At 38.2% G+C, this 201,873-nt stretch overlaps 7 protein-coding genes across 8 annotated transcripts; 4 read left to right on the forward strand and 3 right to left on the reverse strand.

The window, feature by feature from the left end:
* Window positions 1-8,857: 8,857 nt before the first annotated feature.
* Window positions 8,858-12,034, forward strand: LOC145239102 (uncharacterized). Its single transcript, XM_080102384.1, has 2 exons — window positions 8,858-9,006; window positions 10,188-12,034. Exons 1-2 carry the CDS (start codon window positions 9,000-9,002, stop codon window positions 12,032-12,034), a joined length of 1,854 nt encoding a protein of 617 aa, XP_079958510.1. The 5' UTR covers window positions 8,858-8,999.
* Window positions 12,035-13,134: 1,100 nt separating this feature from the next.
* Window positions 13,135-91,301, reverse strand: LOC145202725 (dynein axonemal heavy chain 1-like). 2 transcript variants are annotated; one of them, XM_080075766.1, is made up of 79 exons: window positions 91,105-91,301; window positions 90,446-90,541; window positions 89,822-89,894; window positions 89,145-89,325; window positions 88,502-88,794; window positions 87,828-87,992; window positions 87,401-87,536; window positions 86,973-87,095; window positions 85,920-86,077; window positions 84,598-84,701; window positions 84,018-84,128; window positions 83,433-83,600; window positions 82,703-82,874; window positions 82,118-82,322; window positions 81,474-81,572; window positions 80,813-81,038; window positions 80,106-80,308; window positions 60,160-60,301; window positions 59,446-59,601; window positions 56,854-57,052; window positions 56,203-56,351; window positions 55,291-55,440; window positions 54,568-54,735; window positions 54,011-54,175; window positions 53,531-53,652; window positions 53,042-53,147; window positions 52,291-52,504; window positions 51,497-51,681; window positions 50,928-51,010; window positions 50,382-50,495; window positions 49,752-49,989; window positions 49,051-49,221; window positions 48,610-48,699; window positions 48,116-48,227; window positions 47,258-47,652; window positions 46,138-46,277; window positions 45,372-45,504; window positions 44,823-44,996; window positions 44,080-44,199; window positions 42,956-43,018; window positions 41,958-42,116; window positions 41,510-41,638; window positions 41,018-41,158; window positions 40,476-40,607; window positions 39,965-40,151; window positions 39,215-39,388; window positions 37,126-37,307; window positions 36,577-36,705; window positions 35,882-35,986; window positions 35,359-35,555; window positions 34,616-34,775; window positions 33,828-34,012; window positions 33,106-33,275; window positions 32,451-32,647; window positions 31,822-31,941; window positions 31,433-31,609; window positions 30,650-30,811; window positions 30,238-30,398; window positions 29,193-29,350; window positions 28,717-28,919; window positions 27,870-28,091; window positions 27,379-27,552; window positions 26,792-26,952; window positions 25,940-26,165; window positions 25,450-25,645; window positions 24,967-25,082; window positions 24,398-24,550; window positions 23,587-23,751; window positions 23,110-23,331; window positions 22,368-22,499; window positions 21,111-21,281; window positions 20,133-20,312; window positions 19,445-19,621; window positions 18,691-18,861; window positions 17,363-17,493; window positions 16,852-16,996; window positions 16,082-16,288; window positions 14,733-14,908; window positions 13,135-13,499 (listed from the first exon to the last, which is right to left on the reverse strand). In XM_080075766.1, exons 1-79 carry the CDS (start codon window positions 91,240-91,242, stop codon window positions 13,319-13,321), a joined length of 12,774 nt encoding a protein of 4,257 aa, XP_079931892.1. In that variant the 5' UTR covers window positions 91,243-91,301; the 3' UTR covers window positions 13,135-13,318. The 2 variants fall into 2 exon arrangements, with proteins under 2 accessions (XP_079931892.1, XP_079931893.1); XM_080075767.1 differs by lacking the exon at window positions 42,956-43,018.
* Window positions 69,132-79,618, forward strand: LOC145202726 (uncharacterized). The gene is made up of 12 exons (XM_080075768.1): window positions 69,132-69,323; window positions 70,051-70,229; window positions 71,532-71,646; window positions 72,192-72,379; window positions 72,776-72,928; window positions 73,368-73,456; window positions 74,812-74,968; window positions 75,409-75,570; window positions 76,082-76,281; window positions 76,779-77,183; window positions 77,603-77,873; window positions 78,622-79,618. Exons 1-12 carry the CDS (start codon window positions 69,185-69,187, stop codon window positions 78,859-78,861), a joined length of 2,298 nt encoding a protein of 765 aa, XP_079931894.1. The 5' UTR covers window positions 69,132-69,184; the 3' UTR covers window positions 78,862-79,618.
* Window positions 91,302-93,093: 1,792 nt separating the features above from the next.
* On the forward strand, window positions 93,094-95,913 carry LOC145239519 (uncharacterized). The gene is made up of 8 exons (XM_080102850.1): window positions 93,094-93,231; window positions 93,331-93,449; window positions 93,525-93,638; window positions 94,085-94,121; window positions 94,962-95,017; window positions 95,429-95,477; window positions 95,545-95,589; window positions 95,748-95,913. Exons 1-8 carry the CDS (start codon window positions 93,159-93,161, stop codon window positions 95,765-95,767), a joined length of 513 nt encoding a protein of 170 aa, XP_079958976.1. The 5' UTR covers window positions 93,094-93,158; the 3' UTR covers window positions 95,768-95,913.
* Window positions 95,914-96,547: 634 nt separating this feature from the next.
* On the forward strand, window positions 96,548-104,044 carry LOC145238752 (uncharacterized). Its single transcript, XM_080102012.1, has 7 exons — window positions 96,548-97,879; window positions 99,014-99,179; window positions 99,616-99,749; window positions 101,625-101,769; window positions 101,977-102,294; window positions 102,440-102,536; window positions 103,243-104,044. The coding sequence occupies exons 1-7, from the start codon at window positions 96,792-96,794 to the stop codon at window positions 103,416-103,418; spliced, it is 2,124 nt and encodes a 707-aa protein (XP_079958138.1). The 5' UTR covers window positions 96,548-96,791; the 3' UTR covers window positions 103,419-104,044.
* Window positions 103,837-189,770, reverse strand: LOC145238750 (uncharacterized). The gene is made up of 20 exons (XM_080102011.1): window positions 187,972-189,770; window positions 184,774-184,973; window positions 183,517-184,027; window positions 169,439-169,669; window positions 168,567-168,665; window positions 164,996-165,026; window positions 149,663-149,734; window positions 149,212-149,299; window positions 144,497-144,548; window positions 110,751-110,939; window positions 109,722-110,243; window positions 109,093-109,653; window positions 108,841-108,908; window positions 107,762-107,953; window positions 107,195-107,553; window positions 106,675-106,897; window positions 106,232-106,367; window positions 105,362-105,604; window positions 105,005-105,225; window positions 103,837-104,660 (listed from the first exon to the last, which is right to left on the reverse strand). The coding sequence occupies exons 1-20, from the start codon at window positions 189,742-189,744 to the stop codon at window positions 104,372-104,374; spliced, it is 6,060 nt and encodes a 2,019-aa protein (XP_079958137.1). The 5' UTR covers window positions 189,745-189,770; the 3' UTR covers window positions 103,837-104,371.
* Window positions 157,676-160,989, reverse strand: LOC145238753 (uncharacterized). Its single transcript, XM_080102013.1, has 2 exons — window positions 159,941-160,989; window positions 157,676-158,094 (listed from the first exon to the last, which is right to left on the reverse strand). Exons 1-2 carry the CDS (start codon window positions 160,578-160,580, stop codon window positions 157,895-157,897), a joined length of 840 nt encoding a protein of 279 aa, XP_079958139.1. The 5' UTR covers window positions 160,581-160,989; the 3' UTR covers window positions 157,676-157,894.
* Window positions 189,771-201,873: the final 12,103 nt, after the last annotated feature.

A 201,873-nucleotide genomic window follows, 5' to 3' on the forward strand; every position in this document is an offset into this window, starting at 1 on the left:
GTCAAAATTTTCGATTTTGAAAACCGGTTCAAACCGGTTTGGAGGTTCGGTAGGAGGCAGAAACCGGTCATAACCGGTTTGAAACTGGAATATTCCCGCGAAAACCCACCGAAAACCGGATTTTTCTTCGATTTTTTGACCCCCAAAAATCGAAAAAACGGAAAGGCTATAGCCTTAGGGTTTTTTCAAAAATCGGGTCAAAATTTTCGATTTTGAAAACCGGTTTAAACCGGTTTGGAGGTTCGGTAGGAGGCAGAAACCGGTCATAACCGGTTTGAAACTGGAATATTCCCGCGAAAACCCACCGAAAACCGGATTTTTCTTCGATTTTTTGACCCCCAAAAATCGAAAAAACGAAAAGGCTATAGCCTTAGGGTTTTTTCAAAAATCGGGTCAAAATTTTCGATTTTGAAAACCGGTTTAAACCGGTTTGGAGGTTCGGGAGGAGGCAGAAACCGGTCATAACCGGTTTGAAACTGGAATATTCCCGCGAAAACCCACCGAAAACCGGATTTTTCTTCGATTTTTTGAACCCCTAAAAATCGAAAAAACGGAAAGGCTATAGCCTTAGGGTTTTTTCAAAAATCGGGTCAAAATTTTCGATTTTGAAAACCGGTTCAAACCGGTTTGGAGGTTCGGTAGGAGGCAGAAACCGGTCATAACCGGTTTGAAACTGGAATATTCCCGCGAAAACCCACCGAAAACCGGATTTTTCTTCGATTTTTTGACCCCCAAAAATCGAAAAAACGGAAAGGCTATAGCCTTAGGGTTTTTTCAAAAATCGGGTCAAAATTTTCGATTTTGAAAACCGGTCAAAACCGGTTTGGAGGTTCGGGAGGAGGCAGAAACCGGTCATAACCGGTTTGAAACTGGAATATTCCCGCGAAAACCCACCGAAAACCGGATTTTTCTTCGATTTTTTGACCCCCAAAAATCGACAAAACGGAAAGGCTATAGCCTTAGGTTTTTTTCAAAAATCGGGTCAAAATTTTCGATTTTGAAAACCGGTTTAAACCGGTTTGGAGGTTCGGGAGGAGGCAGAAACCGGTCATAACCGGTTTGAAACTGGAATATTCCCGCGAAAACCCACCGAAAACCGGATTTTTCTTCGATTTTTTGACCCCCAAATATCGAAAAAACGGAAAGGCTATAGCCTTAGGGTTTTTTCAAAAATCGGGTCAAAATTTTCGATTTTGAAAACCGGTTTAAACCGGTTTGGAGGTTCGGTAGGAGGCAGAAACCGGTCATAACCGGTTTGAAACTGGAATATTCCCGCGAAAACCCACCGAAAACCGGATTTTTCTCCGATTTTTTGATCCCCAAATATCGAAAAAACGGAAAGGCTATAGCCTTAGGGTTTTTTCAAACATCGGGTCAAAATTTTCGATTTTGAAAACCGGTCAAAACCGGTTTGGAGGTTCGGGAGGAGGCAGAAACCGGTCATAACCGGTTTGAAACTGGAATATTCCCGCGAAAACCCACCGAAAACCGGATTTTTCTTCGATTTTTTGACCCCCCAAATATCGAAAAAACGGAAAGGCTGTAGCCTTAGGTTTTTTTCAAAAATCGGGTCAAAATTTTCGATTTTGAAAACCGGTTCAAACCGGTTTGGAGGTTCGGTAGGAGGCAGAAACCGGTCATAACCGGTTTGAAACTGGAATATTCCCGCGAAAACCCACCGAAAACCGGATTTTTCTTCGATTTTTTGACCCCCCAAACATCGAAAAAACGGAAAGGCTATAGCCTTAGGGTTTTTTCAAAAATCGGGTCAAAATTTTCGATTTTGAAAACCGGTTTAAACCGGTTTGGAGGTTCGGTAGGAGGCAGAAACCGGTCATAACCGGTTTGAAACTGGAATATTCCCGCGAAAACCCACCGAAAACCGGATTTTTCTTCGATTTTTTGACCCCCAAAAATCGAAAAAACGGAAAGGCTATAGCCTTAGGGTTTTTTCAAAAATCGGGTCAAAATTTTCGATTTTGAAAACCGGTTTAAACCGGTTTGGAGGTTCGGGAGGAGGCAGAAACCGGTCATAACCGGTTTGAAACTGGAATATTCCCGCGAAAACCCACCGAAAACCGGATTTTTCTTCGATTTTTTGACCCCCAAAAATCGAAAAAACGGAAAGGCTATAGCCTTAGGGTTTTTTCAAAAATCGGGTCAAAATTTTCGATTTTGAAAACCGGTTTGGAGGTTCGGTAGGAGGCAGAAACCGGTCATAACCGGTTTGAAACTGGAATATTCCCGCGAAAACCCACCGAAAACCGGATTTTTCTTCGATTTTTTGACCCCCAAAAATCGAAAAAACGGAAAGGCTATAGCCTTAGGGTTTTTTCAAAAATCGGGTCAAAATTTTCGATTTTGAAAACCGGTTCAAACCGGTTTGGAGGTTCGGGAGGAGGCAGAAACCGGTCATAACCGGTTTGAAACTGGAATATTCCCGCGAAAACCCACCGAAAACCGGATTTTTCTTCGATTTTTTGACCCCCCAAAAATCGAAAAAACGGAAAGGCTATAGCCTTAGGGTTTTTTCAAAAATCGGGTCAAAATTTTCGATTTTGAAAACCGGTTTAAACCGGTTTGGAGGTTCGGGAGGAGGCAGAAACCGGTCATAACCGGTTTGAAACTGGAATATTCCCGCGAAAACCCACCGAAAACCGGATTTTTCTTCGATTTTTTGAACCCCTAAAAATCGAAAAAACGGAAAGGCTATAGCCTTAGGGTTTTTTCAAACATCGGGTCAAAATTTTCGATTTTGAAAACCGGTCAAAACCGGTTTGGAGGTTCGGTAGGAGGCAGAAACCGGTCATAACCGGTTTGAAACTGGAATATTCCCGCGAAAACCCACCGAAAACCGGATTTTTCTTCGATTTTTTGACCCCCCAAATATCGAAAAAACGGAAAGGCTGTAGCCTTAGGTTTTTTTCAAAAATCGGGTCAAAATTTTCGATTTTGAAAACCGGTTCAAACCGGTTTGGAGGTTCGGTAGGAGGCAGAAACCGGTCATAACCGGTTTGAAACTGGAATATTCCCGCGAAAACCCACCGAAAACCGGATTTTTCTTCGATTTTTTGACCCCCCAAACATCGAAAAAACGGAAAGGCTATAGCCTTAGGGTTTTTTCAAAAATCGGGTCAAAATTTTCGATTTTGAAAACCGGTTTAAACCGGTTTGGAGGTTCGGTAGGAGGCAGAAACCGGTCATAACCGGTTTGAAACTGGAATATTCCCGCGAAAACCCACCGAAAACCGGATTTTTCTTCGATTTTTTGACCCCCAAAAATCGAAAAAACGGAAAGGCTATAGCCTTAGGGTTTTTTCAAAAATCGGGTCAAAATTTTCGATTTTGAAAACCGGTTTAAACCGGTTTGGAGGTTCGGGAGGAGGCAGAAACCGGTCATAACCGGTTTGAAACTGGAATATTCCCGCGAAAACCCACCGAAAACCGGATTTTTCTTCGATTTTTTGAACCCCTAAAAATCGAAAAAACGGAAAGGCTATAGCCTTAGGGTTTTTTCAAACATCGGGTCAAAATTTTCGATTTTGAAAACCGGTCAAAACCGGTTTGGAGGTTCGGTAGGAGGCAGAAACCGGTCATAACCGGTTTGAAACTGGAATATTCCCGCGAAAACCCACCGAAAACCGGATTTTTCTTCGATTTTTTGACCCCCCAAATATCGAAAAAACGGAAAGGCTGTAGCCTTAGGTTTTTTTCAAAAATCGGGTCAAAATTTTCGATTTTGAAAACCGGTTCAAACCGGTTTGGAGGTTCGGTAGGAGGCAGAAACCGGTCATAACCGGTTTGAAACTGGAATATTCCCGCGAAAACCCACCGAAAACCGGATTTTTCTTCGATTTTTTGACCCCCCAAACATCGAAAAAACGGAAAGGCTATAGCCTTAGGGTTTTTTCAAAAATCGGGTCAAAATTTTCGATTTTGAAAACCGGTTTAAACCGGTTTGGAGGTTCGGTAGGAGGCAGAAACCGGTCATAACCGGTTTGAAACTGGAATATTCCCGCGAAAACCCACCGAAAACCGGATTTTTCTTCGATTTTTTGACCCCCAAAAATCGAAAAAACGGAAAGGCTATAGCCTTAGGGTTTTTTCAAAAATCGGGTCAAAATTTTCGATTTTGAAAACCGGTTTAAACCGGTTTGGAGGTTCGGGAGGAGGCAGAAACCGGTCATAACCGGTTTGAAACTGGAATATTCCCGCGAAAACCCACCGAAAACCGGATTTTTCTTCGATTTTTTGACCCCCAAAAATCGAAAAAACGGAAAGGCTATAGCCTTAGGGTTTTTTCAAAAATCGGGTCAAAATTTTCGATTTTGAAAACCGGTTTAAACCGGTTTGGAGGTTCGGGAGGAGGCAGAAACCGGTCATAACCGGTTTGAAACTGGAATATTCCCGCGAAAACCCACCGAAAACCGGATTTTTCTTCGATTTTTTGACCCCCCAAACATCGAAAAAACGGAAAGGCTATAGCCTTAGGGTTTTTTCAAAAATCGGGTCAAAATTTTCGATTTTGAAAACCGGTTTAAACCGGTTTGGAGGTTCGGTAGGAGGCAGAAACCGGTCATAACCGGTTTGAAACTGGAATATTCCCGCGAAAACCCACCGAAAACCGGATTTTTCTTCGATTTTTTGACCCCCAAAAATCGAAAAAACGGAAAGGCTATAGCCTTAGGGTTTTTTCAAAAATCGGGTCAAAATTTTCGATTTTGAAAACCGGTTTAAACCGGTTTGGAGGTTCGGGAGGAGGCAGAAACCGGTCATAACCGGTTTGAAACTGGAATATTCCCGCGAAAACCCACCGAAAACCGGATTTTTCTTCGATTTTTTGACCCCCCAAAAATCGAAAAAACGGAAAGGCCTTAGGGTTTTTTCAAAAATCGGGTCAAAATTTTCGATTTTGAAAACCGGTCAAAACCGGTTTGGAGGTTCGGGAGGAGGCAGAAACCGGTCATAACCGGTTTGAAACTGGAATATTCCCGCGAAAACCCACCGAAAAACGGATTTTTCTTCGATTTTTTGACCCCCAAAAATCGAAAAAACGGAAAGGCCTTAAGGTTTTTTCAAAAATCGGGTCAAAATTTTCGATTTTGAAAACCGGTCAAAACCGGTTTGGAGGTTCGGGAGGAGGCAGAAACCGGTCATAACCGGTTTGAAACTGGAATATTCCCGCGAAAACCCACCGAAAACCGGATTTTTCTTCGATTTTTTGACCCCCAAAAATCGAAAAAACGGAAAGGCTATAGCCTTAGGGTTTTTTCAAAAATCGGGTCAAAATTTTCGATTTTGAAAACCGGTTTAAACCGGTTTGGAGGTTCGGTAGGAGGCAGAAACCGGTCATAACCGGTTTGAAACTGGAATATTCCCGCGAAAACCCACCGAAAACCGGATTTTTCTTCGATTTTTTGACCCCCAAAAATCGAAAAAACGGAAAGGCTATAGCCTTAGGGTTTTTTCAAAAATCGGGTCAAAATTTTCGATTTTGAAAACCGGTTTAAACCGGTTTGGAGGTTCGGTAGGAGGCAGAAACCGGTCATAACCGGTTTGAAACTGGAATATTCCCGCGAAAACCCACCGAAAACCGGATTTTTCTTCGATTTTTTGACCCCCCAAAAATCGAAAAAACGGAAAGGCCTTAGGGTTTTTTCAAAAATCGGGTCAAAATTTTCGATTTTGAAAACCGGTCAAAACCGGTTTGGAGGTTCGGGAGGAGGCAGAAACCGGTCATAACCGGTTTGAAACTGGAATATTCCCGCGAAAACCCACCGAAAACCGGATTTTTCTTCGATTTTTTGACCCCCAAAAATCGAAAAAACGGAAAGGCTATAGCCTTAGGGTTTTTTCAAAAATCGGGTCAAAATTTTCGATTTTGAAAACCGGTTTAAACCGGTTTGGAGGTTCGGGAGGAGGCAGAAACCGGTCATAACCGGTTTGAAACTGGAATATTCCCGCGAAAACCCACCGAAAACCGGATTTTTCTTCGATTTTTTGACCCCCCAAAAATCGAAAAAACGGAAAGGCTATAGCCTTAGGGTTTTTTCAAAAATCGGGTCAAAATTTTCGATTTTGAAAACCGGTTTAAACCGGTTTGGAGGTTCGGTAGGAGGCAGAAACCGGTCATAACCGGTTTGAAACTGGAATATTCCCGCGAAAACCCACCGAAAACCGGATTTTTCTTCGATTTTTTGACCCCCCAAAAATCGAAAAAACGGAAAGGCCTTAGGGTTTTTTCAAAAATCGGGTCAAAATTTTCGATTTTGAAAACCGGTCAAAACCGGTTTGGAGGTTCGGGAGGAGGCAGAAACCGGTCATAACCGGTTTGAAACTGGAATATTCCCGCGAAAACCCACCGAAAACCGGATTTTTCTTCGATTTTTTGACCCCCAAAAATCGAAAAAACGGAAAGGCTATAGCCTTAGGGTTTTTTCAAAAATCGGGTCAAAATTTTCGATTTTGAAAACCGGTTTAAACCGGTTTGGAGGTTCGGGAGGAGGCAGAAACCGGTCATAACCGGTTTGAAACTGGAATATTCCCGCGAAAACCCACCGAAAACCGGATTTTTCTTCGATTTTTTGACCCCCAAAAATCGAAAAAACGGAAAGGCTACAGCCTTAGGGTTTTTTCAAAAATCGGGTCAAAATTTTCGATTTTGAAAACCGGTTTAAACCGGTTTGGAGGTTCGGTAGGAGGCAGAAACCGGTCATAACCGGTTTGAAACTGGAATATTCCCGCGAAAACCCACCGAAAACCGGATTTTTCTTCGATTTTTTGACCCCCAAAAATCGAAAAAACGGAAAGGCTATAGCCTTAGGGTTTTTTCAAAAATCGGGTCAAAATTTTCGATTTTGAAAACCGGTTTAAACCGGTTTGGAGGTTCGGGAGGAGGCAGAAACCGGTCATAACCGGTTTGAAACTGGAATATTCCCGCGAAAACCCACCGAAAACCGGATTTTTCTTCGATTTTTTGACCCCCCAAAAATCGAAAAAACGGAAAGGCTATAGCCTTAGGGTTTTTTCAAAAATCGGGTCAAAATTTTCGATTTTGAAAACCGGTTTAAACCGGTTTGGAGGTTCGGGAGGAGGCAGAAACCGGTCATAACCGGTTTGAAACTGGAATATTCCCGCGAAAACCCACCGAAAACCGGATTTTTCTTCGATTTTTTGACCCCCAAAAATCGAAAAAACGGAAAGGCTATAGCCTTAGGGTTTTTTCAAAAATCGGGTCAAAATTTTCGATTTTGAAAACCGGTTCAAACCGGTTTGGAGGTTCGGTAGGAGGCAGAAACCGGTCATAACCGGTTTGAAACTGGAATATTCCCGCGAAAACCCACCGAAAACCGGATTTTTCTTCGATTTTTTGACCCCCAAAAATCGAAAAAACGGAAAGGCTATAGCCTTAGGGTTTTTTCAAAAATCGGGTCAAAATTTTCGATTTTGAAAACCTGTTTAAACCGGTCTGGAGGTTCGGGAGGAGGCAGAAACCGGTCATAACCGGGTTGAAACTGGAATATTCCCGCGAAAACCCACCGAAAACCGGATTTTTCTCCGATTTTTTGATCCCCAAATATCGAAAAAACGGAAAGGCTATAGCCTTAGGGTTTTTTCAAAAATCGGGTCAAAATTTTCGATTTTGAAAACCGGTTGAAACCGGTTTGGAGGTTCGGTAGGAGGCAGAAACCGGTCATAACCGGTTTGAAACTGGAATATTCCCGCGAAAACCCACCGAAAACCGGATTTTTCTTCGATTTTTTGACCCCCAAAAATCGAAAAAACGGAAAGGCTATAGCCTTAGGGTTTTTTCAAAAATCGGGTCAAAATTTTCGATTTTGAAAACCGGTTTAAACCGGTTTGGAGGTTCGGTAGGAGGCAGAAACCGGTCATAACCGGTTTGAAACTGGAATATTCCCGCGAAAACCCACCGAAAACCGGATTTTTCTTCGATTTTTTGACCCCCCAAACATCGAAAAAACGGAAAGGCTATAGCCTTAGGTTTTTTTCAAAAATCGGGTGAAAATTTTCGATTTTGAAAACCGGTTCAAACCGGTTTGGAGGTTCGGTAGGAGGCAGAAACCGGTCATAACCGGTTTGAAACTGGAATATTCCCGCGAAAACCCACCGAAAACCGGATTTTTCTTCGATTTTTTGACCCCCAAAAATCGAAAAAACGGAAAGGCTATAGCCTTAGGGTTTTTTCAAAAATCGGGTCAAAATTTTCGATTTTGAAAACCGGTTCAAACCGGTTTGGAGGTTCGGTAGGAGGCAGAAACCGGTCATAACCGGTTTGAAACTGGAATATTCCCGCGAAAACCCACCGAAAACCGGATTTTTCTTCGATTTTTTGACCCCCAAAAATCGAAAAAAACGGAAAGGCTATAGATATTTTTGTTTGAAACTGACTCCGGCTTGTTACTGCCTTGAACCGGTCAACCAAATAATACCCGAAGAAAATGTCGCAGATTTCTAGTCTAGCAACCATTCATTCTTCCCTATTATCAGTTGTTGTTGCCATGGAGCACGTTTGTTGTGTGCCGAAGTTATGGTCACATGACAAGTCTACACATAAAAACATTCTGTGTATTCTATTCAGGTCCATTTAAAGCGAACAAAGGCACACATCAAAGGTGGTCGATTATGTAACGCAAACAATAGTCGCAGAACGTAACCTTGCGCCTTTTAGCATGTGACTGTCTATGACGTAACGGCGGTGATTATGGTAAACTGCTCATCCAGATTGAAGTGGAATGTTTTTAAACATCGTCCAACGACCTTTTTCATTTCACCTGGGCTTTGTTCCAAGCACTTCAGTATAGCAGCTGTTTTCATGATGACCAGGCTAGAATTCGCCCATTTTAACATTCAAGAGGCACTTTACTATTCGCGAGAGGGTTTTGTTATGTAAGTCGTGGTAAACTTTAGAGATATTGACGCACATCAAACGAGGCGTTGCGGACAGTGACAACAACTAATATTGTCTTGCTGGGTATTGCATGAAAGGTAAGTAAGTTATCGCACACTAGCCTAAACCTAATCAATTTCATTAATATTCACTTAAAGGAGTTGTTTTCAACCTGTGGTATGCTTATCCTAGCTTTTCAGGTGGTACGCAAGTAGCTTCCAGTTATACGTAATTCAAGTCAATTCAAAAATTGCATCTCAACTGATCACACTGAAAAAAAAATCTGTATCTGGGACGTTTATTAGGAAGTTATAACCATTTTTGAAACAAGAAATTATGCTAGCCTAGTCGAGTTAAATAGGCCTATCTCTTGGTCTACCCATTCAAACAGGGTTACGGTAGTACGCAGCGATAGAAGAAGTAGTCAGTTTGCACGCAATCCGTATATATGTCTGTTTAAGAGGAAAATCACTGCTTTAGTGGCTAGAAACATAGCTAAAGATCAAGTAATTGTACATTAAAAACTAAACGTGCCATATTTAACTAGTTGCGAAAAAGGTTAAGTGGTTGTGGAGCTTGGCCGAAGTGCTTATTTCCACAATTTACACCATTGTGCTAAACGACGAGCGACCTTTGTCCAACTAAAACAGTTTGTTCAGTCGAGAAATGTTTGCGTTACGGTTGAGCGCTTCACTGATTGTCACGCATGACTAACGGCAGTTGCTAGAGACAATGCGTCACTAACTGCGAGGCGTTTCCAGTTTTTAGTTGGAAAAGTTGCAGTTGATGTAACATGGTCCACAGGTAGTGCGTAAAGTGGTAGAGGCTTGGAGGCTGGCATGTATTAAATGGTTTAGGTCTGAAAGCAACCTAAGTTTGTTGTTGTGCCACGTGCGTGCATTTATGAGGCATTTGTAGTTTGTTTACTATTGGTTTTATTTTTGTTTATTATTGTTTTTGATTTTTTAGGTAGTACTTTAGTATTTTTCAGGGTCTGTGGTTTACATATGCAAGTAAAGTAACTACGTTAGTGAAACCAATGGGAAAACATGTTACATATTACTTACTTATGTATTGTTGTTTAAAAATTCTTATTTCTTATTATAGTAAGGTTATACAACTATATACTTCAGTATGCGTTTCCTTTAGCATTACTAGTTAATTTCAATTTTTGTAAGACTTTATTAAATGTTTGAACATAAAATATGCAGTAAAGCATGTTTTTATGTGTTTATGTGTTCCTGATTACAGTTGTCCTAACTCATTTCCCCTTTTGCAGAAAAAAATAACAAAAGTTTAGTTTTGACTGTAATGAGGATATTTGGGTTTGACTGTTTCGCTCCCAAACTTACCCAAGATGTGAGCCCATTATCCGGAGTTTACTCATGGAAACCACTATCTACAGAAGATAAAAGTCCAACGCATCGCTCGTTTCACACAATATGCCGCAGCGGACAATTTCTTTATCTCTATGGAGGCCGTGGCACAAAGGGAACCCAACATGATCTGTGGAAGTACAACATCAATGATCATGTTTGGCAAGAAGTTAAAACAACTGGTGATAGGCCTCCACCTTTGGAAGGGCACACAGTGGTCGCACACAGAGGAAAGCATTATTATTTTGGTGGAGAAATGAGCTTCGCAAGCGCAGGCGAAGTCCCACTTTGGATATTTGACCCTGTAGCTTGCACTTGGGTGAAGAAGTCTGAGGCCACGCTGTCACCCACTGCGAGGCGTGAACACATTGCAGTGGTATATGAAGATCAAATGTTTATCCACGGAGGATATATTGATCTAAAGGGGCCTAGTAATGACATGTGGGCATATGCGTTTAACTGTGATACTTGGAAACAAATCCAGTTTGATGAATCACTGCCAAATCCAGGTTCCCTATACAAACATGCTGCATGTGTCCATGAGAACTATATGTGGATGTGTGGCGGTCTGGGTGGTATTTCAGATCGCAATGATATGCAAGTTTGGACATGGGATTTTTACACATTTGTATGGTGCCACATACGAACCAAGTCAGCACCATGGCAGCTGTACAACCATGCTCTTTATCTTGTGTCTGACACAGTCTTTGTCTTCGGAGGCAGTCGTGAAGATGGGGACACCTGTTCCAAACTGTGGGAGGTGAGATTGGATGAAAATTCCTGGACTGGTGTTCAGGTATGGCATTCATGTCAGTTCCTTGACAAAGTAAGGCCATCACCTGCTGCGAACCACTGTATCATAGCTCTTCCAGAAGTCGAAAGCCAATTTCCTTCCAAAAAACGCATATTCTCTGATGTGAAAACCTTTACACCACTGTTAATATCTGAAAAAAGAGATCAAGAGACTAAAAAAGTTCCCACAAATGAGATTCCTATTTTACCTGATTTTTCAGAACCACTGATAATACCTAAACCTTCAGCGAAAGAATATTTCAAGATTTCTGAAGACATTACATCAGAGGAAGACTTTATTCTGTCTCCAGAAAATGGTGAAACAGAAATTGAGACTGAAATTGTAAACACAGATGTTTTAACAAAATCCTATGGCAGTCTTTGCATCGACGAAGATTATTTTTGCAACAACCAAGATCGAGATCAATTATTAGGAATAAAAAGTGAAAGAAAAGACTCTCTCTCTCAAATGGGACTTCATAATGCAGCATTTGTAAATCATTCCAATCCTGAGATTTACAACAGCAAACTTGTAGGGACTAATAATGTCAAACATTTTTCCTACAACCTCTCGGAACAAAAGCAGTGGCAACCAGGGAAAGATAAAAATCCTAAATTTCAAAGCACTAGTTTCATTCAAGTAGTGCCATCCGCTGGAAAGACTGTTACGAGATTTTCATCTGACGCCACTGTAATAAATAAAAGCACAAATTCTTGCCAATTTGAAGATTCATTCGTTAAAAATGCTTCTGCATTTGATGACATAGACAAGAACGTCAACCGAGAGCCAGAGAAAAAAATTGAGCAGTATCGAATGACATCGGACCTGCACTTAAGTCGTTTGTTACTCATTGGTGGAAAAATGGCAGATTCAAGCCTAAATATTGACCGTCCTCTTTGTATGTGGCAGTGCCAACTTGGTGTTAGGGCCAGAGCTGGAAAAAATATTGCATTTTAGATCAGTATTTATGCTTTGTTAGTTGGCAGCATCTACATAAACACAAGATATATTGCAATTTAGTAAACCTGTTTACTTGAGATCTTATTTATATAACTGTATGTTATGCAGCATTTAGTGTGTTTTTCATTTGGTCATAACATATTTCATTGCCCAAGCAGAACTATTTAGTTTTAGACTTTCACAACTGCTGCAAATTTCACATTTTGCTACCTATACTAGAAGTGTAATTTATTGTTCCCATATTTACTTGATACAATGTTCCTTCATGGCTTTATGCAATGTCATATCTATTGCTTTTTAGCTATTAACATGCGGACATATATGTAACCAATGCAGTATTAATGATATTTTACTTGTTTTTAACAACAACGGTTTTCGTTACTACACATTCATATTTTATTTCACATGTAGAGAGTTCTTCATTTAAATGCACTGAAATCTTTGTTTCCGTCCAGTTTTGTTGCTGTTTTTTATTTTATACTATCACAAAGTATTTTTGTTGTTTTAACCAAATAACAAATGTTACTCTGGACAAAATGTTATTGTTGCTGTTTTCAACTTTACAAATTGAACAAAGTTTAAGGAGCTCTTGTGTTTTTACAGTATTCTCACTTGTAGAATGGAAGTTCATTAGGATAAAGGGTTGACCATTGGCAGACTTGATCAATTTTTCAGCAGAGCTACTAAATTAGGGGTTAAGGAAATGCGTAATCGCATTTTCAAGCTTCTGGTATGAGGTATTGCACGAATTAATAAAGCCATCCTTTACTGAACGTTGCTAGTGCTAGTGTATGCTAGGAAACTGTTTTTACCCAAGTTTGTTTATGTTTTAGCACCAACGCGCGTTAAGAAACCAATTGAGTTGTTCAGCTCGGTTGACAAACCCACGCAATGCTTGGTTTGTTGTCAAAAGGCCGTAACTGCTGAACTTTTCATTCGTGTTTAGCTGTGTGTATTCCAAAGACGAAAGTAGGAATTCTTTGGCAAGGTTTCAAATAAACTACAAACCCTTGATGTTTTCGAATGATATTGTGTTTTTGTGGTAATATTTGGCACATTTAGGAGCAGATTTTGGGATATCTTTGACAAAACGAGGGTTTAAATATTAAAAACTAAACATATGTTTATTTTTAAGTAGCCAACTCATACTTTTCAAACAAAACCCAACGCAAAAATCGTGTACATGCAACAAAATAAAAAATCGACACACAGTGTATGTGATACAAAAAAAGCATAAACACAAAATACACAAAACACGGTGTCCTCGGTGGAAAACAGCAACTAATAATCGAGTGCGCAAATCATAGCCACACCTCGCTTCACCCAATGCTTTTGCTCTTTGTCAGTTGGTACCTCTACGGCTATAACGTAGTTGGTGGAATGACCAGTTGTAGACAACGTCCCCGCCCTGGTTAATGTCTTGTAGATCGGACATACGTAGATTCCGCTGCTCGGGGTCACTCTGAAAGGTCAGAGTTCAAAGGTTGACTTCGAAACAATAAAGGTTTAAGAAAATATTTAAAATTTTGCGATTGTGCACTGCTAGGAAAATCTCAGCGCACAAGAAAATCTATACTGGGTAGCCTATAAACTGGTGTGTGGTCACAGCGTGCACATCTTATGTTGCTCACAGTGGTCCTCAGTGTACTCAGGGAGCTTGTGTGTATGATCAAACATGTGTACGCGTCGACAATACGATATAATCAGCTGTTGAAACAGCTTAAAGTCTGAAATTTTCAAAAATTCAATCTTTTATAACCAACAATCAATGAATATGAGAAATTTTAGTTGCCACGTTTTGATTTTCGTATTTCCCACTACTGAATTCGCCGCCGGCATATTAAATTAAAGCATATCCACCACACAAGAGCATCATTTAAGCTTATGCCGGATTAATTACGTAGAAGACGGACACGCAATAAGCGCTTCCTTATTGATACTAAAGAATGACTAACAAGTATTGGAACACGAAGCTGACATAAAGCTTCTTAACAATGTGTTGCATTAAACGCATATCTAGTAAAATGAAAGTTATTGCGTTGGAAATACGACTACCTTGCTAATTTTGTTTGTTGTCGCATTTGTTGACAGATTATTGTCGATCGCATAGTTCCTTAATTGATTCCTAAATGCGTTGACAGTGTTGTTTTTCACATTGTTTACATTTTCTGGGCAGATTGATTCGCATTATGTAGTGATGCAATGGTAAAACGAATCAATTATCCAAAAAATTTAAAGAACTTAGCTCAATTAAGTACACATTCTTTGTAAAAAAAAACTTAGTGAGAACATTCGTAATTGAAACTTAAAGCGTAAAGTTGGAATCACCCACTCCGTTGCTTGGCGAATGCAAACTTATGAGCCTTATAGATATGGCTGTAAGTTCAGAAAAAAAGATTTAGTCGTTCATCCTTTAGTTTTAAAGATATATGTATATATTTAGATATATATATATATAAATATCGCTTTTACAGCATCGTCAGTATCTATTGGAAACATTACTGAAAAATGAATAATTTAACTGGACCAAAAAGTGCTAAAAGTGACACATTTGGTTGTCAAACATTTCGGCAAATCCTTGTTCAAGTTATCAATTCAAGTTACACAGTTTAATGTCAAATTATTGTATGGCATTTTGTCTAATAGGCAGCACGCAAATAACATAAACAGCTTCCTAAAAACAAGTTTTTCGAACCTGTTGCCGACCGGTACCAGCCACATTGTCGCCATATCCGTATAAAGTTCCTTCGCTTTTGATTCTCCCAGTAGTTGTGTATCGTAATCCCATCTCGCCCCTTCCAAAAACAAGCCTCTGATGTAACAACCGTCCACCGGACGCGCTTCTATTTCGTCATAATGCTCCTTCAACACCTGTGAACGAATAAATAAGCTCAATATTTTGCAGATATAAAGTTAGCAAAAATGTTGGATTTTTGAATACATTTGGAGAAGTTTGAATATCACAGAAACGCGAACATTATGATTTTCGTTAGGAATTTAACAAATGCTTGTTTAAAAGGGGTGAAGTAAATCGGCAATGTGGTAATGTGAAAGAAAATAGGAGTGATAAAAAAATCACATTTTTCAAGCAGAAAAAAGCACGTCTAAGGTAGCAGTTTGTATTCTATAGTTTGTAGCAAATTTATTTTCGCAAAAATGGTTTGTTTCACAAACACATCCTTACACTTAAGTGACAAAGTTGGCCAAACATGTATTATATTATTGCAAACGTATTTTTAATAGTGAGCTTCGACAGGTGTTCGCTGTTTCGTGTCACGTTCTCCAATGCCCTCATGTTGTAAAACGTGTCCCATAACACAGAAAAACAAAGTGTTGACACATTACAAAACATATTTATGTAAATCCCTTTAGGGTAATAAACTTCCATCAGTCGTTAACAAGTCAACTTTAGAAGTGCTTTGACGCAAAACACACTAACGTACACAAAGTTACGCCCTACATGGAACACATGAACCAGAAAAGAATCTGAATTATTTATGAACAGTTTGCATATTATGCGCACAACAGTCGTGTTTGCCGATAACACGTACATGTTGGGCTGCAGTTTAAAGCCAAACAAAATTATCATTGATTTTTTAGTGGGCGCCGATGGCACGAGATAATTCGATTGTGTTGTCAGTCAGTAGTGACGTAACAATAGATGTCACGTGGTAATTGTGAACACAATCGATTGTCGAACGAAGCCATTGTCATTCGGGTTTGTTGTCATAAACATCGGGAAACAAACTGGAATTTGTTTATCCACAAAAGTTATCTAGTTATGACCTTATCATCACTTATTGTAGCAACTGTAACATGACGTCACACGCCGGGTGTTCTATGACGTAACAACGTACTTCCTTTTTTGTGATGGCACCATATACTTTTGCTTTTTGACTTAAATATGTATTTACATTTTCATGGCGCAATATTGCCATTTTGTGACGTAACAACGTACTCTTATTTTGTGACGCCACATGTGTCCTCTTTAGTGACGTCATAATGCCCCTGTACTTAAACAATCCAATTCACGAGTAAAATCACCTTAAAACCGAAGCTTATGGTGTCGATTGAGATAACCTCCTTCCTCGCGTAATTCTGTAGTGTTCCTGTGAGGAAAGCTTGTGGGAAGAAAAATCCTGAAATCCAGAAGACGACAGGGACACCGTGGTCGATCCAGTGTTGGATAAACTTGATGCGAGCGAGCAAGTCTTCCAACCATGAAGCGAGAGGTTTCAGTGATGGGTAGGCCTGGGTGTAAATTAACGGTTTGTTGGATTCGAGTTGGAAAATAGCTTCAACACAAACTGTACAGCGTAATATGTATCACCTGAAACGTTGTACCTAACGTGGTCAAGATGCACAAACAGTGAATTATTAGTGAATTTTACGAGGTATTAGTGAATTTTACGAGGTATTTTATACTATAAATAACATTGTCAGCATTTTAAATATTTATTTTAATACATTCCCGTCTTGATTTTTAGCTTAGCTATATACAACGCAACTATCAAAATTATACTAAACTCCTTTTAAACATTGCATAAAATGTCATTACTTAGCTGACAAATTCAGCACAAACTTAAATCAGTCTGTATATTTATTATTGCAAAACACTTAAAATTATATTTTGCCCAAAAATATGGCATCGTCAGTCCTAAGCTGATTTAAGTGTGTGCTAAATCTGTCAGCTAAGTAATGCCAATATATGTAACTGGCGTCGTCTGTGGAGCATCCGTGAATCAGGACGATTTCTGCATTAGTACATCGCTATTGCATAAAGTGTTTGTTTGAGCACCTATTTTACAATTTACCTTTCCAGACCATAGTGTAGGAACTTCGTTAATGTATAAACTATTGAACATCATTTCTAACGACTCTGACATGACGACGAGACCCTTGATGGCTTTGAGCAAGTCTTGAGACGATTGGATGATGGCGTTCAACAATCGGTTGTATCTGAAATTTGTGAAAATTGCCGATGGTTTTGTAATGCAGTAACACTTCCAAATTGTAAAACTAGGCATATTTTTGTTGTGACAAAAGTTGATTGTCGAAACGTTATGTTTCATACAAATATGGCTTGTTTATTTCACGTTAAAATTTTTAAAACCGTGAACACCTAACTTTTTGTTACAGTTTGCAACATTTTAGTAACAACTCCTGCTATGTTGTATTGTTGCATAAAAAATGTTTGCTGTTTTTTTTTGCTAGTGTAAACCAAAGAAATACACTTACGTAACATTTGCATTTTTTCCTAAAAATAGATTTCTTTTTCGCATGTTTCTGACCTTGGATAATTTCAAGGTCATTACCACGCCTCACCTGATAACTTCCTGTACTAACACAGTGTTCATAGACTCCTCATACATCACCGGATATTTCTCCATCACTTCATCAAGAGGGAAAGGTTTTGGGACTTCAGAGAGAATTTTCTTGGTGACTTCCTCCACAACCTAAAGCAACGGAGAAAAGGTAACGAATACACCTTATAAGTCGATTCTGTGTACGAAGTCTAAAACTTTGGTAATTTGTTCCTTTGTTTGTTTCATTTTTATCCTCGGTGGGTGGGCAACGCCCTAATGCAGAGGTGTGCAACCTGCGGCCCGCGGGCCAAATGCGGCCCTTTATTAAAGGTTGTGCGGCCCGCAGAGACCCTTGGATTTCAAATGTCCTGGCAAACGAGTATAACTAATATATATTTTTGAGCAAGATTAATGCGCCCGATGCTATCTTTCTGTGACCTGGCAATATGTGGCTAGAATCAAATGCGAATTTAACTGGTAGTTAAGCATATTTGGTAAGCAACAAAGAAAAATCACCTTGTGTAAAACACAGGTGCGGCCCGCGATCTAATTTCGGCAATCGTATTTGGCCCCACAGCAACAAAGGTTGCACACCCCTGCCCTAATGCGTTATGCTCACAATGAGTCCGCCGTCGAGCTACTTATTTTATCCCAAGCCCATTCAATCATTTTTGTTCGAGTTTTTTCGACAAAGGCAGTTGGTGACTTCAATTTAGTTCAACCCATCGGGAACCACTGGGTTGGAGCAATGCCGCTTAAGTGTCTTGCTCAGGGAAACACAAGCAACCGAGATAGGATTAGAACACACAACCAGTGTTTATTTTAAGGTGTTTTGGGGGAAATAATTCGTTTAACTTTAAGCAAATATGGCTATTTTTTGGTATTTAAATGAAACACTTGCGGTCTCTTAAAACTACTTAGCGGTCACCCAAACCAAACCTTAAAAAAAACCTGCCCACAACCTTGTGATCACAAGGCAGTTACGCTAACCTCGCTGTCATCTTGGTGGTAAAAAGGCCAAACAACCTGGGAATTTACTGTGTACGCGTAGTGATCGCGAGGTTGTGGGTTCTTATCCTGCCTCGTTAGCTTGTGTTTACCTGATCAAGAAATTAGCAATAAGATACAACAAGTTAAAGCTAAATGTCTTACTACTGTTGACGTCAAGAGGTTGACGTTAAGCAATATTTATAACCCACCTTACATTATCGGATAGTATTAAGTCATACTATTTCTTTGATAAATGATGTTATAATATCAAAGCAGCGTTTCCAACAATAGCTAAGAAATAATATTTTGTGCGAAAAAAATCCGGATCCACGCCGACAGTTCTCTTCTCCTACCCACCTCTTCACTTGAATGTCCTGCCGCTGAGGATGTTTTGGGTTGTAGATGGATGAGAGCAGTGAGGGTCGAGAAACTCTCGTTTTGTGCGAATGTGATGTTCGCGTTATCGTGCATCCCGAAAATTTCCGGCGTATCGTTGATCGGGAGGGTCCTGATGTACTGGATGTAACCCTGTAGGTGAGGATAAAGTCTTGGGTTAAAATTTTAGTTCTCTGCTAATTCTAATTGTTTTGCGAAGAAATTTAAAAATATTTTTTATCCAAAACTGTATTTTAAGAAGGTGACTTAACCACCCCCCCCCCCCCCCCCCTCCCCCCCAAAAATAGTTGAACATAAAAGTCTAAAACACACCGAAGAGCAAACGTTAATATATCCAACCGCAAAAGTGCTGTACACAAACAAACTCCCTCCGTAATAAATAAAATTTGCGCTTTAAGCGGATGGATTCTCCCCTGTTTCGAACAACCATCATTGAAACAAACTTTTAATGTTTTTGTGTCACATCAGCAAGATACCGGACATAACCAATACGTAAATCCCCACCGCCCCAACACAAAAGCACTTCATACCACACTTTTTGGGGTGACTTAACAATGACGTCATGGTCGGACAAAAACTGCTTTTTTAGTTTTTAAGTCACAAAATGTCGATGATACCAATGAAAGGTAATACACCCCCGTCGCTGCACCTATATCACTTTCGGTTGACGCAACAATGACGTCACGCTTCGATGACGTCATCCCCTGTAACTTACGTTGTTGTCGCAGTCGGTGTCGATCTGTTTGTACATCCCGCTGACAGAATAGCTGTGGTTGATTTTGAGTACACTGAAACTGTAGAAGTCGGACAGAATATTCATCAGGCATCGCCGATCCCAGTCGTCAGTTACACGCCCTCCGTAGTTGATGTGACCCGCTGTATACGTCAGACACTAAGAGGATATACGGGAAAACCATGGTTATTAGGAGCCTGGATAAGGTGTGTTTTGAGTAAATGTTATTCAGTGTTATGACTTCTGTCAGCATTCCCAAATGGCAAAGCGTAGGCTAGAAAAATCTTGAGTCTTTCCGGGACTCGCGGTGAACCCGTCGAAAGTCGAATCACAAGCACCATTGCCTGCCTCGTATGGTGCACATGTCAGCTTCGTTGTAGGGGATCACCAGTTCGAAAAACATTTTCTGCTGTTCATTATCGCCTAATCAAAGCATTACGCAACAACGTTTTTTTTTTAACTGCAAAAGTGATGGTGTTCTATTGTCAGACAACTTGTACATCTGAGTGTAAGTTCGTCTCTTGTAACATAAAACGTCTCACAATTCGCGCACCTATGAAGAATTTATTACAAGATTATTACAATTTATGGCATGCAATTGGCCGAATAGTCTGAGGCGCCTGACCTCCCGGGTTCGAATCTTAAAAATAAATAAAGTAGTGATTTTTACCTTGAATGGGATATCTTCGTATTCATCGAGAAACATTCTCAGCTGCGAGATACAGATGCGCAAATCGCCCGTGGTGAACTCGTAAGGAATGTTGAAGCCGAGAGGACCGAATTTGCGCCTCTCCAGCCCCACCCCGTGGAAGAGACACAATGAGAAGAGAAGGGACTTGAACTCGGCAACCTGTCGATGTAAGCAGGTCGTGTGTAAAGTTTAATTTAAGTCTACTTGTCTTTAGAGCAAACTTATGTTTATAGTTACTTGTTACCAACATAGACTGCAAATAATGCAACAAATCCAAAAAGTCAAGTTTGTGGAGCTTTCTGGCAAATGTAATTTTATTCCGACGTTTCGACGTCCTATACAGGTCGTCTTCATCAGGGTAAATAACACTGAATGCGACTAGCACAGTGCACGATAAACAAAGGAAACAAAGAATGGAACGCAAGCACGTCACAACGCAACGAAAACACCGCGTGATAACGAATTATTGGGCCTCTAATCCAATCAGGTTATTAAGCATTTGGGACGATTTTGGCGGCATAACTAAGTTTCTTTTAAAGTATTTGTCTTTTAATTTAAACCAGTGGTTCCCAACCGGGAAGGAAATCCTCTCAAGGAAAATGTTAAAACTTGAGGGGAGGAATTTGGTTTAATTTTTACATGTGGTTTGTAAATAGGCACTTAAGTTTTGGGAAAATAACCTGTGAAGTTGAAAAAAAAACCCGATTTTAAATGATCTTTGTATGGTGTTACAACTACCATGTGGTATATTAGGGAGGAATTAAAATGTTTTGAATTGCTAAGTGAGGAATTCATCAAAAAAGGTTTGAAAACCACTGGTTAAAACATTACTTTCCATAGAGGGCGGGTGGGATTCGAACCTACATCCTAAACTTTTAAACAGCTCTCAGACGTAAAATGCTAAAATCTTTTATCTTTCTCATAGTTTTATTTGCAACTTTTAATTATATTTCTTACCTTTGAACACGAGTTGAGGAAATCGTCGTTTTGTGCCACGTAAGCTCTCAGCAAATTTGCTTTGATTCCTCTCGGTGGTTCGATTGTCATTTTGCTGCCGTTCTGCAGGATAGCAACGGGGAACTGGTTGCTAGGCATTGACGTCAACCACAGTCTGAAATCTCTGTGAACCTATGAGGGAATAGAAACAAAATTGCAGAATGTATAAACGAAAATTAAGCACAGTTGCCAAATAAATTACAATTCCATTAAAGCAGTGGTTCTCAAAGTATGGGTCGCGACCCAAACATGGGTCGCGCAGGGTCAAAAAATGGGTCGCGCTATGCTGATTCAATGCTGACCAAACGAACTCTTACTGCATTAAGTAAACACAAACGGATTTACTTAATGTAGTAGTAAAGTCACCTCACTCGACCACGTTGTACATTAAACAGAACCAACTGTTACCACATAAAGACGACAATAGGCTTCCAACTTTACTTTACTGCACATGGCGATTGAAACATTTTTACAATTGGGATTCACTTCTATCAATGATCATAGTGCTACAAAGCCACAATGTGTGTTGTGTTATGCAGTGTTGGCGAACGAATCGATCAGGTCTGCAGCCATTTTGACATGGGCAGACTCCTATGCGGCGACGACGTGGCCTCGAAATTGCCGTCCGTCTCGTTAATACATTTTTTGATGTTTGAGGCTTGGGTCGTGAGATGTTCATAAAACTCAGATTTGGGTCGCGGTCAAAAAAGTTTGAGAACCACTGCATTAAAGGAACGATAGAAAGGATAAACAAGTAGACCAATGAGAAACATAAAAGCAGAAAAAATGGGGATTTTTAAAGCAGTCTTTTATATGGACTACTAGTAAAATCAACCATAGTTTTGTTGATTTTATTACTTTAGATCCAAACAACAATTCAGTACTTCATAACCCAACGATTATTTAAGTTGTATGCGTATGTACAGTTTAGAAAACTGTAAATCCCTCTCTCAAATCACAAATCACAATTCGGCAACGCATAAAGCCAATCCACTTTTACATATTAGAAGAGTAGTCTATCTGTGTTCTAGTGTAGAAAAAATATTATTCGCCAATTGTTGTTCCTTGTCTGCTCAAAAGTAGAAGTTTTACAATAATAAATGCTAATTTTAGACACCCAACCAAACTACAGACGTGGTCTAGTTATTTTCTTATTCAATAAACACAGTTAGTGGTGGGATTCGAACCAACGACCTTACGAACACACAACAAACTTACTTTATCCGGGTCGATAGATTCGATCAGCCTCTCGAGGTTAGGCATCCAGCTTGGAGCGAGATGACAGTTTTGGAAGAAAACCCATTTGCCTCTGTCCATAGCGCTACGTATCATCGCCTCAGCACGTGGTCCCTGGTAAAAAAAGTTCAAGATATTAAAGTGGTTTTGCTCGGCTTCAAAAAAACAACAAATTTCGGTTGCATTATAATTAAAGTTTTATTTTATTAAAAATGGTTTCAATTGTAGTGCAAGATAACTTATGAAAAGTTTGGCTTGGTAACAGATAACTTACACTACACGTATAATAGTACAATATTTAGGTAGGTGAAATAGAGTGAAAAGCTACAAAAACACAGAAAAAATGAAATGTCTTCGCGAAAGTATCAAAGTACAACAAAAGAAAAAACTTTTAAATCACTAAAGATTGGGAATAGGCTAAAACGTTAAGAAAGAATATTTTTTTATTATTTTAGCGTCAGTTTGTCGAGTGTCGATTCTAATACTTTATGTACGTTTGGTTCATCATTGTACGTCAGGCCTATTAGGGACTCACACTAATTTAGACCATCACCAAGCATTCCAATATGGCAAGGCGCAGGCTAAAAGAAACTTGAATTTATGTTTATTTTGAATAGTTTATGAATTATTCCACACTTGTTTATTGATTCTATTTGAATAAGGTGCAATATAAGTTAGTTAAACTGAAAACCAATGAAATTTAAAACCGAATTTTCCAGCCTACCTGCCCCTGGCCGAGTGAGATCGCCGAAAGCTTTTTAGAGAATCTCATTTCTTCTGCAAACTTGTAAAGGTCGGCAGCCGGGTCGGTTCCAGCCGACAGGACAAATATAAGTGGTGTTACTGGTGAGGATTCTTTGAACACAGTGGAAAGGTCGCTCGCTTGAGGCTCGATGAAACGCTGGCCCATGTACTTTGCAACGTAATCTTGCATTGCGTTTGTAACCTGCAAAAACGAATGGCTGCATTAAGGCAGGTAGGTTGTGCTAGGCACATATGCATGTAACAAGTGATTTAAAAAATGTGGTTGCTAATGTTTGTTAATAATCTGTTGAAGCAGCAGTTTCAAAAAACGTTTTTGTTTTACTTGTGTTTTCATAAAATAAACTAATCTCAGAAAAGTGAATTTTAGGATCATGTTACGTGAACACATTCCAATACACAACGATTATGACGGCATCGCACGTCATAAAGTACTAACCACGTCAGCGCGGAGACAACGTAGGATGATGATCTTCTGGAAGTCATCTATTTTCTCCTTCCATTGTCCGGGCAACTCCTCTCTGTGAGGTTCAACCGAATCGAAAATTCGCCTGAAACCGTCCGAATCATCCTTGAAGTCACGTGCGAAGGTTGAGAACTTCGGCTACAGAAGTTTGGAAACAGAAGTTTTAAAACAACAAGGTAGTTTTCCACAACAGTGTTTCAAAACTTTTTTTCAGGCCACACTTACATAACTTAAAAAAAGAGTTAAAATGTAACAATTTAAGAAACACTTGGGTGCACAAGACATGAACTTGAAGATTAGCTTTACTAAAAACATTGTGAATAGAAGCTTTAATACAACAAGGTAGTTTTCCACAACCAAGTGTTTCGAAACTCTTTTTACATCACACTTAAATTAAAAAAAAATCGAAATGTAACAATACATAAGACACAAAAAAAATATTATTCAGTTGACATTTTACTTGAGCATTCTGTTGTTGCCAGGCAGACTTATAATATTAACAGTTATTTGTTGACTAGTTACGACACAAACTGTTTCAGCCAAGAGCTTTGCAGCTTTTTTTTGCTTCAAGTGATCCTGTTTTTTTAGGATAAACACAAATTCATCACTAGGATCAGCCCTGAAGCGTCCATGTAGACCAGCGATCATGGCACAGTCATGTACAAATCATAATACGCCAGGCCTATTGAAGGCGTTGTACCGAATCAGTCGGTCACCAAGCATTCCCAAATGCCAAGGCATATAGGATAAAAAATGTAGCAAGAGATATATACAAAAATCTCACCAGAGCAGCCAGCATGAGAATGTCACCCCATGAGCGATCGGAGATCCAATCAGTTGAAGGATTGGGTAGTTTTTCTGGCACGATCGTTCCTCCAGCTAACAACCACCTCCATTCGTCCGGGTCGATCTTGTCTTCGTTCATTTGGATACGAATCTACACAGGGTGAACACGAATACGAGTGAAATAAGTAAAAAAGCAAAATGCACAAACAAAACTATCGCTTTTCAATTTTTTTTAAATATTTGATCCACTGAATTGGTCAAAAATACTGAAAGAGTAGCAGGCAATCGGATTGAGTTTGATTTTTTATTTTTAAAACAGAAAATTCAATTACACCCGATTTAAACGGCATTGTCTGTTTTTGTCTCATTCGAATCGAATCATTTTCATTGATACAAAGTACGAAAGTTTTCAGTTTCAGTGCGTTATTTTTTCAGTACAGTTTTAGTACATTATCACTTCACAATTCCGTTTATTAGGCAACCGGATAATCGAATACCGGTTGACCAAGCAACGCATAATCTAGGGAGCAGTGTACTGGACAGGTAGATATGCAGGTTATAACTTACGCAAAGCAGGAATGCGAACATGAGCTTGTGACGTTCAAACAGGGATCGACAGACGTTGGAATATAAACTGAATGTGTTGTACTCGTTGATATTCACGATTCGCTTCTCAATTGTGTCTGCGAAGAAACAAAGCAAGTGTCAGCTTTGTTTAAAAAATAGCCAAAATCAAGCCCGAAAGTTAGATGCTCTAAGGCGAAAGTAACAACCTGATTCAGGCTGGAATTAAGCCCGAACACATTGTGTAGAACCCTACTACTTTTTATTTCAAAGTCTAATTTGCTATGCAGAAACAGATTGGCTTCCATGTTCATTAGCAATATCCTTATACAGCTGAAACTATCACAGATATATATCCTAATTCACTTTTTGCAGAGCAAAGCACCCACATAAAAATACATAGGTTAATTTTGATCCAAATAATTGGATTTAGGCTTCTGCAATCTTCTGCAAATCTCAAAACGTTTCTGTAATCTTAAGTCTGACCTGCACGTTCAGCATTTGCAATACTGTTAAGGAAAATCCCGATGAACCATTCCAACGAATACTGGTACATGGGATCGATGTTGGCCAGATCCGACACACAGAAGAATAGGATCTGGGTTCGAACCGCAACAGGGATGTACTGGGAACGTGTCACGTCGATGTCTTTCTCGGTCTGTTCGGCGATCACAACTTTTGCCTAAAAGAAGATATTGTGGTAGGGTTTGCTTTTAACTGATATGAATTTAAGGCAGAAGTTTACTCGCAGAGACGCGTGTGTTTTCTTAATTGTCAGTTCCTGTAAATTTTTACTGACCCTCATAAACATAATCTAATTTCAAAACAAATAGAGCTTATTATTACGTTATGAGTTCATATATGACTCTACACACACGCTAATAACAGATTTCCATTTAGTGGCTACTGTTTTTTTGTCATTCAATATGGTCCGCAAGTTGGTGAAAAACCTTGCCTTTTGAGACCTAATACCCACCTTGATTTCACCAGCCTTGACTTTGGATTGCTCCAACACTTCAATCAGTTCAACATTGTCCACTGGGTTCCCTTCAGTTGCGCTCAACCTGTATAAGATCTGATCCTCAATCTCTTTCAGTTCTCCCTTCATCTTCGCGTTTGTCACAATCAACTGGTTCTTGGCTTCTTCCAAATCAGGGCGCTCTTCCGCCACCACGCGACCAAGCAGTTGGTCTTGGAGTCCGCTGTTAAAAGAAAAAACAACAAACATGTTTAGTATTTCTAGTTATTTGCAAACAGCAGAAAAAACATCTCTCTGCGGGACTCGAACACATAGCAACTGTTTCTTAAGTGTTAATGCGCTTACAAAAGAAGGCATTGCTAGCTGACTCTTTTAATTATCGTCTTGTTAACAAGTTAAGAAACGATCTTAGAATTTCGAGTTGTTTTAAAACAAATAATGCCGTGCTTAAGGCTTGCAAAAAAGTATTGCCATTTTAAAACTAATTTGCGTGCAGCAGATAAATAAGCCTCTCAGTGAGATTTAAACCAACAGCAATTGAACATGTAGTATTGGAAGGGGATGTTTAGTTGGCATTTTCGTTGATCCTTAAGTTTTGCCTATAAACTAATGCTCAACGCAACACAATATGCCCTCAAGACAAAACAAAATGTTATACAAACACATTGAATAACCACTTAGAATTCAGGTAAGTCTGCAAAATATTAATATTGCAGTTTAAGGATATTTTTTCATAAATATATTTTTAAACCACATACTTTTCCACCCAAAAATATGCAGCAGTAGTTGGTTTTCTACATTTATAGAAAACACGACATTATTCTTGGTGACAAGGAGTCAATAACCCACCTGGGTTCAAGGGTGAAGTTCACGATGGTGACCTTGACAGCGACCTCTGGTGTGTAATGTGGATTGGGAAGTTTAGTTGTGATGTAAAGTTTGAAATCATCGTGGTATGGAATCACTGCGTCGCCAAGTTTGATCACAAGACCTCCCTGTTGCTTGAAAGTCTGTATGTGTGGAACAAATGTTAAGTCAGTATGTGGGAAAATAAGTTAGAAATAATACTATGGATAGGCTTGATGTTACTGTTTCAAAACACAATTTATTCAATAAATGTAATTGGAACATTCAAGCCAAAAGTAGAACCGCTTTTTTGTATTTTTAGGTTCAGTTTAAGCAGCAAAACATATTTATTTAGAAAATATAATTACTTAAGACTAAGAAACAAGTAACATGTATACTTTATGTATGTTTAAGATTTTCATGTATTCAAATCCAAATTAGACATAAAAAGATAAATGCTAAGCGATTATTTGGTCTTTTAAAAAACTGTAAAAAACACTTAGAAATTGAAATATATCAGCTTGGTTGTTTGTAATAAGATGAAAAATTGGAATTAGTATAAGATAATTCAAATCACTACAAACTCGAACCTGTTTAAGTAGAATCGGTTCCAGCGCCGGATCGAGTTCTTCTAGAACATTCTCTAGTATCATTGGCTTTCCGAATCTCACAGCATTCTCAAGACTTCTCAGGAAATCTCGGTCAGTCAACTTGATAGCGTCCAAACCGTTGTCTTTCTCCATACTTTTCACCCATTTGTTCGCCTGGGAAGGTAGGTAAGTATTGTTATTTAGATGTAAAGTGTAATTAGGAACGAAAACCGCTGTACTCGAATACTCGGCGAAAATTACCACAAGTGTTGCTGTATTTGAGTACCATAAACCAAGCGTCCCAGTACTCGGGTACTCGAAGGCGTGTACGACTGTCTTTCAGGACTCAAGACCATGGATATTGCTGTGCTTGAGTACGCAGCTCAGAGTAATGCCGTATTCGAGTACTTAGAGCTTATCGCTGTATTCTGAGACGAGTATTACTGTACTTGCAGTCGCAATACAATGATATTCGGGTAAAATAATCTTACCTGCCCTTGTGGATCGATGAATAATGGCCAACGTTGCGAATATTGGACGATTACTCCGTTTTCCACACTGAGGTTGTCACGTGGTAAGCCGTATATTTGCCAGTTCCTGATCTTCACGGGGTCGCCGAGTGTTGAGACGAGAGTAGGCGATTCGGTTCTTGGAACTTTGCAGTCGTCCAAGTGACTCTTCCACTGATTGAGCAGACTTGCTCTGAACTCACCCTGTGTGACGTTGGCAAGCGTTTAAGTTGTGAATGATTACTGAATACTGAAAGTTGGCCGTGTTTTTGTTAGATTTGCAAATTTGTAAGTACTTACAATTTCCTTAAACCTGTCAGCCGGCTAAATGTTAGTTCAGAAAAACGCCAAACACTTTCGGTAAAAAAAATCTTTTAAAACCGTTTTTTTACGTTTGTATAAACGCTGTTGTCTATTATGCCAGGGACATTTAGGTAAACATCAAAAATATACAAAGGCATACTGGGACAGATCATTAGGTTTCAACATGAACCTTTTATCTTCAACAGAACGGTTGTATATTGCGCTCTAAAAGGAGTGAAGAATCGCAAATGGTTGGAAAAAGTGTAACTTCTAAAAAGTATAAAAAAGGTTTAAGAATGGAACAAAGATCGACAAGGCTTGTAAGTGGTGCCGAACTCGGGCTTAAAATTGAATTAAACATGTTTGATTCGGGCCTGAGTTCATTGTGTCACAGCACGTTGATTAATTTGCGCTTTAATGAAAAAAAAATCGGTTTTGTTCCCCAATTTTTGCCCAAATACTCTAGTTTTAACTAAATTTCAGTGACCAAAATCTTGGTCAAATAAAACAAACAAGAAAATCTCACCGTAAACGCTCCCAAGTAAGCCACAAAGCCAGCCGATACCATGACGTCACCGATGATATTGGCGATCATGTGATCAAGTGACGTCACGGTGTCATGCCAACGAATCTTTTCGTCGGCGAGTCCGTTGATGAGTTTGTCGGCGCGCACTAGGCGTTCCTCGCACAGTCGACATTTGTTTTCCAGTTCTTCCTTCTTGTTCACACCTGTGTTTAGATTTTGATACGCCGTGTAAATTTTTGGAAAATTTAATTTTGTATGTACAATAAACCACGTTAAACCGGATTCGGTTAATCCGGATCTTCGCCTAATCCGGACAAAGTTTTGGTTCATACGGGTCCGGATTAACCGAGGTTTACTGTAAGCGCAAACTACAAAGTGCAACCTGCGTTGGGATTCGAATCCATGCCGGAGACTATCTTAAGCTTATACTCATTAACGGTATCCACAACAAAGTTTTCAACTTAATATTAACTTACAGAGCGTGTATTTCTCCTGCAGTGTCGCGATTCCGTCTTTTACTTCGTCCAACTTCGCTTTCGCTTCATCGAGGATCTTCTGGGTGGAAGCGAGATCATTTTGAGCTTCGGCCAATGCTGCTCGTTTTGGTGCGACGCCCTTTGCTACGAAGTGATACCTGGAAAACAGAACGTGAAATTTTAAAGCGAAGATACTTTAATAGGAGGCAGGCAACGGTGCTTGTGATTCGACTTTCGGCGGGTTAAACACTGAGCCTGTGTAGTTTAGTTTGTACCAGTCCCAAAAAGCTTCTGTCGTGGGTTCGAATCCCACCGAAGGCTAATTTTTTCTAGGTTATGCCTTTCCATTTGAGAATGCTTGGTAAACCGACTTGATTCAGTATGACCTCTTTAATAAGCCTGTCGTAATGTGATTTAAATACGGTGATCGCATAAACGTTTGTGTTGTGATCCCAGTTGGGATTTTATGTTCTTTATAAAATAATGACTGGTCTTTTGGAGAACCCCTATTTCTAAGCTGACATATGCAGCATACGAGGCAAGCAACGGTGCTTGTGATTCGACTTTAGACGGGTCACCACTACTCCAGTATAGTTTAGTTGGTGCAGTGCGAAAATACTCCTGTCGTGGGTTGGAATCCCACCGCAGACTAGATTTTTCTAGCCTGTGCCTTGCCATATGGGATTGCTTGGTGACCGGCTTGGCTCGGTAATAACGCCTTTAATGATAAGCCTGGCGTATTTATATGAACGTGCCGTGCTCGCTAGTCTGCATAGACCACAGACGCTTAAGGGCAGATCCCAAGATTGAACTTAATATATTTTTAAATGATAACTGGTTAATCTGGTGATCCCCTACTACGAAACTGACATGTGCAGCATACGAGGCAGGCAACAGTGCTAGTCATTCGACTTCCGGCGGATTCTCCGCTGAGCCTGTGTAGCTCAGTTAGTAGAGCGCAAGTCCCGGAAAAACTCCTGTCGCCAAACTCTTTTTTGACCAAATAAAACTGAACTCCAAGTCAAACATTTTCATGGTCACTTACTTATGCATAGCTCTGGCCCACTGACAGATAGATGTGCACGCTTTTGACACTTTGGCGATGGCGGCCGGCATAAAATCATCGTTCTCAATGTAGGGCTGGATTTTCTGAATCACCGAGTCGGGAATATTATCCTTGTCGTATTTGAAGAGGGATTCCAAAAACTACACGAAAAAAATAATTGCAGTTTTAACAATACCTGACTTAAAACAAGAATATATCAGATGGTTTCTTGGTGGATGAAGACTGTAATGAACCTTATATCCTAGGGTTGTTGGTTAAACTCCAGTTTATACAGCATTAGAATTATTCTTCACCTTTCTATTATTTTAATTTAATTTTAATTTTTATAATTTTATGTTTTTTTCTTCACGTTTTTTTATTTTTTGTTATTTATTACTATTTTTTATTTCACCTTTCCAGGGTCTTGCAGTAAAGCTTTTCCCGGTTCCCAGTAATCGTCAACTTTCGTTCCAATCTTTTCTCCCGCCACCTTCTTCGCTTTCACACCTTGCATGATGCAAACCGCCTCAATCACCAACCTTACTCCCGCTGGAGGGCGCATCATCGCACGAACCTGGATTTTAACACTCGAATAAATGTTTGATTGGAATGGGCCAAGGCAAACCAAACGACTTTAGTGTCCAAGTACTCGGTACCGAGCATCGTTTTATTTACTCAAATGACACTAAAACATAAACTAACTATTTTTTTAAGTTTTGAAGGCAAAAGCGTTTGTTTTAAAAACACAACGTCCGCCTAAACCAATGCTTTGGATTTTCAGATACTAAATTGCTAGTTCTAAAGCGGCTTTTTCTCACTATCATAACAAGCACACGTTTAAAAGTGTTTGTGGCCCACTTAAAATTCCTTCGTGATCCGCTACAAGGCCATGGCCCGCAGTTGGGAAACTATTGGCCTAAACCAGTGGTTCCCAGCCGGGAAGGAATTTTAAAACTTCAGGGGAGGAATTTACTTTAATTTGCACATATGGTTTGTAAATAGACACTTTAGCTCTGAGAATATAACCAATAAAGTTGATAAAAGGCCCATTTTTAAATTATATTTGTATGGATTAGCATCTACTATGTAGTCTAGTGGGGGAGGAATGAAAATGTTTTTTTTATGTGAGGAATTCGTCGATGAAGGTTTGGAACCTAAACAATTAACTTTACAATATCAAAAAAAAGGCAATCACCTCAGTAACGTCGTTCTTGTTGAGCGACTTGAGACTGGCGAGAGCGGCTTCGAGCGCGGGAAGAGCTTCGTCCAAATCCCGCTGAGCATCTGCGGCGATCGCCTGGGCCTTCTCCGCTTGCACTGTGGCTTCTGCTTCCTGCTTGGAAACCACCTTCTCCGTTTCCTTGGCAACGATCTGCGACGGATGAGAGGAACGTGATTATACGAGAAACGCAAAACGGTTATAACAAATTAAAGCAGTTTTAAGTCAATAATGCGGTAACTTTAATTCGGTTAATCGCATATTACGTCTAATTGCATGTGAATGTAAACCGGAGCCTTTTCGTTTCTTATTTGCTTATTTAAACAGAACCAATTCAGCTAAACGTTGACTCGTCCATTTCTCACCGTGTCTTTAGCAATTTGTTCCATGGTCGCTGCAGTTTCGGTGGCAGCATCTTCCAGCAGAGGGCGCATTGTCTCAAGTTCTTCCTGCATCTTTGCTACGTCATCAGCAGTACGGAGTAACTGGGACGACATAATGTGTTGATTTTAATTATCGAAGAGTTTACTATAAAATGCATAAAAATAGTTGGTGGAGCATTTTTAAAACACATAAGAAATGTTATGGTTCCATATGTCTTGCAAAGGTGATAAAAGAGTAATATATTTTACAAAAAAAGGTCTAGGAGTAACGCTGCACAAACAGCAAGCAAAAATAAACAAGACTGTATTACCATAGTTGAAGTGCATGGCAAAATCATGCAGTAACCTACGGCAGAACTTAAATTTACTTTACGAAACAAAACAAAGCCTCAAACTGGTTACACATCGTTTTGCCGCTTTTGTGATCGAATTACAGTAATATTTGACCCATCACGGCTTCATTCTCTAAGTTTTTATCAGTGATGTTGCATGAGCATTGCCTAAACTAGGCATGACACACTTAACATTAATTTGGACCACTGCTTTCTTTTCAAATCGGAATTAACTTTATTTTTTGTCAGTTTTCTGAACAATCAACAAAATAACCGAACCTTATCGAGCCCAATCTTCATCCTGTTCCGATTCGTCGAGAGTTCCTTGATTTTCATTCCGATCAGTTTACTGAAAATCCCCAACAGCTCGAGGTATGACGTAGGAGTTACGTAGTTGTGACGTGATAACTCGGCGAGGAAGAGTGTGGAAGTTTCAGCGACGGACTGGTGCATTGTCACGCACATTTCAACCATTCCTGATAGTAGGGAGAAAATCGTGTTTGATTGTTGGGGAATGAATTTAAATTGTTTGTTTGTTTGTTTACAGTAATTTTGACACAAACCTACATATAAACCTATTTCGACGTTAAAAAGTGACGTTATATTCCCTTTTCAACAAATTATGAGGTAAAATTGTTATAACATTAATACTCATTTGAGGATAAATATTTTATGTGAGGAGAAATATTAATGCATATTGCGCAACCCATTTCCAACAAAAACATGCCGTTTGTATACTTTCTGACTGTTTTGTTGGCAAAATACATGTTTATTAAAGTTTTAGCAGCAAACTGCGGCGAAATTGGTGAATATTTAAAATAAAAGTAAAAATTAAAAAAAATATATGACATTCTTTGGTAAACACGTTTCTCTAGTTACAAATCCTAGAAAACAAAGCGAAAAATTAACACAAAAACATAAAAAACATATCCACCTTTCATAAGATCTTTATCCGAGGTGTCGATGTCGGTGATCTCGTTGAGGAACATCGTGGCTACGCTCTCTAGTGCCTCGTCTGGCCACTCGCTGAACCAGTCGATCGTGCAACACGTGATCAGTGACGGGAACATACGAAGTCGGGCCCGGAAAATCTCACCGATGGGACTGAGGAGTTAAGTAATGATTAAAAGACTTTGCATGCAGTGGTGGGATTTAAATTTTTTGTCAGTCGGTTCTGTTACAAAAAGTCCATTGACAGCAACCAGTAATGCTAACCGGTTCGCTGATCTCATAAAATTTCGTGAGACGGTTCTATAGAACCGGTGCGAACCGGTTGAATCCCACCACTGTTTACTTGGTACAAATTATAACTAATAAATTTGCCTTGCATTTTTTCTCTATTATTTCGTGTATACGAAAAGTCTTTGAATAATATTACGTAGTTTGTAATGTGTTATGTAGCATTATGTCAAAATGCCAATTTTTAATTGTATGTTACACTTATTTAAAAAGTCTTGTAAAGCAAATATAAGAGAATTAAGTTCTTTGAAAAATGATGCTTTTAATGTAAAACATATCTTCAAACTTTTTCAAAGTTTTTAAATGACAAAATTCAGTTGGTTTTGGTAAAATACCTCTACCAGGTCTATTGTATTGCGATTCTCGTTGAAGTTACCCTAATTAAAGCATTAAATGTATTGACATATTAACACTCACCTCATACAGACGATCGTGTGCATGTTGGACTTGACGCGTTTCGTGAACGCATTGAATAAGTTCGACTTAGTTGGGGGAAGCCCCTGGTCCATTACTATCGGTTTCATGGCTCCGAATATATTGTCGAGGTCGTCGAGCGCGTAAATGTTCGGTACATCCCCCGAATTGAGAATGTTGTTTAAGTCCTAAGGAGGAAAATATTCAAGGAACTTAACTTAAGGATAAATACAAACATAGGTTCATAAGGGAAAAGTTTTGAGCGTTACACAGGTAGTAATTAAAGTTAAACAAGGAGATAAGTAATCCCTCATGTTGTCAAAAAACACAAGTAAACTTCAAATTGTGTACACTGTTTTCAGCCAACAATTTATTATCAGTGCAGCTTGTAAATCACTTTAGTTCCAAGCAGCTGCTTGGCCACTGTAGATCAGTTCCTCTGAGAGTTTATCCCTACTGCGGCGTCTAAAATATTTGTTGAGACATGGCTTTTCAGCCTGTTGCCGTTAGATGGCTACACTAGCCTGTATGGCCTTATGTCTTGTCACCAACTGCACTGGTAAGCCCTTTGGGTTTTTTAGTTGTTGTTTTTACTTTAATTGCTTTGTTGTGGTTTCAAAATACGTTTGTTTCCAGTGTTTCATGATTGTTTCGTTGACGTTTATCATTTACTTGTTACAATTCCGTTTCGAAATAAACACATGTATTATATATATTATAAAATAGTCATTTTGTCAATGCATAAATTGACAAATGTCTCCACCAGACACACAAGTATACACTATTATCACCTCCAAGAACGATTCGCTTTTGATCTGTGTGTCGCTGAACAGGAAAGTTATGGGTTGACTTTGCAGTCCAGCTTTCAACATACAACGTTTAATGTCTTCTCGCCATTCAGTGACACCGTAATTCTTCGCCAGTTCAATCTGGAAAAGCTCATAATCGGCCCTGCCAAGAAACAAAAATTTGTTGCATTTTATCGACGTAGGTCGACGAAAGAATGATAGGATGCTTTACTTTATAGCTGTGCAAACGTTTTTATTATGATGAAAATATCACAAAAGTTCATATGATCATCACATATCATGAAACTATCACCATATGACTTTAACATTATCAAATGAGATCAAATCATCGTTACATGACATCAAATCATTATCTTATGAGATCAAATGATCATCACATGAGATCAAATCATCGTCACATGACATCAAATCATTATCTTATGAGATCAAATGATCATCACATGAGACCAAATCATCGTCACATGAGATCAAATCATTATCATAAGAGATCAAATAATCATCACATGAGATCAAATTATCGTCACATGACATCAAATCATCGTTACATGACATCAAATCATTATCATATAAGACTAAATGATCATCACATGAGATCAAATCCTCGTTATATGACTTTAAATCATCACCACATACTGTTACACAATTCACGATTGACATCGTACGACATCATGTGATTATCACACCAGATCAGATGACTATTTATCACATGACACCAGCCAACTCACATGTGAGTAGCCAGTCGTGATAAACTCTGTCTTCCGCTCCCTCCTACTCCCAGGAGCAGAGCGTTGCCGAGAGGTTGTCGGATGATTCTTGAGATCCTGCAAACATGCTGCACTGCATCCACGAAGAGTACCAACTTCATCTGTGCCGTGTTCACTTGATTGTAATCCTCAAGAAACTCTTCCATGATTGAGGTCATCTGGAAGTTGCAAAGTGATCATGAGAAATGTAGTGGTTTATGAAAAATTGTGTAATAAGTTGAACACAAATAAAATTGTTGTGTTATAACAGCTAAGTTTATTCTCTTAACTTTATTTTTCGATTTTGCTTGGTAAGTTTGAATTCGTTTTTCGTCATTTATTTGTTTTCAATAGGCCATGATTTGTGTTTGACTAAATCGGTAAAGTGACACAGACTTACTATGTTATTTACAACTTTATTAGCTTTCGCAATAGTAAAATTGCATTAAAATGTCAAAAGGCAGAAGCTTCACACATTAACGGAACCGCCCGAAGTATCTTATACCTTCTGATAATCGTCGATGTAGTTGTAGAGTTTTGCGTCTGAGCTCGTATTCAGGAAATCACCGAAAAGAACCGGTTTGGTCGGTAGAACTTCATCGATGTCAAGCTGTGGAAAAAAAAGTGATTGCAAAACTACACGTTTCTGGTTGTTTAACTTAACTCCCCCCAATTGTCAATAAATGACTAGCTTGAATAGGGTGAATAAAATACAGCGTACCTTTCAAACACCAAAACCTTTTTGAAAAATACGAAGATGAATTTAGTTATAATATCTTTTAAATCGACAAAAAAATTGGTGAAATAACTTGCACCATGGACAATTTCTAAGATGAAATCATTGTTTCAAGCCTTAACCAACATCGCATTTTGTGTATTTAGAGATCGTTTAAAATCAACAAGCTGTCAAGATGTAGAAAGAATACAAAGCCAATAACACACACGAAAGTAGCCACTACAGGCAAAGCGGGAATGAATGCGGTACAATTAACGATACACGTGATTGTGGAATGCGGGAACGCGATTCTCTGCCTTGAGGATAGAACACGAAGCGTGACCACAACAAAACCTTTGAAACCTAATTTGAAGTTCGTAGCATTGTCAAGAAAATACATTTGGGGGTTACCAAGGGGCTGTCTATAAAACCTTACAAACTGGGTATTCCGCTTTAGACAGGTAATCTTGCAGTTGTATTATTACCTTAAATCTTTCTTTGATGTTGGATTCAAGTTGATCGGAAAACCAGTTCCTGTCTTCAACGCTGACGAGTCGATCCTGGAAAACCCTGCAACTCTCGTGATACCAAAGTCGCATCAGCATTTCACGAGACTGGAGAGGAAAATATGTTGAGTTGAGTTTATTTCGCTTGGTGGAAGACACATAAAAACACAATTGCACTAAAACAGTCACCAAGCCGGAAATAGCTGCGCAACGTTAAGACGTTATGGTGCGCAAAACAGTGAAGGGCACAATTGGTGAATCATGACTAAACGCGCTGCAGTTACACCGTATTATAAAGCGTTATGTGGCAGGAGTTCACCAGAAAGTGATTTGGCGCAATATTAAAAAAATAAAAAAATATTAAAAAAAAATTTGATGTTACATTTGCATTAAGATAAATAATGCTTTCCGTCAAAAAAAAATCTTTTTCAATCACTTTAAAACTAGATTACTCTTTCCACCTAATTTGAATAGATAAAATATTATTATCCATGTACTGGGGTTTGAACCCATAAGCTCTCGACTTACATCGATCTTGGTGACTTCCATCATCAACATTCCTTGGAAGACTTTTGACAAATCTCTCAAGTTGAATGTGTAGTGAGATTTGGCGGGAGTGGGGAGCAGCTGCGTGGTTATGACGTCATAAACCTTGACTGTTGCGTCAACAAGCTCCTTGCCGAGATCTCGGATGTCTTCTGGCGCCGGAGCTGGATGAGGATCAGAAGAAAATTATAGAAGAGCTAATTGGGATTAATTATGAATGCGAAACAACTAAAACAAAAGCTTGATTTGTTTGTTGAAATACCAGCATGCTCAATATTGAGATGATATTATCTATACAAGCTAAAACTGTATTAGGTTTATTGTTCTTTAAAATAGTCATTGGCATGAGTTTTTTGCCGAACCTTGGTTTGCAGCAGTTTGGTGAAATGGAACAATGCCCAAATAGTTAGGATTATAACACGATTAAAGCCATAAAAAGCAAAAAATATATAAACCAACTATTTTGACAAGCAAAGGTATACCAAACTATTTTGGTATTTTTACAATGCTTTGGGGTAAATTCAAAATTACCCTCACACATAAATACACTCTTATTCTTTAACTTGTTGTTTAAGCCGAAAAAGAACAAATAATTTTAAAAGGTACATAAAGCAAACGATTAAAAGTCTTTAATAAAATTATAACACATAATTATAGGGTAACACTAATTCGAAAGAAAATCAAAAAACAGTTCAAGACATGTTTTGATTTGACATCCGCGATTAAACACCACCATGGAGCCGTAGATAAAATGGAATTGAATGAATTGATGAAGCTTGATATGAATAAAATAAATCAAGCAGGATGTTTTAAAGCAAATAAAAGCAGTGCCTGGATCTCGCTATGACGAAGCCTTGTATTCCAAAACACATCTTCGTAACTGTTATAACACCGAAGTACATAGATGACTGTGCCACTTTTTAATTATTAAACTAAAGGCAGCATTAGTTTTTAATGTTTTTGCTTGAGCATGATTCCTAAACTAGACTCTTTCTCTGGTAAATGTTTAATAACTTCTGAATAAAAATGCTAATCTCGGCTACCATCAAGCGGTCTTTTCGTTTGTCTAATATCAGGCTCTTTCTATTTTCCAAAATTACTGTCAAATTTAGTGGTCATAAATGGTATTTGTAACTTTCAACCCTTTTCACCCACATCTGTTTAATACTGACAAGAATAAGTTGTATTTAAATCTGACAAAACTTCTGGTCTACAACATAGGTTTTTGTGTAAGGTCTAGGCTGGTTTATATTCTGTTTGATTTTAGTAATTCTGAACTACAGCTTAATTTGTAACCTCAACCCCAAAGTTTTTTTTGCATGATCTTGCACGTTCACACTGATTCAATACTCACTCATATGGCTGATAATGCTCCTTGCGCCTCCTGCAGTGAAAATAAGAACAGTATTGGTTAACATTGGTTATATCGAACCTAACAAACAGCGAACGTGACGAATTTAACAACAGTCCATTGGGGATTCTTGCATTTAAAAAATGACCAAAATTTTGAATCAGGATTTAAACTTTAGATCAGTGTTCGAGTTTTATGTGGTGAAACGTTTGGCGTTGAAGTCTTCGCTTAAATTATGTATTAAAGTTTTGCTTACTTGAAACTATGAGCAAAGTATTTAAATGTAAGACAATTTTTTGTTAATTAAAGTTTACTTTCTTTTGCTGTGATACATAAAAGAGAGATAAAAAGATACTTGTAAAAAAACAGCTTCCATAAAGCTTGAATTGTTGGAAATAGACTTCGGTTTGCAATAAAATGTTTCCTCTACAATTCAAGTTCTTATGTTTTAACAAATATTGGTTATAACTTTTAACCAGTGGTGGGATTCAGCCGGTTCGCACCGGTTCTATAGAACCGTCTTACGAAATTTTATGGGATCAGCGAACCGGTTAGCATTGTAACTGTCAATGCATTTTTTGCAACAGAACCGGCTAAAAATGTGACTTTTGTGATAAAATCGGCTGACAAAAAATTTGAATCCCACCACTGATTATAACGGTAGTCATGCTTCGGGCCTAACACAAATTTTAGAGTTTTTATGCAACAATTTGATCATACTTAGCCAGCTTCCGACAATGGTTGTGAAAATTCTCGACTTGCTATCGCTTTCAATCTCCGTGCACGTTAAGTAGTTGAAGTGACGTAGGAATCGGGCGGTGATGGGGTTTCTACCGCCCCCTGGTGGACCCATTGCGCACACGAATGCGATGTCAACCAGAGTACGGAAAGATCCTGAGAAAAAAAAACGCTGTTTTAACTTAATGCCGTTTTTTACAAGTCTGTAAAAAGGCTACCAGGAGTACTGTCATTTCGCAATTGTTGACCATATAACAAGATAAAAAGTTTAATCATGAAGTTTTTTTGTAAATACCTAGATTTAAAAAAGTGCAGTTGTTGTAAAATAAAAATGTATCTGTTCATCTTACAATATGTGTCCGATTTCAGCAAAAAGGTAACAGTTGTTAACACTATGTGTAAAATTTTCACAATGTAAAAAATAAGCATTCATCCGGCGTAATTTTGTTTCGATAACTCGCGGTCCTATATTGATTATATGTTCCTCCCCTAACAAGCAGTTCATTCAGCAATGGAAGTGTAACTATAAATGAGATTATGTTATTCCTGTGAAACTTGCATTAAGAGCAATTACAGTACACCAGGCCTGTTAAAGGCGTAATAGGCTAGAAAAATCTAGCTTGCGGTGGGATTCGAACCCCCGACACTAGCCTTTCCGGGACTAACTGAGCTACACAGGCTCAAGAGCAACTATGTTATATTTTTTCCAGTAGGTGGCAGCACATCACTCACCGATGGCTTTCCTGTCGTACCAGCCATTGTGGTCCATCCACTGTCTGAGCAATTCTATTGGAGGTTGAGCCCCGTATTTCTCCAATGCTGGCATGTTTAGATCGTCGATGAAAAACACAGCGTATTTTCCGAGTGGTGGCGCAAACACGCCTTTGCGACGTTTGTCCAATTTGCCGTCAATCAAATCCTTCAAAGATAGAAAGAGATACAATAACGAACAAGCTTAAAAACGTGAGAAACTTGGCGTTATCTGTAAATACTTGAAAGAGGCAGACAGCTTAAGAACCTTGTTTCAGCTTAACCGATTTTTTGGGAGTATAATAATAACAAAGCAGCAGTGCGTTTTTGAAACAGTCGTTTTTAAATAAAGTTTAATATATCTTAGCTGCTGCAATTTTAACTACGAAAACGATTGTATCTGGTTTCAATAGATCTTAATTGTTGAACAATGTCTACATTAAAAAATACATTCAATTTGTTAAGTTTAAAGAAAGCTGAAATTGCAACGTACTTGTATTTGGTTTGCGGATGTTTTCGCGGAGAACATGAGAAAGTTTGGAATATAGTCTGTTGGCATTCCCTTGAGCAGCTTCTCGGCAAGTACAACAGTTTTACCGGTTCCTGTCGGACCCACAGTCAACACCTAAAAAGAGTAAAAATCACCCATTTAAGTTACTGCGTAAAATCAAACCACGAACAAAACTAACAGGAGGTTTTTTAAGTTTAAACTTTTCAACATTTAATGCGATACTTTGGCTAGCTTATGATATAGCACAGCAAAACGGAATGTTGGTTTAAAACAGCTAAGCGCATTTTTTCTTTCGACGAGTTTCAAGATCTGTGCTTGTAAAAGTTCATGTATTTTCGCAACGCAATAGCAAAGCGAAGTACCAAATCATTGTAACGAACTATTCAGAAAACATCTAAGTTAAAGCAATTACACAACAAAATACATTAACAACATCACTTGTATCTCCACAGAACAGATAACAGTCAAGCAATAAGCATGATTTGTACTTATGCATCTTTATAACTTTGTTTTGATTCACCGACCTGTTTCTTGTGCATGACGAGCATCTCTAATAGCAGTGACGTCCTCACAGTGTCGATGGTTGGAACTATGATGTCAGCATAAGGAGTGGATGGGGTGATCTCAAACTGGGGAGCGCTGTCCATCCAACTCTTCCATCGGATCTGAAGACAGAGGATTGAAAATGTAGGAATAACAACAAGTCTCTTTGTTGCATAGGATCTTAACTGGTAGTTAATGAAGCTTTAACGTGTTTTGGTGGCAAATATCAGGAACATAAAATGGGTCTGTCGGATTAGTGTGTTCGGAAACTTGAGGTCATTATTTTATTGTTTGTCAATAAATGCATTTGTATGTAATCGAAGGTGGTAGTATAATTAAGAAACATGTAATTTATATTTTTATTTAAACATGCCAGGTCCTACATTGAATCTTATCTAATTGATAAGGCGTTTTATAAACCAATGTTTGTGCATATTTTACCCTATTGGTTGATACACTGGAAGTTTTTCTACCTCTTGCGATCCAGCTTTTGCCGTTTCTTCGTCATCGTCCGCGTCACCGGGGGCTTTTTTGTTGGTAATCCCCGCATCGTCAAGTTGGTAATCGTAAGGGAGACCGTGCTCAGGAAATTGAAGTTTAATCTGAAAAGAATTGACATTTTCTCACGTTTTTTCGTTTCTCATTTAAAATTTAGACAATGTTATTTGATGCAAAAAAAGTGAATTGTTAAATTAAAGTAAAATTCGATGCAAAAAATTGTCAATTTTTGAGTTTTTTGTTTCTAACATTAAAAATGCTGTTTAACAAAAAGAATGTAAATTGTCACAAGTGCAATTTAATAAAGTCAAAATATTCAATGTTACAAGTTTGTAGAACAAATAAATGGCGGTTAAAATGTAGACTTAATTGTTTGATACAAAACAAAGAGCACTATGTAGTCACTGTCGAATTGTATCTTACGTCGTCTTCCGCCATTCTCTTGCGGAGATATTCGGAAAACTTTTGCCTCCCGTCATTGTCAGTTGTTCCGCCAACGCTCCAAACCAGAGCGAAGAAAAACCACGGTTCGATGAGGTCTGCAACCCGCGCCAACTGCGCTTCGCTGAGTTCGGGTTCACCCTGTGTGTCAAAATCGGAAAAAGTTTGTCAAAATTTACATTCGATTTTGCTGATTCCGATTTTTAGTTAGAAGTACAAACAACAAAAACAAATATTTATGGCATTTTAATCAATAAACAAGTAATTTTTAAGACATAATACAATAGAACAATGATACAAAAAAAACTAATTATTACTGGAGTGCCAGATTAAATGTAAGTTTGTTTTTATTAGGTATTTAACAGTGATGTGATCTGCAACATATTACAAGCATACAAGTATAGAGGAAGATTTATAAATCAAAGAAGTTATACATGCGATTGTAACATGCACTAAACTATGCTATACAGGCGCTTCTATCTGTGGAAAGACACAAGGAAGAGAAAAATTGTAAATCACTAAAAAAAGAAGAAATTACTGTAATCCAAAATATTCCAAAGTTAGGTGTATTTGGTAGAAGTAATTTCGTACTTGTGTAAAATGCGTAGTTTCAGGCAATACTAAAAATAAATAAGTTAAAAAATAGAAACGTATTCTTGCTCTGGTAAGTGCTAGTTAACTTTCATGCTAGAAATCAGTTAACTTGAAAGTATGATAAAATATCTTAATACTTTATATCACAACACAATTGCCGTGTCCAAATGGAAAATTGAACGCTCAAGTCAATATGTAATCATCATTGACTGGTTGTTTGGCAGGTATGTTTGTTTTTAAAAGGTTGTAAACATACAAGACTATACAAGCTTTTCATTATCATTAACCATTCGTTCTGTGTGCAACATGCTCATATATATTATCATGCAATCTTAGTGCAGTGGCTGATAGCATTCCCAACATATCGCCATCATGCACAAACTTACATCACTGAAGTATTTTGCAAACCTCTTGTCCTTCTGCGCTTTTTGGCGAAGTGCGGCTGCCCCCTTTGGTGATTTTTGGGATAATATGTCAATTATTTACTACTTAAACTTAAAGCAACTAAATAGAGGAAGTTTAAGCCACAAAACTGGACTTAAGAATTGAGCAGGGATAAAAACAATTGTTCATGTATCCGCTTTCGATACGAATAGTGAAACTAACCGGTTACTTAGGTATAACTGGTTGCCTTTTTTGTTTTTAATTTAGAATTTAAACCTAAAAGATACGGTTATTTTTGTTTTGTTACTACATGAAGAATTTTGCAGTAAGTCAGTTGCCTCAACTTTTGGGAAGGAAACTTGGACATTAAAACTATTGCGAACAAACATATGGGTACAAACAACACAATACTTTGTAAATTTAGCATTAAACTGCTAGAAGCCAAAACTAAAGCAGCAAACCAGGAAAAGCGTTTCAATGATAAAATATTTTTCAAAAAAATGGGTTTATCAGCACTTTACTTAAAAAGTGCAACTAAAAGCCCAGCCTTTTAAATATGCAACTGATAAACTCAGGCGCCTAATCAGCAAATACAAGCCAGCAGTATAAAAGAGTGCAAAAAACGGGGATTCATTTTTTTATGGTCACAAATAAAAAGATGTAAGAAATAAAAAGTAATCTACGAATTCAAAGTATCGTAAATGCGTGTTATATAACAATAAATATAAACGTTCGGCGGTTTCCACAGGCATTTGGTGATACTGAAGATTATGCGCGAAACAGTCAAAATTAAGTCTAAACTGATCGGGACGGACACAAACTTTTATTCAATGTATATTTTTCCCGAAGATCTACAGGGCAAACAAATGGTTTCGTTTAAAACCTTGCTGTTTTTCCAACCGGAAGAGAATATGGTAATTAAGAATTATTATAAAGTTTGTTAAAAGTATTTTCGCCTTTAAAGATAAAACGAAGTTAATTTTGCTGTTTAAATGAGTCAAAACCAATAGATTTTTTTAACAAATAAGACCAAAGATGGTTTAAAAAATTTATATGATTTAAAAGGCACAAGTGAGAGTAAATTGATGATTTTGGGCATGTATTTTATTATTAACTATTATTTTACCTCTTTCGGTATGAGCGGTTGAAAGAAACAATCTAAGAAGTTGAGAAGACTGAATGTGAGGTTGGCGTCAACAGATGGGACGATCTCCTTCAAGTTCTTGCGCATAAAGCGAACTGAAGACTGTAAACAATATAGAGGTTTGTAATTGAACAAGTTGAACGAATTACAAGTACCAGAAACTAATAACAAGGAATTCGGGTGATATAAAGCAACATTAAGTAAGCTGCAGACCGTGCACAATGTTTCGATCTATAAGGTCTCGTCAGCGCAGCTGGTGACGAGACATGGGTCGTATTGGCTAGTGTAGCCATCTAACGGCACTCCAGTTTGTTGGGAGTAACAGGTTGACAAGAAATGCCCCAACAAAACTAAGCTAGACATAAACCACGAAACCACGTAGTGCACAGTCTGCAGTTCCTTTTAAACTTTTACATTATTGTCCTCCAATAGCATTGGTCTTAAGACACAACATTTAAAAGACATTAATACGTTTTAAGTAGAAGCGACAGAGTATTTAAAAGTTTAGGCGTTCACAAGTTTTGAATACCATATTTTTATGTAATATTTTTATGTAACGTTCCAATAGCATTGGTCTTAGGCTATTTTATTCAAACAGACATGGATACGTTTTAAGTAGAAAGAGGCAGAATATTTTAAAGTTTTAATGTCTACAATTTTTGTGACCGTATTTTAATCATAAAAAATTGGACCAAATTTTTATGTACTGTGCAGTTATTTCTCACCTCCAAGTAGCGATCGAACAAGCTCTGTAGTTGTTCGATGTACGGCAGTATCGCATCAGGGACTCTTTTCAGCCAGCAATATACGAAAGGTGCAAGTCCGATATAGCCAGGTTCAAGGTAAACCATTCCACAGCGTGAGACAGTGGCTGGAGAGGCGACCGCCAAATCAGCAACCTGAAAAAAACAAGATATGCCCTTGTTAGTGAAGGTGTAGTACAGATTTAGTGTTTGTTTTTGTAAAATCAAGTTACAAATAAAAGTTAACAGTGTATTTGTGTGTTGTATCCATGGAGGCCTTAGCAATTTCCTTTTAAATTACCTTATCAGTTATAAGCTTATATAGAGACCATAATCAAATATTATAAACAATTTCTCTTGCAATGTTTCAAAATTACTTATTTCAGTTTGGCAGAATGATTAAATTGACAAACAATCATTGTAAGAATGCGTTTTATTGTCAAAAAAAAAAACATAAAAAACAATTTTGCTTAGATCAAGCTAAACTAAATCTTATATTACTGTGAGTTTAAGCATTGAGATTTCATATACCTCAAACATCATGGTCATGTGAGCAGTGAGTTTGATGATTTCTCCACTGCTCAAACACAATTTTTTGTTGTCGTCCAACACAGTGTTCATGTTTTCGATCCAAACGGCATCAACCGGTCCGTCGAACATGTACCTGAAGATACGTAAGAAATCACATAAAGAGAAAGTAAAACATAAAAACATATTATTAATTTGGAGCTGTAAACTGCCGTATGTCGGGCTACGAATCCAGGAAAGTATTTTTAAACAAAAGCCGAACTAGAAATGTATATTTTTTTCCAAGATGAAATTAAGTCACAAATGGGGCATATGTCGTGGGTGAGCGAGGGCCAAAAGTTACAGTAAGCCTGAATAACTATCAGAATTTGAAGAAAAATATACTAACTAGAGTGCTGTAAGGTTAGCTACATTAGCTCACTTGGTTAATATCTTGTAACCAGCTGCACTGATAAGCTCTTACAGATCGAAACAGCGTGCACTGTCAGCAGCTTATTTATCATGTATTGGCTCGGTACTTTTATAAACAAACTTTGTTGAACGACATATTTGTTAAACTTTGTTTTACTAAAAAAGTGAGGAACAAAACGTGGTTAAAAAACACTGAAACCATAACACACGAAAACTATTTTCCAGATAGTACAATATTAGCAATAATGTAACAATACATGTTTTAGCGCAATTGTGTTGTTACGTTGTCTTTCACCAAGCAAAATAAACTCAACTCAACACAATAACATGCTACAAACATATTTAAAGTTCGACCCACCATCGTTTGTCGATGTCTGTAGAAGCCACGCCTTGTCTAATCAGGGTTGACAGGATTCCGTCCGTCCATTCGTGAGTCATTGCGTCAAATTCACCGTACAACTGACCCATGGTGATTGACTTCGGGTTTAGCACGCTAACCTGAAATGTAAAAAACACGAATTAAACAACAAAGTTTATTGAAACAGCTAAGTAATCTGCCAAATGTTTTGATTGATATGGTCTCATCAGTGCAGCTGGTGACAAGAGATTGGTCGTATTGGCTAGTGTAGACATCTAACGGCATTGTAGTTTGTTAGAGTAACAGAGTAAACATGGCTATACACTAGCCGACACTGTTGAGACATTATAGGTTGAAACAGTGTGTACTGTCAGCAGTTTACTTATCATGTAATGCCTCAATGCATTTCTACTGATTATATAAAACTGAACTGATTTGCTAAAACACAATATTTTAAATTAGGTCAATACAAATGCTATGCACAGAATCTGTCCCACTAATAGTAGACATGTTAATGTCCACAAATATTATGCTTCTTTATTATTATTTTTTTGGATTTAAATAATTTGATTTTTCCACAGTAGTTGAGGGAATTTTTTTAAAGTACATTTTAACATGCAATTTAAAGCGACATATGAATTTATCGTAATCTACCCTTGTGAAGAAATACATATTTTGCTTAAACAGCAGAACCGCTGTCTATAAGCAAGCAATTAGAAATTTTCTAGCAGCAGGGTTCCCGCGAAATGTTTGTTTATAAATTCCATGACTTTTCCAAAACTTTTCCAAAAAAAACCCCGAATTTCCATAACCTTAACCGAAAAAAATCGAGCAATTCCCATAGTAAAACTAGAAAACAGGCTTTGGTATATGCAGCCAATTTACCATATTTGCAACGAATATACAAACGTTACGTAATATATCTCTATCTGGCATTTTCAGGAGCCTAATTCCATACTTTTTCAAGGACTTTTGCAAAAGTTGGCTTTTTCAAAACTTTTCCAGGCCTTAATAACACAAATTTAAATTCCATAACCTTTCCAGGTTTTCCATACCCGCGGGAACCCTGTAGCAGTCTTTGTTTAAATTCAAATAAACCACAGATTGTTGAAACACTTACATGTACGGCTTCATACGTTCCTCCGCTGATAGAAGGCTGACCTCTCAGTTGTGTCAGAGCTTTACCGAGTACGTTATAGCACTTGGTCTTGCCTGAACACGTCGGCCCAACCAACATAAGTCCGTGGCGGACAATCGTTGTCTCGTACAGCTGAATACATTTGGTGACGAACCCGTCGACCTCTTGAACTCCGACCTTTGGACAGGAGTCCTTGATAGAGTCCATGAGAGCTCCGTAGTCGATCGCCTCTTCTTTGATCTTTGGGAAGAGATCAGACACTATACCGCGGAAGAGCTTGAGATCGTCCAGAAGGAATTTGGGAACATTCACATCCCGGATGGCACGGAGGCAGATCACCTCCTCATCCATGTCCGGATGTTCCCGCTTCAGGTTGCCTAGAAGACGATATATATTTATGATGAGGTATTTTATAAGGTTGCAAAAGTATAGTTTTATTAATGTTTTCGTTTATATCTTTTAGATTTGAAGTACGTGTGTTATTTTTTTTTCAGCAATACTGTAGTACAAACGCCATTTGTACATGCCAACAGCCGGGTGCCAGTTCGATAGAGGTTTGTAACTAAGCCACGACAGAAGTATAATGCAGTTTATTTTTATTGACTTTTATTAATCTCTAGTTTGGGGATCACCTTACTGCGAAAAAAGCAACCAAAGAAACTTGCATGTACAAAACAACTAAGAATGGAAAGCATTTTCCAAATTACGAAATCCGTCAATGAATTAAATGGAATATATATATTTCGCCTAATGGCATCTTCAGTTCCTATAAAAACCACAAGATAATACAAGCATGTCCCTGCCCATGTACTGAAGTGGCTACTAATGATCTAAGCTTACCAGCTGCTGATATGACGGTCTTAACAGCTCTCATGCCGAAATCGTAGTGATCCTGTGAGCTGAGTTGTTCCGATGACAGTTTGAACGTTGTCACGATCTTCTTTGCAAGATGCTGGGATTCAAAGAAGCAATTTTAAGCAACGCAATACAAAAGATTTATGCCCCAATGTTAGTACATTGTGCCTTTCAGTACAAGTTAATTTTTGGTGTAATTTTTTTTCTGGACTGTTTGTGTGACTTATAGGTAAGGTCTTCTTACACATTTTCAATGTCATGACGATTTTTTTCAACCGCAATGAATATTAATGATAGAACTTGCGTTCAATTTTCTGTTGCACGTGAACATTAAGTTTGTAACACTACAACATGCAGCTTACAAATAAATACTTTATACATATCGAGTAATATAGAAAAATTGTCATATTTCCAACATTTTACTATGGTGTTTCTAAAACTTAAATCATAGATACAAACTAGAAAAGGCCACTACGTACCTTGGCATTGCTGAACCCAAAACTGTAGAGAGAAATTTCTGCAATCATAGCGTAGTCGGGCACCATCATCGCCACTGGTCGGAACAAGGCCTGTGTAGAAGTGAAATGATTTTGGATAAAAAATCTAATACTGAGCCCCATAATGTAGCCCCTAATAAGCTGAAAACGTTGAACTTCAAGACAAGATTAAAATGTTTTTGTTTTTTGGCTTAGATGACAGACATAGTTCAAGCGGATGCAGGGCTACTTATAATATTATTAAAATGTGTGGTGACTATTGTATATGTTTGTATTGTGTTTAACCACCAACGATTAAAATCAATTCACATAATACATGTCAAAACGTATTTTTCTTTCCATTTAGTTTTTACTTTAGCATTCTCATGCTAATTTATACCAGTATTTATTTTTAGCGGTCAAAGTCTTGCATATTCGACTTACTTTTAGATTATCCGGAAGTTCTGTCCTTCCGGCGTATCCAGGGTTCATGGTGATGAACACGGCGCAAGAAGTTTTCAACGAAATCTCTACTCCTTCAAACATGAATCTATCCAATCTTGCGCTCTGAGCGTTCTGGATTGTTGCAATCTGCTGCGCCACGACTGATAACACCTGGAGAAGAGATCGGTTGATTAATAACATTCTGGTAAAATATCTAAACTAAATGCATTTATTGCAACTTCTAAAATGTACAGGTTTCTGGCAGATAGGTTTTTAATTAAATTTGTTAAAATTTTTGATTGGAATTTAAATTTTAAACTAAATTGTAATACAAAATGCAATGAGTATAATTTCAAAACTACACATATATACTTTGATTAGTACTATTTTGCTGATGCTTGACCAACAAGGCCAACCAAAAAAACTTTAAACCAGGGTTCGGTAACCAATGGCTCACAAGCCAGCTGTGGCTCTTTTGATGAATGCTTCTGGGTTTCAGACAAAAAAACTCATTTCTTTTTATTTGTAATTAACATTGGTCATTTGGCAATTGGTGACTTGAGAGAAAAATTACATTTTTGGCAATTCTTCATTAACAATATTAATGCTTCAAAAACAGAGATCCTGGAAAATACAAATCTTTTCCCTAAATCCCAGGATTAGAAAAAGTGTCTCAAATGACAATCCCTAGTACAACCCACCTCAATATCAATCCGGTTGAACTCATCAAAGCAAGCCCATGCTCCTGAACTCGCCAAACCCTTGAAGAACTTTCCCATGGCCATGAAGTCGAGCTGGTCACTACAGTTGAACACGACAGTCTGAATCGCCAGCGCTTTGCCAAGATCTTTCGTGGTTTCAGTTTTTCCAGTTCCTGCTGGTCCAGCGGGGGCTCCCCCGAACTTGAGATGAAGGGCTCCCGTCAATGTGAGGTAACATCTGGTGAAACAGAATCATATGATCGTGAATATGATACATCTTGTGAAAAATTATATTATCATGAAACATCTAGCACCAAATACTCATGAATATGTAAACATCTGGTAAAAAAACGTGGGTTCATTTGATGTATAATCACGGGATCGCAAACATAAAAAAATCATATGATTGTCAATATGACACAGCTGGGGTAAAACCATAAGATCATAATCATGAAACATCTAATGTAAAATCTTACAATCGGTTATGTTTCATGAAATAAAGATCTGTTTTTTTGGACTTAAACTAGCTGTTCTCACGATCGAATGTATTAATCAAAAGACTGCTTTGACAAAACTACTGGGTTCATTTTATTCCGCAAAGTCAATAAATAAAAAAATATTTCAACTCACCGATCAGTTAGTGGAGTGATGACAAGTCGACCAGTGTTTCCCAAATATTCGTATCCATAAGGAAACTCTGCGTTCACAGCTCGCACAAAAAGATTGTTCTTCGTCCAATAGTATCTGAAAATACAACATAAACATTAAAAAAAAACACTTCAATTGGGTATAACAGGTCGCAATTTTGCTCAGGTTATTATAGGACACAGGTAAAGTGTTCAAATCTCATGCATCGACATCTTGTAGCATGGTGAAGCTAGGAAGACCACATTTAATACGATGTAACTCTGTCTCGCCTACTCTTCGTTTCATTGTATGGGCTGACGCAAATCACAACAAAAATTGTCCGACAGGCAACCAGAAATTTGTCCGACTGGTAGAGCGCGAGTCCCGGAAAGACTCCTATCGTGGGTTTGAATCCCACCGGAGTCTAGATTTTTCTAGCCTGTGCCTCGCTATATGGGAATGCTTGGGAGACCAGCTGATTCGGTACAACGCCTTCAATACAGGTCTGGCGTACTGTGATTAGCAACCAGGAATTTATCTTTTGTTCACCTCAGTTGACTGATCCATTCGAAATCGTTAACAGTTTCAACTTTTTCGTCACACAAATTCCCCACCACGTCTCTGGCATGGACCTGTAGATAGAACACATACATGAGGTTATGAAATGCCGCAACGATGCTCAAACGTCCTTTACACTGTCTGAGTTAACTATAGGTTGTTTAACGTCCTAAATAGAATTGTCACGACCGTTGTTACTAAATTGTGTCTTATTTACAGTTTTCAATCACTACTAATGTTGAGATTGCATTCACTGAACTTATTCGTTCTTTTATTTATTTTATGTATAATTTTGTGCATGTGTTAACAGACATAAGCTGTTATTGTTAATATTAGGGTTTTTTCAGAGGTGTTTCTTTCTAGTCTATTTCAGTTTTATTTTTAGACTTATAATTTACTTTACAAGTACATATTTTTTGAATAATAAATATAGGGAAAAAAACTTTTTTGATATTTACAACTTACATGAGCTAGTTTAGAGCACTTTTATCATGATACAACTGCAATAAAGGTTACTCCACAAAACTGACCAACCGATCATAATAAGCCACGTCACTTACCTCTATAACGATCAGCGCTGACATCATCATACGTTGAAGTGCTGTGAGTTTTCCTCGGACCAACTCAACAAGATCGTTCAGCATCTGAATCAACCTCTCATGGAGTTCAGGCAGCTTCCCAGCTTCAATCGCCTCTTCCACGTATTTCGCCCAGTAAACTTGGGAAACTGCGATTACCACTTGACCTGGGGATATATTGGAAAATATTTTTGTTAACTTTGTTTCTTAATTAAGTTTATTATGTTAACAATTGAGTGCTGGTGTTGTAGACGTGGCAACTTGGTTGACCTCTCACCCAACCTATTAAGTTCAGTTATTGTTTGGTTAAATTCTTTGTTTTTGTTTTATGATTATGTGTATTAATAACTTTGAACGTTTATAATATTCTATTTGAATAAGGAAATAATATATCGCAAAGCACATATTATAAGTTGACACATTTGACTCTGGAATTACGACTGGTGTTGCAAAAGTAGAAATCAATAATTATTATGGGTTTATTAGCAATAACGGGAATACTTTTCTTAAATAAGGTTTAGGCGTTAAATGGTGAAAAACGTGAAACTAAACCATTGCTTGCAAGTCACAAGAATACGTTGGCATATTTTTCTTACATAAAGTTTTCCGGATAAAATGGTGGATAACGTAAAAACAAAAAAAAAGAGACTGACAAATCAGAAGAAATGTTACATTTTTTTGTAGATAGAGTTTTCTCGATTAAATGGTGGAGACTATTTTTAAAAAAATTTAAATAATTATCAAACCGAAAATGAAGACAAAAATAAAGATTTCACCTGGCCAGTTAAGCACCCATTCCGTTCGTTTAGTCTCCATGTAATCGATCACCGCTTTATCGCACTGATTCCTCACTGATTGCATCATTACTCTCTCTACTTCGCCCAGCCAATCTTCAACGTTTCCTGTCGGGTAAAGATCTTCAGAAAACTGCACGTGCTCCCCCTCGCCCGAAATCATCTCAGTCATCTTCATGTCAGACTCGAAATTGATCTGTGAGAAAACAATGAGTCTTGTGACGTCATAATCCACAAACAACAATAATGTATTTAGGTATTGGAACTCGTTGTAAGCTATCTTGTCGAAACACAATAGCCAAAATAATGTCATCATGGCACATAAGGGTATGTTGGAGCGGTCGAAACTTTATTGAGCAGCGGCGCCATGTCCGAGTCATGTTAGAAACGTGTAAGAGGTAGAACAACGCGAAATCGGCGTAATGTAATGGTATTTGCGTTGCTCTTACACACACAAAACCTTGGGATTTTTTTCCTTTTCAGATTTCTTTTATGTAAAAAAAATTATTCAACATTTTGTCACTTTTTACGATTAAAAACACATTCTAAACAGTTTCGTGCCGCAAGTCTATTTATTGTGCAAAAAAGATACTCAAAGAACGTTATCTTTGCAGCAGTTTGAGCACAGTAGAAATACCAAAGCACTTTGGAGCTAGCAATCGTTGTTTCGATTTGCATATTAGCCCTTTGATAGATTCTCTGCAAGTTGGAGGATTATAGAGAAAATTCGCACCTTGAAAACATTCTCGAAGCATTTTCTTAGATGAGGTTGCACAGCGGTCGGATCTTTGGTTTGAGACAAAATCTCAAGAAGTTCGTCGTCCGATAAAAAGTAAAATCTGAGGAAAGGAATAAATTTGAGAATAAAAATAACACAAGAGGCTGATAACGTGTTGTGCTCCAACAAGCGTGCTTGGAAAATCAAATAATATCCAGTAAAAACGTAAACTATCTTAGTTTAAGTTAAAATAAATTTCAGCAATAGCAATTACATTGAGTTTGCAGAAAATGAGAATAACTATACAATTTTAAGTAAATATATATTGTGTCAAGCAATGAGTGCATCGAATTCGTAAATATGAAATGTTTCCGTTTTAAGTGAGTTGACTTCAACAACGATTTAATATCTGTGAAAAATAGTTATTGTTTTTACAAGCAATCCAGTGTAAAGAAGTGGGTGCAAATTTTTTAATAGCAATTGCCGAGCTATCTCCATGCTTACCTGGGGAAAGCGGATCTCTTGGTTTCCAAATACTCGCTCAGTCCCTTCTGTACTTGCTCCAGAAGTTTGTTGCACTCCTTCAAGCTCTCCAGAAGACGGGAGTCGGAACACAGGGAAATCACCTGAAACGATACCCCAAATTACAAACAATACATTTTTTAGTAACCTCGTTTGAAAGGTATCATTCGCAAGTCAAATTTAAACGGAACAGTTTAATTTGCAAACAGACTGCAAATTCACAACGCCAAAATAAACCGAAAAATCTCAACATTGAAAAAGCTTCACAACTTGCTGAAACTATCTTAGACTTAAGATGAACATAAATTCATAACTGGGATCAGCCTGAAGCGTCTATGTAGACCAGCGATCACGGCACACTCATATGTAAATCACAGTACACCAGGCCTGTTGAAGGCGTTTTACCAAACGATATTGTTTTCGCCTTTAAAATTTGTAACTAAACTACATAATTCCCCAAACCTGTGTGTTGTCATTTGCGTTCTTCATAATTTTCCTCCACATTCTCTCCATGGTCTGATATCTCTTCCCTTCCACCGGGAGCTGCCGGTTGATGTCCTCCGAACTGAAGATCGGCTCCAAGTATAACCACGATCTCTGGCACACCAACCACTCATCCAACACGTCCTAATGGATGAGAACAAGTGTAAATATACGAACATTGTAGATAACTGCTTTTTAATATTTACTTCACGTAGAAACATCGAGGCCCTGAAGGAACAATATATTTCAATGAAAAATGTGCCCCGTTCTTCTTACAACTGAGTCCAGATCATAGTACGCTAGGCCTATTGAAGGTGTCATACCGAATCAGCCGGCCACCGAGCATTTACCACAAGGTAAGGCGTAGGCCAGAAAAAAATCTAGCCTGCGGTGGGATTCGAACCCACGACAGAAGTCTTTCGGGGACTCGCGCTTCACCAAATGAGCTACACAGGCTCAGTGGTAAGCCCGTCGAAAGTCGAATGACTAGCACCGTTGCTGGACTCGTAATTTGAGATCAACGTCCACATTCTCACCTGAGTCATACTCAGCTTTCCCTCCCAAGTGCTGATTCGCTCTTCGAAGGGTTTCTTGTAAGGGGAGAACGACATCGTTTGTGTCATCACAATGTGATCGTCCAGTAATTGTGATGCCTCTTCCGGTGACTTGATAATGTAAGTTCCGGTTTCCTTGTAAGCTTTCACCTGTTTTTTGAAGAGAAATTATTCGTTTCAAACAAAAGCTTATGTTGTCTTGTCGACGGTTGCCATTGACGACAGACGTTCAGGTTTTTCTATTCGTCAATTAAGTTTACTTGACATCGAAACGTATATTTCATTAACTAACGAATATAATGGCTCAAATAGACGTAAAATGCGACATGCTTTATTATGTACACATTTCGGCAAATGCTCACGCCATCATCAGTGATATGTGGGGCCACATCAGTTACATCCGTTTATATCCAGTTAAGTCTTATAAACGATTGACAAAAAGGTGCGAAACAAGCATCGCGTAAAAACGATAGACAAGTAATTATTTTGCTTTTGGCCTTTTAAACTACAGTCTTATCAATGTTTTATTAAAGTGTAACTATTTTTCGTTTCAAAAACGATCGTGTTGGGAAGTGTGTCATCACCGTAGTGACGATAAGATAAGCAATTCAACAAAGCAATTGCTTGTAGAGCAGAGGACAGTTGATAAAGTAAGGGGAGTTAGTTACAAGCTAGAAATCACAACTCAAAGTACAACAAGATCACCTCAAAGTTAATAGGCTCCCATTCCTTCTCCATCTTGTCAAGAGCTTGTTCAATGCTAAACTCCTTCCCAGCTACTTCGGCAACCTTAGCAATCTTGTCAATGTGCTCAGCTAAATTCATTTCCAAACATTTGCTGAAGGTCAAAGTCGCCTGAGCAAGATTTGTATTAAATACGCAACCTCAAAAATTGAAAATAAGAGATAACATATCGCTTAGACGTGTATTGACTAACAATTTTTGAATCTTTTTTCCCGAGATCACAATAATCCAAAATGGGGTGATATTAAAAAAAGATAAGGACGTTTGAAATTGTATTGTTGGTTTTTAAATTTTTAACTTTTATTCAATAAGTTTTGGGCAAATTTTAGGCGGTTAATTGGGTCTTCAATTATGGTAATGAGTTGGTTCATCCTATTTTTAAGCATATTTTAAAGTTATGTCAGTAAACGAAAAAATACAAACTTTTTACTGAAACCGTTGATTAAACAAAGGTTGCTAAATCTGCTTTTATTTTTTAAACTTATAAACGAAAGTTTGATCTACGATAACCTTTTGGTAATTTCAAAAGTTGATTTGGTTTATCACATTATAACGCAGTGTTTCTTAACCTTTTTAGCGCTTGTACCCTTTAAGCTTTTATGAAACTTAGGTGTTGAATGCATGCATTAAAACAGTCTTGTAAGTTCAGCAATATTTACAGCACACCAACAATCAGTCAATTCAACTCAGTCAAAGATACATAACAAAGTAACTTGTTATGCATTCTTCACAAATATGTCTAACTAGCGCATAATTTCACACTGCCTGTCGTACCCCCTGCTTTGGTGCTTCGAACCCCCAAGGGGTACACGTACCCTTGGTTAAGAATCCCTGTTATAACGTTTTTAAACCAACACCCTGTCGACCACATACTTTAGGCTGAACAGAAAAACCAAGTTCTTTGGACAAGAGATCCCAATGTCTGATTCTCATTCCGGGATTTCGGAGTCCCTGTATGAGTGGGATGAAAGGCTTGAAATCTTCCACCTGTGTCTTCATCTGCATCGCCACCTGCTGGACGCCTGTGCAAGACATGTTGAGTCAGCACAATTGAAAAATTTGTAAAAGTAGTTAGGTTAAAATTACGAGCGTTTTGTGACCATAGACATAAATATGTCAGAAAAAAACAAAACTAAGCAGCATTTTCTGATTGTTTTAGCAGTAATGTTTAAACCGATTCAAGTCAGCGCTTTGTCTTTGAACACTGTTATTCTTAATTAAATTGCTTTGCATCACAACAACGGCATATAATACAATTGCCGATGTCTTAGCATAAACACTTTCTAAAAAAATGTTCCAAATTTTCACCCATGTCAAATTATGCAAAATAAGTTCATTAAAATAATATTTGTGACAAATATTTCAAAAAATATAAATATCAAATAATACTTGATAGCTTTTTTTTAATAAAATATTTTTTTAAATAATCTCTACAGTGCCATTTTCGTTTCAAAATTGTACATGCACAATAAAACTTTCAATATCAATTAGGCCTAAGCAAAAATAAAATCCAGCTCTACCGACCAGGAATCTCCTTGAACTGCTTGGCGCACTTGTGCAGAACACGGAAGCTGTCATTCACGCTACGCTCCAATTGCTCGGGGTCAATCGAGGTCAGCGGGTCATTCATCCATGACTCGTGCCATCTCATCCAATCAGAAGTGGTCGTCCAAAGGTCACGGTAAGGTTGGAAATCTTTCACCAGCTTGTTCAGTTTATCGTACTGCATTGCGTCACACACGGACGTGTTACGTCACAATGCCGCGTGTTTGTGACGTCACGATGTTGATGTCATAGATGATGATGGTTAGTTGATGACGAAATGAGGTTGATGACGTAAAGATGAAGTTAAGCGTAGCATGAAAAGCAAAAATATATCTAATAGAAATTAACAATATTTTTATGCCAATCGAAAAAACAACAACAAAGATTGTTTTGTTGACGAATATCGTTTACGGTTTTCCTGTGAACAAAACACACATATATATTTTTCTCATGTTCTATTGAACCTGTTGTTAAAATATAAGAATAAAGCTCTGTGGTCTTGTAGCATAATTGAGGTGAAATCTTTGCTTTAAATCTATGCAAGTTAGAACACTACTGTGCCACACCAACTGTAGTACTTTTTTTGTCTATTTTGAAGCAACCAGGAAAATGGAAAAGTGAAAAAAATCGTTTACGAGTTAAGCGACTAAACTAAAATCTAGTTGCGTCTATTCTAAATTCACTACATGACCTACGATAATGGAACGTGACGTAACGAACGGGCACTGTGACGTCACTGACAATACACAGACGAACAAAGCCGTTTGTTGGAGGCATTATCACCCAACAAACGAACCTTGTTTGTCCATAGTAGGAATAAACTGAGCAGCGCTCGAAAAAGATTTGAAGTTAGGGCAGAGCCTAAACCTTATATTTCGACCAATGAACGACCAGTAACGTGAAAGGATTAGAAGGGGTTGGAGGAAAGGCCACGTCAACTTAACTTCGTCGGACGATAGAAATGTTAATTTCACCACAAGGAAAAAAAACGACAGAGGGCGCTATGGTGTCTCACGTAACGTAGGGGCCTTGACCGAATGGTCTGGCGCGCCTGACCCATATATAGACATAAAAAAACCTGATCGGGATTCGTCCCCGGGAGCGTCCTGGGTTCGAACTCCGTGAAAATAATTCCGATGTTAACTTTAATGAATTAATAAGGCAAATCAATATTCAAGCATTTAAACATAATGTACCAAGACATGATGAGTCATAATAAAAGATGACAGTTGTGTGAAATTTACCCAAACTCAAACAAATAAAATTTTAATTAAATCGAAAATTTACATTCATTTTGAGAGATTAAAAAAATTAGCTAGAATCACAAAATTGGGAGCGACAGAAATCTTACAAGGTTTTGGCAGAGGGGGCAAGAGCTACATATACGACAGACTTGCTTTTAATCATTTTAAATCCATCTCCCCGTGTTTGGGCCTAGATTTTATCAGCTTGGTTTGTTTAAAATTAAAACTGAATGATAAATTTGTTTGTGTTTTTAACGTGAAGTCAACAAAACCAGATGTTTAGTGTGATTTTTAATCGATTAAAGGATTTCGGTTATCAGTTTAAGGAGCGGAAACGGACTGTTTGCAAAAGATAAGACTACGATCATTTGCTTGATAACGCACTCCTTGACTTTCGCAGTAAATATTTTACGAACGTGTTTTGTAGAGGGTAAAAGTCAACGTTCAAATAGTTTTCCTTTGACGCGGTAGTTTTTAACATTACCAGAGAGCCACATCAAATGTTACGAATTTTTATAGTTTTGCATAAGTATGAGTAATGTTAAAGTCATGAGGTTTTTAAGATCCCGATAATATTTGAGGACATTAATCAAATCGGATTGTTAACGTTATGGCACATTTGACATTTAAATTTGATCTGTTTTCGGCGCAGCTTTGTTTGTTTTTAGTTTGTTAAATTTGACGTGATCTTTCCTCTACCCACGTGACACGGTCATGGTTGAATAACCACATCGTCGAAAAAATGCCTCAAAACAATGAGAAATAAGAAACAACATTAGAAAGTAATATAACCACAACGTAACTAGATTTCCAACCAGTTTTGGTGATATCAAATCACTTGAGAGGTAGGCTCTCAGCTTTGAACAGACAGTGATTTTAGGCACATGTTGACAAATTGTTTGCAAACGGTTTAGAAACTCGTTCATTTTCTTTCAACAAATTAAACCCTGCAGTTTTCTGCTTCACAACGTTGTAAGGTTGTGTAGCGATTTTGGTCTTTGAGTTTGGTTTAGTTGCAATCAGGTCAGAAATGTTTACTATACATGGGAAATAAACTCTGATAAAGATTAGGTTTCATCAAAAAGTTGTCAAATTTTTTTTTGCAGGAACAGAAGTGACAATATTCTGTCTGTATTCTACCTGACAATATTCTATTCTATCTGTAAACAACAACAACAAACAGATAATTATGTACTATTTGTGAAAAGTATATCATTAGGATTTTAGAAGACTTTCTTTAATAATAAATTGGCTGATGTATTTTCATTTGCAAATACTTTAGTTGTAAAACAGGCCCGTATAAGTGCAACGAAGTCCCAAAACTTACGTTAGTAACGGGCATCCCAAACAGGCGCTCTCTCTGGTTATAAACTTGTGCGAGTTGTTGACATTCTTTAAGTTGTTTGTTGATGCGCCTCACTTCGTTGGCGACTTCATGAGCTTTCAGGATCTCATTGTGAGCAGCGAAACCGGCTACGACCATCTGTGGTAGATAAAATCTGAATTTCTGACACTGGTGATAACAGCGGGTGTTTATGCATTGGTTCTGAAACGTTTCAGAATTGGGGGGAAAATTCGCCAAAAAAACCACTTTTTGAAGTCTTTAGAAACATACAGTTCGAGAGTCACTCAGTAACAACCTTTAAATGAAAATGAATTTGCTGTCTGCAAGGCTCTCTGGCAATTGGAAACTTTAATTGAGCTTAATGTGTTTGCTAGGCCTGTTAAGAAATCAACCTCAATCAAATTCACAACAAATATTTACGGTAGTTTTTTTTTAAATCTCCAGAAACATACAGCTCTAAAGTCACTCTTAAACAACGTTTGCATTAAAATGCATTTACTGTGTTCAAGGGTCTGTGTGACTCTATGGCAATTGTGAAATTTAATTTAATTTTAGCCTAATGTGTATGCCAGGCCTGCTAGAAAAGTTTTAAATCGAACTCAAGCTCTCACATGCAAATTCAAGGTTGTGGTGGGATTCGAACCCACAAATCGATTGTTTTCAGACCGACATTGTATCAGTTTTCCGCACACGAACCTGCAAAGTATCGAGTCGATCCTGGAAGTTGTTCTGATCTCCGAGTTGGAGTTTGTGGAAATGTTCTTCCAGCTCCTGGAGTGAAGCATAAGTCGCTTCCATCTGATCCTCTAGCTTCTTCGGCCAACCGATCGCCGACCATCTGCGAGGTAACAAAATTAAGTTAGTTGGAATTTTTTCTTTGGGCACAATTTAGTAGGGATGGGCCAAAACTGCAAGTGTTCTGTTTGGAGCATGCTCGGGTGCATTATGACGTCACAAACATTCCCCATCCCAGCCAGTTTTACAAGTTCGATTACGTCACCAAGGTTGCTTACGTCACCAGCGGTGTAATAAGCTGTACAGACCCTAGAAGTATGTGTTTTTTCACAATCATAACGCATTTAAATAAACAGTCATTATTGTTCTTACCCTTTTATCAAAAGGTTCATATATTAGAATGAATATGCAAATTTAGTGCTCGGGTCAGTTTGTGCAACCGCTCGGCCGAGCACCGAGCATCAAAAACAGCAATGCTCGGTACCGGGTTCTGGCTCGGCTCATCCCTACAATTTAGGAGTATTTAGCACAATTTTGGGTTTATTGAAAATACAATACAGTACTTGTTTGTAAACATTTAGGTTTTCTGTGAGAGATGTTCCGTATGGTGCACTTTGCAAATAGAAACTAACTAATACTTTTAATGAACACAACAATAATATGGCAAACGGTTTGCCAAAGTAGTATAGTTCATCCCGTAATGATACAATATAATCTAGACCGAGTTATAATCCCTTTTCACATAGGTTTGTAAAAATCGTTAGAATCTAAACCCTTCATGTTTATTAAAAAATTTAAAAATCTGCTTTTGTGTCGTACCACGCACATGCTGTGTGAATTTTTTTACGTTTTTATTTTCTGGTTAATTTTATACAATAAAATTAATTTAACCAAGTCTCAAGGGTTGCGGGATGGTCTAAGTAAAATATATGAATGATATTTATTGGAAGTGGCTTGTACAAATTTGACAAATGTGCGTGCAAATATTCCACAGAGGTTTGGTGGACACAATGTGACGTAGGTACGAAAAACGTTATTCATAAAGCCTGAGAAAGCGGTAGAGTGCAAGGAGAACCGTGAGAAATAAGATGCTTCACAAATAAAACTTGTATTAAACATTTACTCGAACATGTAACTAACACTCTGGTGCTAAAAGTTGCCTTAATATTGAAATATCCCTTCCATGAGACAGCGGTTTAGGGTCATTATATTTTGCCACTGTAGTAGATGCTAGAACAAAACTTTAGATCAATTGCTGTAGTTTTTTTCTGGTAGTATTTTCGACTCTCAAAAAAATGAATATCTGAGTTTTTCGAGGGCTCCAAGTAAATTTTACTTTGGGGTCTACAGACTGACTACGCAAACAGTGTAACTGCTTGGCGAGTTGGAAAATATCAAAACCGCAACTCTGCCACATCTGTGGGATGTTTGGCTTCATTTCCTTGTCAAATGCACGTCCTGCGTCCTAATGGAAGCGGTTAGCTTTGAGAGAACTGTTCACGAGAAAGCTTGTTGGCCAGTTGACAAAGATTCGACAGCGTAAGTGACACTTGGTGCGTGTGTGATAAGGAAGCTGGCACCGTACGTGATTGTTTTCATATATAAGTTGGAGATACAAAAAATACTTTACAGTTTTCCGAAGCGGACAGCTGAAAGCAGTAAATATGAATTTGTTGTTGTCTGATAACGCACTTTCCTCTAAATATGAGTTTGGAATTTAATTTTATTGGTTATTTAAAACTAACTTTACAACCATCTTTTTACAAGCTAAGTTTACAACTCAGATAAATAAAGACAGAGAAAATATAAACTTAAAGTTCTTTCAGCGACAATCAAAGAGTAAAATAGCAGAAATTAAAACGTAAATTTGTTTGTGAAAAAAATCTGATAATTTTTTTTGGAGGTAAGTGATCAGCAAACTTTATAACCAGCCAATGTTAGCATGAAGGGAAATCTTGTAAGATAATAATAGGTATACAGATGATTTACACAGGCTAGGAAGCCTGTGACGTCATAGGAGATTCGCAGACGAACCACTCCCAGTGAAAGGAAGGGTTCGTTCGTAATTATTTTCGAGGTTTCTTGGCGATTGTACGTTGCTTTCCAAAGATAGATGTGGAGTGGTGATAATAATAATAATGCTCACTGATTACAAGAGTCTGATAACGGCATGTTTCCTAGGTTGGTCCGTTTTTAGCGTTGTACAAACTGAATCAATAGTGTTGTGCGCAAATTTTGGGATATTTTCTATATCAGCGCTTCCCAACCGGTGGGCCGCGGCCCACTGGTGGTCCGCGACGTTCTTTTTCGTGGGCCGCGAAGCTTGTCAAACTTCAAAAAGTTACACAGTTCGTGTGAACGTACTTTCAAGTTTTACTATATTTCTCTAAAATATAATATTAGTTACTATGAAAGTCGCATAAAATTTCACGTTAAACAAAGCTTTATCACACAAACAAACTGCAATTGTTACGTCATAACAGCACTTAAACTGCAATTGTCGCATCACAACACTACTTAATCGAAGACACGAAACAGTCTTAACACTGATACACTAAATGCTGAATTGCGTGTGAACTTGTCTCCCAATTGAACTCCGACTTGATCTCATCATATAAAATCAGCAAGCTCAGGCTTCAGAAGTATTGCTTGTGCGGTTATTATTGTTCTTTCTTAATGTTTGTTCTTTTTCATTGTGGTTTTGTCGCAATATTAAACGGTGGTCCACCAAAAAAATTTTTTTTGGGAAGTGGGCCGTGAGCTGGAAAAGGTTGGGAAGCACTGTTCTATATAATTGTCAGTCTGAGATAATTGTCAGTCTGAGATAATTGTCAATTAGCAAAAGTACGTTTCTACAAAAATATTACTAATGTGTGTTGCTTAACTGCAGTCTATGTGGCAAGTTTTGACGCCTGTTTGTCCTTCAGTCTGTTTTTATTTTGGTAAGAACGCTATAACTTTTTCGTACGAGAACAATTGTACATTTATCAATTAAGATGTATGTTGCTCGTGTAAGCATCGTGCTTCCGTCCATTTATATCAGGAACAGTAAGACACTTTTTTCCGCTTGTCAGACAATATTCCGGGAACTGGTGTAGAATCACAGAATCAGCAAAAAGACATTGATCAGAAAGGGTCTGGGTGGTAAAGGTCTATTCGTCAATTCTCCTTGTGCTCAAAATAGAGCATGACTTTCTAACCTGACATATGGTTACATAAGTGGGCGAAAATCTTCTTTGTATTTTCACAAATAGATTGCGGAGTACTGATGAACAGCTTAGACGTTTGCAAAGATTTAATCAAGCGTAAAATACGAAGTAAACGTCGTTTCGAATCAAAACAATTCGAATTCCGAAATCACATTTTCATTAATGTTACTGAATTTTAAAAAGGGAGCGTGAAAATGTTCAAGTGAATGATCTTAGCGATTAGGCATAAAAATTATCTAGAAAAAATATGTATTATTTGTATTGGGTAACCGAGTTATGAACTTTGAAGTTAAACAGTTAGTTCCGAATTCACTTTCTTATTGTTACAACAAAGCAAAAACGTAAAAACATGAAAAGTATTTTCAGAAAGCAATTCCAATTTTCTTAGCTTACGCACTTGAAACGTGGGAAGGAAAAATCAGGATTTTATCTGTTTCTCCTACAATTAAGAAAACAACTTTCAAATACTTTCTCCTAGCTTTTTTCCTGTAAGCTTCTAATTCTGGTATGTTAGTGACTCATTTCCTTAAAACGCCGGTGTTATGTTACCCGGGTGCACATTTCCTTTACGTCAAGATTTAGTTGACGTCAAATTCTCTACGTCAACTGCTAACTGTAAAGTATTCACAAATTTAGAATCATTTGTTAAAAACTAAGCAGTCACAGAAAACCGAATCTGAAGAACTCTTGCGGGACAAGCGTGCGTTTACGTCTGCTCAAAGTTAAACCTTAGAGAGCTGAATGAAAGTCATTGCTAATTGATTTCTCAACTGTCAGGTTAAAATCAACCCGAGCAAAAGGAGGTTTTTAAGAAAGAAGCAGTTTGCCAAGAAGAGTAATACAAACCATGATTATGTGAGCTTTTTACCAAACAGGATTAGTTTTTAATTTTATGCTTTCAAAGAAATTTTAGTTTGCAGCACATTTGTGTAGTTTTTAGTTTCATAGAAGGGCACCACTCGACAGTCAATAAGTAATGTTTTTATCCAATTAAAGAGTAAACATAACCACACGTTTAGTGCTTCAATTAAACGTACAATTCAACGAGTTCAATTCCAATCGTTCCTGCAACAGCCTGATATTATTTTTCTGTCAACAAGATCAGGTTTTTTTTTAAGGTTTGGTTTGGGTGACCGCTAAGTAGTTTTAAGAGACCGCAAGTGTTTCATTTAAATACCAAAAAATAGCCATATTTGCTTAAACAAAGTATTTATGTCCAAATTTTGGGAAACCGCTGGAGAAATTTGGGGGACCGTTTCGGTCCCCCAAAACACCTTAAAAAAACACTGAACAAGATAAAGACAGTGCTGTTTGTCGAAACCTTACAAACCAGGAGTTGAAAAACACACAGTTTTAGGCATTTCCGCTCAGACATCTTTTTGATAGCTGACAGAAATATTATTGAACCAACAGACGGGGTTGCGGGGTGTAGTCCATTTGATGACAGAGGCTTCGACTTTCTTGCCGGTGTTTTTTCTATCAATACTATGTTGCTGTTTCTTCCAATTGGTAAAAGGAAAGGCCATGTCTTATTCAAATGGAAAGGTGATGTTTCTTAATTTCCGGCCCTCAGTCATTTGACAGAATTTTCTTATCAATTGTTCCGCAAAAATTTCAAAACAGAACAAAAAAAAAAACGCTTCAAAAATATCTTAGGCATATACCATCCATTGCTTATCAATACGACGATGAAAAAATGTTTGAGCAAAATTATAGAGTTGGCTTCTTCTGTGGCCTGAGAGGTGACCATGAATGAGCAGATCACCAGTCAATAGGAGTTATTCTGTTTGCTCAATCTCTCAGACGTGGAGCCACCGGCAGCCGTTTCCTATCATGCGTAAATCAACAATCCAAGTTTGAAGAGCTTTTACCTTGACTGGTGTCGCTGAGAAATTGATGCGGTAACGAACTTCAATGACTTCGCCACGTTTTTGTACACATTTTTGCGTGGGTTGTTTTGATAACGAATCGTTGGCTTGAGATACTTGAAGGCCACAAACAGTTAAAGTGGAAACGCAATATTTTGTTGAGTTTTGCGGTTTGGTTTTTCAGGGAAAGGTTTTTGGTGGCCTATACCGACATGTTTGTTGTTAAGATTTTGTGTTTTGATCCCTGATAGTTCACTGGCAATTTTTGCGGCATGCACATGTTTTACAATGAAAACAAAGCATAGCCTGGAAGGCGCGCATTGATAATAAAACTAATTTTCAAGATGTTTAAAGTTTGAAATTGGAACCAAAAACTTTGATTTAGAATAATACATTTACTAGTTAGAAGTACGCAAAAAGTTGCAAAAGTTGTTTCAGCTTTGTTGACACAACTAGCTGTCGTTGGTAAAATACGAAACTTGTGATGTGGTCGACAATAAAAAAGGCGGTGTAGTCTTCTGGTGTATTTTTTAGCAACGAATCAGATGAAAAATGGAAAAATCGTACTAAGCAGTTGATTCAAAATCATTACCACAGAAAGCTCACAATTTCGGCTCCGTTGTTGATTTTGACCTGATGTGATAAACGACGTTGATCAATAGTTTAGGGTGGTAAATTACAAACGCACACAATCAACCCGCAAGACCTCTTCAGTTTTTTCTCAGTAATACGGTTCACTGCTACAACAAACCGCATTTCAGGAAATCACGTTTAACAACAGACTGACAAAATGTGTGTCACCAAACTCCTTGCAACGTTGCTGACAGTTGCAGACTTTTCAACTAGTCTCAGTGCCCAGACTGGTGATACTTAGAAACACTGTTGAAGCGAACTGCAATTTAATGTGTTCACTAATTTTTTTTAACAGTTTTGTTTATAGTTCAGCTGGTTTAGTAAGTTTTTGTCTGGAAGATTTAGGGATCTATGAAAGATAAAGTGTTTTCGTTTTAGAGAATTTTTTCCTAATAGTTTGTCTAGTTTTGGTTGGAGGGATATTTGTCAGGAAAATCTTTTCAATATTTGACAATTCTTTATCTGATAAGAGATGTCTCATAGGAAATGATTCGACAAGGTATGCGTGTCGTCACTTTTTTGTCCATTTTATTAGCGGTTTTTGAAGCTCAATTCAAAATATCGTTAACTGTTTGTTTATAGCGTTTGAGAATTTTACCCTTTGAGCAAAATAATGTTTCCGGCGTGTCAATTTAAAAATGTACGACGGTATAGGCAATGTTTCATGAAATAACTGTCTTGCACTAAGGATAACAGCAGAGATTGTTGAAATGTCTAAATTGCAAAATATTCAATATAATAAAGATTACTGGCAGTAATGTTGTCATTCAAGCTGTTTTACAAATCCACTATTGCCAATTTCGAAAATGTGATTATAGTTTATCATTGGCTCCATACATAAACGAAAAAATTAGTGGCAGTAATAAGAAACCAGATAAAAATGCAAAAAGGCAAATATAATAAAACAATATAGTTACAAATAATAATAAATTACCAACAAAGAGGTGACTATTTTTAAGTCATAGTCAAAAGTAATTCTTTTATTTGGATTTGTGTGCGTTTTCACTTCTCTAACGTGGAAAATAAACATTTGTGTGAGCAACCATGCACAGCAGATCGAGCACAATTTTCCAACGGTTTCAGATCAGCTATGCAAAGGACGGAGAGACAGAACGTGACTGCGGTTACAAAATTTTCAGGTCCGGGTTTCTTAGTACAATTGTTGGTTCGACGCGAGACATAGAAGGTTTTTCGTCGAAAAGATAGAGAATGTTTATTCGTCCATGGTCAACTGCGAACTTGGCACATTGAAAAGTCGATTTCGAAAGTTCTTTTGTCAACACATAGCACCGTTAGAGAGCTCTTGAAAGGAAAACTGTGTCTGTGTGAAACGTGTTGAAGATATTGAGATTAAGAGCTACATAGAAATACGAGGAAAATGATATTCATTGTATTTAGATAAGTCTGTGGTTGGATTCATCTCAAAGGAAAAAAAGCATAAAGTTATTTATACTACCTTGGACAAACGCAATAGCCTACTGTACGTAGTGAATATATCCATTGCAAACGTTGCAGAATCAGTGCAATTGCATTATTGCAAGTGTTGGTATTCCAAAAATAGTGTGTTTGGATGCTTTTACGTTTGGGGTAAACATTTTTTGTCTGGTATGAAAAAAATCAAAAATTTACGCATGTTACCTCATTTAAACGCATTACTATTGAAGAAGCTGTATATGCAGTAAATACATACCAGTGGAACAGCAAAATCAATGAACTTGAATTATAAAAAAAACTCTTAAAATAAGAAAACATTGTAAAATGTTGCTTGATAAAAGTTCAATTGCTAGATAACTTGCATGTAGTGAATGCATTTCGTCATAGACAGAGATTTTAAAAACCATTCAATGAAAACAGTCAAGCATTAAAAGTTTAAAATTGCAAAAAGTTTTGGCAGGTATCATGCAACGTTATTGTTGTGATAAAACATGGTAAGGCGTTATAATGCCCCCGAGCAAATTGTTACAATAACAAACCCGATTGAAGCTGCACTATGGCGCTGCAAGTAAACGTTCGATCAAAGATTTTCGCCTTATCTTAAAAACTACATGTGACAAAGAATTCATTATGCGAGAATTTGAAAAAACAGCCGTTTTTGTTTATAAATCGTTCAACAAATTTACGACTTTGATTCCACTTCGAACTGGTATGGAGGTTTGGAATAAGGCTACAACCGGGGGAAAACAGCAAACACTGAAACATTCTGGCAAAAAAGAAATATTTATTTAAGCTTTTAACCGGAGAAATTGCTATGAGCATAAGTGTGCCGGCTGTTCAATCTGTTTTCTGTGCGAAGTACTTGCAGAAAAAAGTCCCGATTAAATTTGTGTCAGTCAGGAGGACAGTGGCTATTTGTAGCACTTATTTGGTGGTACACAACAGAAAAACGTCAGATAAGGCTTTAATTGCTGGCGTTAAAGGGCGAAAGTCGTGCATTAACCGACCTTAAGGTTGACTGTGGCAGAAATAACTTACAGGAGCCTCAAGGCCAGATGTGTTAGAATGAGGAAGTTTAGATTTAGAGCATAATGTTTTCACTGAACACAAATATTACATGCGATGGACAGGATAGGTCAGTTAGGCTACTTGAAAACCGCAATAGCACATCTGACTTAGATTAATGTCACAGAACGTATAAGTGAAGTTAAACAGAAGATTAAACAACAACGAACAGAAGTATGTACTTTACAATACCTGGAATTGTTTAGAATTGATAATTTAGTATCTTAATCGCAAATCAATACACAGAATAATAAGCTGTTTAAATTTTTTGTAACAAACATAGATGCCCTTGGTATATCACTTACGAAACGTCGACAGAATACAGCATGTTGTTTTTCACAAATACAGGGTCAGTATACATATCTGAGGTGACAAAGTGCTTTGTGCTGGAATATATATTTTGTACAATTATCTCTTCCTAAATATGTTGACAAAGTTCAGTTGACAAGTGTTTTCCTGGCAGAAACGTAGTAATTTGGCGTTTATGTGTAATTTAAGACCTTAAAAAGAAAATTCCGAATCGAGAAATCAGAAAAACAACGAGTCACACACTTGGGTTGTTTTTCATATAAGTGTTTATAACCGTGTTTTTTTTAATCACAAGTCCAATTTGAACAATAAAACATGTCGCTTTTTACGTATATTTGGGCCGTTATTTTCATCATTAAGTCCAATTTTATTTCTTCAAAGCAACTAAAAAACTGCTTTTATCTCGACAGTGCATTTTTGCTTGCAGGAGTGTTAGGCTGTAAGTTTAAGCCTGCCCCAAATGCAAGCATGCGAGGGTTTGTCGCGGTGATCGTGATTATATTTCTGGTTCTGCCGGAATCTACGCATGCCAAAGCAGGCAAAACTGCCTCGAAGAGTGGCCTCGTCGCTGCGGCAAAGAATGTGAGACAAGGGCAAAGCAGCTCATGTGAGTGAATTGAAACAAAGCAAACCTCCGTTAATCAGAACCTGATTGTACCAAAAAATTTGTCCGGATTAACTGATGTCGATTAGTTTAAGCCTGACCACTACAAATTATTTGTACCTCGAGTTTTGTCGGAGTTAGGCGCAAATCCGGATTAACCGATGTCGATTAGTGCAAGCCTTAACACATTACAAATCATTTGTATACCTCGAGTTTAGAGGTTTACTGTGCTTGGAAAAATATATGTATTGTAAAAATACACAAACAAAAAACAATAGGCCTGACATTAAGTATACTTGTGTTAGGCCCAAGGCTAACACTTAGGAAGTACCTACTTAGTTGTAGCGATAACCATTTGTCTGGAGGTCGACATTTACATTTGAAAACAACAACACGAGCAAAAATCGTTTTTGGTTAGCTGAACTTGTCCATACAAATGCAAGATTCACGGACCATGTAGAAATTTTAAGGCGAAGCCTATATTTAGTCACCTCATACCAATTTAAACAAAATTTACCTAAAAGCGATTTCCTACATCCCCAAATGACAAAGAAACAAAAATATGTTAATATAATGAAGGACGACAATAGTTTTATTTATTCTTATGTTCAGCTCTAAAGGTTAGGCTTCAACGCAAATATTACAATTTAAGTTATTTACAAATTTATCTTTTCCAAAAACACCTTAAATAATAAGAGTGTTAAGTTAACAACAGTTCAATATTTTTTAGCTGGCACTGGAGCAACAGCCGAGAGCAGGTCGACTGGATCTTACAGCAGACGCAACAGAACGAATACACCACTACAACAGTTGAAGGAAGATATTATGGACGGGTACGATGCAACCATGGCACCAGTCATCCACCATGAACAGAACGTCAACATACGAGTCGGAATTACTTATAGACAGGTCAGACTCAACCCAAGTTTGTGGTGTTTAAGTGAGTGAATTTAATCATGCAGTATTTAAAAGCTCTTTGTGGGACTGGCGTACTGTGATTTGTATGTAAGTGTGCCATGATAAACGGATCAAATATGCCATCGTGTTCAAATTGATGTTATTGATCATTCTCACGGCCTAACAGGCCAGCAAACAGGCACCAATTCATTTAACTGTCACTGTATGAATAAAGCGCTAAAATTTCAGAGCTGAACAGCTGGGGACGTAATATCTAATAGTGACGTCATTGATTTCTGGGTTGTCACGTGATGTAAGAAAAGGCGTACTAAAGCGATTACGCAAACCAGTTTGGTTGTAAAACCCTAACAGACAGAGAGAGTGGTACAAAGAAAATGAGAGCATACGTGACATGTAACTAATATTCAGTTTGCAATTTCAGCTACCTGCATTTTAATTCGATTTGCAAACAAAACAAACAAGGCAGAACCGCGTGTTGTGGGTTGTACAAACAAACTGCTACATTTGTGACAACAGAAAAACGACGAAAACAGGTTGAGATTCGTAAACTGACACCAAGAAAACGGTAACTTTGCCCACGGCGCGGCCAGTTTGGCATCAAAAATGCATGATGACATTAAAAGGTCCAATTTGAAACAGCTTCCTCGCAAAAGGATCAAGTTTTACCACAAAGCGGTGCAAAGCGCTGAATAATTTATCAAAGGGCAACATTAACGCGACCCAGTTAGGGTATTTTGAGGTTTTCCAAGCTTGAAAACAACTGAACTTCGCCCTCCACTAAAGATTTACGAACACAAAAGGGGAATTCTATTACATAAGTTATGTTGTTACGTCATAAACCCGTCATAAAGGGTGCTTTTCGACATTACAATCCCAGAATTGCGTTGGAATTTGCAAAGTATGATTGACAGCACAAAGGATGACGTGGCCCACTTTTCCACGAACGCGTTTAAGGCATTTTAATAAGTAGCTGATCTAGACAACTTGCGGTGTAGCTCGGCGCCTTGTTGAGCAGACAAGGTAAGGTAGATCAATTTTCTCTTGTGTATTGATAAGCAAGATAATCACTTGCAGTTAATTGAAACCGTTTTCAAGGGGACCTAAGATTATCATCTCCCGAGTCCGGACAAACAAATTAATATACATAAGAAAACAATGGCAGTTTCGGTATTCATTATGTTGTCGATCTATTTAAAAGAAGTGCCGACAAAAACGAAATGTTTTATCAAGGCATATTGACTTGCATTTTTATGGTTTATCAAAAGCGGAAAACTGATTGGTTTATTTTGGCAGGTTTTGGATTTGGATGAAAAGAACCAAGTGCTGAAGAGTTTGATCTGGTTACGACTTGTCTGGAACGACATCCATTTCATGTGGGATCCAGCTGACTACGCTGGTTTGGACGAACGTAAGTTTATCAACAAGAAAACCACAAGAGCCATATGTGGGAATGTTTGGTGACCGGCTGATTCGGTGTGGCGCCTTAAAGGGGTCTGGCGTACTATGATTAATAATTATATGAGTGTGCCGTGATCGCTGGTCTGCATGGGCGCTTCACAGGGCTGATCCCAGTTATGAATTTAAGTTCCTCTTGGTAAACCTAGAACAGCAAAGGGACGCCTACACTTCGATGAACGTAAATAGTAAAACGAATTGACAGAAAATTTAATCAAAGTTGCAAAAGTGTGAAAGTGTGAAAGTATTAACCTTTTAAATGTTCATAGAAAATGATTTTTGAAAGCATTTTAAATACCGTCTTCCATGTCAACTATAAGGTTCACGCATCTTGCGGTCCAAAATAGTTGCATAATTTTGGACAGTGATTCTTATGCTATAAACTTAGCAAGCCCAGTGCGTTCTACTAAAAAAAAATCGCATGTCAAACTCTCATCAAATAACGACCGCGTGTCCCGTACATAATCACGTGACAATATTTTCCCGTCTTTTTTATAGTGGAGATTCCCCACTCTTTGGTTTGGATGCCTGACATCGTGGTTTATGAGGAGATTGGGGTTCGATCCTACGCCCCTCGACTCACACACGTTAAAGTGAGGCACGATGGGACGGTTCAGTACCAGGAACCAACTTCTATTGAGACTTCGTGCAGCATCGATACTGCTTACTTCCCATTCGATGTTCAGGTGAGACATAATGGGTTACAATAGGGACTTTTTTTCACATTAATATTTCGTTGTAATGTTTTATTGGGTTTGTTTTGTATGTTTTTTGTGTTTTTTTGTATTTCCTGCTTCCTTTAAATTTCTTGATAAATGTCTCAGCGCCCCAAAATGTGAACAAAAACCACTGTACGAAAGTACAAGTATCAAGAAAACCCATGTCTACAAGCTTGAAATCCAATTTGCACTGCTACTATTACAAGCACAGAAAATATCGAAAATTTAACGATTCTAGTTTCTCGTGCAAACAACCCTGTAATTTTGTTTTTCTTCAAACAAATGATTGGGCTGCGATTTACGATCCAGATGCAATTAAACAGAATATTCGATTAACTGAGACGCAATTATTCTCGGGTTCAGATCTGTCGCATGACGTTCGTGTCCTGGTCGCAACCCGTGACCCACGTTGACCTTTCGAGCGACCGGGAGTCATGGAAACTGTCACGTGACACAAAGTCGTATTTCATCAACACCGGCGAGTGGAAATTGGCGAAGATCGGCGTCAGGAAAGTGGTGAGATAAGAAACAAAACACTGATACTTTGGTGGCTAAGATGGATACATTCATAACTGGGATCAGACCCGAAGCGTCTATCTATGCAGACCAGCGATAACGGCACACTCATTCATAAATCATAGTATCCCAGCCCTATTAAAAGCGTATAGCCTGCGGTAGAATTCGAACCCACGACAGGAGTCTTTCCGGAAAATGCGCTCGTAGAGAAGTTTGACAAAAGTTTTGGGAGTATTAAACTTGGCAAATCTCTATATTTTTCCTTTAAAAAACGATTTTGAATTCGTTGGTTAAGAATCTAATTCATAATGCATTAAGCACTTACAAAAATAAACCGCCCACCCAAACCACACACGACCTGCAACTTAATCCTCCAACATCAAAATATCGTCGTAAACTTGTCAACGTGCTCATCCGATTAACCGAAACATCTTTGCAGGTTCGAGATTACGGAGCGCTGGTGAACCGTAAAGCTAAAACATTGGATGAGCTTCAAGCGACACTCATGAATGGCACCGCCACTGAAAGGTGAGATGGAAAATGGTGTTGAACCAAAGAGAAACGAGCGCACAATGTTATAAACCGAAACGAAAACAGTATCCAGGGTGCAGACAGGGCACAATATTTCTACCTATACTCCCAAAGTCATGTAGCCTATATGGACAATGCCTTGTCACTAGCTGTACTAATCAGACCTTACAAGTCGAAACAGTGTGTACTTCATTTAATGACTGAATGATTTAATCGGAAAAAAAACGAGAGGAGCACCTTCATGGCTTCAGCTACGATACAACACATTAAGAAATAGGGGGCTTGGTTATACAACCACTTAACGAAATTGCCACGTTATACCTTTCCAACATGAATGATAACCAATAGTGTCCACTTTGTCAATGCATTTTTTAATGTACGTATTAAAGTCCACACATCATTCTCTTTCAACAATAATGAAGAGTTTTTTAACACGGTGAACAGATCTTCAATGAGAGTTTCGCGCTTGTCATGCGGCAAGCTATGTTCAAGGAAAACATAAATGAGTAACACACAAAAAAAGTCTCATTACTTAATTAACATGACCTCTAAGCGTTCGAAAAATACCACAAAAAATGGGCAGAAACGTTTTGGCCCAAAACTAACTTTGAAAAATCATTTTGGAACACGTACAAAATGTGACGGGTGCTGATCTATACTTAGTCACCACTAAACGTTCGAAAAACCTCCAGAGGCAATTTTCGCAGGTACATTCTACCCAAAACTGACTTAAAAAGTCTTACGTGTAGTTTGGATCATGTACAACGGGCGGGCGCTCTATGAGGTAGACCTAGTCTGTATCTTGAGAAGTGGCCAAATATTGAAAACTTAACGATGTTAGGAATATGATATTGATCCGAAACTCGATTAAAAATGCAACCTTGTCCCAATGCCAACACATTCGACTTTATTAACCTGTCAATCATTTGTAAGGCTGTGATAGCTATAGCAGATATTTGGCGGCGGACAATAAGAATAAACGCGTGCTGCTTTACAAATAGACTGACAATGTAGTTTATCACACACACAGAAATTTTTTAGCCTTTAGTCCAAACCGAATCTTGAATTTTTGTGATACAGTAGACCTCGGTTAATCCGGACCCGTTTGGATCCAAAAATTTGTCCAGATTGTGCGAAGACCTGGATTAACCGACGTCGGTTAGTTAAAGCTTTACCACATTACAAATCATTTGTACCTCAAGTTTTGTCCAAATTAGAGGAAGATCCGCATTAACAGAATCCAGTTTTACCAAGGTTTACTCTATTATAGCTTTTTCGATACATATTGGTGTGTATATTCGTTGGCAGTAGACCTTGATCTCAATAACTCAACACTATTTCGTTGTACTTAGTCCGACAAACGCTACAGATAGCCCAGAAGGCACAACAACGCAATCTCCTATCACCGTCGGACCGCCAAAAGTTGAAAACATCATGGATTCACCAACACAACAAATAGAGACGATGTTACCTGGGAATCATACAGTCACAGAAAGCATGTATGCAGAGGTGAGACGGATTCTTCTAGACCCAGTGTGGATTGGGTTTTGTTTGAGTGCAGACAATACTTTTGGTAGCAGGATCGAAAATTTTGTATTTCAAATTTTCTTTTTTGGTCAAGCATAGAATTGAATTATATTTAAATACGACCGAGTATGCCTATACCGGCGATATATGTGTGTTTTGCAACAAAAAGTTTAGGTTGGATAAGCTTTTACCATTATTATTATTTTCCTTGGTAATTTGTTAATTCATCGGAGTGTTAGATAAAGTTTGTTAGTGTAAAGATAAATTCTATTTTGTCCATGACGAAGAATAGTTGCAAAGTTTTACAATGGAACAAGTCGTGTGTCCTATAAGCTTTCGGGAAGTCACTCTTTTTGTGATGTTACACAGAGTTTTAAATGATTTTATGAGAAAACATTCAAATTAAAGTTCGACCTTCACAGGTGATCTTTACACTGGTGGTGAGGAGGAACTCATCTCTCTACATGCAGAGTATGCTCTTCCCAAGTATCATCCTAACCACTGTTGCTCTTCTCGGCTTCTACCTGCCTCCGGAGTCGGGAGAAAGGATCGGACTCCAGATCACAATCCTCCTTACTTTTATGGTAAGCTACTAAAAAAGCTCTTACTTAAATGCTCCTGACCAAAAATGAGGTTTCTCAATACAATTGATGGCAGTTCCAATACGGACAATGCTTTCAGTACCGTATAACCTAGGGGTTCACGTACCCCGATGAGTAAAAAACATATTCCAAGTGGGGTGCAAAGATGCTTCATCACTTCAGTTAGAGAATAATAGTTTCGTTCCAGAAAGTACAGAAGAATTGGTATGTTAGTTTTTAGATGCAAAGCATTTGCACTTAATTTGTATTGAGAAAACATTTTAGCCTTGGTTGGCAAATGCCAAGGGGACAATGTAAATGTAAGCTGTTTTGAAACACTAAACGGACAAGAAAAGTAGCTCAAAAATAAAATTCCCAGAAAACTTGTGCACATATACATTGTAATGCGGACGTTTCAACAATCGCGTTTATCATGGTCAGTGTAGTGTTGAACTGAACTTATGCACATGGGGAAATTCCACACAAGTAAAACACGATAAACGGTGTGTCGCAGGTGTTTCTGCTTGCAGTGGGAGAAATGTTTCCCGCTTCAACCGGCCCCTACTTGGGAGTGTATTTCGTCATCTGCATGGGGTTACTCGGGGTCAACCTGGCTATGACGGTGATGGTGCTGCACATTCACTTTAAACCAGTCGTGAATAAACCCGAAGGAAAACGACAGAAAACTTCCCCCAAGAAAACCAGAATGAAAAGGTGCGTAAAAATGAATGGTCGCGTGCGAAAGAATGAAACGGTTTCGCAAACGAGTATTGTGCAGTCAACCGTAGCAAAACGCATTGCTTTGTGCCAGTTGTCAAGACTAGATGATAAACTTAGGAAATATTTTACAGTCCATACGAAACCATTTTGAGCTCTGGTAATTCTTTTTTAATGAACTACTTTGAAATGAAGTAACTGTATATTATGAAGAGGCTGGTTGTATAAACTCTCTATTGTTTAAAACCGTATCGAATCTAGGTTTACTCTAACCCTAATCTAAAATAGATTTGCTTTAGCTGCAATAAATAATTCAAACTAGGGTTCTTAGTTTGGCAACGTTTTAAATTCAACAAGCAAATGTCTCACAACAGTTACGCAGTCCAGCAAAAGACCAGTTTTAATTTGACATCTGATAAGAAAAGGAGTTCTTTGGCAAATGCAACTACCTATAGAAAAATACTGCTCTCAAAAATCTCAATATTTTCCATCAGATGCGCCGTCTCCTGTTGCGACAGCGACTTTAGCGGCGACGACGAAAGCTGCGTAAAAAAAACAAAGCGGAAAAAACGGAACGGTTCCGCAATTCCGCGTCATTACCGGAAATTCCTTCAGTTCTGCGATCGATATTGGACACTAGGGGAGCGTGGTTCGCGCTGGATGCAACCTCTGACTGATGACGAAGACGATTACGACGATGATGACGTCATCTCCGGCTACGAATCGAACTCCAACGAATGCACGTGGTCGGATTCCCGGGAAATCGCGGGAACGGAGAAAGTCCCGGCGGATTTGCAGAAAAATTCCGAGGAAAAACGGGAAAGGAGTTTTTCCGCGATTCCCGATGTAAAGTTTATCAACGAAACTGGCAAGGATTCGATTGAAGAGAAACAGAAAAGGTTGGTGACAATTTGCTCCAGTATATAGAAGCACATGCCACCGGGTAAAGTAAAATACAGATTAAAAGACGCACTAAAGCAGTTGAGAGCCAAGTCTACATATAAAGGGCAAAAAAGATTAATGCAGACTATGAAGTGAATAAATTGTTAGGTGACCTTTATAAACGCAAAAGTTTACCAGTCTTTACACTGCAGCTAAGGGAAACCCAAAATATACATAGATAGAACTTCGAATTGACCTTTCAACGCCTGTAAACAGTTGCAATATTTTATATAATCGTCAGGTGCTCTCATATTTCGTATGATAGACAGACAAAAACGACACATAAAAAGGTTCGCGAAAAAAGGATTCACAGAAAAAAATTAATATTAACAATCGATAACTACCAATAGCGTAACTCAAATTTGCTTTATTCCAGCGCAAGCGTAATCAACCTCTCAGCGCCCGAACATTTGGCGGCAAATCACCATAACAACGGACTCAACAGGGGAAAATCCACCGGATGTCTAGAAGTGCTCAACCGTGACGCCCGTAATCGGTCAAGCGGATCGATCGTTAGTCTCGCGGCAGAGAAAAAACAGAACCAGCAAAAGTACGAAAGCAAGAGCGACACCGAGCGATCAAACGTGTTGCGCCATCGAGTGTTGAATTCAATCACTAATATGAAGGGATTCACCAAAGTCGCTAAGGTATGTGATGTGAAACTGATACATGTGTGGATTTACATTTGTCATTAGTTTGAAACATTTGACAGATTAAAATGATTGTGACGTCAGAATAAAATATTTTATGACGTCATGACGAAATACTCAGGAATAATTGTGACGTCAGATTGGAGTATTTGTGACGTCAAATTGACATGTTTGTAAAGTCAGAAAGAAATATTTGTGACGCCAGATTGGAATAATTGTGACGTCAGATTGGAGTATTTGTGACGTCAGAATGAAATATTTGCGACCTCAGAATCAAATATTTGTGACGTCAGATGAAAATACTTGTGACGTCAGATTGAAATGTTTTGTGACGTTAGACTAAATCCTTGATAAGCTATTGCTGCCAGGCATAATGTTAGACCAAGTATTGCTCATCCAGCAGTTTTTATTGTAAACAATCGACGTTTCGACGTCCTATACAAGACGCCTTCATCAGGATAATGACATAACTTGCAAGACGAATGTCTTTTAAAGCGACAAAATGCTTTAAAAGACACTTTGTCGCTTTAAAAGACATTCGTCTTGCAAGTTATGTCATTATCCTGATGAAGGCGTCTTGTATAGGACGTCGAAACGTCGATTGTTTACAATAAAAACTGCTGGATGAGCAATACTTGGTCTAGATCCTTAAAGTTTAAAAAAACGGTTTCCAAGACGCCAAACTTCCATATTCAATTTTACGGAATGTAAAAATAGATTTAAAAATATCAAATTTGCCCTGCAGAGCGATACAGGCAAACGGAAGAAGAAAAGATGCAAGCAGAAAGCGAATGCGAAGAAGAGAAGACAGCAGGAGAAGGAGGATGAGCAAGAGAGGCAGGATCTGGAGCAGGAAGAATGGAAGAGCGTTGCGCGCGCGGTCGACATCATTTTCTTTCGCATTTACGTCATATTTATTCTTGCGAGTCACATAGGGTTGCTGGGCGCGGTTTTCGCGAGTTGGAACTCCGAGGATCGCAGTTAAAGTGTTGGCGTAAAAGTTTACCTGTGTGGGCTACGTTAATGCTGCGACAGTGCTTGCGAAACAATGAAGGTTACGGTAGAGTGTTCCTATAAAAGTAACTACGTCATTGTGCGGTAACGCAAAAGCAGTCAACAAAAGCAAACTATCAGCAGTGTTTCATAATTTTTTGTTCCGCTACCGTTTCCGTCACAAGTATAATATTGGTACTTCACACTTTAACCTGTCCAACACCATAACGCGATTGCTCAAAGATATATGGTGCAGAAAAAAACAAATTTTAAAGCAATTTGTCCATTAGATAATCCAGCAAAATATATGACAAAAATGCATGGAGAATGCACCAGCATAGCTTTCAAAAGATTTGTACATTTCAGCACTAGCTTATCGTTGAGCACATAGTTTTAGTGTTTAGTTTTGCTTAAGTGTTACTTCATGTGTTCATTTTTTTTTCTTTATGCTTTTTTTCGTATATGATTACAGAATTGTGTGTAACCCAATGCCTGGTAACCCTACTATGCGCCGAAATTCTTAATTCAACTTGTTGGTAACGTTTCGCCTTTGCGATTAATACATTAAATAAAGTGAATTCCGCAAGACGCAGTTAAACAAGTGTTAACACTTTTGCAGGAAAGCAGTTTAAAACCAGAATAACTCGCTTCTTTAAACAACCTAAAGAAAATGTTATCCAATAAATCCTACTTTTCATAACAAACACCCTTTCTACTGAACCAAGAGAATAAAATTATATCAGCAACAGTCACGCATGACATGAAAAGCATCCAAGAGACATTGTTATGGAAAGTATAAAGCCTTCTGCTCCATGTCAAAGCACCAAGCCAATAGCCTGTTACTTCCAACAAACTGGAGTGCCGTTAGATAGCTACAATAGCCAATACAGCATATGTCTTGTCACCAGCGGCACTGATGAGACCTTATAGGTTGAAACAGTGTGCAGCTGTCTGCAGCATATGCTCTGTTTTTTTTCAATTTTATCTACAACCAATTTAAAAGACAAAAAGGGGCTAACAACCTATGGGGCTAACAACCGACATCAGAAAATATAATCGACTATTCGATTATATTAGTCAAACTGCTTCGCTACTAGTGCTTTCCCCTTAAACAAAACTATTCGAGCACTTTAAGAATCAAATTCTGCTGAGTCGTATTTTTTACGATTCAAAATTCTGTGCTTCAAATCCGAACATAAAATTTTAAAAAAGATTGAAAAAACACAAAAAACTCACTTTGCGTTGAAGTCATCCTGGGAGAGGTTGTAATAAAACTCCTCTATGAGCTCATAATCGACCATTGCTCTGTCGATTCTCTCCGTGTGTTGTAGGAGCTGCTCTGGAACTCCTTTCATCCAATCCCGCATCTCTGTCAGTTCTTCAATCGTGTTCGGTTTCTCGAATAACTTCCGGCTGATGAACTTGCAATCTTCGCAAGCCTGCGATTGGTCGAAAGAAATCACGTGATTAAATGTTCAAATTGTATTGACCTCTGACCTTTTATTTATGCATGATTAAGTTTTGCACATGTATTTTATTTATTGTTGGTTTTGCTCGATTCGAGTTTTCTGCAATTATGTTTCTAATATAACTAGCTGTTCTATGCATTTTACGTTTTATTTACTTGGTAATTGTTGCAATGTAAATATAATTTTAAAACGAGGCTTTTCCCAGTCCGAAAATCTTTGTCGCAAGGTAAAAAAATAAAAAACATCCAAAAACCCAACTTAAATAATCCTATTTTGTACAAAAACGATACAGTATTCGAAAACCTCTGATAACTAAAGGTAGGTGGGGATTCAAACCCAAATAATATAAATATTTAATGTCAGTTTTTTTTTTAAACAACACAATTGCTAAGGCCCAATTCATAAGTTTTTCAGGCAAAAAGCCAAACAGGCAATTATTTTGATTCAAAGTTTACACTCATAAGTGAAGCTTACCTCATCTGCTTGATCTCGAAGCTTTTTGGCGAGCAACTCAAGCACAGCGTTTGCCAGAGTCTTGCGTTTCTTTGACAGAGACTGCCTGAGATTCTCCGTGCCGACCCAGAAAGCTCCCACAACAATACTGGATGGGATGGTTGCTTCAAGGCGCTCCTTTTCAAGCAGATGCATATCGACTTCGGCTTTGACTTGCGCAGCTGTGTGCTCTTGTGCATCAAATTCCCTGTGAACGATAAAATTGTAAGGCCTGGCTCTGAGATGAATACATTCATAACTGGGATCAGCCCTGAAGCGTCGATGCAGACCAGCGATCACGGCACACCCTTTGTAAATCATAATAGGCCAGGCTCGTTAAAGGCGTTATACCGAATCAAGCCTTACTATGAAACGACTCTTGGTCGAATTTACACCGTTTGATAAAATTAACATAAAACTAAAACCTTGATTAAATATATAGTAAAACACAAGTAATATAAAAAAAAAATAGGAAAACTACTTTTAATGAATATTTTTTTGTTTCTTATGTCTTTACTTCCTAAGTTTACTTTCTCAAACCATATTTTATTTTATTTTGTCGCCTTACACAGCGTAAACTTTAAAAATTTTAACCATTGATCTATGCAGGAATATTAAACCCGATATAACGATGCCTACTTACTTGATATATTCGTCAACATCTAGGTTGTTGAGAGCTAAATGTTGTTCGTATTCTTTCGCGTAAGCTTTCATCGGAATCACAGCTTTCTGTACTGCGTATCTGCAGATATACAAATAAGAAACAGATGACAAGACGTTTACATGGTGGTCGAATGTAAACAAATTGTAAACCATATCAACATCATAAATATTTTTGAGAAGTTATACCATTTTGTTAGGTTTTTGCTTTTCTACATCATAAATAAAATAAAAGGCAATGTTCCATTATCAAAACTTAACAGAGACTGTTAAAACGTGAGTATTAAATAAATAAACGTTTTCTGGCAGTTTTGTTTTTGGTTGTAGTACTGCTACGTCCATGTTCAGGCTTTCTAAGCTCTCAGGTGTGGTTTGCAATCACATGCTATTTTATACGGTTCAAGCTAAATATGAAGTTATGATTCAAAACCCATATGAAAAGTTTTTGTTTTACATTATACATTTCCTCACATTTGAAAATCATATAACTAGAAACTTACGTCCATCACATAAATGAGAACTTTTAGAAATCATATGAAAAGAAACTCATAAAACTCATATGAAAAGAAAACTATGAAAACTTTCTGAACAGAAACATATAAATCACATGATGGAAAATTTGCTCACATGATGCTCTTCCTCAACTCTTCCACGTGAGGTTCGTGAGCTCCGACGGATTCAAGGAGTGATGATCCTCTCCAGAATAATTCCTCCAGGACGAATCTCTCAAGTTGTGGGACATTTTGGGTGGAACCGATCGCTTTATCGAAAAGCCCAACCATGGATGGCTCGAAGTTGTCCAGTGGAGTACTGAAGTGGACTCCAGTTTGATCTAAGAGATTAAAATGATTTTTGTGAAATTTGAATTCAAGACAAGGAAACACAACGACTAGTTAATTGATGAAGTAGAAACGATAATAAAAGTCGTTACCGTTTCAAGTACCAGAAAAATCCCTACAAACACTAATAGTCATGTTGATGTGGGAAATAAAACAATGATTCAAAGCGTTTTCGTAAGATAGATAAAAGTCAGTTTAATTAAACTATAATGAAAACAATTTAAAGCCAAAAATGTTAATACTAGACACGGGCTTGAAAAAACGCTTTACCAAACAATAAATTGCTAAAGAGTTTGTCAGCGTTTAACAACGTTATTTACATATCCCTGAAAAAATTGTGACGAAAACAGTAGTTTAAAGTGTGTGCACTCACCCATGACGAGGTCGATGACGAAAAGCGGGTTTCGTTTTGGTTTAAAATCCGACACCAGAAGGGTATTCCCCCATTTCATGTCGTCCTCGCAGGGAAAAGTTTGGTGACAGGCGTCGATTATCATGTGAGTAAAATTGCTCAGCGAATCTTGGACCAGGTAACGGAGCGAGTCCTGCGTATAAAGTAAGTGTAATGTAGCAGTGGTGACTTGGTTTGAGCAGTGGTGACTAAGCAAAGACTTAATTTGAGTAATGAATTTGCAAAAAATCAACCTATTTGACTTGTGACTTAGCAAATGCTCAACTGTAGCGGACTTGAGTCGTGACTCAGCCAACGTTTAACTTGACTTGTGTCAAAACTCAGCTAAGACTCGACTTGACTAGAGTCGTCATTCAGCAAATGCTTGACATGACCTGAGTGGTGACTCAGGAAATGCTCGACTTGACTTGAGTCGTGACTCAGCAGAGACTTGACTTGAGTCGTGACTCAGCAAATGCTCGACTTGACTTGGGTCGTGACTCAGCAAATGCTCGACTTGACTTGGGTCGTGACTCAGCAAACGCTCGACTTGACCTGAGTGGCGACTCCGCATAGTTTTATAAAACTATATATTGACTACTCGCATACTTGCCTTTATCCGAGTAATAATCTACAAACACTTGATCAGGTTTACTTTTAAACTTGTTTTGGTCGGGAAGTCCGAAAATATAAATTTAAACCATTATTTCACCTGCATAATAAACTTGACCATTTCCATGTATTTCTTGAGTTTGGAGATCCTGTAAACTTCCCAGTTGCTCTCGTACATGTTAAACCAGCCCTTCCCCACGTACTGGAAGCTGCTGCGCACAACACTGCGCAGCGTGGTGATCCAAGAATCACGAAGGAAGAGTTGGACCTGAAGAGAAAAATAAAAACAATATAACGATAAAGAAAATGTGTTATTTATTTAAACATGTATATAATTAAGGAATTAAAGAAGACGGTAATAAGTGCAATATTATATACAGACCTGGTTTCAGCTACAGTCCAAGTGGTATACTTTGCTACATGTTAAATAAGTAGTGAGTAAGTTTGTTTGCACACATAATATTCTATCAAAAAAACGAAAATAAGAAAAAGCAAAAAAAAGAAAATTAATAATCATGATAATAAATGTTAGAAGTTTAAGAGCAAGCCGTTACGTACAAGCTACGTTCATTCAATATTTAATGTCTATTAAACTTTGAGAACACGCTTGAACTTACTACTAACGCATAGCAAACCAATTGATCCTGGACAATGTTAGGCAACACATATGTATTTTTCAATGTACCTGAGTGTAAGCCTGAGATTGGGTTTGTTCAAATTCTTCAAGCTTCATGCTTTTAGTGAGTGTTGTGTTGAAAAGTGACATTAACTTGACCTTGTTGCACTCAGTATGGACCTGTGATGGGATATGAAAACACAATGGTGATGTTTATTGCACACAAAGTGGCATGTCAGGCTGGGCTATTTGGGTTAGGTTCGGGCTTATGATTGAATAAAACGGGATTGATTCGGGCCTGATTTCACAGTTGGCATCTTTTGCCACAGTTTTATCAACTTTTGGGTTTTCCCTTAGTAAATCTAAGTTTCGGGCAAATAGATTGGTTTACTAGGGAAAAAATAGGTTATACATTACGATCATATGACTAGGAAAAAGTTTAGAACATTGTTTACAGATATGTTCATAAGTTTAATGATGAAAATAACGGCCCAAATAGACGTAAAAAGCGACATGCTTTATTGTTCAAACGTTTCGACAAGTGCTGATGTCACCAAGGGAAAAGTTGTTTAGAAAAATCGAAAACAAAAATCAAACAAACACTCCATCATGAAGAAGGTTTTCAAGCTAGCGAAAAAACGAATCCCACCTTTCCTGATGCCTTAATAGCCTCCACTCTTGTCCATATCGAGTTAAAAGCAAAACAATCTCTTTGCTCTTCGAAATCGTATTCCTCCACATCGTCTGGTGGACCTGAGATGAAAAATGGACAGTGGTGTAAAACTTACTGTGATAAAACGGAAATTTGTGATGTTATGTGGGCTTCTATATCATTTGACCGAAAATATTCTGTACACCTATGTTAAAAGCAGAGTTGTGGAATCTTACGTTTCCCGTCGCATGACTTTTCTTAAATATTGTGTGATATTTCGGATTCATAATATTTTGGGCGACTCTTGACTTTAGCTAATTTTCGTTAAAAAAAAGCAGCAATAAACCTTACAAGGCCAACATGAAGGCTTTATGACTCCACAACACTGGTTAAAAGGCAAATTAATTGCGTGTCTATAAAGTTTTTTTGTAAATCCAAATTTTTCCTATTAGTCATGTAAACGGGAAATAAGTCATGTAAACGGAATAGCGAAAGCAAAGCAGAGTTTTAAAGCTTTTGACTGAAGTTTGTTACGTCACAAGTATTTCACAATCTCATTGTGAGTCACAAAAGCATTGTTATGTAGCATCATGATGTAACAGTAGACAACAGCTTTACAGTAAATGAAGTAGGTTGTTAATTGTTCTTTAATTTGAACAGAACTTTTCGACTATATGACCAACAAGAAGAATTATTGTCATTCCCAAGAACTTTTTTTGATTTGTGCTTTTCAAATAAAACACAAGTTGTCCAACCTATTGTTACGCAATAAAGCCTACGGAGCCATTTTGTGTCCAAAATGACACAGCAGGGAAAGAAAAATAACACATAAATTGTCTGATTTTTACAAACTGGAGAGCATAGACGCGAATTTGATTCACCAAACTGAATGCAAATTTCGGGTTCTAACATTTCATCGCAATATTAAAAGCTAAATTGCTGTTTTTCATGTAAATTTAGCCGCTTAGTGGACTAACTAAAAGTGCTCATATTTGTATTGGACAGGGGCAGTTATGTTAAACTAAATTTAACTGCATTATAATACTTATTTTACTTGTTAAAACAAAGTAACAGTCAACTAGATTAAATTCAAGAGTTAAAACCCACATTTACAACAAAACTTTGTAATTCAGTTTACAAAGCAAGTACATCTCAACATTGTATTTAAACTTTTGAATTCAAATAATGCCAGTCATTAAAAATTTGCTGTTAGTATAAAAGTTTCCACAAAAAAATCATGCATCTGTTTTATTAAATTTTAACAACCAGGGAAATTTAACCAAATATATGCCTTATAATTAGATAATAGTTCGATTCACCTGCGGCCATTGAGATTTCCGATTCAGGTTCAGGCATTGTGACGTAAGCAAACGCTTTCGGACTCCGCGAAACGACGTTGTCGAAAGTTAGTTTGTTCATTGTTCGTTTGAAATCGACTCCAACTTGTCTTTCCAGCGTCTCAACACACCTCAATACCCTGTTGTAGCAAAAACAGGGTAAACATACAGCAAACGGAGTAAACCTCTGGTAAACCGGATTCGGTTAATCCGGGTCTTCGCCAAATTCGGACAAAACTCGGGGTACAAATGATTTGTAATGTGGTAAGGCTTTAACTAAGCGACAGCAGTTTTATTCGGATCTTCGCCTAATTCGGACAAATTATTTGGTACTAACTGGTCCGGATTAACGGAGGTTTACTCAATTATAATAAAATTTCAATTTAGGTGCTACATATGTTTAAAAGAGTCATACAATACTGGTAAATTCACAGTACGTCAGGCTATAGGGCAGGGGTGGGCAACCTTTGTTACTGTAGGGTCAATTATAAATGTCAAAATTGGATCGAGGGCCGCACATGTTCATCACACAAAGTGATTTTGCTTTGTTTCTTACCAAATATGCTACACGTATAATTTGTATTTGATTCTAGCCACATTTTGCCAGATCGCACAAAACTAGCATCAGGCGCATTAATCAGCTCAAAAATATGTAATAATTGGACTCGTTTGCCAGTACTTTTGAAATCCAAGCGTCTCTGCGGGCCGCACAAGCTTTAATGAAGGGCCACATGCGGTCCGCAGGTTGCCCACCCCTGCTATAGGGTAACAGTTAATAAGCCAGTCTCCCAAGCGCTCCCATAGGCAGGAAAATTCCAGCCTGCGCTGGGATTCGAACCCACGACAGCAATCTATCCGGGGCTGGTGTTCTACCAACCAACAAGACTTCATATTAAAGTGTGGCATTATCGCTGATTTGAATAAACGCTTGAGGACTAATCTCAGTAATGAATATATACATCATCAAAATGTACGAAATTTACCCTAATGTTTTACTGACAAATAACTGCTATTGTCATTCATGACGAAACTTACGCCGGGTCATCAGTTCTTAGACCTGGCGTTGTAATCGACCTAGCTGTCATCCTCTCATAGGATTGGGGATCCAAACTCAACACATTATGATCCAGAGGCATACAGTCGATGTAGAGATTGTATCTGTAAGCACAAGTTGATTTGTTTACATTCAATGCCGAACAAACGTCTCTGGCAATTCATTGTATTTCCTATGGCAGTTGTTCGTAAAAGTTTGAAACATATACGAAGTAGTTGCGTCGCATTTAGTAATGATCCAACGATTTTGTCACCCACTATTTTGTGCTTCATAATGTTTTTAACGTTGTGATTGCTCAGTGCTATTTTCTCTATGTTTTTTTGTACCAAGCGAAATGATCTCAACTCAACCGCTTTTTCTTAACAACTACAAAACCACGGTTTCCAGTAGCAACTATGAAATTCATTACCTAATGAGGCCTTCGGTTTTCTTGCGCAGCCTGTAAGCTTCGGCCACTCTGTGTGCGAATACAGAAGCGTCCTCAGCTCTAAACATGAGACGTACTCTGGGAATCCAGTATTGGTGAGGAATTGAAAGTCGTGAACCTGCATTAAAAGTTTGATATTTTTACATGTGCAATTTGTTGTTACATCAATAAACATTAAACACCCTTTATTCACTGGCTCTGTTTTGCAGTAATTCCCAAGTGTGGGAGTAATGATTTGAAATCTCAATTGGGTTAATAAACAAATAAACATCTGTGGGTTTGCATGTATTTCCGGCCTAATCAATATATTAGCTGAATTGTGCAGTTACATTTTTTTCGCCCAGCAAAATAAACTCAAATCATTTAAAGTTCATTGAAAAACCAAAATACAATCTGATATAGTATTTACCGGTTCGTGAAACAACTCCACCATTCACCACCGGATGACCTCTAGTATCCAATATTCGACCTTGATCATCAACTTTCTGTACCAGCCATAACATAGCTTCCTCGTCATAATCCAATACTCCAACATTGATCCACTTGTAAACTAGACTGGGATCTTTCGGATCAACTGCAACAATACAAAGAAAGTGTTATTGGTGTTTTTTTGTGATACTTTGATTCCAAGAGTGCATAAATAGACATGAAAATATCTTTACTTGAGTTACCAAACACTTTTTCAAGTAAAATGTCCACTTGCACATAAAGTTGATAAACTGGAATTAAATATCAAACTATCACATGTCTTTGTCTTTAAGCATGTATACTTCTTCTTAAAAAAACAATACTTTCAACAACTGGCATATAAAAACAAAAATTGATTTATATTTTTTAGCTTTATTTTAAATCAAGCTAGATTAATTACTTTGTCATTGGTTTCAGGACATTGCTTACTATTTCCAGTTATTAGGGGTTTAAACGTTAAACCAAACTATGTTATGAAAACAAATAGATACTTACCAAATTTATCATCTTCTGGATAGTATTCACATAAGTAACACAAAACACAGTTTTTATAAAACAACTTCTAAACTCAACACTAAAATGAATGTTTTGTCCAATACAACTTAGCAACATTACCTTTCTTGCCGCTGTCTTCAGAAGGCAGCAGTGCTTTCCCTGGAACAGGTTTCCTCGTATGTGAGCCTGGTTCGACTCCGAGTTGCAGCCATTCATTAGGTGTGCGACAATCATATTCTGTGTTGTCGAATATTTCCAAAGGTAGAAAAGGTGGAAATGGAGCTGGATCTGGTGATTTGTTCAGTTGGACTTTGTGATTTTCGGGAATGTGTTTCGGCATCAGTTTGTTTATGTCAACCCCCTCTAGGTGGAGCAAGTGGGTGAGACGTTGTCTTGCAAAGTTTCGTTTCCCCCTAAAGCACAGTGCCTCTTCGTAAAAACTGAATTATGTCGTTTAACTTTTTTGCAAGGTGGTGAGGGTGAACACTAAACTTTATGTTTTGTAGTAAAGAAAATAAAAAACAAATGCAAGTTGGTTGATAAAGCAATCTACTTCATAATTTAAAACTCTATCTCTAGAACTATGACAAAATGTGTCATGCAATAGATTTAGTTATGATAGTAACTTGGTCATGAACTTAGATTCAGTCATAAAGTTTAAAAATTCCAAAATTTATAAAATTCTAAATGAGGTCTTATGAAAACATTGCTATGTTTCACCAAAACAACAGCTTGAAAGTTTTTGCTCACAACATGCACACACCTTTCGATCTCAATCTTTCTTGGAACATCTCCAGGTGGAACATAATATGGAGTTTGCACTTTCGGCTGCCAGGCCTTGGTGGGAAAATCAGTTTTGGTCAAAAGTTCAGTGGTGGGACCGAACTGTTGCTCCTTAATGATGGAATTAAGTGAGGGTTCATCTGGACTGGTGAAGGTGTTAACTGTCAAAAACATTAAGGTGTTACTAAGTTTGTTTTATCTTAACACAAGTAGGTTTAGTTGAAAATCTTTCTATGAAGTCCTCTGCTAAGTGCATTAATCATCACAGTATTTTCTTTGTATGCATCATTAAGCGAAAGAAGCAAAAAAATTATATTTCTGGAATGATCTGGCTTTTGTCAAAATCTTCTGAAATTTCCTAAAGTCACAGAAATAAAACAATTGAAGGCTATGTAACAAAAACATGATAAAATATTGCAGGGATTCTAAAAACATTCCAGATTATTCTGGCTTACTTTTACTGCACAATTTCCCAACAAAATGGAACTAGTAGGCATGTGTTTGACCAGAATAAGCGATTGAACAAATCTGTCTGTAAATATTTCCCAACATAAAATTTGAACACCTTTTTTTCATAATATAAGTAACCAAAAAGTACATTAGCAACTACCCATGTATACAATAAAGTTTGGAAAATGCATAAATTGTTATGTTCACCTGATGGAAGATGCTCTTTTTTCAGACTTTTGTAAAGCAAATCCTGTTCTACTTCCGGAGCTGTCATCACATTCTGTGTGGTAAAGTAATGGATAATTATTCTAAAAGTTTCATTTTCTTGATATTTTCCCATTTTTTGCTAAAAAAGGCTTTAGGACAGATGGACTAAACAAAGAGCATTCAAAGCAAAAGGTCATGAGCCAGTTCACTTGACCTTACTACTGTAGGCACAACGACATATACACAAGAATCCAGTTATTAATCTAGTTAACTGCACACAAAAGTTTGGAAAAACAAACCTTTGTTACTGTGGGGCCAAATACAATTGCCAAAATTAGATCGGAGGCCATACCTGTGTATAATACAAGCTGCTTTGACTTTTTTGCTTACCAAATATGCTTAAGTACAAGTAAACTTCACATTTGATTCTAGCCACATATTGCCAAGTCGCATAAAAATAGCAACGGGTGCATTAATCTGTTCTAAAATATATAATATTTGGACTCGTTTGCCAGTACATTTGAAATCCAAGCGTCTCTGCGGGCCGCACAACGTTTATTCAAGGGCCGCATTTAGCTCGCGGGCCGCAGATTGCACACTACCGATTTAAACTATAAAACTTACCCCTAATTGTTCTGATGCACCAGGATTAATAACATCGGAGTAAAAACCTCTTTGACACATCACAGACTGTTTGATGGGACCTCCATCCATGTTTGTCTGTAAACATTAGCAAACAATAATTTTGGCTTGATATATTTTCTATTCTCTCAATACTAGGCACAAATTGGGTCTTCATGACAGTATAGTTTACAATGTTTCACTCTTGTCATGTACCAAGATGAAAATGGGCCTGAATACACTGACAAAATGTGAGTGCACATAATAACTTGTAATATGCCTGACATTAACGCATGCATTTGTATTACCAGATTATACATGTGTCTACCTGTTTGTATTTGACAAAACATCACAAGAGTAATGACTTAAGAAAGCAGCATAAAAAATGGTAGTACAGGTTGCTATAAAAGTAGTACAGGTTGCTAAACTTCACTGACAACATACTTCTAATAACTATAACAAAGTTTATTAACACTTAAAACTATTGATGCAAAAGTAGTTTCATTCCTTAGATTTATAAAAACTGTGATTTGTAATCCAGACAGAAATATATATTTGTAAACATGTTTACAATTAAATAGCCTACAAATGCTCAATGGTTAGGAAGAACTTTCCACAAGTCAGACATATATATTCCAGAATTACAAATCAACAAAACTTACATGTTTTGATCTGACACTCATTTGTGAAGTTTGTGGTGAAGTTAACTTTCTACTTCTGCTCAGCGAAGTTCTCGGCGGATGGGGCTCTTTCTGTCCGGGACCACCAAAGTAGTCATGGCCACCAGAATAGCCGTTCATTTTTATGCAGATTGTTAGCACCAACAAACAATTAATTGGCTATGTGCTACACAAAAAACTAGACTAGAAGAAAACAAACAATCATTTAGTCGCATATTTCATAGATGGTTATGCACCCCAGCAAAAATGTCACATATACATACACTTTTCATCTCTTAAAGTTGCTAAAACTTGTAGTATTTTCTATCATCAAAGCAAAATGAAAAAAATTGATGCATCCCAGTCTACAGAACTAATAGTAGTTGTTGACAATCTCGGGCACGCAAGACCAAGCACACTGTATGTCCTGCATGCACACTGCATGGCCTTTAAGTCGATGTGCAAGACCAATTTCAGCAGATGCAGAGCAAGCGATAGAGGTCGAGTTAGAATTTGAAAGCCTTTGGTGGTGAAAAATTTCCGCGTGCAACCAAAAAAAATTGGTCGGCAAACAATAATCGCGTGTGCAGCTGCTATACAGATTGGCATGCACCATAAACATTTTTCTGATGCTTAGCTTGGCTACTAACAATAAATATTTTACTGACAAAGTTTTCATTTTTTAACAAATTAGTTTGACACTATAAAAATAACAAAATTTCATGTGCTAGTTTTCTAAACCTTGTTTTAATAATTAACAGTTGAACTGCAAGAATCATAACTCAGTTGCAAGGAATATATGGATTTGAATTTTTGAGTATGGATTTTAATTTGACTTTTTGAAACTCTAAAATGCCCCCACAAACACAAAGTACGCAAAACATTTACTTGCACACGATATTGCTTGCAATTGGGACAAAATAAATGGCTTAATGCTGTAGTCTTAATTGGTCAAATTTGAAGACTGCTTCCAAATAGTTACATTAACGTTGAAAGCAAAACACGACAAGCAATAATGAATAACAGTTGCTGGTGTTTAATAATATATAGTTGCGTGCGTTATTAAATTGTAAAATGAGAACAACTTTATTTCATCAAATAAACTTTGAAAACATTAATTTACATTTGCAAAATAACAAACCGTCTTCCAAACAAACTGTTCCAAAGAAACTTTTCGTCTGGTTTCTATAGAGACGCCACCAAACTGGGCGCCCACTAGCGAAAACAACTTATGCCTCTTGTGTTTGTGCTGCATTTATTTAAACAAAATTGTTCGCATTTAACTTGAGACCAGGTTAAATTTAGACATACATTCTACAAACTTAGGTCAGAAATGTTAATGTTTTTGGTAACCACTGTTTAATGATGCAATACTTCATATGTTGCATATCATAACTCCACTTTGCTCAAAAATCAGTAAAAATTGTTACTAAACATGTAAATTTACGCATTTTTTCTTATTTCAAAACAAGATGTTGCAAAATAAGATTAAAAGGGCAATTTCAGTGACCCCAAACTTCATTTATCTTTATTTTGGTAAAAAAAACTTAAAAACTTATAAGGGTCACCAATAAGTAAAAAACATTCAACTTACTTTTTTCAAAATTTATGTTTATAAGACACACTACTGACATGTATTTTTTACAAAATTTCATTAAAACCTGAGCAAAAATCACCCAAGGTCGTCGGCACAGGTCAAAGGTCAGATGAATCGGTACGTGATCGCCAAATTTGTTTCCAGGTTTTTTTGTTGGTTTTCATTAATTAACTGTTTTATGCTGTGTTGGTTGATTGTTTCAATAATAAAATCATTTTTTCTTTTCGTCACCCTCCTAAAAACAAACCAATATATTTTTCAACCGGTAAAGGTCGATTTTTACCAAAAATTGAACGCCAAAATGTTTGCATTTTTAGCATTTCAATTTTTTTGCACAAGTGTTTATAAGTATGATTATTGTAATATTGGTTGTTGCAGTGAGTTGTGACACTTTTATGTAAAATCACTTGAATTTGTTCAGGTTGTAGTCAAGTTTTAGTTTCTGTAAATAATTGGCAATATGTTGATGACACGACTTCTAACCACTAATGTCCGAAGGTTTTCAACCTTGTACAGAAAACCTGCCCCCAAGCGTAAGTTGTGTTGTTTGTACACAAAATAATATATTTATGATAAGTGTAATAATGTGTAGCAAATTTAATTAGTTAGTATGTTTAATCATTGTACTATAGAGCTATTGGTCAAAGTTGCACCTGCCATTCCTATGAGATCAATGTCTGGTGGAATCGAAATGAAACCATTGAATGCTGTTTTGTGGTTTGTTGGACTATCAGTACCTATTGTCATTGTGGTAAGCTAAACAAGTTTTAGAAAACAAAACAATATGTACAATTGTGCAAGGTAATAAATTTACATGTTAAAACAGGCATATGCAGCGGGGAAACAAATTCTCGGAAGATTTGACCAGGCTGATGCTGGGTTATATGGACCACCACTAAAACGCATCACCAATGATGAGTGGCTGGAACTTAAAGGAAAGGTGAAGCAAGATTTGATTTTGTTATATATGTGATGTATTGGTGTGTCTACATAACAAGTATATAGGTGGCTCCCCAGTTACTTGTTTTACCCTACCTTTACCAATTGAAACTGCAAAATGAAATATGTCTGCAATAGTGCGGTATGGTGGATACATTAGCTCATATGGCTGATTTCTCATCACTAGTTGCACTGATGAGACCTTATAGTTCGAAACTGTGTGCATTGTGTGCTGCAAATCTATCTTAGTTTAATAGCACACCATGTTTTTCAAATAAGATTCCTGGGAATAAAACTTGTTCTGATTGTAAAATTTCAGTTTGCGTTTTTTTTTATAGTTTTATGTAATGCAATGTACTCAGGCTTTTATACTGTATTCTATAGCTTGCCTAAATGTTTTTTTAGCACAAAGCTGCAACCGTTGTTGTTTTTTACTTTTCTTAACAGATACTGGCCATGGCTGATACTGAAGAAGAAGACGAAGGTAGGAAAACTGTGCATGTTTTTTTTTAATTTATAGATTTTGGTTGTGAAGTATCAGAACTAACTAAAGTTCTTTTACATATTGTATGTCAATTGTAATTGAACTAAATTGAATAAGACAGCAAATCGTTTATTTTGATGTTCAAGTTCAACTTTTGTAAGGTACTTCAAGTTTGAAACAATTTGTGAAATTTTTATCATTTGCTGGTGAACAGAATTTTATGTTAATTTGCAATGTACTTGGGTTTCCCAGTAACCCTGAATTTTTCGGATATAATATCCACGCACAATGCACGTGACAACAAACAAACAGCAAAATAGGCACATTAAGTTTAAATATACGGAGCGAAATCAGAGTGATGTTTAAAGCGACCAAAGCAAGACCGCAATGTCAGTGAACAACAACTGGTTTAAGGTGAGGTTTGGGTTAATGTAATGTTCAACTAACGTCAAACATCAATGAATGCCTGTTTGTCTTGTCACGTGCATTTTGCATGTAATACATGTTGTGGTGAAATATGTGGCTGTGTTTTTTAAAGTTGGATTGGTTAAATATGTTTGTAAATTGGTTAAAACATTTGAAAATGAAAATTGTTGTTCAAAAACTCTGAAAAGGGTAAAAAAATTAAAATAAAAAAATCTTAGCTGGTAGCCATAAACTTAAAATCAAATTATTTTTGAAGCATGATGTTATGTGAAAATATTGTGTAAAGCTTTGTCAGTTGAAAAAGCTGACGATAAAGACATCAGGCATGCATTGGTTAATTATTGGGCATTTGCATGTAATACTGAAACTGTGTTTGTAATTTTTGTCTCTCAATTTGTAACGTTTAATGTGCAGATGAAGAAGAAGGTGAGGCAGAAGCTACATCTGAAACAGCCAGCACTGTTGCTGAGGTGAATATTGTTTCGCGTAGTGGACTTTTTTTGATCTGCTGTGTTCCTGTGTGGCGAACAGGGTGGAACATATGTGTGTGTTTTAACAATGTAACTTGGACATGTTGGTAACATTCAGCTTTATGAACATTTCACCACAATAATCCACCTTCGAAACAAGCTTAGCCTTGTCATGATTTATAACATATTTTCAGTTATACCACTCTCTAATTACTGTGTTGTTATTATATTTATATTACTATGTTGTTATTATATTACTATGTAATTGTGTGTGTGAGTAGAGTGAATTATAAGGCATTTTTCATATTAATTGTAGCTTGGTTGGTGAAATCATTTAACAGGAAATTCATAGCACAAGTTAAACATCCCCTTTATCTAATATTATTCATGTTCATAATATTTTTACACAAGGCTATTGAAGAAGAAGACTTTGTCATGATTGCGGAAGAAGGTGTCACTGGTAAGTTTAAGTTCATGCATTTTTGTTGATGCTAAACCAGCATTTTTAACGTGTTTTGACTTTTTAGAACAAGTATCTCAAGAAGTCGGCAAGGACACCATTATATTTGTTGGTAAGTTGTAGACAATACCCTAACCACAATTTTTATGACCATTGCCATACAAATGTGTTGATGCCATATCTATCAATTGTATTTACATCACATGTATTATATATATGATTTATAAAAGATGATTTAGGTGTAATCCCTTCTCTGTTTTGTTTTTGCAGAGCCACCGAAATCGGAGTAGTCAATAAGTGGCAAAGGACAATATTTCAAATTTTTTAGTTCCAAAGTTGAATTGCAAGTTCGGTTCTAGTGCCTACACAATATATATTGTGGTTTTGTATTTTCGCCAATGCATCATGAATTTAATAAAAGAGCCTCAGCTTGAAAGTTGGTGTGTTTCGTTACGGATTTTGTTGACATACATTCTGTTCACCAGCAACTGTATAAAATATCTTCAGTGATTTTTTGTTTGTGTTTTACGCAGGTAAGCTATGTACAGTAAATTATGTTCTTGCTTAAAAACCTAACAATGAAACTTTCTGTTTTCTTTTTCAGATTAATGGAAACATCTTTATCCAGTTACTGTCTTATCCATTTTTTTTTTTCTTTTCTGCCTCAAAAATATGGTCTATGACAACATTCAGTTCCAAACTTTGTTGAATCCTGGAAAATAAAATATGACATTTTGCATTGTGTGTGAAATATTGAACTATAGGTGGCAGGAGTTTCTTTGGGAATGGGAACCTTTCTAATTTAAGCCGCATTGCAAAGCATGTAGTTTTCAAACTTATTAAACTTAACTCAAGCAAAATTATTTTTCAGTTGTGCAGGATTAGTTTGTCATTGTTGTTTTTCTTGAAAACCTGTCAATGGGTTAAAACCTATGCTTTAGTTCCTACAAAATATATTGAATTCCTATTAATGCCACTGAGCCAATTTACAAAGACTGCCTATCTGCTATTACACCATGCAAAAACAACTAAGGCATCATAGAAACCATTAATATTTCAAGTCCTTTTACAACGAGATAAGCGATCTTGTCTAATATCTACTACAGGGAAAAGTAGAAGGGCAAAACTTTAAAGTGAGATGATTCAGTTATGCACTGTTGCAGCTGAGAGCCATAACTGCTGTTGCTATATCGAACAGTGGTGCAGTATATAAGCCTTGAGATTAATTCATGTATGCAATAACACAGTGGGTAGCTGCTTTAATAATTAAAATCGAATTGCTGGTGAAAAGGGAATATCCTCTGTACTGACCAGATGAAAATTTCAGAAGTCTCCACTGCCTCTTCTTACAGACCTCGCCGATTGTCAGTCATTGGTGTTGGGTTTGATTTAAGGAAGCCGGTTTACCCGAAATGCAGCCACCAGCAAGACGGTGCGAATTACAGACGACCTACTAGAAGCAAATGTACTCAGACAGATGATTTAGGCGAATTTTCTAATCATGCCAACCGAATAACGAATCTTGAAGTCAGAGAGAAAGTTGATTTCGTAAAATCAGGGCTTTTGACGGAAGCAGAACAAGCTTTGCCACCTCGAGGTATCAATTGGCGAGATAGGATTGCACTGCTTGGCCGGTACGCTGGGTTATTTGCTGATTTGTCACATTCTGATCTACCAGACGAGGACCCGCTTGTTTCAGATTTTCTCAGAAACAACATCAGTGCTGGCCCTGCGCATTTGGATACAACCCCGCAGTTAAGATACGGATTTAGGCATTTAAGGGATGATTGTACAAGTTCTAGTGTTGACACTACCACTGAAAACGAATACTATCTAGCCAACCACGACGTGAGGCAGCCTATAATAAGAATCACCTCAGCATCAGTGAAACGAGACAACGAAGAGAATCCAACAGTTGATTCGCCAGATATTGATGATATGGGAACAAGTCACATCGAGAAGCTTAAACTGGATCTTAACAGTCCTGGTATGGGTGAAAAGAACTTTATCATTTCGCCCAAGCCCTCAGCCTTTCGTAGGACGCCAGTACGTAACGGGATTTCGCCTAAACCGAAGCGAAACGAAGGACACAACATTTCCCCAATTTTGCATAAGAGCGCGGACGATTTGCACGGACTAAATGAAAACGGCTACTTACCCCAAATTAAGACACCGGAGATTCAGGCTTTTCCTGTCAATTCTCCTGGAAAGAAAAACCCCACCCGTGCAAACGGCGTTATGAAACCACGTGATAAACCTCGAGTGACGTCAAACCTACGTAATGCCTCTGCAGCAATGGAAAACGTGCCAAAGGTTGGAAACGGAACGGGGTCAAGACGAAATTCTGCAGCGGCTGCTGTGATAAAAAGCAGCAGTCCCCATTTCAGGAGTGAAGTATATAAGTAAGTAAAGAATGGCTTCATTTAAGTGTTTCTTGGCTGTTTAAAAATGCAAAATAATGAAAACAGTATGAAGGTGTAAAATAATTTTGTATGCCATAACGTGAACGAATGGGTTCGCAGACGCAAAGTATAAAAACACGTCATGGGTTGTTGGCAACAGCATGCATTAGGATTAGCTAATCAAAAAATGCTTTTTGTTATTACTTTCAACTCAAACGGGACCAAATGCATTTGACTTCACAACAGTTCGGTTAAGTAGGCTACCATTCGTTTATTTTTTACTGCTAGATTCCAAGCAAACGCCCGAAACACTATGACAATTTTAGAAAAAAATGTTGCGATCTTGCAAAAAAATCGTTTATATATTTGCAAGCCTTATATCGAATTTTTAAAGTAGGCTATACCTTTATTCGTGAAAGGAATACTATGATTGCCTGCAGTTTTCTGCCCGAAACATAACAACATGTTTTCCTGCATAACAAACATCACACACTTGCGAGCTTAACTTGGTAGGAGCTTAATACATTATACATGAGATGTCGGTAAATTTCATCAACAATCATGAATAAGTCACGTTATTCATGTAAGAGGATCACGAATATGAGTATTTTGATGAAATACGATATTTTTATTGCATTACACCGCTAGTACTGCGGCTTGAGCAGGCTGCTTATTGGGAATTTAGCATTTATCGAACCGTTTTACGAACCTACACTTCAAGATGATATTCTACCCCCAATAAGACGTTTTTAAGTCTATTAAAGCAATGTAAACCATTTATTCGGCTAAAAGTTTTTTGTCTGCCACAAAAAACTCGTAACTATAACTGAAAGTCATTTACTGCTGGCTGAAACAGTGCACAAGGTTAGAGAGATAATAGGCTACTTACTGAAAAAAGTTTACAAACAACAATTATTCAGAAAAGTTGTAAGAGGGACTTTAAAATTGATAAACTGCGGCAAACACGGTTTCGAGTGTAGGGTCAGGCCTGAATCAAGCCTGTTTTGGTTTAACTCAAATCCAGACCCGACGTGAAAAGCCCAGGACTTATAACTTGGCCACTGATATATCTGCCAAGTTACTCAAAAAATAATTTAAAATTTAAACGCTAGTTTTCGCCTCAATGTGTTTCAGACTGGAGAGGGGAAGAGATGACTTGATCCGAAGGAATCAGTACCTCCAGAAGCAAATCCTCCGAGAGCAGGAGGACCTCAGGAACGTGGAAGCATCCCAGAAGATCGACGATCTCGGGATGAGGAACCACGAACTCCAGGAGGAAAGAGACGAAGCGAGACACCAAGTGAGCATTTGATTTCTTACAGATAAGAGGACAACTATTAAGTTAAATACATGCGACACAAATAATTAAAGATATGCCGTGAAATTTTCCGTTCATTTTTAACAGTAGGCCTAAGTAAATATATTGCCCAATGTTGGTTTGTGATTTTTAATGTAACAACCACTAAACTAATGTTTTATAATTTTGTCGGACTAAATGTTTCGTGTTTCGCCTGGGTATATTAAACGTATTATTTGAAGTGTGGTGATACGACAGTTAATTTTTAAAGTTCGCCTTATCTTTCAAACAAACGCTCTTAGCAAAAATTTTGGAATGTTACAAAGTTGTCAATACGATTTGGCAAACCAAAAATAAGGTCGCGGGCCGGATTAAATGACCTTGCGGGCCGTAGTTTAGTGACGCCTGGTTTAGATCAACGAGTTTTTGTCGTTCCCAGGAGCAACTTGCCAAAGAGCGACTTTCCGGTTCAGAAATGCAACAGAAACTCGTAATGGATGAGAGCGCCGACTCGTGCAAACAAATCAAAGGCTCAGAGAAGATGATCGGGGAGATGAAAAAGGAGCTAGACCGGTATATGACTTAACTCTATCACTATATAATGCCGATAAAATTAATGAAATTTGAAATTTTGCCATTCCAACATGACGTCACAAACAATACCATGACGTCATAACGTGAATGTGGCGTATATATGTAAATTAATTTTGGAAAAAACGCAACAACAAAAAAAATCTTTTATATCGTTCCGCACAAAAAGATTTTAACTTAAAAGAACGGTCAGAAAAGCAAGAACGGTCAGAAAAGCGCGTTTGACATGAAAACACAAGTTTATCTACTTGACAATTAGTGCAGAATGGTTGCGTTTCGTCTGCATTTTAGTTCTGTGGGGTTTAACATTGCCTCAAGCATGATTGCCAACCCGACTATCAATTACTGTTTTTTTGTCTGCAGTGGGAAAAGTTGTCACTATCGGTGTATAACATGGCATCTATTTACCATACACGAGCTCTACGGCGGTTATAGTATACCGCCAAGAAATATGCCAGCATTTACTTTTATCCTGTTTTGCGGAATTTGAAGTTTGTCTGCATAAAAAAAATGCCAGTAGCAGTACTTCACCCCTTGCACGGATAATGCGAAACGTTAACAAAGGCTACTAAGCCGTTTACTTTTGATAAAACTAGGTTTAGAATCGGCGTCAATATGGTAAAAAATATAGTGATTGACGCGATTTTCGTTGGTACTAAGAAGAAAGGACACGTTTAACGCTTTAAATGGGTTCTCGTAAAAGATTCTCTTTGCAAAAATGGCCGATTCGGCCGAATAAATTCGGCAAACCGAATATTCGGTACATCTCTAATTTTTATGCCTTATTTAAACCGTCAGTGCAGAGTTGTAAGTCGAGCCATACGACTCAGTTTCGGTTGGTAAGTCTAAGGCTGCGTTCACACTCGGGCACCACGGTAGGTTTTCGCTACTAGGAATGAAACTTTTTGGTAGTATGAACGAAACGTCACCTCCCGAAACCTGGTACGAAAAGAGGTGGTTTCGCACCTAAACGTGGTCGTGAAACCCGTGTCTGAACGAAGCAAGGCGTGAAACCGAATGCTGCGGTTTGTACGTTGGTTTGTAATAAGTGCTGTCTATTTCGTTACTGAAGTGTACGTTTGCGTGCCTAAAATGAGTGAACGAGGAATACTATGGTCTGAAGAAGAAGTCACAAAATTAATTGTTTGGAGTGCGGAGGAAGTTCAGCTCATGATTTCAACGGCAAAGGGCCATAACGAGATGTTTCAAAAAATTGCATTGGGTCTACATGTGTGTAACTCAATGAGTTAAATGGGAAGTCTTGATTGAGCTGTACACGTCTTCGTTTTTGTTTAGTAAGAATCCAAAATAAATTTACACTTGAAAACCTTCCACTTAAATCCATGTTTATTCCTTTTTATGAAAATGAAATGCATTTAAATAAAGTCTACGAACTTTTTCAAGCATGAACTGCCCAGTTCATTTAAACTCTAATCTGCCGTTGCCGAAAATCAAATAAAACTGGCGATAGTAGTAAGTTTTTTCAACAACATCAGGTTTGAAACCACACTTTTCTCTCATCGCGAAACCTGTCTTCAGACGTCAAAACCTGTCGTCCACACCAGCCAAAAACGCGATGCCTAGACGACGTTTTTTGCTCGGTGTGAACGCGCGGGGCATGAACACCAGGTACGAAACCACTGGACGGTGCCCCTGAGTGAACGCAGCCTAAGTTTTGAGCCTAATTGAGGTTTTATTTGAAAAACCACGATCGATTTTTAGACCCGCTTGCTCTTGGTTAATCAATAGATATCATTTCCACAATATTTTTCCCAATTCTAGTCGCTGAATGGAGGGTATAGACCTAACCTGCAAACTGACATAACGTGCTTTAAAATAGTTGTTGTTTACTTGCAGGTTAAACCACGAACAACGGAAGCTTCTGGAAGCGGGAAGTGCAGCGAGCGATAAACTGAAAAGCTTAGAGCAGGAAATTCTACAAGTTAAAGCTGATTCAGAACACGAGGGTGTTCTCAGGAGTGGCAAAGAGAATGACCATGACGTAAGAATGGGTATTGTGGCGTCAGAAATATTTTAAAGAACATTTTTACCTGATTAATCAAGTGTTAGAGGTATTTTTTGGGGTTCATTGCAGTTTTCAGTAGTGCATGCAGGTTAACTATCATTTTTAAGCAGAATCCTAATAAAAACATCATAGTATATAATATATTTCATAATATATAATAAATATATAATATATTGTTTATAGGAGTCCATAGAAAAGCTGAATGAACTGAAACAATTAATGGTGACAAAAGAATTCGAAAATCGTTCGAAATCGTCGAGAAACGCGAAAACTAAAGAAACAATCAAAGTCGCTAAAGACCAGCATTGCAAAGTGAATGAATCGCTCGAAAAACTGGAACGAAAAATCGAGGTTTTGTCAAAAACTCGAGCTCAAGTTAGTGTGGAGGTGGATGGCGCCAGAGAGCAATCGCAAAACACTTTAAAACTGCTCGCAGAAGCTCAGAGAAGATTCAGAAAACGGGAAGAAGCGCGGATGAATATGAAGGACAAATCGTGCCAGGTTAGCATTTTTTGTTTTAATAACAAAATTGTAAACAATTGATACCGTTTGTATAAAAATCAGTGTCGTGATAAAATAATTTTGTCTTAACTCAAAACCCTACAAAGATAATGCTTTAAGCTTCAACTTTGCAAATCTTTTTCAGACTGACGGCAGACTTGTGGCGCTTCGTGACGTAGCCTGGATTCGAATCGCTGAGGAGGAAGTAATCCTCTCTCCCCACTGTGGAACAGCGAGAACAGGTCGATTGTGACGTAACATAGGAGTAGCGCGGGGTTTATTTTAAATGCAAATATCTTTGGGTTATTATATGTTTTGGTTTCAGGGCCCAATTGCCTTAATACTTCTGTTTATGTTTGTTTAATCTCAGTCAAAACTAAGACAGTATCTTTGGTTTGTAAACGATTTCGGTTTGAGGCATAAAAAGTAGCTTGATCCAAAGCTAATTTGTCATAAAGCCATAGTGGTGGGATTCAGCCGGTTCGCACCGGTTCTATACAACTGTCTCACGAAATTTTATGAGATCAGCGAACCGGTTAGCATTACTGTGGTTACTGTCAATGAACTTTTTGTAACAGAACCAGCTGAAAAATATGACTTTTGTGATAGAACCAGTTGACAAAAAAATTGAATTCAACCACTGCATAAAGACTGTACATAGTAAATATTAACAAATGCTGTTGTCACTATCAGTGCATAACATAGCATATATTTACCATACACGAGCTGTCTGGCAGTTATAGTATACCGCCAAGAAATATGCCAGCATTAACTTTGATCCTTTTTTGTGGAATTTGAAGTTTGCCTACATAAAAAAATGCCAGTAGCAGTACTTCACTCCTTGCACGGATAATGCGAAACGTTAACAAAGGCTACTAAGCCGTTTACTTTGGATAAAAATAGGTTTAAAATCGGTGTCTTTTTTGTAACTTTGTAATTTCCGTTCAGGTTTACAACGCAATGAATCGTCGCCGACCAACACTTTTCTGCTCGGTTCGGTGATGCCAGTATTTGAGGTCTACGAGGCTCCACAACCGGGAAAACACCCAACCACTGTGACGTGTAACAAACGTCTAGTGGACGCTAGCGGCGGTAGAGAGTACATGTGGGTAGCTGAAGAATAACCACGTGGGCGGTTGGGAATCGATGAAGTTTTGACGGGATTCGAACCCAGAACGCTCTCACATACGAATCCCGATCAGTTTTCATGGCTGAGCATTGGTCAAGCGCCTCAGATCATCCAGACAAATGTTTTGTGACTATTTCCGCACTCTATTCTATCACGCAAATTGTAATCTTTGTGTACTAAAAATGAAATTGTGTGATTTTACTTGCAGTTCGAACTATATATTTGTATCATCCGACCTATATCTATTAAACTTCTCAAGTCGGACAAAGGTTTTAAGAAAGACAACCCACTAATGTTGCAACTTGTCCGGGTTTACAGGGCACACGCCGTCCTGAAAAACTGTACGAACCAAGTTGCGTCTGTTGCAGCTGTTCGGTCATCAGACAAACATAAACAGATAAACGACAAACGTGTCGAGTCACTTAAATATTTATTGTAGACATCTTTTGTGCGGAAAAAAGCTGGCGTGTCGGGGAAAAAAGACAAAAACAAAAAAATATAAACAACAACAAACCAACACGTAGAATCTCGTTGTGAACAAGAAGAAAAAACAAACAAACAAGTGAAGCGGACACGATCAAAAAACGACAAAACAAGAAGAGGAGTACAAGCAGAAAAACACGGGTGTATGCGCTCGGTACAAGATGACAAGATTTCTGGCCGTTAAGTCACTATGCTGACCTCTCAACACTTGTAGCAATAATAATATACGGGGCAGTGTGATGCGAGTTTTGAGGTTTTTCGAGAGCGAGGACGGCCAAAGCGACTGCGCCGAGACTATTGAAAATTGTGAGCACGAGAGGGAGACACGGAGCACATGCGAGAGAAAAAGAAAAAAAGCAGGGCGAGCGAGAGAGCCGCCAGGTTTTGAACTTATCATGAGAAGCAAATCGGAGCACTGAAGATTCGAAATCAATCGTGAAAAACCTTGAACAATGACCTTGAGAATTACGTGGAAGCGACCTTGGGCGGCATGACACGAATTGAATCCCTGAGCCTGAGCAGCAGCTGACAGTCGATGTGGCCGAAAGTCTTGTTGTACCATTCCGGGTTTCGGCCTTTGGTGTCCACGCGACTCACGTGGGTAAGCAAACACTTGGACGGGTTGTCTGTGGGCTCGATGACGTAGCGTGACGTCAGTACGACGCCTCTGACGTCACCGAGGAGGTTGGGTTGGCTCGTGGAAGCTTCGACAATGACGGAAGCGCCGCGCGAGTTGGCGTTTGTTCTCCATGATCTAGAATACAAAAATTACAAGTTTAAAAATCTGTCTGATACAAAACGTAAAGGTGATAAATAGCATCTAATTTTTTGCGTAGACGATTATTTACGAAGCCAGTGTACAGTAATATTTACTAATGAGGCCCCATTCTATTTGAATAAGGAATGGATAATGAAGCAATGTGGGATATTACTTAAAAAACACATTAGGGATTAATCTTTATTTAACTGTAGTCCCTGTGCTTTGCTATATTGCTACAAATACACTTTGTTTAGAACTCGGGTTACCGCCATAGCCAAGAAAGCTTGGGAGTTTGTACATTTTGTTTTAGTCACATTCAACAAATTAATACAACTCACCTTAAAACGCAGTAATCCCTGGTCGGGTGCGGGCTCATTTCAGCTCGCACGGTTTGAAACATCTGAGTTCTTTCGTCAGGTTGCTGCACAACTTTCCATTGCACAAGGTCGTCATCCCACAGGTGCCGTTCATTTAGCACTCGGTCGGTAACCTGCCTTACATCGGCTCCTTCAATTTCAACCTGGCAACGCCACATTCGCAGAGGATTGTCGTCGTTCATCTGAATGAAGAAACAAAGTTGTTTATTATTGCGTGAAATTGAATGCTGTTGAGTAATTAAGAGGATAATATAATTTGTTTGTGTTATAATCAACATTTTATCCAGGGAAACTAAACAAAGCAAGTTAAAATCCCACCTTCTTATACATAAGTTCGCTTCCCGGGGCACTCGGCACACTTTGCCATCCGCCTTTGTTCTGCGACACGCGCTGTTCTTCACGAATCGTCTGTGACGTAATACGGTCGACGTAGGCATGGAAATCGGCGTAATAATCGCTCTCATCGCCCATGTCGGGGGTGTAACCGATCTCGTCGGCTAAAACGTCTTCGCTTTGTTGCATCACAGACATACGACATTGCGTCATAGCATCTTCGGAGATCTGTTGAGTAAATAGAAAAAAATTGAGTAAATGAATGTAGCTTCCAATTTACTTGCAAGTTGATAAAATGAGAATCTTTTATGAGCTTTTAATGTTTGGTTAAGGTGCGCCTATGTGGTGATAAATATAAATCTCACACTGCCTGACAAATACCTCATGCAAATATGCCCTAAAACAGTTGTATAGCACAAAAATAGAATATACGTTGACCAGGGGCGTCAAATTTTTATGTGTCAAGTTAAATTCTCGAATAATCACGTTTTTCTGTCGCACGATTTTAAGGCAAAAGTCGCCGAAACACGTTAATTCCTGGCGCATGAATAAGACACCAAATTTTGGCGGTCACGCTGTCTGGTAAATCGTGACTAGCAGACTTGGAATTAAGAATTATTCGTCACTCATCGCAAAAAGGCGCCCAAAATGCACGAGGGCGTTGTACACTTGACCCCTAAAGTCCCCCTTTTCAACGAGGTCAGACCCCTAAAAGCCCCCACTTTAAAAGTCACGATGCTACACAATAATCCCGGAAATGGAAACGGTGTCAAACAATGTAAGAATGTATCATTTTTCGTTACTTAAACTCAGCGCCTTAAGCCCACATGGAAATGTCAATCAAATGCGTCTTACCTTGAACAATTCCTTGACGTGACGAATCATGAAGGCCAGACAGTTGTTCGCTGCCACATTTTCGTTCATTTCTTTCATGTCCGGCCGTCCAAGCGCCAAACCGGTCGCACCCTTGCCAGCCTGCTGTTTTCGCACTCTGCAAAGTGACGTAACAATGACGGTTAGTCGACGCCATAGTGTATTCGAGCTTGTTAGGGTTGAGTTAAAGCGGAAATGGTTGGCGACCCAATTGTTCTGCTAACTTAGTTACTGATGCGATTGTAGCGTTAAGCCCGCCAAAAAGCGAAATATAAGCTTTAAAACCCATACGCAACTGCCATAGAGCTTGTATAAAGTGAATACTTTTCATTTTTTGAAATTTTTAAAGGTTTTATTCCAATACAATGGATGTTAAATATCCATGTAGCAATTTCAGACCAATGCAACCATGACTCAGCACTTACTTTGGCGAGGATGACGAGGCACTTTTAATGCTGCCGAATTGTTGATAGAAAAGCGAAGGTGCAAAGCATGTTGCGAGATTCGTTTCGTTCATGTGATTTTCAGCAGAACGTGATGAAACGTCACTGAGGAAGCAGAGCAAAGTCTTTAACGTTTCCCGAGTTTCGTCTGGCAAAAGCATAACGGCCGCCTGCAGCGTTTGAAGCCAGAGTTCTTTTGGGACATCTGAGGAGATAAAAAATGTGGGTCAGATTTTAAGCAGAGCCGACGGAAATTATACAAGTTACTGGATTTCGTTGTGTTGGTTTACAAATTTGTAGTAAAGTAGGATAAAACTGTTATTGATTCCAAAAAGCATCAGATAACCGAAGTCTAATGGCCCTAATTAACCAATAAAATCCCAAACATTTCCAAAACCAAAAAAATTCCTAATAAAACAAATTGCATTTATTACGTTCAGGTCATTTACAATATTGCCCTAAATCTACCACAAAATTTTGAAATTTCACAGTTTAAACTTACATAGGAAGATTCCAATAAACGTTTCTGACATTTTCATGGTCATCAGTGGGTCTGGGAGCTCGCGGAAGAACTGTTTCACCATATCTGCTACATCATAAGCGCTACACTCCTCAAAGTTGGCCAGGAGAGGGTTGTTTTCGCAGTTTGCACGGAGCTTCTGGATCCTGGATCGAACGCCAGGTTTGCGGAACAGGCCGACTTGGTCTAGCGCCGTACGGCGGAGAAAAGCCAAGGCGTGTTGTATGCATTGGGGAAGTGGCTGTCCAAATCGTTTCACGTTCTGTAGGAGGGGGACACTGAAGACTGCCTTGTCTTTGTAGTCCGGAACCTTGATGCGACGGATGAAGCGAGGTACGGACCTACAGGGTAAAAACATTGTTGTTATCATGTGATTGTTATCATGTGATCTCTAGTTCAGGTACAATTCACGTAAGTTACGATTTATTGCTTCGTGTACAAACATATTTGCAAACAAAAGTACCTTATCATTATTGTGATTTACTTTTCAAAAACTAAATACTTAATCAGAGTTACAAGTCGAAAACTCGTCGTTTTAACACAACTCACCAGCTCAAAGAGCCTTTGCTTGTGTTGAAGGCGTAACTTTCCAGCAAAGCCGTAAGTTTTAACATCGACAAGCGCCTCAAAATCATCAGTTGACCGACGGAAAGGTTGTGGAGTTGTAAAGTTTGTTGTGATTGAGAACCGGGTCCGTGATCGCGGTTGAAACTCTGCCATCTGAGCCTGGCTTGTCGGAGTCTGTGTAAATCAACAAACGGACGCATGTTAACATGATATTGGGTAGCGCAGGACTGGAATTTACTAAAATAGGATAATTCACATAGATAACGGTCCATTGGAAAACAGAGTATTGGTGTTTGCACAGATAAAAGTTACACAAAATCGTAGGCGGTTTCAGGAAATGTTTGTCACAGTTAATTTGGTTTATTAGAAAATTGCACTAAAATACAACGAGACGACCTAAATGGTAATGGGATTTTCCGGTGCTTGCGCAGCTAACGAGACGAGAAGGGAGGTCAAATAACTAGACGAAGTCGTTATACTTGGCATTCTTTTAAGCACCCTTAAGCTGCAGCGCGTTTAACCTTGATTTAGTTGTGACCTCCACTATTTTGTGCCCCTTAACGTTGCGCAGCTATTCTTGGCTTGGTGATTGTTTTAGTGCTATTAGGTCGCTATGTGTTCTTTCACCAAGCGAAATAAACTCAATCATTCACAGTACAAATGCGTACGCCAATGTACAAACATGGACATAGACGGTACAATTTAAGCAGCGCACTTTAACTGTTAAGGCACGATTTTCTAAAAGGCGACAGGTTTTGCACGGATCGCGTTTCGAAACTGCGGTTATTGTGGTTTCGCCGCACGGGTCTCGCAGGCTTTTAGGTCATTTTGAGATGAAAGGCAAACCGAAACGAGCGTGTCCTGCCAGCCTGATTAGGCGTATCGGCAAAAAGCACTTTCATCTTGTTGAACCATTTCAGCGAGCAGATAGTCGGCAAAACATCTGCGGCTACTAGTTAATTGACTGCAGCATGTGTTATCGAGCGTGCTGATCTAGCAGCCACGCTTCATCTGAAGGTTTAGCGATATGGGGACTGTACGTTGTAGGTTTATAAACTTACCTAAGTTTGTGATCGCTGTCGGCGCCTCTTGAAGCCGCTATTGTTTCATCTTCGGCTGATGATATGTTCTGTAACAATGACAATGTTTAAGTTCAAACTCCAATGTACACAGTTTTCCATGCTATCTCGTAAATTAAAAGCGTTTTTGTTACTTCTTTAGCAATATAAGTCAGAACTTGTTTATATAGCTGCTTTGGTACACGACATTTATTGGCATTTAGGTGGAAATTTTATCCCTTTGCATTCTCGTACCTCTGAGCTGTAGCTTGGCAAGACAACCGCTTCCTGATGATCAGATTTATTATCTTCCTCATCTTCCCACGACCTCACCATCTGCTGGAGAGTGTGCGTCCTCTCAACGATGTCATCCACGCTCCAGAAAGCAGCATCCGTCGGAGCAGGAGCACCAACATCCAAAGATTCTTGGCTCCCGACCACAAAGACTCCAGAGTCATCCACCGATCTGGCAGTCGGATCCAGAATGTTCATAAGATCTTGAGCGGATGCTGCTCCACTCAGAGCGCTCTCTGGGAGGTTGTCGTAAATGCTCACGGGACGTTGGGTTCTCCCGGAATTGGAGTCGGACTCGCTTCCTCCTGAAAGAGGAGCAGCTTCTCCGTCAGATCCGAGTTCCCGGATGGCAGAAGGGAATTTGCCGGGAATGTGATCCTTTGGCATCATGAAGATTGTGGATTCGGGATCGGGAAGAGTTTGTGCTCTTGATTTGGATGAGGAAGTTTCGAGATGAGGACGGGTAAAGCGGCGACCAGTGGAGGATTCAATTTCACCAGAATCAGATTTTGAACTGAAGTCCTGAAGAAGTTTTAAGTTAAAATCGAAACAAATCTTAAACTTAACATGTTTGAAAACCCTTAACAAACCTCTGTGAAGGAGCGGAGACGAGAAGCAGGAGTAGATGCGGTGCTGGCTGCTCCACTTCCAGAAGAGGATGAGGAGCTGATGAGAGATTGAGAGGAGTTCTTTCTTCCGCGATGCTGGTTCTGGAGGTTGCTAATCCCGTTTGCGGTTGATTGTTCGATGGGAAGACATCGCATGTTGTCAATCTTCTCATGACCACTTTTCAGCACAGGTTCGCTGATGACGATTGTCTTTCCACCTTTCCTTATCGACTTGGACTTCACATCGCCCAACGGACGTGCCTTGCTGGCGGTTCTAGGGTCCACGTCAGCGGAACCGGTTCGCTGGTGTCGCCGAAAGGAACCGGGTCGAAATTTACGGAGGTCTACCCGACGCAGAAAGCTGTTGCTTTTCGATTTTCCCACTTTTATTCCGCTGTGTTTCAAAGCGCCGTCGATGATTGGACGCTGCTGATCGGGAGGTGAAGGGTCGTCACTACCAGCGCTGGAGAGTCGCTCTTCGGGGGCAAATACGTCACCGGCGTCCTGTCAAAATGGATTGTTAAGTCACAACGGCGACAACATATCAGTTTTAACATCTGCCCGTGAAACAATCTCGGTTCGAGAACAAATAGCTTAAAAACCGCGCGCGCGTCTTTTTAAACAAAACCGCATGACGTCACAATCGCCTTTGTGACGCAACAGGCGCCTTAATTAATCGAAACGCGAACAGTCGCCGCGCGTTTTAGCAAATAGAGAGCGAATAGCTTCGGTATAGGGTTGGTTTGGCGGATTACAAACATGAGGCTTATGTGCAAATCACGATCTAACCTCATACGATGTCGATATTTATTTGCGTAATGGGTGCGGGGTTACACATGTCAATAAGTCGAAGATTGATGAACTGAATAGTATTTTAAGCAATACCTAAACCTGGTGGAAAACTACCACTGGAAGATCAATAAGAGTTACTACAGTGTGCTTGGCAGCAACAGCTTATTTATTCCAACTTCTTTGCAGAAAAGCTCAATACACACACACAGTATAACTTACCTCTTGTGATTCGTCGAGGTGGGGCAGCAGTTTGCTTGAAGCGTTCGACGGATTTCTATTCACTTCAGCTCCTTTGCTATCGAGTCTCGACCATCTTCTCCCGTCTTCCTCCAACTTCCAGTACTCGCTGATCGCGCATTCTTCCTCCTCGTCTTCAACATCATCGTCGTCCGTCTGCGCATCTTTCACCTGCGCAGAAGAAAAAAAACAATTAATCACATCACATATTTCACGACGAGACCGAGAGGTTACTACGGTTCATAGTTTTTACATTTCCAATGAATGTTTTGAAATAAACAATGAAAACAAACCAATATTTTTTTAAATTTTACGTCATATTTGACTACGTGAAATTTAAGCAGTTCAGTTTTGAATAAAAGCTCCCTAAACGAACTAAAACTTGTAATTCAACCTCTCGCAAAATTATTTCACAACAAGACTTTCGTAACTCGATATTTCGTTGAGGAACAGTTGTAACCGAAAGCAAGAACCGATCGTCGTAATACACAATAAAAGAAGAACATTAAACAATGGAGAATAGCGCTTTTCTCGACAAGGCACGAAACGGACGAAAATCAACGCCATGGCCCGATTTACTTATTTACGGCGACAACAAAAGCCCTTGAATCGTCAGTGATAGCAAGCTGTGAGGGTTTCTAGTGTCACAATGTTGGCCGTTTGACAACAGTTGGCCCACATTTCTTAAAACACGCAGATCGCATGTTGGAAAGCACTTGTTCGATGACGGAAAAATCGATCGGCAATTTTCGGGGAGAATTTATAGCTCCCGGTTTAGAGAAAAACCCGATTTAGGTTTATAAAAGACCAAGTACATAAGTCAGCGCCTGCTAAACAGCCAAAATGTCTGTCATTTTGCCAGTGTTCATGAAGAAACAACGTTAAAAGCCACCTCGAAAACGCCTCATATAAAACGCACATCATGTAATGTAATTCCATTTTACAATCACTTACGAGTAGATTGCTTTCATCAAGTTTCAGTAATTAATACTTAAACAAACTTATTAAACAGACAATATTCGAACACAACGTCATAAAGGGTGTTGACGTAACAGCGACATACTTCTGCAAACTTCATTTAGAACACGAACGCGATTTGAACGACGAGACAGAAGTTATTACAATCGAGCGCTGCATTATTCACCGCATACTTCAGTTCGGGGCGCGGGTAATGCAATTACAAGGGGAGTGAATGTAGGACGAGCGCGCGCTGGCATCGACGACCGCGACCAAGATCGAAAGACGCCTTTCCAAGTATAAACCGTCATAAAATTGTTCCTCTTGCCGTCGACGCCCCTTTATATTGCAAACAAACCGAGGTCGTAGAGGACAAAAGGGGAGTTTTCCAAGTAAACAAAACTAAGGTTCTATTTTCATTGTTATTCTTTCCCGAACATAAATCTTGCACGGAACAATTCCGATTTTTCCGGTACTAAAACCCTAATATGATTTATTATGTTGCTTGTAAACTATGTTAAAAAATTGGGACTGTTTGTAAATCGCGTTTGGGACAATAAGGAAAGTCGAAAACAATTGTTACGTAACAATGCAACATGACGCAGATAAACGTCAGTGGAGTTTTCATATTTCTAAAATTGTCCAAATCAAAATAATCGACGTTTGTTGTTGCAATAGCGAGCAGCAAATCAAAATACTTGGATCAAGAATAAGTTGGCTCTATTTGTGTTGCAGTAAGCCGGTGGTTTTACTTCACTAATCATAACAAACAGAGCGACTGCGCTTGCTCGTAGCAATTAGAAACACAGCGGGACCCTGGAAAGCAAGTTTGATTCCGAAAGCTGTAAGCTGGACCGAAGGAGAATTCTCTGATGGGTAAAAGTAACTTGCCAGACATTGTACGCAGGTTGGGTGGCGGTTTGAGTAAGATGGATTGGGGATTACAGGAATAAGGTCCCGTTTACGCAAAAGGGCAAGGAAATGTTAATGCCGGTTGGTTTAGCAAACCTCAACGCACACTGAGTATGTGGAACTTGTGTGTGTGGCCATAAAACATCGACAAAAACGCGGATGGCAGTTCGTGCAGCGTCGAAATTGGGTCGCTTGTCCTCTTTTATTGTCTTTTAGCTATCCTGTAGTAAACGTTCGCCTCGTAAAAGAGGATTTTTGTTTCAAACATTTACGACTCCTTCAGAGGTCAAGGCAGAGAAACAAGCACAGAGTCACAAAAGCAAAGTGCTTGACCAATCAGAGATCAAGTAATTGCTTTGCGGACATTGTCAACAAACGGCGAGATTAAAATGCGTCCGTAACAATGGCCTCGAAACTCAATCGCGGCGTTATTAGCCCGATTAATTCCATTCGTTCAGTAACAAGAACGCGACGGACTATCGAAAATCTCTCCTTGTCCGTGTTTGGTCATACACGCGCTCTGATTAATTGGAAAAGCGCGCCGATGCCGGTTACAGCGTTCTTGGACTTGATCTGCTTTACTATTAACTAAAACATGAACCGAAAAAAATCCAAGAACGCCGATTTTTTTGGATTTGACAACAAGTTATTATTGTTTAGTTTGTAAACGTGGACACTTTGGATATTTTTAAACAATCTGAAGTACTCACAAGACAAACCGTTCGCTACATGTAAACAACGATTTACTTGTAATTGTTATACACGGCAGCACTTTCCGTGTTTTGGTCTGATTCACATAGCAATAAATGCCAATTGTTTTACGCCGACATATTATCAAAGTTGTCCTATTTCGTAAGCAACAAAGTTCTAACACAGTGATATGAAACCAACCACACAAGATTTGTTAACAGTTAGTTTACAAAACCTTGCATTTACCATGATTACAAACAGACTTGCGTCTAGAGCTGAGCTGTAAACAGGAGACACACGACTGCAACCACTTACACGGATACTAGCTGCCGGCAATTACGTGCTTGTGTGCGAACACGTCGCCTGCCAGCCCACGACTTGTACACCGGTCTGCCCACGCCAACACAAACCCAATGAATTCGTGACGTAATTTATATCGATCTTCGACTGGATTAGGCTTTCGAGAAACTGAGTTTTGTTGATTTTCGAAACCATTACCGAACCCACCCACGGTTTTCCGAACCGGCTAATCGCTCAAGTAATTACAACAAAACGTTTCCCATATGTGTTCGCATTATATTTGGACCGTGTAACCTACCTTCATTTGTTTATCGTTTACAGGAGAACAATCCTCTTGTATGATGGACAATGACTCTGTGACCAATGCATGTGGATGTCGAGATTGCTCAAAATCATCGAGATTAACCAAAAGAACATTGCCCTCAATCTTTACGATCCCATGCTCTCCATTGTTGTTATTGTTGCTCTGAGCTACAGTTTCACAATCTTCTTCTTCCTCAAGAAGACTGAAGGAGCTTCTCCTGGATCCGGAGATCACGGAGGGGCACTCGGAAGAGCAGGAGGGGATGGGAGAAGGACTCACTGAAGATCTGTAGGTATCATCCTCGGAATAAATACTTGTTGCCGATGAAGATAAAGAAGTACTCTTAACGCGCGATTTTGTGCATTGTCGGTATTCTAGAAGCTTAGAATCGAGGACACAGACACGTCGGTTGTCTCTGCTGCGTCTATTTTCACTTCCTTGATAGCAATAGTCATCATGTGCTTTGGCATTGTAGCATCCATACCCCGGTGCTAGGTTCGAAACTTGCCGGCGATCATCGAGTCCAAACGCCGCGCGCGAACGCAGCAAATTTCCGGGCTCGGTACGACGCAGCACAACGTCGGCAAGCTGCTTGAGTACTTGGTCACTGATTACAGGCCGAGTTTTAAAGCATAATCCAGGGTCGCTGTGTATACTTCTGTGATTGAGTTGCTTTTCAACGACAGCTACGGCCGATTTTCGGATAGCTCCTTCGCAACTTCTGCGGTTAACCTGACTATACGGCACTGAACTCCGTACATCCATCTCACCAAGTTTTCTGTTTAAATCCACGAGCATTCAAAAGCGTTGTTTTCCTTCAGCAGATAGACGAAACAATACAGAATAGCAGATAAAGTTGTCGCTAAGTTGTCTGAGTGAGTCACTAACAACTGAACAAATTCATATTGTTAGAATTGTGAAATCAACGCGTTATGTCTTGTGACTTCCCTTGGCAAATAAACCTTAAACGCCGATTCATATGTCCAAAGATATGGACTAAACGCCTACACAACTATATAACTTTAAGTGTACAAAAACTCTGAACACTCTTCAGTTTGTTTGGAAGCCTGTTCAATGGCAGAACTACTGCATACTAAATACGCTGTATAGATTGTAAGTAACTCGACATTTTTTGAAACACATATATCATGAAAAACAAAGCTAATGCCGAAATAAAGACCACACTGTCTTTATAAACTATAATAAATAATTGCACGCCTGAACCACATGAAGTATTAGTAGCTATCTGCAATGAAAACATTCCCAAAAATTTAAAACTGAAACGGTTGGCATTCAGGCACAACTGGCACGCTGAACTGTCGATACAAGCTAGTAAAATGTCACACAAGATTCGGGCCGGCCGCTTTTTTCCCAGGGCAGCGGTAAAAAAAGGAAAAAGGCATTTCGCGGCGCGCGACGTTGGAAAGGATGACAGCGATAAACAATCGCAGATGCAGACCTCGGGCTAATTTTCAAGTTGCGAGGAAAAACTGATAATGAAACTTCACCAATGTGGAAATTTCAACGAGCTTACACTTTTAGTTCGTTAATTTCTATTATCCACACGTTACTACTTGCACTAAAAATTCTGAAATAAAATCCAGCACATTTAGCCCAGAAAACAAACACTAAAGAAAAGAAAATTCATTTCAAATACATATATCGAAGATTTACAAAACCTCATTATGTTTTTCAACTGTCACCAGTTTTCTGTAAATGCAACGTTTTTCACTGCAATATGCTTTGATTTAAACAAAACCGTTTGAAGATTTAGGTCGTTTCTTTGGATTGTTAAATCTGGATTAGTTTCTATCCTATGTTGTAGCCTCATTGCAATCATTTGTGACTTTAATATACAGTTATAGTTACTACTCTACTTGGATATACAAACACACACTAATTAAAGTGTTGTGAAAGTTTCATCTATAGTACTTTATACCTGACAGGTAACATCACATATAAATAAAATGCATGGATGAAAACGAACGTCTAACGCACGCAACAGCCCATTTAACAGCGACAGCAGTTAACGACTCACACCTGTCTCTGACAACTCGGCAAACAAGAGAAGCAGAACGCGCCGGAATTCGATCGCGCCGATTTCATTGTTCCACCGCGATTTCATTGCCCAATGCTCGCGAGCAAGCGAATCAAAGCAAACGACATTATGTTTTCGCCATAAACAGGTGGTGTGTGTGGGGATTTGATGTACAAACTGATGTGTGACGTTTACGGAAGTTTGGGATGTTTTGGGGGATAACATTGGGACTTGGTTGGGGTAAAATACATTTGTTGTGCGTGGTGTGTGTGAGTTGACGTTCTGATAAGTTTCTCAGGCCCTGCAAAGCGGAAATCTCCTTGTTTGATCACATAGGGCATTATTAAAACGACTTAAAATGAAACAAGTGATTAGTAAATTTTGTGTTTTGGGATTTCTAGACCAAAACCAAACACAAATTTTGGGGAAAAGACTGCACAGAATAGAAGTCGATTTATCGGACAGGAATTAGGTAAAAAACTGAACTAAATGTGGAAACAAAAAAGAGTGCTTGAATCTGAAACTTAATGTTGTATTTGCTTACTTAAAATTTTATTTCAAAAATTTTACGTTGTGGCACCTAAAAACCAAACTTTTTAAAAACTCGTCTCTCAAATACTTTTCCATTCTTTCTGTCACACCAGGTGACTGCAAAGCCGTAGACATCGGCTATTGTCTTTGTTTGCATCGTCTTAATGTGAAACAAATTTTCCCAAACGATGAGCAGAGCGAATGGGAAGACACGGAAACCTGGAAAAAATCTCCCGCATGAGGAAACCAGTGGACGGAATAAATTCTGCAACAGCGGGGGACTGGGAAGCGACGCCTTACCCCGTGGGAGGACATTGAATCCGCGCAAAAACTTATGAAAAGAACTTTGCTCACCAGTAGCCGTGAGTCAGTAGTACGGCCACGTGCGTTTTTGTTTAATATCGTATTGTCAAGGGAATAGGGATTTAAGTTGCCCTTGAAAAAATCTTCTTGAAATTATCCAAATCCGGCTGAAAATTGGTTTTAAATTTGCCTTTTTAGAAATAGATGATTAGATTAAACCATTTTACGCCTGCAGACGGATGATAACATTAGCATGCTTTCTGAAACAAGACTTTTCTTCAAATAAGTATTTTACATTTGTTTAAACCCGCGGCTTACCAAAACAGGTTTGAAAACTGGCTTTAGGCGTATAAAAAAGTGCTAGCATAGAGAATTAGAAACATGTATTTTGCACAGCTAATGTCTAAAACCCAGCCATTTTTTCCAAACTTCATTCAAACACTCGACTTTACAAAACTGGTTTGACCCCGCTTCAGCGTACAAGAGAATGCCATATGGAATTGGAAACTTGTGTTTTGTCCAGCTATCGTTCTGGACCAACTTAGCATATAACCTAAACTGTCAATCATTAAGTCTTTCAGTAACTTCTCCCCGTCTCATCTATCATACCAAATACACAGAGATGACATCAAAGACTTAAACGGAGTGTATTCTAGCGACGCAAAAGGCTTGCGGTGGCTACGTTATTGTGTGTCGGGCTAGTATGATGTCATGTAGTATTGTGTGCACAGGGCTCCGTACACAACTGCTGTATTAGCGAGTCAACATAGCCACTGAAAAATATTATCGACCCACAAGCTCAAAACAAACAAAAACTTTTGATTAATTTCAATGAGCCCCATAAAAGCAGATAAAATGTGCGGTCGGCATTTCTACGACAATACTGAAAAAACTAATAATGCCAAACAGACAAGCTTTATTTGTTCTGGTGTAGTAAACATGTATAGTGATCGAAAACATCTAGTACATTGAGTTGGGTTCGCTTGTTGAAAGAAAACATGGCGAATAAATTTCATTCGAACAATCAAAGAGCCAGAAGCAACTAAGCAAGGGTAGAAGCGTATGAAGTGCACATTTGGAGGGTCATGATGAAACTTTTGCGTATTGTTGCCAAAAAACTACACAATCCACAATTTTCACCAGTTCAGCAGGAAAAGCCAATTGGACACAGAAAGTGTTGTATCCGTTTAATGATAAAACCTTTGCAAAACCAACAAACTATTTCAGATACAAGTTAGTTTCAACACCGATAACTCTGTTTGTCGCGAAAAGACCTGTTAATTACAGGAACCTGCCGTCAACAATTTCATCGAAATTCGGCACCTCGCGCTTCACAAACAATCAAAAAACGTCGTTCGATTGTGACGACATAAACAGGATGCAGGAACCGGGCGTGCAAGGGGCGAAATGCATTAGCACCATTTGCAGAACACCGCTACACAGGCGCCACAGCTCGAGTGCCAAGGAAGCACGCGCGGTCGCTTAAGAATGAAGAAAACGAAACCCAGAACGCGAGTGGGGCAGGAAAACGGTATCGAATGACTGGAAATGACAAATTGACGGGGGCGGCATCAAATATCGAAGATTGTTGTTCATTTCCCGGTGTTTTTGGATGTGATCGTGCTACAGAGTAATACAAGGCGATATTTGAAGTAGGGTAAAGCGTGCTTCTTTTGTTCTGATAAACTTGAGTAATGGGCCTCCGACTGTACACTGAGCCAGGAATGTACACACAACATTTTGGCGTGTTTGTTGTTACTTCTACGGCAGAAAAAACAACAACAACAAGAAACTGCATAGAAAACGGTACAAATACCATTGGTTTATATTTTTCTAAAATTCTATTTGAATAATATTTCGTTTTCGTTTTTTTTGGTAGTTAGTGTCATTAGAAATAACTTTTAAGTTTAGTTTTGGCATTTAACGCAGCGGTTTATTTGAAATATCTCATTCGTTCATAACTTTTTATCCACCAACAACGGTTGCGGTAAACAGGAAAAGGAACACGGTATTACCCCCATATCCAACGATAACCGGATTTTAACAGAACGGAATAGCTTCTTACGCACTACGGGCATCACTTCCACACAAAAACAGCACAACAACGCATTAAACTTACAATGTCGTTACGCAAAGCTGACGCACCCGGCCAAAAAGCGTCGTTAACTTAAACAGCGGACGTCCACAAAACCTGTCCAATGCATAACACGATGCAAACGAGACACGCCCATTAACACGCCCCCATTAACTATGACCTTGAGCTGCGACCTATACGCCATATCCTGTACGTCACCTCGCACGCGCAAGGTCATGTGATCTCGAGAAGTTGATTGTGACGCCATAAGGGTTAATGGTTGCATTAATCCAGGGGGCTGGGAAATTAATTATAGTTGACGATGGAAGCGTGTCTTTGTCCTTGACTTTGATTCAAAAATAACAGAAAGAAGTGGGACGATGGTTGTTCGCAATGATCGTGGACTTAAAATGTTGCGTAGTTAACAATTTTTAGATGTGTAGATTAAACTGACACTAGGTTAAAATGACTAAAATATTTTTACATTTGCCTAATTATTTTTATTTTGGTAATACTGTTGTTAAAGTGCCATTGTTTTCTTAAAATTCTTTGTCCGGCCGAAATACAGTCTATTCATAAAATCCACAAATATAAGTTTTTTTGCAAACTCACGAAATGTAAAATAAAATAAAAAGTCAAATTTAGATCTGAGATGTTCAATATATACCATCGCATACTAATAATACACCCAGGCACTTAAATATAGCAGGGGTTGGACAAAACACCGAACGAAAACAAAATGAGTTTGCAACGATCGGTCCAGGGTTTGAAAACGTGACACGACAGCAATCTGTTGCGCCAAACAACAGTTCACAATGCAATATTCTATGTGGTCATATTCCACTGTTACGTAACAGATCACATGGTAGTTGCATCACAAACAATCCGTACGTCACAAATAGTCTAGGATTTGCGTAGTATAGAGTTTGTTATTTCAAACAAAGTGCATTAAAAACACATGACATTTGCGAGATCTCAAGAGCGATGGAAATGGTTACGCCGGTTGGCAACAATTCTTACGACAGCCGAGGCTCAGGTCGCAAGTAACTCGGCCAGTCTGACGAATTTTGGTTACGAAACTGAAATTCCACGAATGCTTGGGGAATACTGGGCGAAATATTTCATGTTTCAAATCTAACATTACTTTTTAATGCGCGGTATGATTTAAAAACCGACTACCGACATAGCAAGTTTCAATCTGAGTTACAACTGGTTAATATTTTTTCTACATCCTGTTGGATATCTTTTATGTAGTGTTGAAGTTGATTCAATTATTTTAGGAGGTCAACAAAATATAATGCTACTTTTAATACAATTAGGAAATCACTAGTGTATAAAACCTTATGCTGCTTTCAGGCGCGTTTGAATACAAAATCTTATGCTACAAATGCGTTTGAATGAAGTGCGGCACAACTAACAACGACCTTCGATGTGGGGTCCACGTACTTGGCAAAGTTCTCAGCAGTAAAGAGACGTGTGGTCAGTTTTATGGAGCGACCTTGACGGAATAGAGTCTGTGACTTTGTTGCGGGATTAGGTGAAAGGTCGTAACCAGTTGTTGCCGATAATCTAACGACCTCCAAACGGTCTTTCGTGTTTCTGCTAAACGACATTTTCCGAAATGTGTTTATGCGGCAAAGAGATGTGGTAAAATGACTGCTTGTCCAATATGGACGCTTGAAGTTTTTTTTATTATGTACTGTTTGAAAAATACCATATTTGGAGAAAAAAAATTAATTAGTGGATTGCTTTCTACTTGTTAAAAATTGCAGTCTAATTATTTTATGCGATTCGTTTATCCATTCTTTATATCTTTCTATTTATACGCGGTAAACATTTTTAGCCAAAACATTGAAATTGCTCATTGAAAATAAAGTGAAATGATGTAACACTCATGAATTATTTATTACAAAAAAGGTTTCAAAAATCCAATGCATTTGCAGAAATGCAACCATATTTTGGAAGTATGCAACGTCTGCAACATCAATTCACACCCAATAAAGTCTAAAAGCCGAAACTTTCACCGAAGCAATGAACCAAACAAAAACGACACGATTCAATTCAATTTCCTTTTGGTTTTGCAGAATTTCAACGCAAAGTTTGTCTATTTCTGCTGTAAACAATCGTCGTTTGTCATTGTTTTGTGCCACGGTTTATGCAAAACGCGGTTGAGAAGATTGATCAGGCAGGGGGAGCACGGTACCCCCCTAAATCCACCGTGTCTGTGTCGGCGAAATTATGCGGTTGGGTCTCGCGAACAAATATATGGAATACGAATTGTTGTTCACTTGCAGGAGTTGATGCCATTTTGGCGTTTTAGTAGATTCGCTATTCACTACAGTAAAGTGCTAAATTCCAATGTTTCAGTGATTCTAGTTTTATCTGATCGTAAAACTGGCTGAACCACATATTCCTGGTAACGGTGGCTGTCAATCAAACTACGTCATGCAAGAGCTGAAATGCCCGCTGTGTCAACAATCGCTACAGCGAGTAGAGATAGCGATGGATGGATTGAGGCAGGTGCGGAAAGACAACAGAAATGGTGCCAAGAGTCGCGAGATGTTCTATTACTTGTTATCAATGGGCTGAGGGTTTATCGCTGACTCTTGTGACAAGAGAAAGTGGGTCGTGAAGATTGAATGGTTTGGAAGCAAAAACAACTTGGAAAATTTTACTTCAGCACGTGTGGGTTTGAGAAAATTGTCTTTTCCGAAAACTGAGCGTTTGACATTTGTGCTACGCAACAATGCATTATGACTTCACACCAAACATTAAACAATATTTTAACGTGCATATGTAGAAGAAAACACAAGTTATGTATGAAGTAGTAAAGTACGTTTATTTCATCAATCTTGGAAGTTACACAATTAAAAGGGTTCGCCTTTTCTGCCATAAATTGAACATTTAATGATCGCGATTGTAATTTGCTTTAACGACCGTAACATATAATATGTTTACCATAAAATCGAACAACATTCATGCTTTCTCACTGTTTTCGGTAAAATTCTTTTCACCTTTGTGTATTTTTCCGTCGATTCGAGGCACTTCACAAACAATCGTAAAAAACAACAAGACCAAATATGGACAAGTAAAATGCTTAAAACGTAAATACTTTGAATTGAATCTGACTAATGTAATGCGTACGGAGGCATGTGAAAGTTTAACTGAAGTGAACTTGAAATCGGTGGCTTAAAATATGTTATTTAACCAAAATCTCATTCCACCTACCCACTTAGGTCATCGTTTATTTTATTTTTGCACAAACCCGCAGGAGCCAGGGCCGATTGATGCGTCACAAAGCATTGTGACGTACATCGATACGCTCCGATGCACAAATCTCGATGTCCCGTTGCGCCGACGAGACGTAATTGCTCGATTTTGCCTCGTTAATCGCAAAAATCCAGCAAATGTCCAAAAAACCTGCCCTATAGCCGGCAAGTTAACCCGGTGGCTGTTGGTGTTTTGGCTGGAAGCGATCTGATTGGCTGAGCGTCTGTGATGCGTTCAGGGAGAAAGTCACTTTTGACGAGTGTTTGGCCGCTGTCAGTTTGCTAATTATATGTTTGCCTGAAATCTGATTACAGCCGATTGTTTTCACCGACAACGACACGATTTTCTGCACTGGAACATTTACGTCACAAATTGTTTTCGGCATAAATCATTTAGAAATCACTGAAGATATTTAGGGAAGACTTTAAGCGGAATCACAACAGCACGTTTTGCGTCTAAATTTGAGATAGTGATTTATTTTTTCTGAATTGGCTTGTATTTTATAGGACATCTATTTGTTTGCTGAAGTTTTTAATGTTTGCCACAACTTAAAATATAACATACAAATACAATAGCGCAAAAATTGGTCGAATTTCTAACAATAAAATGTTTAAATGAAAAAAGAAAATTGTTAACCTTTTTATTCTTTAAAAAGCAAGCGAGACATGGCAAGAAAACAACTTCGGTACTAAAATTTAAAATACAAACTTAAATGTCACTGGCTTCAACAAAATTCTCAGAAAAGGTCAAATCTAAAGCGTGTTTAAAAATCATTTAACTATCTGAACTTTCAAACCACGATAGAGAAAAATTTTGTGGCATTATTTCTTTTCGCGTCAGTAATTTACACTTAGCGTATTTGAGACTAAACACACGACAATGTGTGTGAAGAAAAACCGCCAGCCCTCGAAAAGACGATAGACTGACGACTTAACACTGTTTGATGGCAAATATTTTGACCAAAACTCTCTAAGCCTTTCTATTTTTCACTTCGGCTCGGTTTGAAAGATGGGTTTATCGCAAGTCTTGCGGTAACGGGGAAGATTACCGCGCATTGGCTTTAGCTTATATTGCAAAGAAACTAATGTGAAAAAACGTGCATGTTTTACAGTATTACTGAAGGCTTTTTGGTTGTTTTCCAAAATTGAGAACAGCCATTGTCCTTTTCGCTTCATTGATAAATTATTCCTTTTTGAAATAGGTTTGCAATCCTTACACGATTTTCCACCAAATGAACCTTGTTCAAATAGAACAGACCTTTTAAAACAAGGTTTAATCATAGGCAATGAGTATAGCGTACGCAATTTTTTCTTGGATATGCGTATTTATGTGTGCTAAAAAAACTTGGGAATCGAATTTCAAAATCTGCCAAAAGGATCAAACGAGTGAAAACAATAATGTTTGAAGTGATTAAATGTCACCAACAAACCAAACGCGTTGAACTTTTTATTTGATCTTTTGTTGCGAACCTTGGGGATTTGAGATTACAAATAAACATTTTCCGTCTGTTCAACGCCGAAAGGTCGGTTGCAGACTTCAAAACCGAGTGCTGCAAATACCAACTTCCCTCCTTGAAAGTCAAGTGCACGGGGCGCGACGCGCAGCAAAGTCTGCGCACCTGCTTGAGACTATTTTTGTTGACGCAGTGACGTCATCAAAGGTTACGTACCGACAGAACAAGATTGTTGACAAACTGTCGACGTTTTAGGAGGCGAGGGGCCTTTGATGTTCGGGAGCAGATTTTGTTTGAAGTCTGCCCCCTCATCATGATAGACTGTGGCCAGCCCTAATAGTCGGCAGACGGATTAGAGTTAAGAGTAGAGAACAAGTGGGACGCATCAGGCTGACATTTTAATGTAAACAACTTTCACTGAGATTGATGTCTCGCTCGTTCCAGAGACATTCCAGTCTGGATGTGATCTTTTGTTCACTACAAATCGGCTGTCGTCTATAGGCCGCGTTTTCCGAACAAGTGTCAAGACTTTAATCTCTCAAGGGAATTTCGGGTGGAAAAAAACAATGGCGACTTCCTCGGATTATTGCAAAGGTTTTCCGGGCTTTGAATGTCCCCAAAGACCGTGATAAATTGATAAAACAAGGAAATTTGTCACACAACAACATGTCTGTGTGTGCTGCAACAAATAAAAGCATTTAATCCCTTGGGATGCAAAACAACTGCCTTTAAAAAACAGGTGTTTGCAATGCTGTGGTGACAAAAAGATGTACTTATGCTAGAAGCTGACCAAGGGGAACATAGCTAACAAAGCACAAACGACGTTTTAATTAATTGTGGTGTTCTCTACGGTTGTGTACAAAGCAGCATACTTCATCAATGTTAACCAAACAAAAATCGTTTCAAAACAGCACAACGCACGTATTTGTTTGACCTAGATACCACTTACAGTTTTTAAATAAAGACAACAAATAGATACGGCCAAACACAATAACTGTCCAAACCTTAGGGTCTAAATCAATAACAGACGGTGAATTGTAACTAGGTTATACGCTAAGTACCACGGTTCAGCGTAAAAGAAAACGATTTACCCAGCGCAAAGAATTTAAAGTGGATAACGGTCGTTCACTCTTTCTCTGCGGTTTTATCAACACTGACCACACCAGGTTACGTTGCAGATGCAATTCATCATGTCTGGAATGCCAAGCACCGTGTTCGCGCAACATATCATCATCGCACACTTAACGCATTGTTGTGCATACAACCTCTACAACACCAGCAATAGCCATAGCAACCACAACACAAGCACAGTTACAAACACAACACTCGTAAAGGGGGAGCGGTTACAGTAGTGTAAGCTCGGCACTCGAAGTGACCTATACCAACACACGCGTTTCCGATTCTCGCATTGCTTGTAGTGTATATGCATGCATACTGTATGTGGCCACAGAATTGCAAGTGACGTCATGATGCACGTGATAGTTTGTGGTCACGAGCTGTGTTGTTATGGCGATAAAGTGTGGGGATTCAGACTTTGTTTGACCGGTGGTCAGTGATTGGTCAAATTGGAAAATGCCAAACTATTGAATAAATTGTTTAATTTAGGTTGTTTTGTTTCGAATTCGTCTGGCAAACAGTGTGTTGATTTTTAAATGATTCCGTTTGTGACGTGACAGTGCAATTTTTGTTGGAATTAAAAAGGCAAGGTGATTTCACGTTTTTTGGCGTTTACGCTTATAGCGATAAGTATTGTGTTTAGAATACGATAAGTATTGTGTCCAAAAATGGTAAATTTAGATTATAATTGCAAGCTGTAGTGATGTGGTTTACTGTTGAATCTAAAATCAGCCGCAAAGTCACGATTTTAACCCATAGATGCTTCATATATGACCACAACAAATTTAGAAGTATAACCACAACATATGCTTGCAAGCCAAATTCGACTTTTTAACGTGATTGTGGTGAATCACATGGTTGTGTACCCCGTGTGCAAAACCGGCTGCAGCAAACAAGACAATTATCCTCATTTAGTTGTAATGCCAACGGCTATAAGAGAGATTGTATCAAAGTGTTGAGATTTTGCCTGCCACAGATAAAGTTAGACAGTGCGTACAACGTACAACGACCAAAATACCCCTTGATACCGTCGGGTAGCACAAAAACAAACTTTTGATTTTTACATACGTGCTACGTTGTGATTATCAACAAAAAACGTGATTTTTTTAGTTTTTCAAATAGTTTATGGCACAATAATTACTTGCATTTAAAGTGGTATTATATCGTAGGGATCCAAAAACAAAATCGAGGTCTTTGTGTATTGAAAACTCGTGTAAAAAATGAAATTTAGGTTGTAATGTCGTATTTGTAACAGATAAAGTCGTACGCCCGCACATGACCTTCATGCCACTTGGTGTCCTTGAAGGTCATTGAACCTGTGCAGCAAGATAAGTGTTTCACGACCAGTGTATCGTGTTACTTGAGCGGAAACGACGGGTTCAACACAGGCATGGGTAACGCACGACCTTTTATTGCGGCAAATTAGATTGTGGGGAGAAATAAAGAGGAATCCTGTAAAACCTCAATAACATGTTTTTCTGTGTAGGGTAAAACAATCAAGAAAATCATAGTACACCAGGCCAATTGAAGGCGTTATACCGAATCTAGCATTCCCATATGGCAAGACACAAATGAAAAATCTAGCCTGCGGTGGGATTCGAAAATAAATGTTTTCTTGATATTGATTTTTTTTGTTCTGGTTTGTCATAATCCTCAACAATAATAGCAACAAAATACTGTTCTCCGACAGAATGAAGAAGCAAGAATAGAAGAAACAATTTAAAAACGTTGGTGTCGCTGACAGATTCAGCAAATCTTTTATTAAACAAACCCATGTGTACAATCCCTAAAAATATACACCTGAATTTTAACTATAACGACTGAAGCTTTAAAGAAGTGAATTCATAATTTGGCGGCGTAAGTGAATTTTAAAACAGTTAAAGAAGCCATTTGTTGTCGAATAACAGATCGAGTTGTAAATCAATCGATTCGCGCGTTCCATTTACCAGCGTTTATTGCGTCACAATTCCCTGCGGTTTTCGCGCATATGACAATTGTTGTGTGGATTAGCGACAACAGTCACTGTTACGTCACAAGCGCCCTCTTTCACGTCATAATCGCACATGGACAAACAGTGAAAAATACGAAGTCGCGTCGTAAAATTCACGATCACCGACAAACGCAACAAATACGTTCGATTCTTGAATTCCGGTAATATTTGAGGCGACGCGCGCGTTTTCTTCCGGTTTCAGATTTTCTCCTGGCGTGAAAATATTTGTTCGAAATCAACAATCAGTGACGTCATAAACGATTTACGGCAGGTGCCGAGAAGATTGAGTTTGTGGGTTTTGACAAACATTGTCTCTTAGACGGGAAATTGAAATGAGTCAAATTTAAAAGGTTCGACCGTACGAAGCTGGTTAAAGTTTTCAAAATAAAACAATTTTATACAGTTGAGAAAACCATATTGCCTTTGTAGAGGCTAGTTGATACTTCGGTCGTTTTAACCAATAGTGCCTCGTGATGTTTTGTTATAACTTCAAATGTAATAACTTCAAAAATAGTCCCAAATGTACAAACCCAAAGAGAATTTTTAGAACCAAACAAGTGTTTACCCATAACTTCGATAAATGACCTGACCTTATTTGAAACACGGCGTTAAAAATTTGTGACAATGCCGGGTTGCTACTAAAACGCATTCCTTTCTATTAAATACCTTCTGTCGATTTCCGCCAACGAAAACGGCCAGTTACCAGAATAGGTCGTAGGAAAACAGACAGCAAATGTCGTTTTGTGGCAAATTGTTTTACCCTTGAGACAGTTAACGGGTGTGTAGCATATGGGGGCCTTGTTACCTGGTTTTTACGTAATAACGATCAACGTGACAGACAAGCAACTGAATTATACCTGACGTTTTCGTCCCATGTGGCTTGTTACGTAAATAGCTGTGCCCGATAAGATTAGTGATTTTGACCTTTTCTAAACGTGACACACTAATAGAAAATAGAACGCGTCATATTACCGGCGAGAATGGAAATTTTTAAGCCTTTTCGAACGAGAAATTCCGCTCATAAAACAGTCATAGTACATAATACAAAACCGCTAAGGAATTTTTATGATCTTCGCCTTAAGGCCCGATGTGTATATTTGAACCAAGCTTATGACAAAATTCTACACAACGAAAGAAAAAATACCAGATTTACTGTTTCGATCTACCAAATTGACGTATTTCGAAGTTTAAATTCCACAACATTTACAAAACCCAATGTTCAACACATTAGGTCAAAAAGAATCAACCGGATGTACAATTTTGTCATAGAATGTCTATTGCACCAAAAGCTTAGGGTATATAAGCTATTGCTGCCAGGCATAATATCAACTTTCTAGAGCTCTTCTGGCAAATTTTGTTTTTATTCCGACGTTTCGACGTCCTATACAGGTCGCCTTCATCAGGGTAAATAACACTGAATGGGTTATCTTTAGTTCCTTATTCAAATAGAATGGCACAACATGAAACGTATCAATTACTTGTATCTAATATCTGATATGAGAGAAGTGTTTCGTCTGGGACTAACCACCGCTTAGGTCGGCTTGCTGATTCGTCATTTATAACCAGACATTAACTTCAAGGCATTCTCTGTCGGCGGAAAGATGATTCAGACCTTATCAGCCGAAACACGAATTACTGAAGAATGTGGGCGTTTGCGTTTCCATACAAATCAGGTGTATTGATTTGATTCATTAAGTTAACAAGTCATAGCACTTATTAATGTTAAAGGGTGTTTAACCAAGAAGTGGGCGATTTCGTAGAAATTTATTCAGTGCATTTCGGCACTAACTCAGGTATAGTTTGGTTTTAACCAATACATTAAGCGTACAAGTCATTGGTATCCAAAAAGTCGTGAGATAACTTAAAAATTGGAGGAATTTTCCAAACTACTACAATTGTCAATGTGTCATCCAGTCAAAAGCTACTCTGCGATCAAGGTTTTGACATAAAATCTCCAACTACTTTTGGAAGTTACTTCTCAATTATTATTAAATGTGCAAAACAATGTCCCTCGGATAAAAAAGTGTGCGTAAACGTTACAAATTTAAGCGACATTGTTTCCAGTTGCTGTCTGTAGTTCTAGTTTAGAGTCAGTATTTAAGAACTTTATTTTTTCGACATAATGTTTTGTGTGCCCAAAACAAACCAAAGCAACAAACAATTTTTTACCATCTTTTGTGTTTGCTTGCAGCGATCTAGGTCTTATTCATACACCGCTTCGAGCTTGTGTGACCTCGGTATCGGATATTTATTGTTGTCCGGCATACACCGGTTACGACGCAAGCTTATCAGCGCATACGATCTTCTCCAGCAAACAAGAGGCAACAGATAAGTTGTGAGGCAACCGGATAAACTCTGAAGCAAAACATGATCGGCCCATATCCTACCTACAGCAACGTTTGTTTGTCCATAACATGGTGAGTCCGTTAAAGTACACGTAAATGTATTTGTTCGTGTTTTGTTCACGTAAAAGTGTTTGTTGGGTGGAAATTTTGTTTGAAGCTTTTCAAAGTACAGGGTGTAACAGTCATAGTTTGTTACACGTATTTTATTTGTTTTTAGGCACACGCGGCTCTTGGATCGAACAATTTTAGGTGGATTGGTTGTTATGTTCCACTTCCAGTATTATATAAAGTATTTTGTTCCAATTTAAAGATTTATTTATGGGATCAGCCATAGAGCAATCATGCAGACCAGTGATCACGGCACACTCATACAGAAATATTTTTTGGTGACTTTTTGTACAAAAAAATCAGAAAAATCAGATTGATTAACTGAATTAAGTCTGTTTAAATTCAAATTGACAATCGACTAATTGACAACCAACGTTTAATTGTCACAGAAGATGCAAAGCTAAATCGATTTTTCATCTGCCTGTTGATGTAAACCAGGTAGCCACGAAACCTCCCAGTGGTGCAACAACGACAATCAAATTGGGATTAGGTCGAGCACAGCCTTCAATGCCCCACATGTTTGAAAACCGACCCAGATGGCAAAACAAGTATCACAAATATTAGGACAGTAAAAGATGCACAAACATAACAAGTTGACAACAGCGTTTTGATCACAAAGTTCGTGTTTTGCAGATTACTTTTATAACGTGTTTGTACATATTTGCAACGGAGTATATTTCACATTTTAACATCTGCAGCTAATGTACGCAGCAAATTGTAGAGAAGCATTGTTTGAAAGTTGGAATTGCATTGTTTCTTTTCTTTTTTCCCCCGCTTGAATTCGTTACAAATTTTTTGCATTAAAGTTTTCACACCGCTACACAAATCAGGTCAGAAAACCAAAGTATGTGCTTTTATAACTATCCTATAGGGCCAAATAAGATTATTTAAAAACATTTCTCACTTGAAGTAAAAGGCAGACAATTGGCACTCTACTTTTAAACAGTAAAATTGCAACACATTAACGCAGTGTGCTCAAATAAGACCATCGCCAGCCCAGTGGCGAGCTAAACATATTCGATGGCAAATATTTATTGGTTGATCTCTCGTATTTCAGCTGTCACTCGCGTGCGAACGACGGTCACTTCGCAACGAAGTTTGACGCATTAAAATGCCACTGTCGGGCGTCTACTGGGTGTGCGGCGCCCCGAAAAGTTTGCCTTCAATATTGGTTAATAGCCTCGGCATTTGCTTACGGATTCCGACGCTTGCTTCTGTGCGCTGTTGCTGTTTGCGGTGGTCAGCCGTCAAAATAACACGCAGTGTGTCTCGAATTTATATTTGACTTCAATCAAATATCGACTTATAACCGTGGTATTCTAGTTGGACGAACAGGCGAAATATTTTTAGGTCGCAAATGAATGTGGAATTTATAAGGTCAGATTGTCGCTGAACATTTGACAAATCGGCTTTCCACCGGCGTCAGTTTACGGCGCCAAAGAAGGGATTATAGTATCGACAAAACGACGTGCTCAAATTGTGAAAATCTCAGACTAGTTCTGCAAGCCAATGCATTTACAAAATTAATATTTTAGCGAAGTAGTAAAAAACATCACTCAAAAAACCTATTAGGGTTCAGGAACGAAGAACAAAATTTCATTTGCTTTTTACAAACGATTTTGGGATTTTCCCTGAAATAAATCGCAGTAACAAAGTTATGAACCAGAAACTTCGTGACAACAAACATTTAATGCAAGTTCATGTCTTATAAAAATAGCACAGTACAATACCATTAGCAGTCATGTTGTTTTTATGACGGGAAACTCCTTGAGACGGTTCAACGGCCTTTCCCCTGCATTCGATACTAATCTTATTGTTGCTAATTAAGGCAATGGCGCCTCTGCGTTGTTGGATAACATCACGAGACGGCAGACTCTCGTAAAAGAGCTTATATCATCGCAACAGCAATCAACATAGAGATTATTAATGTATTTGTTTTTGCACAAGGATTTGTAATTGTGTCTATGGTTGGGATATACTACATTGAAACGACAAGAACAACAGAACAATGACCTCTAAGATCTTAGGGTAAATTTTAGGATTTTTATTATAATCGGTAAATGTCACAAACATTTTGTCACATGCATCAAGCCAAAAAATGATGAGTAGGCTGAAGACAGTGCACACTGTTTCGACCTATGATGCACTGGTGTCATAATTTGGTGCACAAATTTGTTTAAGTAACGTGCGCACACAAAAGCGTGCATGCGACAAACCAATTACATCAGCAGAAAATACAGCGACCTTATTTCCAATGTAACTATCGGCTAGCAATCCAACGAACACTACACGTTTTCCCATAACATCGTTTAGCATATTCATGTTACGTGAAATGCTGCACTTAAAGATCACACTGAATAGCATAGCTTTAAAACGTGACCATATATGGAGATGCTGAGCTTAGAGAGCTTGTGGTGATGTGAGTTATAAGATTCAGTGTGATGTGGTTAAGGAGTTGTTGCTACTTTAAAAAAATGGACTTGAATGATCTTTCTCGTGGTGCGGTTAGTCCAAAATACGGGAGTCTTAGCCTAAGTGGTTTAATATGTTTGAAATTTGCGCATTTTTAAGTTTGTGGGCAAAACGAATGTACCTTTTGACGTATGTAACTGGAAGTTGTTGACAATCCCAAACCACATAAAAGTACAAATCCGCTGATCGGTTTGATGTGGGCAATAATGACTCAAGATTTACTTGAATTTAAACTTATAAATACGCGTTTAAATGATCATTCTGGCCAAAAATATTCGGTTTACGTGACAAACTGAATTGCACTATCTTCCTGGAAAATACGTAAGTAATAAAAAAATACGATTGTAAGAACGAATTTGAAACATGAAATACTGAAATAATGCATGAAATACTGAAATAAAAAACAAAACAAAAAAAGCTTTAAGGCGCTGAAAAACATTCGGTAAAAAAAATCAGTCAGTTACCGATTCATGGAAATATATATTTTGTCTGTTTGACATTATCAGTTTCTAAATGCAATTTGAAGGACAAAAACGATGACTTGTAGAAAATGATTTTTGAATTAAATCCATGTTTTGCCCAAAAGAACCGAAAAAGGGCGGGAAAAGTTCAAAAATTCAAACCACGCAGACAATTTTAAACGACGCACGTTTAAACAAGTCAGGTTGGGATTACATGCAGCTGACGTCAACAATGGAAACAAACATTGTGGAACTTAATCCTTTTACATGGCGGAATTTGTTTATTGCGTCATAGAGCACAACACACGGTACGCGATCAGCATTTCTATCTGCGTGCCAGTCCACGTGCGCACTTAACTCTACAACCGCGATTTTTTTGCGAGTTTATTTCTACATTAAATAATTTATGAAGAGAGACAAATCACTTTGGGGTGCACAAATTTAGTGATGGAGGCGTGAGTTCGAATCCCACTTTAGACAGAATGTTATATTCTGACGAAGTACTCATTGTATTGCAGTTTATAAAGGTCCCTCAAGTTGTTATATATGCCGCAACCATAAAATAATACACAAAGTAGAAACAATAGTACAACAAAAATCAATACCTTACCAACAGATTGGTCTGACTAATGATTTTGTTTGTTCTATTTTATTGCCTCATTTGTAGGGGAAAGGTTTACATTACAACCAAAGCAGTTTGAACGTTAGGCACGAGACCGCTTAAAAATTAACAAAAAAACAAACAACACTTGGAAAGTTACCCACCAACGCTAAAACAAAACGTGATTTCAAATTTTACGACCGAAAAAGATGTTTGTACAGTAGGTGTATACACCAAATGCTACCTTTGGACTTTAAGCAGATTTTATTGTGGTTCGTTCGTGTTGTAAATCGGGTGGGAAATAAATAGTTATTAAGTTGTAAGTAGTATTTGTTGTTCGGTGTAACGGGAAATTAAATAGGTGAAAGGTTAACCAGGGGCAAATCACTGCATTCTTTGTTTGCAAACATCCCGTATGTGAGGTTTTAATTCGTTACAGCGAAATGAGATGGCACAGGTGTTGTTAGAGTCAAGGAACAATTCTATCACTGGTAAGTGTTCGTTTTTTTGCACCTTAAACCTTTTTAGGAAACTGTTTTTTGTCCTAACTTTTGTCATAAGAAACTTGAATGCGAACAAAGTCAGATAAATTAAAACAAAAAATGCTAATTGACTCTCGGTGTCCAATTTCAACCACACAAAATCTCCAAAACGAAGTTTTTTTCATAACAAACCGATGTCCCAAGAGATACCAAATCAACAGAGGTAATATAAAAAAAAACACCCTACTACCGTCATATGTAGCGACTCCCACACAAATCTGTCAAAACAAGGACGTGACAGAAAACACGATCTTTGCTCCAAAAGAGCATCGTCCATATGCTGCTAATGGGCCGTGTCATATTTTCCCGGTCTGTTGCGACGAAGCCCCTGTTTTCGAGCACATTTGTGTCGGTGGAAGCCAGCGAAGACGTCAAGAGCGACGCATAAAAACGTGAATCGGCTTATTACTGTGACAAGGTCGCACCACAAACACAAATTGTAGATCACAATCTCAAAAGAAAACCACGCAGACCAAAGGGCGGGTGGAATACGTGAAAAACAGCCCGGGAGGGAATGTCCTTTCCCGGCGTCGATTCTAAACTCATTACAGTGTTTTTAAGCACGAAGCTACGGGGTCATACGGGTTCGTTGTGATTGTGTGTGATCTCACTGACAGCTGCTGCTAGATAAAGAATGCCGAAAGCACGCGCCTGCTCGACGTGCTAAAATGGAGTTGTGAGCGATTGGTGCTTGTTTTTGGCCACTTCAGACTGTCCGATTCGCCTGTTATGTGGTCGACTATTGAAGGTCACACAAACGCGGGTTAGAGCACTAAACCCATTTGACACAACTGGATCAGAAGTTAGTCACTACTCCTGACATACTTTGTCAGAGTGCCAAGGTGCTCTTCCACCTTCGTTGAACTGTCGTCAGGTTATCGTTGAGCATGGAATCAACAGGTTCCAAAACATCGTCTTAAATCGTCGTTAAACGCTTGTTATACGATGTGCAAAGTAAGTGGCACCAAGGACGTTCACAGTAAAGTGTAAACACAACAAACAGGTGGTGACTTGTTGCTCCCTCCCAGGAGCTTGCTTAAAACGAAACTACCGCCCTTGGAGAGGGTTTGCAGACAGAAATAAAACTTCTTTACCTGAAATACTACTCGGTGACGTCAATTGAAAAGCAATCAAATTTGACGAGTGGTGTGTAAGTTTAGTTGAAGAATTCGCTTGAACGAATAAGTTAGGTTTGACATTTAAGATGAAAATGTCACCGTCGATAGGTCAATCGAGTACGAATGATTTGTTGTGACAAGCGCAATGACAGGTGGTTCATTTGTTTCCATTCACATGTACCAGAAGCTGGCAAAGATGCCTATCACCACCAACAACGTAAGGAAGGTTTAAGTTCGGCATGCAGCAGCTAACTGTCAAATTTCGCTCTAACTGTTAACATATATTTTTCGTCACCTTTTTAGCAACCAAATCTAACAAACAACATATACATTATCATGCAATTTTTCCGTCCATTTTGTCACCACAAGTTCTTGTGTGTGTTTTGCAGCAATAGTTGCCGGCAAAAAAATCGACCCGGCAAAGGTCCAAAAGTCCACCTATTTGCGCAAATAATCCTAAATCCCGGCGGGAAATCCGGTAAAAAGATCGACAACCGATGTCAGATAGTAACCGGCCTTTGGACAGGTGCTCGTGCATCAAGCAGCATTTCGAAACTTTTACGTGGTCTCTATGGTCTGAACCTAATCTGTGGAGGCCCGGTTCCACCCAGCTCTCATTTGTCAGCTGAGAAAACGCACAAATCCGTCCGCCAGGCCACCCACCGAAGTCTGTTTGAAGCGCAGAAAAGGTTAGCCGCAGTGCCTTAATGACGAACGAGCATAGGATGATTTTGTTTATACTTGTTCCTGCTTGTTGACGTTTCAATACCACCCGCTACTTTTTGTTTGCAAGTTAAAGTAATGCGGTCGCTTTTTTGTTGATGTTGAACCTCCACTAAAAGCGGGATTTGAACCAACGCCCTTTGGAGTACCAGGGGATAAACTAAATTTGTTTGCATTCGTCTGGTTGTTGACGTTTCAAACCGACCACGAGACTCAAAAGTAAAAGAAAACGATTGTTCTCAATGATAACAAAAGCCGCTCCTTATGGGGTCGGGGTTTAAACTCCGATCAAGAACTGACTTGTTTTTCATTACCTTCTGTTTTAAATGAACCCATTCATGGTGATTTGCTGGTGCTTGGTTGTTGACGTTGGGAAGACACCGCAAATTTTCAGACGCAGTATTTCAAAGCATGTTTAAACCGGGCTTCGAACCACCAACCTTTTGATTTATGATCGACCAATGTTTGTTTGTTTTTGTTGGTCCAAAATTTCCCGGAGTTTGTTTGAAGTTTTCCTGCCAAAAAGTGGCTGATCTTTATCAATTCAAAATCCATTAGCTTCAAAGCGTTTCCACCTTAAATTATCAGTTTTTTCCACGACATTGCGGGAGGTATGTTTACAGTTTGAAAGGCAAAGCCCGGTCTAAGAATGTTGTTTACAAGTAACCAGGCAATTTTGTAAGATTAAAAACGTCTGGTAACGGAAATCAAATGACAGTGAATCATTAGATTGACTTCGATTGACTCCAAGTGAACTTGAGTTTTTTGGGACTTTAAAGGCGCAAAGTTGATGCATTTAAGGAGATTGCTCAAAAAATAACGAGAGAATTACCTACTGTCAGAAAACTAATTGTTTCATTATTAAATGTTATTCGATTCTTTAAATGCGTATTTAATTAAATGCGACCCATTGCCACTAAAGCTGAATAGACTGTATAACCGAGTATTGCTCATCCAGCAGTTTTATTGTAAACAATCGACGTTTCTACGTCCTATACAAGACGTCTAAATAGACTGGTTGGATAGATGGTTGATAAAAAAGTGATTTTATAAAGATGTGCGTTGTTTACGATGAAATCAGGCGATCAACACTTGACACAACTCGTATAAACGACCACAATTTCACGGTTGAGTATAACAAAGTAAAAATTTATACCACAGGTTAGCAGGTGGCACTTACCCGCCAAAGCGAGGGGGTGCAATGTGCTCCCCCAACGATACGCGGTTTTGCAATTTCAAGTTCACCTTTTACGAATTACACGCCTGGTAGCGTTCTACAATTTACGAAATCGCCACCTTTGCAAGAAATGCCGTACGTAGACGTGTTCGATCATCCAAATAAACCACTTCCTGTCCCATGATCGCGCCGTAGACGCACGAAACGACGCACAAAATAGTTTATGGAAAAGATCCGGAAACTGCAAAGATTTCAGGCTTCCTGGCATTAAACTTGTTATGCTTTGGTAGCAGAGCGGAAATTGTATTTGAATAAACTAAAACAAAGCGATGTTGGGGGGTAAATAATTATGCAGCAGTTTCGCAGTATTTGAATGTTTGTTTTCTTATCGTTTCCAAAATCAGTAAAAAGGAGAAAATTGGCGTTCCGGAAATGACAAGTTCCGATTATTTCCAAGTATAAAGCTTAAGAATTTGTTGGTTTGTTTTACGACGAAATTAGAGAAGAACAACATTTCTACGCAACATATAGGAAGCGGAATCTGCTATGCGGCGGTGCGTGGAATTCATGGCTGGGTTGCTATGTTTCCTGAAAACTTTACTAGTTACGTTTGTTCAGTGTTCCCGAAAACGGCCATGACATTCCGATGGATTGGAAAAATAACACAGATTTGATTTCAAAACAAACAAACGGTTTCAGTGATGTTTTGAACAGAAACATGTTTGTCCTTTGTAAATATTTTGTTTTTCTTCTTCGGTTGTGCGGCAATGATTTTGCAAGTAGATATTTTAAAATCTAAAACTATCAAAAGGGCGACTCACTTAGATTGTTCCAATTAAAAGAGTTTTCAAAACATCTGCGATGTATATTTAAAATTTTGCTATGACCACATAATTCACAAGATAAATGAAAAGCACAATTTTAACGAGCTAAATTCTCTATATGTCCGAAAATCTTAAATCAGGAAAAACCTTTGGGTTAAACAGAACATCTGTGAATTTAAACCGATAACCTTCACATTAAACAAATACTTTATAAAAGCGTCAGATCCAACAGAAAACAAAAACTCCATCGAAACAAACATAACACTTTATTTCACACCAATCCATGTAAAAGCTTCAACGGCGCTTATGTTGTAAACACGAACCGTTGTAGAACTCAAAACCCATTATTTTCTTGGTCTGCAGGTGCAGAAATAAAAGGCAGGGAACATGAAAGAAGACAGCAACAAGTAAATGTATTCGACTGACAAGGAACCGTCAATTTCAACGACTCTGGTTAAGAGAAAAGTTGCGAGAAACAAATAACTTTGGTCACTTAAGCTCAGAAAAGAGGTTTGGTTCGTATACCCTGAAAGTTTTGCCCAAAATAACGGGCTCGTTTTTTCCAGGTGCGAGTTATGGAAAGGTTTTTAAGGGAGCGAGTACCATAACATCAACATGACATAAGAGCAATTCTTCGTGGAAAACGAGGGAACTTAGAGATGATTCACGCCGGAATTTCATTGTTTGTGATGTCACAAACGAGGCATTATGCTTGTTATTGTTTAAAGTCTCAATATTTTTCACCAAGGATTGTTGCTTGTTTTTCAGCTTAAACGCTGTTTGCCCGAACAAAAAATCGTCCTGACCTGTTTTGAAAACGTCATTTTTTGTTTTGTTCAAGTAGAAATGTTTCTGGTTGTCAATTAGACCATGATGGATAACCCTCCTCAACATTTTGGTGGCTTTATGACGTAACAACGGCGACGGCATGACGCTATGTTAATTATGAAGTCTGCTCGTTTGCATTGTGATAGCGTTTGATATGCAAACATGCAAAGATCTGTACAAGATATATTGCAAAAAATGTAATATTAACTGCATAAAAGATCAAAATTTCATTTTTTGTAACATTTTTAAAAACACGCTGTTTGCACGGTTCACTTCAAGCAAATAAAGAACAAAAGTCGTACAAATAAAACGCACTTTTATGGTAGCACAAATCGAATGGATTAAATTCTTGATTCAGATCATAAGATCACGGGTTCTAACCCCGTCTTGATGCTAGCGGATCTTTGTATGAACGAAATGTCAGATCAACATCATGAACCAATCTAACATTCACCAAAAAGGGGCGTAACCAGAGTTTAATGCGTTATTAATTATTGCTGTCATATAATGAATGCTCTAATGGAAATGTCGACAAATATGGATAACAGTGTAAGCTTCACTGGAGTGTAAACAATTCACTATTTGTTTTAATCTAAACTGATCTCCATAAGTAAGCTCCATATGACAACATTGCAGCTAATATTGATCGAATAACCCAATGAGTGAAAATTGAATAGAAATGAAATTCAACATTTGAAGATAGTTTTGCAAATTACATGGAGCCTAGCGCCAAAGAACAGCTCTCTTTAAGACAAAAGGGTGAAATGTTGTAAGTTAGTTTCAAAATTCGAAAACCACTTACATTTTCCAGCAAGACAATACATAGCCGATTATAGCGAGAAAAACATTTAGCTTAATCTTAATTCTAAAACAATGCAGTATTTGTCTTAAACTAATTGTCGATTACAAACAAAGCCAATAAATTTAAGTTAAAAAATGAAGTCATTCTTTCTCAGATACATACATTTCACTTCAATAGCATTATCAGTATCAGCAAACAAGTAGACAAGTTTAAAAAAAAGTTACGTTGAAAGACACGTTTCGAGCAAAAAAAGCGTGAAAAAGTAATTAATGAATGTTAACTGCTCGTATGGATACAGATATCTCAGTCTAATCTGTATACGATGTAAACACTTGGGTGTGTTGACCGGATGAAGATAAGGCGATAAATCCGAGCAAATCCCTGCTCCGGATATGCGCGTGCACGCACACACAACACAAGCTCATGCGCATACATGTGTGTGCGTTTGTTTACAATGTTGCTGTGTATATGATACACCCATGACCATGCCGTCGAGAGTCGAAAACATGCAAGGCTCGCTGTGAAGGAATGCTGCTAGAGTAGCGAAAATAGCGGAGTTTTACGAGTCTGAGCACCCAGAGATAATGCCAACCTCAAATTACTGACAGCTTCCGGATGCAGGTGACTCACCATATAAAAACGTGTTTTGTGTTGAACCTGAGAAGTGGTTTAAGGGTTGTTATGAAGTTTAGGAATGTCGGTTTGAAAATGATTGACAACTCGTTTTTTGTGCACAATTTGGGAATGTGCTTTTGAGTGTAAAAACTGTAAATTTATACAATCCCCAAATCTACTCACAAAATACAAATGCAAATTAACTGTGAGGGCAAGATTTGACTTGTGCAAATAGGTTTGTATTGTGTAAAGTTACTAAAATCATCTTGCGGATAAATTTTCGAACAACTACTGATGACATCTTGATATGTTGTCGAAACGTTGCAAATCAACGATGTATTTTTGTAGGAAAAATATTTTTTATCCCGGCAAAGGACTCGTAAATTCACGACAAACAAAGTTCACTCGCATAAATATCTTGACACAGAAGCAATTTGCTCGGTAAAATTCCTAACTAAAAAAGCCGGATTTGGGCAATCGAAAAACCGTCAGAAATTTGCAGAGCTTAAAATGTCAACCTTTTTTTAAAAAAAGACAAAGATAAATAACAGTTGAAACGCACCTTACTTGGACGCGATCAACACCAAGAAAAGAACAAACATTCTGACCTGAGCAGCCGTCCTGGCACGTGTAATGACAGATTATTGCCCTAAACCCGCCCATAATCGGTAGTAAACAGAGAAATAGTCGCTCGGAGTGCTCAAAGTGGCGAAGGTCTTCCAAAACGGAAGTGATTTGGCGTTCAATTTGAAGGTTACACGTGTACGGTTTCCCCTACAACACTGTGCAATCGATATTGTTTGTTTGCCAACAGAAGCGAATCCAGGAGCTAAAACGCAAGCTTTTCCAGTTATGCAGGTGTGAGGATGAAGTGATGTAATACGTGTTTCCATTTAAGCTCACAAACCATCTACCATAGCTGATGTGTTTGTTTATAGCGAAAACAATGCAGTAGAAATTCACTGCTCAAGAGATGATATCTACTTAATGTTAAATATAGAAATGATGCGACGCGTGTCTCCACATGATTTTTTACGCATCGACACGACTAGGTCCTGCTGTTACTTTGGCTTCTTGTGTTTGTTTACTACAGGAAACTCACGGCGCAACAAACTTTCCATTGAATATTAAAAAGTATGTTTTGCATTGTAGTACTGTACGGGTATTCCCAACAGTGAGAAGGTTTTACATAAACTTGAATTGATGTTTTTTTACGCCCTGGCAAAAACTCTTCAACAACAATAAAAGTCAATCGAAAATACATTATGTACGACTAACTGCAAGAAACGTGACGTCAAAACATTGTGACTTCAGCGCAAGTTGAAAATTTTGAAAAGGTTAAACGAAAACCACCGCAGGTGCAGAAATAAAACTTGTCCAAACGAGGGTTATTGCAAATCCTGATTTGCATTCAAATTACATCCAGAAAACAATCAGCCTGATTCGACCTCGACAAAGTTCAAAACCTCAAACGTCGCGCGCCAAAGTGGTAGTGGGGGGAAGCAATCTGTCAATTCAAGAATCAAATAATCGAAGCTTTCCCACGCCGCGGTGTTTTGGCGCCGAACACTATAGAATTCTTATCAGCGATAAGCTTTCCCGAATTGGAAAGCAATCGAACGGGGAGAGCAAAACAAATTCGGCTCTCGAGATCGGATTCCAAAACTTAAACAGCGTCGCGCGGACGCCATTGTGACGTCACAGAAGAGAGCCACCGACGTCGAAGTGATCCTGCAATTACAGCGCGCGCGTTGGGTGGCAGAGGCCAAAGTTCGTGCACCGGATGCAAGGTTTCAGCGATGCAGGGAAACAAGCCACAAAAGGTGGTGATTGTGATTTATCCCTTTGCCGATGCAAAGCGATATTAACTGTACAAGACCACGCAAGGCGCTGTTTTGCCTCTTTAGGCGTTGATCCCGAATTGAAGGTTGTATTTTTGTCACATTTAAGGTGTTATTATCTCCGCTCCCACGCTCTAATGATGGTGTCTGCAAGAGTAGTAAGTGCCAAAAGTTCTTCAGAAAGTCAAAGCCCAAAACGCGAGATACAATTTGGTGCAAACAGGACTTTTGAGGTAAAGAAAGAAACATTGCATTTGAACTTTACAAACAATGTAGACCAGTTTACAGTTAGTTTTTGAAAGTAATTTGTTGCCTTTCCGGTCTTAGCGAAATCTATAAGCGACAACAACCGCAAAACTGTAAAAACTGGTCCAAAAAAGTCAACATATAGAATGATGCAAACTGCAAACAATTATACAGCGATATCAGACCATATACTCTATAACGTTGTGCCTCACTTCTCCATGTCTTGTTACTTGCAAATTAACTTCACAAATTTGTAACTTGAGAAATTGATACAGGTTAAAATCAGACAAGAAAACGTGACAAATTTTTATCGCCTTACCTCGCGAGCCCATTTCAAACATCTCCAACTTGACTTCCTTTGGGGCTTCGATTTTTGCATTTAATAATCCAGTTTTGCCAAAACAGCATTAAAAAGTTGACGAACATGCCATTACACAAGACCATACAGTCTTCTATATGATGTAATAAGCATTGTTTGTGGATGATAATTGATACACAATCGGCTCGGGTGTATATCATTGTTGCCATTTCACATAGGACACGATTTAGGCGTTGAAATCTATTACAAGCCTTCCAACTTTCACGAAGATATTTACCTATGGAAATTCGACGCTACGTCATCGACAGACGTTGTAACATTTCACAACGAAACCTTTAGTTGAATGTTGAAAGTTGATTGGTTCAACAAAGACTCATTTTAAAACGCTATTTTCCCGCCATAAAAAACACATATTAGAACTTCAGATCCAATGATTCCCAAAAGGTTATTGTTTGAAGAAAAAAATTACTGTAAGAAATTCTGTTAAGCAACATTGGCCGGTGATGTCTTGAAGTAGTGGACATTTTTTTGATGAGCGTGTTTCGATTCTTATTCAAATAGAAGGCCGAATTTGATTGGCTGCTTCTATGTGGCTCGTCTAAATGCTGATTGCGATTTTTGTGCAAGCTCCGGAGCAGAAAAATTTGGACGATTTGCAGTTGGGAAGTTGGAAAATAAAGATAAGTTTTCTTTCACTGTCTGTCATACTTGAATATTTTTATGGATGACAAATTTGGGTTTTGGAAGAGTTGACATACCCAATAACTCACGTATGTATTTCTCTAAGACAAAAGTTGTTTTTTGCAAAGCTGAATGTTAAAAGATGTTGCTTACCAAAGTGTACCAAATATCGTATGTAAGTAGTTCTATAAAGTTCAATGGACACAATGCTTAGGTGCTTTTGTGCAAAGCTGAATTAAGATGGTGCAACAAAAAAAAACCTAACCAAATGCATTACAGTTGCACGGGCATCTCCATTAAACCAGACCGTTGAATTATTGATAACATGGCGAGACAGGAGCAATTTCCATCTAACAGGGAGATCCTATGATAAGGTCACAAAAGTAAATACCTAAATGCATTCCTAATTAATTCCAAACTATCTATACTCAGTGACATAAAGCAGATGGTAGAATGCTCGGAATTTGAAACATCTTAGAATTTAGATTGCAACAGTCAATGGCAACAACACGTTAAAACCAATTGTAAGTTCAAAGGCAATACGGCAAACTGGTTACGTGACTGAAGGTCTTCGTGACAAGTTAAACGTTTTACATAATCCAGACCTCTACAGTCTGTTTACTTTCACGTGGAAATACGTAGCGTTGTGCAAGAAAAAGAAGGCGAATGTAAAAACGTTATCATCGCAATCACGACAACACTTGTGAGTTTGTAAGACAACCACCCAAACCTCGCTACTTGAAGTTGTTTCAAGTCTGACCGCTGTGTACGACGTTACGCAGACACTAGTTAAGTGGAAAGGTTTAAATTTATCCTTGTTGGTAATGTTTGGATGATGGTCACGTGACAATATGCCACAATGCTTATGACGAAAGGTAAGCGAATTTTTGACCCGCAAAAGTGAACCAGAATTTTATAGACACAACAACAACGATTCCACTGTCGTTAATATCAAACTATTTTTGCGCATTTGCCGAACATATTCCCAACTTCAAGAAACCTTTCGTACGAAAAACAATAACTCCGTATCGAAACCACGAAGTTGTATCACAATAATGGCCACAATGGAGTTATACTCTGGTGTCAATCAACTGTCGTATGTTGCCAGTTTACACTCATGTTGTTCAGTGTTTTCAATGTAAGTATTTGTAATCGACCGCGATAAGCCGAATACAATGGTGTCGCTGTTACGCTGCAGGTCAATGGGGTGATAAGCAACCACAGAAATTCGGCGAGTCTGCAAAATGTTCACCGCATTTCTATAATGTTTGACTGACTGCGGTTTTGTTGGTTGTTGATCGAGTTCCGAATACACACTCGAAACAAAACCTAGCTTGTAATCACACGGCTACAAAACCGATCAGAAAACATTGTTTTCCTGTATTGCCAGGTGTGATGAGCTCATGGGTTGCTTAAAATACTTTTCATTATTTGTTGGCAAACTTGACATCGAGAATACAAAGTTCGCAATTCAAAGTTTGAAACTACACAAGCCATTTCCTACCTTGCTATACCACATCAAGATATTTAACTCCAACGTGTTTTTTTTTAACAGTCACACAAATTAAAGTAACAGGCTAAATAATAAGTATCTCGGATAGCACAACTGTTAAATAGATTAGCTACACAACTAACATATTTGTCACTTAGTTTTACCTCATTTTTAACATCTAACTTTATAATAAAAAACAATAAGTCATTAATCAATAGACATCATGATCGTAGACAAAACCAATATAGGGCTTCATTTTCCTAACTTTATAAGTAGCTTGTTTGGTAAAGTTTAGATAAATGAGCATTGCACTTAAGCTCTAAATCACATCCTTATTTTACTCCTGTTATCACATTGGGTTCCACAAAATTCGAAAGCAAAAACAAACACGTGGTCCTGACTGAAATAAATCTGCTTGCAACATTTACTCCACACGCAAACATATATAGGCAGACTTGTATAGGACGTCGAAACGTCGGAATAAAAAATACATTTGCAAGAAGAGCTCTATAAACTTGATATCATGCCTGGCAGCAATAGCTTGTATATATAGGCGGTACAGAACATTTCTACGAGGAATGTAACTTTCACTCACCAAGGGCTTGTCGAGCTTCATGTTGGCACATTTGTTGAGGACGTTCAGTCGTCTGTAAATAAATTCGAGACAATTAGATCTTAGAGTAGTCGGAAATATACACAAGAAGTGCAAGAGGTCACCGGTTCAAATCCCAAAGATTTTTTTAAGGCGGCCTAGTTTTGATAAATGTAAGATAAACTCCGACGTGCCAAAACGTTCCTTGCCGATAAAGGTTGGCTAGTTTGTTATTATAAAAAGTTTTGGGGCAAAGTAGCAATAATAGATCGGATAAAATAAACAAAACAGATAAAACCGCTTTGATGGCTTCAGCGTTTTTGTGTATTTTTTTGAATTAAATTTTGATGTGGTAATAATACCACCTAAAATAACGTAGACAATCGTAATATTGTGTTGACTTTTTGTTGTTTATAGATAAACTTGAAGTCATTTTTTTCTAAACACATCGATTTTTTGTGAACAAGTTGGAGCTTTTTAGTGTTTTTTAATTACTGGCGTTCGATTAAATGCCAGAATTAAAGCAAGCGTTATGCAACGGTTTTTGAGCCCAGTAGGAGTCAAAAGGCAGCTGCGATGTTATGTAACAAACCACGTGGCATAAGGGCAGGTGCAAGACTTGGTCAAATCCTATCAAGCGTTTCATATAAGTGGGCGAATCGAACATCTGATTTTTTCTGGGAATTCACACAAGTTTCGAGAGCTTGTATATGGTAAAACATAAGGGTGGCAACACATGATTAGAGGTTGTACATTGGTGGGATTCAACTGGTTCGCACCGGTTCTATAGAACAGTCTCACGAAATTTTATGAGATCTGCGAACCGGTTAGCATTACTGGTTACTGTCAATGAACTTTTTGTAACAGATCCGGCTGAAAAAATAAATTGAATCCCACCACTATACTATGTCCATCATATAACAAGCGAAATGTTATTGACGTATCAAACCATCATATCACACTCGCCTACCGAAATTTCTTGGCTGTCGTGCGTAACAATCGCACCAGTGACGTCATATTGGTTGTATGCTCAAAGCTTAGAATCAAAATTTTCAAGCAAACACTTTGATTTGTTTTTGCAGCCCTGTATTTTTTGTAAAAGCTACTGTTAACATTTCTGAGAGTAATATATACAGAATATAAGACGAGGTTTAGAATGAACCGGTTTAAATACAACATCATTTACAAGTCCTACAAGCTTTATTTATGACACTCTTCCTGATAAGAAAGCCCACCTAATGATTTTTACACTGTAGCTTTCAACTGTTTGGTTTAACACTTATGTTGACTGTATGAACTGTTCAAGCTATTTCGCCCTGTAATAAAACCAATTCTTAGCAGTAAAATGGGCAAAGATTTTGCCAGTTTTACACTTCTCTTAGTTTTTGCACACCTCCAAACCACCTTGCCCTATAATATTGACAAGAGTTAGTAAAATCTTTGTTGTTAATTGGGCACTGATATTTTTAGTTTTACGATTTCTTAGTTTGTCACACACCACGAAACTACCTTGCGCTTTTTAGTGCCTTAATATTTATCCCAACTTGTTTAAACTGCTGCAATCCTTCTCAATGCCTCGAAGTCAAGTGGCAGTGTTCCTCAGTACCAACGTGTATTGGCCTGCAGTAAAATCAATGCCCCTATAAAGCTTAGCAGAGATGAGGCTGGCTGGAATATTCCGTCAGGGACTTCGACATCGATTGAAGCATTGCGTAAACGGATAACGGACCTGGCCAATGTATTACAAGCAGAAACGACGCCCAGTTTTCCACATGGTTAGTCCAATTTCAAGTCAATGCGTGTTTTATCGATTGGGAATGTTGAAACAAGTCAAATGTAATGCATTGACACAGACAGAGGGAAATGGTTTTTGGTGCCAGATTTAAAATTTAGAAAAAGGGCTGAGCTTTTTGCGTTTAAGTAAATTAGTTTTTTTGAGTTTTTCTTCTTCTATGATTGCTAAACTATTTTTAAATTTTGGTTATTATAATTAATGTATTTTAAGTGCACAACTTGCATATACAAAGGTAGAACACTAGAGACAAACGCGGCTTTTGGTCCTAAAAACGACAATGGAAAGTAAGCCAAAATACTTGGGTGAAGCACTTAAATGTGTTGTTAACCAGTTTACCCACATTTTCCTAAAATAAGCAGCTTGGTACACGAACTTGCAGCAATAAACCAAAGCGTATGATCGAATTCAAGTATCGTTGGCTGATCGGTTAAACTTACTTAAAAATTAGAAAGTTTGAGTCCCAAAAAAACAACATGTTTTTAAGAACGACTTCCGTTGTTTAAGCTCAGGGATTACGTAGAAAAATGCGGCAATAACACTTGCATTCTCTGCAATCCACGCAAACGTTTTACATTCCATCACACCGCTGCAAGGCAATGACGCATAAAATGACGTTTTCCGAATAAAAGTTCGTGTGGTTCGTCCGCAAGGGAAGACAACTTAAGCTAAGTAAACCACATTTTCGCCTAAATACATTCGCAAATATCCCACAGGCACGTTCCACAACTTAGCGGTTAAATAACGGCAGCCAGGCATAAGAGCTATATGACGTCACGCAATGGAAATTCAATGCAATATTGATGTCCCTGCTAAATGGGGTAATTTAGGCGAGGTAAGTGGGGTAAAATAAAAGTAACCTGTTTCTTAAAAGGGGTGACGCACGTCGCGCATGATTGCACACAGAGCAAACAGTACCATGACGTCACGTGTGAATAGTTTATGACGTCATAGAAATGCAAATTATTTCCTTGCGAACATGCCGCGCGATTCGCACGAATGCAAAACGGACAAACACAATTGTGACGCCTCGGACAAAACTTTATGACGTCATAATCACATTTCGTCTCGCCAAAAAACGTGAGGGTCGCGATGGATTAGTTCTTTTTCCGGTTATCTAGTTGGGATCGTAAGCCGTTAACGAGCGGCTTTGCATGAAAGAAACCCTCACCATTTATTGTATTGTTTCTCGATTTGTTTGTCCAAATCGAAGTAAGGTCATACATAAAACGCAAGAATGTGATACGGTCAAATCGGAACACAACGTGATCGCATCAACGCGTGGATTTTGTGCTGCTTATAAGTTTTGAATATCATGTAAATATGAGGTTGTGTTTATTCCCACGATAAAGTTGAACTGATGACAAACAAATAAGGACAAAATAAATATTCTTGTCGATCAATGTTCTAACTCAGGGGTGTCCAACCTTTTGGACCGAAGGGCCACATGCGGTTTACGAATGATTGCGCGGGCCACTTGAGTGTTTACTGCTAATTTGTAATCTTAAAATGGCTGTCCATGTCCACTTTTCTTAGAATATTCTGTTAGCGTTACTTGCTTTTCGGTTCTTATTTGGCATAATCTACATCACTGCAGAGTGCTGAAGATATTTCACTGCTAAATGCTTTTTACGCGAGTCTCTGATATGATAACAGATGAACCTCAATAAGGCAAGAAATATTTCTGACTGACTGACTCTTGAAGCAAGACATAACAATGCAGAAAATGTGATGCGTAACAATGTGTATTGTGACGTAATAAAAGTAACTTGAACAGTCGTGTATTACTCTATTAACAAACAAATAAGGCAAACAATAAATGCCAATCCTCGGCATGTAAATCGCCATAAATTGGGCAGGCGTTAAAGTTCATAATATAAGTTATTTCGAAAAATACCGCGCGGGCCACTCAGAACGTTCCTGCGGGCCACGGGTTGGACACCCCTGTTCTAACTGAATCAGCTATCAGTTAACTTTATGTGAGGGTAAAGTGTTTAACATGTGACTGTTTTTTTTAGAAACGACAAAAAATGCTAACATATTCTGTCTATAATGTTTACACTCGCCTCTTTCGTATTTACAGGGCGTTAATTTAAACAAAGTGCTGAATTAATTGAAAAATTCCAAATTTTGCGCAACTCAGGTGTTTGAACAATTTGAAGCTTGTAATATATTTTCGACATACACACACAAGGTCACTAAGGTCACACACAACCACATAATATCGAAAAAAGGCCCCACAGAATTCGTTTAAAGCATTGTTAACTGGCTGCTGTAAAATATTTCGGAGAGCATAAGGTCGCAAGTGAAAAGAGAACGAATCTAAGGTCGCAAAATCTAAACAAAGCTTGGAATGTCATGTCATAAATATATCAGGCTTCATAAAATACAACAATGTTTGCAATAAGATTTATTGCATTCCATTTGCAATTGATCTATGGTGCTAATGTTACCTGGCACGAAATCCGTTTTATGTTGCGTGGCAGCCACTCCCACTAAGTTTTTAAACTTAATTTTATTATCTGATTCATGAAAAGGTTTGAAATCGCAAAAACGCCTGATGAGTTTTGCGGCACAAATCTAGCAACCCATATACATGGCTGATAGTCATTGACATTCATGCTGACCACCAACAACAACTCACAGATTGTGTACATTTTAAAACTCACTACACGACAGAACAGACGAATCAAGTTTTTCGTCGTGGGTTCGAATCCCAAGGCAAACCAACTTTGCAGGCAGAAACCGGTCCAAAACGATTATTTTCCATAAAGTCCGAATTAGGCCAAAAAGTTCGTTTTGCCAATGTGAAATTACAATACAAACGTTACCGATGTGTAAAGTCAGGGCCGAATTAAGCCCGCTTTTTTCAAACTTTTCCTGAACCCGGTCTAACTCTGAATGAGATCTGTTACTGTGTACATACCTCACTAGAGCTGCAAGTTGCATGTGTTCGTTGGCTAGGAAGTCATGGTCGGCACTCACACTGGTGATGTCCACAGGAAAACGACCAACTGCAAGTAAAGTAAAATTTCAATCTTATTAAACTTCTAAAAACGTATTGTTGGAATTCAAACATTGTGGTGTGTTGTTTTTACGAGAACCGGTCACAACAAGAGTTAAAATGTTTAAAAACAATTTATATTTTTAAGAAACAAACATCTCAATGATTATTTTTATCGATTTTTGCAATATTTGCAATAAAGTTGCTTGTTAAATCAGCGATAAGTCTTTTCAATTCTATTGCGATTTAAAACATGAAGCGTTGTTATATTTTTAAAAGTCAAATCACCAGAAGCGGGATTAGAACCAAGAACTCTAAGCCTACATTACGTACACCAACATTGGGTAAAAGCAAATTTAGACAAACTCATTACCTTCATAAAGATGCGCGTATTGGGGAAATCCGGCAGCTCTCAACCACTTGCATGCTTCCAATGCTTGGCGTTCTGAAATTCAAAACAATACCAGGTTGTTAATGTGAAATCTAACCATATTAATTTAATGCCCCACAAAACAGAATTGCTTCAACGCATCTTCGGCGAAATCACACGGTGATGTTTTTCGATATTCGTTTTGGATTTGAAATGTGATTGCATATTACTTAAGTAACACGTAATTTTCACTTTTGTGGGTATAGCCTCTTTGATGTGAGCCACAGAAAATAGCGGGCACGCCAGACATTCTGGTTATGTTTATGATGCTACAAAGAAGGAAAAGAATGCAAAGAAAAGAAAGAAATTGAGTACAAGACAAACAATTTCAACACATAGTTTTGTTGTAATGAATATTCGAAGAACACTTTTGGGGGGACGAGAAAATAATCTTTGGAAACCCCAATACTTGGAAAAGAATCACAAACTGGCTACCGCTCGAATAGACTTGAATTGCAAGTAGGGATCAAACATATTCTGCCCAACCCCAAAATATCCTTAAAACCTTCCGTCCATTCACCGACAAAACAACACAGTTTCTCTATTTCTAATAACTACAGGGTGGATCAAAAAATTCACAGAATTCCGTTTAAAACGATGCCAAAATTTTCCCGATTTCCGCAAGTGAAAGTCAGCAAGGCCGCTCCCATCAGCCCAACCTATTACTATTCGTTCAATCTTACTGACATGTGAAATCGAGCTTTGTATGGGAAAGACCTTTGAAGCCCGACTAGCTATAAATAGCACTTTCATCTTACGATGGCAGGTCGGCAAGTTTGTTGCATTCTAGCGGAAAATTTGAATCAGAAAAAGTGCGCAGTGTTCATATGACATAATAATCCTACAAATGTTTTCATGAAACAAAAACAGTTTTTTTTAGTTACTCGATCCTACATAGGAAATGTGTGTTCAAATCGATTGATTCTGTCTATTGAAAACAAAAGCATTTGAAGGTTTTAGACCCAAAATAGTTGTAATTGCACAAGTCAGCATTGTGTAAAATTTTTCATCAAATCAACAAATTTAGTTAAAAACTCTTATTAAAAAAAATTAAAAATCACTTTGTGTCATGCACATGTGCGGCCCGCGATCCAATTTTCACATTTACAATTGGCCCTACAGTAACAAAGGTTGCCCACCCCTGCCGTAAACCAATCAAAGATTTATCACAAATTTTAGTGTTAACTGTGCAGCAATATAACTACAGCCATTAAAATAGGTCGAAGACTTGAGCGCCCAATGAGGCTTCATTTAAACGCTGCTATTTCGGACACTGGCGCCGCAATTTCGAGACATTTAATGTTTTGTGAAAGTGGTCAGGCGTTGAAGCAGCAGGAGTGCCTTGTATCCCGCAAGGTTCAACATTAGGCCCACTAAAGATTAGGTGACAGCGGGAATTGTGGTCGGTCGTCTCGTGGAAGAATAATTACGGCGCATGAATCCTGCTGGGATGTTTCTTGATTTGTGACTCGTCGTTTTGTTTGGAAAAATATGAACAGAAAAAAGAAATGTTGGAGGTGGACGTGGTTGGTCACGTGATAAAAACGTAGCTGTCGTCAGATGCTTGAAAACCACTTTTCTTTGATTGGTAGGCAAATAAAAAAACGGAATGAAACGAGAAATAAACATTTATTATGATGATTGTTTTTTGCTTGTTATTGTGCTGACTTCGGTTTAGCTTTCAACAGTGCAAATTAAATTTCCCTGAAACGGTTTCAAATCTGCGATTTATTTCCTGCAGTGCCAAAACAAGACCAACAAAAAATCTTGCATGTTCTTCAAGCACTAGACATAACAAGATACAACTACTGATGTTTGTTACGTCATACTTCACATAAACAAAGATCTTTATCGCCATTGAAACGACGTTTTAAGAGCTCAAAACCTGTTTAGGCGCTCTTTTATCAACAAACCGAAAGTTATCAAAACGCATCAGGTGGCACAATAAGTCACGTTTGATGCTTGTTTTCACTTGTTGTCACACCTTTGTGTTGCAAACGCCATTAGGTGCTCATTAACCGATGTGAGGATAAGCAATCCGCAGTACTAAGCAAGCAAGATATGCCACAAAAACGTACGAAAAACAAAAAGGTTTTGTTCAAAATTTGGCACGATCTTTCTTCGGCCTACACGGGGAGAAATCAAACTAAAGGAGTTTCTCAATAATTGAAACACTTCGTTCAATTTGACACAGCACTGTAATTAGACAGCTATGTTCTCCACAGAGTCTCAGAGAAAGGAGAGCCAGGTCCAACCAACGCAACCGCCGACCAATAGTCTCGTGTTTTTGGTTCTTAAGTATTATAAGTGTTTTAGCCTTGAGATCAAAAACCCAGTCAATCACTCAGACAACGCCTTCGCCCCCCGGTCGAATTCCAATGTCAAGTTTAAGTGCATTCAATACGTCATAATGGGTATGACGTAACTTAAGGTACGGCCATTACACATGCCGATGACGCCGAAAGACAAACATGCTCAAATAAGCCTAGAATCACTCAGTAGGAATCAATTGTTTTAATCACAATAGGTGAGAAAGTTGTATAGCTCAAGGAATTTGGAAAGTTGTGATTCCAAACATGGGATTGGACTTAAATATTTGCTCTAAATAGCTTTCCCTATTTCAATGCGTCGCGGACGTTTTAGACAACCATTAATTGAAGGTCATGTGTTCTCAAAGCAGGGATGGGCAAACGCAAGGGGCGGACTGAACAAGCAATGGAAAGGTTCAACGACCTCAAGCGAGACGCGTGCGACCCCTCACCCTTTGTTGTGTGATGGAAGAGTGCGCGATGAGAGAAGAATTGCAAACAACTTGGGTGGTTTTGAGTGTAGGGCAACGACAAATGAATATTTTGAATACACACTTTTGTAAACACTCCAAAAAAGTTGTGTGCCATAGAATATTTACCTATTTACAGTTTATGGCACCGTTTTGATAACAAGAAGATTTTAAAAATGCGAAATAAGAAAACATCACAACTTGCACTCCGTTGGCTCAAGGTACGGTTTCTTGAATACAGTCTTCACTACCCCTCAAAAGCACCAATACTTCAATTAAACATAATACCATTGATACCACAAAATTATAACTTTTATGCTTATTCTTTTGTATTTGAGAAAAAAACATTGCGCATTTTTACTTTAAAAAGCGGTCCTGCCCAAATCTATTGCATCGTAATTGGCCCGCGCCACATGGCAAGAAGAAGTTGAAACAGAAAAATATTGTTAGTAATATGAACGACATACTGCTTTAAAGTGTAATAATTTTGAAACATTTACAGCTTTAGGAAAGCAATGCAGACAAACTTACATCAGGCAAATTTCAAACAACAACAAACCAATTTGCTTCACAATTTGTCTCTGTTGCATCACAATGAACTATCTAAGATAAAAAGTACGCAAAAGAAAAAGTGTTGTTGTTTACTGATAGTCCACGTGCTTGGCTTTGTAGAAGCCGATGTCAACAACAAGTAAGGTGTGCCAGAAGTCAGTGAAGTGGCACTAACCGGGAGAAAACACGCAGACTTCTGAGACAAGTCATTCAGTCAACTGAGATCACACAAAATCCACCGCTTAGATCTTGCGGGTTTAAAAGGAACCGGGAGGGGATGAGTAGGAAAGAGGAAAACAAAAAATCTCAGGGATTCGTTATCTTGGTCACGTTTCTGGTTGGAAACAGGTAATGACTAACGCTTTTGGGAGAGTATAGTTAGAAACAACGCGTTGCATCTGCAAGGTAGGGTCGAACAGTCATCTCCAAATTGGTGTAATTTCATCAGCAAAATATCTGACTCAATTTGACATCACGTATTACAGCTTAACCTACAACAAAGTTACCATTGAACCCCTTTTTATTGAGACTTTTTCCCAACAAAACAGGGATAAAAAAGGTGAAACAAACAACTCAACTTGGTTTACAACAACATAATAATAGTTAAGAACAGTAAGTAGGGTTTAAAGCCGGTAAAACTACCCATTTTTTGGCTGCAAATAAGTTTTGGCCGAAATAGCGCAGGCAATTTTCTGCTCCGGGGGTCTCAGCACGCTTCGTAGGTGCATTAAGTTCTCAACATGGGCTATATTTAGACGTTAACTACTAGGATTAGAATCGCCTAGAAACGTGGCTTTAGAACGGAGATTTTTCGTGATAAACTCAACTTAATGGAAGGTTTAAGACTCCGTGACATAGAACGGATCTTTTAGGGTAAAAAGCTCCTTGATGTGTTCATGACACAAACACACAGTGACGAACTTAAAGGGGAATATTTTTGGTTGATCGTCATAAGTTTGGCCGTAAATTGATAAAACTGACCGCATTTTAAATCTGCAACGATAATCTTAGAAGTAAAAATTTCAAAGTGGTTTTAGACTAAAACACATGTAAGTTTTATATTGTGAGTTTTTAGAACCGTCAAATTGTGTGTTCAAGTTTCTCAGTATCTAGAAAAATGTCGCACTTTTACTACCTACAGCGTGGCATTGAAACTTAACACCAAAAACGTGAGCCACAACATCTGAAATATGCCGCATGGAAATGTCACGAAAAAGATGGGAGTGTTCCCGGATAACTCATAGCAAGAAAACGTATTTCCGTGCAGTTAAGTGCTTTAAGATCCACCAAAATGATAAAGCAGGACAGGGTTGCATAGAAACGCATCGTTCATGTAAGTATTATCGTTCATTTCTCCACGCCAGTCATAAGATGGGACTCACGTAAAATTTGCACTTGGTTCTATGTTATGAGGAAAGCTTCAATGGAAACACGTTTTTATCTCGCACTTCTTTACAAACAATGAACTTGATCAAAACATCAGATTACACATTGCGCGTGCAAGGTGGTCTATGATGTCACCTTTGGTAAACGTCTACTACATATAAAAGACAACTAAAAAGGATAAGACTTTAAGATCATTGTCAGAGTTCGTCTGTTGTAAACACTACGTAATTATCAAAACCTGAATCATTGTCTATCATAAAACAAAACCAAGATATTTCATCAAGAATACGACATCGTTTCACATAAACACTATTAAAGAAAACCAACAACAAATTACTAATTTTTTTTCAATTACTTAAATGCAAAAACGCGTTTGCAAGAAACAAAATAATCAATGCAAACACCTTGGATATATGGAAATATTTTGCCCAAAAATGTCATCGTCAAATCCTTATTCAAATAGAATAAATAGTCTTCTTTCAAATTGCACGCGCCACATGATAGCTAAAGGGCAATTTTTTGGGTTCGTTTTCAGCAAATACCGAAGTCAATTTTTACCTGGTAATTGCGACTGGTTAAAAATATACCAAACAGCTGTGAAAAAGAGTCCGTTTTTTTTGAAAAAGGTGGTCGCACCTTTTAACTAACCACAACTGACACTTAACTAACCAATTTAAACTTCGCGAGTCGACAGCGCCCATATTAGAAGCGCATAGCGTGGGACAAGCCTTGATAAGTGCAAGTGTATTAGCTTGATGAAACATGCAATTAAGTCGAGTTTGACGCACGCCCGAGCTCACAGCAGCCGCGGTATGTTGTGGTTGGTCACGGAATGAGATTACGTGATTTAATGTGAAAGTTGGATAAACTTTTCGGAGCTTATGAAGCTTGTGCGTTTCCTTATAAGAACTTGATTTTTTGAAATGTGTTTACACAAAACAGCTCATCGAAAACAAGTAGGCCAAAACGCTCATTAGAAAAGCACACGTACGAGTCTGCTCAATTAAGATGTTGGCTGTAATTAAATCCTTATATCTGAGACCAAATAAAAGTTTTCGAACTTTCAACAAGTTTAGCATCTTGTGACAGGCAGTCCCATAGCGCCCCCAGCGGTTAAATGTTTCGGGTTTTCAGAAAAAGTATTCTGTGATTTCCCCTAACATGCAAATTATCTTTTTTCGTTACATGAAACAGGCTTTTTGATCAATAGGGCGTTTATGCGCAGATGTCAGGAAAATTATTGCTTTTGACCAGACAGATCGAAGTTACAATCTTCAAAATATGATTCCACAATCATAAACATATCTACGATCAATTTCCGTACAATTTCCGATGTGCCACAGCCCCTGAAAACCACGTCCGTGAGAGAAACGATAGGTTCCGATCATAACGCCTGATATCCAATACAATGACGGTATGTTTACGCCGCGTGGTGGTCATAATAACGTTGTTTTGTTTACAAAGAAGCACTTACAAAGAAGCACTTACAAAGACCCAGATAGAATCTCACAATTTCAACGCCCGTTATAGTTAGTACGACTTAAACAGAATGCTTTATGTAAACCTAATGGTGTCATGAATCTGGATTAAGATGGCTCAAAGATTTGGACATTTTTGCCGGCTTAACTTGTCAAACTAGATTGACATTGTTTTTGTGACCCCGTTGATAAGAAGTTTGGGTTCAAACAGTTAAAGCATTTGGAAAACAGTGTTCTTGTGATAAGATGATATCAGGTTCATGAGATATGAAGAAATCACTTTGAAGTATGATAGACTCGCAACATAAACACATGAGCATCTGCCGCCACACAGTGCTCTGAAAACAGGTTGCATAACATTCGATTAAAAAGCATTATAGCGTACTGCGTGAAAACTAATTAGTCGACTTTGCAATTCGACCATAAGTTTTTTTTAAAACAATACATTTGATCACATAAATATTACACTTCAGACAAGGTGTATCTTTATGGGGTCCGAACCCTAAACTTAGGAAGAACATAACATCAACCAAAGTGCAGATTTGAAGACCCGAAATAAATACAACTATTTGGCAAAGCAATGCCTTCGTGGGATTCGAACCTTCGACCTACAACTAACTAACACAACCATACCTTACAAGCAAACCACCTATATTTGAGGAATTACACAGTTAAATAGTTCATATTATTTGTCAAAACCTCAATTAAACCTCGATGGTAGTCCTTTAGCAATCATTACCACACCTTCCAAATTATGACCCAGATTTAGCCACAATTAAGTCGCAATGACGACAACTCGTGAAAGATATGAGCGCATGGTCTGGGAATGGACACACTTAAAACCTTATATGTCTCAGATAAATTTGGTACATTTTTCTGTTAAAGTTATTAGGCCGTAATTTATTAATAGTAGAACAAGTTTAGAGCAATTATATCACACAGGCAAAAATGGAACAGCGAAAAACTTATGAAAACAACGCCTGGATTGGTTGAACACACTTGTTTCAAAGAAGTGTTTTTATGTTTGTTTAAAGTAACCATTCAACTGTTAAAAACGCAAAACGTTTGCTTCCCAACAAACAACAATTTGGCACAAAGTCTGTTTTCCACAATGGTCTGAAACAGCCTTGACAGTTGTGGTTTTGAACAATCAATTGTTTACTAATTATGCAAATATTGCACACAGAGCGGACAGTTTGCAAAACAAAAAGCTTGCCCAAGAGTTTAGTAATCTCCCCCTTCTCGAGATTTCCACAGCAAAGACCACGTGACCAAAAAGCAAGCGGGGAAATCCCTTTACGTCACGGTCCCACCAGCTAGCCGATTGAGAGTTTGCAGAGATTGAATGGAAACCGGAAGGTCAAAACCGAGCAGCTGTTCACCGAGGCTATTTTGGCGGGACACTGAATGCGACACGTGACTGCCACGTGACCGACAAAATGTGACCCTGTTTACGCGCAAATTTGACGTAATTTTATGTACGCGGGTATTTTGATGCATAAATGAAGCCATTTAAGGTCAACGAAATCTGTGTGGCTTAGGGGGAAATCAAATGTTTTAAAAATCGTCAAACACCCAGTTTCAAGCTCAATTGATAACCTGCCCTGATGATGACAACAGCTATTGGTTAAAACGTCTGCAAGATGTATTCAAAATAAACAAGTATTCAAAAACCATAAATATCGTAGATTCTCTATCGACAGTTTTGGGCCTAAAACATACTTACACATTTCTTAGCCTTTTTTACGCTGGAAAAATATTGTTGTGCACACACATGCGGCCAAGTGCACAGAACATACAAAAGTATGAGGGACAGACAAATAGAACACTAACAAATTAACACAGGAAGATGGCAGTCAATCCTACAGTGCTAAAACACTATTGTATTGAGTGAAAAAACGCCGGTACAATATTACTGAGTTTAAATATAACTATACTGTATCGGTATCTAGCGTGACGATGTTTAAATTAACTTCAGTTTTAATTTAACGCCTTATTGTTTCCAGAAGTTAAACCAGAAGGAAGAAGTTCATCAATTATGGTTGATTTTCTACCTTGGAGGAAAAGACAACAGCTCAACACAGGAAGGCAGTGATGCAAAAGGTATTTACAAACCGACAACAACTTAACGTGACAAGAAGCAAACTTCTTCATCCTGTCCCATGAAGTCACCAACATATCTAACATGATCAACAATATATGTAAGAGTTACTGGACGCAGTTTCGCAGCTGATTGGGTGATGTAAGTCACGTGGTGCTTACAAGGTGTTGACGGTTTTAAAACCAGGTGGTATGTCAGGATTTTAACGATGTACAAAAGGACATTTTTTTTGTAAAATTACAAATTGTTTTTGACAGTCCGAATTTTAGAAACGTACACAAAAGCGAAGTGTTTGACTTCATAAAAATTTGTTGTCGCAAATGGCTACTATTTTTTTTTCACGGGACGAAACTTTTACACCAGCAAGGTTACAATTTTGAACCGTTAGTAACACTCAATGAGTTTTGCATAACGCTCCAAATAAAACTCGTCGTATGTTGTATATAGTTGACGCAACAAACAATAAATATTCTATTTGAATAAGGAACTGCATGTGTCATTTAAGCGAAATAGAAATTCCTTTACCAAAATAAGACTGATCCTCCTTAACCAAGGATTTTTTCGTCACTTGTTACTAGACGCAACATTTGAATGCCAACAAATGCGCAATGATTGTTGCACAACACTCTTACAAACCGTGAACAGCCGTATATCGTATTTAATTGACGCAAGGTTTGGAATGGCATGTGACGTAGATACGCGTGACAGGATGGTCTAAACTTTGCTCTCTAATCGGGTTAAGAGCGCTACAGTGGCGGATTAAGCGAGTCTGACGATGCCGAGATAACTAAGAGATGCGTCATAGAAATCACGAAAACGCAGCTCGGCTCGGGATCACCACGCAAGTTACGTTTTCCCGGTGAAACCAACGTAGGCGTGTTGAAGGTGTTTATACCACGCGGCAATTCTCAATCAAACATAGTCAAAGATCCGGCTGATAAGACTTAAGAGGAACTATGTTGCATGACCTGTTCTAGCGCCCCAAGCTTAATAAAGCACAGTTGTTTTACATGAATGTTAAATAACCTTGTGTTGCCAATCAGTTCGTATTTGACTCATAGTTGAATTACGTTTACGGGTGACTTAAAAAACTCGTTAATTTACCTAATAGATGTTAAACCAAGAATTGAGATATTTCTCAAAAGATAAAAAATCAGTTTCCTGATTTGGTCCGTACTGTTTTGCAAGGCCATTTACGCACGCTAGTACTATAATGTTGACCAGGTCAATAAGTAGCAACTTTTCTAGAATAGTTTTCTGCAACAGTTTTGCCAAAATTAAAAAGTAAAATTGTATCTCATATAAGTGACCAAGGAGTAAACGAGGCAAAAAAGATTGATAGTTCTGGTTTATCACAATTCTCACAAGTGCAATGTTTATAAAGTGATGGATGAATCTAGCAGGCCTTTCTCAATCAGACACGTCGAAAAGATTGTGCAGATAAGGTTGAAACGCCTACGCCGTCTGAGCAAACGTTGCACACCGGTCTACTGCGGTTCCACGTACAGGGAAGAGCCCGAACTCAGACGTATACGTCACCTAGCACGTGACCTTTGCATTTTGGCGCGCTGTTGCGTAAAATATCTGGCCAGCGAGGTGATGATTTCATTGTTAACGTGACACGCGTTGGTTTAGAAGTTTGAGTAAGAAAATGGTATGCCAAAAATTGAAACAGTCACAAGTAAAAATAAGGAAAAAGAACAGTTTTTTTACAGCTGGAAAATTTATCAGTATTGCCTACACCCCTACCAAACGTGCAACTTTCATTCCAGTACCCAAACTTGGAAAACAAACCTAAAAGACAACCCATCCAGCTTTGTTAATCCTTACCTAATTTCTATATTGATTATTCTGACTAACATGGTGACAACATACACCTAAAAATCATTTTCCAAAACCATCTAACATTACCAGAGCGAACTTACGAAGATCTGATTGGTTTTCCATTAGTTTCCGCATAAAAACATCCCACGAAAATCGAATCGAGTCTCCCCACATAGTGATAGGGGAGCGGTGATGATCACCACCAAGGAGGACAGCGCTCTGAACCAGACGTCTTCTCTTCTTCTGTGATCCCTTTCTCTTCTTCTTAAACTCCGCACCCTCCGGAGGAGAGAAGAGCGGATTGAGGTCCTCCACTGATGGAAGCATCTGAGTCCTGCCTCCGTGTAATCCTTTAAGATTCATTTCACTTGCACTATACGCAAGCTCTTTATATTTTTCATCCCAAATCGAGTCTTCTGTGACCCGAGAAACATCGCAAGACATTGGACGTCGAACTGGTCTCGGTTTTGCGAGGTTTGTACGAAGTTGGACAGGTTTTGTTGGAGAGAAGACATCACTGGATGAATTGGAGATCCCACGTCTATTTGCCAACTCTCCTGCTCCGAAGAAGATGTTGCTTGAGCTGTCCTTGCGAGGAAGACGGAATGATGCAGGACGCGGGGGTTTAGAAGTCCGGCGTTTGTGAGTCGGTGACTGGCTGACACTTCTGTTTAACGTGGGCCGAGACATGCTTAAATTGGGCTCCACTTGATCTGACGATGAAGTACTGGGTAACTTCATTCAACAAGTTTTAAGTAAATGTCAGTTCAACTAAGATTGCACGTTTTTGTAAACTTTCCAATTAACGGTCCACAGTTGTTTAGAGAAGACAGTTTCAGGTCACATAGCATGTGTTCAGGTAAGAATTCCTAACAGTTACACAAAATTCGAACTGATTCCTTGCACTTGTCAGCTGTAAGTTGTTGTAAGTGAGTTAGTGCCAAATAATATTCTTTCTGTAGAGAATTGCCTTCTGGTCGTACATTATATATAGCTGTCAGCTACTTCTAGCTCTAAATTTCTCTTTGTAAAGACCCACAGTAATTTTACTCTGGATATCAAAGAAAACGATGTTATTTCAAGGCTGCCACGTCGTTAAAAACGAGCTTGCAATGCTAATTTATAACCCAAAAGAAACAAATGCGCGTTCTAAACTTCACATGCCTGCAGCAAAAAGCCTTAAGACAGTAAGCAATTGTAACCTTTTATATAGTCTGCGTGCAGCAAATACCACGAGCACTAAGCCATAGGTATGTGCGGTGCGAGACAATGCTATCATCTCCTTTATATATTGAACTAATAAGCAATTAGCCACGTGCCAGGCGTGATTGCAACACTGACAATTTCCCCAGGGACGTCTCTCTACTCTCTAGTAACTGTGAAACTATAAAATATGGGTAGAGAGATTTGGTTTAACAGTGACTTTTGCTATACGCTCCTGTCGAGATTGTATCAAAACCCATATCAACACAAAGAAAAGTTTCGGTGTTAAGCACCAATTTTACCCTAATGTACCAACAAACAACATACAAATTCATGATAAGTTGAAATGTAGAAATACTGATGTTGGTTAAACATTACAAGTGCAGTGTTATGTGAAAGAATTTATTGGCAGAAAAGATTCGTTCATTTACAAACGATTTCATACTTATTTGCTTTTTACAGCCCTTAGTGAGGTAACAAATACGCTTGTCAAGGGTTCAGATAAAAGGTTTTCGCAACGTGTATAGCTATCATAAGGTTGGCACGTCACATGACGTTACGTAATATATGGAAAGTGGAAAATATTTCCAAACAACCTTTGTGTGATTGACAATAATTTCTACACAGTAACTACAAGTTTTTAGAAGGAAAACGCACTTCTTTACTAAAATTCTAATAGAATAAGATCTTACATAGACTGACGATGCTTATTCATGTAAAATATACATCTTCATTTGAAACTTTTTTCAATTATTGCCTTTTGTTATTACTTTATGACCAGTTAATATGGCCTTATTAAATTATGGGTTGCGTTAAGTGGAGTAATGCGTGATACAACCAAGCACATTAAGTACTAACTTCAAAAACAAACAATTGAATATTTCAAGACCCAAGAACGTCAATCCAAAAATAGCCACCCTTTAGCCCTTGTTGTGTTATTGTGCAACGTGTAAGCTTGGGGTAGTGCAAACTACTGGCAAACGTACACAAGCTAGCTAAGCAGCCTGGCATAGTCACAACAGCATAAGGATGCAATGGCGTCTATCCTCAATTCATTCCTGTGCATATCACCAAACGACACGTTTCCTCTGCCTATAACGCGCGGAAATTATAAATCAAGCAAGCGCCCGATGACGTTAGGCGTAACATAATATGACCGACCACAACAAAATGATGACTGTAATTAAAGCAAACCTAAGATATGTCGAAATTTAACGCAAACAAAGTTTAACATTGAATTTGACCGACCACAACAAAATGATGACTGTAATTAAAGCAAACCCAAGATATGTCGAAATTTTAACCAAACAAAGTTTAACATTGGATTTTTTCAGGCATTATCATGTTAAAGTAAACTTAAACTCAGTCAAAAGTGCGAAAAACTAGGACGAATCTATGATGGACTACGATTAGGAGTTGATCGTTAAAATTTTTTAATAAACGACCTACATTAAAACGGAGCAAAACACAAAATTGGATTCTTTAGGCAAATCTTTCTAATCAGTTTAAAATTTTGAAGTGATTTTTACCAGTATAGTCGAAAATTAGTAAAAGATAACTAGAAGTTAATGTCACTGAAAACTTTGAAATTTAAACCGTACAAAATTTAATTTGGATGATAAGCTGCAATTGGATGCTTATGCAATTTTGGATGTGATGCTTATGCAACTTTTATTTTACATTAATTTGGATGCTTATGCAACTTTTATATCGTGGTAAATGGCAATAACAAAAGCGAATTTTAGTAGCACATAAGACGTTTGCTTTCTAAAAGGTTGTTTAAATTTTATCATCGGTTATCTGGTTCTTGGCAAAGATGTCCATGACCAAGTATTCAATCATGTCACGCAAAACGCAGTGGACACACGAAGTTTGCAAAGTTGCTCTCGGTCACTACTGGGTGACCGCTGCAACAGAGTTCAAGCTACTGCTGTCAGTTGTGGTAGGTTATTTTTAAGTCGCGACAACTTTCATGAATGGTATATCACGACGAAAAGGTTTGCGCTTAGTCGACCTCGTCTGTAACGTCACAAAGAGCAACAACACAAACATGATGACAACACAATGGTTTGAGAACAACAAACATTGTTGTCATTGTTTTTTTAGAACAGCGAAACTGTTTATGTCCTGCTCTGCACGTAGTCACGCCTTTTGAGTGGATATTAGATCAACGACGCATGTTATATGGACTGGTCTATTGGGATGATCGGTTCTTAATGAGGAAACATACCAAAGCTAAGCGATGACGATGGTGGAAAATATAGACCAGATTCTATAAATTTTGAAAACCACGTGGTTGAACCGGCGTATTACCACTTTAGCAAGAAATAAGCTTCGACTATTTTTTACGGATGAAAAGCACTGACTTAAAAGAGTAGCGTAATTAACAGCAAAATTGGTACTTGCAGCGATGCGTAGTTCAATCACCTGAGGGATCACCACTGTTGCAAAAAACACTAGGATATTACAACGTTTGAATAAGAAAATGGCCACGTTTTAAGGCCGAATTACTTTTCGTAAGTAATTTTAGTTTTGTTATGAAAGCTACTTTGTTCAAAACACTAAAAACTAAAACATTGATACACGAAACTTTTCACGCAACCTGGTATCCTTGGCACCATAAATGACCACGTTTAAAGTCACTTCTTTGATAGCTTTGTCTCTTTTTGAAACTACCTTGTTCAAAAACTAACATATTCCTTCACGCAACATCGTATCCTATATAGACACTGTAAACACTTCAAATAGGCAATAGAACCCTAGAAATCACCTTGTTAAAATATAAAACATACTTACACTAAACACAAGATGAAATAAGTTATGCAAAAACATGCCAGACCTTTTAACACACAAACACACTGAAACACCACATGACTGCAAGCTCCTAACTCACTTGGCTTCGTTCCAGCACCTTGCCTCCTAAACAGGCACTAGTCTGCCCAATAAGTTACAATACTGCAGAACAAGTATAATTCAGAAGCACAAAAATTAAGCAAGCCTACAGATCCTTCCTTACAGCCGTGCACTCATAACTTGTATAATACGGCCTTATACTGTCAAAGCATGTACAGTGTATAGACCAGTATATAGAGCATAGTAACAGACATGCACTATAGTAGGGAAGCCTGGTCTGCTGCTGAGCACTGCAGAGGATGTAACCCTGCCCGTATGCGTGCAGTGACGAAACAGTTTCCGTTATTGCAACAAAGGAAAGGGGGGGATCTCACTCTTACACACAGGCACGGCACCGCGTTGTTGTCGTTTGTGATAAAACAATGAAAGCCCCATATGATATGGAAGAGTAATTGACCCTGTACGCACGTGATAATAACGTGGCGTCAAACTGGTTGGATTTGGAAGTAAGACGAAGTAAAGAAGAAAAAAAGTAACTATTGGAAAATTTATCCTTGGGATTGCGAAGCAATTATTTCAAAGAAGTTGTCGAAATGTGTGAGCAGAATTTTGAAATTCAGAAGCGGAATAAAAACCTACAAATTCTAAAGTATGTGTTTGAACGTGTTCAAGGTGTCATAACCTGCAATGCATGGCGGTGCTGGCATCATGCGACAGCGTTTAACGTTGTAACCACATGTCTCAGTTCCATCATTTGCACGCAACCGATATAAACGCTAAACACTCACTCGGCAAGCCTAACTGTCCCTTACCCCACATAGTATTGGGAAAATCCCATAAAAACTTGTTTAAAAATAAAAAAAATCTTGATCCCAGACAAAACTTAAAAGACATTTAACAAAAAAAGCACATTTACAAAATTTAACAAACGTCAATCTGTTGCAATATATCGACAGGAACAACAAAACATGTTTTTTTGCAAAATATCATTTTAAACTCAATATTGCCATCTTGTGGCCGAATAAATCTTCACAATTTTCCTCGAGTACATGCTTTGGACTGGAAGTTATCACAATTCTTTTACTACAAACTAATCTCACCTGCAACTTTGGTTTCTTTGTCTCGAAGACCCTGTGAAAGCAAAAACATGAAATGGTCAGTTAGGCAGATGGCTGACAATGTACAATGCATAATCTAGTTTAGGTCTATACATAGACATAGATCGATTTTTAACAGTACCGTGTGTTATGTCTCATTAGGATACGTTAGACTTAAGTAAAACAATAACGCACACGTTGCAAGGCTTTGACATTGACATTAAAGTTGGTCAGAGCTGATTTAGAATCTTAATGACCTCAGGACGTCGGTTCATTGTAAATGACCCTTTGCAGAATGTTGTGTTAACAAATTTTTAAACACGAATGTTGCTTATGATCAGAATCAGTCAGCACGAATCAATTATTATTGGCATTATAGGTTTCTAATTCAAATAGAACCTCCTTTGTTTCACAAACTTGCGTATTACGATGTTGCATAACCAAGAGAGATAATTGGGGCCACATTTTGACATCGACAATCGAGCGGTCGATGGCAGCAATAAATAGTGCGGTCAGCGACAGGAAATAGTTTGTTTGGCAATAAACTGAAGCATTCCATGATCGGCATGTGAAAACGCATGTGGTCCCTTTTTAGTGCACAACGTAAAACATTTAAAAGATAAAATACTATAAGCATGGAAAATAGTCATACAAATATATATTTCGTACAATACTGCATTTTATGATTGCTGATGTAACAATATGAGATTTTTAACTAAACCTAAAATTTAGGCTTGAATTCAAAAGGTATAAGCACGAAACGAAACAAAAACCGAATCTGAACATTGTTTAAGGCCCACATGTAATCTATATCAGATGCGCAAATTTGGCATACAGGTCTACATAAATATCTATGGAATGTACGGTCGTACGCAACGAATCAATATGTACCCTGTAAATACGCGCATTCCGCGCAAAGAAAGTAAAAGTGCGACGCAAATGTTGCAGGATACAGGCAATTTTTTGTTCAAAAAAAACTATAATAAGTCCGAACCCGAAGGAAAAGCTTGAGATACTCGTCAAAAAGCGCCAATAAATGTGAGCCAAAAAGTTTTTTTTTATTTATTTTACCATTACAAAGTTGGGAGCAACCTGTAAAAACTTTGGAGGCAAAGAATTCAACCAAAACACTTTAAACAAATGAATAAATTAACTATTGGCAAAAAAGGAGTTTATTAACAATGGCCATTAGGACACATATCGGAAAGCGAAACAACTGTTTATCGTCCATTAAAAACTAACTTCCGAAACCCAGTGACCCGATGACCTGACCGGCAGTTAAAATAGGAGGCTGTTTGTTTGGTCATAAACATTACGAGAATTCCAGATCCGCTTTGCAGAATTGCAGTGTCGTTTCTGCACGCGTGCCTTGGATTGAGCAATGTTATAGAAGCATGTTAACATGTTGTTAGCTGTATATCGGTCGTCGTGGTGGTCGATATGTTTGCATGTAGCTTGTTACATCTTATTAACATGCGTCTGTACATAAATCCGCAACTAAACAAGCCGTAAAGAAGGATATAGAATGTAAAATATGCCCCCTGCTGTATTTATTATTTTGAACTATATCGTGTTTGAATATAGTGTTGTTGAATATAGTATAGTAAATTTCATAAACTATCAATCAGGGATATTTGACTTATTCGACGTTGTCCCATTCGGGGCGTTTTTGTCAGGGTAATGTCAGCTACCCAACACAATCGTTCTTATAACACCACACACAAAAAAGCTATAGCAAAATTAAAAACATATTTGGACTGTAGCAATAAGAAATCATGTATAACTTATATAAGGGTTATTTTGGTTTGGCAAAAATAGTTAACTCTAGATCACAAAACTGATTCAAATATCTCGTATCAAAAAATAAGGTTGACATATTTGAGAACTAACGAGCTCTTGTGGCAGGCATCGCACTTTAATTGCAGCGCACACAAAATCGTGAAGTCGAAATGGCACAAGACCCACAATGTAATTTACTCCCAGTGTTACACTCGCCACGCCCTTATGTCCACCAGGTAAACCTAGATATCAACCACAGCCATCTTCAGCAATCAAGTCTTAATCTCGTGCAAACAAATCCATACTACCGAGTTTTTAAGGTCTGTTTTCAAGCTCTTATTTTCAGTTATTCCGGTTGTTGTGTTTGTGTTTGCTACTTGCGTCATATGCGAAATTTTAACTATAGGCTTTTTACAGGGCACGTTTAACCAAAACTTATTTATAGTTTAAATTTAAATTTGCCTTTCAAAAAAAATATGCTGCACCATAAAAAACAACATCAAACAACTTCAACACGAGCACACCAAAATAGTTTTTCTTGTATAACTTACGCCCTAAACCTACAGACGAAGTGTTTTAGCAGCGTCCTTAACGTACTTTGTACTGTTGAATGAGTTGCGCTTCAAAAATATACATGTAAACAGCATTTGGATATTACCGAAAAGTACGGGAAAAAATTACAAACATAATCCACAGGGAGGCATTCAACACTTTGTCAACAGGAAAAACAAACGACCGGCTAGATTATCTCACAACTCTTATCTTCAAAGCTTAATTCAAAACACATTAATCAGTCAACAGCGCAGTTGAGCAAACAATTTTATCGGGTTCGCGTAGTGTGAAATGCCCGGTAAACTGACAAGATAGAGAACACAACTTACTTAAACATTACTGAATCTCAACACATTTCTTATAACCTGTTTATTTTGGCCCGTTACAGCAGATCCAAAGGAATCTTATCATTAGGTTTTGTTATTACGGGTAAGCAATGTTTTTCAAAATGTAATTATGACTAGTAAGAGAGAAGCCAAATTTAGAGAACATCACTTAAGATACTTTACAATAACTTCAGTTAACAGTTTTGGGTAGGATTTCAGTTTTTATCAATTGATTTGACAACATTATGAATTAATTTACCAAATCTTCAGAAAATATGCTAAGAATTGAGAAAACTGGTTCTAAAAAAGCCAAAACAATTTTCACTTGAGCGATTCGTTTGAAGTTGGGAGATAGGGTATCTACACTGCCGACACAAAGCGGTAAAAACTGATAGGACATCTTAAAACAACAAGACGTGTAAATTTACACCCGCTAAAAGCAGTTTTACCTGCATAACTGGTGCAAGTTTGCATAGGAAGGCCGATAAAGCCGTACAACGTGATAGACCGGAGCAATTTAAGAAATAAACTTTTCACTGCATTTTAATCTACATGTTTTCATGCTACTGTGTTGTGCCATGTTTGTTGTAAGTGTAAATGAAGGTGGCTAGTCCTTGATTTGAACCAATAATTTGTCGTTTGGAAAGTTAACAATCTGCCTGACCGTGGAACGCCAAACCACTAATACAAAGTCTTGAACAAAGTAGTCAAAAGACTTAGGCTAAGAGTTTGCGACCAAAACAAACTAAATATTATAGCAAGGAATGAATACTACAACACCCAGACGCGTAGAAGGCATGTCCCGATTAAAGCAAAAAAAAACGTGGTTATGTAGAAACGTTACCGGCTAGTAACATCGGGTTTGTGGTGGGATTCGAACCCACGACAGTAAAATCCCATTACAAAGGATTATTCACCTTGTACTTTGTCTTGTTGTTGTGCTGAAGTTGAGGAGAGTTGGTAGGAGATGAAGGTACTGATGAACTTCGTGAGCTGCTCACGTCAAAATCATCAGCCTACACAAATAATGAAGACATTTAATTGCGACATACAAATTTGAACACATAATTGGTCAACAGCAAAACGCGATTATAGAGTACTACATTGATGAATTTGTTCGCCAAGAACTTGAGGAAATTTCCCTACAACCCGAGTTGTTTTACGTGGCGGAAATGTACAAATGCTTACGGTTGGGGCTGTTGGATTAAGGCAGTGGTTCCCAAACTTTGTTGGTCTGTGGCCCAAATGTCTATTTAATAGCGATTCGTGGCTCACCACGTGCTGAAATTTGGGCACAAACAAAAAAACTCAAAAAACAGGCGAAATTTTCTAGCAATTTATTTTTAATGAGATACATGCTCCTGAAATTTGGCCACAAGATTCGGAATTCTTTGCAAATATTATGTTTTTCAAAACAAAGCGCATAATATCTACAGTATAACAAAACGGTAGAATCTGTGCAAGTGGCTCTGTGGCCCATTGAAAATGTCTTGGTGGCCTTGTACTGGGCCATGGCCACAGTTTGGGAACCACTGGACTAAGGAGTATCGCTTTTCAGTTGAAACAAAGGATTTGCTTTGTATAAGTTTGTGCACGGATTAGTACCTGGTCAGGCCACATGCAGATTATACTGTTTAGAACCCGGAATACAAGAAACGGCCTTTTAAAAACGCCTTTACACCAAGTAAGCAAAACCTATAAACCACTGTTACACATCGCACCCAACAGAACAGAACTAATATTACACAAATGTGGACTTAGTTTCGTTTAACTGAAACCATTTGCTCACCAAGTAGAAAGCGTTTTTGCAAAGAATCGACGACGTAGAGAGATTGTGATCAGGAGCCAAAAATCTGCCGTCGTTCAGTCGGTAGATGTCGCTGTTACTGCCGTATTCGCCGCAGTGGTCGGTTGCTATGGTGATGGTCGGGGCGCTGATCGCGACTCCCACCGGACTCCGCATATTACCGCCGCCTAGCGGTGACAGTTGGGAGGAGCTTAGTCCAACCTCGGGGGCCAACTGTAAAAAAGTGGGGATTAGTTTGCGGGAATGAAAAAATTACAAGGATCAGGATTTAGACATTTTTGCACTAATGATAAGCAAACATTTATCTTGCATTTAGTATGAAGAAAAACGTGTTGAATTCAGAAGCTCTCGATGTCAGTTGTGGCTTTCGGACAAGATCCCAAAAATCGTCGCGGATTTTACTATGCTTATTTGAACATTAAGCCTCAATAGCACGGGTTTAACGTATTAAATAGCTGGATATACTGCAACCCATACTGTCTGCTAAAAACGCGAACATTTATTGTGCAGCTAAACTATAAGTAATCTCCTAGTTTTCAATCACCAATACAACCAAAAATACACTGTTTTTGCAACCCACGTCACTGCCACCACATTTAGTGTCAACGTTAGTGTAAAAGGCAGCAACAAACCAATGCTATGAGGTAACAAGTTAATAGGGCAAACACGTATATTGTTTGCCTTCCTAATTTGCAAGTTCGTTATTAGCAACATATCGTGAAATGTGATGTATGATGTTGTTGTGTAAAAGGTTGACAATTAAGACAGGTCTTTCACATGGTATAAATACACTAAAATTGACCTTTTAATCGTGTTTAAAAGGTCAAATAAAAAAGAATTGTCACAGGCTGTTAGTAGTTTTTCAAGAATTGTCACAGGCTGTTAGTAGTTTTTAACAATTGTCACAGGCTGTTAGTAGTTTCAGTATTTTTAATGATTTTAACTGAAATTTCTAATTTAAGGCACCCAGATATTGTGTGTACTGCTGCAAAATCCAAACTTTTATAGCAACAAAATAAACAGCAGACCCAACCTTTAAAAAAACATTATTAAACAAGCAAATTTTCAGTTACACGTCAGATTCATGAGTGTCGCCAAACTTTCGATATATTCGTTGTATTTACCTGATAATGCGGACGAATGCGTTCCCTGTACATTCGTGGAGAAAGCACAATCTAACTTGTACTAATATCATTTATTCTATCAAATACCTAAAAAATCCTACATACTGCAAACAAGTTGTATAAAAAAACTGTTAACATGGAAAACTTGATTATCAACAAATATGTGGTATTAATTATACATTTCAAACGCCAACACAGCGAAGAAACCTAAAAACCTTACTACAAATAGTTTCTCTAAGTTGTCAAATGTCATTCAAATTTATGAAAACACTTTTTTTTTTTTTTTTTTTTCAAAATGTACTTTTTTTAACTAAATACCACCAATACGAACAAAAAGCTTCAAAGCGCTACAACAAACAGTTTCTTACATTTCAGGTAATTTTAGGGCTTTTTCTTTACATGAAAAACATGCACTTAAATGTTTTTGAGAGTTTCCACATCAAAGCTAATGAAATTGATTTTGCCCTTTATTCACTTGTGAGTCGGTCACAAAAGCAGAATCTGACATCAATACGAGAAAATACTTGTATGCAAATATTCTGCTGTTGTAACTGTCATAAGCACTCTTAAGTTCTCGTCTACAACCAATTTGTTCTATTGTTACGGCAAGCCTATATGAAATGTTCTGACACTACAAAGCTGTGATCAACAATTGAACATACAAAGTCATAGTTCCCTTTCTTAATTTTCAACAGACCGCAAGTGTGCCGAAGTCTGCTCTAAACGAATTTATTAGATTTATTAGCATGTCGGTGCATCCGAACTAGGACATTTTTCATGTAAATCACTCGGATTGTGGTTGTTGAGACGCCCAAGGAATGTTACAACACACCAAACAAATCAAGTCATCGACTATGAATGTCATTCAGAACAAAAATAAACGTTAGTTTAAAATACTAAAAATCATGCAGACTCAAAAAATCCAACATAAATGACGTCAAGATTAAATGGAACCAAACTAAGATTTGAACCAAACCTTTTCCTGTAGCGCCCCTAAACTGACACAAAGTAAATGATAACCGCCCTCGTTACACAAAACTCGCAACAAATTCGTTTAACAAACAACATTAAAGTAATATAACAGCTAGAAAGTGAACGATGCCGTCCCTTTGTGAACAATACAATTATGTTTCAAAGACAAAATCAATGCTTTCAGTAAGTAAGGTTAGTCTAATGACACCAATTAGTCAAATAAATGTTGCATGTAGAAAACCAGTGGACTGAATACACCTGAACTGAGATTCGAACCCACTACATCAGGGGTCGGCAACCCCTGGCACGCGTGCCAACCTTGGCACGCGAGGTGGTTTTTCATGGCACGCCGACCGATTTGCGTGTTTATATTGAAGTAACAATTTAACCTGTTACACTGCTTTTGTATAGTTTATATCACGCCGTTGTCTTAAAATTCAGTCTTACATGCACAAAACACTTTGCTTTCTCTTTATTATTGATATCTTCTGGCACGAACCACTATTATTTAGAAAAACGTTGGCACGCGAGGTCATTAACACATGGAAATAACAAGTAAATTGGCACGCGTCACCAAAAAGGTTGCCGACCCCTGCACTACATGCAAGGTTGCCACCACCACCCCGTAGAGAAAGTAATGGAAATCTTGGTGACTCACTACCAAGACTAGAGGATACAAAGTGCGAAGTTCGCCACACTTCACCTAGATACGTCTCGAGTACAATACTTGACACTATGTTATTGGCCGTGAAAGGTTGACGGGGAAACCGTTAACATTGCTAGAGGGTAAAATGACACCACAATTATCTGCCAGACCGAGTCTGTCGTGGTTTGACGATAAACGAAGCTGCGCAACATGATCCTCGAACCCCGGGTATTTACCGTTTCTGGGGTCAAATACCCGGGGTAAAAAGGCGACAAATTTACCCCAACGCAAAAAAGTTACCCATTTCCTAAACGAGTGAATTCTGTTGTATTTTATGAGGTCGTTGATGAGTTATATGCAGTAAGGATGAATGTTGTATTTCCGCTTTTTGTTGCCACTGCTACAAAGCTTTTTAGACTCGAGTGTTTACATCCTTAATGTCCAAACAGCAACAAACAGCAAACATTTTGATGGTGTATTGTTTACAGTAATGCATGGGTTTAATGCGTTGCTAGTCCATACAAATTGGAAACCAGTGGTTTAATTCACAAAATAAAAGTTAAACAAACCTGAAAGTTTTGCACGGAACGTTTTGAGTCACATAGAAACCACATCGAAAAGCCCTGAATTATAGTAGATCCTAAATACCCAATGCAAATGTGTGGAGAAAATTGTTTTAGAACGCAAGCAATTGCCAACATTAAACAACTACATAACACTTTTGAAAGGGTACGACCGAATTAACAAAAAATTTAAGCCATATTTCTGCGAACGTGTCAATCAATGATATCTCTTCCACAGATAACACAAGGATAGAAGGTTCAAATTACAACAGGTGGTATAAAGACGATCCAGTAACGTTTAGTCGTGCAGAGATAAGTTGTTCAATGTCTTGTTATCAGACATTTTCATCCACGCACTAATCCTATATGGAACCCATTCTAAGTCGCTTAGCTTGAGCCACAGACAAGGTATCCACGCACGCTTATATAGGATTTAAGCGGGTAACGAGCGAACTTCGTGCAGTCAACCGAAACAACATTTGTATACATTTTGTTGCAAAGCTTTTTGCTGTTGTTATATTCAGTGCTAAGCAGCCGTTGTTAAAGAGTTTTAATATGGTTAAAACATTAAAATGTATTCACTTTATATGAGATCTTTGGCATTCGTATACTGTTGGATATTTTTGACAAAAGTCAATCAGTAAATTCGTGCGGTCAACGCAACATACATTTAGAAAACCAGATCAGAATAGCATTTAGGGAAAATTAAAACCACATCTTCAAATTAAGAGGGTAAAGTCATCAACAGAAATAGCAAACTTATTTTTAGTGTTTAAGTCCTAATACGAAAATCCACGGCAGAGTAAACTTGTCTCCCAAATTAATAAATGAAGTACAAGACTGGAGTTTCCTAGTACAGCATAATGTAACTCTGCGTCTGTTAATTGCCCTACAAATTAATTACCCGATCGTTTCACACCAGCATGTGAAGTTTGCACAATCAACATTTTGCAAGGAACTAAAACTTAGCTTAACATTCCTACTAGCTAGTGCATTGTTTTAGTCGTTATCGACGCACGAACACCAAATTATTTTTTTTTAATTTAAAGCAAAAACAATCCACATTCTGCAAACAACTAAATTTAAGCTGTTCCTGTTGACAAACTTTCGTTCAGTTTTTGATGCCTGGATATTAAAATACATTTTTAAAAGCTTAAAGCAACATAAATTTGCAGCAAAACAGTAAAAATTCTGACCGGAATCATGGAAATTGAAAAAATGTTGTCGATAAATTTCCGAATTTTACAACTGTTTGCTCATTTCAGCTCAACCGGTCGTTCGGAACAAAACTGTTGATACTGTAGGTCGTAAAATCCTATAACGAACTACATTTCCTGTGTGGAATTACTTGGGTATATTGTGGTTTTTGTGGTCTCATGTGGCATGTTTACAGCACATTCTAACAAAGGAACGTAACGAAATCAGGATTTCAAATGTTTAAGTGGTTTGAAATCAGCTCTAAATGGCGTTTTTGTCAAAAACGTACAGTTTAGTTATAGGTTGAAATGATTGTTGGCAACAACATTGTCAAAACACTTACAAAGGACCACTTTTCTACAACAAAACTTACACAATCCAACGCCACCCTTTTGTCCGTTGCATAAAGCACACACATAAACAAGCTTAACCAAGATCCAAATTCCAACAATGTAACTTCTGGTGCGTTATTTACATCCAAACAACGGATTGAACTTTAACCTACATAGCATTGCAACCAGTCAGACAAAATGGTGTAAAATTCCAACGTTCCATTTTCGCGATGGGCATGTTTTAAACGAAGTGAACAAGGCATTACTTATTTCCTGAGTCACGATTTCAATAGGTAGACTATCGAATGTTTGGACTTCACACAAGCAAGTACTTGGAATTCACACCGGTACATGTAATTCTTGATGGTTATCAGTAAAAAGGTAAAACCGTTTCGCATAATTCCGGCCATTTCTTTGAACGGCCTCTTAAAGTTGGATAATATAGTATTCAAAGTTATCTCTTAGACTTGTCCCGATAACTTGCTATTCTCCTGACTACACAATAGTGGTTCTGTTTAGCCATAAAACAAAATACATTACTTAACCGCACTGTGAAATAAAACAACAAATAAATTAAATTGGCAACCTTCTTAAGAAAAATTATTATCCAGGAATTCGCTTACGATGTTGTTTGTAGAATATCATTAGTATTTTGACATTTCGGGCATTGAAGCTTTGACTTAAACTTCGCAAAATTTTTGACATAGTTTTGTTTAAACTCTGTCAAATTATTAATGTAGCTACAATACAAAAATACTACCTTAATATATAAACAACTTTCGCAAAGGTACAGCTTCTAACTTCATCCAAACCTAAACATACCGCGGCGTAGACCAACAACAAACGCTTACGAAGGAATAATCATATTCAACAACTTTGCTCTTAACTAGGTTGCATGACTTTGCAAACTAGACTTACACAAAACAAACTGGGTACAATTCGTTCATGACAGAACACATTATGTACTATCACATAAACTGTTGTCTGCCATAAACACTATTCTTTAAGTGAAAACAAAAATTGTACAATTGTATACACCAGCAGTTGGAGGAAAAACTTAACTAAGTCACCAACACTATTTTGTAGTTCCTCAAAATGACCAAACGACAAGAAAGTTCAACCGACTTACACTTTCAGTTCAGAATGAATACAAGACTTAACATGAATTTCATGTTTGCCAATAAACCCACAGAAGCGCTGCAAAACGCCAGGAAGCGGGATAGGACAGTAAAAATGTGGTTAGAGAAGAATTCCATTGTTACAAAGCCACAAACCTGAGCAAACTGCGGTAAAATTCCTAACTCTTTTCTATGCCAAAAACCTATTTCGATTTTAGCTTTGTAAAAACCGTTGGAACTTTCTGTATTATTGTACAACCCTTTGCGGTATTTGCTTTGAGTCGCTATTTTATTTCGTTTCTGTTCATTTGTGCTTCGGCGCCAAAACATCGTGCCGTCCACTGTGCTACGCGCATTCGGTGTCCCTGATGAAGGCGACCTGTATAGGACGTCGAAACGTCGGAATAAAAATACATTTGCCAGAAGAGCTCTATAAACTCGATATTATGCCTGGCAGCAATAGCTATAAATAGTGTGTCTTCCTGTTCGTTTGGAAGTGAAGATCTAATAGCAGTTGTGTGTGTTTTTACCCTAAACTGTAATTGCATTTGTTGAGCTGTCTTCTGCGGTACACATGTCCTGTAGACCGTTCAAACCTCAAATATGCCTAAATCTACTTGTATTAGGAATGTCACACATGTTTGACATGAGTGGATTGCGAGATATGCGATTTAAGACCAAAATAAGAAAGACCCCAAGACGTTTAAGGTATAACATGTGACACAAGACAACAAGAATCTACTATGACAGATATCTCTCCATTTTACATAAAAACCTTTCCATAAACTCATACTGCAAAGCAAATGACACTCGTTTTCCTATACTTTTCGCTTCGCATGAAAACTGACAAGGTTCCCTAAACTTTTTACTTCTCAGGACTCGGCAATAACGAATTTAGAAATCAAACACCTAAGCACTTTTCAAAACACATCAATATGCCTCAGCTATCAACACTAAAAAGACAGAAGCTGAAATACCTTTACAACAAACCTAGCAACACAACAACCCTTAAACCAGCAGGAAAAATGCGTTTGATCTTTCGCTAGGCTGTAGAAAGCGATACTAGAGCCGTCATTCCAATCTCTCTGTTCTTTCCATCATTTAATGATTAACCACCGACCCACAATAGACCGGCGTTATTTACTTCTGTTCCTAATGCACTGTCCGAATTGTTGGCTGTGGACTATGGTACCATTGGTGGTCAAGTGACTCTTAACTTTACGACAGTGTTTCACGAAACATTTTTGAAATATTTGTAAATGTTTCCATGGCATTGTTTCGATAACTGGCGGTCTAAAACCAGCTTCTGTTCAACATTAACAAGCAATTTAATTTTTAGGTAGCATCATCTCGCAATGTACTTTGACTATAGACGCTAAAAACAAACCATCCAAAATGCTTAAACTTCTATAATTTGAACTTTGAAAGTTACGCAAAGTAGATGAAGAAATCCAGAACCCTTTCTTGGCCGCATGCTGACAGAACTTTTTGTGGATCAAAATTCAAGAAACACTTTCTTAAAGGTTGCAGAATACTTGCTTTGGTTAGTTAAAATACCTTCAAACAATGTTACAAAATCTCGCAGAACTGTCGTGTCATGTCTTGGTGCGCCTCTCGTGTAAAAACAGAACCTTAAGGCCTTGATGAAACATTTAACGTAATTAAGTGAACACAAAGACCACAAGCGCTAAAAGGTGCTGAAAAACACAGGGTGTACAACCTCTATGATACAAAGACTTTATAATAAATCGATGTCCCCGCAACCCAAACACTTTTAGCGCAATAACGGTCAAAGCACAGCACTAGATAACCATATATAATGCACCTTAGCACGGTCATCATATGATTAATGGACATTGATTGATTACAGCGCACTTATACAGCGGTTAACCGCATACTGTAAGGCATGTACACCAACGAATATACAATGTACATGATATCGCACTGCGTATTATGCTTATGACGTTGCGACAGCGCCCGAAAATTCCCGAGAAAATTTCGAACGCGTTTAAACGTTTGTGAGAAAACAATGTTACCGCGTTTATTGTACTGGGTGTGCCAACTATGGAGTTTAAACACAACATCAATTAGTTTTCCAAAGATTAAGTGATGAATTTTTTTTTCGAAAAAATAATTCAAAGTAGTCTTGAAAGGAGACGTATTTCAAAACAACATAATACACACACGACCAACATAAACAAATAAACTTACCGCCAAAAAACTGAACGACGCTTAAACATTCTAAATGACTACGCTTCAAGCAGAAAGTGCAAAATTTCTCTCAAAATCATAGCAAAATATAAAACACCTCATGTTACTGCATGCGTTACGACAAATCAATTTTTAAAAGATTATTACTGCTTTGAGTTTTGGTTTGTAATTTAGAGAGGACTTCTTTTAAAAATACCAGCTTCATTTAATCCTATTTACACAGCCCTTACGTGATTCTGTACAGGCAACAACAACACAAACACGCCTCTGCACGTTAACACCGCACCCCTGAAACCTGATCTAAGCCATGCTCAGTCGGACCACCTTCTGAATTAAACATGCGGCATATGTCAAGCGAGCTTCGTCAAGCGTTCGTAGCTACCTAAACTGCTTGCTGTGAAACCTTTAAATCATACTACATTGTTAGCTTTGTGAACTTAACAGCGGGCTTCCGAACAAGCTTCGTCCCATTAACCATATTTGAGTGCACGACATAGCAAATTGAAATACAAATAGTGTTTTTGTTTTTCGAGACCTTGTACTTTAAAGCAGGCCGCAAAAAATATATTGTACCTGCTTTGTCGTCTGAACATTGTAAAATTCTGACCAAAACCGGTTTTGATTTTAGCAAAATGCGATGTAAATCAAAAAGTAAAGGCTTTCGCAAATTAAAACACACCCTAATCATAAACAAACTTGTTTAAAAAAAACTCTTTAGGCTAACATATGTGTGCATGTCAACCTATGTTGTAGCTACACAAGCCTGAACCACGACTAACCCAGTTCAGAGCTTTCCAGTTATTTATTATTTATGTCTCCCCAGCGAGCAGTGAGGCCTTGTCCGGCTCAACGGGGGATCTTTACGACGTTGCCTCGACCCTCAGCAAGTTGGACAATAGACTCAATCACTTTCTACCGGGCAGTGAGTTAATTAAGAAGCCAATTAGGATGGGATTGAAATGCTAAATCCAAGGAAATAAACTTGAGATTGGAAGTATGATTTAAATGTAATTAACACACGATTATTTCATAGGAATGTCCACTGATGAAAACCGTGCATGTAACATTTGCTGTAAACAAGATTTTGGGCTTTTACGTCGCAAAACATAATATAGTCAGTTTTGTTTGAACAAGCAATAATACCAACATTAAAAAATCGGCTACGCGTTATCAGAATGCATTCACAAGTCAAACATTACATTTTTACATCAAAGCAAGTTTTTGAAACAAACTGTGATCATGCCCTGCTTAACAGTTTGCAATTAAAACGATACTGTTACGAAAAAATCCAAAAATGTTAACAAGAAAGGTTAATGTTGTAAGGTTTAAAGAATATTCCAGGCAAAACCTGTTCATTTGCTGCATTTAGCATGCAACTGTACTATGTCAAAATATTTACACACAACCTTAGACTGTAGCCTCCTTTAAACCAAAATGTCACAGTTTTGAAATAGCATTCACTGAATACCACGTACACGCCTTTCATAACGAAACCCTCAATGGCAATTAAATCACTCGTACAGGCGTTAGTATTTTCGCGAGCAAACGTGATATGCGAGATCCCACGCGAACCGTTGTGAGGATTAGTGCGTTGTCACAGAATAAATAGAGTCCTTCCCCCAACAGAGAGGTTTTGTTGACCGAATTCCATTCAACGAGAGGAAATCAATCAATAGAATGAAGTGTATGGGTTTAGTTATGATGGAACGTGGGCTGATATACGTTGAACCATCACGTAAATGCGTGTATGCAACGATGATAGAGTCCCAGCACGTTATATATAGCAGTATAAATATCAACACATGAAACGTGTGGCAGCCAGTTTAGATTGTAAATGTACATACGCGGGCGTGGTGAAGATATAACTTATTTTTAATCCGTTGTCTCCCAAAAACAGTAAAACGCAAAATGCTGAAGTTTGACTCGCAAATACAACACAGCCCACGCTACTTTAAGGATAAACTAAAGCAGTTTGGTTGACATTCATTTTAAGCTCTATATCGGTAGTACTATTTTATCATATAACACAGCTTCGTTACAATAACACAGCACAACGTTATGCTTACTCTGAAAAAAGTTACCACATTTGTAGTCGAAGTTCGTAGTTTAACATTCTCACAGCATTTTCACACTTAACCACGAAATAGTAAAAATGTATCAAAGATGTTCTGTATCTTACTAAAGCTAACTGTAGTATAATAACATGAAACAAAAAAACACACACAAAAGTAAGGTTCGCAAACTTGCAAACGTTTCTCAAAACAATCTATTTCAGTTTTCACACAATTCCGCGCTCCGCAGAAAAAATACCACCGAAAATGCACCTAGTATATCGCACTGATTGTAAACAACACAACATACTGCTGTAAGTACAACAAACGCTTCGCATACCCTTTATGCTGTAGCTAGGAAGAGCTTAAAAAACACTTGTTTAATTAGGCGATCAATGGTATGCTTGTGTTTACATTATACCATAATACGTGTGTACCGTTGTAATTTTATCGGTTACAAGCATTCAAAACAACGTTTGTATGTCGATGTATTGTTAGAGAGGTATTGCGATCCAATTACAGATGTTATGACAATATTTCACACGATAATTAAATTACACTTGTTACTACAGAATCAAACATTTCATGTGCAGTCTGTAAGATACAAACACCACTATCCCCAATACTGTGGAAACCGCCACTCTGTTGTTCAAAACAAGCCCAAAAAACGCAAATACCAAGCAAATCAAAAACCACCTCAATTATAACGTCATTTTAGTGCCTGATAAGACATATAGATATAAAAAAGCAAGTAAAATAACAAAAAAGTGATCACTAATGATGGCATGAGCATTCGCCGAAACGTTTTAACAATAAAGTATGTCGCTTTTTACGTCTATTTGTGCCGTTATTTTCCTCATTAAGCTTACAATCCGTGTATAGTGGTTTAAAAAAGTGACATTTTTGATAACCCACCCCCAAAACAGCCTAATTGGGCGGGAAAACTGCCATCCTGGTAACACTGAAGGGCACGCCACGCCAAGTTCAATTGATAAGTAATAGCACCAGACAATGTATTATGTGCAACAGTATAAAGGCGGGGACGAAGCCGCTACTATATGCAGGTCACCGGTAATGAATAGAGCTTCACGATGTGGTCGTTAGTGCGTTATGGCTATGGTATGTGAATTGCTGATATTTTTAGCCGCGGGTTAATGCTTGATTGATAATGGGTAATGTAGCTTGAGGTTTGGGGTGGAACTCAGGGTATAGGCTCGGCTAGACTGGTTGATCTGTATCAAGGCGTGTTAAAACCACAAAATGTCTTTTTACTGAACATAAAAGGTCAAAGGCAAAGCCTGGAAAAGCTGCAGCTGAATCCAACGAAACCACAATTCACCGAGCTTAAATTTATACTGCAGCAAGCGTCTCATATTTTAGACAAAAACAAAATACTGAACCACGTTGTTAATCTTAATCACTATTGTAACTTAACCTAGCACAGAAAGGCAAAACTCAATCTCATATTTCAACCCAAAGCAGTGAAACAAACAGTGAAATAATATGCATTCTTCAACGCCAATTTCAAGAATTCCAAGATCGTAAACGTGATATCCTTGCGCACTAAACGTCAAAAAGGCATTTCAATTTTTGTCGGATATTTTAAAAACACAATTCGATCAGATATTTCAACACAAAGCAGCTAAACAAACTGTGCAATACACATTCTTTAATACAAATCCCCATATCTTCAATTTGATTTCCCCACGCACTTAACGTTCAAAAAGGGATCCTATATTCTTTCAAATATTTTGAAAACAAAATTTAAACTTTGGAACACTATACAGTGCATAGTGTATACACGGATCTGTTCATAAGTTTAACTTTAACATAACGGCCAAAATATACGTAAAAAGCGACATGTCTTCTTATTCAAACGTTTCGGCAAATGCTCATGCCATCATCAGTGATATGAAGGCCACATCAGCTAAAGCATAGACCAAAAAATCGGCGCTGCACGCTTTTACTGTTATCTGGAAACACACAACTGTTCAAATAGCACCGTTTTAGATCCTTATCACGTTCCTGTTTTATCAGTATCGATCCACAAGCGCGATCTGCCGCTTTTAACAATTATCCGCATTCCACAAGCCTGGGTGTTCACAGGTCAACGTGACAAAACCCACGTTATGCATGAAATATTTATAAACCCAATTTTTGTTGGTACACATGGGAAATAGAAAAGTGTTTTACATTTATACGTGTTTAGTGATACAAAGCGTTTATTTCAAGTTAGGCTATATCATACGACGTATCAGCGTTGCAAAACACAAGAAAAATTACAGAAACACAAATCTACATTTAAAAATTACCTTTTTTCTGTTTTGACAAAATACTTCGTTGTTTCAAATCGCAGATAACTCAAAAATGAGTTTGTTCGGTTTCAACACTTTTCAATATACTTCACAACTACGACGTTTTGCATAAAACAACAACAAAATCGACGCGTTAAGGAGGAAGTTCAGAATATCACCACTGATTGTTGACTAGTTTGTCAGGATGTGCGCACACATTAAGCAAATAACAACGACTGAAGGACGTCCCCCAAAAGACATTTCCCGTCTAAAGTTCAATTTTGTGTTCAAAATAAAATACGCCAGAAAATAAAGCGCAAAATGCAACAAACTTAGACATGGTAGTAACAATAACTGCATTTTTACACTGCATTTTTTGCTCCCTAAATGCCATGCTATTTTATGATGCTGGCTGAAGAAAATGTACGTACACCTTTCACCTCTGCCTCATATTTTTTATGTAACGCAATTTGATTGCAAAATCATATATACTTAAAAGCTGCGAGAAACGTTAAGCTACAGCACGGGGAGAATTTTAAAAAAATACACTTCTACGAAATAGCTTTTAACGAAACTATGTCATTTAAAACCAAACGTGAAACCACATTTGTAAACACACACCAGGTTTTTCGGCCAAATCCGAGAACAATCGAAGTAAGCATGTTCTATTAATTACATAACAATCGCAGCACTCCCTAAACACACTTTAAAGCTGACCTTAAGCTTTCGACATTTACCACACCGGTAGAGGAACAACCGCAGATCGTGACTCGACACTTTTACGCCCACGTTAGAGGTTTAGCATTTACGCATGTACTGGGCTTTGTATATTGTTGTAGCCATTTGACAACAGCAATAAATACGTGGTGTTTATGTACAGATAGAGTTTGCAAGATTGATGTTTATGCAAGAAAAACCACACGGTTAATAGTCAGTTCATAAATCATAAGTCAGGCGTTGCCAACCTCTTAAATGGCGCATGCCAATTTACTTGTTGTGTCAAAATGGTAATGGTTGCCAAACTTTTGTATGTAGTAGTTCGTGTTATCTAATCTTAATAATATTGCAATGCAAACAGACTCCTGCATGTAGAGACGGATTTTAAGTCCACTACATTATAACAAACTAAAATTAAGTTACGTAATAGTTTGAATTATATCAAAAAAGAATCGAAGAAAGAGAAAAAAACCTTTCGTGACAGGATTGTCCCTGCTGGTGTTGTTTTTGGTCCATCAGATAAATTATTATGTGCTATTGTATGTTTACCAATCGGAAAGTTTTTCAGTTGTGGCATCGAACAAAATTGGTGGCGCATTACTTTTCAGCCTGTTACTCCCACCAAACTGGACTACCGTTAGGTGGGTACACTAATCAATACACCCCACGTCTTGTCACCAGCTACACTGTTATAGAGACATTATAGGCTCTGCCTACTTATCCTTATTGACTTGTTATAAATCATATGATTTCAAGAAATGAATTTCGTCCACCTCGCTATTTTCTAGGCAGGACTTTTTACGAAATCATTTATGAAACAAAAACTCACACTCACCAGCACAGAATTGGGACCTCGGTGTGGATCCAGGGACTTTGAGCGCACCATCTGTGCTTTGGGAGGAAGGGGAGGAGCAAGATAGGAGGAGTTGAGAATAGGATCAGCGGATGCAGTGCTCTTTACGTCCATGTCATCCAAATTATCCTCATCACTTGCAACTACTGTCCCGCTGGAGGCTGCACTCTCCCTGGATATCGTGGAGTCACGATTTGTACTCTTCATGATAATTTGATCCGCAAGGTCATCGTAAGATCCATCAACGGAAGAGAAGTCCTCCGAGTCCGGCTCTTCTAATTCCCTCTGATCGTATCCAGAGAAGTCCGGTTCGAGTCTGGTTGGCAGCGAACGACATTTCAACCAACTGGGATCAACTTGTTCACCGGGAATCGCAAACGAGTTTGTTGGGGTTCCTTGGAAATTATCCAAAGTTGTGTCTTCCACATTTACATCTGCATCTGCATCATCGTCTTCATTTGAATCTTTCCTTCGCTTTGTCACCACAGGACGACTGCATGCAATGTAAAACAGAGTTGTAAGTCGGGTGCGGTTTGCGCTTCAAAATAAAAAAAGTCAAAATAAAACGGTCTTGATTCCGGCCTGACTTCATACAAGGCCACATTCGTATCGTAATTTTGCTGTCATAACTAAAATTTCGGGCTTATGTTTTTAAATCGGGTTTGGGGGATTCAGGCCCGTTTACAACTCTTGGCCAGGATTGGTAAGTGGAAAGAAATCATAAATATACTCGTCCAAATGATTGTTAAAGCGACAAGCATTATATACCATTCAAACTTTTTAGCGAAAACGGTGAAACAATAAGGCGTCTGTGCTTTGTCAAAAAGTTTATCTTTCATTTAAGACTATTTGAACACTTTTTTGAAACATCATATATTTCGTTCCTGACTATCTGTCCTAAAGTTTATTCATTTTTTAATAAATGGACCTTGTATGTTCCACAAAAATCAATAAAGTTTCGCTTAACGTTAAAATGCACCATCTACATAATCTATGTGCGTTTTACGCCGGATTCGAACCCAGGATGCCAGGTACAATCCTACAAAATGCTTTTTTTATTTGTACCGATAAGTCAAGCGCCCTTTACAGATCGACCAGTGCTTCTGTACCTGCGGTTTTTTTTTCACGGGGTTCGAACCCAGGACACTCCCGGGGACGAATCCCGATGAAGGTTTTTTTTATGTCTGTATATGGGTCAGGCGCGCCAGACCATTCGGCCAGGTTCCTGCCCTTCTGTACCTGCGGTTGATAAAGGAATCCTGACGTTGGAATGGCGTAGCGCCCTCTAGCGCCAGTTCTGTTTCTTCCGAAAATACATCAGCATCGGAAGATTCGACGGTTGGGGTAAGAGCTTCGGTGGAATAAGCTTTAAGGAAGGCCAGCTTCGTCAGTTCGCCAGTGCTCTGCGACCAGTTGCTGTAGAACAACGAGGTAGGGCGCTACAGAACAAACAAAAAGTTTCATGCAATTAACTTTAATGATATTTTATGCAGAGGTAGTTGTAATGAGGATCGTGGTGCTATACAGCATGTCAAGAAGTTTGGCAAGAGATGCCAAAAGCTTTTGGCTTTTCTATAACGTTGCTATATCTCGAGTATGTTTGAATTAGCGTTTATTAATTTATCCGACGATGCTTCATGCACAATTTTTTTTCTTTCTAAACGTATAATAAATTTTTAAAATAGATTTATTTATTCATTGTACGCCAGGCCTATTAAAGGCGTTGTACTATAATTTATCGATAAGTATGCCGTGATCGCTAGTCTGCATCGACGCTTCAGGGCTGATCCCAGTATGAATATGTTCATCTTAGATTTGTGTTTTATTCTGTTTCTTGAACATTCATGGATAATGTTGTTAGTAGCGTGAAACTGTTAGTCAGAACATTTGTACTAAACCTAGTTGGTACCTTGGTACTAAACTTTGCAAAAAGCTTTATGAGACGAATATGCCGATCGTAAATGGCATAAAAGATAACAATAATACACCAGTAACCTAGAGTGTCAAGAAACCAACAAATTCTCTAATGCTCTGACCTTAATTTTTAAGTCGTAATATAAAAAAAAATAAAAAAAAATATAAAAAAATATAAAAAATATAAAAAAAATAAAAAATAAATAAAAATAACACAACATTTAAGCTACCCATCTTGCACAAGGTACCACATAAAGCGTAAAATGTAAATTCCTTACAACTGCAACGTAGATTTCTTAGTCGTACAAAATAACTATGTTATCCAGCGTAAAAACTCTAACTCCTTAAGAAGCACATCACACTGCAACACATGCGCAGCATATCTTTAGATAGCTCACTAAACACAAAGTTTAAGCTACCCGTCTTGCACATGTTATTACGTACAGGGTAAAACTTACATAATTCATTAGTAGTACAAAATAACTATGTAACACAGCAGCGAAAAAACTTAATTCCTTACAAAAACCACACATGGCCCTGCAACACATCCGTTACATATCTGCCATCTGCCGAATGCTTACTATGGCAGTAATCAGCTGTGGAAAGGGGTTAATTTTTAACTTCAATTTTAAGTTTCCAGGAATCTATGGCATTAACAGGTGTTGCGGGGTGAGTAATGTGTGCATTGACATGCTTAAACATCTTAAACACACAATAGGCAGCAGTTCTTAAACCCCGGTGTTTAAGTACTGTTTTCTTAATGGCGCTTTTTTGTGGAAAATCGTTACGCTATTTTGTCTTATTATGTTTAGTTTTGAGTTTGAGTGCAGTAGTATTTGTCTTGTAAATTCAACTACTTCAAAAGTAATAAAATAAACAAGCGTTGTTACTATATACGTGTTGGCCATTTAAGACGTTTCAGTATTGTTTTATTAGTATAATTGTTTTCCTAATAAAAAAAGTTACTAATAAAAATTTACTAATAACTTTTGTCTGTTTATGTCTATTTTGTTTTAGTGCAGTTGTTTTTGTCTTGTAAACTCAACTAGTTTAAAAGTAAAAATATAGACAAACGTGGTACAGTATCAGTATCGTTCTATCCATACAATTGTTATTCTGCTATAAAGATATAAATAATAGTTCTAAAAAAACAGCGTCATCGTATTCTATTTTAATAGCGAAAACCAATATTAGGTACAGACTTAATGTCGCCTTTTTCGCCTAATAATAATTTTGGAATGTACCCAAATACACAGTGCCCCTCCCACAAAAAAGAATTCAAAATTGCAAACGCCAAATACTTGTTCTAAAAGAACCAGGTCATGATGTTCGTCCGAAAATAGCCAAAAATAACTTTGGAAACTAACTTTAAGAACAGCTTGAAACCCGAGATCGGTAAGATAGTGGGTAACATTTTTGGGTTTTTATCACCAAGCTAAAACGGATTATTTTCGCATTCCAGCAGCGCAAATCACGCATGACTAATGCGCATTACTAGTTAGCAGAAGCAGTGCAGGCATAGAGATCATATAAAGGTGAGCGCCTTCCCTCAAGCTATTTGCATCGCCGGACGAAATTGCGATAAAGTGCATTAAAACAACACCGAAAATTCGATTCGGCACTTGGCTTTTAGGGAGAAGCGTGTGCTAACAATTTAACAACATAGGCTTCATACCTTTACTGGCCCAATAACATTTGACTGATAATTAACCATTTTAAAACACCCGTTCGACATAGAAAGTGACTTAATATGAAATAAAACTGATAGAATATAATGTGCATTTATGTTAGGACTACCATACGTCATCTTTTGGGACATGTCCTCCTTTTTAACGAAAAGAAAGTTGTCCTCCAAGGACAATAAAAAAATGCTAAAATGTCCTCCTTTTTGAATTTTCTGCATTTCTTAAATATCTAAAAACCAATTGGGCCTTTAAAAACGGCCAAAACGCTTGAGTTGTGGTCATTGTTATTTGAAATTAACAATTTATAGTAAGTTAAACTTCATCCAAATTGGACTACAATAATTGACTGCGTGAAATATCTCGTGCCTTTATTTTCTTGGACACAAAAGTAAGTGTTAATATTGTATGTCGGGAATGTGTCCTCCTTTTTGGTGATGAAAATATGGCAGGCCTAATTTATGTTATTGAGAGTCGTTTTCAATCGGTGTTTAAAAATAAGTGGAAATTTTCCGATATAGAATCTATCTTGCAGTTATGTCAGTAGAGAATTTCTACAGATTTACATTACAATTATATATTTCTTAGCAGTGTTTTCTTTTGTACCATGACCTACAGTCCTACACTAAGGGCTATTTGTACACACAAAATCTAAGGAGAACTAATGCCACATGTAAAACATAAAAAACTGGTCTGTTGGCGTTCAACTTGCGAGTAACTTATAAAGAAGCGATTGCAATAAACCTAAAAAGTTGCAGACAACCTTCTCGCTAACATTTGGGTTTTTTTATAAAAAAAAACAGAACTTAAAATTTATAGCGAATGTAAAAATAAGGCATACCTCAAGTTTTTCAGACTTCATGTACGTGACAGTTTCATCGTCTGCACTGCAATCTTCAATTTCCAAATTTGTTTCACAAACACCAAGATTTGATTGTAAAATTCCAATATCCTGTTCCGTTTTCTCTTCAGTGTTAAAATCGCTATCCTTGCTAGCAGTTAAAGAGTCGTTTATTTTAATGTCTTGAACTCTCTCTTCATCCGGCGTGCAAGATATCAAATAATTTTCATTAGCAATTATAGTACAGCTTTCACTTTTCACTGTAACATCAGCTCTACTACATTCATCTGCGTTGCTACTGTACTGCTGCGTCACAGGTGCTGGCTTTGTGATTGAAGCATCACTGTCGTCCTCTGTTACGTCACAGTCGGTGGGATCAAAACAAGATTGTAGAGCATTGTTTTGCTGATCAGGTTTCAAAACGCTTACGTTGGGGCATTCAGCCGTTTCGGGTGATCGGAGTAATGGTTGTGCCTCTGTATCTTGGTGTGTAACAATATTATCGGCAGCTTTCTGGGCTTCTTCCATGGTCATAGGCAAAGTGTTAGCTTCTGTTTGGGTGTCAGATGCTTGTAGTGGTGATAATTCTCGATTTTCGAACATTTTTGAGGTATCTTTTTCCGTGCTTTGACTGTTACAAACTGGATCAGTGTTCAATGCCAAATCAGTATCGTTGCTAACTGTTGTATCCTCCTCCTCAGCCACTTTAAAGTTATTTGTTTGTAAATTAATTCCCACAAAGGCAATTTTCGAACCATCATGCAATCCTACACTGTTTGATTCAGCATAAAATTCACCTTCTTTTTCAGCAACACATGTACTGATAAAAATGTCTTCCTGGGTGTTCACATTCTCTACATTGGAAACTACTAGCTGCGTGTTATTTGCTACAATCCCCACAATTTGCTGTAATACGTCACTTACAGTCTGTTCAACCGTAATTTTTTCATCATCACAGGTTTCTGGCTCTTTTGGGGCCAAAATAATGCCACCATCGTCATCGTGTGCTTGACCAGAGTGGGGAAGCACGTTTTCATGGCTGACCTCTTCTGTTGACAACTGGCAATTTTCTACAGCACCCCTGTTTTCGTTGCTTGCCACTGCGTCAACAACATCCCTGAGCAAGTGAACAACTATTTGTGCAATTTCGTCAGCACATCCACTAACGTCAACACCGGTCAACAAAGTGGGGCGTGTTGCGTCACAATGCTGCTCTGTGATTGGTAAATTGGTGTCATCACTTTCTACAACTGCATCGCTATTTTCAGCCCCAGTGGAAATTGTTTCGGTTATTGTTACCGAATCGTCGGAATTAGTTGAAATACAAGTAGAGGTGTCGTCGCCTACTGAATCTTTGCAGTCATTGTTGACATTATTGTTTAACTCAGGTTTACAATCGAAAACTTCACAATCTTTGTCGGACCTTAGAGTTTTGTCCAGAAGGTCCCAGAATTCCGTCCATTTGACACCGTTGGGTCCCCAAGTTTGAGGACGAACGATAACATCATGAAAAGAGTTTTTGTTTTTCGATTTTTTACGCTTGTGCAAACGACGACTTTTCTTTAAGCGATGTACGACAAGTGCGAAATGTTTTTCCGCACCATCACCCCTTGAAATAGTCGGCAATGTTTTTGAGTCGTTTCTGGGGTATTTTACCATTTCCAGTGAGCGAGGCCTCCTTGTTTCAACAGTTTCTAACAACCTAGGCTTCATTTCCCAGCTCAAGGGCAAAACACTAATAAATTCAAGCTCCTGTAAGTGGCTGCTTTGCATTTCATATGCGCAAGAAGCCTAAAAGCTTTAAACAGATTTTCAACAACCGCTGTTGTTTGAAGAAAAATACAACATTGTTAAACATTACATAGCCTAACATATATTTTTCTAAAGCAATGTTTCGAGCACATTCCGAAAAATCTAAGTCCTTCATTTATTGCAAAGGTGAAGGTTTGGCAAAAAATGATTTAGTTACTTTAAAGCAAATTACCGGAGAAAATCACTCTAAAAACACAATTAATTATGTTTCAAAAGTAGAAAAACAACTTTTTCGCTTTGTTTAGCGTTTTAGTAACTATGATTAAAATTTATGAGCAAGCACATTTGATATGAGGCAAAAACCACAAAGATAATTATTCCACAACTAATCAACTTCACTGACAACCAATCAGAAGGTAAAATCACAAACAAACTGTAGACATAAGCACTTGTGTCATTAATTATAGTGCTGAATGCCTAACCTGCTATTAATAAGCAGCTTCACATGGCAAAAGTGCATAACCGAGCCTCTGTCGAGCTTCAGCTGTGGCGGCCGCGATGCAAGCGCCACAATAGCGTGCCACAAAATCAAACCACAAACGCCTGCGGGCCGAAATGCCGAGGCTCGGGCGGTGAGAATAGCAGCACCTTAACAATACACAGCAAGTCAGGATTAGCAGAAGAGGTTTAAGCTCATATCGGTGAAGCTGTGTTTATAAGCGCCGCCGGCACTAAGTCTTCGACTTTTCGGGCGCGTGGCGCTAAAGTATTCGCGCGCAAGTAGACGGTCTCTGCTCTAGAATATTGCGACAACACACAACTAAAATTCCAGCGCGTTTTTGGAACATTTTTTCACGGTTAGTGGGTAACCACGGCCACTTGAAGTGCGGTGGCCATACCTGAGTTAGACCTTCTGTCTAGCAGGCAATATTTCGGTCATAACAATCACATTCCAATTTTTTACATACACGTTTCAGCTTTGATAACCATAAATTAAATCACAAACAGCTTAGAAATGTACATTGATATAGGTTGCAATCATATCTCTACTATGGCTACTTTTGTAGGTAAAGGATAGTCTGTAGTAATTATGGGTGACCCGAAAGTTATTTACTTATTTTCTTCGGTTTTATTTCACCTGACGATGACAAAAGAAATTGTCAAAACGTACTTACATAAGCTACTGCTGCCAGGCAATAATATCAAGTTTATATAGAGCTCGTCTGGTAATTGTAGTTTTATTCCGATGTTTCGACGTCAAAGAATTGGCCGTGCACTGTACTGCGCATTCAGTTCAGTCTTATTTACTCTGATGAAGGCGACCTGTATAGGACGTCTAAACGTCGGAATAAAACTATAATTGCCAGAAATGCTAGCTCAAACTTAAAAACGCGGTTTAACAGAATGTGTTTTGGAGGGTTCATGACCTTAGCACAAACATTTAAACTTAGTACCGAATTAATAAGTGTTTATTAAAAAAGTCCCCAGTTATCAGTCAAAGAGTTCCTGGCTAAAAAGGTTGGAAACCACTGCCTCCAAACATACGAACATGAAAATATAGAAAAGGGTCTAGCAACTTCTCGCAAAATTATTCTGGTAAAAATCTCGAACACGATTTGACCTTACACATTCACCACACAAGCATTTTTGCACCAATTTACTTTTGGTCGTGAAACAGAGGGCGGCAGCGCATGCTCTGTTCCACCAACATTGTGACGCGTTCTACACTAATTACATTGGAATGTAAAGATGGGGTGGGTTCGGTAGTTTGGGGGTGAGCTGCTACCTGTCTACGGTGTGATGCCCACAACTGTTGGAATTCGTGGGCTAATGATTGGGGCAAACCCAACATGCAACCGCCCCAGGAGCGGCCCAAAACAAAGATGGTATTTCGTCAAAAAAAGGCGGATTGATTTGCTCGAATCTGAGGAAGATTGTTTAGTGTCGGTGATGAACTTGTCTAGACCTACAGAATACGGGTAGTAGCGCTCCTCGAATATTAAGTTAAACATTTGGCCGAGTAGAGCCATCATTGAACTTACAATGAGTTTTTTTCGCTCAATTTCTTGTCAACATACGAACTGATGAATTTATGTTACAAGTGCGTTTAAATAAAGCGTGTGCGTACTACTAAATCTATACCGCTTCAGCTCATGACTGAACACACTATTTTGCATTTTTTCTACAGTGACAAGCTTTCCTAGAGTTGTAAGTCGAATTCGGGCTTGGGTGTTTTTAAAAACGGGATTTTCAATTTATCATTTTCCTTGCTTAACTTTTTCATACTTTCGGTTTCGGGCCTAAAATATGTGCCTACTTACAGCCCTGAGCTAATCGAGCCACACAACAGGCAAGCCACAAAGGTCTGGCATTTGTTTTTACAACTTCCATCCAGCAGCAACAATAACAACAACAGCAGTAGCGCAGCTGGACGCATTCTCCCTGTTTAGTACAGTCCGCGCCATTTCAAGTCAACGGTCAGAAATTATGGGCCGTAATCGTTTGCGTACACAAATAGAAGGCCATTGAGGGGTTGTGAAGCGACCAGCGATTGTCGAACAATGCTCTACATTCCAAACGAGCCAAAAGCCGAGTTCAAACCGTTTGCTGAACAACGCCGGTTTCGTGCAAACTGAAGATCGCACTTTCGCTATTATTCGTCGTTAAACAAAAGGTCACAAGGCCGGTATGGGCAAATGTTTACATTCTTTGCAAAATTTTAGGTATAGCGTATTGAGAACGTTGAAACCTATTGTAATGTCGTTAATCTTTTGATCTGTTGATTTAAACTTCAATGCGAGTCAATAAGCCTGCTGATTCATTTTGATCCGAGCTCAAATATTTACAAATCACTTTTTGACACTTATTACTTGGTGATTAAGACACCTTTTCAGACAAATTACTGCTGGTCTGTTGCTACATAGATCAACAAGCAAATTTAATTCCACGATAACATGGTGTTTTCGTTACTGTTTTGGAGATAGTCAAGAATAAGACTAAAATAATAATGAATTCGTGCGCGAACAATCGGCTCTTCTTGTAACTTGAAAATAAAGTAGGACCACTCTTGTCACAGAAGACTCATTCTTATGTCCAATTTTGTAAGTACACTTGCAAGATTTGATATATGACATAAATTATAGAAATACTTCAAGCTCCTCGCGGTCCCTCTGAATTCGTACGGCGGACTCCAGTTTGAGAACCGCTGAATTAGCACAATTAAAACCACCACAAAGCAGAAAACAGTTGCATGATGTTGACGTTGGCAGTTTAGGTTCGAGTTTTCCAAAATGTTGAATCGATAAGGGTTGGGGAATAAAAAATACTTCACAGAAAATACAGGACTTAAAAGCGATGGAGGCCAGTGACCAGGTAAATAAAAACACTGACCTAGCAAGTAAACCTGATCGTAAATGAGTCTTTTGTTTACAATGGATTATGCCCGAGTTGTCGCTGCGCCGTGCCCAGTTCGAGTGGTGTGGGAATGCCGCCAACTTTCCACTGATTATCGTATCCGGGTGGATAAACGAATGAGCCCTCAAGCACTTCGCTTTAACCGACGAATTTAGAACAAGCACAAAACGTACATGGTTTAATACTGGGAAAATCGACGCTTTTTGCTGGTTGTGCGGTATGAAAAGACATTTAAATACACACAGTTAATAAAGGCACAAGATGCACGTATATTTTAACAATAAATAAGTCAGACAAACAACTTGGAATATCCTAACTAAGTAAATAATATGTAAATAGTACAACTTTCCGTTTTTTAATAAAAACAACGGTCCCAGAACTTGCACATAACATCAGACAAAGTTCAAGTCATTTTTCATGTTGCTGTCAAGTGTTGCCAGACACTGAAAAATGGGGGAAAAAGTTTTAAGGCTGTTTAACAGACTGTGCAACTTTTTGCCAAATACGAATTAAAGGGTATATTAGACAAAATTACTATTCAGTTGATCTTGGCTACACATACTAAACTGAAACTGAACATCTCGGGTATAAGACCACTATGAACCAAATGCTGAACACCCATACTGCAGTTTCTGAGTTTCTAACTTACATTTGTAAAACAGCAACTATTACGCTCAACAAACAAATTGAAACATACTTCATTAATTGACTTATTTAATCTACAACGCAGTACAATTAAGCATAAAACCGAATTATCCTACATTGAGCCAAGGTACACTTCTAGGCAACTAATTAGTTAATGGCTGACAAAAAGCAGTCATTCCCAACGTGTAGCATAAACTAAACCTAACACAATCCATTATTATGACATCATACTGCACAAAGGACAAAGACAAAAGCCACATTCTATTTTAAGTTAACAAACAAACAAAACTACATAAGACATGTTCTTTCTTATCTAAACATTTTAACGCAAAGTCAAATGCAAGTCTTTGGTAAAACACAGTTTTTAACAAACTAAACAAGTTAATCTAGGTCCTGTGCTGCATTTCAAAATTTTGAACTAACCTGTAAGCTTGAAAATCGCATTATAATCCACGGTGGCTTTACCAAACCGCCGCTGCAGCCCTCCTAACCTGATAACCCCGCGTCTCGAGTGATAAAAGCCCGCAGAAATTTGTTCAGGACCCTGTGCACGCCGCTTCACGCATCACTACACACCTGGAATTCCCCCTTGACGGTAGCCGAGTAACACAGACCTCAAAAGGTTGTTGGCCAGTTCGAAGCTTTTGTGAGCCTGAAGCGCGTTGCGCGAACGAGCTTCGTGCAATCATTTGTGTCAATGTTATTTTATATAGCCGTGTACAATAGTAAGCCATCTTTTTTCAAACATTTTTGAGAAATTATTTTACAATTTTGTGGAAAAAAAGCTTGCATACAATTTAGCAGTTTGATTAGGAAACTTAAATTTCACGGTTTACGACACAAAGATAGTTAGCGAACCCGCTTTAAGCTTAAACACGGACTTGTTTTCCAAAACACCGTCTATCATTCACAACAGCCCACTGGCAATATTGTTTACTGTCAACATAATCACCTCTTGTGGCGTAACAATACAAAACAATTTCAGCAGAACCGCGATATTTTGATAAGAGTTGTTGTTTCCAAAAAGCGCTACACCTTGTTTTTTGGTATTCGAATTACAAGTCGTCAGTCAACCTTTACCCCTGTTACCCGTCTCAGCAACACAATAATTGAGGTGAAAACAGCTATGGTACTATGCCTGTAGCTTTGAAATAGTAGATTTTGAGTTTTAAACTTTTCATTCAAAGCTTTATTTGCCATGTAACAGGTAAAAGCAAAATTTCGTGTCAATTATGTTAAAAGAAGTGCGTTGTCTGTAACAGGTTTCATTTCATATCGAACATAGAACATACGCGTAATAACAATATTCTAATAAAAAAGAGCAAAAATGAAACAAACAAATAAAAAAACGAATGCGGCACACTAAAAGTTGGCGCTAAACCTGCACGCGTTTCTTGTTTTTTTTTTTTTAGTCACCCTAAATCATAGGTGGGCAACCTTTTTGCATGCGCGGGCCAAAAGCAGTGATATATTGCGGCGCAACCATGAACATCCAATAACATAGCAGTGCTAGGCAAAGTCAAACACTCAATGATTTTGTCTTTGTACGTAACAATGCCTCTTCTCAGTAATAAACTAATAACTCTCAACGTTTAATGTAACAACCCTTTGGTATAAAGATGGTATTTAACACATACATTCCGTCCGGCCGATCAAAATAAAACACGTGTCGCGGGCTGCTCAACAGTTGCTCGTAGGTTGCCCACCCCTGCCCTGAATGTTCCTATAAAACCGAAGTACAAACCGATCAAACTTATCTGGACGCAAGTTTAGATTTAAATCTAAAAAGTTCTTGAGAAAATTAAGTTTTTTTTAGAATTTTTTTAATACTTTACAAGTTAACTTTTTCATATCCGAGAAACAATTCAAGCAATCTGTTGTTATTTCAACAAAAAACTCGATTTTAGTCAAACGACAATCGATTTAAATTCAAGTGCGGATGGCAACCCAGCGACAACGACGTTCAACGCAAAACCAACAACTCTTTCCGCAACGAGTGATAATAGCAGCGAAGCACGCCTGTCGTTTACACACCTGAAATACGACCCTCGCTGGAATGTTTGTAAAAAGCGCGCGCGCCTCTTCAATTGTGTTTTCAATGATCTGTAGTAGAAAGGTTTGAATCGTCGATCGCGACGAGTTAATCGTGTTTCTGCAACGGTGTTCGATTTCTCATTCAATCTCCGTTCCCCTTCCAGTGCTTTTAATGGTAAGTTTGGGGACACAATTCGTTTAGTGTTGTAAGGCTGGCTTTTTGCGGTCGGTTTTGACCGGAGTTTGGGCTTTAGCCCTAATAAAAAGGACTTGATTCAGGCCAGGCTTATCAGGTCGGGTTCGAATGGAGTTCGGACTTTCGTTTCAATGAATATCGGACTTGATTCACATACGGCCACATTTGTTTTTAATTTCACCTTAGTAACTTTACTTTTGGACATAATTAATTTAAAAACCTGGCATAGGCCGGTTTCGAGCCCGCTAACAGGAACTCTGATATATCTGTACTAGTGATTTTCACATTTGAAAAAGTTTTGATTATATAAATTATAAAACAAACACAATGACTGGACAAATTTATACAATTTTGGCCAATTGTTCCGCAATGAAGACTAATTTTAACAAATCCACTGTGAATAAACGATGTTGACTGCAAATAGCTCATCCTGAGTTTTCTACTAAAAAGTTGTTTACAAATCGTCCAGCTGTTGAGACGGGTATAAAAGGAAAAAAAATATCATTAATATTTAAGCCAGGTTGCCCAACGCGCAGTCAGTCGTAATTAACGGCTTCTAAGAAACGATAAAATACGATTAACTTCCACTTGAAAACCACTATCATCACCTGGCGGAAAACAAAACACTCAAACATAATAACTTTAACATTATTGCGGGACTCGAATGTATTTGTCCGCTAAACGACGTTAAAGAGCCTACATACAAATTTAGTTGCGGCAAATACAAGTCAAACGTCCAACTAGTATTCGGTCAGTCTGACAGTTCGCATAGTTGAGCCAGAATTGTTTGCACAGTTAGAATAACTTTGCCAGTAACCTCACTGACGAAAAATCAGTTAAAAGGTCATAATTTTTATCAATTTAAATTTACAACTTCAATTTGTTGCCAAATAAGTAAAATCGCAGAGAAGAGTTTAATTGAAGACCAAAGAGTGTGGTTCAGATTGAAGTTTACCTACTTCTTTACGATTTTGGCTGCTTCCGTAACTAGCTTTGTGAAGCCAACCTTATCGGTGTGTGTGCTACCGCCGTGTAGATGTCTTGCAATGCACAACATCAATACAAATTTATGCGAACGCAAGTATATGTGTGCGATATACGTACTGGTGGCCATGCATTGATAAAAATCGTTGTGCTATAGCTTACGTGGCTTTTAAAACTGGCCTCCAAGTTTTTTTCGGTCTCAAAAAACTGTTATATTGTGAGCCATGTAGACGCACAGATCTAGCTTAAAGTTATTAGTCGTTCGGGTTTGGGAACTGTTCATTTTGGCTCAGTGGACAAACTGACGTCTTTTGGTAAAACAAAAACATATGACGAATACGGCAATGGGAAAATGTTGTGTACATCCGTTGTGCTGAACAAAAACATTATGTTGGTGGGCAATATTTGGTCGGGGTTAACGGGTCGGGTTCGGGCTTAAACTGTGAGTAAAACACGCTTGAATCACGCTTAGGCCATATTAGAGTTGTCATGTTACCTTTGGTACATCCAACTTTCGAGCCTAATTCGGTCTCTGCTAAAAAAATCCTTTAGATTCAGTTCTGGTTTACGGCTTTTGTGTTGATTTAGGTCTTGTGTAAATCTTTATTAATAAATAGGCGGCGTAAAAAAGTACAAAAGTTGATGTTAGTAAAGCAAAAATCTAAGCAAAAATAACATATACGCTGTCCCCATTATTAACAACAGGATACAAAGTATGTCGGGTCGTAAGCTTTTCCGGTCGCATTGTGCAAACCTGTATCAACCCACAATATGTAAAGTAGCTTGCAGAATAGTAGCCAGGCCAGAGGGCTACGAAGGCCGTGTACAAGCTACAAAAAATCGCCTAAATGTAATTTCATTCACTGGAATAGCTATGATTTGTGTTTGTGTATGATTCGGTAACAGCAATTGCACGTTTAATGCCTCGCAATTTAGCAGAACCTATAGCAAAGTGGGACATATTTTGACTAAATTAGAAAAGACTTAAGTTTTCGTGTAGTTAAAGGCAATCAAACCACTTTAAATAATATGGAGCCGTTACATGACAAGTGACCTGCAAATTTCTTTAAAAATCTGCAGATTACTTGTCAAGTTTTCGCTCGTTAACAAGTTTAAAAAACCCAGGTTTCAAGTATCTCAGCCACAACATTGAAAACTTTGAAGTTTGAGCAACCGAACGTAAAATTTAATTGCGTACCTTGCGCAGGAGTGTAAAGTACAGCTAGATCCAACGCACAGCGTAGACATGGTGGCATCGTTTGTTGACATGGGGCAAGGTCCACGCAACTACAAACATACGCAAACCTGATAAGTTCAAGAACACAACAAGGAAAATGCAGTTGTTTAAATCTTAACATTGAGTTAGGTTGGGTTCGAAATGAACTCCGAAAAAAATGACGCAAAAGCAAATGTTTATGACAAGTAAATGTTGACAGTGTCGTCCGAAGTTTAAGTTTATTGAGACGGAGTTGTTAATATTAAGTCAGTTTTCAAATTTGAATTCAACAAATGGTTTGCACAAGACATGTCTCTTTCTAAAAAATCGGCTTTTGTGAAAGTTGTTTTGCTTAAATATTGTTGCTTTGTTAGTCTGAAAATTGCTGTTTGCATTGCAGTGGCATTAACTTTACATTACAGCAAATCATAGAAACTTTACTACAAAACTATTGACTTGAAGAGCTTCTGTTAGTAAATTTTGTATGGACACCGATTTATAAAAAACGGAAGTGCCACTACAGGAAATTATGTAATTACATGCACATGCATCTTCACAAAGTATTCGTTGCAGGTGCACATCAATTATTAAGTTGTTGCTACTAGTAACTACCCCCACTCAACTGAGATTGGCTCACTAAGCATATGATGTAGTGGTAGACAAAAAACTAGCACGTCTTACATTGTGTGGCAGGAGTCTTTTTATGTATATCTACCAACCCGACTAGTCTTGCTTTAAAGTTAGGAAACGTAAAGTAAATAAAATGTATATCAGGTTAAGACTTCAAATCGGGTTTGTTTGAACAATACTTGTACTATAAACTTAAGATTGAATTGCCCAGCTGCTTGCTTGGATGTATATTAAACCCGTTGTTAGTGGTCTTGTGTGTCGTGGATGCATTTCTTTTGGAGTTCCCTAGACCAAATTGCGAACTTGCTGTAACGTTTGCATTCGATAAAAACTTTTCAATCCATTCAAACAACCGCTGTTTACACAAAGCTTGTTGGCAAAACTGCCTTTAAAAGCACAATAAGATAGCTAATATGTTATAAAACAAGCATTTAAGAGGGCTATAGGACATAGCAATAACTCAAACGCACTGGCCGCCACGTTATATTGCGTGATGTTGTACAGTATATCGGCCGAACTAGCTCATGATGACCAGGGCGGCATACTTAAGTAGCCCTCGATCTATAAGATTCATAACATAATCGCTGGCGGTTGTAGTTTTTGAAGTAGGAGGGTCACGCGTGCATTGTACATCACAACGTCATGTGGGCCGGTTTAACACGACAATATAGAGGATAATGACGTTAGAGGCGGCCTGAAGAAGGCGCGGAGTAGATCAGGTCGACTTTGTGACATCGAGTTGCCCGGCTTGTAGTGTGGTTTCATATCCATATAGTTTGCCGCTTGTAGTAAACGTCATTTGTATTTGCTCTGAACTTGGAGATGCGAAAATAGCCAAAGGTTTTTACTCAGGGCCAAAATTATGTTTAGATTAAATTAACCGGTGCACTGTCCGTAATTTGGGTTTACAGTTTACACTGTTAGGAATGTTTGCAAAATTAGGTTTAATTTACCGGTGCACTGTTAGGAATGCCTCGAAATCACTTCGGGCAGCAATTTTTGTTATTTTCTGCCGCAAAATTCGGTGCCTGTAGCAGGGATTTGTCCCGTTCATATCAAAGAAAGTACTTCTAGAATTACAACGCGTTCATGAGCCGGTTTCGTGCACTCTGCCGTATCGTAGCAATGTATAGATACAACTTGTACATATTTAGCACATGAAAACTCAGTATTTCTAACATTACAAACATGTTGATGAGCCGGTTTCGTGCAGTCTGCGTATCGTTGCAATGTCTTCCTTTATGAAGGCCCTCTGTCAAAGCAATGTTGACCTCTGTGCAAAGTGCAGTATTTCAAAGCACGGAATTAAAGTCTAGTTTATGAGCCACATTCGTGAATTACAATCTAGGTTTTGAGCTACATTCGTTAGGTCGGTCGTATCATAGTGATGTTGTAATGTTTCGAGGTAATGTGTTGCACAAGACATTAAAAATGCCGCGAACTTTACGATTCGTTTTTAACAGCCACCATGTAGGCGGGAATTTTTTTAGGGGCAGTTAAACGTATTGTAGTGCTTTGAACATGTTTACATATAGGCAGCATGCCCCCGCACTTTGGGGTAAATGGAAAATCTAGGAATATAATACATGGACTTCAAAACTAGATTGGTATAAAAAACTGTTGCAGTGTTAAGTATAGTCGTTTACATTGATGATAACAATAGCTATGTAAGATATTAACAAAAGTCCATTGGTAATGTCTTGATCAAATTTGAAACCGATTTCGCACAAAATCTGAAGGCTTTGAACAGACTTGCCGAAAGCTACATAAAACATGACAATATAAATTAGTATCCGTGCTTTTCGCCGACACAAAAAGTATCGCTTTGTCAGCAAGGTGATTTGAGAGCCAAAAATAGTCGCAATGTTGGAATCTGTACACCGTTTGTATCGAATTTCCAGTGCTCGAGGGGGCTTGTTAAGTTGTGGCCATAACAGAAGTGGTACAGTGTTCCGGTTTATTGTTATGTACGTTGTGTATTTTCAAGTGATTGACACATTCGGCGAGAAGCACATTTCGCTGAAGGCGACATGCGAGTGTAAACAGCCTTCTGATTTATGGATACCCCTGTCCGTCTAGATGTACGTTTGTTCTGTTCAGCACCAATGTTGACTTGGTGTTGGTTGTTTAAAGCCCAGCAAGTACTTCTTAAACCAGCAGTGTTTATTACCATCAAAAAGCAGTGTGGTTCAGTTTTAAAGATAACTTGATCTATATATTGCGAGAAAAACTATGTACATGTTTCAAGAGCTACATTGTTAAATTTTGAACCAAATGTTAAAGCCAATGCTTTCACCGAAAGACAGCAACGGCTCAAATATATACATTGAACCAGCTGTCCTAAATCAACTAATTGATATAAACCGGAAGAGGTAGTTAGAAACTTGTGATATCACTTCCGCCGGGTTGGTGCACGTCTTATTGCAACAATAACATTGATGGAAAGGAGAAAAGGTGTATACGCAGTTGTTTATGGCTAACTGCAGTGTATTGCTGGGGTTTTAGATCAGTGGTTTTCAATGGTTTTCCAAGAAACGAAAAAAAAACGGTAATGACTGCTTTTTCCATATTATTAAGCTTATCAATTGTGCACCCTAAAGGTTTTGATTACTTTATAGGTACGTCCCGGGGTAAAAAGGTTTGAGAACTATTGTGTTAGATCAGGGGTTCTTAACCTGGGGTGCACGCACCCCCAAGGGGTGCGAGAACTGTTCCTAGGGGGTGCGGGGATGCTGAATCATTAAGGTTGGTTAGGTCTATTCTATTTAAGCATTTACAGAAGGGGGAGCGAAAATTGGTTATTGGTTTGAAAGGGGGTGCGAAAATTGGTTGGTGATTTGAAAGGGGTGCAGCAAGGAAAAAAGGTTAAGAACCACTGTGTTAGATTGTTGTGGATTGCCCGAATAAAACGCAACTGGGATTTGGAATCTTAAAGAGGTTTTACTCGTTATGAACACCACTTTCATTGCTAAAACGTTTGCATTAATATGTGTTTACTGCATAAAAGTTGTTATTGGTTAGATTTGCATCG

This window comes from Phallusia mammillata, chromosome 7, assembly GCF_965637545.1.
Source record: "Phallusia mammillata chromosome 7, kaPhaMamm4.hap1.1, whole genome shotgun sequence".
Taxonomy (NCBI): domain Eukaryota; kingdom Metazoa; phylum Chordata; class Ascidiacea; order Phlebobranchia; family Ascidiidae; genus Phallusia; species Phallusia mammillata.

Excerpts from the sequence above, each read along its gene's own strand:
- LOC145238752 (XM_080102012.1), top strand. The coding sequence starts at position 96,792 with ATGAAAATTTCAGAAGTCTCCACTGCCTCTTCTTACAGACCTCGCCGA. Across the intron at positions 102,295-102,439 it reads TGAAGGACAAATCGTGCCAG|ACTGACGGCAGACTTGTGGC; the intron begins GTTAGCATTTTT and ends AATCTTTTTCAG. Across the intron at positions 102,537-103,242 it reads CTGTGGAACAGCGAGAACAG|GTTTACAACGCAATGAATCG; the intron begins GTCGATTGTGAC and ends ATTTCCGTTCAG.
- LOC145238750 (XM_080102011.1), bottom strand. The coding sequence starts at position 189,744 with ATGCAAAGCAGCCACTTACAGGAGCTTGAATTTATTAGTGTTTTGCCC. Across the intron at positions 169,670-183,516 it reads GAGGTCCCAATTCTGTGCTG|TTGGCCCCCGAGGTTGGACT; the intron begins GTGAGTGTGAGT and ends ACTTTTTTACAG. Across the intron at positions 110,940-144,496 it reads TGAAGCTCGACAAGCCCTTG|GTGAAAGATGCGCAGACGGA; the intron begins GTGAGTGAAAGT and ends TCTTCTGCGCAG.
- LOC145202726 (XM_080075768.1), top strand. The coding sequence starts at position 69,185 with ATGCGAGGGTTTGTCGCGGTGATCGTGATTATATTTCTGGTTCTGCCG. Across the intron at positions 72,929-73,367 it reads AGATCGGCGTCAGGAAAGTG|GTTCGAGATTACGGAGCGCT; the intron begins GTGAGATAAGAA and ends ACATCTTTGCAG. Across the intron at positions 73,457-74,811 it reads AATGGCACCGCCACTGAAAG|TCCGACAAACGCTACAGATA; the intron begins GTGAGATGGAAA and ends CGTTGTACTTAG.
- LOC145202725 (XM_080075766.1), bottom strand. The coding sequence starts at position 91,242 with ATGAACGGCTATTCTGGTGGCCATGACTACTTTGGTGGTCCCGGACAG. Across the intron at positions 82,323-82,702 it reads CGTCATCGACCTCGTCATGG|ATCAAACTGGAGTCCACTTC; the intron begins GTGAGTGCACAC and ends TTAATCTCTTAG. Across the intron at positions 31,942-32,450 it reads TGAAGATTGGGCTCGATAAG|TTACTCCGTACTGCTGATGA; the intron begins GTTCGGTTATTT and ends ATGTCGTCCCAG.
- LOC145239519 (XM_080102850.1), top strand. The coding sequence starts at position 93,159 with ATGTTGATGACACGACTTCTAACCACTAATGTCCGAAGGTTTTCAACC. Across the intron at positions 94,122-94,961 it reads TACTGAAGAAGAAGACGAAG|ATGAAGAAGAAGGTGAGGCA; the intron begins GTAGGAAAACTG and ends TTTAATGTGCAG. Across the intron at positions 95,478-95,544 it reads TGCGGAAGAAGGTGTCACTG|AACAAGTATCTCAAGAAGTC; the intron begins GTAAGTTTAAGT and ends TTGACTTTTTAG.
- LOC145238753 (XM_080102013.1), bottom strand. The coding sequence starts at position 160,580 with ATGAAGTTACCCAGTACTTCATCGTCAGATCAAGTGGAGCCCAATTTA. Across the intron at positions 158,095-159,940 it reads GGAAAACCAATCAGATCTTC|ATATGTTGGTGACTTCATGG; the intron begins GTAAGTTCGCTC and ends TGATCATGTTAG.